Source organism: Cervus canadensis, chromosome 19, assembly GCF_019320065.1.
Source record: "Cervus canadensis isolate Bull #8, Minnesota chromosome 19, ASM1932006v1, whole genome shotgun sequence".
Classification (NCBI taxonomy): domain Eukaryota; kingdom Metazoa; phylum Chordata; class Mammalia; order Artiodactyla; family Cervidae; genus Cervus; species Cervus canadensis.
The window spans coordinates 4,810,169-5,098,526 of NC_057404.1; the positions used below are offsets into that span (position 1 = coordinate 4,810,169).

Consider the following 288,358-nt stretch of genomic DNA (forward strand, 5'->3'; position numbering starts at 1 on the left):
GTAAAGAAGCCACCTGCCAATGCAGGAGATGCATGTTCAATTCTGGCTTGGGACGATCCCCTGGAGGAGGAAATGGCTACCCACTCCAGTATTCTTGCCTTGAAAATCCCATGGACAGAGAAGTCTGGAGAGCTACAGTCCCAGGAGGTTGCAAAGAGTTGGGTATGACTAGTAACTGAGCATGAACACATGATTCATTCCAACACCTCTGCTTATTTGCATGGGCCTCCATAATTTTGGTTTCCATTTGGTGTTGCTCAGTAGTTCAGTCATGTCTGACTCTTTGCAGCACCAAGGACTGCAGCACACCAGGCTTCCCTGTCCATCACTAATTCCCAGAGCCTGCTCAAACTCATCTCCATTGAGTCGGTGATGCCATCCAACCATCTCATTCTCTGTCATCCCCTTCTCCTCCTGCACTCAACCTTTCCCAGCATCAGGATCTTTTCCAATGAGTTGGCTCTTCGCATCAGGTGGCCAAAGTATTGGAGTTTCAGCCTCAGCATCAAGTCCCTCCAATGAATATTCAGGGTTGATTTCCTTTAGAGTTGACTCGTTTGATCTCTTTGCAGTCCAAGGGACTCTCAAGAATCTTCTCTAGCACCACAGTTCAAAAGCATCAATTCTTTGGCACTCATCTTTCTTTATAGTCCAACACTCACATCCATACGTGACTACTGGAAAAACCATAGCTTTGACTAGATGGACCTTTGTTTGCAAAGTAATGGCTCTGCTTGTTAATATGCTGTCTAGGTTGTTCATAGCTTTTCTTCCAAGGAGCAAGTATCTTTTAATTTCATGGCTGCAGTCACCATCTGCACTGATTTTGGAGCCCAAGAAAAGAAGTCACCGGTTCCACTGTTTCCCCATCTATTTGCCAAGAAGTGATGGGACTGGATGCCATAATCTTTGTTTTTTGAATGTTGAGTTTTAAGTCAGCTTTTTCCCTCTCCTCTTTCACCTTCATTAAGAGGCTCCTTAGTTCCTCTTCACTTTCTGCCATAAAAAGGGAGGTGTCATCTGCATATCTGAGGTTATTGATATTTCTCCCTCAGATTCAAATTTATGTCTCAACCTACAGGTTTCCCTTTTCCTCTTTCACTGTTATGTTAGATCAGATCAGGAGTGTCAGGAGACTCGTGGAGAAAGAGAAGAAATTTGTGGTTGCCAACAGAAGGAGGTTGGGCAGGGATGGAGTGAGAGGCTAGGATTAGCTGATATAAGCTATTATGTATAGCCCAGGTAAACAAGGTCCTATCTGTACCATATAGAACAGGGAACCACAGTCAGTCTCCTGGGATAAGCCATAATGAAAAAATATTTTTTAAAAGATATATATGTATATAAACATAGATATATGTATATAACAGAATCACTTTTCTGTACAACAGAAATTAACACACATAAACACACACACACACACAAGAGCAACTAAGCAGAAGCCAAAAGATGCCAGATCTAGTCACAGGATCAAAGCAACAAGCGCTGCAAACTTTGAGGGGCTATGCAGGCAACAGATCGCAGTTGCTTCAGTTAGATGATATAAAGCTGCTAAAAGCCTAGGAGGCAAGCTGGAGTTAGAAGAGAATGGATTAGGAACAAGAAGAAAGAGGTTCCAATCTAACAGGCAAAGGTCAACTTTCAAGAGGTCTGACTAAATGGAAAGTAGATAGGAGAACACGGGCAGAGAAGAGGGGCCGGCATTTCAGGGCTGGGAGAAGCAGGCAGATCTCCCCGAGAGGTCCAGGCGTCTGCTCTCAGCCTTGGCACCAGCTCACCACGCTCTTGCCTCTGATGTGTTCAGCTGCTGCAAGCCCTGAATCTACAGTTGGGTTACCTTATTTATGCCTTTTCTTTACAGTGTTTTTCCCCCTGGCTTCTTCCTGTGGGATGAATACTAAAATGCAATCCTAGGTTAACTATTGATTATTTCTCCATTTGGTAGATTTCCTCACAGTTCAGAGTTGGCAAAAATCTACAGTGATAAATGATTCCTCTTTCCAACAAATGTTGTTTCTGAGAATTTTTAGGGTCAAAGGGAAAACAACAACAACATTCTGATTTTCCAATATATCTGCTGAACACTGCAGTGAGTTATGAACCTGAGCAGAGGATATATCATCCACGAATCCCAAATACAACTGGCAAATATAATATTTCATATTTGAAAGCTATGGCTTATTTCAGTTCATCAGGAAACCATCTTATTTAAGGCCGGCATTCTTTCCAAATTAAAAGTGATGGAACTACAAAACTATATTACATAATCAAAACTATTTATCTCACTTATAGCTATATTCAATTTTTAATAAACATCCTTATCTTTCAATACTTCTACCTCATTATTATCACCTTTCCTCCCTTGAAATAACACCTAATATGACATGGCAAGAAAAAGAAGTGAAGATTTTCCTGGGAGTTTTTTCATTTCTGATATTGACTTTCTGGTAAACATCAAAGAAATAAATTATAATAAAACTTCTTATCTTCACCAGCTATCCTTTTCATATAAGAAATATGACACCATTTTCAAGATAAAAACCATAACATCCAGTAGAAACAAAAATTGTATGTATATTTTCAGATATATTACAAAGGTACATAGATGGGGAAACAGTGGAAACAGTGGCTGACTTTATTTTTGGGGGGCTCCAAAATCACTGCAGATGGTGATTGCAGCCATGAAATTAAAAGACGCTTACTCCTTGGAAGGAAAGTTATGACCAACCTAGATAGCATATTAAAAAGCAGAGACATTATTTTGTCAACAAAGGTCCATCTAGTCAAGGCTATGGTTTTTCCAGTGGTCATGTATGGATGTGAGAGTTGGACTGTGAAGAAAGCTGAGCGCCAAAGAAGTGATGCTTTTGAACTGTGGTGGTGGAGAAGACTCTTGAGAGTCCCTTGGACTGCAAGGAGATCCAACCAGTCCATCCTCAAGAAGATCAGTCCTGGGTGTTCATTGGAAAGACTGATACTGAAGCTGAAACTCCAATACTTTGACCACCTGATGCAAAGAGATGACTCATTGGAAAAGACCCTGATGCTGGGAGGGATTGAGGGGAGGAGGAGAAGGGGACAACAGAGGATGAGATAGCTGGGTGGCATCACCAACTCAATGGACATGAGTTTGAGTAAACTCTGCGAGTTGGTGATGGACAGGAAGGCCTGGCGTGCTGCGGTTCATGGGGTCACAAAGAGTCGGACACAACTGAGCAACTGAACTGAACATAATTATTTGATCATAATTATTTTTGGATGCAGAACCTATTGGTTGAGCTGACCATTCAATCTTAAATACCCAGCTCAGTATCTAGAACATGGTGGGCACTCAATTATCTGTATTGAATGCATGAAGAAAAAGCATGCATATATGTCTAGTTATACATAACAACCATACCAAAGGGCAGTAGGAAATTTCTGGAAGTAATGGATGTGTTTATTAACTTGAATGCGGTGATGGCTTCGTAGGTGTCCATATGTATGCTCAAACTTGCCAAATTCTGCACTTTAAACATATTAAGCTTATTTTGTGTCAATTATACTTCAATAAAGCTGCTTTTTAAAAATGTCAGAATTCATGAAAATGCCACGCTAAATGTATTATCAATGAAGCATATTTTATAATAATATTTTATAAAGTCTCAGCATTATTGGAAATTTGTTTGTTAACTTTTGGAAAAGAAACACTACTCCTAAATTAAACATTAATTTTCACTTCCTGGCTCTTGCAAGATGGAAATTTTTAAAGTAAAAATCAGGCCATTTAATCAACCTCTTATCAGTTTGATATAAGCTTGAATTCAAGATCTCAATACAAGGCCTGTTTTGTCTTGAATGCTCATTTACTTTTTGAGAAAAAATTCAATAAATTTTTTTTCTAAAAAATTATGTGTGAATCAAACACTAATTTAAATGTACCAGAGAATATTCAAAAATTTTTTCTATTGAGTCTTATTATATAAAACAAATTTACATTTTAAAATTTATTTCATTTAAACAGGAGTAATGTACATCTTAGTGTTATATGTGTTTTGTTACTGAGTCCAGCAAGAACAAGCTACTCCAATCAGTCAATATAGTAGTCAGAAGCGCTTTCTGGTATCAAGTACGTCATAGCAAATATGTTCTAAATCATTTCATGACAAAGTAATATATTTCAGTATATACATGCTTATGAAGGGTATAATTTATTGCCTATTCAAATAAAATACTATTCTTTGACTTATTTCCAGTCGTCACTATTAGGGAACCAGATCATTCACAGGACACACATTTTTCAGCACATTCATTCATTCCACAAATATTTATTGATCCTGAGCTATATGACAGACAGGCAGTGTTCTTAAAGTTAGACAAACTGTGACAAATAAGACAATAGAGCAACACCTATTTATCATAAGCAGGGAAACCAACAAACAAGAAAACTTCAGAGACAAGTGCTATGAGGAAAACAGACTAAAGCAATGCGGTGGTGGCTGGCACTGGGGATCATATTCATTACCAGCTGGGGGGGGGGCGGGGAGGCTGGGGGCGGGAACTGAATAATCCGAGCCCAAATGACCAAATAAGAGGTAGAAGGAGATAAGCCTGAGAGGCAGGCAAGGGCAAGATCAGAAAGGGCCTGAGTTTCATTCCAAGTACTCTTGGAAGCCACTGAAGTCTGAAGAGATGACATAAACTCATTTGTGTTTCAAAGGAATTAAAATTTTTAACTCATTTGTTTTAAAATAATAACTATGAATGGGTGGCAAGTAAAAGCAAGGAAATCAGTAGGAGGATACTCTAGGTGTGTGATGATGGTGGCCGGCACAAGAGCAGTAGAGATGGGGATGAAACGTGGCTTGAGTAAGACATATTTTTAAAACTGTGTTTAAAGAACATATTGGTGCATTGGAGGGATACTGGTGCATGTATGGGATGGTGACAGAAAAACAGCAATCAAGATGGGAAGATTTGAGGAAAAGGGCTCACAAGTCCAATAACATAAATGCCAATTAACACAATATCTTAACCATGCCATAATAATATCACAATAATATCTTAACCATAATAATATCTTCACCATCCAGTGAATCAATATATCAACTATGTACCAAAGGTAACAAGATCTTTTCTTACAATAATCAGGTGGTTTGTGACTAGACAGAGTTTTGTGATATATCTTAACCTCCACTTTAAACTAAAAGAAATAATTCAGTTCAGTTCAGTCGCTCAGTCATGTCTGACTGTTTGCAACCACATGGACTCTAGCACACCAGGCGTCCCTGTCCACACCAACTCCCAGAGTTTACTCAAATTAATGTCCATTGAGTCAGTGATGCCATCCAACCATCTCATCCTCTGTCGTCCCCTTCTTTTCCCACCTTCAATCTTTCCCAGCATCAGGGACTTTTCCAAAGAGTCAGTTCTTCACATCAGGTGGCCAAAATATTGGAGTTTCAGCTTCAACATCAGTCCTTCCAATGAATATTCAGGACTGATTTCCTTTAGGATGGACTGGTCGGACCTCCTTGCTGTCCAAGGGACTCTCAAGAGTCTTCTCCAAGAATGAAGAGACGAAGCCAAAGCAAAAACAACACCCAGTTGTGGGTGTGACTGGCGATAGAAGCAAGGTCCAATGCTGTAAAGAGCAATATTGCATAGCACCTGGAATGTTAGGTCCATGAATCAAGACAAATTGGAAGTGATTGAACAGGAGATGGCAAGAGTGATCATCAACGTTTTAGGAATCAGCGAACTAAAATGGACTGGAATGGGTGACTTCAACTCAGATGACCATTATATCTACTACTGTGGGCAAGAATTCCTTAGAAGAAATGGAGTAGCCATCCTGGTCAACAAAAGAGTCCAAAATGCAGTACTTGGATGCAGTCTCAAAAAACAACAGAATGATCTCTGTTTCCAAGGCAAACCATTCAATATCATGGTAATCCAAGTCTATGCCCCAACCAATAACACTGAATAAGCTGAAGTTGAACGGTTCTGTGAAGACCTACAAGACCTTCTAGAACTAACACCCCAAAAAAGAAGAATTATCTAAATGTTAAGTCTAAGTTACCCAATTATTTTGTATTTTTGCAAAAGGATTTAGAGTATAACTGCCAGCCCCATCCAGCATCTGTATTCCATGGTAGTATAGTATTCAACTTTGCATTCCTCCTTCTCAATCTGAAGCAGGGTTCACAGGAACATCTCCAACTACCTTCAGGCCATGAGTTCCCAAAGCACTTTTAGGTATATTATAAAGTAGTAAATTAGTGAGCATGCCTCTGTCACCTAGTTAGTTATGAATTCCTCCCAAGTAGGGCAAATCCTTAATCCTTGGTGCTCCTAAGAACATCTTCTTGGTGGGAAAGCTATGACAAACCTAGACAGTGTGTTGAAAAGCAGAGACATCACTCTGCTGACAAAGATCCATAAAGTCAAGGCTATGGTCTTCCCAGTGGTGATTTACCGTTGTGAGAGGCGGACCACAAAGAAGGTAGAGCATCAAAGAATTCATGCCTTCGAACTGCGGTGCTGGAGAAGACTCCTGAGAGTGCCTTTGACAGCAAGGAGATCAAACCAGTCAATCTTAAAGGAACTCAACCCTGAATGCAAGGACTTATGCTGAAGCTGAAGATCCAGTTTCATTCCAATTCCAAAGAAAGGCAATGCCGAAGAATGTTCAAACTACTGCACAACTGCATTCATCTCACACACTAGCCAAGTAATGCTCAAAATTCTCCAAGCGAGGCTTCAACAGTACTTGAGTGGAGAACTTCCAGATGTTCAACTGGATTTAGAAAAGGCAGAGGAATCAGAGATCAAATTGCCAACATCCATTGGATCAAAGAAAAAGCAAGAGAGTTTCAGAAAAACATCTACTTCTGCTTTATTGAGTCTGCCAACGTCTTTGACTGTGTGGATCACAACAGAGTGGAAAATTCTTAAAGAGATGGGAATACACCACCTGACCTGCCTCCTGAACAATCTGCATTCAGGTCAAGAAGCAACAGTTAGAACAGGACATGGAACAACAGACTGGTTCCAAATTGGGACAGGAGTATGTCAAGACTGTATACTGTCACTTTGCTTAGTTAACTTTTATGCAGAGTATATCATACGAAATGCCAGACTGGATGAAGCACAATCTGGAATCAAGATTGCTGGAAGAAACATCAATAACCTCAGATGTGCAGATGACACCACCCTTATGGCAGAAAGTGAAGAAGAACTAAGGAGCCTCTTGATGAAAGTGAAAGAGGAGAGTGAAAAAGTTGGCTTAAAACTCAACATTCAAAAACTAAGATCATGGCATCTGGTTCCATCACGTCACGGCAAATAGATGGGGAAACAATGGAAACAGTGACAGATTTTCTTTTCTTGGGTTCTAAAATCAGTGCAGATGTTGACTGCAGCCATGAAATTAAAAGATGCTTGCTCCTTGGAAGAAAAGTTATAACCAACCTAGACAGTATACCAAAAAGCAGAGACATTACTTTACCACAAAGGTCTGTCTAGTCAAAGCTATGGCTTTTCCAGTAGTCATGTATGGATGTGAGAGTTGGATCATAAAGAAACTGAGTGCCGAAGAACTGATGCTTTTGAACTGTGGTGTTGGAGAAGACTCTTGAGAGTCCCTTGGACAGCAAGGAGATCAAACTAGTCAATCCCAAAGAAAATCAATCCTGAATATTCATTGGAAGGACTGATGCTGAAGCTGAAGCTCCAATACTTTGGCCACCTGATGTGAAGAACTGACTCATTGGAAAAGACCCTGATGCTGTGAAAAATTGAAGGCAGCAGAAGGGGACGACATAGTGTGAGACAGTTGGATGGCATCTCAGAGGACATGAGTTTCAGCATGCTCTGGAGTTGGTGATGGACAGTGAGGCCTGGTGTGCTGCAGTCCATGGGGTAACAAAGAGCTGGACATGACTGAGCAAATGAACTGAACTGAGCAAATGAACTGAGCAAAGAGCTGATTCATTGGAAAAGAACCCACTGCTGGGAAAGATTGAGGGCAGAAGGAGAAAAAAGACATCAGAGGAGGGCATCACCAGTGCAATGGCCGTGAACTTAGGCAAACTCCAGGAGATGGTGAGGGACAGGGAGGCCTGGCGTGCTGCAATCCACGGGGTCACAGAGTTGGACATGACTGGGTGGCTGAACACACACACACAAATGTGCCGATTAGTACAATATTGAACTTCAATCAGGGTTCTGAACCAATAAAAACATGTGTAATGTCTAGTAATCAGAAATGAACTGTTGTTCAGAAACGAGTTAGGGAGGATAATCTTGCTATTATGGGTAAAGTGATAGCATAACTTGGGAAAAGACACACGGTAAGCTATTGACCAGGTCATACAATGTTCCTCTCTGTATGAAAGACTTATTTCCTATTATTGACTTTGCTTATGGGTTGTTAATAGGAAGCACACATACACACAGACATATATAAAACAGATTGTTCTACAGAAAACAGAGGTAATCTCTGGAACTTATTTACATATAAGAGGAACTGAAATTCATTTGGTGGTCCATAGGAATCACAAAGGTTATTGCTCATAAATCAAATACTGTTATGTTGCCATGTACTATTTTTGACTAAAAACTGGTTCTGGCTTTATATAAAATTATACCTAAATCAGTAATCATAAAAGCACTGCCTTTTCTCTGGTTTCTGTTCACTAACTTCTAGAACTGATTTTTCTTTCTTTTTTTTTTTAACTATTCCCTTGTTGTACTTACCTTTTCAATTTTTTTCAGACTTGTGTTCACTGAGCCAGGGGGAGTTGCCTTTATACAAGATCTTGGACCTGGAAAGAGCAAGAAGGGCCAGTGATGACTGTCCTAAAAAGGCCGTGTGCTCCTTTCTTACTTTTAGAAGACCATACTTGCAGATCAACACCATCACTGAAAAAAAACAACATTTGAGTCCTACCCTACCCTGCAATGTTTCATGAACTCTGAAATTATATTTTCTTTGTTCTAACCCCAGCCTCTGAATCAGAGCCAACTAGAGTGAGTTCTTCATAAATATGCACTGACTGCCTGATTCAGAATTAATGAAAGGCAGGGCTCTGATTAGCAAATGCTACCTGCAGGAGGTAGAAAAAATACCACAAATGGAGATATGATGCCATTAGCAGTTTTATTTTTTCTTCAGGCTTGGGAATAATCACTTATATCTCTGTTTAGACCTTTCCAGATCTGAAGGTAATTTGCAATAGAGTACTCCATGTGAAGCCCTCTTCCACCCAGTGCTGGAGGAAGGGGGCAAGGTGCTTCTAACAATTGATTCCTTTCTTGCCATTTCAGCTGCTCACCAGGATCCCACAAACCCTTACATCCAAAAGATGTAATCAGCAATAAATATCGTACTTGTTTTGATAACTTGTTAATATAGATCTCTGCATACAAAATAAAAGGTCATGAGGTTACGATTATTTCTAGGATTTGTTCAATTGCTAAGTCGTGTCTGACTATTTGCAACCCCACAGATTGCAACATGCCAGGCTTCCCTGTCCTTCACTATCACCTGGAGGTTACTCAAACTCATATCCACTGAGTCGGTGATTTCTAGAATATGGAGCAAATTAAAAGTTAATGTACTCATGGATTGTATACTTGGATGCCTCTTCCCTTTTTTGGGTAAAACGACTGCTCCCAACTTCCTGAAGGTTTGACTAGGGGGAAAAAAAAAAAACTCAAACCAAAAAAAGTCCTTTTTTGAAGCACCTGGCCCAATAGTTGGGTTTTATGCCAAGTGCAGAGCTTTGTCAGGCTGCAGAAGACGCATCAGCAAGAGGCACCGGGCCACTGGCCCGCCGGCCCGGAGCACCGTGGGGAGGAGGACCCATCAGCGCCCAGGGACCCCGGCCTCAGAGCCTGTTGCTTGCGAACCAGACGACAGAGCAGGTGCGACTCGGGCCGCGAGGGCTGCTGGCGGTGAGGGAGGCTGGATTTCCAGCCGGGCGGCGAGCACGCAGACCCCCCCGCTTCCCACGCTCAGGTTGGAACCTAGCCATGTGCGCCCAAGCCCTTTCTCCCGTTTAGCCTGTCTCCTGCCGGCTCAGACCCAACCCCACTCTCCGGACCACGGGCGACCCCACAGTTATTAAAACCAGAGGGTGGCGGAAGAGGATTTGCAAGGATGAAGGAGCCAGCGCAGCCTTTCTCTTTGGCCCAGGCTTGGAAAAATCTGAAAGCTATTGAGGAAGGACAGGAAGAGCCGAAGTCAGGGGGTGGAAAGAGGGCGCCCGGGGTGGAGAAAGCCAGCAGCTCCCCGGTCTGTCCCCCCCCTCGCAGGTGGTACAGTCCAAAGCGGGGCGGGGCGACGGGAGGCTCCGCCCGCTCTCACCCGGCCCCTCTCCCGCCTTCCCCGCCGCGCCGCCGCGGGAGCGAGTGAGCGCGCGCCCCGACGACCCCTCCCCCGGCGCCCGCGCTGGGGCCCGAGCTCCGCCCCTCGCCGAGCCGCCCCCTGCGCGGCTGCGGGCAGATCTCGCTCCGCTCTGCGGACGCTGCCACCTTCGTGGTCTCTTCCTCCTTCCGCAGGTGTGCGAGGGCCTCTCGGGGCAGAGGCGCTGCCCTGGGTGGCCGGCAGGGCCCGCGCGGCTGCTGAGCGCTCGGCGCAGGGAAGCCGGATCCCCCGCCCGCGCGGCGCCGTGACAGGTGCAGGGTCTGGCTTAAGGACCCACCTGCGGCGGCGGCTGCGATGCCCACCATGCGGAGGACCGTGTCGGAGATCCGGTCCCGCGCCGAGGGTAAGTGGCCGCCGCAGCGCCGGGCTGGGTGCGGAGCGCGCGCGGAGGCGACTCGGAGCCAGCCGGGAGTGGGGCGGTGTGAGTGTGTGTCTGTGTCTGTCGGGAAAGAGATGCCCGTCCCACCCCTTCCCCCAGGAATGTCTGGCTGTTGTGCCTGGTCCCTGGCGAACCCTTCTCCCTGCACTGTCTTCGGCGCCCTCGCGGACCCCTTCGCGGCTGCAGAGCCCCGAGATTGGTATCCTGGGTGGGATCCCCACGGCTCTTTTCACGCCGCAGCGTGACTGTTCGGTCTCTGCGCTCTCGCCCTGCCCGCCTCCCTCCCCACTAGCGCACAGACCTCTAGGTCTCCGCTCGGCTTCTCCATTCTAGGGCTGCAGATCCCCAACCCGCCGCCCACCTTTGTGCAGCCCCCACATCACGACACCCCGAGAGCTGAAATTGCCTTTCCCAGGATGCAGGATCGGTAGATCCGCAGCCCCTCGCCACTCGGAGCGGGAGGAGCCTTGACTGGGGTTGGGCGCTCAGCGGGCGCTGTGCATTACAGTCTCTGCAGTTCTGCCTCTTGCAGCGGTGTCTCACCCAGCTCCATTCCGCGGTTTTGTTTTCGTGTTTCCGATTACCTGATACCTGCACTTTGGCCAGCTGAGTTGACTTTTTAGCAAGGTGGAAGCTATTTTCTTTGCTCCACCCAGGGCCAGCTGTTGAATGTCAGCAATGAGCAACAGATGCCCGAGGGTAAAGGCAAATACACTTTTGGAGGGCTGAGACTCTTCATCCGCTGAGGAGCCCTCAGCATCCTGCCCAGCATTTGGCCGTCAATTGGTAAATATTTTTTTATTTTGTTCATGGTGAAGCCAAGACTGTACAGATCGTGAGCTTTGTTTTCTTTTGGTTTTCTCTCCCATAAACCCATACTTGAATCCTGCCAAGGGTGGCTCACGTTCTCATAACTTGTTTTTGAGAACTTGGCTGTGGTCACTGGTGTCCCTCCTTCACCCCCACCCCTTCCACCCTTTAATGTTTGGCAACTGCTAAAATGATTTTAGGAGAAAAGCTATAGAAGTTAGGAGAATTGGATTGCAGGGGTTTGAGGGCCGTTTTACTATTTTTCCACCTCTGAGCCTTGATTTTAAAAATGGGGCCTCTGGGCTCTAATGGGCTTCCAAGGTGGCTCTGATAATAAAGAAGCTGCCTGCAATGCAGGAGACCTGGGTTTAGTCCCTAGGTCAGGAAGATCCCATGGAGAAGGGAATGGCTACCCTCTGCAGTATTCTTGCCCAGAGAACTTCATGGACAGAGGAGCCTGGAGGACCGCAGTACATGGGGTCGCAAGGAGTGGGGCTCTCATAGCTCTGATTTTCTGCTCACAGCACTTTGGAAATTCTCAGTGGCACGTGTCTGGGGAGAAGGCCACACAAGAGTCAGAAAACCTGTGTCCTGCTTAGGAATTTCATACATACTTATTGTCATTTGTAATATAATAAAAATATACAGGGCACCTTTTAGATGTACACTGTCTTTAAATGTGCACAGTGGAAAAAAATGTACATTCTTTTTTTATACTTCTGAGTGAAATGAATTTTCCTTTTCTCTTATTTTTTCTTCCATTTTTATTGAGCTATAATTGACATGGCATTATGACATATGACATAATGATTTGACTTCCATACATCATGTAAAATTACCATATTAAGTTTGGTCAACATTCATCAAGTCATATAGATACAAAATTAAAGAAACAGAAAAAAAATTTTTCCTTATAATGAGAATTGTTGAGACTTACTCTTCTAACATTTCATATATGAACATAATTATATTTATCATGTTGTACATTACATCCCTAGTATTTATTTATCTTATAACTGGACGTTTATATTTTTTGATTGCCTTCACCCTCTCCCTCACACCGCACCTCTGGTAACCACCAATCTGATCTTCTTTCTGAGTTTGTTTGAAGTATAATTAACCTATAAGAGTATGTTAGTTTCTGTTACAGAACATAATGATTCGATATTTCTAAACATTTCAAAATGAAATGTTTAGTTACCCTCTGTCCACATACAAAGTTATTGCATAATTATTGACTATATTTGCCTCACTGTACATTTCATATACAAGACTCACGTATTTTGCAACTGAAAGTTTGTCCCTTTTAATCCTCCTCACCTACTTCTCTACCCTCCCCACACCAATTCCCACTGGCAACCACCTGTTCGTTCTGTGTATGTATGACACTGTTTCTCTTTTGTTATGTTTGCTCACTTGTTTTGTAGATTCCAAATATAGGTGGAATCATGCAGCACTTGTCTTTCCCTGACTTATTTCACTTAGCATAATACCCTCTAGATCCACCGATGTTGTCGTAAATGGCAAGATTTCATTCTTTTTTTTAATGACTGAGTAATATTCATATATATACATACACATACATATACATGCACACACCCTGCATCGTCTTTATTCATTCATCTATTGATTGCACTGAGGTCGCTTCCATATCTTGGCTATTATAAAAATTGCTCAAATGAACACAGTGATACATTTATCTTTTCTAATTAGTGTTTTTGTTTTCTTTGGATAAATACCTAGGAGTGAAATTGCTGGATCATATGGTAGCTCTATTTTTAATTTTTTGAAGAACCTCTGTACTATATTCAGTAGTGGCTGCATAAGTTTACATTTCCGCCCAACAATCACCTTCACCAACAGTAGTTATTTGTTGTCTTTTTGATCATAATGAATGAATTTTCTTAATCATCATTTGAGTGAGCCATGAAGGTATGAAAATACAGTGGTAATAGTTGGGATTGCGCTTTCAAATAATAGCAGTTGCTGGATGCCATATCGTGTGAAATGGGAAGAGAGAAGGGACCAGAAAACTATGTGAAACTTCTACCATGTGAAAGGATTTTATCTGAGAGGCAACAGTATTGTTTTTGATTGACATGTATATTTTTCAAGGCATTTTTGCAGAGATTACCCTATAGGACCTTACAGCGCTATAAGGTTGTGAAGGTTGGTGAAGATGGTCCCACCTGATAGTTGATGAAACCGTGTCCCAAATGATGGAGGTGCTTGGCACATTGTCAGAGGCGTAGTGGCCGTCGGTGAATGACCCTTCCCCCATATTGGTTGGTTCAATTTATTATGTGCTCAGCATTTTGCTTGGGACCATGGTGAGGGCATCAATGATGACACGGTGGACTGGCGATGTGGCTCGTTGCCTGCTCCACCCACACTCTTCTCTCCTAGTCTCTTTTGACAGCTCCTGCTGCCTGATGGCATTGTTCTGAACTCCTCAGCAGGCTGGACCAGGGTGGGCTTCTGACAAACAGCGGACAATCCAGAGGTGGCTCAGCACTCGTGACCTTGGGCTTTGGCTCAAAAAGCCGAGGCTTTGTGGTGATCACCCCTCCCGTGGGGAGAGCTGGGCTTGGAGACTTAGAGCGAAGGCTGAGGCAGAAGGGGGCAGAGGAGAATCGGCTGCTGGAGGGGTGAATGGCTGGCTGTCTTAGGTTGTGCAGATGCTGCTGGTATGAGGAAGCAGAAAGTGTGCACGTGAACACAGAAGGATAGGAGAGAATGGCCTGGAAGGAAGGAATGACGCAGAGAGACCCAGGTGCTGAGAGAGGGTGGCCCATCCCTAGCACACCTCCCCCGACTCTAGAGCACCTCCCCTCCACCCCCCTACCCCCTATCTCTTTTTGTCCCAATTCAACAAGTAGCCTTAGAACCGGCTCTTATTTTTACTTTAAGCCATTTGAATGGGTTTCTATTCCCTGCATCCAGATTGGCCAGACGCATGGCTGCTCTGTGTGCAGGTTATTTACAACCAAATCGAGGAGAAAGAACGGCCACGAAATAAGAAATAGTCTAGGAGGGGATGTTATTAAGTGAACAGTGTGCTTGCTGTGGGGGATGTTATTAATTGAACAGTGCTTGCTATGGATAGCAAAGAGCCATGAAAGATCAGACATAAGAACCTGAAGCCTGCGAGGAAACAGTCCTTGAGGAATCATTTGAAATGAGTCCTCACGCGATGCTTCTCAAACGTTAAGGCGCGCACCCATCACCTGGGGATATTGTTAGATGCAGCTTCTAGATGTGAGTAGGGCTGGAGACGCATTTCTGGCGAGCGCACGGGCGATGCTGGGTGATGGTCTGCAGGTCACAGTGTGAGTACCAGGGTTCTAAGACAATGCCGTCTCTTTCAGCAGTCAGGCACTGAGGTTAGAGCGACCAACTGCAAAAGTGCTGAGCACGACTGTGGCTCACTTGAGAGTTCTTAAACTGGCCGGGGACGGAGGGACACTGAGAAGGAATGGCACGTAAATTTGGGTAAATAAATGCTTCTAGATTATAGAGTATTTTAAATACCAGGATGAGTCATTTGGAGTTTGAATCAAATATTTTAAAAGGATCTTAGAGTTCTTCTAATCCAGTTCTCATTCAAGCATGAGGTCAAAGTAAAATACCTCCAAAAGGGCCAGTTAGGTGCCAAATCACTGTAGGGAAGTGACATCCCCAAAGTATGTTGGATGGTTTGTAGGAAATGTAAATAGACTAGTGTGTGTGTGTGTGTGTGTGTGTGTGTGTGTGTGTGTTTTAAGGTCTAAAATTGACAAAGACCAGGATTAGTATTGGAGTGGAGCAGTGAGACTGGAAAGGGAGGAAATAGAGCTATTTCTCAACAAATCATTATCTTGTTTAACAGATAATCTATTGAACTCCCATAAGTACCATTCTTGAAATTTCAAGAAATTTCAAGTACCATATCTGAAATAAATCAGTGAGCAAACAGAATAGAAAAAGCCCTGCCCCGGAGGGGCTAACATTTTAGTGAGGCAAGAGACAGAGCAAACACAGAAAGTTAGCGAGTTATAGACTTTGTTATAACTTTGTGATCAGTGCTATAGGACAAATAAAGAGAAGGCAAGATGCGTAAGGTTGGTGGATGAATTGCAACTTTAAATGGGTTGGTTAAGCTAGCCTCATGGAAAAGTCGATGAGAAGGAGGTGGATTAAGCCTGCTGGGAATCTGGGGGGAGAAGTTCCAGGCAGAGGCCCCAAGGCAGGAGAGAGTAAGGAGTGTTGGAGGAACGGGATGGCGGGCGTGTGGGGGGAGAGGGGGAACATAGTAGGAAATGAGGTGACTAAGGTCATGTCATAGGACAATGTGATATAGTGACTATACCACGAAAAAACGTATTAAAATAAAAGGAGATTATCAAGCAGTAACTTCAGACTTTAATGTTTATAAGATCCCAGGTATCTCATTAAGACTACTGTTTCTTGAGCTACCCCATGAAGATCTGTTCAGTAGATCTGCCATGGGACTGCATTCTTCACGACCTGCTGGGATATTCAGGTGTAGGTGAAGCACCTTTTAAGGATCTCTGCTTTACAGTCTTGAACCTAATTGATTGGGAAAAGATATTAAAAGATAAGGAAATTAAGGAGGCATTTCAGTATAGTAAGAGAAGACATAAATTCAAATTCTGAAGTAATTGAGGGACATCCAAATGGACATGTTTTGAGATACTTTGAAACTGAGAGATTAGATGTGGGGAAAAGCAAATCGGAATCTCTGGTTCAGAGATAATAGTTGAAACCCTGGTAGATAAGTTTGCCAGAAAGCAAGGCTAAATGATGCAGAAGACTAAGAATCATATGCCCTTTTACTTTTACTCCAGCTAAATCAAATAAGCCTCTAAATACAGCATTAAAAATCCTAGAAACAGGGACTGAAATAACAGTGGTCTACACAAAACAGAATTTTTCTGGGTGCTATAAAACTAGCATGAAGACAGTCCAGGTCACCTGTGCCCACCAAATAAAGTCATAAGGGACATGGGCTCCTTACGCCTTTCTGCCTCATCATCTAAGTGTATAACTTCCTTAAAGTCATAGTGTGGCTGCTGGCGTTCCAGCCATTGTATAGGAATTCCAGGTCAGAGGAAAAATGAAGACGCGTGTGAGACCAAAGGGTTTTCTTGGAAGTCCCACACAGAGGCTAGCGGTTATTTTGCATTGGCTCGCTTCTGCAAGGAAAGCTGGAGTTTTCTAGCTGACATGTAGTGTTTTATTATTAAAAGAAAAAAGGAAGAATTGTTATTGGATAGGCAACTGACAGGCATTGTCACTGTCAGATTGTCAAAGGCTTTTGCTTGATTAAAAGAGGTGTTCTAGAGCTCATGATTTACAAAATAATGGCCACTATTCAAAACTAAGGAAATGCACACCAAAAAAAAAAACCACACCATGTACCTATCCAGTAGGATCACAGAGAGTCAGACTTGACTTAGCGACTCAACAACAAGAAAGCAATCCAGTGGTTTGCGTTTTACACTGTTGAATATTATGATGCTAAAATGTAAGGCATTCATTTGACTATGTAAAATGTGTACTAAGTGATAAATTTAGAAGTTGTCCTCAGGATTGTTTTCCTAAACTGGCCTGTGTAAATGGCACCTTTAAAATGTTTGTAATTATAAAATATACTGCATTTTATTTGCTTAAAATGTAACAAAAGGAGCATGGAGGTAATTTGTATAAAAATTGCTAAGAAGAAAATTTTAGGAGGCTGTTTCATTTGTCCAGGTAAAAGAAGACTAAGATCCTTTCTTCCTTTAACAAACATGTATTATGCACCTGCTGTGTGCCAGCCAATTGGATGGTGGGTTAGAAGGGTATAGCAAATGAAGGATTCCCCAAAGTAATCATGAAAATGAGTTATAGATTTATAACTGACATGACATTCTTTCACAGAGCAGGTATGTGAGTATAGTGGTGCTTCATGTGGTCAATATTTGGGAATTCCCAAAACATGTTATTTTGCCTAGTGTAATCCTGGCAAAGTATTAAGTGTGGCAAAATTATATTATTTTAGCCTTTTTCATCTATAGTGCATTATTCTTTTATTTCACTTATATAATTTCAAAAACAATGAGAACTGAATCGTTCATACCTACCTTACAGGCTTAAGGAAAGTTTGCATAGATAAAGACTGTGCTTTTGAAGTTAGTGAAATATTTGCTGCTATATTGAATTTCTAAGCACATGATTTCATTACAGTGTAAATGTTGTAAAGGCAACAGATTCATTCTTTACTACTCCCTGGAACCCACATCTTTCAATGTTCTTATCCTCTGGGCAGTATGCTCCCTAAAGGCAGGGATCTTTTGTCTGTTTTGTTTACTGATATACTGAGGATATTGCCTAGGGCATAGTAGGATTGACTTAAATGAATCTTGTGACCTAAATAAAGATGAGATGACCTACAGATGCCTGATAATCAGCCCTACTTGGTACCCTCCTGCTTGGAACCTGACCATTGAAAAGGGAGCGATTTTTTGTGTTATCTGTTCACTGCTGTATCCTTGGACTTAACAGCTTTTGTCAGATGAACAGTTAACTCTCAACTTTATTTTTAATGACAGAGCTTAGTTTTGGTCTCTTGATTGTAGAAGTAACAGCTGCTCGTTGGAAAAAAACTCATACTGCAGAGATGTCAAGAAGACAGTAAAAATCACCCCAAACTAAGCCATCTAAATATAACCACTTAATATATACATTATCATTTAATAGATATCCATTCCAATAATTTTCCAGAAGAGAAATATATTTATTTCTTAAGAAAACTCAGATCAGAGCCTACATTATTCTTAATCTTTTTTTTCCCACTTAGTATTTCATAGACATCCTTGTCTATAAATATAATTTATGTAAACTCCATAAAGGCTTCCCCAGTGGCTCAGATAGTGAAGAATCTGTGTGTGGTGCAGGAGACCCGGGTTCAATTCCTGAGTCGGGACGATCTCATGGAGAAGGGTATGGCTGCCCACTCCAGTATTCTTGGCTGAAGAATTCCTTGGACAGAGGAGCCTGGCGGGCTACAGTCCCTGGGGTCACAAAGAGTCAGACACGACTGAGCAACTAACGCTTTCTTCCAGAAAGGATGGGATTTTAAATTTTAATTTTTCTAGTTTTATTGAGATAGGATTATACATAATTTGTGTGCAACATATTTGTATATACTATATTGCAAAATGATTACCACAAAAATTTTAGTTAATATTAATCACCTTGCATAGTTACAGATGTCTTCTGTAATGATAAGAACTTTTAAAATCTACTCTCTTAGTAACTTCAAATATATAGAACAGTTGTTAGCTATAGTTACCATGCTGTGATGACATCTTCAGAATTTAGCTTCTAATTTGAATTCTGTACTTAAGAAAGTTATTTTATGTATTTTTAGTTGGAGAAGAATTGTTTTCCAACATCGTGTTGGTTTCTGCCATACCACAGCGTGGACGTGAGTGTGTAAACTGCTCCGTCGTCTGACTCTGCGACCCCATAGACTGTAATGCAGCCCCCCAGGCGCCTCTGTCCATGGGATGCTCCAGGCAAGAATGCTGGAGTGGGTTGCCATTCCCTTCTCCAGGGGATCTTCCCGACCAAGGGATCGGACCCAGGTGTCCCACATTGCTGGCAGATTTTTTACTCTCTCAGCCACCAGGAAAGCCCCTCAAACAGCAACATGAATCATGACTCATGAATGAAAGAATACTTCATTCTGTGTAACAGGTTCTATGTTCATCCACCTCAGTTCAACTGACTCAAATGTGTTCCTTTTTATGGTTGAGTAATGTTCCATTATATATGTGCCACAAGTTCTTCATCCATTCATCTGTGGATGGACACCTAGGTTGCTGAAAGTTTGTAGTTTCGACCACCTTCACCCGTGGAAAGAAATTTTTTTATCTACTGTCGCTATTTAAATCCTCCGTGCCTAGAGCGCTGCCTGGCACTTAGTAGGGCCTCAGTAATTATTTGTTGAATGCGTAGATCGTGTATTTTATGGCAGCTTAGCATTATAGATGTTATTGTATAATAATTAACTAAGGAATCCTCTGTGGGTAGGCATGTAGGTCATTTCCAGTGTGTATTTTCAAAAAAAACAAAACACTTTTGAATAGGCATCTTTATATATCTTTGTACACTTTTCTGATTATCTCTTTGAAAATTCTTTGAGGAAAGGGATTTCTGGGGCAAAAGTATGTATCTTTTTAATTTTTTTATAATGGCAAAAAAATGCTAAAAGATTATTCACGTTAATGCCCTCGCTGAAAATAAACCAGAGGTCCTACCCCGCTACTCCTTCCCCACCACTGGATAGTCTTCTTTATCCTTTTGAATATACAGTGCAGAAAAAAAACTCTAAGTTTACATTGCTGTACTTATAAGATATGCATCCTGATTGGTTTTAGTAGTTATTTTTATTTTTGTCTGAATTGTTTATGCATTGTAAGTTCCTTTGTGAAGATTGTCTTGTATTGAATTTTAAGAGCTTATCACATGCCCCTGACAGTAGCTGTTTTCCCTGTTAATAGTTCATCTTTTCCCTTTTTTGATGTTTTCTCCTGTACCTGCTTGGTTTTTGTAAAGTATAATCTTTCAGTTTCTTCCTTAAAATTTCTGGCTTAATGTCATGTTTCTTATGTCAAGATAATGATAATTTTTCACTTGTGTTCTTCTTCTAGTATTAGCACTTTTAGATTTCACCTTTAAACAGTTATACATGTAATTCCTATGGGATTTATCTTGTTGTGAGATGTGAGCTAGGGGTCTAGTTTTATTTTTTTCTCAATTTATTCTCTATCTGGCATGATAACCATATGCTTTATCATCTGTTCTCCCCTCACTGATCTGAGGTGTTGCTTTTACATGCTAAATTTACATACATGGTTGAGTCATGGTTGGAGTCAGCCTCTCCCCTCTTCCCCTCTCCCTCTCTTCTATATTTTGGTCTGTTTTGGCCCCTTGTAACAAATTCCTTTGTTACAATTAATCACTGTTATTTCCTCTAATTTTTTTTTCTGGCCACTTTCATGCTTATTTTTCCACTTGAACTAATGAGTGTATCATTGAATAAAGTTAATGTGTTGGAATATTTATTGATATTGCGTTAATTTTATAAATTTGTATTGAGAGAACTGATATCTTATACTGAGTCGTTTAAGCTTAGTTTTACGCTCCATTTATTAGTTTTTCTTTTATGTGCTGGAGAGAGTTTTCTTAAATAAATTCTATCCATTTTAATGATTTGTTCTTTAGATAGCTTATGTTTTATAAAGATATTGTGCATGGAATCCTTTCTAAAATTATGTTTTTGCTCATGACTGACAGAATATGTAAGGTGGAAACTGTTGAGTTTGAAACTAACCATCAGTCTGAATTCTTTCACTTTAAATAGTTTTTCAGTTAATTTTTATCTCCATAGGTTTTAAAATTATACATCATAAGGTATTTTTAAACAAGGTTTTCAATTATAATTAGATTTGATCAGGTATATTCTGATTACATTATTTTTTTTAGTAAGATTTGTTCCTTTTTATGTGCTGAAGTTTTATGTACTTGGGTTCCAACTTACTTTTTCTAAGGTTTCACATAGCCCTTACACAATAGCCAAGGTAACTGCTCTTTTTTATCCTTTTTGTTAGGGTTAGAGGTCAGAATTTAGACCAGCTAAGATTTAACTAATGGTTTTGTAAGATCTACTCCCATCAAATTGACATTCATGTCTTAGATCAGCACTGAGAGAAATAAAGTGATCCACGAGCACTAGACACATATGTACTTGTAAATCCTCTAGCAGCTACACTGTAAAAAATTAAATAACTGAAATTAATTTTAATAATATTTTTTCTTTAATAGATCCAAAATATCATCTCATTATGATATTAAAAATCAATAATGAAATAGTTTGCATTCTTCTTTGTACTAGTTTGTAACTGCTATGCATTTTATATTTACAGCACATCTCAATTTAAACCAGTCCCCTTTCACATCTGTTTCCACATGTGGCCCGTGGTTCCTGTGCTGGTCAGCACAGCTCCAAATTATATCTCTAGCTTGGACTTAAGGATTTACTAGAGTTTTTCAGAGTATAAAATTTTATAACAGAAATGATGGCTCAAAGTAAGCTTATTAAAAGTACATGTAAAAAAAAATAAAAGTACATGTGTAGATATACTTCTATCTTAAGTAGAGATTAAGCCTTACTTGCTTCCAACAGAAGGCCTTCTCAAATGTCCTCATAAAACCTCGCAAAATGTATTAGTGCTTAAATAATACTGCTTGTGACATAGCCCTCATGGCAATTTAGAGGTTTCATGTAAATTCATCATGGCATCTTTTGAAGCCTGTTGTTTTGGACCCATTAAATGTAATTCTTTTTTAAAAAGATTTGATAAGACCACTCTACAGGACCTTCCTATTAGTTTTCTTTTAAATGTTAGCAGGAAATGTGTGTACATAGGATAGTAACTTTGGGTAGTTTGCCTTTATATACATTGTTGCCATCAATTTTGTTCATCTAAGGGGCTAAAGAATTTGGCTTACTGGGTTATTTATACATTGAATAAACTGGGCAAAGGCTGTTTTGAATTGAGCCTCTTCATTGTCTTGCTTAAGCCCATCTTTGAAGATGACTTGATGTCTTGATCCATTCAGGGCTGTACTTCAGGAGCCTGGGTTAGGCATGTGGCAGCTTAGGTGCAGACTGTTGCTAAGAAGGTCAAAGGCAGTGGAGGCTCTGAACCAGGAAACCACTTTAGTGGGCCAGACCTATTTAGAATACAAGATTAATCTTCATGAATGAAGCAAGCAAACTGGTTTGCAGGGGTGAGTCAGAGAGGTGGTTTGCTCTGGCACCAGTTTAGAATAATTGAGCTTCTCTAATTAGCGTCGCTCTCTGTGGCTAACTCTGGTCTTAAAGCCAACTTGATGTGGAGGAAATCTCCTTCTAGCATCTGCAGCCCATCTTTCCCCCTTGTCCCTCCCTTTCCCCCGTGTAGATTTAGCCCTACCGCAGTCCAGAAAACCTTCGCAGCAGGAGACGTTAGAGGAGCTCTAATTTAGCGCTTTGAGGATGTGGCTTGAACCACCCTGCCACCCTTTCCTTGACCCTGACTGCTTGTCGCAGCAACTAGAGCCCCAGTTCTGGGGGCCCTGCCTGTCTGAGCGAGGCCTCCTCTCGGCCTCTGCCCTGGGGAGGAGTTCGGGTGCCGGGCCAGCTGCCGGGGGCTCTGAGCATCTTTTGCTTTCACTCCCCCCTCGGCACTCTTGGCCAGCTCTTCTGGGCAAACGTGTGGCCCGTGTTGGAGCGCTCTGGTTCTGAGCGCGCCTGCTGTCCATGACCGTCTTTCTGGGCACCATCCTGTCCTCCTAATGACTAGCTGACCCTCCCCAGCCCCCTGCTCGTCTGTCTCACTCTACTTCCATTTCTAAACTCAGCCCGTGTCCTCTCCCTGACCAAAGAAATGAAACCAATCTCTCCCTATAGGTTTTACCCAAGCTTGATGTGCCGCTGTATATCTTTTAAGTTGGATTCAGTCTGCTTGATGCCAGAATGGACGTGATGAGTATTCTCAGGCAGACTCACTCAACTTTCATAACGTTTTCCCCGCAGTTGTGAGTAAGGGTTAGAGAGACGATTTGAGGAAGAGTGACTCTGCCATCTTTAATGTAGAGTGTGCCCAGGGTGGTCAGGGCAGTGCGAGGCTTGTGTAACAGGCTTACAGTCAAGCGTACGTTGGTGGTGCTCAATCCCGGCTGCACAGTGAATCAGATGGGGATCGTCTAAGCAGTACTGATGCCTGGACTCACCCGACCAATGGAATCAGTCTGGGCCGTCGGGCGTATGGACTAAGCATTGATATTGTATCTTCCAGATAATTCTGATGTCCAACAGTGTTGAAAAATACTGATGCAGTTCTTTGAATTTCCTTGCTTGTGGAGAGAAGAATAGATTATATAAAGTCATATAGATTGCCAGCCGAGAAACCAAGAGCATATGGATATTTTTTTGGGTAAATTTGTCTACTGCCCAGTTACTTAATGGATCTAATTGCACTTCTCTAAATTTCCCCTGTCGGAAATGATGAAGCGTGTATGATGATACTCAGTTATTTGGTTTAGAAGAATTTCTTTAAAATTCTGAATTAAACAGTCAATTCAGTACAACCAAATGAAGAGTAAACACATCCCGTTTATTTTTAGCTGGTTCTATATCTACTTTGGGAGCTTGATGAATATGAGCCTCTCTGCAATGTCATTTCTGGTTTTTGCTAACCTACTTAACTTTTAGTATGTTGTACTTCATGTCTTTATTCCCCCTATATTTGTAGCCTATATGTGTGTAGTTATTTGCACCTGGAAGAAATACCTTAACAACTCAGTAAAAGTTTCCAAAATTTCTGTGGCTACTTTCTGTACAAGAGGTTTATTTTCTTTAGTCTACAGTTATTAATTTATCTCACCCCGATGTTAATAGATCTTTCGCAGGTTAATGTACAGAAAACAGAAACTTACCACAAACCTCAATTTACCTGCCTTCCCTGGTTGCTAAGATGAAGCTCATTTTGAAACTCTTAATGTAGCCAGTATGATTTCTCTGTGGCCTCCTGATGGGTGCTGGGGTCTGGCTTCAGGGTGTGATGATGATGATTTCAAACTTCTAGGAGTAGAAAACAAACTCCCTAGTCCCTTGTTTTGTTATTTAGTCACTAATTTGTGTCTGACTTCTGCGACCCCATGGACTGTAGCCTGCCAGGCTCCTCTGTCCATGAGATTTCCCAGGCAAGAATACTGGAGTGGGTTGACATTTCCTTCTGCAGGGGATCTTCCCAACCAGGGATTGAACCTGCATCTCCTGCATTGGGAGGTGGATTCTTTACCCCTGACCCACCAATTAAGCCCCTATTGTGCCTTAGGTCAAGTGTATTGTGTCCAACCTTTGTGGGGTTTTTTTGTGTTTTTTTTTTTTAATTCTCTTCTATCCTTATCATTTCTGCATTTAGACTTTTCTTTTTTAGGTGATAATGTTACTTGTACTCCACAGATGGAAATCTTTTTTTAAAAAGAAGCCAGAATTCGATTGGAGGAGGGGGATGGAGTTCTGAATCACTGGTTCAGTTTAACCCCAGATGGCAACTCATTTGTGTATTTTGGTTTAAAGTTCAGTGAAAGAATCATTACATGGGTTGGCCTTTTGTGAATGTAATTAGCAAAGAAGGAAGAAGGCCTTCTTAATTTCCCCAAGTACTCTGCTGAATTCCTCTTGATCTTATTAAGTGACTTTCGGGTGAGTGAACTACTCTCCTATGTTTTAATTTTAACTAAGTCTGAATACCAAGGTCTTCAGTTTGAATTGATAGTTTGATAGTTTTCTTTATAAGATGTCAGGCATTTTTCCATATGTTCAGCTGGAATTGTCTCTGAAATAATTCTGTTGACTCACACTAATAGACTCACCATCTTTACTGTTTATACTTCATGTGTCTTTAGCTGGTTTGGTACCCTGCTATTTGACATAGTAGCCACTTAAAGAGCAGAGTGCATCTGTTGTGTGGCACAGAGAAATCTGGAGAATAACTCACTTGGTGCTGTCCCACTTCCCTAAGTATCTTAAGGCACTGCTCTGTAAATAATTGACTGGACAGAAAAGGAAATAAGGCACTCAGGGCTCCCAAAGGGCCTGGAGTGACATCTGACTTTGGCATCTTCTGAGCTCTGTGGCCTTGGACAAGTCAGATAGCCCCTCTAAAGACTCCCGTTTCGCTTTCCCCAAATACAATAAAACTTACCCATGAATCATCTGTCTCCTGGCTAGAGAGTAGACCAAGGCCGACTGCACATTGGAGTCTTCTGAAGAGCTTCAAAATAGCTGATCTTTGGATTTTGCCCCAGGAGATTCTGATTTCATCTTGGGGGTAGAGGTTGATCAAAGAAAGGTGATTGTGGCTTGGACTACTAGCTATCTGTGGTCAGATGTGGTCAGATTTATAGTATAGTTTGAAGGGAGATCTAACAGATTTATTGGTGGGTAGGACGCAGAGTGTTAAGGATGTTGCAGGTTTGGGGCCCTAAACCCAAAATGATGGCACCATTTATTAAGATAGAAAACTCTGGGATAAAGGACTAAAAACCTCCTTGCATCTTAGAAAAGACTGTGAAGATCCACATGTGCCAAAATAGGTATGTTTCGACATATTTTCTTTTCTTTTTGGAAAGAGGATTGCTTTTATCCTAAATTCAATCTCCTTCCTCTACCTTCCCTTTAGTTTTCTTTAGAAATTCAGTAAACATAACTGTTAGTATCTTGTGCTGTGTGCTATGCTTAGTCGCTCAGTTGTGTTTGACTCTTTGTGACCCCATGGACAGTTAGCCCTCCCAGGCTCCTCTGTCCATGGAATTTTCCAGGCAAGAATACTGGAATGGGTTGCCATGCCCTCCTCCAGGGCATCTTCGCAACCTAGGGATTTAACCCGATTCTCCCACTTTGCAGGCACCTTCTTTACCAGCTGAGCCACCAGGGAAGCCCATGAATACTGGAGTGGGTGGCCTACCCCTTCTCCAGGGGATCTTCCCAACCCAGCTGAGCTATCGGGGCCTATTCCTTGTTTCTATGCATTTTAGCCATCTGGGAGCAGTATGGGTTCATCTCTTTGGAACTGATCACTCTATTGGTGTTTTTGGACACCTAGGAACTCCATGGATTCATCTCTTTGGAACTGATCATTCTGTTGCAGAGACTTTTCACTCCATAATCAGAGTTGATGAGAATAGTCTTTATGTCATCATTGTGTTCTTTTGGCTCTCGAGGTGTTCCACACTGCAGAAACATCTTTCAGAGTGCAAAATTAAAACACTTGCTATAAAGTAGATGCTAAGCAAATGTTCCTTGAATCCGCATCTGCTGAGTGATAGGGATAAGATCAAGCTGTTCAGATTTTGGAAGCTGAGCTTTTAACATGCTGGCGTGGTTTTGAAATCTCATGGAGTTTTCTTCTCATCATGTCCAGGCCCATTGCATGTTGCTCAGCAGTGGCCACAGATACTCCAGCAGATCTAAGGGGCTGATTTCTTTTTTTTTTTAAAGACACAGGGGAAATTTGCTTTTTATGTTTATTAATTATTTTGACTGCTGGCTCTTTGGTGTAGCACACACTCTCTCTCTTGTTGGGGAGTGCCGGCTCTAGCGTACAAGGGCTCGGTAGTTGCCGCGTACGGGCTCAGTTGCCCCACATACATGGGATCTTAGTCCCCCGACTCGGGATCGAACCTGTAGCCCCTGCATTGGAAGGTGGATTCCCAACCCTGACCCCCCAGGGAAGTCGTAAGGGGCTGACTTCGTATCTGTAATCCGTGGTGGTAGCATGTGGAGGCATAGGGATTGCATTATGAGGCTCTCTCTGCCCTGGGTGATTTTTACTTACGGCGTCAGAGGTTCTGGAAGCCTCCCGAAGCCCTCCGCCCGCTCATGGTTCCCGTTCTGCCTGTGAAGTGGGCAGGGCTGCCGGCAGCCGCACGCATATGCAGGTGCCCTGCAGCGCCAGCCGGCTCCGAGCTCGGGCTTTGAGGTCTGTGCAGCCCGCCTGCTGTCGCTCACGCTTCGCGGCGTGATCTGCCTGGTGGGGCTCCCCCCGCCTGACTGAGCCACATCCTGGCAAAGCGAGGGCAGCGGTGCCTTCCGTGCTTTCCTGCCACCGACTCTGGTTTCTCTGAGCCTGTCTCGCCTCACCAGCCTTGGTGGGTTCTCTACGCCCACCCCCGCAGCGCTCACAGCAGCGGAGCCATCCCCGGCCACGTGTGGCTGCAGTCCACTGTCAGACCGACCCCCTGCGCCCAGGGTCGTGGCGGGGCTCCCCGGGGCCCCTCTAGCGATGCCCTGTTCTTCTAGCTGGGTTCACGGACTTGTTGGATATTTCACATGCCAGACTGTGACACAGCTTGTCGTCAATAGGCAGAGGAAAGGTTCACCTCTTTCCCAGTGCTGGGTGGTATCCAGTTCTATAGAGTAAAACGCTGTTCTTGCTCATGGTGATTCATGGTGCTGGGTGTGCTGTGCTGACTGCACCCAAGCCACAAATTAGCAGGCAGGCTTTAGCTTCTCCACTGGGTGTTTTTGACACTTGAGACAATGTTTAAAAAATAAAGGTGAATTATATTTTTCTCTCTTGCAAAAGCACAATGGAGATACACAGGTGCCCATCAAATTCCACTGACTTATTCTGAGAACAGTGCAGCAGCCAAATGGTATTTCTGTTTCTTTTGATAAAAAGAAACAGTTCTCTTTTGAGAACTGGTCTTGGAATCAGAGGACTATTGGCCTGTCCACCTGTTTTTATATTGTAAAATGCATCAGGAGCTCTAAAAATAAAAGTTGTAATAATTCAGATAACTTCATGATTGCTTCTTATTCCTTTTTCCAATATGCTTCAAAGACTGACTTATTCAGAACTTTAATTCAGTTCTGTCTTCCTATGATTGTGTTGTGGTGAAATTAACGGGGTTACCTATTATGCAAGCATTTTTATCAACTAATTCAACAATTTTTTTTCCATACAGAAAGTGGTTAAAACTTGCTTGTGCACTGGCACTGTCTTAGTGGTTCTCTGATGACTTCATAACTGTCTTTGTTTTAAAAGAAAAAGAAAAACTTTAAAAAGATGACATCATGGAATTCCAGGGTTGGAGTGAACTGTCTGCACTGTCCCTGGTCCAGCCTGCGGGCGTTTGGTCATCCAGCTCCTGCTTGAAAACCTCTGAGTGACAGGAATCACACCCCCTTGTGAAACACCCCTTTCCACTCTCAGACGGTTCTAATTCTTAGCAAGTTCTTTCTTGCTAAGAAAGCAATAAAAGCGATTAAACCATTTGTCTCCTGCATGTCTTGCTGGGCCAAATATGCTCCATATTATATTTACACAGCTGATTTTTTTAGGCATTAGTGTAGGATCTTCAATTTATTCAGTCTCCCAAAATCTTCCTGAATTGATTCTTTCATGTCATTTGCATATTTACTAATCGTACGGTGTATGTTATCTTGTCTTATTGGAACCCAGGCAGTCTGGCTCCAGATCCCTCAGGAAGTTATGCATCTACTTTCACTATCCAGGGGTCCCCTTGGATCATAGAAGAGCCCCATGGGGCTCAGGCTCTGGGGTCCCTTATTCTGTCCAGAGTTGCCTGTGTTTGTTCTCTGTACATCTACTCCATTGGCTTCATATCTTTGCCGTCCATGTGGCTTCATGGTGGGGGGAAGGGGGGTGGCGAGGGGCATCACCCCCCGCAGCCCGACTCCCTGACTCTCCACGCCCAGCCTGGTCCTTGCCCAGTGCCGAGTCTGTCTGCAAGTGTCTCCGGACCACAAGTCCACTTTCGCAGAAAGAAGTCCACCTGGCCCTGCCGGTCAGGGGACCCTGTTGACCCTGATACCCAAGGTCAGAGAACTAAGCCAGGAGAAGGGAGTAGGGGCAGGAGCCAAGGGTGACCCAGGGAAGGCTCCATCAGGAGGGCTCGAAAGAAGTGGGCAGCCAAAGGAAAGCTCCAGTGGAAGCCCCTTTATGGATGTTTGTCAACCAGCAGTGAATCTACATCGTTACCTAATCATGGGATCCAGGGTCTCAGGTTTTTAAAGACAGGGTGTGTCTACTCTTGTTGAAGTACAGAATGCTAAGGACTTGGCCAATAACATTATTATTCAGGTTTAGGTAGTGTAAAGGACCTTTTTTCCCTGGAGGAGGGTCCCGCAACCCACTCCAGTATTCTTGCCTGGAGAATCCTAGGGACAGAGGAGCCTGGCGGGCTACAGTGCACAAGGGTCTCAAAGAGTTGCACACGACTTGAGTGCCTTAGCACACATGCACAGAGGACCTTTTTCATAGGAAAAAAATTCCCTTCAATCTCTGACTATACATTTTGGGTATGAGAAACACTACTTTAAAAACAATGGCCCCCTGCTCAATGTTAGCTGAATTCTCAGTGCAAAAGGAAGGTATTCCTTTTAACTTTCGAATTAACTATTTTTAGCTGCTGCTGCTGCTAAGTCGCTTCAGTTGTGTCTGACTCTGTGCGACCCCGTAGACGGCAGCCCACCAGGCTCCCCCGTCCCTGGGATTCTCCAGGCAAGAACACTGGAGTGGGTTGCCATTTCCTTCTCCGATGCATGAAAGTGAAAAGTGAAAGTGAAGTCGTGTCGGACTCTTCGCGACCCCATGGACTGCAGCCCACCAGGCTCCTCCGTCCGTGGGATTTTCCAGGCAAGAGCACTGGAGTGGGTTGCCATTGCCTTCTCCGAACTGTTTTTGGAAATTACCATAAATCCTTTAGAAGCTGTAGATCCCATTTATTAAAATCTGTGAACTTGGAAAGCATGACTGTGGACTACACTTTTCATGAACAGTAGTTTATAATGTACAGGATCCATCTACTTTCCTTTTTAAAACACTTCGCTGTTTCCCATGGTTCTTCTGTGATTAGTAACACTTTAGCTATTCTGCAAGTTCTCACAGTTTTATAGATTTAAAAGTATTGTATATATGTATACACACACGCTACAAAATATGAACCTATCAGGATTTAGAGCAGCTAGGCACTGCCTCGTCTTTTTTCTTTTTAAACTAATCCCCTACCATCTCTTTTGCATTAGCTCCTCCAACTGCCATTCATTCTAACCTTCCTAGTTTTAGGGTAATTATCCTTGATCCCAAATGACGTGAAGGAGGAGAAGTGGGAATTGAGGAGTTCTGCTTCTATGATCTGTTGACATCACACCATCCATTTCAGACAGTGGACCTATCCCATGAATTTACTGTATTGCAAAGGAAGCGAGGAAACGCTTTTGTAGTCGCTCAACACTTTTAAAAACACTTTTCCTCCCTTCTTAGGTGTCTGTGTGTTTGTTGTTACTTGCTATTGAACATGTGAGCCTGTTTCCAACCTTTCCCATGATCTTTTAATCTGCTTTTCCTTGTCCCAGGCCACGTTGTGCGGCAACAGTGGTCTCTGACCACACCTCCCTTCTCCCCAAGACAGGACCTTTCAGTTAGCCAGCGTGTCACTTCAGCTTCCCGGACTTCTGCCCCTTCTGGGATTGATACTGATTAGAAATACATCTTCTTAATCTAGAACACATGTCTGGCTTAGCCTGGTATCCCCCTCCGACTACCAAAAGTTCCTTGGTACAGTTAGGTTTTCTAAACCTTATCACTTCTGCATTGATTAGAATCCAGTCCATAGTACCAATTCCTCACCTTATTTCCTGTACCTTCTCAAGTGATGACGAGTCAATGATGCTTTTAGCTAATTGAGGCTTCTAGGAGATGCCGGATGTGTGTCTGGTGGTTGAAACCCTTCATTGCTAGTCCAGTCCGTTCCTGTGCCAATGTTTAATCTATATTGGGAACATACCACTTATTCTTCTGTCTGACAGAAGGATCTGTGGAATATCCCTCAGGGGATATCATTACATTTCTTCTGTCTTTCATTGTTCTCCTTTTCCTATTAAGTATGATTTGGCATTAGTGTTTTCTTTAGTATTTGCAGTAACTCAGCATGCCCAAGATGATTGTTTTTCTAGGTTAGTATCCTAAGCTGGGAACCACAGAAATTGAATGATTACTATGTGTGAGGCCCAACACTAGGCGTGCATAGGTAGGTTGCCGTGTAATACTGCTCAAGATTAGCCTTTCCTCTGAATGTCAGGAATACTTCTTTCAGTGTCTATCACTCAGAATTTGTTGTGCTATTTTGGAGCTTGTTACACTTCAGCATGAGTACCGGGAGTGTTGAACCATTTTTTTTTTTTTTTCTGTTTTAAGCAAGAAATAATGTCGATTTTCACACTTGTTTATTTTTAGATCAGTTCCCAAAAATACACTTAAAGAAAAATATCACTTAACCATGTATGGTAATGATCGGTCCTGATAGGAAGATATATTTATGGGTATCAAGATGGAGATAAGACTATAAAATTCTGGGAATTTTTAGATGCCTGATAATAAAATAGAAAACTTAGTAAACATTTATTGCATGCAAAGGACTTTCTTGAAGTGTTACTTATGTGACTTCTCTATATTAGATTAGCTCACCTGATAGACATGTGCCCTCACGCCTGTGCTGTTCGCAGTGTTTAAGTCGGGCACATCGGTAATACCTAGTATTATTCTCAGTTGACCTCAGGATGTAGGTGAACAGATTAGTGTTGGAGTGGTCAAAAGACCACTGTATAGTCAAAGCTTTTTCAGATGATGCTTCAAGGAGGATTGGTTAGGGAGACTGCGTTGACATCCAGTAGTACCCACGAAGTAGGAGAAAGTCATGGTTGGAACCACTGTGTTGAGGTGGAATAGGGCCAGTAAGGAGAAATGGGGTCAGAGGCAGAGGTTAGGTCAAGCCTAAGCATTGAATGAATAAATGCATCCATCAATGGTAAAGCTCTAGAAGTGACCTGGACTTGATCCGTTTCCAAATGTTTTCCTGGCTTCTCAATTCACTGGCCCTCTGACCATCAGGAGTTCTCCATATGTGAAGCAAAGTTTCTTCATCATTTTGAGAAGAATTGTTGGCGGTGGGGAGTGGACTCTTTTGTAACATGAAAAACAATTTTTCGAAGCCGATAACCGTGTTTTACATCATCTGGATAAGTGGATATTGTTATGGCATTTCGTTATAACTTAAATGGGCTTGAGGATAATGAGCTAACATCACAATTGCGTGAACAAGAGAGTAAAGGAGAAGAAGCTGGGTGTGTGGGAAGCATTTTGACTGTTGTGCAAGTTCCTTAGGGTGGAAAGACCTATAGAATGTACTGGACTCAGGACTTGGATGGGGCAGCTCTTAACATCAGGGGAGATCTGATCCATCAAGCAGGGTGTGTCGGGAAGGGTTCCAGGCAGCTTCATGATATTTGTGGGGCAGGGTAATTGCTTGTGTGTGCTTCCAGGTCATTGTTTTATGCAGAGCAGAAAAGCCAGCTTGACTGGGGAACAGAGAGTAGGACTCAGCTCCTTGGAGAAGAGAAGCCAGGTTTGGGTCCAGTGTCAATGCCCAGCTCCGTAATTAAATGGACATTGGGACAGGACTTGGCTTCTAGCAGAGGACTGAAATGTCTCTGCTTAAATTCATACTATGGAAGCTGAGCATAATATTCAAGTAGGTAGAATTGTTCCCAGAATCAAGTGAAAAGCTTTTCCAGGAAGATCAAGGAGCGTGCAAATCAGCTGGACTAATGGGCAGACCTCAGAATCCCTCTTATCTGTGCTCATTAGCCTTTTCATATGTCACGACAGCAAACTGCCTGTGATTAGCTTAGCACGGGGCATGTGCCCACCTTTAAGTCAAAAAGGGGAATTGTATTTTGAGGGACCAGCCCCACTGCCTACAGTAGGGGGAGGGGAGTTCTCCAAGGAAAACCAACAACTCTTTTCAGGAGAAGCAGACTGAACTGGAATGATCAACAGATGTTCACTGCATAGAGCCTGAATCAATATTCGGAACAAGAAGGTGTATTGATGCAATTGAAAATTTCATTTCCCCTCTGGCTATTGTAGTCATGGTATAGAAATTTGAGACGCATTGCTGAGGAGCTTCTATTTAGTTTCCATGCTTTCAAAGGTGTTTATTTCTTCAATACCATATTTGAAATGGTAGTATGTGAGTTTTAACCTTTAAAGCACCCAGTTCGTTGCTGCCAGGGTAGTGGTTCCTTCCTTTTGTTCCCTCTCGGTCTGGAGACAGCTGCAGTCAGGCTCACAATCGAATGTTTGAAACGACTGTTCCACTCCAACAATGCAGAATATGCGACTTCAAGTCTCTTTTGTAGCTCTAGTAACTGCTTCTGTATTTCTAATTACATAAACAATATATATGGTAACCACTAAAAACACAATAACTAAAATACAAATGTCTAAATTGCTCAACCAAAGATTGTTTTACTCCAGACGCTTGAACCAAAAACAAAAAATTATTAAATGAGGACTTTTAATTTATTTTTATTTTCCCCAGCGAACAGAATAAAAAACCTATTAAACCTTGGAAAGGACCACAGGTAACACTCATAACTTCCTACTGAGTAGCGCCTAGCTTTAGTCACACCTGAATTCTGCAGTTGTGCCTTTGAAGTCTCTGGCTAGTTTTCTAGTTAGTATTTTTATATTAGGCTGTTGTCTAAAGATTTCATTCTAGCTCACGAAATGCAAGCAATCAATGTGGTCTCTTTGGTGTCTGATATTAGAAGCCACAGAGTAAAAGGATATATCTTAATAGTGGGACTCTCCTGAATTTGCTTAGGAGGCCATGTGTGTATTCTGACTCCATGTACAGCCTTACTTACAACTGCGATAAAGCCAAGTCTGCAGAAGCGTGCTGGCTCAGAACCGTCTTCCCAGGCAGCAGAATGGTTTTGTGTCCTGTTCTCTTCTCCCTCCCACCTACCCACCCCTGCTTCTGTTGCATAACCCCGTACAGATGACAGTTTTAGGAAAACATGTACTTATTTGATATTAATTTATAAAATCATAGGGTAAAATCTGTTATTTCACTCTCTAGCTTTATTCACTGGTCCCAGCTTTAATTAAATATTATCCTCCCAAGTTTTAAACGTTAGTACCTACCTCAGTAGGCCCCTAAGACTTTCGTTTTTCGCATCTCAAACATTTTGAAGGAGAGAGTAGCTTTATAATCTCTGAGTAAAGGATAGGGTGACCGGGACCGCTTGGATGATCATATTGTGCTGCATCACTAACATTATCACTTAATCCTCATGTGAACCCTGTTTTATGTGAGGAGGCTGAGGCTCAGATATAAAATAATTTGCCCAGTGCTAAATAGAAGTGTCATAATCTGAATCTGAACACTGATCTTACTAGAAAACTTGCTCCTTCTCCCCACAGCCTGCCTTTTTGATTTCAACAAGAAAAATAGTGGCTGTACTATTTATGTGTGCATGAAGAGCTAGGCACTTATTGTGGGGAGTGCTTTTTCTCATTTAGTCTGCACAGAATCCTGTGAGAGAAGGTGGGTAGTCAGAGCTAAGTAATCCATCTAAGGTAACCATATCTCACAACTAAGGAACCTCAACCATCTCTCTGATTTCACGCTGTGTGCCCCCAAGCACTATAATGCCTTCCTTGGTTAGACTGTGTTTCTATTATAATTAGAGAAAGATGTGTGCTATCTAAGGCTAGAATTTTCTGGCTGCAAAGAGAATTCTATGAAGTGCTTAATCACTTGCTATATTTAAAGTCCTAAATTTCATTCCAATCTTGGGCTTTGGTTTGGAGCATCAGACAGTGGGTACATGTGGCATCAAACAGGATGAAATGATGGAGAGGCTGTGAGGGGCAGACCAGCTCCACCCCACAAAAAATGCCAAGTATCATCCGCTTCATCCCTGTCACCACTGTCTCACCCACGCCTCGTCATCTTACCTGAATTAACTCGGCCTCAAAACGATCTTCCTGCCTAAAACTTTTCTGTGGATTCCTACCACATGAAGGATGTAAATTCAAGTTTCTTATTGTTTCTTCCAGTCTGGCTCTGTCCCTGCTTGTTTGATGGCTCCCCCTGTCCTCCCGTTTCTGGAAATGCCAAGGCCATTCTTGCCTCCTGGCTTTGTTCCTGCTCTTCCCGGGTCTGGTTCACACTGTCTTTTCTCTTTTCTCATTGAGGGCTCAGCTCAGCCTCTCCTTGGAGAGCTGGTCCCTTACTGCTCAGTAGAACGCTCCGATAGCAGTAAGGACGGCAGCAACAACCGTGAGAACAGCTAGTATTTACGGAGCTCTTCTTATTGAATGCAAAGCATTGCTCTTGTACCTGTTAACTGTTGCTGTCTATACCTATTATCATCAAGTCCATTACAAAGATGATGAGACTGAGGCACAGAGAGTTCTGTCAATCATTTGTCAATCGCCTGTTCTACTTCCTTCATCCTACACATCATGATCTGTAGTTATCTTGCTTTCTTCTTGAAAGTAAGTTCCTAAGAGAAGGGAACCTTCTTTTAAGCTGTTTCTTCAACTTTTAAAAAAAATGCCTGGCTCATCGTAGGCACTTAACTATGTTGAATGAATGAATGAGCAGATTGGGTCATGATGTTTATGACAAGAAATGGAAATTTTCAGAGATATGCTTCTGCTGTAATTGTATGAGAGGGTGCAAAGTCTTTCACCTTAACTGTTGAGCGTTTTTCTTCTCTCCTCATTGAACTGTGTGCGTTTAAGCATATGACCGTGTACCTGGGCGGAGGAAGAAAGGAAAACTTGGTAGCCCAGTAGACACTGGTCCGTGGGTGGGGGCCAGGTGGATGCTGGCAGCAGCCTGTGGTCACGCCTTATCTTTTCAAACGTGGAGATTCACCTGCAAGGACAAAGCGTGTTTTGGCGGCTGATTGTGTTTTGGCGGCTGATTGTGTAAAGCAGCTGCTGCTCTGAAATATCTGGCTCAAGTAGGGAGATTTTTATTTTTTTTTAAATTTCCCTGTTCATCTGAACAAATGAGGTATTCACTGTTTTCTTCTTGGTGCTCAGCAGATTCTAATTTCACAGGATTTTAACGCTGAGAGAGAATTTCAGATTACAGTGAGTCCCTACATAGGAACAAATTCTGTTCTGAGAGAGTGTTCGTCAAGGTCAGTTTGTTCATAGGCTGACCGTCGGGTATTCAGTACTGTACTTATAATCCGTTCACATCTTTGAAATTTTGCAACTTGAGGGTTCATATGTAGGGGACTTACTGTATTTGCTTACATTTCTCATTTTACACGGAAAGGCAATAGCCCCTAGGGATTATGTGCACAGGGTCACCTAAGTCCTTAGTGGAACTTAGAGCTCACCTCACAACTGCCGAGCGGGTTTAATAATAAATGCTGTCGGGGGGGATGAACTGAGTGTTCACTTTGGGGCCATGATTGAGACGCTGTCCCATGATCATCTTATGTTTTCTTGATAATGAAAATTATTCTTGAAAATTGAAATAGTCTGCAGGAGGTTGTTGCTTCTGTATCCTTACTTAGTAATACAAAGTAATATCTAGTAGTACGTTTCAGTAACTAAAAGTCATGTGTGACTGTTTCCTTACACTGAGATTACTGATCCTTCAAAAGTCTCAAAAGTAGCATTTCGTCATTTTGTAACCAAGAAAGCAGAATTTGGTCTAGTAAAATCCCCAGGTTGATATGTGCTTAGGAAATACTAAGTAATTTTATCATTAATTGAAATAAACTGTAATTCAGAAAACAAATGCTTTTCTGCTGGGGGCAATAATCAATTGGGATGTTGAAAACACAAAATATGAAATTTTCAGCATATCCAGAATTCTGAACTAGAGAATCATTGTCTATACTGTTTGGCCTTTTCTTTATTTCAATAAAAGCTGGCCCAGGGGGGTTTATTTGGGAAGATAGGATTGATTCTTGCTGGTCTGAAATGGGAAAAGAATTTGGAAAAGAATAGATACATGTATAATATATGTATAACTGAATAACTTCACTCTACACCTGAATTGTTAATCAACTTTGCACCAATATAAAGTAAAAATTGTTTTAGATAGTAAAACTAAAGGGAAAAAAAAGACATTGTAGACTTTGGGGAGTATCGCATCAAAATAAGCTGAGGTATTTCAGAAGCCACTATCGAGCCCTTGCTCATTTTTAATCCTTGCAGAGTTAGCTGTGTGAAGGTGGCTGCAGAGGTTTGCCCAGCAGAACTGTTGGTGTCAGAAGAGTAATGATGCTTTAGTGGATGTCACATGCCTGGCTGGATACTGAGGACAATGGGGCCAACGCCTGAGGGATTCTCCGGGAGAATCCAAAATGTGAGGAAGGGCTGTGTATTTGGTGGCGTGGTCATCATTAGCTTGCATACATGGGGGCCATGTTGGGATGCTCCCAAGAACTTGCAAAGAGGAAAACAAGCTTGCCTTCTTTTTTCTGTGCAAGATCAACGCGTGCTAGGAGCCGAGTTCTCGGCACAAGGGGCAAATCTGTCCTTAGGCCTGCAGGTTTCGATGGCCATCCCACTGGAAGATTAAAGGTCAGTTTGAATTTGGAGATGGAGATGGTCTGGAAGAGAGTGAATCATGAAGTTAAAAACTGGCAGTACTCTCCTTAGCTCTTTGGAGGGGAGGAGACGTGTTGGCCGGCAGACTTGGTATCCTGGCCCCATTGCCAAGGTATCCTGACAGGCTGTGAAGTTTTCGGTCCTACAGTGCATTGGCCCCTGCTGTGGAGTGGAGCGCATCAAGCCTTGCTGGCCAAACGCCATTTGGCCCATGTCATCTAGCTACCAGTAGGTTGCTTCACGTGCTCACCAGACACCATCACTTGGTCATTGGACTTTCTACAGAGGCCAACAGGGGGAGAGTTCTACTGATCGTGGGACTGCAATTACCCTAGTTCCTATGGCAATTATTTCTCGTCTTAAACTTACTAGTTGTCATTTTGAATTTATGCGTCAGTCTTACAGACTTGGATAACCTGTGTCTACATTGAAGACAAAGATCTGTTCTTAATATATTGTTAAATATGTTTTTTGCTCATCTGCTAGTTCTTCAGATACTGAGTGCTCACTCTAAGCCAAGGGTGTACTAGTTCGATAACTCTCAGTGAAACAGGGGGAGCAGGTTAAATAACAAGTACAGAGTAAGGAGTGACACCTAACTCCTCAGCTGAGAATACCCAGTTATGTAAAGTAAGTAAAACTTGAGAATATCAGTTCAGAGCAGAGTGGAGAGCTGGTTTTCTTGAGGCTCTTTGTCTAGCAAGGTACCATTGACTCTACACTATGGTCTTTATGCTATCTTCAGGGAAAATCTAATGAAAGATTTTTAAAACTTTTAATATTGCTATGCCTCTATTTGATAATCCGTAACTTGGTCTGTTCCGGCTGCTATAACACAATACCGTAGACTAGCTAGTTTGTGAATAACAAATTTATTTCTCACAATTCTGGAGTCTGTGTGGGGTTGTGTGTGTTAGTCATTCCGTCGTGTCCAACTCGCTGGGATCCCAGGGAGCGACCAGGCTCCCCTGTCCATGGAGTTCTCCAGTAAATAATACTGGAGTGGGCTGTCATTTCCTACCTCACAGCATCTTCCCGACCCTGGGATCAAACCTGGATTTCCTGCACTGCAGGCAGATTTTCTACCCTCTGAGCCAGTAGGGAAGCCCATTATGGAGGCTGGGAAATCCAAAATCAAGGCACTAGCAGATCTGGTGTCTGGTGAGGGCCCACCTCCTGGTTAATACAGGACCATCTTCTTGCTATGTCCTCACAAGTGGAGGGGGTAAGGGATCTCTCTGGGCTTCTTTTAAAAGGGGGACTTTTAACTCCTCTTTTTATGGTCCCACCATCATCTTGAAAAAGTTTCTGATAACATCACATCCAGGGTTAGGGTTTTAAACTATGAGTTTTTGGAGAAAACAATCCCTGTATGAAATTTTGATTGTATACACTAGGGAGGAAAATCCACTGTGTTTAAAATGTGGCTTCAGTTCAGTCGCTCAGTCATGTCTGACTCTTTGTGACCCCATGAACCGCAGCATGCCAGGCCTCCCTGTCCATCACCAACTCCCGGAGTTTACTCAAACTCATGTCCATCGAGTCGGTGATGCCATCCAGCCATCTCATCCTCTGTCATCCCCTTCTCCTCCTGCCCCCAATCCCTCCCAGCATCAGGGTCTTTTCCAGTGAGTCAACTCTTCGTATCAGGTGGCCAAAGTATTGGAGTTTCAGCTTCAACATCAGTCCTTCCAGTGAACACCCAGAATTAATTTCCTTTAGGATGGACTTGTTGGATCTCCTTGCAGTCCAAGGGACTCTCAAGAGTCTTCTCCAACACCACAGTTCAAAAGCATCAATTCTTCTGTGCTTAGCTTTCTTTATAGTTCAACTCTCACATCCATATATGACCACTGGAAAAACCATAGCCTTGACTAGACAGACCTTTGCTGACAAAATAATGTCTCTGCTTTTTAATATGCTGTCTAGGTTGGTCATAACTTTCCTTCCAAGGAGTAAGCGTTTTTTAATTTCATGGCTGCAATCACCATCTGCAGTGATTTTGGAGCCCCGAAAAATAAAGTCAGCCACTGTTTCCACTGTTTCCCCATCTATTTGCCATGAAGTGATGGGACCAGATGCCATGATCTTAGTTTTCTGAATGTTGAGCCTTAAGCCAACTTTTTCACTCTCCTCTTTCACTTTCATCAAGAGATTCTTTAGTTCTTCTTCACTTTCTGCCATAAAGGTGGTGTCACCTGCATATCTGAGGTTATTGATATTTCTCCTGGCAATCTTGATTCCAGCTTGTGCTTCTTCCAGCCCAGCATTTCTCATGATGTACTCTGCATATAAGTTAAATAAGCATGGTGACAATATACAGCCTTGACACACTCCTTTTCCTATTTGGAACTAGTCTGTTGTTCCATGTCCAGTTCTAACTGTTGCTTCCTGACCTGCATGGAGGTTTCTCAAGAGGCAGGTCAGGTGGTCTGGTATTCCCATCTCTTTCAGAATTTTCCACAGTTTGTTGTGATCCACACAGTCAAAGGCTTTGGCATAGTCAATAAAGCAGAAATAGGTGTTTTTCTGGAACTCTTGCTTTTTCGATGATCCAGCGGATGTGGGGAATTTGATCTCTGGTTCCTCTGCCTTTTCTAAAATGTGGCATAGCGACTGATAATTATTAACTGTGTGACCGTGGATGGGCAAAGCCACTAATAAGTCTAAAACTGCACCATGAGCATGACAGTATCTAATTTGGAACCGTGTGACCTCCGAGTGATGAGCATACGGTGTGACTGTCATATTGTGCCTCTCTACGTAGAAAGCTTTCGGGGGCTCACTGCCAACCAGAGGATGCCCCCCAAACTTCTTGACAAGCCTGAGAGGCCCTTTGCAGCCTGGCCTCCATGCTCCTTCAGCGCCGTATCTCACCCGTCTTGTCTTCGCCTTTTGTGCATTCCTCAGCAGCTTTGCCCTGTGTTGCCCTTATCTGCACACAGGACACTTCCTCACCCTTCTGGTCCCTACACTGTGTTCCCTCCACTTTGTAGGAAGCCCCAGATGTTTTCTGGTTTCACAGAGTAACAAAGACTTCCCTGGTGGTTCAGACAGTAAAAGAATCTGCTTGCAATGCGGAAGACCCAGGTTCGATCCCTGAGTTGGGAAGGTCCCCTGGAGAAGGGAAAGACGACCCACTCCAGGATTCTGGCCTGGAGAATCCCATGGACAGAGGAACCTGGGAGCTACGGTCCATGTGGTCACAAAGAGGGGGACACAGCTGAGTGATGAACGTAGAGCGAGAAAGCCCACGGGCAGGCTTTTATTACCAGCACTTCACTGCGACTGGTGACTTTATCAGTGGGTGGAGAGGCATTGACTTGCTCTCAGTGGCCACCTAACCACTCCTTTGTCCTTCGGTTTTTATTCAGCGAACAATGATCAGGTACTTGCTGTTTGTTGGTGCTGGTGTTAGATGAGTGAAAAGCCAGTCCTTGCCCCGGGGAGTTGCCCTCTGATAGCGGAGGTGGTCCAGGGACTGGGAGGCACAGAGGCCTGTGGAAACACAGGGAGGCTCGCTGCCTTTAACAGAGAAACCTTCAGAAGAGACCTCCCGTCGGCAGGGCTTTGGGGAGGAGCTGGCACTGGCAGGGCAGAAAAGAGAAGAGAAGTGGGTTTTTGAGATAAAGTACTGTTGGCAACTCTTTCTAGGAAAGGAGTAAGGGACTGATTTGATTCAGTCTTATTTATTTCTTACTAGAAAGTAAAATAAGTAGTTTAATTTTTTTCTGCTTTTCTCAAAGCATTATGTAAAAGTGTTGTCAACATTGCAGCAAGATGTTACCCAAATGAAATGGCCTGTATCTGTTTACGTTGTTTTAGTGACTGGGGGGTGGCTGAGGATGATCTTAAGAAACTTAAAATTCATCTGTGAACATAAATTCTAATTACTGGAAAGATTAGGATGATCATAGTGAGCTAGATCATCGTGGTGGTTATCTGTTTAAACCTTACTATTTATCTTTTTCCTCTATCTTTATCTACAAAGATAGAACAAAAACCAGAAATGCATTAAATGGTATGTTTAAAATTTCAGAATGCATTGTCATTACCTCTGTGTTGTTAGTCTTGTCTAAAACTATAAACCATTTTAGAATTTTGTGCTGTTTTGGACATGTTTATATGTAATGAAAGGAACTAAGTTGTACTCTTTCTGGGGAAGAGTACAAATTAAAAATGGATGTTACTGTTTTTGAATTGGGTCAGCTTTGACATGACTCTAAAATGCTGCCTTTTAATGTAGTAGAAATGTTAAATGTGGGGGGGGGGTTCTTTTTATTAGAAGAGAAACAGCACCAATGAGGGGGGAGCGTATGGGCCTTCCCAGATAGCTCAGTTGGTAAAGAATCCGCCTGCAATGCAGGAGACCCTGGTTCGATTCCTGGGTCAGGAAGATCTGCTGGAGAAGGGATAGGCTACCCACTGCCGTATGCTTGGATTTCTCTTGTGGCTCAGCTGGTAAAGAACCTGCCTGCAATATGGGAGACCTGGGTTCGATCCCTGGGTTGGGAAGACCCCCTGGAGAAGGGAAAGGCTACCCACTCCAGTATACTGGCCTGGAGAATTCCATGGCCTGTATAGACCATGGGGTTGCAACGAGTTGGACACGACTGAGTGACTTTCACTTTCATATAGCTTTTAACAGATTTTAGGCTCTAGGCTAGTTAGGAAATGTGGTTTTGGTCTGGATAATACAATGAAGCATTTCTTATCAAATAAGAAGAGTCTGTCTCTCTCTAAGGTTATGAGAAGACTGATGATGTTTCAGAGAAGACGTCTCTGGCTGACCAGGAGGAAATAAGGACTATATTCATCAACCAGCCCCAACTGACAAAATTCTGCAATAACCATGTCAGGTAGGAACTACCAAAGAAGACTGGGACCAGCTACCGCAGCAGAACTTGGGAGGGCATCTCCCCAGCCCGGCCGAAAAGAAAATACTTGCAAGGAGCTTTCATTAAATCAGTTTAATATTTAAGAGCTTGCTGAAGGAGTGCAGATCAGCTGTTTCTCTATCTTCCAGCCAATAAGGAGATGTTAATAAGAATCTAGAAGTAGGAAAGAGCAGAAAGGCTAAGCAGCCATATGCTGCCAATTCTATTTATAGTATCTGAGTAACGAAAGCAGTTCATGGGGAGGTGCCTTTGTCTTAAACCTGTTAGTAGACCTGTGAACTATTGTTTTTGATGAATAGATTTACACCTTTTAAAAGAAGTCTTTGCAGTTCTCTTAGAACTCCTTTGTGTCAAATAGTCTTTAAATATTGACTTTTTATGCTTGAAAAATTTAGTGTGGTGTCCAGGAACGGAGGGTGTGAGAGTTACTTCACTGTTCTATTTTCCTTCCAACAATAATGTAAAAGAAGACCTCTTAGAAGCACTATTCACTGAGAGGCCCCTGGAGCCAAGTGAAGACCACCCCCCATCACCACCACATGTCAGCCCAGTGGTTTTCTGGTGACAGAACTCCTAGATTTGTGAAATTACCATTTAAAATTAATTTTTACACCTTCAAATTCTAGAGTAACTTTTCTGAGCTTGGGTTATGTGGTTAATCTTCTGTTTAATCAACAAGAGGAAGATTGGATGTTTCTGAGGCCTAAATGATGGTGCCTTCCTGATTATGGACACATCTGATGTGTTTAGTGTGGAGTCCTATTCAAGTTTCTAGAGCGGCAGTGAAGAAAATTCTAATAGACCCCCAGAAAACTCCCCATTTCACTGAAGTGGTCCAGGGACGCCATCTCAATTTTATATTTCTGGTCCTGCTCCAATTGTTGATTTTTGGGGGCAAGATTTTGGACTGTAGCCTACCACGCTCCTCCATCCATGGGCTTCTCCAGGGAAGAATACTGGAGTGGGTTGCCATTTCCTTCTCCAGGGGATCTTCCCAACCCAGGGATCGAACCCGGGCCTCCCGCATTGCAGGCAGACGCTTTACCCTCTGAGCCACCAGGGAAGCCCAACATATCATCCACTACCTTAACTAAAGTTGCTCTTCTTTGTAAGCCATTGCTAGTAATGATAACAAAGGGACTGGCCAAAGGGAAGAGAAGAAACTATGCAGAAAATCAAACTGTTACTACTTAGATGATTCCTTTTCTTCCTGAGTCTCAGCTTGTCCTGCTTGCCTCGGGACAAGCCAGTAACAGAAAGACAAGCTGTTGGGAAAGGAGTAGTGGCTTTATTCAGAAAATCAGCAACTGAAATGGTAGGCTCAAGCCCCCACAGAGAACCATCTTGCTTGAGTTAGAATTCAGGCGGCTTTTAATTGGTGGCTCAGACGGTAAAGCGTCTGCCCGCAATGCGGGAGACCAGGGTTCCATCCCTGGGTTGGGAAGATCCCCTGGAAAAGGCAATGGCACCCCACTCCAGTATTCTTGCCTAGAAAATCCCATGGATGGAGGAGCCTGGTGGGCTACAGTCCATGGGGTCGCAAAGAGTCGGACCCGACTGAGTGATTTCACTTTCACTTTATTACTGAAAGCTGAGGGAGTGAAGTCAGACACTTCCTGGTTCCCATCATCCTCAGAGGGGATGTGTTAATTTCTTCCTGCAGGCATTTACAAGTGGGCGTGGTCAGGATGTTTCCTGTGAGCTAAACATAGGTATTTTAGCTTAGGGCTCATTACCTAGGAGGCAGAGTTCAAAGAGATGGGCTATTGTGCATCATTTAAGCTTGTAGGAAACATCCCTTTAGTGATTAACTTGTAATATTGTATTTGAAAACAAAAGATTCTTTCTTGTTACACTTTCACTCCTTTTCATTGAGGTTTATGACCATTTGCAGTATTCTTCTGGTTTAAAACAAAGGGCAGTTGTTCATCATCTAATTTTTTTTTTTCATCTAATTTTTTATATGGTGAAAATAGGATTTTGTAAATGTGGATGCTATTTGTGGAGTAATTAAGTTTTATGCTGCTTTTCATTTTTGTTTTCTAGCACCGCAAAATACAACATAATCACATTCCTCCCAAGATTTCTCTACTCTCAGTTCAGAAGAGCGGCTAATTCATTTTTTCTCTTTATTGCACTGCTCCAGGTAAAGTCATGTTGTAAAACCTTAGCTCAGAATAATGTGTTCAGATATTAATAAACGTGTTTCTTAAGCCCATGACCAGTCTTCTGAAGCTTATCTAAATGCAGAGAGATAAGCTGGTTTGGGTGGGCATTTCTGACTCCTGCTCTAAGCCAGGTCAGAATGCTGCTGCTACCTCTTCAAGCCTTTTGATTCATGGTCATCAGCTTATTTTAGACATTTGTAAATGTAATATGGCAAGGACTTTTCATTTTGGATGGTGAAGAGGGATAGGATTTTTTCTTAAAATAGTAATTTATTTTAGAAACAGTAATATTGTCAGTTATGAACGTTAGAATGCAAGAGTTACCATTTTAAAGCTTTTTTTGTTTTGAACTTGGGTTAGTTGTAATCAGAAAGGTTTATTTTATTAAAAAGTATTATATGTTCATGTAAAAAAGAGTAAGAAAACACAGCAAAGCATAAAGAAAAAACTTGAACCTCTGTTATTTCATCACCAGGAAAATACAGCTGCTCTCTTAAAATTTGGGTGTGTATCCTTCTGGTCTTTTTTTTTTTCCTATACCAAGCATTGTTAATTGACTTACAAAAAGGGGATCATAAAGTATATATATTTTATTATCTGCTTACCCTTATAGTAATGTGTGGATATTTTTCCCCATATAATTCATTGTATTTCTAAAATACCATTTTTAATGGTTTATGAAATTTTATTGGCTTGGTCAAAAAGTTCTTTCAGGGTTTCCCATAAGGTGTTATGGAAAAATCCAGATGAACTTTTTGGCCAACCTACTATTGAATGCATATGCTGTAATTTGGTTAACCGGTCACCCTTTGTAGGTGTTAGTCCTACACACAACTGCTTCTGTGAAACTAATATACTTTCTTCCAGCTGCTTACTAGATTCAAGCAAATTGCCTCACCTGGTGTTATTCCACCAAGTTGGTAAAATCAATGAAGCATATTTTAAGAAGCATTAAGACTTTGTTGGTTTCAAATGTATTATAAACTTGCTAGTTTTACTGAATTTCTCTTCCATTTTATTTATTTTTTTCCTTCAAATAGCAAATACCTGATGTATCACCAACAGGTCGCTATACAACATTGGTTCCTCTCTTATTTATTTTGGCTGTGGCAGCTATCAAAGAGATAATAGAAGATATTGTAAGTACTTGTTTTTTTCATAAATGTAACACTTATTTTATGTACATATTTTAAAATATCAATTTCTTCCTACGTTGTTTTATTCTTGATACAGGCTATTTAAAATACTTATTCATCTTAAAAGTGTTTAAAATATGCTCCCATTCCTGGAGTTAATTCCTCTTGATTTCTATAGGATTAATATTACAGAGTGCTTATTACAGTGATCCCTTAAGTTTGTGCCTTTGTGATGAAATAAATTAATTTGAATGTAGTAATTAGCTTGGAGAGAAAACTATATTTGAACATTATTTTCAAGTATGCTCAGTTTCAACTTGAAGGTTATTTCAAGTTAAAACACGATAACCTCCAAGTTCTAAAGGTAAAAAGGTTTTTGTATTTTTTTATTTTTCCATTTTCCATAGTTTTCCCCTATTAGACACCTTTGATTCCTTTTCATCTTTTTTTTTTTTAACTAGTTCTGTTTCCTTTATTTTATTAAAGGAAAGTAACGGCAAATTTGCTATTTTTATTATTCTGTAGTAGTAAAGAAAAGGGGAAGTCAGTCGGTTTCCCCTTGATAAAATAAGCTGCCCAAAATAAAAGTAGGCTTTTCTTTTTCCTCTGTTTCACCGTTATTTTAGCTGCTTTAGTTGAGGAAGCTAGTATTTTTTTTCCTATGCCCTTTAAATACATTGGCTGTCTGAGATGACCATCTGTCAAGCCTTAGGCAAGTCAGATGGTAAGATGAGGAAAGGCTGAGACATTCTTTAGAAAGCTCCAATGTAAAGTTGTACAAATATTGATATTATTTTGTAAAGAATCAAATTGGGATCTCATGAAGAACACATGAGCTGTAGCATCATTAGGCCAATTAGAAATGGGTCAACTGACCACTGAGATCATCAGCCTCAAAAACATCCAAGTATCCAGGAGTACAAACAGGTTGTATGTGTGCATGCATCTGTGTATAAACCATCATAGTGTCTAGTTGAAAATGGCTTACTTACTGGGACCACTAGCTGAAAATTCATGAGACTCTTTTCTTGCCTGTATCACTCTGCGCAGACTTACACTCCTTGACTTGCACTTGGCGGTCCTTGAGAATTGGTCTTTAAAACAGTTTTGTCTTCCTTTGCCTCATGCATTCCCCTTTCTTCCTCTGTTTAGCCTAATTTTCATTGAGTATCTCTTATTTGCTAGGTATTGTGCTGCTGTTTTTGCATTTTTTCATTTAATTCCTTCAGTGATTTTGAAAGTTAGATTTTAGCCTCATTTTAAAGTTCAAAAAGCTGAAGCTTAGAGAGGGTGTGTAACTTGTGCAAGAAACTGCTAAAATCTGAATTCCATCCTATCCTATGCTCTTCCTCTGTATTGGTGTGGTGAGTCACCAACAATAATAACAACATTTGTTCAGCTTCAGGGAGATGGAGGAGACGTGGGTTCAGTCCCTGAGTTGGGAAGATCTTCTGGAGGAGGGAATGGCCACCCACTCCAGTATTCTTGCCTGGAGAATGCCATGGGCAGAGGAGCCTGGCAGGTGATGGTCCAGGGGATCACAAAGAGTCTAGCGTGACTGAGCACACACTATAGACATAACAACCTTCAGAAGATTGCTGCTGTTATCCCCGTTGCATAGATTAGGGAGAGGAGGCAGAGAGGGGTAGGGTAACATGCTCAGGGTCACAGGGCTAATAACCGAGACTGTCAGAGACCAAATAAGACAGTTTGGTTCCAACGAGCTCTGCCCTATAATCACTGCTATAAGCTGCTTTTCCTTTCTTTTTCCTCTTTTCTCTAGAAAAACTGAAAGTTCTCTAGCTATTGTTTCTAGTATCCCATTCTATGAAAATATATGGTAAATAAAATGGAAGGCAAGAAATCTGTTTGCTTGTTTTCAACAGAACTCTTATTGGCATAGCGTAATAATCAGGTACTCTTGGGAAGCAGCTAACCAGGCAATTCCTAAAGGGTGTAATAATAGTTTTGTGGGCAATAAGAACATCACGTGAAGTAGTTTTTCAGTAAAAGCATTTTTAAGAAATTGACTAAAAATATTCTGTAGGAGTGGTTTAATAAGTTTATATCAACCTGTAAAGTAATAGGAAGATTGGAATGTTAATTTCTAAAGAAGGAAAAGCAATAAAAGAATAGTCTAGATAGTTGAACAGAGTATCTTTATCAGTAATTATTAATACATTCATTTGTTCATTCATTCAGCAAAAATGTATGAAGCAGTACTTAGATGCCAGGCATTCATTAGGATTTGTATTCGGATGTGTTAAACTTTTGCTGCAGTGATAAATCATGTCCCTAATGTCAGTGTCTTTAACATAAGTTGATTTTTCATGTACTCGAAGACACTGCAGGTTTTTGTCCAGGAGGAAGGCAGGGAGAGAAGCCCACTGTTCATGTAGCCACTTAGGAATGCAGCTGAATCAGGGCTCTGCTTTGGGGGGTGTCAGTGGTCACCGGAGCAGAGGAGGAGAGAGAATGGAGGCCCTCACTTCTTGTACATTTTGGCCCAGAAACGGTACATATTTCATCTACTTATAGCACAATATTAGAACAATATACGGCAAAAGGGAGCTGTAATCTCATTGTCCATAGATATTTGTTGTTGTTTCGTTGCTAAGTCATTTTTGACTTTTGAGACCCCATGAACGGCAGCCCGCCAGGCTCCTCTGTCCATGGGATTTATCAAGCAAGAATATTTCAGTGGGTTGCCATTTGCTCTTCCAGAGGATCTTCCCAACCCAGGGATCCAACCCACATCTCAAACCCGCATGTTCTGCATTGCGGGTGGATTCTTTACCGCTGAGCCACCAGGGAAGCCCTGCCCATGGAGATAGAGGAGAACTAGATGTTGGGCTTCCCTGGTAGCTCAGCTGATAAAGAATTCACCTGCCATGCAAGAGACCCCAGTTCAATTCCTGGGTCTGGAAGGTCCCCCGGAGAAGGGAATGGCTATGCACTCCAGCATTCTTACCTGGAAACCTCCGTGGACGGAGAAGCCTGGCAGGCTACAGTTCATGGGTTCCCAAGGAGTTGGAAATGACTGGCAGTTAACACTTTTGGTAATAATTGGTATGAAAACAAAGTATCTTAGATTAAGTGGCGTTGTAAAGATAAAGAAATATGGAAAAATGAATTCAATATATATTTAAGAATAAAATTGACAAGATACTACCATCTGACATTCTACATATCCTACTTGTTTTATTACTGCTTTATCTCCAACCACTAGTGTGTAAGTTCCCTGAGAGCAAGAGTTTTTGTCTTTCGTTCATTGCCGTATCAGCAGTAGTAATGGGATCTGACACAAAGCTTTGCCAGCATTTATTGAATGAAGAAATAGATTGCATGGGAGTGAAAAGGAGAGAAGGTACTTACGAATCTCAAGTTCCTGGTTTGTGTAAGTGGCTGCTATATGGTTCCATGTCTGAGACAAGTACCAAGTCTTGGGGGATAAAATCAGAGGTTGCCCTTCAGACATAGTTTGAGATGCATTTAAGACTACCAAAGGAAACTGTGAAGGAGGCCACTGAATGTAACCTTCTGGATCTCAGATGAGAGTCTTGACCAGTATGTTTGATAATGATTATCACTGAAATTATAGTTATGAAGGAGCTAAGAGAGTGTTGAGTGAGAAGCAGAGAAGGCAGGGAGTAAGCCTTGAGGAAATCCACCACTGAGAGCTAAAGAAGAAGGGCCCAAGGGGCAAGTAGAACCCCTGGGCTTGATGTCTTAAGACATGCCTTGTGAAGGAAGGGTTCCCAGAATGAAGGGGTGGTCAGCACTGCGTACTTAAGTACTGTAAAGTTCATGACACTGTCAATCAGATATTGATAATATTCAATCATTCACTAGTTCTCAGTAATAGTAAATGAATTCTGATTACAATTCAATAGAGGTGTTTTAATTTAAGGAAAGTTATATACATTTCTTCCAAACTATATAAGTTTTAAAAGGAATAAGGATCTTCTTTGGAAACAAAGATGCTTTCCTATTGTAGTAATAAGATTAGAATCTATCTGGGTTGGATCCTTATGTATATTCAACACAACTATGTGTCGACAATTAACCTAATTTATTGTGTGGTGGGAAGGTTGAGGAAGGAGAGGCTCGTGTATGAGAATTCTCTGCAGATGGAAAGTAATATTCAGGATCTCCTTAAGTTTCACTAAGATTAAATTTCCAGTTTAAGTGGAATGTTTCATTAATTAGCTTTTATTTGTCTCCCTCAGTTGGAAATCTAACCCTTGTCTGTCATAGATGTGCATTGTTTTGAAAATATTTGCACCACCTTCAAATATCTCAATTTCCCTTAGACTATTATTTTGGACTAAAATTTATTTTGGGTTGCTTCCTAATTTTTAAAAATATTTTTTAACAACAACAGAAAAAAGAGTAAGTATTTTAGAGTTTTATCAATCATAAAATATTATCCACTGATGCTGTAAACTTAACAGAACTTTAAAAATTTATTTGAGAACCTTTGCTGTCAAATCATGTGCTTACTTTTGGAAGCAATAATCTGTCTATTTAAAGTCTGCATTATGACACTTATTAGCGAGTGTTTTATTATGGGAGAGAATTGTAGTGTGTCCCCACATGTGGATGTGGCAAGAGTCATTTTCAGCAAGCCTCCGCAGAGGCGTTCTGAATGCCCAGTTTGCATTTTGCGCAGTTCAGTGGCTGATTGTTTGGATGAACTGAGCTCACACTACAGCTATTATGCTGCTCCTCGTGAGCACTGCTGGGTCTAGGGGTGCTCATCTACAGGCCCAGGCTTTTGTCTGGAAAAATGTTTTCATTTGTGTCCCGTGAGTCCAAAACTCATGTTTCTTCTCAGCTTCAGAACTCATTAGTTTTGCATTCATGCCAACCCACCGTGTGATCAAATATGTGTAGTTAAGCCCGACTGTTGGGCTTTATATGATAGAATCTTTGAGCTCAGCATCAGTTACACTCAACACTTCTGCGGCGTCAGCAGAGGCAGCTGTGTTACACTCGGCGCTGCAAGTTTAGACAGAAGCCCTGGCAAACCTCCCGCTGGACTGTGGGGGAGTTGGCCTCCCTGACCACCCAGGTTCTCACCTTTCCTCTGACCTTCCCTTCCTCCTACTGCCGTCCAGTCTCGGCTTCGTGGCTCTTCAGATTCACCCACCTAGATGGAGACTAACTCGCTCGTTTAATGCTCAATTTTCTCATGCTTTGGGAGGAAACAAAATGAGATTCAGTGACTTCTGAAGGTGGGGGGCGCTGTTGGGGAGCAGTGTTGTGCAAGTGGTAGATGGTTCTCGTCGTTGGCAGACATTGGCACATCATTAAATTACAGAGGATGTGCTCAGCCTAATTAGATAATGAATTTCCTAAGAAACTGAAAATATTTTGGTATCATTGTTCAATGGTAGTTATTACAGATAATTCTCTTGGGCAATCTTCCTTTTAAGTGAGTTGTTTAAGCAAAAGTCTAAATCAGTCTTTCAGCTCTTTTCTAATACATTAAAATTTTAATCTTACCTGCACAATAATGTAAGGGCTTTTTGAGGCCACACACCTGTACTCCTAGAAAGGGAATAAAGATGCTGTGGATTGCACTTCCAATTTTAAAATCCCCACGTACTCTGATTGTTCCCATCACCATACTCTGGGCTTACTTATAAAATTGATATGGGTGTGAAAGGATAAAAGCCTTGAGAAACGTAAGGTTAAAGGAAAAAGAATCTGACTTTTGTTACAGGTGCTATCTTGTTTTGCTAATCTCATCCACTTTTTCACAGTTTTTGTTTTTGCTTTTAAACTTTAGAAACGACATAAAGCTGATAATGCGGTGAACAAGAAACAGACTCAAGGTAGGAATTTTACATTTTGTTTCTCGTATCTGTCAAACACCCTCACGGTAATCTCTGCAAATCACTTCAATTAAGTATAATTCAACTGAGAACACTGTGTATCTCTCAAGTTTTGTTTTGTAGTGTTCATTAGCATGACTCTTAAATCCACATTAGAGTGATTTACAGGGATAATGTAATATTTTTGAAAAGTAAAGTTTTTAATAAAATTTAAGTGCCTCATAGCAATGTACTCACAAGTACTGTCCATAAAATCTGCAGTTGTTTTATCAGCATTAAATGCTACAAAATGTGTGTGTATGTGTGTGAGATCTATAGATGTTATTCGGGACAAGATTTATAGAAAATAGTCAGGTGTGATGTTACTTGGCTAAAAGGCACATTGGAAGCACTTTGAGTTATCCTGTACCTGCAGGTGAGAAATGCTTCAGGAATAAGGAGAACCAAGCCAGCTTCTGGGAAGCTGATGTGGCTCTGCACTGTGGGTCTCATTTTGATGGAGTCGAAACCCGGATGACCTTTAACACAAGCAAATAGATCATTGTTACTTTCAATTAAAAAAAAATACCCAGGGACATATGAAACAGACATCTTACCCCATCCCTGAGCTTTCCCCACCTGAGAATATCATCTCTCTCTGAAGTTCCCTGGTGTGGTGAGGGTCAGCCATGTCTGCCAAAATTAGCTGGTAATTAAAAATGGGATTTTTATACAGCTATGATTTTTGTGGATTCTGTCAAAATGCCTCATTTCTCTTCTCACCACCTTCTACCAAAGGAATTATCTGCTGATAGTTGATGCATTCAAAGATGGTACATTTATTAAAGCATTACCTAAGAAATTAAACATTTATTGAGATTATACTTATTATCGGACACATGAAAAAATATAAGATGGGAGCTCTGTAAAGGTGAAAAATGATCTTGTGTGGAAAGTGAAGGGTTCACATTACGTGATCCCTAGATTTTTGTAACAAATAACGATTTCTGTGTCAAATGCTTTACGGATTCAAAAGCAGGAGAGAGAATTGTAGGGTAACTTGAGCTAGATCTTGAATTTGGGGAAAAGTTTGGACAAACAGAGGCGCTTGGGAAGGGCATTGCCTGTTATGCTGAGTGAGGAAGGAAGAAGAGAGGCTTTCTGAATAGAGGTGAAGACAGCTGTCGGATTGCTTTGTGGAACCGCTGCTAGGGTGCCAGATGGAGAAAGAACGTTCGTGGCGAAGGGAAGCAGAGACATGATCAGAAAGGTTGTTGTTGCTGGTCAGTCATTAAGTCCTGTCTGATTCTTGGTGACCCCACGGACTGTAGCATGCTCGGCTCCCCTGTCCTCCACTGTCTCCTGGAGTTTGCTCACAATTCGCGTCCATGGAGTTGGTGATGCTCTCTAACCATCTCAGCCTCTGCCATCCCCTCCTCTTCGCTGCAGTCTTTCTAATCATCAGGGTCTTTTCCAGTGAGTTGGCTCTTCTCATCAGGTGGCCAAAGGCCTTGAGTGCCAAGCCAGGGGATTCCAGCGTTTCTTATATATACTGAGTAGTTGGAGAACGTTTACAAGCCCAAAAGAGAAAAGACAAATATGCAGATTAAAGTTGGAGAGCAGAATGTCATTCAGTAGGGGGCTGTTAGAAGCTTGAGGATTAAGCCACTCCAGGAGTTTAGTCAGAAAAGGACAGCCATCGATATTGAAAAAGGGAAAAAGCTCAAATGTTTCAGGTTCAGGTGTTTTTCGCAATGTGCAGTTTTTGCATGTGTTGTCATGTTGCTCAGAAAGTTCAGCAACAGCTTTTAAACCAGAAATATTTAACTGTTTTTTCCAGTGCATAATGTATCCTATGGCAGAGGGGTCATAATCTCAGGGACTAGCAGTCAATTATTTTCAAGCCTTGGCCCAAGAATTCAACATTGTTCAGCTGGCGAGTAGCCTTCACAGCTGCTGCTTTAGGCCACCACACCCTGTACTGAGCAGTTCTCTGATTCTCCAGGTACCTGCCTACTACCAAAAAAATTCCCTTTTGCCTGCTAATCAGGAAAAATATTCTGTCTTAGTTATCATTCTTGGTTCACCTATTCATTCTGGATTAACAGGATTAACTCTGTAGGTTCAAAGTGAGAGGAAAGGCTTCTAGAGTAGCCTCTTCATGTCAGAAAGAAAATATTAAGGCTTACATACGGGCTTCCCAGGCGATGCTAGTGGTAAAGAACCTGCCTGCAATGCAGGAGACATAAGAGACGTGGGTTTGATCCCTGGGTCAGGAAGATTCCCTTGGAGTAGGGCCTGGCAACCCACTCCAGTATTCTTGCCTGGAGAATGGACAGAGGAGCCTCGCAGGCTACAGTCCATGGGATTGCAAAGAGTCAGACACGGCTGAAGTGACTTAGCATGTACTCAGGGCTTACATATAAAAACCATTTTAAGTCAGCAGACTACTTGGAAAGCCCATATCCAAGAAATTATGGTCTTTAATTTGACACTTGAATATTTTCTAAGAGAACCGTATCCTTTTTTTCCCTTTGCCCAGTTTGAATATTGGTCGTCTTTGACTTTGCAGTTGATCAAAGTTAACAGAAATGTCTGAGTGGGACACCACTTGCTGCCAGAGGACTCAAATTACTCTATATGAAAGCCGTCTGTTGTTAGGCCAGACTGAAATTCGATTTGGGTTCCTGAGTTGAAAGGCGGGAATGGATGTAGGAGTAGGAAGGGAGATAATTTTTGACAGACATTTGAAGTATTTAACTTAAATTTCATTTTCTCAGTGTTTACCAAGACCATGTAATGCATAAGAGGACATCTTTCCCTCAGATTCGAATATTAATCTTTATATATATTCCTAGCAAAATGAATATTTTCTCTCCTTGTTTTGCATTGAGGCAACAGAGGTGACTGTTTCCCTCTGACTATTCCCTAGTGACTTCAGAAACACAAACCCATGATTTCACTTACAACATTTTCAGCCATTTAACTGGACTGGTACCTGTCTGATGCCTCATTTTCAGTAGTGAATGAACTCAGTTCAGTTCAGTCACTCAGTCGTGTCCGACTCTTTGCGACCCCATGAATTGCAGCACGCCAGGCCTCCCTGTCCATCACCAACTCCCGGAGTTTACTCAAACTCATGCCCATCGAGTCGGTGATGCCATCCAGCCATCTCATCCTCTGTCGTCCCCTTCTCCTCCTGCCCCCCAATCCCTCCCTGCATCAGGGTCTTTCCCAATGAGTCAACTCTTCGCATGAGGTGGCCAAAGTATTGGAGTTTCAGCTTCAGCATCAGTCCTTCCAATGAACACCCAGGACTGATCTCCTTCAGGATGGACTCAAGCAGGGGTTAAATTCTGGATTCTGCAGAGGGCAGGTCTTCTTCACCTTTGTGTCCCCACGTCTCCAGCCCAGGGGCCCCTCCTTAGCAGGGGCTTTGTGTGAGTGAAGGAACCGCTCTCTCTTTAGATACTTCAGTACGGATAAAGAAGCAAGAAGAGACTGGGAATGAAGGGAGCCTCCTTGAAAATTCATTATTTTGGCTGTGAGCAAAGTGGAAAGCTGTATTTTCAAAACACTGTCTCCCAGGCTGTTTTGCAGGCACTGATGAAAAACTGCTCTGGTGGAAGTTCTTGCTGTCTCTTCACTTGGTCTGTTGAAGTCATTATGTCATTATTTTACTCTGCTCAGCCTCCTGTGAACACAGGACTGTTTCCACTTATCCCTTCCATTGCCCAAGGCCCCAGAGCACTGCCGTATTCAGGATGGCCGGTTTCCCTGACATCTACACTAACCTTTGTTTTCTCTGATTTCTTCCTCGGTATTGAACTCACAGTACTTGATGTACCCTATTCCTTGTGTTTACGTACACTTGGGAGCCAGTCTCTCATTGTAGATCCTTAATTGGATTTTCTTGGCCAAACTTAGTGCTGCAGAAATTTGTAAATGATACTTTTGTAATTATCATCATAATATGTATATTGAAACCAGTCCCCATATGAATTTGCTCTGGTGGTTGAGCCAGTTCTCTTTTTTTTTAAACTGTAAACATATGCTTTTATTTTTTGTGGGAAATGACTATAGCTGGCATGTCGGTATTTCAGGTGGAATGACAGTTTCCCATAAAATCACAATAAAGAGGAAGGGATGGAGATCTAAAAAATTAAAATGAAATAAGCCTCTTAAGGAAGTAGATTTGCTTTTTTAAAATCCCAGGTTTGGACATCTTCCCTGAAGGATGGTGTGCATACATTCTGCAGGCGAGACTGTCTGGGAGACGCCGGTGACGTCTGGCGTCAGCCTGTCAGTCACCTGGTTGGACGCTGCTGTTGAATCAGGGTCACCATTACTACCGTCAGTCTGTCTTCAGACCTCATTTTATTAGTAGGTATTAGTAGCTGTTGGATTAGAATAAATCTTTAATAAAGCAGTTTTGCTTTATTTTAATTTAATGGAGAAAAAGACAACAGGAATTTCCTTTTCACTAGGCGCACAGCTAAAAATAATAGATCTCATCTCCAGCTGCTTCATCCTTCCCCGGAGCCACATCTGCCTCTTCAGAAGTGGAGCTGAGCAGGTGGCAGCTGATAACCCTAGCAGGCTACGTCCCTGCAGGGCACATAGCTGCTTATTTCCTCCTGGAAGCCATTTCATCTTTAAAGTCCTTTATGAAAAATACATTGAGTTGGTGTGGGTTGATTTTGTTTTAGGTTGTTAAGGCTGTGGTGACCTACTACCAGGGCTAAATCCATCTGGTTGAGTTCCACTTCGTGCTGAGGGGTTTAAAATAGCACCATTTTCCTGGCTTTTTTGTCCCGCTGGAGGCATCTGCATGTCTCACCCATGTGTACATAAGCTACCTATAAATAGTTCACAGATGATATTGTTTCCATGAGCTTAAAATTCGGACTTAAAACTTGAGCACTATTTTCCAAAGAATGTTTTCAGATACCTCTAAGATTATTAATATCTTCAGATTAAAATGTAAACATCTTAGGATTTTATAAATTGAACTTGTTAGGTATTTTCAGCAGAAGTTCTGGTTGAAAAGGATGTATTTATTTGGGGGGAAGTACAGCCCTAGATTGGCTTTCATTTGTCCCAGAAATAAAAGTTGCACACCAAGAAACAAAAAACCCACTGAGGAAATTTAGGGCCATAGATAAAGTGAAAGGAGAAAAACAGGTGTGACTCCAGGTTAGAACATTTATTATTTCACGTCAGTAAGTCTCACTGAACATCTCCCTTGTGTGAGACCCAGTGCAGAAAGTGCAGAAAGAAACCAGGCTTTGTGCCTGCCCTGCAGGAAATTAGAATCTGGTAGGGAAGATAAGATGCTCCCTGATACTACAATACAAGATAGAAAAGCTCATAAAGGCCAAATGAAAGAGGTGGAGATTTAGAAATGTCACATGCAAGGTTCATAAAGACAAGTGGCCTTTCAGTAAGCAGAGCTGTTGGGATGGTTGCAGGGGTGATCCAGGAGAAAATGGGGAGGCCTGAGGTCTATTCTGGGAATAGCAAATATAGTTGTCCTTCAGTATCCATTGGGGATTGGTTCCAGGACCCCCGTGGACACCAAATCCAATGCTCAAGTCCCTTATACAAAATGACATAGTGCGTCTTGGAGGCAGAATGCAGGGAAGTGGCAGTGGGCAGGGCTGAATGGAATCTCTTGACTACAGCATAGGATACGTGACAAGGAGCAGTGGGGACAGGGATGGGAAGACAAGATAGGATCATAATTTGGAGGCTTTTGAAAACCAGAGTGAAGAACCTAAAGAGAATTCCTGAAAGGGATGGCTGGGTTCCCAGTTGTACTTTTGAACAAAGATGGTGACAGCTCCATGGGGTGGGGTGGGGATGAGACTCAAAAGGAGACTGACTTTTAACTAATAGGGAAGAGGAATACGGCGGTGTTGATGAGAAGTCAAAGGGGAATACACAGTGGATGGGTCCAGCTGGACCTGCCACAGGAGGGGAAGCCCCATCAAACACCAAGTGCTGCTGAATTAATAGAGGACTGGAGCAGTGATACCCACTAAAACGAGCATTTGAGAAGTCCTAAGATCGATAAACAACAAGAATTTACTGTGTAGCACAGGGAATTACAGTCAATATGTTATAGTAACATAGAATGAAATATAATCTGCAAAAAAAAAAAAAACTGAATCACTGTACTTGCACCTGAAACTAATGCAGTGTTGTAAGTCAGAGATACTTGAGTTAAAGAAATAAAAAGTCACAGTTCTTAACTGGAGTTCTAGTTCTAAACTGGAGCGTAACTGGGGAGTCTGCGAGAACCGAAGCTTGGCTACAGGGAAGGGTGGAATGAATGACTGGCAAAGCAGTGAAAGGAGATTTTTCTTTCAAGGAATTTCTCAGTTATGTGAAGGAAAATGCAAATGATTCATGACTCTAGGCAGGATTGGGGAAAACATTTTGAGCAAAGGAGGTTCCAGTGAGTCAGTTCTTCACATCAGGTGGCCAAAGTACTAGAGCTTCGACTTCAGCATCAGTCCTTCCAATGAATATTCAGGGTTGATTTCCTTTAGGATGGACTGGTTTGATCTCGTTACCGTCCAAGGGAGTCTCAAGAGTCTTCTCCAGCACCACAGTTTGAAAGCATCAGTTCTTTGGCACTCAGCCTTCTTTATGGTCCAACTCTCACATCCATACACGACCACTGGAAAAACCATAGCTTTGACTATACAGACTTTTGTCAGCAAAGTGGTATCTTTGCTTTTTAATATGCCGTCTAGGTTTCTCATAGCTTTTCTTCCAAAGGGCAAGTGTCTTTTAATTTAATGACTGCAGTCACCCTCTGCAGTGATTTTGGAGCCCAAGAAAATAAAATCTGCCACTGTTTCCACTTTTTCCTTATCTATAAGCAAGTTGACAAAAGTAATACCAATTAGTTGAAAATCTCTAAAAAGAATACAGACAAGAGTGGAAACTCAAGAAGCTCCCTTTGTCTTTTTTGTCCGTACACCCCAAGCACGTTGTTGCTTATTTTGACCTTTCCAGGCAAGTCTATGCAGGAGACTTTTGTGCATTTGCCAGTTTGTGCCACAAGAGGTTTTTGCCCTCAAGTTATCTTTGTAAGCAAGGGTCTGCGTAGTGAATGAATTGCTGCTTTAGTGTGTGTGTGTTGGTTTTCCTTCTCTGCCCCGTTCAAAACCACATGCTCAGCAGCACTCTGACCCTTCTCAGCGCATTAAAGCCCCTCTTCAGTGGTAGCTCCCGCTGAGGAGTTGCAGCATGCTGCCTTTGCTGTGGTTTCTCTGCGTTCTTTGATGGTGGTAATACCCAGTGTCCCTGGGTAACTTGCCTTTTGTCACCTGCTCCAGGAAGGGGCTTGGCTGCCCAGGAATAGCAGGCACCCCACAAGGCCTCAGTGACGCTTGCGCTAACAGTCCTGCGGTAGACCAGTTAGACGGCCGCGGTAACGGCTTCTCTCACCAGCTAGGTGAGCCAGTTCCTGTATCTGCATGGCATGTTGATCAAGTCCTGAAATACTGACAGTTTCTCCAGAGCCCTGGATTACGGAATTCCCAAGGGACCATAACAGACTGTTTTCATTTCAAAAACGACAGCCCATTACCTGACAAAAGCTGTCAGGTAGCACCCTGCTCAGTAAAAACAGGTGACATTTGAGGTGTTTGTTTAAAGTCTGAGCTCCGCCATGCATATTGTCAGACTTATTAGCCCGTGTGGAAATTACAGCAGGTGTGTTTGGGGAACTGCTGAGCGGGGGAAGAGGTTTGCGTTTAAAAGAGAGAGTTGTTGCAGCATCATGAGACAGACCGTTGGCATGTTTCTGTCCTAGCTTGTTCGCGGTCCCCTTCACCAGGCATCACTGGTCATCTCCTGCACGGCTCACCTTCTCTCGGGTTATGGAGTAAGTTTGCTTTGGGCTTAGGAACGCTGAAAGCTCAGCGGAGGACCCAGCGTCACTTCTTGCTTCCTCTAAACCTGGCTATAGAGCTGGGTCAGAGGAGGTCAGTGATTAAAAATAACCAGGCTGCCGTTTCGGTCACCAGCCTATACATGTGATACGGTTTATTTTCATTGTTCCGTGGTTGGCTTTTAGGAACCAGTTCAGAAGTGAAGACAGTAATGAATTGTGACGTTTGTACTCAGCCAGTACTCAAGCCTTAAATTGTACAGAAACCTTTTCTATGTTGTGAGCTGATTTTTAACTTCACCAGAATTCTCTGTTGTTCTCTATATCCTAAAATGGGTCTAGCCTCAAGTTTGAAGAAACTGTGCATCCAGCCTTTATTTCTGTGTTCCAGTTTTATATGCAAGAACAAATGAAATTGGGGGTAAAATATAGAAAGAGTAGAAACATCCCAGGGTCTAAAAAGCCTCCAGGTGATGCTGATGAGGTAGGTCTCTGGACCACTTGTTGAGTATCCAGGTTCTGTACTACATCCAAAGATATGTTTCTCTACCTAGTTAGAATTCTAAGTCAGTGTAGGACATTAAGGTAATTTACACTTGGATTAATCCAGTCCACTGTAACTTTCAGAATAAATACCAAATGCTCATCAGATTGACAAAATTCAAATGACTGATAACAATTTGTGCTTGTCTAAGTTTATTGTCAGTGGAACTTTATATATTGCTAATGATGGTATGGATAGCAGTAGGAATGAATCTGGTTGTATCTGATAAAAGTACAAACATAAATACCCTAGAGCCAGCAGTGCTCCTTTGGGAATCGTCTCCTATAGGATACAATCATGTAAATATATTTCAGGGTTGTTTGAGGTGGCATAAAAAGCAGAAATCAGAGTTTCCATTGAGAGGAGGATAGTTGAACACACTATGATATAGTCGTTATGTAAAAGAGCTGTTTCACAGCTGGGCTGAAATAGCTCTATGCTGATCTCAGGGACACCTGGAATTGTGATGCTGAACCTTTGCCAAGAGGACAGGATGGACTAATTGGTGAATGATAAGGCGCTTTGTAGGGTTTGAAACTCCCTGGAGCACCCAAAACTTGCTTCTCTGCTGGGTTAAAGGATGTATATAGAGTGGTAGCTTAACTGAGTTGTAACTTAACCTGGTTTAACCTGGAACATAATCTGACTTGTCTAATTGATGAGGGGTATAAAAGATCCCCTGGAAGCATTTTCCCAGGCTTCCCTGAAGTTAAGATTGATCCTGCATATGGTAGAGGTTCAAAATCCATATCCTTTGGTGAATGAGAAAAAACCCTGGAGGGCTGGGCCCTAGAAGTTTCTTAGGCTCCTGATGCTTGCCTGGGCTTTTAAGCTACCAATCTTTTTCCAGCTCTACCACATCCTATAGTTTGATTAAAACTTTTCTCAAAGGTACCCTGTGGAGTCTTGAGTCTGTTCAAATTATCTCTCCATGTGTAATAGATGCAAAGATACAAGGGATTATTTTTCACAAAATAGACTGTCTCATGGTTTGTTCTCAAAGTGGATGTTAAGTGGAAAACCAGGTTGCAGAGAAATACCTTTTCTGAAAAGAAAGAAAATAAACATGCATATGTCTGTGCTTGTCTAGAGGAAAGTACTTGAGGATGCATCAGCTAGCATTCCTTGCCTTGAGAAAGTGGCATGAGATGAGGAGAGGTCAGCTTTTTGTTTTATGTAACTCCAGTTGGCTTGGAGAGTAATATGTTGATTCTGTAGTTTGGTAGAAAACATCATTGGCTGAGTATGTATTTAAAAGTTTCTTAGGCGTGCCAGTTTCTGTAGTAAGACATATTTTCCTGTGTGTCTCCAGTGATGAAGAGAGAGGAGACATTTGGACGGAGAGGAGGAGAGAAGAGGGCAGGTGGATGCACTGTTCTGGTGGAGGCGGGCATTCCCCATGAGATGGCAGGACTGGCTGGCTTATAGAGGGGGGTGCTGCAGAAGGGTCAGGTGGGGGGTCGAGGGTGTAGGTGGGTTCGAATGTGCCTGGAGAAACCGTCCAAGCCAGGTTGAAGGGGATGAGTATTTGGGGAGGATGAGGAACTGATGCAGATTCAGATGGTTTTCCATGTTTCCATGAAAGTAGCCACGCTTCTCACCTCCCTGGTGGAGCAGACTCCCTGGCGTGGTCTGCTGGGCTTGGTGAGCCTGTTGTGACCCTTCCAGCCTGTAAGGGGAACCCAGGGGAGTGGTTCAGAGCTATTTTTGGATGTGAACGGACAAACCTCTTCCAAGTGGCAGCATTTCAAGGAGGGTTGGTTAAGTTACAGAGCTGGAGGGGGTGGCACAAAGCTGACATCAGAGGATGTTCGTATCCCAAACACACAGGAACGTTAGTGCATCTACTGGTTGCATAACCTTTTTCAGCTGTTCACATTGGGATCATTTTAGGAACTTCTGAAGCTGAGAAGGTTATTTTAAGCAAATGTTTAAATAGTTCATTGGCATCATTTTATGTAGCTGTTTGTTATTGAGTTATAGTTCATATACTGTAAAATTCATTATTTTCAAGTGTACAGTTCAGCATTTTTTAGTATATTCACAGCATTATGCATCCATCACCACTATCTGATTCCAGAATATTTTCATCACCTCTAAAAGAAACCCCAGACATATAAGCAGTCAGTCCCCACTGCCCTCTTCCATGAGCCCCTGACAACCACTAATCTACTTTTTCTGTCTCTATGGATTTCTCTACTCTGGGCATTTTGCATAAAGGGGACCACTCGATGTGTAGCCTTTTGCGTCTGGCTTATCTTCAGGAGTCATCCAGTTGTCACATGTGTCAGCACGTCATTCCTTTTATATGACTGAGTAATGTTCCATTTTGGGGATATACCCCTATTGTTTAACCGTCCATTGGTGGATGGACATTTGGGTTGTTCCCGCTTTCTAGTTATGAACAGTGATGGGGTAAACAGTTGTGCACAGGTCCTTGTGTGAATGTGTCTCAGTTCTCTTGGACACACACTTAGGTGTGAAATTCCTGTGTCTCATGACAGCTCTGTGCTGAGCCTTTCGAGGAGATGCCAAGGTTTTTCCTCTGCAGCCGTTTTTTAAACTTTGTGTGTATACTTTTAATAGGACACCTACTAGGGAGCAGGGCTTTATCTTCAGTAAATCTGCTACTGTGGCTTTATATGAACACATATGAGCATCAGTGCATCCACTTTCCACCCAGTGAGTGTTGACTGGGCACCTTTGTGTTGCTGCGTGGACACACTGGCAATACAGCGTGAGTGGAAAGAGAAGATTCTCGAGTCACAGATCTTGGAGTCTGGGGAAAGAGAAATTTTTTTTTTTTTTCCTCATAAGAGCAGAAGTTTAAAAATAAGATTGAACAATAAATATGAACAATAAAAATGAACAATGAGGCATATGAGGACAATAAAACTGCCAAAAAATCATAATACAGCATTATTAACAAACTGAAATTAATTTTCTTAGAAAATATTGCTACAAAACAAACAGAAAAAAATCCTACCAGAACTAATAAGTGAATTCAACAAAATTAATGGTGACAGGGTCATTGTATGAAAGTTTAAGGCATTTCTGTGTACCACCAATGACTAATTGGAAAATGTAGTAAAAAAAATACAACGTACAGTATAAGGAAAAAAGTCATCAAATATCAAGAAGTAGGTCTAATAAAAGACCTATGCACTGTAAACTACAAAAGCATATTGGAAAAAATTTATGAGAACATAAATTAATAGAAAGGTATAGCTTGTCTGGACTTCCCATGAATTGAAAACCTTGAGCCCCAAATCAAAATCCTAAGACGGTTTAGAATTTTTTTTTTTTTTAGAATTGACAATTCAGTTTTAAAATTTACTTGGAAATGCAAAGAATTCAAAATAGCCCAACAATATTGGAAAAGAGCAATGTGGGAAGACTCCCTAAATTCAGGACTTACTGTAGAGTTACAGTGATCAAGGCGTGGTATATATTGGTATGAAAAATGTGTAAATTGATCAGTGGCATAAATACAGAATCCAAAAATCAGTCCCCCATAGTACCATGTCAATTTAATGGTGGAAATAAACTTTTTTAAACAGAATCTCAGATACACTGTTTGAAACTTCAGTACAAAAATATTGTGTAATTCATTGCATGTGAGATGCAAAACTCACTTATGGTGAATAATTTATATTTGCCTCGGGATGGGAGGATGGATGGATGGTAAAGGGGTACAGGAGTCTTTCTGGAGTTCTGTATCTCATTCTGAGCAGCGGATTCACAGATGTTTACATTTTTTTTAAACTCATTGGACAGAACATGTTAAGGTCTATATAGCTGGTTATAAGTTACACCTCAGTGAAGGATAGAAACACCTCACGTGTGTGAGCCGGGCAGGTCTCCTAAATAAGGGAAGTCGGCTGTATGTCCAGCAGTGGGAAACCAGAAACAAGCGTGGTGATGGGGCGGTGAGCCTCATCCCAAGTGGTGACCCCTGCTGTCCCAGCCGCAGGTCACAGTGCAGGACGTGACCAGGCTTCTAGATGAGCCTGAAGTCTTCCTTTTCATGTCAAACCTCTTCATTTTAAAAATACTGGACACTGATTTTTAAACAATGGGGTACTGCAGTGGGAGAATGTTTACTTATATGAGATGGGATTAGAAGAAAATCAATGACAATAGTCCTATTGAACAGGATTTTTTTTTTTCTAATTTAAATCTGTGCAGATTTTTGCCCCATCATTCAGTCATGTACTTTTGAACAGCACTTTTCCAGTGTTCCTTGTTGAGTACTTAATATTGTAGCCACTGTGATTAAGGGCAAAATGCTCTCATTTGTTTACTCTTTGTAACAGCGAATTTTGAGGAAGATATTGCTTGGCACTGATGGAGACGGCGTCTAAACCCAGGACTTTTTACTCTTAAGCGTTGTGCTCTGAAACGCTTGTGCTCCAGGGGCAGTTTTACTGGTGGAACAGTGCTAAGTCATCTCAGTCGTGTCCAACTCTTTGCGACCCTATGAACTGTAGCCCGCCGTTTTCTCTGTCCATGGGATTCTCCAGGCAAGAATACTGGAGTGGGTTTCCGTTCCCGCCTCCAGGGGATCTACCTGACCCAGGGATCAAACCTGTGTCCCTTACGTCTCCTGCGTTGGCAGAAGGGTTCTTTACCACTAGCGCCCCCAGTGTGGATGAATTCTGTAGGCATTAGTCTCATGCTTTTGGGCATAGGGGTCAGTTTTAAATGCTGGGGCTCAGATCCTTCACCCCCAACTATAAACTGAAACTTAAACATTCATATAGTTACTGGAAATTCTTTAGTGTTAGCTCTTCATCTTGGAATTATTTAAATTCATGAAGTTGATTCACCAAAATTCACTGTAAGATACTCCTCCTTGCACTTATCTGTTTCGCACTGGAGAGTCTTACGTGACAGGAATGCTGCGAAGTGCTAGAGATAAAGAAATGAATAAGACATAGTCCCTGGGTTCAGGAAATTTTGAAACACTAAAAGATTATATTTAGATTAGAATATTTTATATTATAGCACTGGTTTTCAGACCTGTGAGTATGTAATTAGTGTTAGGTTTGCTATTGCACATTTTAGAGATTATCATTGTGATTTACTTAAGAAGGTTCAGCCTTCATCTCTTCTAACATCAAAAGAAACTGAATCTAATGTTTTCATGCCTTTAAGTTATTCATCTTGCAAATATTTACCCACCAGCTACTTAGCACTGTACTGTTTCCAGAGAATATTGTATTAAACAAAGCAAATGTTAGCTTTGCCTTCATGGAATTTACTGTAAGGATAATTTGTTGACTGACCTTGACTTACTCTTTTTCTTAACTCCATGCTGTGCCATCTACTTCACTTTATTCTCTCTTCTGTTTTATCTGTTAGTGTCTGTGGGCATGTTCAGTATTCTGCCACAGATGCATTGTAGGAATAAAAGGAAAATAAACCAAATAACTTTACTGTTGCAAACCAGTAATAAAACTCTGAGAAATTTCAGCCCCTCATTCATAATTTAATTGTAGCCCTCTTTTGTTTCTTCTCAGTAAACCAGATATACAAATATTTGCTATTTTCCATTATTTTAAAGCTAAAAGTACAGTGTTTTTTTTTAATCTACTGGTTTATGTATTAAATTTTTACTACCCAGTTTGAAATCCATTCCTTCTATGCTTGTAAACCTCTTTTTCTTTTTTTAGCATTGCTACTGTTCTGGCTTCTGAAATTTTTTAAGCTTGTCACTCCCTTTTTCAAGCATTTTTGTGGCTTTCTCCTCCAGTCAAGCCCTATAATTCTCTTGTGTGCTAAAGAAAGCCCTTGGCAAAAGACTAGCTTGTTAGTAATATTTTACTGTGAGATATAAAGTGTACATTGGTTGTTTCTTCGCATAATTTTATGTATCTTTGCTGTTACAATTAGTTTTTAAACCTGTAAAAATTGTTACCAGTTCATTTATTTGAAGCTATTCATTTAAAAATGATCATTTCATCAGAGGTAGGCTTTTGATGAGTAATAAAAATGTTCTTAAAACTATCACCTTTTCTCTTTCCAGTTTTGAGAAATGGTGCTTGGGAAATTGTGCACTGGGAAAAGGTATGCATTGATTTTTATTTTGTTACAGGAGAAGACATGCATAGAGGTGTACTCTAGTAGATGTAATTTTTGTGTGTGATATAAGCAAATGTCAAGGATTCCACTGATGTGAAAGCTGTTTAGTAAGTAATGTAATCATACATGGAATCTTCTTCAGTTAGTCATTTCCATTTAATAATTCTGCAATATATTAGAAAGACTAGTATCTTAAAGTTATATTTAGAACTTTTTGTTTCTTTCATAGTATATTTTGAGTACTGTTTTTATAGATTTCATTTAACCATGGACTGTTTTGTGTTGTAGTTTTTTTTTGCTTTAATCATCTACTGTCCAAGTAAAACAAAAATTACATTCTGATAGTTCACATTTGTATATCTTACTACAAATTCATTTATTGTGACTAATCACATTTATACATTGCTAATTCATTTTTTTCTTAAGAGTCTTACTAACTAAATATCATCTTCTGACTAGCTGAAAATCAGTTCCATAACATCAAGAAGTTAATTTGCTCATAGGACCTCTAACACGACAGTTAATGAGTTGAGTCACAATTTAGCAAGTGTTATCCAAATGTTCATATGCTTTTCAGACCCCAGTTTCAAAAGGTAAGCTATGATTGTTAGTTCTCCTTTAGTTCTGGAAGACCATTTAACCTCCAGTCATCCACAAGTGAATAACCTCCCTAACTTTGTAAGAGACTTTTTGGAGCAAGGCCACTCCACCCCGGGACCTTGTTTTCTGATATTGCTAGGACAACAGATGTGTAAGGACACCTACACAGACAGTTGCATTTCCAAGTTAAAGGCCACGCCCTTGATTCTGCCCTGGGACATTCGCAGTCAGCTGTATCCTCCCAGGTAACAGGAATCCCTCTGAACTAACTGCATTTTGATTTTAAATCGGTGGCCAGAATAAAGATTGACATCTCCTTTTCTGGATATTTGAAAAGTCATTACTCTCCCTCTCTTTGGTTTTTGACATGAAAGTAACAAAGAGGAAAATACTCTTCCTTTCCTTATTTCTGTATCAGTTACCTCTTTTTCAGAGGCACAAGATAGAAAAAACAAAAAGTTCAGTTTACTGTTTCAAAAGAAGTTTCCCTTTTGCTCTTATATAGTACTTGTGGATTTAAACACTAGAGAGAAGACAAGTAGGATGTAGTCAACTACAATAAATTGATTTTTATTATAAATATATTTCATTTACTAGGATTGTCAGGGTAATTAACATAAATGCATATACAAAGGAATTGATAACAATTTCTTCTTACCTCGAGTGCTTGCTTAGAAAATAAATTAGTTGTAAAGTCGGGAGATAACCATCCACTACCTCACCCTAAAATTAATTTTAATTCATTTTAATGTTCTATTTTCCTATTGGGCAGTCATTATTCCAAGACTGAGTAGATTGCTTTAACTTTTCCAATTTTTCACAGTAAAGAAAATTAATTTACCAGCCCATGATTGATAGCATTCTCAGTTGTCTTGGAGTTCGGTGCCACACCTTCCCTAGATATCCCACTTTGAGAAACAGAGGGGTAGAATCTAACATGCTGCAGAAAGTCATCCAGCCAAAATGCACTGATGTTACTTAATACTGGAAGCAGACAGTTAGCTAATTAGAGTTAATAAAAGTTGGCTCAGTGATGAATCCAATATAAATATTCAGAAGTTGACATGACTTTCTTCAGCAATAACAATTGAGAAAAATACAATGAAAAAAGATCTCATTCCTAGTGGCATGTGGGATGCTTACAGATAAACTTGAAATATATATACGACTGCTGTAAAGAAAACCTTGAAACTTTTATAAAGTCTTTTATTCACATAGTATTGTATATTTAGCAATTTAGGTCTTCATATTGACAACCACAAAAAAAAAAAAAAAGATTTCTGGGAATTTATCCCAAGAAAATATTATCATTTAACGTTATTTATAATAGCAAAAAGTTAATAATATATGGATATCCAGAAATAGTGAAAGCATTTTATAAATAAATGACATTCTATACTCTGGTATATTTTGTGACAAGTAAAAGCTGTAATTTCAAATGTTGTGGCAACTCACAGAAAAATTTTATAGCATCACTCAACAAATACTTACTGAATATATGTGCTAAGCAGTAAGCTCACAATAGAGTCACTGTGTCATAGAATAATCAGAGGCGAAAAGAATGGGATGGTGTACACCAAGATGCTGGTGACGTAGAAATGATTCATTGAACACTAAGTGAACTGGTGTGAAAACAGCCTGGCTGTTGTGTTAGCCAGACTGTAGGCAAGTCTTTTCTTTAGCTTATGTGATATTTTGCGCAATTAAAAATGAAATCAATAAAGCAAAACCAAGAGTCTGATCCATTTGCCAGCGTAAGATGATAAACTTTAGTGCAAATGGGCTTTAGGTTCAGGGTTCTTTCTTTCTTGGCCTCTCTGAGTGTGTGGCTGCTGCGGTCGCTTTTTAATGTTTCTCGGAGGACCTACAAATTTGCACAGTGTCCACCCTGTCATTCATAGATGGGCAAACTTCAGCTCTCAAACACTCGCAGTTTATCCCTCCAGTTTTTGTTTGGAAGCCTTTTCTTTGTTGCACAAGGTTAAATTGCCAGTATTTGGTTTTCTAAGAAAATATTACAATCACAAAGGCCTGAGAAAGGCGTTGAATCCCCACTCTTGAAAGTCAACAGCTGTCTTCTTTACTCTTACCACGGAGATCCGCTCTTAAGGTTAAGATGCAGTTGAGACTGTTCACATGTTTTTGAGTTAGTAGCAGGCAGAAAAATTAGGTGAAGAATCTTAGAATCAACATATTTTTTAGGCTTTAAAGAAAAGCATGGAATAGTAGGCCGTATGCCCCTGTAAAAGTCACTCTATTCAGCTGCTTTAATGCCTGAAGTTTCCACCATGCAATCTAGTTCTTTGGATTGAGAATTCATATCTTCAGAAATTCCTTCGTAAAAACATAAATATGCTGGAGTCTGCAATTGAGCAATCAGATCTTCAGTCTATTATACTCTGATAACGTTTTTCATAATCCACAATTACAATCTCTAATGTTAATGACATGAGAAGGCTCAAGGTAGTGGCCAGAAGCCCTAAGTACTTTTTTAAACTTAAGTATTTTGGGGACTAAAACTGTTTTGTCATGATAACTTTGATTAGAACAACGTGGTCAAAGAATTTTTGGCATCTTGACTTTCTGTTCTGTCTATTTCTATGCACATACCCGACTGAAAACAGAAATGAATGGCACACTAGAGGCTTGGAACCCAATAAGAAAGAGGTGTTTGAGAAAGTGAGAAGGCGGGAGTAATCCCTTCTCAGTGCAGTGAGGACAGCCTTAGCAGTCTCTGAGCCCTTGGTCTTCCCAAGCCTTTGGGGTAACCATGTTAGACCTTGTAAGATGCTGTTATTATCTTCTAGTTTTCAGTTTTCTAACTATAAGCCTTTCATTGGTCTTACAATGAATGAAGATTTTGGAAAACAGTGCAATTTGTTAGAGTCTAACAGACTAATGAAGATTCCTAACACTGTAGCACAGACAGACGTGATCCTGACTTTATGAAGAATATAGTCTGATTGAAGAGCAAATGTTAACACACAGGAGATGATTAAGCAGCAGTTAAATGGTTACCTGTATAGAGTTCTCTCCTGGTGCTCTGACTATGGAGAAATTTGTTCTGTTTATCTTGCTTTTAGTGAGTGCTATCAGAGCATTGTTAAAACGCATTACTTTAAGGATCAGTACACACCTATACTTGCTATTTTTTGTTTTCCCAGTTTCCCCTTTTTTTTAAGGAAGGGGGTGTTTGATTCCAAGGTCCCTGACAGTTTGTCAATCTCACAGAGTCCAGATTTCATTTGAAACAAATCTCTTTTGAATCAAGGTATTCAGTTTCCCTACCTAGATAACCAGCATACATACCATAAATGAGAAGGTCTCCTCCAACTTCCCTAACTGGTCTCTCCCGCGGTATATAACTAGACCACAGTGGGCTGTCTCTTACTGTGATTCCCACTGAGGACATCCATCTCTTCCCCACACCACCACCACCCGCCCCCCGCCCCAGCCCGTGCAGAAAAGTATTATTTTGGGGTTCAAGGAAAAGTAGAGAGGGGATAGAACAAAAAGGCTTTAACACTGCCCCCCACAAGAAAAAGGGCTTTTCTTCTCTTGATTAAATAGTAAAACTTTTAGATTTTTTTGGCTGCTAAGAGTGAGGTCTAATTTCGTGGCTATCAGTGTAATTTGCTCAACTTGGCCAGCACACCAAGTTGCTACTTAGTTGGAGTTACTGTTTGCCAAAAGCTCTGTGACATTAAAAGCTCTTTAAATTCCTTCTAAGTTTCCGGACACAGTATATCTTTAATTTGTCTTCAGATGGTGCTCACACTAATGCTAACAGGTAGTAAAATAAGAGAGAGACTTAAACTGGTTTTTCTTTTTTAATTTAAAATGCAGTGATCATTTCATTATATTTGCTTATGCAAAATCAGACTTTGCAGACAGCTCAATGTGGGTTTGAGTCTAAGCTCTTCCTCTGTGATCTTGGGGAATAACTGAGAATCTAAAACTCTTTTTTTTCCCTCTCTAAATTATGAATTTTAACTAGGATTCATCTGAGGAGTAGTGATATATACATACATAGTTTTTCCAGTTGTATTAAAATTCCCTTAAACAGGGTATGATTTCATCTGGAAAATTCCTCCTTTTTATTTTTATGTCATAGGGAGAGAATGATGAGAAGATGAGATGTCAATTAAGTGACCAGAGTGGATGAAATTGATTTTTATTAAGCTATGTTACTTAGGTGGTACAATACAGATTCCTTATTTGTTTTTTCGTTTTAAAGGATTGTTCCCTCCTTGGCCTCACTTCTAGATAATTTTATGCCATTTTGTGAAGATAAGTGGTTCTTGTTTGCCAATAAGCATTTTTTACTGTATTCTCTGCGTAAATACAATGGGTTGTGTATTTGTAACTATTTTCAATGCAGATAATTAACCAATTCCCAGTTTTCTTTCAGGTAAATGTTGGAGATATAGTTATAATAAAAGGCAAAGAGTATATACCTGCTGACACAGTACTTCTCTCATCAAGGTAGAGACACCTACTGATGCTCAGTGTAGAGGATGGTTTCTCTACCCTGCATTGACCTTGTGATTTCTCCAAGGAAATAAAGAATAAACGAAGAATTTTAAACCTCTCTAATGATTTTGAACTAAACATTAAAAAGATTGATTGGGCTTAAAGGACTCTTTCATGTTTGCCATATAGAATAAGTGATCGGTACTATGCTTTAAAATTCAGAAATTATAATTACAGTTAAGAGTCTACGCTCCCTCTGAATGTGCTCAGATCTGTTTGTGACTACTAACTCTTGTAAGATTTCCTATCACTTATTTTATATAATACATGGATTGGGTACTATTGATTTATCTTGCAATCTTTATTCATGATAAATTCCTTTATGATGCATTCATGTATCCCTCCAAAGTTTCTTGATCTTTGTGGTGCGTTGGTACAAGAAAATGGATAAATGAGGTTTTTTTGTCATCTTGTCTTTTGAAATAGTATACTCTTCCAACAAAAATTAAAACACTTTTTTCTTTCTTCTAAGTTCTTTCTTACTGAATTTAGATAGTTTTTGTTTTGCTCGTATTTAAGATAGTCATAAATTGGTCATATGGCACTGTAACCCTTTAAAGAATGTGACTTTCAAATGGCTTTAGGCTTAAAAACTGTAAAGCTAGTCCTAATATAAATTAAGAAAAATGTTTTTACTATTTTAGAGGTTGTTTATCATCATTTCCTTGGACAGTTTTATTTGTAAAATCCACATATAAATATGGACAGTGTCCTTTTTTCAAAATCTGTTTAATCAGGTCAATATTTAAACTGATTGAATTTGTGACAAATTGGGGAAACTTAACTGAGCAATAAGAGTTTTCTAGATATTTATAGAAGTAAGTCTGCAGGTAGTTGAAGCAACTATAGTAATTTTTTTGTATTTTATAGCTGGGAACTTTTGGTGCCACTTACCTGTTGGTGTTTTTTTTTTTCCAGAAGGACTAAAATTAATAGCTTTTAAAACCAACCTTTCTGCTTTTAGTTCCCTTTGCTTCTAGCTTTATCAGGGCACGTTTCTAAAACTGAAGGGTGCTGGTAATGGTCCCTGTGAGGATGAGCCGACAGCACGCTTGCTGTCCTTGGAGCAAATCCCAGGGTCTTGTCTTGGCATGGTTTTTTTGAACCAGAAACTTACTGTCTCAAACCTTGACTTCACGTCTTTCAAAGTGAGGAAGATGGATTAAATGATCAGACTCTTAATATTCCCTGATTCTGCTTTCAGTTTAAGCTGATAGTCTTTTAAGTTTTAAGGATGGCTAACCAGCAGAATGAGACACACTTGGTGGTACTCAGTAGAAGTTTGATAGAGGTAATGAGTGATGGACCATCTGAATATCATACAATAAAGTTCAAAAGGATAGTGAAGCATTCCAGCACTTTAGGAAACTTTTGATATTTTCCTGATTAAACTTATTATAGAGACATAACTTATCATAGAAACCATCATATGCTGAAACATTAAGTACAATTTTCATTTTTATATGCTCAGAAATATGAAGATAATTGACTATGCTACCTTGAATTTATATTTAATTCTAAGTTGAAAGTTTTTAAAATATTTTTCATCTGTCTCTATCCAATCCAAACTCCTAATAAGCTATATGCTTGTGTTTCTTAAACTTGAGGACGTTTTTACAAGATTTCTTTTCTCAGCATTAAAAGCATTTGTTGGTGGCTATCAATATTGGTCGATCAAAATGGTTTCCGTATCTTAATATACATCTACTGTGGTTAACTTCCTTCAGATGATTACTTTTAAAAAGATTATCTGATTCACTGCTTTTTATTATTTAATGGAATCAAAGTAAAGTATAAAGCTTGTGCTACTAAATAGTTCTACCTAGTGACAAAATACCACCTTTCTGGGGGGTTCTATTGGTTTTTAAAATTTTTTTTCTCAAAATATTTTTGCATTACTTGGATCTTGTGAACCTACATTAGCCTCAAGAAGTAGGTAGAAGCTTTTGCCACCATTAACAGAAAGATGAATTTTGACTTTGTCTTATTTTTAGTCATTTCACTTTATCCATTGACTGGGTCAGGGTTGGAATACCTAACTCCTAATCTAGTATCTCATTATACTACCCTATCCACTGTCAAAATAAGGACATAGTGATTTTCACCAGCAAGTGAGCAAAAAGCAAAATAAGAGTTTATAATATTCTAATTTCTAAATTTTTAATTTATTAATACTAATAGTACATCTTCTTAGAGGCAGTTTGAAATTAAAGTATGAACATGGTTGAAAGTTACTGTGTTTCATTGATTTTCATTTTGAAATGAAGAAACTGAAATTTTAGCATATAACAAAAAACACATATATGGGTTCACAAAGTATAAAATACTGTAAAATAAACCAAGCTGTTAATCCAGTTTCAGACAGATTCTTGCCATGTCTATTTCATATCTTCTCTGAAAAATTTCTCCTAGATTCAAAACTTGTTCTCCCAAACTGTTCATTACCAAAACTTTATTGGTAAATAATTCAGAAGTCTACAATTATAACTTCCCAGATCCATGCCTTTGCAGCTTTACATTAAATATATTAAGGTGTTTATGCAATTAACCTTTGAAATGTTTTGGAATCAGAATATTTTAATGAAGATTTTTTTAGTATGGGTGTAGGGGAGAGATGGTATAGTATACTTTGTTTTTCAAAAGCCTAAAAGTAGTTTTCACCATTATCTCTTTTCTTCTTAGATAGGAGTGGATTTACAATAGATGGCAAGAGTGAGGAATTGGAGAAAGGAAAATCTGTTAGATAAAGTAGCTCTCTATATAAAAACATGCCTTTATTTAGTTTGCTCAGATATGCTTATGAGTAAAATTTCAGAAATCAAAAGTTTCTGTATTAAAAATTGAAATTTGGGCCTAAAAGCAAATAAGTGATTCTTAAATACTCCATTTTCTTGTGCCTTTAGACCTGATCAAAATAAGTTTTGAAAAAATTGGCATTAGACATTTTTATTAACATGTATTTTTTCTATAATAATTTCAAACTTTCTGTCTCTTTTGTCCATTTGTTTGTTTTTTTTTTCCCCCTCTGTTATTCATTTTTTTTGTTTTGTTTTAATTATTTTAAACTGGGACCTGTAGGTGGCAGTAGGGGAGATAGTGAAAGTGACCAATGGGGAGCATCTCCCAGCAGATCTCATCAGCCTGTCCTCAAGGTCAGAGCCGCTGAGTTGCCCAGGGTGTGTGTGTGTGGATCCTCACCTTTCACCAGAAAGCAGCTTGCACCCAAAGATGGTTGAGCTTTGTGTCTCTTCCTTGAAAACACATTTTATACTTCTCGGTGATGGATATTTCCCAGATGTTTCAAAGTCCTTTTATGAATACATTGTTGAATAATGTTCATCCCTCGAGTGGGCAAATTCAGCTCCTGTTGTTATCAACAGGAGTCAGAGTCCATGAGGCATGCCGGTAAAGGTAGATTTTAATTTCCTATGCATCATTACTATATATTCATTTTAACAACTTGCCTAAATACTAAGTCTTCATTTAGTACCTCTCCAGGATACTGTTCTGAACAATGTTAAGATTTACATGAAAAACTGTTACTGAGAAATTTTTATAATTTTAAACATTTGTCCTATATTTGAGATTTTCTACAAGTTCAGTAGAATCCCATAGCAGTTGTGGCTATAATCTGGGCTTGTAGGGCTTACAGAGGACGCCCTGCACAAAGCTGGATGTTGTACAGTTGATACTGCATGCTTTGGGATCAGTGTGTATCCCACTTGTAACTAGTGACAACATGCACGTTACTCTGATCAACTTCAGCTGTCTCCTGTGTCTGTCTTGTGATACACATCTTGTTTCGTCTTTCCACTAACTAATAAAAAAGCCTGCTTTGCCTTTCAGTAGTTTGTGTTTTGAATGTCATCATAATTTGCTGAAATAATTATTATCTAGCATGATTCCTTATCTGAGACTTCTTGCTGCCTTTTCATAACTTTGTCAAGAACTCCTGCAAAAACAGTTGTTTTAAGAGATTGAGAATGTTCTGAATTTAGATATATGTTTTATTTACCCCATTTCAAAGAGAAACCAGGCATTTAACTTTCTAACTTACTTGCCATTTAAGGTTCTAGAAAAGTTGTTTTATGGGAGAAAAAAAAGATAGACCATTATTCTCATTTGATCTGAGAATGGCCTTGGCTATAATGATCAGTAGAAGTTTATTGCTTTTCACTGTTAAAATATGGAATTGACAGTGGTCATTTAGCATTTGTCATCCTTCTGTATTATCAGAAGATATGTTTTATAAAATGTTATAAACCATTTTTATTTTGAATATATACATAAGTAAATTACATATTGGGAGTAATTGATAGAACTAAATTACTATTGTGACAGTAATAAAAAGTAAAACCTTAATTGATAAAGTGAAAATATAGATATTGAAAAACTTGTCCAGTTGGGGAAAAAAGTATCAGCCTTTATGGAAGAAAAGCAAAGCCCATAGAGAAATTAAAGGACTTGCAAGTTTACTTTAAAATGAATCTGTAAAATATTTGATTAATGACCACGAATTTCAGTACTTTTCACAAGTCTTCAAGCCATAAAACTAAGCCGTGTGCTCATGTCTGAAAGTCAGAATCTCCTGCTTTACACATGTACAAATTGGAAGTTGATTAGAAAATTCCAGGTGTTTGTGACTTAGAAATTTCTGTGAGTATACATACTTATCAGAAATTACATTCATAGTTACTATATGATGATAATTGATTGGCTTTTCGTATAAGCAAGTGCTGTTAAGTTTGATGTAACTTCAAAATGTTTTTCCTTATAGTTGAGGATCAGATCATGCGACGCGGCTGCAGGCTCACCTGGCCGTAATCACTAAGCAAGTAAAATTAGCACTTGAAGGGGCAGATTACAGGATGCTCGGGGAGTGTACCTGTGGCAACACCAGAGAACAGGGACCCCTAACACCAGCCACCACACACCGAACTTGCCTAAAACACTCTCGTGGGGACCCATAGAGTGAACCTTCTAGGTTCAGGTCATGGCCAAGGTGGCTGATTTTTTGCTGCCTCACTAATCTCTGAAGCAGCTCTCAGAAACAGAACAGGAAAAATAAGGGAAAGAAAGTGTATATCCCCTTTCATTGTAAAATATGTTCGTACAGTTTTTTAAAGTAGCCTTAAAATTTAAATATTATGGTCCACATAAGCTTATTCACCTTTTCTAAAGATGTAGTATAATGCAATCCAAACATGCAAATGCAAGTTTATAGAAGCAACAATCTGGAATTTTCTAATCCATCTCTTAATTTACATGTGGGCTATGAGCATGAGATCTCACTTGATATTTTTGAGCTAAAGGTATGACACAAAGCTGCTTCACATTTCAGATACAGTCTGTGTTGGGTCTGTATGAAGAAAGATTTAAGCATAGGGTGACAAATCTAATTATTTACATGATTTTGAAGGTCAGTACTGATTGTTGTCAGGATATTGCTTTGGAGTCCTCTGGCTGAACATCTGATCCATGGGTTGTCATGCATGGGTTCTGCCTGGCAGCATTTTGTGGTTAGAATGAAAGACGTCAAGAAACTAAGTAACTAAACCTTTGTTTAGAATGAAAGGCTTCAGTGAGTCTAAGCATTTTAAATAAGTTATTATTATGGTTTCCTTCCCCAACTAAATCTTTATGCTTTTCCATTTAAAAAAACAGTGAGCCCCAGGCCATGTGCTACATTGAAACATCCAACTTAGATGGTGAAACAAACCTGAAAATTAGACAGGTAAGATCAAATATAGGTTTGTGGAATTATTACTGTTCCCTTACATGGAATTGAGAACTTTTTTGGAGAGGAAGAAAACTTTACTCTTCTAGGTTCTTCTGGCTGGTCTAAGAATGAAATTAACATGAGACCTGTTAACAGGAGAAAAATCAAATTTAATTTCATACATAATGGAATCCCGCATACGTGAGAGCCTCAAAGACAGCAATGCGAATCTGAGCTAAGGAATGGGAAGACCTGGGGGTCATTTACGGGATGATAAGAAGAGCAGATGTTTGGTAATTAGATGTGTGCCCTGCCAGATGGATGGGCCCACTTTAAATAAAGTTTATCTCTGGCAATAACTCTTCTCTGGGAAAAACCCATAATTTAAGTTCTTCTAGATAGTTAAGGGAGGGACAGTAGTTTCCCTTGAACCCTCAGGATCTCCACTGCCTTTAGCTCAAAATAATTCTCATGCAAAAGTGAGACATTTTTGAGTTTTGTTCTGAACCCCTATAGCTTTATTTCTTAATATTATTGTCTCGAGTTGAGGCAGTTCTGTTCACTTGCAAGTCTTTCCTCATTGAACCACAATGAAGTGGTTTTATAAACTGCAAGAGTTAAATATTACGGAAAATTCTGTTTTACTTGCCTGATTAAATATGATTCATCAGATAGGAACGATTTTGTAATATTTTTAATATTTTATGTAAAAGCCATTACTCTGATGATAATATTAGTAGTTCTCAGTGCTGTTACATGTGTCAGCTTGTTTATTTTTCCCCTTCACCTGGCCCATATTATTTGGCTTTGCCACATGTAAAAGATGCCTAAAGGCTCCCTCATCTCAGAGAATTTGTTAGGTTTCTGTATTTATTTCTCATACCTTTCCTAATAGAAAGTCACTGTAAGGTTTTTAAGGTTTTAAAAGGGACATTAAAGAAAGTATCCTCTTGGGTCCTAGACAGATGGTGACAATGACATGTGAGAAGGTTGGGTTCTGGCGGAAGCAGAGGTCATCCCAGCACCTGAACTCAGCCTGCCATGGGGAGTGAAGGCTGCTCAGAGACAGCCGACTCCTGGTGGACGGACGGAGAAACTGTTAGGAGCTTTCCTTCTCCGTGGACTGAAAGACTAAAAACATAGCTACTTTCTTGGCATAGATTCTAGTTGTTTTACATTCCCTTTCTGAGATTCAGCAGACAGATTTAGACTGCCTAATGCTAAATATCTTATTTTTGGAAGCAAACAGTTCTTTGAAGACTTTAATTCAAAATATCCTTGCAGACTAGTTTATAATCTCTTTAAGATATTTTAGAATTTTCACAAAATCTGCCCTGTTCTCCTAAATACCTACGTTCAAAAAAAACCTACATGCAAGTTGAGAGGAAGATATCTGCTAGTTTTGATCTGACGAAGAGAGGGGGGAATAATTGTTCTAAAATAGTGGGATCTCTTAGATTTTAAGGTGTGGATGAATTCAGAATTCCCTGCTCCCTCCCACATACAACCTATTTAATATACTCTATGCTAATTTAAAAATTTCTAAACAGGGCTTACCAGCAACATCAGATATAAAAGACATTGACAGTTTGATGAGACTCTCTGGAAGAATTGAGTGTGAAAGTCCAAACAGACATCTCTATGATTTTGTTGGAAACATAAGGCTTGATGGACACAGGTATGTAAATCGGTCTTCATAAAAACACACAAGTCACTCTGTTGTAGGGTATTACTGACCTTGGTAGATATTTTCTTATTCTCTCCATTTGATAAATCAAACTCTCTTTCTTAAGCATTTTTGTGTTACTTCTACCCAGAGTTCTTTGGTGAAAGTGCTCCCAACGCCGTACACCTCACGTAGCTGAAGGCTTCCCAGGGCTCCTGTCAGCTGAGGAGCCGGATATTTTCCTGGATATGCAGGCTGCTGGCACGTTGTTTAGTGGTTTCTTCTCTGGCCGGAATATTTACAGACGTAGCTGTCACTCTCTGTGACCTGGGTCCTTTCCTGTAATCTCTGATGCCTCAAGGAGCTCAGACTCTACCCACCCGGGTTCATTGTGGGGACAGTTTCTTGCCTTCTCTGTGTAACTGCATATGCCCTTTTCTAGGCCATTTGATCTGTAGTCACCTTTATGCCTGCTTCCCGCCCTTCTCCATCCCCTTCTTTTCCCCTCCTGTCTCCTCCTGCCTCTTCCCTCATCCAGTCACCCTGGACCCAGGAGGCCAGGTCAGTTGCAGATTTTAAGGAGACATGATGGAAAAAGCAGACAAATCTGCCTGACCTTGAGAAACAACTTTCTTGCAGTAAGAGAAGGGCAAACAGACCAACAATAAAATGACAAGAAAATTTTATACTGTGTTAGAAAGTGATAAATGCTTTTGAAAAAATAACCCAGGATAAGAGAGATTGGGAGTTCTTGGGAGGGAATCACTTTTAGTTAATATGGCTGCAGGAAGGCAAATATTGCTTCATTGAGAAGGTAACACTGGGGCAAAGGTGTTAGGAGATGAGGAAGTCAGTATTTGGATATCTGAAGGCAGGTGATTCTAGAAGGAATAGACAGTACAAATTATCAGCTGTATGGTTACATCATTGGAAAGAGGGCAAGTACCTGGAGTGATTATGGTATGTCATTGATGCCAGTGTGGTTGGAGTGGAATGATTGGGGAAGAGGGCAATAGAAAAACTGGGAGGTAATAGTGGGCCAGGTCATACTAGGCTTTGTATGTCATTGTAAGGGTGTTATTCTGAGTGAAATGGGGATCAGCTGGCACTTTTTTGAGGGCCAATATCAGCTGTTTGGTTGTGGACTTAAAAAGTTTGTAATGTCCAAACAGATATCAGGAGGCAGTTAAAACACATATGCCTGAAATTTGGGATAGAGGTCCAGATTCATGAGATAAATCTAAGAGTATTTGGCATAGATATTTAAAGCCGTGGGATTGGAAGAAATCACCGAGGATGAACGGGTACAGTTAGGAACGTGGAGAGGGCCGTCTTAGGACAGCATTGAGACTTGAGAGGAGGGACTGGCAGAACAGACTGTGATCAGATCGGTAGCACAGAAACCAGGAGAGTGAAGAAGCCCATATCCAGGCAGATGGGCCACTGAAGACAATGAAATCAAGTGCAGTGAGTCTGAGAGCCTACATTTGGATTTAGCAAGTGAAAATCCTTGAGCTCTATTAGGACTGGTAGATCCTGATGAGAGTTAGCTTGACATAATGAAAGGAGTTAAAAAATAGACAGCTTTTTCAAGGAGTTTTGTTACGAAGGGGAGGAAAGACATGGTGCAGAATTTAGCAGGAAGGGTGGGGTCTCCTCTGACTCCCTTCTTTTCTAGTAGGCATTTGTAGTGGCCGCCTAAACGTCTATAAATGCTCTAGCTCACCCCGCCAGCCGGAGAGATTATCAGTGCTTTCAGAATTTTGTAGTTCCAGTATTACAGTATTTGAAATACAAAGCACACGTGAATACCCTGAACAGATCCACCAGTCTTCCTGTAAGTTTTGAAGTAATTATATATTGTTCTAAATTTTTCACAGAGTGATCTTTCCATGAACTGATGGTTATAGACTAATGATAGATTTGGCCATTTATGCAAGTAAAGTTTCTGCAGTCTGAGGTCCCTAACTGGCCAGCTTCCATTTCTTATCTGTTCCCCAGCAGATCGATGCCAAGCAAATGCACACAGGGGAGGAGAAACTTTATATGATGGTGCCAAGATTTGGGGTGCAGATAGAATTTATATAATATGCTTCAGTTTACATGACATGTGGACATAGATTTTCAGTATCTTTGCGTTTGTAGCACATTTGACTTTTACAGTAATTATCTAGTGCTCTCAGAGCCCCTTTAGTTTGGAATGAATGTACTTTGACCATATTAAGGATAAAGGTCATTGTCTATTGCTAGGAACTTCGGAATTCCAACTCTGATGAAAACTAGTAACTAATTCTTGTTGAGTCCTTGTAATTGAGAAGTAGTTTTTGCTTTTGAAGAGTTTGCCTCATTCCAGTCAATCTATGCCACAGATGCTGAGCTGACAGTTGCTAGGTCATACCTCTAGGTACGTGAGAAACAGTTGGCATTTATGTGCCCTAGCGCATAATCTAGCAGCTTCCCAGGAGCTGCATGGAGACCTGCCTGAAGGCCCCTCCCACCTCTGAAGTGCACCCCAAACTTTGAAATGGGCCTGAAAGGCATGTTGTTTTGCATAAGGACTGAGAGTTATAGTTTCTGTGTTCTTTTCTTAAATTGGAATACAAATTCCTCAGGATGTACTCACTTAAGTACATGGCTTTAGGGGCTGTTATTACCCACCCATCTGGGTTGATTTCAACTGAGCCAGTGACATTTGTGTAGCTCCTAAAAGAAGGTCCCAGCCCCAAACTACAACTGGATCCCCTACTGGATTATAAAATCTCACCAGAAGTGAAAGCTTCAGTCTTTTGTTTCTCTGACAAACAAATTCTGTTTCTGGAGGAAAAGGAGACTTTTCCTCTTTCTTCTGGAAGTTTTTTTTTTTAATGAATTTTTCATTACATTTGACCTTTTTTGATTTTTTTTAATCAGCAAAATGAAGAAGTAATAATAGGAACCTTTGAGTCATTAAATTTTATGTAGTATGATTCCATTAATAATCCCACTGTATTTGTGATAGCTTGTACCCTTGTGATAGCTCTGTGAGAGGTTGTATTAACCCACAACTTACCATAGTGGGTAGCCTTGCAAAAAATCCACAAAAGACCCAGCTTGACCCTTATTCACAAAAAAAATGTGGCTTAACTCCTATGGAATGAAGAATCTCAATTTGCTGTCGTTTCAAAGGAGTGTTTAAGACTTTTAGATGCTACCATTTATTGAAAATGTGTTCACAGTTCTCAGAAAACTGATCTTCAAATACATACGAATGGTCTAGAGATTTTAATACAAACTTAATCTCTGGGGCGGTGTGGATGGCAATACAAAGTATCCGATGAGATCCATGCATTTTCTTACCTTGTGTATTTTTTTTGTACCTTTATTTTGCACAAAGCTATTTTTAACTTGAAGGAAGGTGAGCGAAGGGAAACAGATCCCCTAATCTTACCACTCCTAAATATCTCAGAAACCTAAATGGACTTGCTAAACCAGGAAAAGTCTTCAACAGGCTTGAGAATGAGCCTCTGAGTTCCATGCTGCTGCCTGCTATCTTGGATAATGAAGTTGTAGGAAGTACCTGGTTTGGAGGTAACTGAAGTGCTTCCTGTCAGCTATCCTTTTGTAAGAAAATTATTCTTATTGGTAGGAAAATCGCTTCTGTTCTAAAAATTAAACATGAGAAGGGTGATTGTCATAGCAGAAACTTTCTTAGGACTGTATAGTGGCTGTAGAGTCCTTCAGCACTTGGGGGATGTCATTTCTAATGTCAGCATCGTCTGTCACAGCACTGTGCCCCTGGGAGCAGACCAGATTCTTCTGCGAGGTGCTCAGCTGAGAAATACGCAGTGGGTTCATGGAATAGTTGTCTACACTGGACATGACACCAAGCTAATGCAGGTGAGGTTTTTGTCTATGAAAACCTTAGGGACCTGGGTGTTTGCAGCATTACTGTCAGTGGCCCTCCATACTGTAGTCCTGATAAATATAGCGGACCATCTGTTACAGACACCTGAGCCCTACACTCTGCATCCAGATCTCATTCTTCAGTGGGTGGGGCTGTGAAATGGCTGACTCCATGCAAGAACGCTAGAAAGTTCCACCAGAGATCGCCAATGCATGAACACCTAATGATTTTGTATACCGGTCCATTGGCAGCGTTTACTAACAATTGCAGTGATCGGCAAAAGTTGTCTGTTTAATGATGAGTGCTCTGCATTAAAGCGTTTTATCTTATAATTTTATGACAATGATCAAATTTTAGAATTTATTTTATTTTCTTAAATAGAACTGAAAGAAAAACTCGTGAGTCAGATGTTGACTGTTTTTTCACAGCATTTTTATGTGACACCAGTTTTAATCCGCTTTAATCCTGGCACTTAAAATGTTTACACAGGCCTGTGGGTGCTCCTTCTCTGCATTGAGACATCATGAGTGTTCAGTGGTTACATGGGTGTGGGAAATTCAGTCTTAAGATGCTAAATGAAAATCTGCTTTGAGGGCTGGTAACTCTGTTCCTTGTAAAGGCATAAAGATGTTATCCACAGGCAAGCAGGACTGCAGTTAATGATTCTTGATAGCCAGCACTGCCTAGATCCCTACTGTGCTAAAACAGTGACTAAATACCGTAAAAACCCTGCAAACCAGAGTGTCTTCATAGTTTGGGATTTCCACATGTCTGGCTATGGCTCACAGGTCACCTTCTCTGCCTCTCTCTGGGAGCTGAGATGCTAGACGTCTTCGTCTACCGTTTGCCTAGGTCGTCAACTGATGCATTGTTGCGTCTTACCTGCCACAATGCGAAAGCTGTGTCTTCAAAAGGCGTATTATTCCCTTCTCTTCTTGTTGTTTCATGTCATAGGAGAAGGACTGTGTGACGTGGTGGAGGAAGAGAGGTGGTTAACTTTTGACAGCTTGTTGCATCTGATTGCTTTGTGTTGGATCGTATGTAGACTTTGAGTTGTGACTTTGTCATGCTCACCGAAATACTAGATACACATTACTAGATTATTTGTACACATTCATTACTACTTATCTTTGTTTTCCCTTTACAGAATTCGACAAGTCCGCCACTTAAACTCTCAAATGTCGAAAGGATTACAAATGTGCAGATTTTGATTTTATTTTGTATTTTGATTGCCATGTCTCTTGTCTGTTCTGTGGGCTCAGCCATTTGGAATCGAAGGCATTCTGGAAGGGACTGGTATCTCAATCTAAACTGTGAGCATCGAAGTGCTTATTGTACTTATTTTTTCTTTCATGAAAACATGAATTTGTTTCACAACTGATATTGGAATTTCCTGTTTCTAAAAAGAAAACTTTGTTGCCAAGATAACAGAACATTTAATCTTTATTTTTCAGTGCACTTTCCAGTAAAAGTTAAGTAAAATGTTACAATCTCTAAAATTTCAGAATCCTTAAAAATATAGTGGTTACTCCAAAATAGTTATATTATTAATGTTATTTTAAATTTATTGATTTCTTTTATTTTTAACACAAGTGGTTATATAGCTATCTGGTAAAGAAAGCAGATTGAGTATATTTAAATCATCAAAAAGAATTTTACATGTTTTTAAATGTTTAATGTACTTTCATTTGAACTCATAATTGCAGTGAGTTCTGTGTTGATAATCATCTTTCTTTAGGGAAACTACTATTAAATAGTTTCCTTTTCTAGCATTTATCTTTTTACTGAATATTCCTGGGAAATAAGTTTACATTTCCTTTTGGTGAGCACTTAACCAATAAATACTTAATTTCCGAGAGTATGTAAGCAGATTCGAGTAAAATTTTATGTCAAAAGAGACTTTTTTCTGTTTTTTTTTTCTTTATTATATTGATTTAGCTTTGTAGTTATTTCAAGGGTCTTGATTTTTAATAAGTTGTTGGTTTGCTGTTTCAACATTAGAACTGCTAAGACTGCCATCATTTTGTTTCTTCGTATACTTTACAATTTATCTGGGATAACTGTTTTATTTACATTGTTAAAGAATAAGAATATAATTTACGTAGGGTTCAGACCTACACTGTTGTTGCTATTTGGGTTGGTTTTGCTGCTAATATTTTGTTTGTTGGCTTTTAACACATCTTTCAAGTTAGAAATGCTTTTCAAAAATTTGTTCTACCCAGTTGAAATTCTCCCTCAACTAATATCTCTAAACTTCTATGTCCCTAATACCTCTGAACTTCATGATTGGAATGAGTTTGAAATATTTGGTAGCACTTTCTTTTTAGTACCATTATGCAGTTCTTAATAAGGTTCACAACATCTTGAATATAAATAACGTTATTCCACCTTGAAGACTGTATTTAATAATACGAATATGTTATCAGCGCAGTGTTCCTCTCCAACTTTCTAGATATATAACATGAAAAGTTCTTATAATGCTAAAATTCTGGTTAATACAAACAAAATATAAAACTGTAAGTGACCTTTTTTCTACCTCCCCCAATAGATGGTGGTGCTAATAATTTTGGACTGAATTTCTTGACCTTCATCATCCTTTTCAATAACCTCATTCCTATCAGCTTGCTGGTGACATTGGAAGTGGTGAAATTTACCCAGGCATACTTCATAAATTGGGTAAATATGAGTCGCTATTGTTCTTCATTATGCTCAACATACATTTTGTCTTTTTTTTTTCTTGATAGGGTCTTTTGATCTTTCAGAAAAAATATCTTAATTATACCTTACTTTTTATTGACTACATTTCAAAATATTTTTAAGGCTAATTATAATCTAACAATAACAAATTTGGTTTGACGTGTGAAAATTGTAACAAAGTCTCTCACGTCAGAATCACACAAGTTTACAGACCAGACATGCTCGGGAAGATAGGTCTGTGGTTGGATTTAGAATTAAGATACTAGATTTTAGTTCTAATTCTGTAGTACACTAGCTGTGTGAACTTTGCCAAGCTGCTTGACCTCTTTGAGACTTGCTTTCTTGGCCAATCACATGGGAATAATAAAACAAGCTTTACTTGCATCTCGCAATATTTATATAGATCAAGGGACTCTTGTGGCATAGCAGACAACTTTATAAACAATCGAGTGCTATAGACGTGATGCTGTGATTAGCTTCTCACGGCAACCAGTTGTCTGTCATGGTTTATTCATCTTTATAGTGTATTTTTCCACACTACAAACAGTTTCAGCTGTGCTTGAATTTGTAGTCTTAATTTTTTTTCTTATTTTTTTTCTAATCTTAGGGAAGTGTTTTGGGCATCTGTTTCCTAAGTATTTTGTTTATAAAATGTTACTCTTCTCCAACTAAATTTCAGTTATTTTCACCAAAGTTAAAATTAATAAATTTATGTAAATTAAGTCTTTAAACATAAGCTGCCAGAAAGTATATTTTTTTATTTTAAGAAATTTTAATATCTTTTGATTTTTCAATTGTTTGAAAGTCTTTCAATATGAACAATATTAGGATTTTAAAAATATGCTGCTTTTGCAACTGTTCATTGTCCTTCCAATGGTGAATGATCCGCTTCAGCCTTTCATCTCTAATTCATTGGTAAAAGATCAGTTTAATGTAGAAATCTGAAATGAGTTGGAGGCATAGCTCAATTTGTTGCTGAAAAATTGTATAATAAAATTTGTATAAGTGCAATTAAAACTTATTGAAGGTTTTCCACGTATAGAAACAATTAAGTAGCTCATTATGAAAATCAAATAACTGGTCACTTTTCTAATTTGGGTTTTCAAAAGTAATATTTGTTTCAAATAATTACATAATTTTAGTATGTACCTAGAAGGCTTATGTTTTTCAACTGCTTTTCTGATATACAGAGACTTTTCTGACATTCCTGATAGACAGTCTCTTACCAAGCAGCTTCTTCCTTGGATAGAAATGAGATGATAAGTAACTGCCTTCCTTTTCCTCTGGTTCTTCCCAATAGATCTTTTATGAAAACGGCTAATCTCGTTTCCAGATGACAGCCTTACAAAATATCTGAACTTGGCTACTATGCCTATACTATCGTCCCCACCTCCAAACTAAATATTCTCTGCCTCCTTCCAGTTCTTCATTTGATATGATTTCCATCTCAGTCCCTGACGTGGTCACCACTCTCTAAACATTGCCCATTTGTTTACTATCCTTCTTTAAATGAGGTGCCTATTCCAGAACTGATGTTGATTAGCCTGAAGTACAGATGTAGGGAAGATCAGATTTGGTCCTTTCACTTGACATATGAATCGGTAAACCCTGGCCTTGTCAATAAAAACCCTGGCTTGTATCTGCTTTATTTTCAAGTATATACAATGTAAGAAGAGACTTGGTCAAGACAGTACAACAGGATGGAATTGCTTTGGTTAATTTTTTCAGGGATTTAAAGTCTTAATTATTTGAGCAGTGTTTAGTTACTGCTATTTTAGCTCACATAAAGCATCGTGTCAGACACTAGAGGAGGCACCTTACCTCCATTATCTAATTTAATCCTTATAGTAGGTCACTCATTTAGGAAATGGTGGAATGATAGTGAGCCAAGATTGCCTGATTCCAGAGATGTGCTCTGACTACCATCTGTTCTGCCCTTACTGAGAAATATGGTATTCTGTATTGAGCATTTTTTAGGAAATGAAATGGTTAGAGATGGCTAGAGATGAGTGTTACCTCCTTAGCTCTCCAGTTAAATAAAATTGTATTCAAATCTCTTATTATGAGTTGCATTCGATGATCTCTCTCTTTTTTTTTTTTAAGGACCTTGACATGCGCTATGAACCCACGGACACTGCCGCTATGGCGCGGACGTCTAACCTGAACGAGGAGCTTGGCCAGGTGAACCAAACTCCTTATTGATATGCTGAATTAGAAGTCAGATTTGGTGTAATTTCTGCTGTATGTGACAACTTTAGGTGAACTGACAGCTCCTGATTTTCCATTTTTTGAATGATTGGCATAAATAAGTACATGTTAGTACCTAACTGTCAATTTTCATTTCTAGTGAATGAACATTATCTAATGCATATTCTGTTCTCAGGATAAAGTATTTCACAGAGAGATGTCCTTTAGTATATAATCTGATTAGCATGTAAAGTATTGGCTGCTTTTGAGTTATAAACTCCCAGTATTAAAATTGTTCATAGCTTTTGGTCAGAAAGGAAGGGGAATAAAAAGGAAGTTTATCAATGAAGTTGTACAAGTCAAACAGGAATTTCAAATATATAATTCATAGTATATTCACATATATGCATATATTTGTAATTCATTTATATGTAATTCATTCACATATATGCATATATTTGTAATTCAATTAGGATTATATGTAATCCTAAGAAAGGGTTCTACTTTTCTTGTACCATTGCCATTTGCTAAGTCTTACTCTTAAGTAGCATTTAAACCAAAGCTGTTTTTTCTTACCAATTCAGATGTTGTATGAAGTTATTTTTAATCAAGCAAGCCATCACCAATCCCATAATTGTTTTGTTGAGAAGTGTTGAAAGATACTTTAGTGCTCTGAATCCCACGGACCGAGGAAGTTGGAGGACTACAGTCCATGGGGCCACAGAGTCGAATAGGATTGAAGCAACTCAGCGTGCAGGCAAGCACGTGTTAAGTAACGATAGAGGCCCTTACTAGTGCGAACTCAGACTGTTAGGGCAGACTTCTGTATGCCTGGAGTTTCTCTGCTGGCTTGAGAGAATTTCACTTCATATATGATTCACTGCTAAAAGGCTAGAAGAAATAGTTGAAAATATTCCTTGATGATGTGCAGAAAGTAGTCAGTTCATACCATTCAAGAATCCGTCTACCATGCTTGAGACCTGGGTTCCATCCCTGGATCGGGAAGATCCCCTGGAGGAGGAAATGGCAACCCACTCCAGTACTCTTGCCTGGAGGATTTCATGGACAGGGGAGCCTGGCGGGCTGCGGTCCATGGGATCGCAGCGCATCAGACGTGACTGAGTGACTCAGCTCAGCTCAGTACATTGTGCCCCTGCAGTGTAACAAAACTGATTAAAAGAATAATAATGAAAGGGTGTTTGTTTGTTTTTTAAGCCCTTTAATAAAAGACTGGCTTAAAATGATCTCTGAAATTCTAATGAGAAATTTTACATTTTTTTAGGTAAAATATATATTTTCTGACAAAACTGGTACTTTGACCTGCAATGTCATGCAGTTTAAGAAGTGCACCATAGCCGGAGTGGCTTATGGGTGAGTTTTTCCCTTTAATCAGCGTTATGATGTACACATTTAATTAGTGTTAACAGTTTGGTACAATTGGAGTTCTTTTTAGAGAAGGGTTGTTTTTTTTTTTAATCTAGAAAGCAGCTGTTTTGACTTCAGCATGCATGTACATTTTATGTTTTATAGCTTGGTATTGTTTTTCATTTGGAATTACTATGAGGTAGGCACCCTACCCAATAATATTTTAGTATTTAGAGCTGCCCCGCAGACCTCTGATCTGACGCTGGTCTGTCCACTGCCGTAAACTTGCCATGCAGCCTGCCTGTGTTAAAGCACATTGTTTCTCCGAGAGCTAGCCCTCCGGTTTCTTTTTATCACCTCTCCTCTTTGCAGTCGTGGAATCTGTCCTTTAGAATGTGCTTGCTGAGCACCCATTTTTTTCTTCTAGGTATGCTTGCCTAAACTTCACAAGCCTCCTTTTTGAAACACTTTATAGGGTAATGTGAGAAAATTAATTTCTGCATCTCCTGAAAAGTCATGATCACAGATGAAACATCCTTCTGGTTGATTGATCCTGGCCTTTTATCAAATTTCCCAGCAAAAGACTGGTGTCTTAACCATGCAAGCAAGGACACTTGCTTTGGGTTTTTCTGACTTGCAGCCGCCCCCCCCCCCCCCACTCCTGCTCTGTCTCTAAGCAGTAAACTAGTATAAAAACAGTGTACTGAATTACGAAAATGCCCTTAGTTAAAAGTATAAATAAATAACCTCTTGGTAAAAAGTTCTAAAAGCATGTGATGACTCCCCTCCGTGGTCTGTAAAGAGGAATAGATGGAGGCAGCTATGCCTCTTCTTTGGGTTAGTAGAAAGGATGACCAAAAGTGACTGTAAAGTGACCAAAAGGATGTGACCAAAAGTGACCAAAAGGATGACCAAAAGTGTGGGTAAGTGAAGCTAAAAATACATTTGACTGAATGGCTTTTTTACATGGTAAGGACAAGCTGCTAATTTAAGAAGCAGGACAACTATCTATTTCCAGGGCAGGATACCCTTTTGCATCTTCCCTCTTTATCAGAAGATCTCCCAGTTCCTTTAGACAAAAGAGACCTTCCTCTCTCCTCCCCCAGTTGCTTCAGGCCTCTTTGTTTGGCTGCTGGTACAGAAGAGGTTGTGCTACACTCTCTGACATTTTGCTCTTAAGTATTTAACCCACAGTTATCCCTGATGAGAGAAGAAAGGGCCTTTTGTGATTCTGCAGTTTGTTGTATTATACTTGGTGACAAATTAATGGTGATGTTTGTTTTTATGCACATTCTGCTTGCATTCATAAATGTTATTTTTAGAGGATTCTGTTTTGGTAATATTGACATCCGTTTTTTACTTTGTTCAGTTGAATAAGCAAGTTCTTCAAATTAGTTGTTATTGATTGTGAACCTATCAGAACAGAGAACCAGGATAATAGCTAGGTGTTCTTTTGCATTTTACAAGGTTTTTCTTATTCCTGGAATAAGTTCTTAAGCACTTATAGGCAGTAGTTCTAAAGAACAATGTTCTTCATGTGTCTATTGGTGATATTATCATGAACACATGTATTATGTATTGTGATAGAGTGGGTTTGAGACGTAAATGTTAGAGAGAGTTAAGTATTGTCATGATTTAGATTGTTTCCAATGAAACAAATTTCCTCTTGGGAAAACCACATATCTTAACATTGAGCTGCAGTTGCAAGACATGAGTCATAGTCCTAGCTTTGTCATTAATTCACTGTATGACCTTAGACAGTTCCATTCAAATTTTTCAAACTCTTTAAAATGAGAATGGTGAGACCAGATGATCTCCAAGATCCTTTTCAGATCTGAAATTGTGTGATGTTTAGAAATTTAAAAATAGTGATTCCTTTATTTGAAGTTTTTAACTGTGAGATAAAAATGGATTTCCCTTTGGATAATGTATCATATTTTCAAGAATACCAAGAGCCTTGTTGAGTCAAACTTGTTGTTAAACTACTTCCAGTAAATCATGTATGTGCTTTTAGAATCCTTAACCCTGATTGAGCTTTTTTATTCCTTTTATTAATTTATATTTATGGTACCTGCATGGAGATATAGATTTCTGGAAGTTTCCAGTTCAGAAACCTCAGACTCTCACCCAATATGATAAATTTATACAATACTTAAAAGTACAAAGGCTCCTTTTCTTTAAGAAACAATACTAGAAAACTCCTAAAGTTATTGACCTCAGAAGTAATTGTCCCGTCCCCTCCCCTAAGCATTTCTGATGGGCAGCTGGGACGTCAGCACTGCAGAGAATTGTTGATATAGGAAAGATTTAGAGAAGCAGAGACTTTAGACTCCTCAGTTGACTACAATAGGAGAGACACACAGTTGTTACTTAATTCTGTGGAACTCCAAAGGAAAGAGTCACGACTGAAAACCGCCTTCCTGTAGGCATTTCCTCTTGGGTTAAAGGAGCCGTAACATGGTTATCTTGTCCTGTCTGCCCATGGTATGTTTTACATTGTTTAACGTGGGAAGCTATTATTAATACCCATGTATACCTTCACCTCCAGAAGAAGAAAACATAGAGGTTGTCTCAGAATTTAGCAAAACAAAGGAAAATAACACATAGTTTTATATACTAACAAATGCCTTTAGGGTTATGATTTCAGAGCTGATGCTTCTTAAGCACTTTTTAAGAAAATAAAATCTCTTTCTACCTTACACAGAGTCCAAGATGAGTTCTGTTGGCTTTTATCAGTTTGAAAGACAAGACCTAAAGTCTCTTGGTAGTATAATCTTTACCTCGTTCAGTGTATTTTATAGATTTGTAGGAAGATATTTAACAAGGCTATTAAACATAGTAAAACAAGGCTCCAAAATTTAGTCTTAGTAAGTTTTCCCTCATTTCTTTTAACTTTGGCCCTAAATTGGATTCATGATGGTCAATGAAATAAGATTTGTTACACACCCAGTACACACCTAGCAATGATGTTTGTTTTGTAAAGATTAACTTTGTCCGAAGTACCGCTATGATTAAACTTGTTAGACTGTGTCATTAGATTTTAGTTAAATGCAAATAAATTATGATACCATATTTATAAATTTAGCTTATTAAAAACTAGAAATTCTGTTAAACATTTACTAAAGCATAATTTCAACAAATTACTTCTTATACTAATTCAGTTTTATCACAGTTACTTGAAAGCCAGAAATAGGTAATGAGGTTTTTATGTTCAGTGGGTAGAATTCTCAATACAGTGGCTATTCTCGGCTAAAGTCCTAAGTACTGTCTTTGTTGATAATTTAAAATCTTACTATTAGAATGAGCTGATGAACTGGGAAAAGTTTTTTGGTTTTTTTTTTTAAGAGTCTGTAAAGCAAATTAAACAATATTATATTTTTGTATGGGCAAGTCATTTTAATCAGTATTAAAAACATTTCACTGACTTTTTCCCTTTAAGTGAAAACCAAATGCTCCTAATAATAATCTTTATTTACATGTGAAAATAGCATGTGAGTAGTTTTACTTGACAATATTTTGTTTAGCAATGTTTGCTGAAAGAATCGGCGACTTCTTTAAGTTTGAGAGGAAATTCACCATGAGAAATCTCACAGTTATCAAAATTGCCCCGAGGTCTATATTATAACCAATAAACGTATCTCACTTCTCGCCGTGACTGGTAGATAAAGCTGGGTAAAAACCGTTCGTTTATTCTCATGCCTCAACAAGTGTTCATCTCTATGTATAATATGTAGTACTTTGTTAGATGTTGGGGATTTAATGATCAGCCAAAGTTCACCTGGCTTCCACCCCCCTGAAGTTTATAGTCTAATTGGAGGTTGATGGATGTCATTAAATCATCAGGCAGACCATTATAAAATCATAATGCAGTACAAAGGTCTGTGTGAGGCTGTGATTGGGGACACGGTGGAGGGGTGTGATCTGATCGCTGAGACCAGGCTCTGGGATGCTTCACACTGAGATCAGGAATGCGTTTAAGAACTCAGCAAGCAGATGTAACAGCACCGACCTCCCACGGCAAATAACCAGACAGGGGGCACACATCAGAGCTACCAGGGCAGTGGTCTTGGGGAAACTCCTGCAGACGGAATAAAGTAACAGATGTATGGGTCGCCTGCTGCGCATGTCCTTCAGAATAGCCCTGAACGTCTGCCCAGGTTGAACCACAGCCGGGAGCGCGGCCCTGAGCCCTGAGCCCTGAGGCCCCAGCCCCTCTCGCAGTAGGAGGTCCCGGGCTGCTGTACACCACCGAGGCCGCTTGGCAGAACCTTGGTGCAGGGCTTTTGCCTGGGTAGCCTCAGACCCTCCCCTGCTGTGGTTCGGGGACTCATCTCAGCCCTGAGGTTGATGGGGAGTGATGCCTAGAGCCCTGGGCTGCCGCTGGCTTTCACAGAGCTCGGCAGGAGGCCGTGGCTTTTTCTGGGCTCGCCGAGGGCCCATTTAGTCCTTCCCCTCAAGCATCTAAAAGCATCCTTTGGTAGAGAGGACAGTGAGTAGGGAGACCGCCCCCACTGTGACTGGAGTGAAGGGGGTGGATGGAGCCTGCCCTGGAGACAGTTGATGGTTTGCAGGTTCCTTGGAGTGATGAGGTCGGTGCACGGCCAGATTGGCGGAAGGGTGAGAAATAGAGGCCACTTAGGAAGTGAGAGGATTTTCCCCAGTTTTCAGTGAACATTGTATATTTATCAAACATAGTGGCTTTATACGGAACTCTGCATCTTTAAACTCTACCTACATCTAATACATTTAATTTAAAGGAAAACTATTGAATGACCTTGTATAATGAAAGAAACAAGAGATAAGGAAATCTGTTTTAGCTGCTGAGAGAGTAGATTTTAAATGTTCTCACGACAAAAAAAGAAATGGTAATTAGGTGATGGATGGGAGTGTTAGCTAACACTATGATAGAACAATCCAAGGTTCAATCCCTGGGTCGAGAAGATCTGCTGGAGGAGGGCATGGCAACCACCTCCAGTGTCCTTGCCTGGAAAACCCCGTGGACAGAGGAGCCTGGTGGGTTACAGTCCATGGGGCCACAAAGAGTCAGACAGGACTGAAGCAAGTTGGCACACACGCGCGTGAAGGCAATCACTTGGCAGCATGTATCAGCGTCAGATCATCCTGCGCGCCTTAAGCTCACACAGTGTCATATGTCTCAAGACAGCGGGAAAAAATCTGAACCATAAAAAGAAAATTTTAGTAAATAAATACATAAAGAAGTAAAATAAAACCTGCTCTGTCATGTATTATGGACCATTTCTGTCACATCACTGGTTGGTTGAAATGAAAGCTATACATAGATCCAGTGCTCAGATGAGCCAATGGATGAAAATGAAGTATTGATGAATGTGTTTTCTTTTGATGTAATGAATTGTTTAACAGCTGAGTTATGGTGTAAGTGAATGTTTTTGAGTATCTTTTAAAATGTTCATCTTTTGCAATGTGGTACTCTTTAGCTATAGCAATGTAACTAACATTTACTTTAATATACCTGTTTAAAGAACCACCCCTGCACGGTAGTCAAATTTGCTTCTGAAATGTACTTGGCAGATTTTATCAGTGTGATGGTTTATTCTTAGTAACGTTTTTTTTTTTTATTAAAACCCTTTATTCTCATTATGCATTGTGTGATGAATTTTACGTTGGCTTTAGCCTGTATTTAAACTTTAAGTTTAATATTTTCTACTGAATACTGATATCTGTGCATAAAATTGGGAAATTTCATGGTGAAGAGGCAAGTTGGCTATCCCATGAAAGAACAACTTTGTAAATCTGCCTAGTTACCATAAATTATACTTTCTATACTAACTGCCCTTCTTTCCAAATCAGCTGAAAGTTTATTTCCTTAACTGACGAGTCTCTCAGTACTTCCCTTTTTCATGCTTTTGTGTCCCCAGCCCTCCTTTGATTATTTTCTCCTTTCTTTGTGTCCCTCCTCTCGCTTTCTGAAGCCATGTCCCTGAACCCGAGGATTATGGCTGCTCTCCTGATGAATGGTAAGCTGCATGGATCTTTCTGTCCCATTGATCCATTTAAAAGGTTTGCGTTTTATTGTTTTGTTAGATGCACTTCGCTACTTTGAAAAAAAATTACTAATCAGGCAGGATGACAATGCTGTAAAGTATTTCTTAGAATCTGCCGAATAAAGACGAACAAATCCATTGAATAGCCCTGATGTCCTGTTGAATAACCTTTAATCACTTTATGAACATTTAGTTCAAAGTTTAGGCTTGCTGGTTTTATGGAGCTATGTAGCTATAATAAAATCTATAACAATCAACTTAGAGTTCCTGGGCTGTGGACTACCTAAGATTTCAGGGACAGCTTCATAAATTTTGGTTTTTTTTAGCTCAGCACTGCCACCTTCTGCCACTGTTTGTATACTCTACAGAAAAATGCTACTGAACATAACAGTGAAAATTTCCTTTACATTTATTTTCATTAATTTGCTAAATCTGTTGGGAGGCTATAACGTAAGCATTTTTAAATGAGATATCTGGAACAAATGTTGGAAAAGTATGCTACCAAGGACTAGGGTTAACAGGAATATAATTAATTTTAGAATTATTGAATCGCATTTTATAAGCTTAATTTCTGTACATATTGGATTTTTTGTCTTACCTTAAAATCCTCACCATGGTTTATATTTTCATTTATAATGACATGAGTTTATCTCAATAATTCATTGCAATCTGGTGGCAAATGAAATTTCAGAAAGCAGATTTCTTTAATGCTGGTAACTGTAAAAAACAGTATGGCTTTATATGTGATTACATTTCTATTTTCAGATGACACAGGGTATTTTATGATTAAGCCTTATTTTTCAACTTGGATTTTATTTCAATAAAGTGGAGATTTGGTAACAATTTGCAATAAGCCTCGTACTACCTAGAGTTAATGACAGAGGCAGCTGTTTGGTGCATGTGATACCTGATGATTCATTACACTTAAGCTCATTGCTTGGAGTGTCATGCATTTCAACACCTATCCACAACTGAATAATTGTCAGTGTCTTTTTAATGTGCCAAAACGCCTTACTGTTGGTGGATAATTCAAGTGTAATGATGTAGATCGTCTCTTCTAGTTAATCTTTTGAGAACATTGTTAAAATTTTGATTATATCTTTTTACTTGTTGCTTTTCAAAAGAATTGAATATATATTTTTATTTTTAGAATATGTGTTTTTTCTAAGATAAATCACTTTTTCTTGGGAAGGATATTACCTTCACCATATTCTTATTAAGGCTGGATGAAAATGTTAACCGTTGTTTACCTGGGTCATTTAAAATATTCTCCTTTCAGTCGAGGTTATTTCATGATTTTTATCACTATTGGGAAGAGACATTATTTTATCTGTTTAAATTTTTTATGTAAAACACCCTTTCTGGAAACTTGATATTCTAAACTGAGTAATTCCAAATTTTAAAATGTCAACTTTTCCATAAATTTTTGTATGGTTCCACTTGCAATTACATATAAACTTAGATATTAATGATATTTTAAGAAGTAAACACTAGGGAGGGTTTTTGCCAACTGTTTAATAGAGTGAGCTTTATTTTGAACACCTACGTGGGTCTCCTGACCCATCACGTGGTCACCTGTAAGCACCAGGGATGAAGGGACAGCTACTGCTTGGACTTGAGTTGTGTCCTGGGTCCTGAGCAGTTGCCAAGGATGCAGACGTCGACTCTGACCAGTGAGGCTCACATCCTGGTCCTCATGCCGCTCTGCAGCCAGCTACCTCTCTTTGCCTGTGGGTCCTCATTGGGGAGAATGTAGACATCATAGGGAGGTTGAAAAGATTAAATGAATTCTGTTTTTAAAGTGCGTAGAAGAGTATCTCGGTGTTAGCTCCAGTGTCTCTCAGTTAATCCTCAAGACATATTTGAGGAGTTGTAATTGAAGCTGAGCGCCAAAGAATTGATGCTTTTGAACTGTGGCGTTGGAGAAGACTCTTGAGAGTCCCTTGGACTGCAAGGAGATTCAACCAGTCCATCCTAAAGGAGATCAGTCCTGGGTGTTCATTGGAAGGACTGACGCTGAAGCTGAAACTCCAATACTCTGGCCACCTCATGCAAAGAGTTGACTCCTTGGAAAAGACCCTGATGCTGGGAGGGATTGGGGGCAGGAGGAGAAGGGAACAACAGAGGATGAGATGGCTGGATGGCATCACCGACTCGATGGACATGGGTTTGAGTAAACTGCGGGAGTTGGTGATGGACAGGGAGGCCTGGCATGCTGCGATTCATGGGGTCGCAAAGAGTTGGACACGACTGAGTGACTGAACTGAACTGAACAGAACTGAATTGATGCTGGTGAAATTTAGGCAGAGAAGCCAATAAGTAACTTCCCTCAAAGTATACAACCAGCAAACATGGGAGAAAAAGTTAAAACCTTGCTCAACCTGGGTATTAAGTAGGTGCTGGTTATATCACATCCAATAGTCTTTAAAGAGCTTCAGAAATATCTGCATTTAGAGAAAAGGTATCCTTACTATTTATTATTTCATTTTTTTCTTTCTCATTTTGTTAGGGTAGCAAGAGCAAGTATGGTTTAACTGGCTGACGAGAAAAGTTAGCCTGGGGGGACACAGCTTGTCACAACCCTAAATCTGGCATTTGCCAGATCTGGTCCACTTGATTTCATATCGCCAGTGAAGCCAAGATTGAAACCGTAGTCCTGATTGAATGAGCTGCTGGTCCTCGGGTAAACTGAAGAGTACCGCTGACTCTGTAAATCCAGAATCTCAAAGTTGATTCTTGTCTGACTGTCAGCAGCTTCTCCTTTCAATGTGAAGTTCATCGATTCCATAGATAAAATCTGTGACCTATGCCATGTATTTTACTATCATTCTTCAACCGTATTTGCCACAAAAATACCAAGTTAAAATACACATATTGTTTAACGCATACGTGTATGTAGATTTTTAGAGTTGGACACAACTCAGCAACTGAACAACAGAAATATGTAGATTATTTACATTTAGTCAAATTTGATGGCAAACTATTATAGTGACAGTTTCAAAAACACTTCCTTGACATTAAAAATAATTGGATAATGGCGGTAACTACTCACTTAAATCATTTCCCAACCAATAGCCACTTCCTCCAGAATTGGGATGGTTTTCTTGTTATTGCCAAGTGCCCTACATCAGCTGACATAACCTTGAAGGTTAATTCATTTCTATTAAAATCTACCATTCTTTAGACAGTATCAATATTTGGAGGATTGCACAAAAATATTTACTTACTATAAGCATCCATGTAGCCCTAAGATAAGATTATATTCCAAAGCTATATATTTTGTTACATTTTTTTCTTTTTCTGATTTTTTGGGGGAAATCTCAAGCATAAATAACAGTAGAAAACAGATGTACTCAAAAAAAAAAAAAAAAGAAAGAAAAGAAAAAGAAAACAGATGTACTCATTCACTCACTTCAATAATATGTACTCAAAGCCAGTTTCAGTTCATCTGTATTTTCCCCCACTATTACTTTAAGGAAAATCCCAAAGTAAGTATCCTGTGCTTAGTCATTTTACTGTGGCTTTTAGTATCAGCACAGTATCACTGGATAGTACCATTTTCTGGTCTTCTCTTCTCTTTTCATTTTGGTTTGTATGTATGTATGAAATGAGTGGTATTTATTTATTCTGCTGCCATCACTAGGCTCACTAAAACATTCTTCCAGGTGTGACTCTATAGTAACCAAATCTAACAAATTTATTTATTTATTTATTCCAGTCAAGGGACCATTTCACAGAATGTTTTTGGAACTCCTCTTTTGTAATTGCCCTCTGAAATCCTTTAGAACCACCCAGAAAAGCAGACCACATTGATGAAAACTAGTGTCTAAGAAAAAAATATTATTATTGAACTCAACCCCTTCTTTATATTCTTGGACTTGACCTGATGCTGTATAGCAATTTCATTTCTGAACATTAATCACCCTTCTAGGAATTCTGATTTGGAACAGTAGCACTGTTCAAAGCCAGAAGGTACAGATCCATTCAGAAAACAGTGTTTTTGTCACGCTGCCTTTGTCTTCCCGTACATGGATGTGTGTAGCGTCTGTGTGTATATAATGCATGCATTGAGTTTGTATGTAGAATGTATGTTTCAGCATAGTGTCTGTATGTATATAATGCATGCATTGAGTTTACATGTAGAATGTATGTTTCAGCTCATAATCGGATTTTGTTCTGGTTTTTCATTTTTAATTTAAATTTGATTTATTTAAGTTCATAATGCAGTAACGCCTCTCTTCCCTATCTCTGACCCTCCATTTCCCCACCTGAAGGCAGTCAGTGTAACCCATTTCAGGTTTATTTCTCCAGATCTATTCTACCATGTATGCATGTGTTTTCTTTCTCATTTTTACCCAAAGTGAAATACATTGTACACACCTTGGTACCAGCTTTTCATTTGATGGTACATCTTTGAGATTTGTCCATATTCCGTGGACAGCCTCCCGTTTTTCGTATGGTGTTCCATTATTATTATGTGGATGTACCACAGTCTTTTTAAGCAACAGCCCTAGTAAAACTTTGGGTTAGGTCTAACCTTTTGCTGTTAAAAGTGTGCTGCAGGGGGGGGCGGCAAAAAAAAAAAAAAAGTGTGCTGCAAAGAATGAATTTGTACATACAGCCTTCTGCAGGAGGCAGTGTAAGTACAGAATAGACTGAAATTCCAGAAACTGGAATTTCTGGATCTCAAAGGATTATATTGATTTTAAATTTTGTTAGATATTGCCAATATCAGGGTCTTCCCTGATAGCTCAGTTGGTAAAGAATCTGCCTGCAGCACAGGAGGCTCTGGTTCATTCGATTCCTGGCTCGGGAAGATCAGCTAGAGAAGGGATAGGCTACCCACCCCAGTATTCTTGGGCTTTCCTTGTGGCTCAGCTGGTAAGGAATCCGCCTTCAATGTGGGAGACCTGGGTTCGACCCCTGGGTTGGGCAGATACCCCTGGAGAAGGGAACTGCTACCCACTCCAGTATTCTGGCCTGGAGAAATCCATGGACTGTATATAGTCCATGGGCTCACAAAGAGTCAGACACAGCTGAGTGACGTTCACTTTCATTGCCAATATTCCCTTTTAGAAATTGTACCAGTGTTCATTCTCATCAATGATAGATGGTTTAACTGTTTTTCCAAGATTATAGCAGCAGGGTTGTCAAACTATTTCTGCCACATTGATAAATTTAAATCTCATTTCTCTCATCGTGCGGTAAGATTGAATGTATATTTAAAACCACTTCTGTTTCTTTCTTTGTGAACTGTGTGTTTATATCCTCTGCTCCTTGTTCTCTTGCACTGTTGATCTTTTTAGTGTGAGTTTCTATGAGCCCTTTTTATTTTGAGGGAATTAACCTTTCATTTTGAATAAAGTAACCATTTTATGTGTTGGAAATAGTTTTCCTCCCATTTTGTCATTTGGCTTTTGACTTATAATAGTTTGCTTATAATAGCAAACTATGCAGAAGTATTTTAGCTTTATGCAGACAGTATTTTCTATTTCTTTTCTGAGTACTAGGCGTTTCTACTCCTAAATTGTTTTTTAAGTTAAATAAAAATTGTTATTTATCTCTTCATTTGACATGATTTCATAGTCCACACTGTCATGTATGAAATTAACTAATATTGATTCAATTCAGTTCAGTTCAGTTGCTCAGTCGTGTCCGACTCTTTGCTACCCCATGGACTACAGCACACCAGGCCTCCCTGTCCATCACCAACACCCGGAGTTTACTCAAACTCATGTCAATTGAGTCAGTGATGCCATCCAACCATCTCATCCTCTGTCATCCCCTTCTCCTCCTGCCTTCAATCTTTCCCAGTATCAGGGTCTTTTCAAATGAGTCAGCTCCTCGCATCAGGTGGCCAGAATATTGGAGTTTCAGCTTCAGCCATCAGTCCTTCTAATCAATATTCAAGAATGACTTCCTTAGGATGGACTGGATGGATCTCCTTGCAGTCCAAGGGACTCTCAAGAGTCTTCTCCAACACCACAGTTCAAAAGCATCAATTCTTTGGCACTCAGCTTTCTTTATAGTCCGACTCTCACATCCATACATGACCGCTGGAAAAACCATAGCCTTGACTTAGACGAACCTTTGTTGGCAAAGTAATGTCTCTGCTTTTTAATATGCTGTCTAGGTTGTTCATAGCTTTTCTTCCAAGGAGCAAGTGTCTTTTAATTTCATGGCTGCAGTCACCATCTGCAGTGATTTTGGAGCCCAAAAAATAGTCTATCACTGTTTCCACTGTTTCCCCATCTATTTGCCAGGACATGATGGGACCAGATGCCATGATCTTAGTTTTCTGAATGTTGAGCTTTAAGCCAGCTTTTTCACTCTCCTCCTTCACTTTCATCAAGAGGTTCTTTAGTTCTTTTTCACCTTCTGCCATAAAGGTGGTGTCATCTGTATATCTGAGGTTATTGATATTTCTCCCTGGCAATCTTGATTCCAGCTTGTGCTTCCTCCAGCCCAGCGTTTCTCATGATGTACTCTGCATATAAGTTATATAAGCAGGGTGATAATGTATAGCCTTGACGTACACCTTTCCCTATCTGGAACCAGTCTGTTGTTCCATGTCCAGTTCTAACTGTTGCTTCCTGACCTGCATACAGATTTCTCAAGAGGCAGGTCAGGTGATCTGGTATTCCCATCTCTTTCAGAATTTTCCACAGTTTGTTGTGATCCACACAGTCAAAGGCTTTGGCATAGTCAATAAGGCAGAAATAGATGTTTTTCTGGAACTTTCTTGCTTTTTCTATAATCCAATGGATGTTGGCAATTTGATCTTCTCTGGTTCCCAATACTGATCAGGCCACACTAATTGTAATTTATGTTTATCCATAAAATTCTGAATCTTCTCATTTTTATTGCTATGAGGATTCTTCATTTTTGGATGATTAGGAAATAATTATTTGCAATGTATCATAGCTTTTAAATCGGTCTACAAGAAGCAGTAAATTATATGACACTGTGGATTAACTGCTCATTTTTCATTTTATCTTAACTGTTACACCCCCTGCCTTATTGCTTTTTGCAAAACACCATAATTTCTTTGTCTCCTTATAAGGCAAAGTGTCACTTGAAAACTTCGATGAAAAGTTTTAACAAAAGGTAGATGTTGGCTTACACTTTTATGTATGCACAGTTTGCAAATTCAAATAGCTTTGTCAGCTAACAATTTAATCTATTTTACATTTATGCAATTGGTTCTTATTTTGAAATGACTTTGAGCTTCCTAATTTTATCTGTTTACTTTTACTAAAAGTGGACATTTTGTGAGGTTTCAGATAGGGGTGATGAGAGCACCGTACCTGAGTTACCCAGACCAAGCTGTGTGATTAGCAGATGAAATGCTGATGATTTTGTGATCTTGGAAAGGAAGCTCCTTTCTGGGAGAAGAGTTAGCATTTTCTACGTCAGAAGGTTTCACTGGTGAATGGAGGGCAGGCTGTGTCCGTGTAAACATTTCAGTTGCATATCTAGTGTTATTTGTTATAAATACATTTGAAAGTTTCATCAATTGTGGTAACTGTGATTTATGAGATGAAAGACTTACTGGTGAGATTAATAAGACACATCTTCAAACTTATAAAAGCTTTTAGTTCAGAATTCTTTAGAAGGAAGATAGACCTCCACATGCAAGATGTTACTGTGAATATTCCTTGAAATTTCAATTTATCTAATAAGTGGGGAAGTATAACTAAGAACCAATAATGAATACATTTTATAAATAATAGGGAAATTTTATAGAGCCCTGAAATAATAAACTTTAGAATGATAATATTTAGAGGATAAATGTATGTTAATTTTTTCTGCCTGCCAATTGATAAGTTGTTTAAAAGTTCTTGGACTTTTCATCTTTAATACTAAGAAGAGGAGGAGTTTTAATTAATTATTATTTGTTATTTTATAAATAAATTATTATTATTAAAATAATAGTAATAGAAAATGTGTTCATTCTGTTTCCTAGTGATGTTTTTGAGAATTCTAATCTATGTGCTAAGAAAGGTGTATTATATTATAATATTGAGAATTAATAGATCAAAGTGTTACACATTAATAAAGATGTATTTTACTGTAAAATTCCAACTTCCTTTTATGGTGTATGGTTAAAAAGATATTTACATATATTGATGATCTGGTTTAGGTTAAATTATTTTACATTCTTTTTTTTCTTCAATGATTTCTCCTTCCGTTCAAGCAGCTGACTTTAAAATATGAAACTCTTGACATTTGGCACATTGGCACTGATAATTCTCTTTGTAACCTGTAAAAGTTATGATTAAAAGCTTTCTTGATTACAGCTGTTTAATATTGAACACATTATTTTTTCCTCAACGACTTCTGAAATTTCATTCTGTGCACAAAAGCTTTAGATCTATATATTTTCACTGAACGGTAAAAAGTATACTCTTGGGGTTTGACATTTCCACTTAAATGTTCCTTGTCCTTCCTTTGAATCTCAACATTTTGATATTAAATTGCATGGCTATGAGATTAGTAATAGCTAGATTATAGAGGCAATTCTCATTTGATTTGTTTCATATGGAGTTCAAGTTTGCTGATCTGAAGATAGCGACAACACAAAACCACATATATACTTTTATGGCTTTTTTCTCCTTTATAGAGTAACTGTAATATGTACATAAATATATAAGATATTTGTTAGTGATAAATGTTAATGAAATGTGTAATCAGTTTATTCATATTTTCGTTTCATATGGTAATCATATAGTATTACTCACTTCAAATCAATTTTCATGGCTAAAGTAAAACAGTATTATTTTTATAATAACTCTATTAATTCTCAAAATTTTTAAACCTTGGAAAAATTATGAAAGTAGAAAAATTCAATTCCATGTATATTAGCAGTTTTGTTACATTTTTTAAATTAAATTTTTTTCAACATAATTTTACTCTAGGAAAATGAATGGTAAAATGCTACTTTTTGTTAACACTAAAAAAGGCTTTCACATTTTATAATGTTTGAAAATATCCTATGATTCAATCATGAAATATATGTTATCTTATTTAGAAATGTAGACTAAATTATACTTAATTTATTAAGAGTTTGTAGGCATAATGATTTATTTTAAAAGTAACTTACAGGTAGATCTGCGGGCTTGTATAAATGAATCAAATATTCTCCATTTTTTCCCCTTTAGGCAGAGCTCACAGTTTGGAGATGAAAAAACATTCAGTGATTCATCATTGCTGGAAAACCTCCAAAATAATCATGTAAGAAGCGTAGTATCATTATCTTTTCATTAATAGATGAAAACTAATGAGTGTTTCTCTGAATTACCTTCCATGCTTACATATTCCATTTTTTACTTTCATGATCATTTTTAATAATTATAAAAATCTGTTGTCTCTAAATTATTTTTACTTGGCCAACACAAATCTGTGATTTTTAGAAATTTACTTTTAACACTGTCATTTATTGATACTCTGTCTTTTTAAAAATATTACATAATTTAGAGCTCTATTTATATGAAACATCTCATTGTTAACAATTTCAAAATATCTATGGAAATTAATTACCTGCTCAAAATTATAGGCCAGTGCTAAATCTATACAACAAGAACTTTAGACATCTGCCACCCAATGTGAGTATTCCACTTATAAAGTTACTGATACTTACTAAAATTCCATCTGATCAAATGAGATGATCTCTGAAGTTTAAGGGCTTTCCAAATGGCACTAGTGGTAAAGAATCTGCCTGCCACTGCAGGAGACATAAGAGTCTCGGGTTCGATCCCTGGGTCGGAAAGATCCCCTGGAGGAGAAAATGACAACACTCTCCGGTATTCTTGCCTGGACAGTTCCGTGGGCAGAGGAGCCTGGGGGCCTGCAATTCCACGGGGCTGCAACTGAGCACGCCCAGGTTTACATCCCCAACTTTGCTCACAGTCACTTCAGGCTCCGTGCATCAAAACTTGAACTCCTGCTCATCACCCCAAAACCAGCCCCTGCCTGGCACTGGTGGACTTGCCGCCTCTGCCCCTGGGCAGGGCCCTGGCAGTGCGTTCATGTGGATATTTTTGCTTTCAACAGAACGTGAGCTTCAAGATCCACAAAGTCTAGACCTAGACCCAGCTCTTCCTTCTTGTGTTCTCAGGTTCAGTAAATTACACAATCAACTGTCTTATCACTCGGTCTAGGAACTTAGGGTTGCTTTGCTTCCTCTGTCCTCTCCATCTCCAGATCTGTAATGAATCACTAAGCCCTTGTCAATGCAGCTTTCTTGTGTGTGTGTGTGTGTGTGTGTGTGTGGTGGCACAGTTGTGGCCAACTCTTCACGACCCCATGGACTGTAGCCTGTCTGGCTCCTCTGTCCATGGGGTTTCCCAGGCAAGAACACTGCAGTGGGCTACCATTTCCTCCTCCAGGGGATCTTCCCCATCCAGGATCAAACCTGCATCTCCTGCGCCTCCTGAATTGACAGGCAGATTCTTTGCCACTGCACCACTGGGAAGCCCATGACTTTCTAGAACATGTCCTAAAGGTCTTGTTCACCTCATTCTCACTTTCTCTACCCCAGTCAAGACAGCCAGCATCCCCCAGGTACATTGCTGCAACAGCCTCCTAACCAGTCTCCTGGTTTCCATGTTCACCCCTCCCATCCTTGTTGCACATGGCAGCTAGAATGAGGCCAGTGGAAATCAAGTCCCAGCACAACCCCTGTTGAAAACCACTCTCTGGCTTCCCTCTCAACTTACAAAGTTGCGTGATCCAACCTCTGCCTGAGTCACCAGCCTCACTTGGACCTACCTTCCCTTTCTTTCTCCTCAGGCTGTCCTGGCTTTCTTTTATCTTCTCATACATGCTTCATTCTTTCCTGCTTTAGGACCTTTTCAGTCACGTGTTATCCTGCTTGATGGAAAACTGTGCTCACTCCTTCATGAGGCTGAAACTTCATCAGCTTAAAGATCACATTGTCTTGAGAACAACCACAAACTGACTCAAATCATATTATATGATTTTCACACATTTTATCCTTTGTAACCCTCTTCACAGTATAAATAAATGATGTGAAGTTTGCTCAGTCGTGTCCAACTTCTGGCAATACCCCATGGACTATACAGTCCGTGGAATTCTCCAGGCCAGAATACTGGAGTGGGTAGCTGTTCCCTTCTCCAGGGGATCTTCCCAACCCAGGGATCGAGCCCAGGTCTTTCACATTGCAGGCGGGTTCTTTACCAGCTGAGCCACAAGGGAAGCCCATAAATAAATGATACTTGTGTACTGTTTATCTATGTTCTGTTTCCACCCCCCCTCCCCACGTCAAAGCATCATGAAGCAGGGACCTTGTCTGATTTGTCTGCTGTTCTAGCCGGAACACAGTTTTGTTGTTTTTTTTTCAAATAATGTTTTGATGTACCTTTCCAGTCATTTTAGTTTGTTGATCCAAGAGCATGGAGGAATTTTTTTCCTTTATTAATTCAAGTGATACTCTTCTTCATCAGGAACCAGAAAAGAAGATGTTTAATTTCAAAAATATGGTTGCTATTCTCCTATAAACTCAAAAACTCCTTGCAGAAAGGATCCTGTCTTCCTCAGGCCATGACTACACAGGACTTGCTCAGTCAATCCTTTTTTATTTAGTAGAACACTTATCAGGTTATGGTTGTTGTTTTTGGAAAGAGAGACCAAAGCATCGTAGAGGAATCCTCTGCCATCATCACCGCGACCCAAAGTAGTGGGACTGCAGTGAGATTAGATGCCTAAGATTTAGATCTGATCAGGGATTAGAACCAGGTAAATGAACATTTTAGAATTCCTCTCTTGTCCTCTGATAACAGGATTCAACCTTATCTGCCTTTTTCACTGTGCTGTTTCTATTTAACAAGACAAAGTGGCCTTATGTAGATGTTTAGAAAAGGAATGAAGAGGTTGCAAAACTGAAGGATTTTAGTAAAAAATATTTTTTCTTCATAGTGTTGATTTCTTGGCTTTCACCCTCAACATTTAACAGTTGCACTCAATAAATATACATGAAGTAATGCTACTACCATTGTGTCATAATGGTGAAATGAAAGGGCCTAAATTACGCGTTTATTTCTCACAGCCCACTGCACCAATAATATGTGAATTTCTCACAATGATGGCAGTATGTCACACAGCAGTACCGGAGCGGGAAGGAGATAAGATTATTTACCAGGCAGCATCTCCAGGTACCAATGAAGCAACTGTGATGTATTTCTTGGCTGAAAATTGTTCTGAAATATGGGATTGTTCAGAAAAACTTAATTTGAAGAAGTAAAACAACCAAGTTACTTTTGTTTCAGATTAAAAATGTTATTTACCAGTTAGAAATGTTGGCTTTCAAAATTATACATATATGTACATATTTTAAAATCCATAACTGTGTAATATTTGTTGTATAACATGTTACATGGAAATTTGAATAGCAAAATTCATACAGGCTTAAAAACATGGTACTCTATGTGCATAGTACGTTTTCCCTTCTTTATAATTAAGAAAAAACTGTTGGTCATAAACTGTTTTTTCACGTAAGCAGGCAGGAAAAGGAAGATCCGTTTGCCTGAAGAGTGTTGATTTTAGAATACCAGCTTTTCTTCTTCTGGAAATGATAATCAAGGAGTTCGCTGTGTATTTACTTGGATGAGAAGAGCTTTACACTTAGAGAGGAGATTCCATACTTACTTATTTTCAGTGTAAAATTGGGTAAATAGCCAATTTGATGACTAAGATTTCAGGAAAGAAGCAACACACTTTAGGGAACTTTTTTATAAGCTTCCTTTAAAAAGAAAACAACTTTGTTTTGTATTGGAGTATGGTCAGTGAACAATGTTGTGATAGCTGGAGGTGGACAGCAGGACTCAGCCGTACACACACACGTATCCACTCTCGCCCACTCTCCGCCCACCCAGGCTGCCGCGTGACGTTGAGCAGAGTTCCGTGTGCTATGCAGCAGGTCCTGTTGGTTATCATTTTTAACATAGCAGTGTGTACATGCCAGTCTCAACCTTCCTAACTATCCCCTCCCCCTGCATTTTAAACTGTATTCCAAACCAGCACCTGCGGCCTCATACAATATACCAGATTCCTAAAAACCATGACAGACACTCTTTATTGTTAAGATAGATACTATATGGATGTTTTATCTCACACCCTTCCCTCAAAAGCAAAAAAGTTTTGATGTAACATGGTGATGAGAGTAAATAATATGCAATACAATGAAACATCAATTCATTTATATCCTTTTAAATTGACCCCTCGATATTCGTCGTGTTATTAATAGTTTTCCTACATTCAGCATTTTAGGAGGAAAAGGATAAAACTTAAGAAGGCACTTTTGTGCCACTCGTTTTTTTCCAGTTTAATTAAGAAATAATTGATATACATCACTGTATCCCTAGTACTTATTTATGTTATAATGGAAATGTGTACCTTTTGATCACCTTTCTCCACTTCCCCTTCACCAACCTTCCACCTCTGATAACCACATCTGATCTCTTTTTATAAGAGTTTGAGGGGGGTGGGTTTCTCTTCTCTTTTTTCTTTAGAATCCACATAATAAGTGAGATCATACAGTGCTTTTCTTTGTCTGTCTGACTTATCTCTCTTAGCATGATGCCTTCATGGTCTATCCATGTTGTTGCTATTATGGGGTTTCCTCATTTGTACACATCATTTAAGAAAAGTTTTGTAGAGAATATGCTGGACGAAGAGGTCCTTTGAAGTTATCCTTTTTAGGTCTGTTTGGCTAACAGTGAGACTTAGCCCTCAAGAATATGCCTCTGGGATCTATACATGTCTCAGATTCTGAAGATCATTCTACTCAAACCCTGGGTATTATTGTATGATTTAAAAAGAAATGCATTTCAATAACAGGAGTCAGAATAAAAAGAACTTTAATTCATTTTAAAGTTAAGCAGACTATTATATTGCAGTCTTACTCTCATATTTGGGATAATTTTTTTCACCATGTATTTGCTTCCTTCTGTTTGCCTGAAACAGATGAGGGAGCCTTGGTCAGAGCAGCCAAGCAGCTGAATTTTGTTTTCACTGGAAGAACGCCTGACAGTGTGATTATAGATTCAGTAAGTTATTTAATTCTCCTTTTTATCAAAGCAATGCACATGCAAGCTTCAAAGATAAAATAACACCAAGAAGCTCATAATAAAACAGAGCTTCCCTACTCTAGTTCTCCTCTCCAGAAGCATTGACTTTTCTATTCTTTTAGCTGTTTCTTCAGACATTTATGCATCCTTTTTTAATATGTTGATGAATGAAATATATTTCAATTCTTCAATTTTAGAGATATCTACTGACATTCTGTTCAGTTATATTAAATGAGGGATTATTTCTCTTGACTCACCATCCCTTTCCAGTAGTAGTATAATTATATTACAGTGTTTGGTTAAACAAGTATTTGGACCCAGATGTTATATGGGCAAAAGATTGGAACAAACATTTCACAAAAGAAGATATACAAATGGCCAGTGAGCTCATGAAAACACATCATTAATCATCAGGGAAATGCAAATTAAAGTCTCAATGAGATACTACAACATGCCCACCAAGAAAAGTAACATTTAAAACATTATGGCAGCACCTAATGTTAATGAAACCGCAGAGCAAGGGGATCACCTGTATGCTGCTAGTAGATGTGTGAGATGGTACAGCCCCTTTGGAAAACCTTTTAGAGTTTTCCAGTACAGGTAAACATGTTCCTGACGCAGCAGATGTAGTCACACTTGCCCTGAAGAAGTAAAAGCATGTGTCCTCCAGAGGGATGGTTCATGACATGTTCATAGCAGCTGTATTCAGAGTAGCCAAAAGCTAAAAACAAACCAAATGTCCATCGCTAGGAGAATGGATCGGCACATTGTGAGGCACAGTGGAATAGCTGAGCAATGCAGAAAGAGTAAAGTGATCGATTCGTTACCAGCGTTGAGAAGTCTCAGGAACAGGCTGAGAAAAAAGGAAAAAAAAGCCAGACACAGAGTGCTGCATACTCTGCATCATATCGAGGTTGAGATCAGGAAAAAGTGACTTATGGTCTTAGGATTCAGAGCTGCGGTTGTCTCCACCTCAGGGGGAGGTTGGGAAAGGGGGCAGAGGAATTTATAGGACAGTGGAAATGTTCTGTGTCTTGATTGGGGTGGTGGTTACACCGAGGAAACCTTTATCAAACTGTAAAATTTTCATTGAACTACGTATTCAAGGTATGTGTACACTGTTGTATATAAATGGTATCTCATTAAGCATTTTTATTTAGTGTTTATGTTATTATGCCTGTATTGATATTCCTAGCAAAACATTGTTTTATTCAGTATTTATTTTCTTTGTTTTTAATTTTGTGTTTTCAGATACAAAATTATCTCCTGAAAATAATTTTTTTCTTTAATTCTTAAAAATAAAGCTCTTATGTTTTTTCCAAGTGCAACATTTTCTTCCTACCTATTACTAGTTGTTCTAATTGTTTCATAACTTCTTAGTGCACTTTTATCAGTACAATTACACCAGATGATCTGGCCAGTGGGCAGTTGCAGTCTTTGCCTTGAGACCTTCCTCCTGAAGCACCATCGCCTCATCCGGCCCCTGTTCTTACTCTGGGCCAGTTTTGTTCAGAGGTCAGCTTCTATGGCACATGAAACTCCTTTTGATTGTCTCCTGTTTGGGGCTTGCTATTTCCTGTAAGTCAGAACTTCTTTCTTAGAACCTGACACTGATAGAACGTGTTTTCTGTCCGTTTCATCCTGTCGAGAAGGTGTTACGGAAGCAGAAATCACGGCAGTGACCGCCCTCACTGAGCCCCGCTCCAGACTCAGGGCTCCAAGCTGCCATGGTGCATAACTCAGGCTCACTCAGGGTCCTCGAGAGGAATCGCTTCCCCGTCTCCCTGGGGACTTTGCCTAACCCCCCTCCTGTGTTAGATCGTCTGTTTCCTGAATCCCTTGTCTTCCTTGTTCTTGGCCTACGCTTGTTTTTGTGGAGAACGTTCTTTGTTGGCTTCTTGAGAAAAGGCACATGGAAGTTACTTGTTCTTTAGTCCTTTTAAGTGTAAACATTTTTATCTGACCTTTATACTTAATTGGTGGTCCTGCTGAATAGAGAATTCCAGGGTGGCAATCAGTTTCCTGAGGAATTTTTATTGCCTGGCTTCCTGCATGCCTAACTGAGAAGTCAGAAGCCACTGTGACTCTAGTTTTTGTGACTTGCCCACTGCCTCCCTCAAGAAGTTTGCGAGATCTTCTTTATCTGAATTCTGAAACTTCACAACCGTGTACCATAGTGAGACCATTTTAACTCACTGTACTGAGCACTGAGTGGACACTTGTCCATTTGGAAATCGACATCCTTCCATTCTGGAAGTTTTTCTCGCATGAGTCTGTTCATTTTTCTTCCTCTTTTTTCGCTGCTCTCTAGAATTCCTGAGCTCATCTTTTCACTTTCCTGTCCTGCTTTTCGTGTTTTTGCCTCTTCTTGTTCTACTTTTTTGGAAGTTTTCCTCTCTTTTGTCTTCTTAGACTTCAATTGATTTTCTTTTTGTTTCTGCTGTTACATTTTTTAGCTTCCAGAAGCTTTTATTGTTTTCTCAATATTTCTTTTTTTGACAGTATCCTGTTTCTCCCTCGTAGATGTTGTACTTATGTTACTTCTCTGAGAGGAATAATGGTAGTTTTTTTTTTTTTTATGTTTTCTTTTTTAAAAAAGTTGCAAACAGTTTAAATAAGCATATTTTACTGGAACATAAAATGGTCTTAAGCTGTCATTACAGTTGTTTTGATTATTGCACTGGGGGAAGCATACTTCACCAAAAATTAAACATCAACTTTCACATATTCTTTTCTGGAGTTTCTCATTCTCTACTTAGGAGAAAAAGAAGAGCATTTAATTACTGCACCACCTGCATATGGGATGCATTAATAGGCTATGCAAGATCTTTGATGAGAGCTGCAATATTCAGAGAAATAAGGCCAGTCTCTCCCAACGCCCCCAAAGAGCAGCACAGGCCGTGAATCTTAATCACAGAAGCATAACAAAAAGGCAGCTTTTTGTCTCAGACATTTTCTTTGTTTTTTCATGGGTCCCATAAACAAGCATATACTAGTGGATCTAACCGTATTTCCAAGGGTGTAAAACACTGCAGAAGGTTTTACGCCACCAGGAGTCCGCAGTCATCCAGTTCCCATGAGACAACAGAAAATGCCCCACAGAAAGCATATGACCAACCCCGTCATCCTGGTGTGGGAATGGAGGGAAGAGGCAGCCGGGACCTGCCCACCAGCCCTTGGCGCCCATTAGGAAGCCCAGGCAGACGCCGGTGTTTTCTTTTTGAATTCTCTTTCTTCCAAATTGCCCCTACCTGTTTGTTTTGGGTATCTGTGATCCATGATAGTAGCTGTCCTTGGGTATCCGTTAATCTTTGGTTTTCTCATGGTTAAGAGTAAAGAATTTGCAAGCTGATATGGCAGTTCTGAATATAAGAGGGTATTTGTCAACATTGGGCTTCACTGTGGGGTGGTCTGATGGGATTCGTTTGGGAAATCATGGTTGTCTGTACCTTTAGGACTCAACCTGGGCTTATAGATTCCCGAGAGAACAGTCTTCCACCCTTCTGCCAGGAAAGATGTGGCTGCCAGAATGTAGGGGGCCAAGTGGGTTGTGGGTATTGGGGCCTAGCCTTTAGTACAAATGCAATAACAATACATATATCTTCAGGTGTGCCGACTTCTAGACGAAAGAAACTTGAACAGCAGAGCCTCTGGTCTTCTGCCAGGATGCAGGAAGAGCCAGTGCCCAGAATAGCAGCTCTTTCCCTGGTCCTCCCGTGTAGGGCGCTCCTTTACCTTCCAGTTCTAGAACTACCTGTTATTCCCCTTCCCTAGGCCTTTTAGGGATTGTTCAATACAGGTCAGGCTGGTTCTCACCTTTTCCTCCATAACCACTGTGTATACAATAGCATTTGCTACTTCTTGCGTCTGCTAACTAAGCATATCCCACTTATCTGTTTTCTAGCTTCCAAATTTTTAATGCCATTGTCTCTTTTCATATTTTCCTGACATTGTAAGTTTTTTTTCTTTTTATTTATTTATTTATTTTTTTTTGTAGTTTTGGTGGGGCTTTGAGAAGGAAGAAAAGTAATCACATTTGTTCAATCTTCCATCTTAACCTGAAAAGTTAATAAGTTCAATTAAGGACAATTTGTGTTGACATTTTTTACATTAAAACTTAATGACTGGAGTTTATTTCCAAGAAGCCAAAGCTACTTCTTACTGTATGTAATCATATTTTCCTTTTCTTCATAGCTGGGGCAGGAAGAAAGATATGAGTTGCTCAATGTCTTGGAGTTCACCAGGTAAAACATCTGCTCTGTGGTTTGTGTGCATGTCATACATTTCCCTCCTTTTAAACTTTTTCCCTTTTAAGTAAGAAGAAAGTGTGCTTTATTTTATTTAAATAAATTTATTTAGACCAAATATTAAATTAGAATTCTCAATGCAATTTTTAATTGTCATTTGTAAGAAAGTCATAAACCGTTCTCTTCAGAGTCTTGTAAGGCATGTCTTCTGGAGGCAGTGTAATAATATTTCTGAACATAACAATCCGCATCACAACTGTAGGGTGCAGGCCTGGGTAGTGATCTGAACACGTACTTAGGGGCACCAAGATTTATGTAGAATTAAAATGAATTAGAGTCAGGAACTTGCCGTTCTAATTGTGTGCTCACTATAACATCTAGTTGTCATAGGGATTTCAGAAACTCATATTCAACTGTCTGTTAGGTATAAAAATAGTTTCCACGTAGTAGGAATAGAGACAGAAGGGATTGGTCCACAGTAGATAAACATGCAATGTTCATGGCTAAATGAATAGGGATTTCTTGTTGGAAGCTTCCATCCAGGTGACTGCAAAAATCCTGCGTCTGGAGTAACAGGGGCATCCTGGAGACTTGAGGAGTGGAGAGACCGTAAGAGAATGTGCACCGTCCTGTGAGGAGGTGGGAGCGGGGTGGTTAGAGAAACGTGGGTGATGAGGCAGTGTGGCGCGCTCTGTGCCGCTGGGACCAAGCATTTGCCAACGTGTGATGGGACGGCTCTTCCCCAGCAGCGTCTGCTTACGCTGCCGGACCCCGGAAGGCATTCCTGTTCACCCGGGATTTGGGAGTTCTGCCAGGAGAAGAAAAGAGCAAGGAAGCTGGTGAACCAGGGACCATGCCTTCAAAGCTGGATTAAGAGAAACATGAATGAGGAAGGGCTGAGGTAGAATACAGAGACGTTGTTCCAAAGCGGGCCCAATTCAGTGTGGTCCTAGAGCACAGGAATGATCAGAGACTCTAATGCAGCGGAAATAATAGATGGAGAAAGAGAGGAGTGAATGGTCCAAGATAGTTCTAAAGGCAGCTACACCATATCTAACTCCTGTAGTGGATTCATCTCAGTTTTTTAGCTGCAGAATGTTATAAGGTAACATGAATAGACTCTGACACTAAAGAGGTCTTTTTTACCCCTTTCTCTGGAGAGAATGCTTATGCATACTTGATTCCAAGTGAGGCTTATCCTGTGCAATGCCATTCCTGCTTATTCTGTTCATTGTTAATTTGTAGTCTCTTTGCTAATCCATTGAAAGATGTGTATGTTTGACTAAGAACTTTTATCAGTCTGTATCGCCAACACAATGTTAAGCTGTTTGTGCTCATTAACTAGTTTGTAATATGAATTAGGTTTTTTACATGATCCCAGTGGTTTGCTAGTAGTTAAAAATGATAGTTGTGAAAGCTTAAGTAAGTTTTTAAAGTGCTAGTGTATGCCTTTTGATTGGGTGTATACTTAAAATTGATTATCATTTCTCTTTTTAATAATTCATCGTAAAAGGTTCTGGCTTATTTTTTAAATCTGAAAACATTGAACCAGAACTCTCCTCTCTCTGCCCTGGTGGGTATTAACTCTTGAAGGTTTCTTGGGAGCTATTTTGTAAATTATTCCTTTAGGGCAGCAGATGGTACCCGCACATCTTTAAAAACATAATGTGACTTTCAAAGGCACTCAGCTATACACTCAGGCGATGGTTTGTGTATGTGGAGGGATCAGCCTCATAATTTAGTTAAATTTATTTTTTCAGTGTGAGCATTAAGATATGTGAGACATGACAGACATATAGATGCATCTTCTCACTATGATGACACTTTATGGAAAACCTTTCTTTCAGCGCTAGAAAGAGAATGTCAGTGATTGTTCGCACTCCATCCGGGAAGTTACGACTTTACTGCAAAGGAGCCGTAAGTTTGTATTTTTGTCTTTTATGATTTTGATTTATGATGGTTTATAATGTATATGTTAAACATTCTGCTATGGAAATGTAACACAGATGTTTAGCCTGAAGTTGCTGACATCCACTTTTGGAGGTGTTTTATAGTACTAGTGTTCAGCCTCTTCTGGTGAAATTTGGAATTCCTTCTGGGTAAATCTGATGCTTTGAAAAAGTTTGGCTGAGGTTATTTATATAATTCAGTTTTTCAGGTTTGTATATTATAAATATGTTAGAAGACAATTAAATACAGAAGATATTTTAAAATTAAATTAGAAATGTCACAACCTACACCAATTTGAATCTGATTTTTTAAAGGCTACAGAAATGGGGGGAAATGGATTACAGTTATTGCTGTAATTTCTTCATGTGGTGATTACCATTTGTATTGTATTTGCATTGTTTTAATTATAACAGCATTTCTAACTATTGGTTGGCTTTGGTATTTGGCAGGTTATATTGACAGGACAGTAATTTGTCATTCTGACTGAAATTTCCCTAGTTAAAATATGTTTATGCTCATGGAAAAATAAGAAATCTCTTCAAGAATAACTTTATTCTTGAAATTAGTTAATATTTCCCTTCAGATTTATCCTTTCCAGGTACATAGTATATGCTTGGAGTAATCAGGTAACTTATGAACTTGGAACTTGCCAATTTCAAATATAATCAGCAGTCTTGCTTTCTCACATGGAACTTGAAAGATGGACTTGTTAAGAAGCCCAAGCTTAGTATTTAAATTCCTGTTGAGAATGTTTCTCAATGCCTTGGTTTTAATGCATTGGGACATAATTCTTTAATGCCTTGGTTTTAAAAGATTGGGAGAGAATAATTTCATGACATCTCTTGAATTTAGTTTTAGAGTTTCTTTGGTTGTTGAACAAGCACATAAACAAATGTAGGGTGAGCTCGCTCCAGGTGAAATCATTTGGATAAACTGTTCTGACAGAGGATGTTAGAGCTCAACATGATAAAAAATTAGTTATTTTTAATCAAAAAGAAATTTGAGGGAGAGGAGAATGGGTTACATGTAACACAAACTAGAAATCATAAATAAACTTAGGGAAAAGCATCGAACAATGAAATAAGCTCTAGCAGCCTGTCCATGAGTTCACAGAGTCAGACATGGCTGGGAGACTAAGACATTGCAGTTTATGCAGAAGGCCACATTCCGCCCACTGCTTTCCTTGATACTGTAGAGAAGGTAGAAAATCCCCCCAATCCGACCATCCAGTTCCACTAGAATGCTTAATTACCTTGAGAGTTTAATCTCCCCAGCCTTATTTATTACTCATCACTTTTGTTTTTATGATTTTAATTTTTTAGTATTTCCTTAGTGTTAAAACGGCCTATTTTAATTTCACTGAAAATTTCACTAACCTCTGGGGGAAAAAATAGAGTTTGTAAGTTACACAGAACTCTCATTCTCAGAAAAGACCCATGAGGGGAAATTATCATTTCCTTTTGCTTTGCCCGCTTCCCATTTCACCACTGAGAAATGAAAAGAAATTCATAATTGGAGCCTGGAATATTGCATCTGTTCTGAGGTCACTAAGTTCTGTTTCTCTCAAGGGTTCTAAATCATACCTCACTAGTCTGCTTCCAACTCAGCCCTGAGACTGGAGACCCCAAAATGGGTAATACCACTGAGAAAGTAATTGCAGGTAAATGATTTATTTTTTCCTGGTCTAATAAAACCATGAAGGCCAAATACTAAAATTCTTAAAACATTAAACTCAAGCCAAAGAATAACTAAAGGAACAATAGGCAATTTATAAAGGGGCAAACCATAGAGGCATGCAGTGATGCCTCAAGTTAAAGCTGAAAGGGACTTTAAAGATAATCCAGTAATTTAATTTTACAGACTAAGTCAATTGAATCTTAACGCTAAAGTGACACAATCAGAACTATTCAGCTGTAAGGCGGTGCTCAGGTTGTCCAGTGTCCTCCCTGCCAGAGCCACCAGCTTGCATTTAGCATGTGCTTCTCAGTCTGTTCCTTTGTGGGCGCCAACCCCACATAGATGCCCTAAGTCCTGAAAGGTTCCGTAGCTAAGTCTGGGCATCTGTCAGCCCGCTCCCTTGGAACCACTGCATGCATTGGCATTTTAGAGGCTCTGAGGCCCTGCGGCAGGACACGCTCTGTAGCTTTCTTCTGTCTGGCATTTCCCATGCTGTCTGAGTTCTGGACCATTCTTCCTCATAGCATGGATGAATGCTGAAGTCGTCCGCAAAATCTTTGGGGGGCAGTGAGGGGAGATCTAACAGCACATGACAGGTAAGTGAAGTATTGATAGAATATGAGATTTTGAATGTTGGAATAACTGGATTTATTCAGAAAGGAAAAGATGAAAATATAGGACTAGACCATCTTTCTTTGTGTCATAGGAAAGCAGTATTATTAAGGAAAAATATTTTGTGCTTCAACGCTGATGCTAAATTGATTTTTTAAATACTCATTCGCTGCTAATAATGTTGCCAACATCAACTTTATTCAACTCAGAATGCTTAGTTTAAATGTATCATACCTTCTGTTTGTTTTCCAGGACACTGTAATTTATGACCGACTGGCAGAAACTTCGAAATACAAAGAAATTACCCTAAAACATTTGGAGCAGTTTGCTACAGAAGGTGAGTGTAATACAACAGTAAACCTAACTAAAATAAAGTGAAATCATATATTTACTACTATCTTATAGGATTATTCTTATTATTTTACTTGGAGATTCCTAAAGTAAGATACCAATAAATGTTGACCATTCAGATCTTACTATATGCTATTCCCAGCCGTTATTTTTATTTTGCTCTCCTGTATTTATTAACATTTTGAAAGACTTTGTCCACACATTTAAAGGGATGTAGAGCTTATAAATCTGTTTGCTTTTTAGAATGGATACCATTTACAGTTTAAATACTTTACATCTCAAGCAATGTAGGAGGAAAGAAACAAGAGTTAAAGAACTGGGTAGTCTAATCTGAGTAAGAAAGAGGAGAAGAAATAAATAAACCTCTATAACTACTGAAACAGTTGTTCAGTTTAGTGTTAGCGCAAGGCTTTTTGTTAAGCCCCTGCCTCACCCAGGCTCTATGAGGCCTGCGGATCCGCGGTAAACATACGTAGTCCTGACGTTCTGCACCAAAACGTAGTCTGGGGAGACGATCTAGATGAGAGGAACGGCAGTGAGAGCCGGGAAGCCTCAGGGTCAGCCACTACGGGGATTTGTAGACTCTTCTCTCTACGCTTAACAAAGGTCACCGGTACCGTATCCGATCTCCCATCCACGTTTTCACTCTGCTCTGCTTCTGCCGGAACTGTGGCTGGTGGCGCCAAGCCTGACCTCTGAGCCAAACCTCTTCCTCCTAATCCAAGCAGCAAAATGATAGGAATGTTGTTAAAAGCACTAGGCTTTGAAGAGCAGGGACATATGGAACCTTCTACCATCTCTCCTCCAAAAATGGAAGCGCATGGAGACCCCCACATCTGTTGAGTTCAGATTCCATGAGGCGCAACTTCCAAGGGGATGGCGGGTACAAGGCAACCTAGCTCATACTGCAGGTTCCTTTATTGAGGAAGGAGCGGGTTGGAGGAGCATCTTCCTTCTCTCTGGTTCTCATGTTAAGGATATTCTGGCTCCCAGACCAGTTCCGGAGAAGGCAATGGCACCCCACTCCAGTGCTCTTGCCTGGAAAATCCCATGGACGGAGGAGCCTGGTGGGCTGCAGTCCACGGGGTCGCTAAGAGTCAGACACGACTGAGCGACTTCACTTTCACTTTTCACTTTCAAGCTTTGGAGAAGGAGATGGCAACCCACTCCAGTGTTCTTGCCTGGAGAATCCCAGGGACGGTGGAGCCTGGTGGGCTACCGTCTATGGGGTCGCACAGAGTCGGACACGACTGAGTGACTTTCACTTTGACTTTCAAGTCTCCAGCCAAGTGTCCAGAAGAGAAAAACATGTCCCTAATGTGGCCCAAAGAGCTAAGTTCTGTTTGCAGCGGCGTGGCAGCGACCACGTACTCCTTTCTTGGGACGTGGCGTCCTCCGGACGTTCTATGTCCCGTGTTCTTTGCTTCTTTTTCTGGTGTGCTCCCGGCCGTATTTAATTTGACTTGACATCGCTAACACCTAATTATTCTGAGAGCTAAACGACCTTGAGTGAGAACATTGCCTTCTTGGTAACCTAGTTAACGGCTTTTATCCTGGCTGGCAAATCTTCTGCTTCTTTGTCTTTCCAGTCTGTAAACTTTTTTCTGGCTCAGGGTCACCTCCACATGAGTTAGAAAATGGGCAGACTCTGTGATTGTTTTCCCAGCTGTTTCTGATGGGTATTCTTTTTTTGTCGCTGTCCCTCAATTTTTTAGACTCCTTATACTACAAATCCACTGTAAAAAATACAGTTAGAGGTAGGTGGCTCTCCCAGTACACCCCGGTGGGGTCCCTCCATTCCTTCCTTCATAAGCATCTGTGAAGCCATTGTTAATGAGCTGGCCACTGCTCAGCCCTGGAGTCACAGGTGTGAAGAACTCCAGAAGCTTCAAGCTCATGTAGGAGATCACAGAAAAAACACAAAACATTGTCCTTCACACCACAGAAGTGTTGGGGTCTGGGTGAGAGGAGAAGGCTTCAAAGAGATGATTTTCAGAACTGAGTCTTAAAGTAGATGCAAGGCAGGCGGTGGAGGGGGATGGGGGAGGGAATGGAGGGGAGAAAAAAGACCAATTTGTGCAAAGACCCTACCATGGGAAGAGGACGGCAGAGAAGGAGGTTGAAGGCAGTTGATGTGTGGTGACTGAGCCAGACTTTGGGGTTTGAGCTTCATCCTGCAGAATGATTAAAAGACTTCAAGCAAAGGAATAACCTTATCAGATTAGGATTTTAGAAAAGTTACTCGAGGCATGAAGCATGAATTGAAAGAGCTGGGGAATTAAAAGCCAGGTGCCGGTGGTAAAGGCCAGAGGCCTGTTAATACACGGTTGACGCTAAGGTTCCATCAAACTTGAGTCAGACTTGAGCATACTGAATCGATGTTTTTGAAATGAGATTTTGTTCAAAACAAATGGAAGTGTCAGATTTCTGAACCGAATCTTATCTGATGTTGCGGGGGGCATGCCCCCTTTTTTCAGGGTTAAGAACCTTGTGTTTTGCCGTGGCTGAGGTTTCAGAGAGCGACTTTCAGGAGTGGCGAGCCGTCTATCAGCGTGCGTCCACATCTGTGCAGAACAGGCTGCTCAAACTCGAGGAGAGCTACGAGTTAATCGAAAAGGTACAGCTCCTCTGCTTGTGAGGGAAGTTTGATTTCCAGAAAACTCCAGTCTTGTTTCGAGGGGCCAATAAAATAAAAATTAAAATGTCTTGACACACCACTGTTGAATCTCCTCTGGTCTAAGCACTAACAACTCAGTCTTTTCCAAAAATTCTCTGGACTTACTTGGTATAGATTTTGGCTCTTTTCACAGTTTTGGATCAAATTGAGGCTGATCTGGTCTAGCAAGCTCCTTGCCAACATCTCCCATTGCGTCTTCATCTCACGCCCTCTCTCCACACACGAACATGCATAAAAGCTGCATACAAGTGTGTATAGATGCAGTGGCCTTCCCTGGCGGCTCAGACGGTAAAGAATCCACCTGCAGTGCGGGGGACCTGGGTTTGATCCCTGGGTTGGGAAGATCCCCTGGAGACGGACATTGCAACCCACTCCAGTATTCTTGGGGCTTCCCTGGCGGCTCAGACGGTAAAGAATCCACCTGCAATGCAGGAGACCTGGGTTTGATCCCTGGGTTGGGAAGATCCCCTGGAGAAGGACATTGCAACCCACTCCAGTATTCTTGGGGTTTCCCTGGTGGCTCAGATGGTAAAGAATCTGCCTGCAACGCAGGACACCCAGGTTCGATCCCTGTGTCGGAAAAATCCCCTGAAGGAGGGCATGGCAACCCACTCTGGTATTCTTGCCTGGAGAACCCCCATGGACAGAGGAGCCGGCGGGCTACGGTCCATGAGGTTGCAAAGACTGAGCAACTGAGCACATAATGTATAATACGCAATAATACAATAAATGTACAGCTGTGTTACTCCATAAGCAATAATAAAGAATGTGCAAGTGAACAATCCGGTGCTTATACCTGGCCTGCCCTTGTTCACTTAGCTACATCCATCATTTGTACCACAACTATAAATATCCTCGCTTTACTGATAAAGAAACCAAGGCTATTCAGCCAAAAAGGGATGGATACACCATGATTGATGCTTCATAAACACCAAGAAATCTTGCTTCCTGAATTCAGAAGAGCAGACATTTTTATGTTGTACTGACTGTGTGCCAGGTGCTATTTGGAGCACTTGAATCTTTAACCTACTTAATTAAAAACCTACTTAATCTTCATAGCATCCCTTTGAGGTGTAGGTAGTGTTAATTATCACAACTGTGTAAATGGAGAAATCAAGGCACCAGAGAGGTTGAGTCATTTGGAGGACATTCCTCGGCACATAAGAACGAAAGTCAGAATTCCTGCTCCGGCTCAAGTTCAGGCTCTTAGGCACTCGAGTGTCTTCATTCCAGCCCTTAAGTTTCCGTGAAATAACTTGCTGCCTGCGTAATTCCTTCAAGCATGCTCCTGTTCGTGAGGCAGAGACTCGGGCTTTGCCTGTTAGCCGCAGTTGATCCCGCCTTCCGGTGAGTCGTGGCTGGCGTGTTTTTTTTCTTCCTCTGCCGATGTGCTCCCTGGCCCGTCCTGAGTGGCAGCCAGCGCGGTGGGCGCGTCCCTGGGCTCCCCCCACGCCCTCTGTGCCCTGTGACCCCAGGCCCGCTACGCCCGGCCTGGAGCGGCGTCCTCTGCTGCGTAGTCCGCTGTGACTCTGGGTACGGCCTCCTGTGTCCTCAGGAGGCTGAGACCCCCTCAGAAGCTAGGCTGCTTCGCGTCCCTCCCTTATATTTCAACTTATTCTGTATCTTCCTTATTTCTCAGAAGGCTTGTGACAGAATGTGTGAAACCTTCCCAGTTAGTAAACCCCACCTCCACCACCAATTTTAGATGTGTACCCTCACCAGGAGACTTGTGATCCATCCACTTACTGAATTCCTCTCTTTCTTTTCTAATATTGTATATATATTTAACGTCTTTGGAATACCAAGTCGTGAAATAAAATAGTGTTTTATTTATGAGACCATGACCATAATCTCTTTCATTGCCTCCAAAGTCACGTATTGTTTACAAGCACTAATGGAATTGTTGATTTTTAATCTTTGGCTTTTCTCGCTCTTTGAGAGGGTTTCCCTGGCGGCTCAGACAGCAAAGAATCTGCCTGCAATGCAGGAAACTGGGGTTCGATCCCTGGGTTGGGAAGATTCCCGGGAGAAGGGAATGACAACCCACTCCACTCTTCTTGCCAGGAGAATTCTGTGGACGCAGAAGCCTGGCCGGCTGGGTACCGTCCATTAGGTCGCATGACTGACCGACTCATACACACATAATCTTTTGAGAAATTAAAAAAGATTACTCTGCTTGGAGATGATTCTTTTCCTCCTGTCTCCTTTCCTAACAGCCTGAATATAATGTAGTCTTTTCTCACGCGGCAATGATAGAATTAATATATAACAACTAACAATAAATATATTTTAAGTGGATTCTAACCATTAAATTTTGTTTCTACTTGAAACGCTCTGGAGCAAATGCTGGAGTTGAATGTTTAATATGACTAATGTTTTTACTGAGAATGTCCTAGAGTTTATAGATTCAGTTTTATAGGTTTAACAGTTGTGTGTGTTTAATATCTGTTATTAAATTTTGACATCCCTCTTTTAACTAAAACAGATATTCAGCCTTTCTTCCAGCAGATGGCGATCATGAGTCACCTTGAAATTTAAGCTGCCTAGGGAAATCCATTACATGTATTTACATATTTTTAGTTTACAGATATGGAAGTCTCTCTTACGACTACCTCTTACCTAAAATAAATGAAAAAGAGAATTTACAGCTAATTCCTTTTTTACTTTGTGATAAGTCATGCTGTCTTAATTTTTATTGAAAAATCAGAAAGATTGGTTCACCCAGCTTGTTCCGAATAAGGACTAATTTTCTATATCCCCTGAAACTATAGTTTCTTTCAGTGATTAACTTAATTAACTTTCATTAGGTGATTGATAAATGCTAGATATCAGGGACGTCCAACCAAATAAGGAACACTCCGAGTGTCATGGTCTGAACTAATTCCTCCAGGAAGTCCAGGAGTGACCCACAAGCTTTCAGGGAGGTGGTAGTTTTTGAAATCAGCCTCGAATGATTATTTCACCCACTGAAGAAGGGCAGGAGTCTTTTAGGAGAAAATGAACAGGAACAAGAGCACAGAGGGGTCCCTGCAACTAAAAGCTTTTCTGAAAAGATGATTTTCCCAACCCCGCTCATCTGGGGACTGCCGGTGGTCAGGGTGCTAGCGTGTCTCCCCTTTGAGCGTCCATCAGTTATTAAAATCAGCGATGGTCAGTATCCAGGGGGGCGCTCTTGGGGGCCGCCACACCTGGTGGAGGCAGGCGCCGCCGTATCAGAGCGGATTCTGCTGCTGTCACTGACTGTACATTTAGCTGTCGGGGTCCTGAAGGTGAACGTGGTCATTGCTCCGTTGTGTCCGAATGCTCCGTTGTGACCCCGGGGACTGTAGACCACCAGGCTCCTCTGTCCTTGGGACGCTCCAGGCAAGAATGCTGGGGTGGGTAGCCATTTCCTTCTCCAGGGGATCTTCCTGACCCAGGGATCGAACCTGGGTCTCCTGCATCGCCGGTTGATTCTTTACCTTCTGAGCCACCAGGGAAGCCCTAGTTTCATCCATTTTCACCCTTGGCTACTTTAAATGAGACCTGTTTATTATGTAATCCATTTTTCTTGCGATTAGGATCTATTTTTTATATCGACCGTAATATTGGACTTCAGCATGTAAGCTAGTGACTTTCAAATTATTTTCAAGTCTCTCTTTTTTTAAAGAGTAGAACCTCTTTCCCAAAGTAAATATTGCCTGAATATACTTACATATTTTTAATACATAGAATATATAAAAGCAGAACTGTGCTGGTTTAACAAATGGAGGAGTGGGGAGAAGTCCCTAACTTGCTCTCCCCTGACAACCCTACCTTGCCCTCATCATGGTCCATGAGGGGCTTTTCAGGACTTTGGGGCTCTGTGGAGCACCGTTTGGAAGCCAGATTATATTCCTCTTGTCTGTGAAATCTCTTTAGGAAACATGCTTCTCAAAATTGCTATAGATACTTTCCCTCACTTTCCAACAAAAGATCAGGACATCCTGTGGTCATACACAAGACGTTGCTGGACATATTTGAAATAGTGATGACTATTCCAAATGGTATTATGGTGTTATATTAAAGACATTCAAAATACAAAAGATTTGTAGAGCTCTTCCTGGAAACAAGAATGTATATTGATGTTACAAAATAAGTGACAATTTTATATGTTTAAGGTTGTACTTTTACACCCTGCTCTCTATGTTATCCCTCCAGTGTTTGTTCAAACAAGCAATTCAGTTTTCAAAATTTTAGTTAAAGCCTTTTTTCCTTGGGGGCTGTGACTCCTAGCATAATCTGAAAAAATATATCCAAATAGGCCAAGAACCTCCCAGGAGATAATGCCATCTGTCCTGTGGCACAGTGCTTTGTGACATTTCTACGCAGCACGTGTGAGCTCCAGAAGGAAGGTCCCCCTTTACCTCCAGGGTACAGTACAGGAGAGAGAATGTGGGAGGCTGGACAGAAGGCCCTGGATGGACTTTTCCCTGGTGACGGTCATAGTTAGAGGATTTAGGACTTTTCATCCATCTGGATAATGTCATCAGCGTCTCTGCTACACAGTTGTATAGTTTGGATTCCAGCACTTTCATTCAGATGTTAGACTTTTCAGGATTAAAAAGAGATCATTTCTAATGCTATGAGTTGTTTCAAGATGTTCCTGAAACATTTTTTTCTATTACTAAATAAAGGTCAAGAAGGTGACATTTATTACCGGGAAACCCAAGACATTCAGGAACAAGAAGGCTCACATAGCTAAAATGCAGAAGGGATTATGAGAATCACATCAGATACTTGAGGTGTCTTGACCCAGTTTGAGGATAATTGTAGCATCACTTGGGTTTTGCGGACAGGAAACACCTCTTCGTCTCTGTTTATCACCACTTGAGAAAATTTACAGTTGTTTCATTTTTCAGACAACACCCTTGACCTGCTTTACCTCCTTTAGCCTCTTTCTTTTGAAGGGCAGTGTATTTGGATTTATAATTTAGATTATGAAACCATTTATAGTGTTGGTATGTGTCTTTAAATATTAGATTACTTTTTAAGTTAAGAATTTATTGTACTTGGTCAGGGAGAAATTGCAAATAAACAACAGGATAATTAGCAAGCCTTATACTTCTTTAGCAGTGGTTTCTCTGAGATGTCTCACCTTCTTCTTTGATCTGCTACTTCACATTTATTTCTGAGACAAAATTCGTTTGCCTCATACTCGTAACGTGCTGATGAGTTCCTTTGAAAACTAGTAGTAAAAAGGGGTCTGATGTTACTTATGGGGAATATCTTATAATTAAACCATTGTTTGAAACATGAAGGTATTCCTTCATGGTAAATAGAGTTTTTGGAAAATTTTTTATATTTATTTGCTTCAATAGGAAAATGCAATTATATCTTTAGCATTACATGAATTACCTTGTAGTCACTTGAGATGCTTACAAAAGCAACTTATTTATCTTGAGCACTGCAGAAAATAGTGAGATATATTATATAATACATGGCTAGATTGGGCAGTGATCAAAACAGTATTTCCCTGATGATGACATTGTTCTTGTTTTCTTCTCATGTTTTGAGGCATAAATTGCAAAATATGCTTCTTGAAAAACGAAAATTTATGCTATGCTTCTGCCAAATTTTTTTTTAATTAATTATGGATCAGAGAGGCTCATTTTTGAACTTAATAGTAATCAGGAAGCTACAGTTTTGGCAGTGTTTAGCTCCCCTTGAAATCAAGCTATGTTGTGTCTTGTATGTACAAATTTTATAATTCACAATTAATATCTATCCTCCACTAGATTGAAGCTTCATGAGAGCAGGATTGTTTTATCTGATTTGTCTCTGTGGCTCCAAGAACTGCCTGTCTGGCTGGTATTAATCACTGAATAAATATTTGATGAATAAATGAATGAGTCAATTAAATAATTAATTCAAAGGCTAAATTCACTTAGTGTTTGCTTAACGAAAACCTGCCTTCTATTACCCACATAGTGCCTGCTTTCTGCATGTGGAATATGTTGATTTCAAATGTGTTGTCACTAAGGATGTGACTTTAAGAATGTGTTAGAAAAGATAGATAAGGATTTTAAAGAATCCATTCGTTACAAATTCAGACTCAGTCATTAAAAAAAAAAGAAAAACCCTGTTTTCCAAGTTATTTAACATATAAATGTGGGAAGCACGTGGTTGGAAAGATTCAACAGCAAATGCCCCTTGCCCCAGCACTTGCCAGGTGCTTCTGGGGGCTCTGGGGGCAGAGACAGGGAAGAGGACGGGAAAATCCTTGTCTTCCTTTCAGTGCTGAGAGTGAGGCAGTGCTGAGCCCTGGACAACGTCGTGGCAGGACCCAGCACCCTGGGCCGTGCGATAGGCCCTGAGCTAGGACAGCCAGGCGGTTAGCGATCTTTTTTACATTATTTTCTTGATTCCTCCCCCCACATATGGCTGACATTTCTGGGATTTCTTTTTTTTTTAAAGCCTGCCTTGATGTGGCGTAATATAGATCAACCATTACACCCTGGTGGCTAACAGCAGTCCAGCACCCTTCCCAACGTGTGGCGGCGAGTGGTGTAGAGGATTCCTAGAGAAATATAAAGCTTAATGAAAAACAGAACTTCTCCTGAGCATTTATGACTGCCAAATTCACAGTAACTTCTGTATTCGCATTGAATGCTTTTTCAGATAAAACTACCAGTTCTATTCTTAGTAGCTGCCAATATCACTTTCATTTGTACTAAAAGCTGAAATGTACTAGATGAAAATTTACATGATGTACTGGTGATTTCGTGGTTTCAAATTCCAGTAGTTTCCTGTTTTACTGTTTGCTTAAGAACATTTGCAGTCTGTCAGCTTATCTACTAAGGGGACCTGCCAGTTTTTGAGACTTTACTAAGCTCCACGTCCCCTGCTCCCCTGCTCCCACACTCGATTATTTAGCTCCAGGGCTTCTAAAACATGGTACGCAAAATGAGCCATTGGGGTAAGCAAGAAAACATTATAACCTCTGTTTCTACTTATGTTTTATCTCAGCTTTGTTTTTGTTTTTTTTTTTTACAATTTGTTGTTGCATTTTGCAATACATATAATTTATTAATATTAACAAAGCAAGTGGGTTATACAAAAAATATAGACATCCCTGGGTCTTAAGTAAGTACTCAACATTTTTTCCTATCTGACTACTCAAAAAAAAACAAAAAACAAAAAAAGAGAAAGTTGAGATAAACAATCAATTTTCATCCTTATACCAAGGATGGCTAATACAGCCGTGTTATTAGCCTTATCTTGCTAAGTGGGCTTTCCTGGTGGCTCAGTATAGAATCTGCCTGCAATACGGGAGTGAGTTGAGGTGAGTTGAGTCACTAAGTCATGTCCAACTCTTGTGACCCCGTGGACTGTGGCCCACCAGCCTCCTCTGTCCATGGGATTCTCAGGCAGGAGTACTGAAGTGCGTTGCCATTTCCTTCTGCAGCGGATCTTCCCAACCCAGGGATCGAACCTGGGTCTCCTGCGCTGCAGGCAGATTCTTTACCGACTGAGCTACCAGGGAAGCCCAATGCAGGAGACCCGGGTTCAGTTCCTGGGTTGGGGAGATCCCCTGGAGGAGGGCATGGCAGCCCACTCCAGTGTTCTTGCCTGGAGAATCCCGTGGACAGAGGAGCCTGGCGGGCTGTGGTCCGTGGGGTTGCAAAGAGCCGGACACGACTGAGCGACTCCGCGGCAGCACATGTCCAGTAGTTGGCTGAGCAGGGATTCACATCGCAGTTCTGTCTTAATTCCAAATCGCATGTTCCTGATCCATATGTCATGCTGCTCCTAGTTTAAAAGAAAGCAAGAATGTATGTGAAACACTGGCATCTTGAAAAGTAAAATGTAACCACGCATACAGTTGAGTCATCATGAGATCAGCTCTTGGGGTTGGGAGACAGTGTGTTCAGGACCCGTCCGCTCAGGAAATGGGACGAGCTGTGTGTAACGTAACATACTGTATCCTCCTTCAAGGTGGAGGTGGGGATTTGCTTGTCATGATTTTCCCTCAACTCCCCTTTCAGAGTCTTCTTACTGAAAGTACTTAGTGTTCCCTTAGATCTCTAATCCCACGCTCCTCCTTTCTGGCTGAGCAAACCCTTATTGTGAACGCTCCGCGGTAGACTGTCCGCAGTGGGTTTTGCTGGCTTCTCACTCAGATAAGATGGATGTGTTGTTTTTGCTGGCTACACCCAATGGCCTCTCAAATCCCGATTCTTTTCAGCTGGATGTGTGAATTCTGACCTTATTTGGCAATCCTTTGGCTGTGTGAGAGTTCAAATATGATTTCTGTGGTTTAAAAAGCACCAAGACAAAACCTCCTTCTTGGCCTGGGTGGCACGATCTGTCCAGAACCAGGTCAGTGAGCCGTGCCGGTGATTTTTCGTGCTTCGTCTAGCCCAGCTTTAGCGGACAGGACGGAGGGACAAGGTTCTCTTGCCTTAAATACAGCCACTTCGATGTGTGCAAAGTGATTTTGAGAGGGAAGCACAGGAGTGAATGACGTCCAGTGGAATGCGGCAGTCTTGGAGAGCCAGCATATGGAATGCCTCTGAGAGGCCCCTGGCCACGAGGGACTCTATATTCCAGAGCTTCCATATTTTAAAGCTAACAAGTGTGATGACCGCCGTAACCTCTGAACTGGTCTTGCACCCTCCGTTCTTCCCATTCCATCCCCAGTCGGCCACGGGTGAACTTTCTGAGATATAAATCTGATCCTGTCCCTCCCCTTCTGAAATTCTTCTCCAGATGCCCTGTGCCTTTGGAATCCCCAACATAAAAAAAAATAACCACTTTGATTTTCATTCCCTGCCAGCTCTTCCAGGCTCATCGTTTTCCTAACTTACTATTCAGAGTTTGAGATGACTGATCCAGTTTTATCATCAGAACAACCCTATTAAATTAGCGTTGTTTAAATCACCACATACCTCCCTTCATTTATCGGTTCCATATTGACTAAATAGCAGCTTCTCAAACACAGTATGCTTTAGCATAGCTATGTCTTCTCACATGTGATGTCTTCTGTTTGGAATTTCTTCACCCATCCCTCCCCACCTCTCCCTAGTACTTGGCTGAGTCTTAATTCTTCTTTAGGATTTAAGGTCAGATGTTAACTGATGTTGGATGGGTTTTTTTGAGCCACCCAGACTAAGAAAATACTTATTTCCTGTGTTTATCTTTGGTACTCACAGAAAATTTTATGTTTACTTTTAAGATAGTATATAGCATATAGTCATGTGATTATTTAGGGAGAGTACTGTTTTTCTCTGATGGTAATCATATACTACAGTTGAGAGGCTTTGTCTGTAGTTTCGGATTGGACGGAGAGGAGAGAAATGGGACCAGAGGCCCTAAGGCCAGGCTAAGGAAGAAGGGTTGGAACTGACCAAGGAGTATCTAGACTGATCAGTCAGAATGGAGGCCAATGCAGAGATGGGCTGCTCGCTACTATTCCACATCAAGGGTCTGCAAACTCCAGCCCAAGAACCACTTCCACCCACCACCTGTTTTTGTAAATAAAGTCTCATTAGAACACAGCTCCACCCATGTGTTTCCAAATTGTCTCTACAATGTCAGAATTGAGTCACTGCAGCACAGAGTGTGTGACCCTCAAACCTGAAAATATTTACCATCTATCACTTTGTAGAAAGAGTTTTGTCAGCCTTGCTGGAGATGAGCTGTTAGGTCCTCAAAGCAGCCGCTTCGTTACCAGTGCACATTTCCAGGTTTCCCCAGAGACAAACTCAGTGAAAAGCTCTGGGTTTAGGGTCCACTGATCTGTGTAATAAGCCCTTCAGTAAAATATGAAGACCCCTGCTCTCCAGTCCTACTCCTGTGGCTCAGCGCTCGGGGCTGCTGACAGCCAGGCAGCAGAGGCTGGGAGAAGCAGATGCCAATAAACAGCGAGGAGGGCACGGCCAGAAAACAAGGCCGGGAGGAGCCCAGAGGTCAGATTCTGAAGCACAGATCCCAGGAAGGAAGGGGCTCTGGCTGTGTCCCACCGTCTTGCCCACAACGACACGGGTGTGTGGGTGTGTGAGAGAGAGACAGTGCAGGCACGCATGGGTGTGTGTGTGTGTGTGTGTGTGTGTGTGAATGCAGGCGTGCGTGTGTGCTTGGAAGGGGGACCGTCCCAGGATGTGAGTCTGGGGCATACAGGTGGAAACAGGGCCCCCTGGCCAGGGTGCCTCGGGACTGAGGCTGAAACCCATTCACAGAGACAGATGATTACTAAAAGCTGAGCAACAGACAGATGCTTAAGAATCTGATGGTTTATATAAAACTCTAACTTTGGTTTACTCTCGGTTTTACTCCTCACCCACTGCCTTGTGTGTGTATTATTCTGGGTGCCTTGTTCTTACCAGCCCAGCTCAGCCGCGCCCTGATTCAGTCTCACATAGTGTCCTCAGCCTCCCTGCTAACCGCCGGAATCAGCGTAAAGCACTTAGCACCATCTGATGTTTCTTGGCTACGGAAATATTTCTTCATTCTCCGGATCACAGTCTTATTTTATGTTGTCGTAAAGGTTACCAAATGTTACTAGTATTTATCCATATTTACTCCAGTGATAACATTTATTCACCAGTATTGTTTCTTTTATTTGTCTTCAAAGAAACTTCTGCCAAATAGTCTGTGTTATAATCTCAAGCCCAAGTTACTGTGTTTTTTCTCATTTAGGGACATATCACAAACTTTAAAAAAAAATACAAAATAGATCTAAACCCTGACACAATATTTGTTAATATGGAATAAATCACTTTGAGGTTCTGTTATTTAGTAAAATATACATGTATTGGGGAAAAAATATTTCTAAATCTGTCATAATACATTTTACCATAGTTTTTTAAGTACTCTGCATGAAGCTTTTTATCTTTACTAGGGTAGAACTTTTATATTTTTATCTTCTTTTTTTAAAAAAAATTACATCAGAAACATCTAAAAGAGAAAATAAGATTATTGAGGACTTTACTGGGTAAATAAATATTATTTCATAATTTTTCAGTGATAACTAAATCTATGCCAAAGAGACATCAACTGAAACCTTTATAACTTTTGGCACAGTTACATTTTGAAAGTAAAATTAGTGTTTTAGGCTTTTTTTTTTTAATTCCATAAATGCCATGGGAATTTTATCACATTTCAACACTTGCTGAATATGTAATTCCCATAGTGACCATTAGTGGCCATCTGTGTAAGGTAATACATGTTTGGGATGAAATTGATTATGGCCTAAACACTCTTGTGTTAAGATCAGGAAAAGCACGCAAAGTTCAAATCTTTTTTCCTAATGATCGTTATGTAGCTAAAGATATTAATTTCCAGAGACTGAGCAGTCTATCACTCAAGATCTAATCTCACGACAGATGACATCGAGGCCAGAGGAAAGGAAGCTGCGGGCCGTCCACTAAGATTAGTCAGTGATGTACTGGAGGAGCCCTTAGGATAAAGGGGAAATTAACAGGCTTTCAGACACAGTTTTTTTTTTGCAGGCAGCTAAGTAAACCCACTGCAGTTTTGCTGAATATTCAGGAATGTTTCACTAGAAATTCCTGATCTCATAGCCACCAACACACTGCACATTAACCTGCTTATGACATTTCTCAACATGTATGTGACTGGCCCTACATCTTTGGTACTTTATTTTTGCCTGGTTTGAAAAATGTTTCCTTTTTACCTTTACAAAGACAGCTGCTTTCCTTCTTTCAAATGTGCTTTCAATATAATCTCCCCCATGCAGTCACTTTATTTTTATTAGGCTTGTGCAGGGCAGTGGATACCCGTGTGCTTCCTCTGCTCATTTATCCCCTTAGAGTAGAACTAGAAAATATACAAATATATTTGTTTATTTATTTCTAATTAATGTATTCACATCTTGGCTTTCATATTATCTACCCCCGGGTTTTGTGAAATATTACCAAAAAAATTTAATTTTTTGGCTTAAAATTTTTGAGAGCATGTGTTACTCAACTGTCTTCATGAGATCCTTTAAAAATCTTATCATGCCTTCTGTAGAATATCTAACATTTGAATACAGCTCTATCCTGGTCTTTGCTGGGATGTGGGCCAGAATGATTTAGCTACTAACGTCCTAAGAGTAGCTGAAAGAATTGATGAAATCATTGTCTCAGTGTTGAAATTCAGCAGTTGTGAGGCTAGCATAGTTGATGCTGGACTGGTCTTCCTTTTCATTCTTGAACTTCTTGATGATGATTATTCATCAGGCTTTGATAGATTTCAAATCTGCTTCCCATTAAAGATAATAAAGTAATGCCGTGTTTTTAAAGAAGGAAATTTGCCTTCCTGTCGTATATATGATATACTAAGAAGTCATCCATCAAGAGCATCTAATAGCTGCATAAGTTATTTGGAGTGTATTGGAGGGAAAATGGTCTAGATTGCAATAGTACTTTAGAACATTTGGATTTGGGTGTTTTGGGTTTGTTTTTTTTTTTTTTCCTTTCTTTGTCATTCACTCTCTGCACATATATCAAACTCTGACTATCAGTGTTCTGGGGATACAGTATAAAGATGAATAAGACATGGCCCATGCTTTTTTTTTTCCATTTAAAACTTCCCTTTCTTTATAAAAGACTCCCCAGAGCCCTTCTTCAGCACCACCTCAGCATCTGGGCTTGCAGGGTCTCCTTGAGTCAGCACTTCCTGCCCAGGCCAGCGTTGTTACAAGGAATATGCCCAAGTCAGGGCCCTGCCCTCCCTGCTGCCAAATTGGGACATCAGCCCGCAACCAGAGGGAGAGCGCCATCTGTTCCTCTCCTTGGTGTTAAGTAGAGAAGTACTTGAATAAAGAAGCACTAGCCCTTGACGCACCGATGCCCATTTCACTTACTACAGCCGACATGGATGAGAGCTGACTGTTGTTCTGGGCGCCATCGTTCACAGCAAGGGACAAGGAGGGGACGGGCGATACAGGACATCTTGGCTCAAGCGTACCCTTCTGTAATCTTACCCGGATGTCACTGTCGTTTATCATTGCCCCCCTCTGAGCTTCTGTCACCTCATTTATACAACAAGGAGCTTGGAGACATGGTCCCTACTTTTGAACAAAACTACCAGAGTCATACATTTAAGCAGTTAACCTTAATATGATAAAATAAGGGCTTCCCTGGTAGCTTAGACAGTTAAGAATCTGTAATGCAGGAGACCTGGGTTCAACCCCTGGGTTGGGAAGATCCCCTGGAGAAGGGAATAGCAATCCACTCCAGTATTCTTGCTCAGAGAATTCCATGGACAATGGAGACTGGCAGGCTACAGCCCGTGAGGTTGCAAAGAGTCAGATACGACTCAGCGACAAACACTTCCAAGATGTGTAAAAAAAAGCAGAGTTCTATCAGAGCACAGCAGAGGGGAAAACTTGAATTAAGAAGTAAATGAAAACTTCAAAAAAGGAGTAGCTTTTGAATTTGGACTTATAGGGTGAGTCAGAGCAGGGCATTAGGGGATATGTGTGTATCTATTGTCCATACATACACATGTAAATACCTACATGCATGTATATACAAACACTAATGCATGTGGTGTTGGAGAAGACTCTTGAGAGTCCCTTGGGCTGCAAGGAGATCCAACCAGTCCATCGTAAAGGAGATCAGGCCTGGGTGTTCATTGGAAGGACTGATGCTGAAACTGAAACTCCAATACTCTGGTCACCTGATGGGAAGAACTGACTCATTGGAAAAGACCCTGATGCTGGGAAAGATTGAAGGCGGGAGGAGAAGGGGACGACAGAGGATGAGATGGTTGGATGGCATCACTGACTTGATGGACATGAGTTTGCGTAAGCTCCGGGAGTTGGTGATGGACAGGGAAGCCTGGCGTGCTGCAGTCCACGCAGTCTCAAAGAGCTGGACTCAACTGAGCAACTGAACTGAGCTGAATGTGTGTGCACACATCTGTGTTTAAGCATTGTGGCAGAGACTGTAAACCAGCTAATTTACCACCTCCTCCCATCCCCATTCTGCCTTGCCACCTCCACTAAGTCTAGAAAAGTTAAATGTTGATAGTTACGGATGGCCATGTAGCACCATCTGGCCAGTTGCTATATTTAGAAATATGTTGAGGAATTTTATAAACCCTTTCACTCTTCAAATAAGAGATGGATACATTTCGTTTCATCTCCTTATTCTTATCTTCAGAGTGGTTGTTGTAGCTGTGACAGTCACATTGAGACATTGAGAGAGATCTAGAGAATGAGTGGGAATACAGTCAAGCCAACCATCTTTTACCCAAAATACCCACTTCAGTACTAATGATGTAAGAACTATGGAACTTTACTTAAGCTACTTTTAGTCAGATTTTCCTATTATTTCTAGCCAAAAACATTCCTAAGTAATAGACTCAGCAACTATACCCACACACACACTCTCGATTTTACATGTTTGTATATATATTTAACTTTATTTTCCATACTTACCAAGACTTGGGGCTATTTTTAGACTTGGATTTTGATGAAAAGTAAATAGGACTTAATGTTAGAGAAAAAATAGAAAGTGGAATGCCTTCTTCGTTATTACCAACCCAGACACTATCCTTTGCAATAATTCCCCTTGTATCTGTTCTGTCCTTGTCTGATAGTGTAAATGAAACACGAAGGCAAGCAGGAAGCAAATGGTTGAGAAGAAAGATAAATGCTGAAGCAGTTCATTCTGGAGGTTAGCTTATGGGGAACATGCCTAAGACTGAGAATGAGTTGGTGTGGCTTGCAGAACACGGTTGGGAAGGGTACTCAACTGGTGTCAATGCCTGGTCACGTGATAGACAGGTTTAAATCTTAGTCCATCGTTGCACATACCTGTGTATTTAGGCCCAAAAGCACCACTACCTGTTTCCATTTGGCAAGCCAGGGTTCCCTAACAGCCAGGAGATTGCTCTCCCTCTCCCTCCACTTAGGAAGATGAGAGAAGAAAGCATTCTTCTTTGTCCGAGATCGGAACAGCTTTCCACAGCGTGTTTTGGTTGTGTTCCGTCTTACACGAAAGGTACCATCTGATAAGCAAGAGATCTTTGATGGACTCTGATCTTCCGCTGCACAGACAGGGAACCGGGTGAGCAGCACTCAGCCTGTTCTTTCTTTCGGAGGCCAATGCCGTCACCTGGCTTATTGCTCCTGTATTCATCCTGATTATTGTGTGTCTGCATTTCCTGACGCCGTATCCCGTTGCAACTTAATAACGTCAGCATGTAACTTTACTCTTTTTCAACCAGCTCAGTCGGATTATTCCTCACTGTGGTGACCTTCCATAGTTTCTGTTTTTATTTTTGCATAGTAGCCGCCTGCTCCTATATAACTGTTTTTGATTCCCTCCTTCTACCTTTGTGTGTGTGTGTGTTTAGCATCAGTTCCTTACCTTAGGGAGGCGTCAGGTAGCTTCACTCTTCTGTAAGAAGTACTGGATGAAATTTAGGGATCCTTGAGAGAAAAAACTCAATGGGATAGTTGGAATTCACACTGAATTCATGGATTATCATTTAGTCTGTGATTTTAAAACACCTTAATGTTTTGTTCTTAACGACTCAAAACCATTTTGTTAATCTTAAAAATGTTGCTGCTCTTTTTCTTCAGAATCTTCAACTACTGGGAGCTACAGCCATTGAGGATAAATTACAAGATCAAGTGCCTGAAACCATAGAAACTCTAATGAAAGCAGACATCAAAATCTGGATCCTTACAGGAGACAAGCAGGAAACTGCCATTAACATTGGTAATTCACCTAGTTTAAACTTTATGTCATGGTGCTTTTTAACATGTTTTGATACATTTTAGAGAATAGATTTGAGATATTTCAAGATTTGAAAGATTTAGTATTTTGAGGTTTCCTTATTTGTCGTTTCACCCAGCTTACCTACTTACTGGTGGCCCCAGCGCCCCCTTTAAAGATGCGGTGATTATGGATACAGCCAAACTTTAGCTCTTGCAGCCAGAGAGTGCCCTCTCTCACCTTTGAACTCTGACTGCCCCTAATTCACCTCCATAATTGACACACGTGGATGAACTTTCTGCAGTTGTCCGCCGGAGTCTGGAGACTCGGATCATGGCGAGCTTGTATCCTGACACTTGTTTCTGTGGCCAAAGGTTATTTCTGAGATAGGAAGTAAGGTTTTGCCAGTTTTCATTGATCTAACAATTAATTCTGATTCTACAGAAAGAGGTTATATTAGTCAGCTCAGGCTGCCATAATAGAAAATGGCATATTAGGTGACTTAAGCATCAGACAGTTATCACTTCACAGTCCTAGGAGCTGGAGTCCCAAATCAAAATGTCAGCAAGCTGGTTTCTCCCGAGGCCGCCCCTCTCGGCTTGCAGACGGTCACATCTCTGTGTATCCCCGCCCGACCTCTCCTCTGGACGCTCACAGAGCGTCTGGTTTCTGTCCTCTTCCTATAAGGACACTAGTCCTATTGGATGAGGGATCCCCTTACAATCTCATGGAACTTTAACTCCTTGAAGACCCTGTCTCCAAATGCTGTCACACTGGTGCTTGGGGCTTCAACATATGAATTGGAAGGTGGGGACAGAACTCAGTCTGTAACAGAGGAGAAAGGTAATGTTTGCTGGTAGAGGCCTGTAGTACCAATAATGTGCAAGAAAAATAGTCATTTTTTTCCCCCAAATTCAGCAGTAGTATGTTGCCTGAGCACTGTGAACCCTGACATCAACCTCTGGATGATACTGATGATACAAATTACACCTAAAACTCTCCCAAAATTAAAGAAACCATTTCAGGAATATTCACAAGCTGAAACCACATTTTTTAAAAGTCATTAAGTATCATCTATGTAAAAAAAAAAAGATTTTAGCTAATATTCCTTTGAGAAATGTGAGTAATCAAGGGTATATTCTGTGATAAATACTATACTTATAAATATAGTATTTATATTAAACAGTATAAATACTATCAATTCATAGCAAGTTGATGTTAATAGGGGAAAATTAATTTTTAAAAGGAAACTATGACTTCCCTGGTCGTCCAGTGGTTAAGACTCCACACTTCCACTGTGGGAGCACAGATTTGATCCCTAGCCAGGGAACTAGGATCCTGCAGGCACAGGGTAGCCAAAAAGAGGGAAAAAAGAAACGAAACCTAGCCCATAAAATTTAAACCTACAAGCCAAGCAAGTTGTTAATTTTGATTTTAAAAATTTTCACTGGCGTTAGAGACAACATGAAAAGAAGATATATGAGGAAACAGAATTCTTTAGAATCAGGAGACCTGGAAAATGCAAATATGATAAAGCGTGTGACGACAGATAGAGGGGAATGTATGGGGGTTAAGAGTGGTCTGTGGGGAAGATGCACAGTCCTCAGGATGGTCCTGGATATGTAGCCGGTGTGAAAAGACCTATGAAAAGGAGAGAAGGGTGGTGGTTTCTAGCTGCCCTGAACTTCTAGAATCCTAAAAGTTGTTCCTAGAAAAAGGAAAGTAAGACTCATTCATTCAGCAAATGATTACGGTACCTGTGGTGCCAGGCGTCAGTGAAGAACACAGAACGAAACGCATCAGAGCCTCTGCCATCGGAACTCAGATTCTGGTCAGACCATATACATTCCTATAAAAAGAAAAAGCAAGGGAAACATCAGGGAAACAGACAGCAAAGTAAATGAGAAAAATACGTAACACATTCGATGGCAATAATTGTTCTAAAGAAAAATAAAGCAGGGGAGGGAGAATAGGGCATGACCCAGAGGGGTTCAGTTTTAAATCACGAAGTCAGGAAGAAGTATTGAAAAAGCGAAAGCCCAGAAACAGCCTATGAGAAGAAAGGGAGCTTGTCCCTGGAATGGTTTGGGAGAGCCGTCTTCTGTCCTGCAGAAAGAACAGAGATGCCCAGGGCTAGAGCAGGAGGAGAGGGGAGCGGTGCGACGGAGCTCAGTTTGGACGGAGCCGCCTACACGGCTGTCCCGTGTTGGCATTTCTCAGTGAGATGGAAAACCACCACGTGGTACTGGACACAGCAGAGGGAACACATGATCTGTCTTTCCTGTTGGAAAAAAAAAAACTATATCTGTCTGGCTGCTAGACTCAGGATAGACCCAAAGGGAAGCAAGTATTGAAGCAGGAAGGCCAGAGGCTGTTGAATTAACCCAAGTAGGACCTGGTGATGCTTGAACCTGGGTAGTCAAATAGAGGTGGTGAGGAATGGTTGGATTCTGGATGTGTTTTTGAAGGTCCAGCCAACAGGATGGATTGATAGATCAGACACAGAGTGTGGGAGAAAGGAAGGAATCCCAGGTAACTTCAAGCCTTAGCAGTTGAAGGATGGAGTTGCCATTAACCAAATGAGGAAGACTAAAGGAGGAGTGAGTTTTCTGGATGGAGGTTAAGAGCCTGATTTTAGATATGTCAAGTTGGAGATGTTTATTTTATACCTAAATATCTGCTATTAAGTAGGCACCGCCATGTGAGAGTCTAGAGTTCAAGAAAGAGGTCTGAATGGGATTTATGAGTTCTAGAATGGTCAGCATTTCAGTTCAGTTCAGTCGCTCAGTCGTGTCTGACTCTTTGCGACTCCATGAATCGCAGCACGCCAGGCCTCCCTGTCCATCACCAACTCTCAGAGCTTGCTCAAACTCATGTCCATCGAGTCAGTGATGCCATCCAACCATCTCAATCTCTGTCGTCCCCTTCTCCTCCTGCCTTCTATCTTTCCCAGCATCAGGGTCTTTTCAAATGAGTCAGCACTTCCCATCAGGTGGCCAAAGTAGTGGAGTTTCAGCTTCAGCATCAGTCCTTCCAATGAACACTCAGGACTGATCTCCTTTAGGATGGATTGGTTGGATCTCCTTGCAGTCCAAGGGACTCTCAAGAGTCTTCTCCAACACCACAGTTCAAAAGCATCAATTCTTCAGCGCTCAGCTTTCTTTATAGTCCAACTCTCACATCCATACATGACCACTGGAAAAACCATAACCTTGACCAGAGGGACCTTTGTTGGCAAAGTAATATCTCTGCTTTTTAATATGCTATCTAGGTTGTCCATAACTTTCCTTCCAAGGGGTGAGCATCTTTTACTTTCATGGCTGCCGTCACCATCTGCAGTGATTTAAGAGCCCAAAAAATTAATGTCTGTCACTGTTTCCACTGTTTCCCCATCTATTTGCCATGAAATGATGGGACCGGATGCCTTGATCTTAGTTTCTGAATGTTGAGCTTTAAGCCAACTTTGTCACTCTCCTCCTTCACTTTCATCAGGAAGCGTTTTAGTTCCTCTTCACTTTCTGCCATAAGGGTGGTGTCATCTGCATGTCTGAGGTTATTGATATATCTCCCGGCAATCTTGATTCCAGCTTGTGCTTCATCCAGCCCAGCATTTCTCATGATGTACTCTGCATATAAGTTATATAAGCAGGGTGACAATATACAGCCTTGAGGTACTCCTTTCCCAATTTGGAAGCAGTCTGTTGTTCCATGTCCAGTTCTAACTGTTGCTTCCTTACCTGCATACAGATTTCTCAAGAGGCAGGTCAGGTGGTCTGGTATTCGCATCTCTTTCAGAATTTTCCACAGTTTATTGTGATCCACACAGTCAAAGGCTTTGGCATAGTCAATAAAGCAGAAATAGATGTTTTTCTGGAACTCTCTTGCTTTTTCAGTGATCCAGCAGATGTTGGCAATTTGATCTCTAGTTCCTCTGCCTTTTCTAAAACCAGCTTGAAGAGCTGGAAGTTCACGGTTCATGTATTGCTGAAGCCTGGCTTGGAGAATTTTGAGCATCACTTTGCTAGCATGTGAGATGAGTGCAATTGTACGGCAGTTTGAGCATTCTTTGGGATGGAATAAAAACTGAGGAATGAGATCACAAGAGGACTGAGTGCAGATGGTTCTGTTTTAAATGTGAGCTCGGCCAAAAAGCTTGCCTGTTTTTGTCTAGCCACCTTCAGCTATAGGCACACAAGTCACGTGGGCAGAGCCGGTTTGATCAGCAGGTGCGTTTGCCCTGCTCCGAGTACAGCAAAGCAGGAGAGAGGAGACTGTGGTCACAGTCCAAGGGCAGGGAGGTCGCGATGGGATCAGCGGCCCGAGAGAAGCCCAGGCAACCTCCTGCGTCCTTCTCCCGAAACAAGCCCTGGCCCATCTTCTGCTCTCCATGTGGGTCCTCATGACGGGTGTGCACGTGCGTTTATCAGTTTTCAGAACAGTGAGAATCCTTACTATATTGTCTTTCCACGTTCGTTTATCATGGCAGCTTTAACCTGTCAGGTGATGTCCTTGTATCTTATCCCCCTTTTATAGCAAGCAAGAGTATTTCTTTTTCAAACTTCTGCAGGTCTAGAAGACAGTTGACTGCCATCTTTCCTGTTAAAATAGAGAGCATTTTAATTTTGCCGAATAATATAGATAAAATTCAGAATTTTTGTAGTTTTAGCATTTTATCATCTTCACCTTCTTTCTCTAGAGAAATTAATTATATCAACCAATTTACTCTGTTTGGACATAGGACACTCCTGCAAACTTCTGAGGAAGAACATGGGAATGATTGTTATAAATGAAGGCTCTCTTGATGTAAGTAAGATTATCTTTTTGAAAGACTTTTAGTAACTTACTTTGCGTTTTATATTCGGCTAACTGTTGAGATATTTTGTTTTCCTGGCTTGAAAGGTGCCTTATTACTGTCGTTCTGCTGGAACAAACGTGCACTGTTTTGAATCCACTGATGTAAACAGATGCGAGTTTTGTGTCTCTAACAGCTAAAAGAAATTGCTAAATGTTGTGAGACCCAAAAAAAAAAAAAGCTGCTTTACAAAAGTATTATGTCAAGAGATTGCTGAGTGACTACAGCTCCTTTGTATCTGCCTGAGTATTTTGTATATTTCAGTATTATTACATATTATATATGTAGTATTTCAGTATGAATATTTTGCTTCTTTTTTCAAAAAATGTGAAAGCTATTGAACAACACCAAATAGCCAACAGTCAGCCTTTTTTTTAAAGTCTGGAGTTCAGAGCTGAAATAGAAATTCCTAGTATGTCTGTTTTCATGACTATGATCGCATGAAGTTATAGTTGGAAAGGAGGGGAAAGATTATTTTAGGAGTATAATAGATAAAAGTTAACCCCCCAAAATGTAAGTCATGACCTGTAAATATTTTAAGGGAAAGATGACTATTTACAATTTAAGGTGGAAGACAGAACAGGAAAGGTGATATCCAGCTGCTTGAAATACCCATTGTGACGCAAAGAGCAGAGGAGGAAACCTGATAAGTAGGGATGTTGGAGAAGCTGAGAGGCCAGCTCTGTGGAAGGGATGGTGAAGAAGTAGATATTTAGAACTTGGGTATAGACAGCAAATTACATGTAAGAAGTACTTTGTTTCTGATTTTTAAACTGGAATCATGATCTCTTCTTTATTATTGTGCTTAAAACAAGCCTTGTGATGCACTTCCCTTTCTTGTGAAATCTTTGAGCCCCTTGTAGCCTGAGGAATAACATGAGTCTGCAATCATGGGACCTGCTTATGCCTCTAATTATTGGAGAAGTGCTTTTTGTGAACCAGGCTTTAATCCTAAAAACACAAACAAACAAATAAACAAAGCCAGCCCTCCAAAAGCTTACAAATATTAAGAGAAGTAAATTGCATACAAGTAATAATGCAGAACAAATAGGTAAGTAAGGTAGATAACTTGCTGTGAAAATATCATGAAGTTTAAGTAACTATTTGCAAAATAAGTGGCATTTAGTTACATAAAGGTGAGTAACACGTGAGTAACCGAGTCAGAGGAGCGGAAGCAGAAAGTTGGTGCGAGTCAGGTTCCTCTTTGGGGGCCTGAAGGAGGAGCATTAAACTTGAACACAAGATTATAATTTTTTAAGTATGTTTTGTTTGAATAAACCTAGGCGCAGAATGTAAAACTTTTCAAAGTTATGAAAAGAGAAAATACAGATGGTAAAAAGTGAATCTCTCGCCTTAATTTTTTTTCTTTTATTGAAGTATAGTTGATTATAATGTTGTGTTAATTTCCACTGTACAGTAAAATGACTCAGTTTTATATACATATATATGTGTGTATACACACACACACATATGTAATGTATGTATGTATATACATATGTATATGTGTGTGTGTGTGTGTGTATACTGTTTCATGTTCTTTTCCATTTTGGTTTATCGTGGGATATTGAATATGGTTCCCTGTGCTATATAGCAGGACCTTGTTGTTTATGGATCTCCCACCTTGTACCCAAGCTACTAGTTTATTACCTCCCTGGGGATGGCCACTGGTCCCAGTCATGTGTGTTCATCCAGAGCAGTTCTGCCGTATCTAAGGGATTTATGTGCATGCCAGTCGACACATCCTTTGTTGTTAAACACATATTACAGCATCCTGTCCACACTCCTTGATATTGCACTTTGCTTTTCTCACTTGATATATCTTAGCAGTTGTTTTATAATGGTCCGTATGAAGCTACCCAATTCGTTTTAACAGTGGGCACAGTGTTTATAAGGCACCCCTTAAAAAGGGATAGAGGGGGTTAAACCTGGAGAGGTAGTCTCAGGCCAACTGTGGAAAGCTAGGCCAGGTTTGAGACTTTGCCTTCATAGGCAAGGGGTGTGACTTCATCAGCCTCTTAAGAGAGGTGTAATGTATGGAAGCAGTTGGCGAGTTGGAAGGGTACAGACGGGGGACCAGGATAGGAGTCAGGGAAGAGGAAATGGGCACAGAGCCAGCGATGGGATGGAAAGTTCAGGGACACTTATCCCCACCGGGGTCCCTGGAAGACGAGCCATCCAAGGTGGTTCCAGAACTGGGCTGCAGTTGTTCACAACCTTGCAAAAACTTCAGTGTAAACGTTTCCATAATCGCTATAGACCTTTAGGCCTTTGTCAGCATCATAGGTTAAACGTGATGCACAGACTTTCTGACACTTGAAGGAAATCAGAAGTGGGACCTGTGAGACGGAAGTGAAAGCACGGTCGATCACATGCTGGATTTGACACACTTCCCCTTTTGTCTGGATTTCGGCGTTCACCTTACGTAGAGTGCAGGCATGGCTCCTTTTGTTTTCATCTGCTTCATTATTTTTCTCCAACTCTTGGATAAACACATCCAAATGTTCTTGAAGTGTTTTTAGTGTCAAATGATGTAAACAGTAATCTTGAGGAAAAAAAACAAAAAGAGAAAACTGAAATGCCGAAAATACTCTGTGCGCTGAATCTTGTATTGTTAAGACAGAGGCATTTATTTTCATTCTGAAGTTTCCAAGAAGGTAACTCAAAACTAATAGACACTTCAGAGGTTTTTGCACTTCCCGTTGGTACAGGAGCAAACATAAATGGCCTCCGGGGAACGCTCGTTTTCAAGGAGAGCAGGGACCCCGTCTGTCTGCTTTGGCTTGCGGTCTCTGCCAGTCTCCAGCAAGCTGTCTGACACACTGTTGTGTGCGTGCTCAGTCATGTCTGGCTCTTCGTGATCCCGCGGACTGTAGCCCACCAGGCTCCTCTGTCCATGGGATTCTCCAGGCAAGAATACTGGCTTGGGTTGCCATTCCCTTCTCCAGGGGATCTTCCTGACCCAGGGATCGAACCTGCATCTCCTGCATTGGCAGGCGGAGTCTTTACCACTGAGCCATAAATATGTGAGAAATGGGTTACTGAATAATGTTTAATTAAGGGCTCCCTTTTTTAAAAATTTGTATATCAGTTTTAGATGTGGTAGTAGCTGATCATATGTGATATTTAAAGAGCAAAGTGATTGGAAACGTCCTTAGCAATTTGTGTCCTTTGGGTGTGAAAAATCACAGGCAGACGCGATGGCTGAGCGGACTGACACTGATTCGCCCAGCATCAGACTGCCTCTGGTTCTCGCACTGGTGTCTGGAGGAGGCTTTTTCTCCCAGGCAGTTAAGTGGTGACTTTAAACAGATCTGGCTGTCTGGGGTCAGACCTGCTGCGGTGAGCTCATTTGCTTCTCAGCAGGAAAGGAAACCTCACTTTGCATCATAGCTCCTCCAGGTCTCATACAACCCACGGCTGAGATTTCAGGCAAATCATTAGGATGAATCCAGGCAAATCATCATTTTTCATTGCCATGGAAAAGAAAAGGATCCTCTGCGTTCACATTTGTACTGATAATAATAAAAGGGTTATCATTCCAACAGTACAAAGAATGATTAACATTCAGGTAATGAACTTAGAAACACACTGCCTTAGGAAATAACATAATAGGAAATAAATTGCAGGTGTGCAAAGTTTTGTCAGATCACAACTCTGATGAATGTACTCACATCACTCTGTACAGCAGCACGGTGGGTCAGGGCCCAGCTCTGCCCCGCCTGAGTGGCAGGCTCCGGACAAAATGAAATTAGAGAACTTCCCTAAGCCACTTGTCCTGCCTCTGAGGTAATGACAGTGTTACCCTTGGCATAGGACTGGTGTGGTTAGCACAGGGCACAGCACGTATGAAATGAATGTTACAAAACTTTGTAGAAAAATAGTCCATGTTAAAATCCTGCTCTGCAGACCTAATATGGAAGTCTGACTTTTCTGCCTCTGCACACTCCCAGCTTCTTTCCCAGAAGAGCAGCTCTCCCCGCAAGCATGATGCCTGGGTGCAGAGCCGGGGCTTCTCACTCAGTTACCTACCCAACTGTTGCCGGATGTTGCCAGTGTCAGCAAAAGAGGTTCTTAGGAAGCTTGATCATACGTTTTTAATTTAGAAAGTAAGGATTTTATAGATAAGCATCTTTAATTATCATGTAAAGTTGATCAAAATCTGTTAGATGTTTATAATAAGCAGGTAATTTAGGTAACATGTAACTTTTTATCATGTAACTTTGAGCCGTTTTATTAAGGGTTCTGATTATGATATTCTTATGAGACGTTTTCTTAAGGGTCTGCTAAAGCAAGAATTTTAAATTACTGGCTTGAAGAATATTGTGTACTTCTTCCCTAAGTCTACAGAAATGCCCAGAAATGACCCCATGAAATTCTCAGAAACCCCTTTGGCTTGATGACCGAGATCTTCTAGCGTCTCTTTTTTTTTATTTCTATTGGAGAACAGTTTTTTTTATAATGTGTGTTAGTTGTTGTTGTGCGGCAAAGTGAATCAGTTATTCACACACGTATATCCACCCTTTTTTGACTCTTTCCCATAAAGTCCACCAGAGAGTAGTCAGCAGTGTTCCCTGTGCTGTGTGGTAGGTCCTTCTTAGTTCTGTGTTTTATATATAGCAATGTATATATGTCAACTCCAATTTCCCAATTTATCCCCCAGCATCTCTTTTATACTTTTGGCTTACCATGAAGTAACTTGTTCAAAATATATCTGTTAAAACTGGAAACATCTAAAAATGTGAGCTAAGAACTCGGGAATCTCCCATTGTCTAATTAACATCTTTTAAAATGTAGTATAATGAGTTTATGTTATATTAAGGAGTGTAATGATCATAGTATTCAAATCCCCCATAGCATTCTAACTCTGTGAATCTCTGAAAACACTTCAGGTGACCCAGAATATTTTTTTAATGGATATTATCTAACTTTCTGTAAAAGGTAGAGAGAAAGTGAAGACTGTTTCATTGAGATGGCTCAAGATTTCACTACCCTCGTCTGGCAAGTCTGGGTAGGTGGAAGGAGCCATAATTTCTCAAGCCAGTAGCTCTGTAGGTGCCCAAATGATCTTTCTTGAGTTTCACATGATGTACTTGTAACCTTGACCTCTCCTCCTTCTAGCACCTCCTAGGACGGTTGTGGAATCTGTCCTGGGAGGCAGCGCTGGACCTTAAACTTGTTCTTATTGTTTCTTCCCCTCTTTTCTACTGTCTGGATTCCCTGGGAAATAAAAAGGGGCAGAGAGGAAAATTGCTCTATATTTATGGAATCAACAGGAATGATGGTTAAATGTGAATGTGAGGAATTTGGAGAAATAAATTTCCTCTACTCGGAGTCCAAAGGCTTCCAGTCTTCCGAAATTTAACTCCTGAGAAGCCCTGCCTGCCTCTCCTGCTGACCATCTGGGCGCAGTTGTTTCTGAGTGTCCGCTTCTGTTGACATTCACATTTAGCCTGGTGAGGGGTCAGTCCCCGATATACCAGAAGCAGATATGGATCCCAAAGAAAAACGCAGCTGTCTGACTGTGTGAAAAGGAAGCTCTGCTGCCTCTGCAGGGTTCTGTGCAAGGCTGATAGAGTCATAAGGAAACACTGGCTTATGTTTGAACTAAAGATTTTACAGGGACAATCACATTTACACCTGGTAACATTAGTAGGCAGATACCATTATGCCCGGGCTTCCCTTATGGCTCAGCTGCTAAAGAAACCTGGAGACCCAGGTTTGATCCCTGGGTTGGGGAGATCCCCTGGAGAAGGGAAAGGCTACCCACTCTAGTATTCTGGCCTGGAGAATTCCATGGACTGTATAGTCCATGGGGTCACAAAGAGTTGGACATGACTGAGCGACTTTAACTTCACTATTATGCGCAATCTTGAAAGTAAACTTGACCTCTGGTGCTAAGCAAACTCTGGAGGATGTATGTAAGTCATTGGATTCTGGAGTCTAAGCAAACAGAATTTTCTGGAACCTCAGTTTCCAGTGACACTTGTAAAACAAGAGTAATAATAATACCCATCTCTAGGGTGTTGTGGGGGTTAAACAAAACAATGCCTTTTAAATACAATGCCTAGCATTTAGTAAGCACAAAAGAACTATGAACCATTCTTGTGATCATCATTATTATTTCTTTTAACATCTTTATTCCCGAGGGTAGGGGGAGTTTCGTTTTGCCAAGTGCTATGAGAGGTGATTTTAAATAGCTGTCCCCCTCACTACTTAAATTTCTCTGCTTAATTTGCAAATATGAACTTAAGCCAGCCTAGGTTTGATTATGGATACCAGTGTTTTCTCTCACCCATACATTTTGCAGAAAATGAATTGTTAACCATGTTTGATATTAACAAGCATAAGAATATATATTTTTCAACACCATGGTAAAAGAAAGCCCTTTATAGGATTGCACATTTTTTTCTAGCTAAATTTGGTTTTATAACACCATGTAAGCTTCAAATATAACTTACACGCATTCATGACATAAATGGTAAAGTTGTCATCTGTACCCTTTTAAGCTCATCTTACATGTATTATGCAGACAAACCTTACTGTTTGGGAAACCAGTCACTGTTGAATGGCTTCTGAAAGAAATCCAGAATAAGCAAGTTATTGACTTGGCTCCAGAAAAAGAAGGGGAAAAAGGAGAATTGAGGCTACTTCAGGTTTTGTCTTGATATGTCCCATGAGTCTAATACAATACATTTTGTATTGCTTTGAAAAATAGTTCAGGCAGGTTTTAAACCACAGTGAATTTTCTTCCACTGCCAGCTTTGGACCTTTAGAATTGTGAATTCTCTGTTACCATTAGCAAAGTTGTTTCAGCTTTTTGGCCTGAAAGTGTTTAAGAGCTCAGGTTAACTTCTAAGGTGTTAATGTGTCCCTATCAGAAGCAAAGATATGTTTTTGTAACGTCCCATTGCAGGATGATCGTTCAGATGCTGTCTGGCACAGAGTTTGCTTCAGGTAGTGCTCAGTGAAGAAAGCGAACTTTGTTACATTTGAGAGAAATGCTTTAGTAAAAAAGAAAATGTAAACATTACAAAAAATGAAAATAACATGTGAACAAATAATCTGTTCTCTTTTCCTCTGATTTAAGATAGTGTCTGCCACAAACCCAAGTTTGTGGTTGAAAAAGTTCCATCAAGCCCATTGTTTGGTCTCAGAAAAACTAAATGTGTCCCCTTTTCTTAAACAAAATTCAGTAATCTTGGCTTGTGTGCAGATCCCAAAGTGAAGTTGTTCACAAATTCATAGTATTTCTGTTTTGAGAAATTCCTCCTCCCACAAGCTTGAATAGTCTTTTTCTCTCTTTTTTTAAATTTATTTTTGGCTAAACATCTGAGCTCTTTCAAGAGCTCTCTGAGACCTAGAATTACCGATAAATCCTTTCTAACCAGTCTACCCTCTCGCCATTTCCTCACAGCTTGTGGGCAGTTTTGAGGGGAACAGACTGCTGTGCCTTGGGACTTTTTTGCATCCCTGCCACCCATATCTTTTGATGAGTTATAAAATTGACAGTTTGCAGGAAGCTGTGTCCCAGGTGTGTCTGTATGCATTCGCCTCTGTTCCTTTTTTCATTTTTACTTTTTTAATTGGCATATCGTTGCTTTTTGCCTGCATTCCTACATGAATGATGATGTTTGTCTCAACTACAGATGGAGACTATGAGTTCACAGGATTAGCAAATGTGGGATCCTGAATTTTGACCGAGATGACTTTAATCCCAAAATTGTTTTTCCTTTTGTTTTTAAACAACCCTTCCTTCTCCAGAAATAACAGGGCCTTAGTCTCAGAAAAAAGCCTTCTGGGAGCGTGCCCCCCCGCCGCAGATTTTCCAACTTGTCTCTGCCTCCCTTCCTACTTACCACCAAGGCTCCAGAGCCGCTGGAAGGGGTGCTCTTCTGGGAATTGGCGGTGTTGGGGATCTTGTATTTATGAAATTTGCAAAAGACCCTATATTCCATTTTACTCTGACAGTTGTACGTAGAATTTTTTTCTAATGGATGTTGAAAATAATGGAAATGGTGTGCCTTTGGAATTTGCAGTGAGGAAGCACAGTAGGTAATGATTCCTCTGTATTCCTGCCTGAATTAATTCAAATCATTAGCGAAATGGGCCCCACCTTAGCTTTCTTTGTGGTTCTTGGTAAGAATTTCCCACAGACACCAGTTGTTACTTTCTCCAAACCGTTGATTTGGTAATTTGCTTATTTTCCCAAAAAAATGGTTGTATATTCTAAGCAGTCTCTTCTGGCTGAATTGAAGGCCATTCGAGAGACTGGATGTCGGCCCACCCAGTTCCTCCAGGACGCTTCCTCATGCACTTGAGTCACCGCCGCCGCTGGAGAATATTTAATACCAAACTCAAAATAAGTGTTTAGGAGGCTTTCAGTGGTGGTTTCAAATAATTACTATGAGGGCTTTGGTGAAAGCCTTTATCCACAGAACTGCTTAAATTATATAATTATACCCGCTGCCGCACCCTTCCTTCCTTTCCCGGGGTTTGTCTTTCTTTGCTCAATGCCTCCTTCCTACACTGCAAGACAGACTTGGACCCAGATTAGACACTTCTCAGCCTTTCTCTCTAGGGTACCCCAAACGAGACTGGATGCCTCACAAGGAATTATTTGCCTCATGGAACCTATCATAACCCCAAATCCCAAACCTCCGCCCAGGGGCCAAGAGCAATTTACCCAGCTCTACAACTTCCTCTTCCTACCTTCTTCCATCCTTTAACCTTTGACCTTTTCTCACATGGCATGACCCTGTTGGGAGATTGGACCATTTCCTCAATTACAGTGTTTTATATCTACACCTGCCCTGGAATGCTCTTATCTGCCTATCAGCAAGGCATGAGCAAGATTTTTTTGTTTCCCTTTCCATTATGTTTAGCAATATGTGTTGATTAAATTCATTCACTTGACTGTTTTCCACCAAGCTGTTTTAGAAGACCTCTTTGACCATATGTTTTTTTAATTTATTTGTTTTAATTGGAGGCTAATTACTTTACAGTATGGTGATGGTTTTTGCCATACATCGACATGAATCAGCCACGGGTGTACATGTGTCCCCCCATCCTGACCCCCCTCCCACCTCCCTCCCCACCCCACCCCTCTGGGTTGTCCCAGAGCACCAGCTTTGCGAGCCCTGCTTCATGCATCAAACTTGCACTGATCACCTATTTTACATACGGTAATATACATGTTTCCGTGCTGTTCTTTCAAAGCATCCCACCCTCCCCTTCTCCCACATACTCCATGATTTCACCTTCTGTCTGCCTTTACCCAGTTTGGAAAAATTACTTTATGTTGGTTTGATTCTATATGAATAGGTTTTTTGAAGGTTATGTTCTAATATAGCCTAGGAGTTTAGAAACACCAGATGTTTTGGTCAGAAACTGTCCAGGAGAGCTAGTGATCCTGACTGGGATAAATACTAAATGGACCAGTTGTATATAAATATACTTTCTCTTTACTCTCAGGTATATGATCTTTACAACGTACAGATCAGTACAGCGTACAGCCTGCAGTACATTAAATGTACAACGTACAGCCTGCGGTCAAGGAGTAGTTGATATATGTGTTGCATGGGGGTATATGGAACGTCCTGTGGTTCTCTGAATCAATAACACATTGTCAAAAAATAATACCCAGTGATTTATCTACATTGTTCTTATGGGAGTCATAACTTACTCTTTAAGAACATGCTAACCTTGTCCATACTTGTTATGGTCATAATGTATTATTAAGAATGTCCTTGGAATACTCTGTTAATTTGTAATTTTATGTTGTGAATACTCAGAGTGTAAAAACAGAGAAAGAATGAAACATTATTTGGCCATAAATTTATAAACACCCCATGTCTTAAATGGTGATGAGATAGGGCCACAAACCACCAAAACAGCTAATGAAATATGTCAGTTTACGATTCTTAGATCCTCTTATTTGACATCTTATGTTAATTGATAGTAGGTTTTAAAACTAAGTCGGTCACAAAAAAAAAAGAAAAAAAAAAACTAAGTAGGTCAACTAAGGTTTCCCCCTGCCAATGAATATTTATAAATCTGGTTTAAAAAATAATCAGTACCTAAGGAGCTAAGGTGATGGTGTTATTGCTGAAAAATGTGCCATCAAAGTGAGTCCTCAGTGTTTTCTTTATCGTTGTTTTCAGCCTACTATTTCTGAGGGTCCCATTTACACATAATTCTATTTACTCTGCATATATATATATATGTAACTCTATGTTCTTTATGGGAGCTTAAAGTCTAACATATATTTATGTGGTCATCTGCAAAAAACATAGATAGTAAGAGAGAAATGCCAATCAGTTTGTAACTTTCAATTTATTTTCTGCTCAAGAGTTATATCAGGAATTGAGAGATAAAGAAAATTGAGAGATAAAGGAAGCAGTCTAAGTTATAACTTTATAAATATTTGTCCTCCTACTCTCTACTGAGAGCCACATATCATATGGGAAGGGATAATGCTATCTTTTCTATGAGTGAGGGAAGACAGATTTCCAGATAGTTTTTACATAAAAGAAGTAGTAGCTAGTAGAGTTGAGTGTTAGTAATCAAAAAGTAGATTGAAATAAAATTGCTGTTAGGAGATTTCAAGAGGAAACTGAAGATCATCTCCGTAATATACCACTTGGATTGCACTGAGGTTATACGGTGATTGGCGAGGTGCAGAGTATTCATTCTTCATCATGTGTTGATAACCCTGTTAGATCTGATGTCAGAGGAAGGAAAAGAGCTAGTCTTTCTCAGATGTCACCTCTGAGCCAAGCACAGGACAGGACTCCTGAGTTAGCACATCTTGTCGCAACAATAACCCTATGGAAGAGACATTAACCCAATCTTATTTAAAAAAAAAAAAAAAGACTCAGAGAAATAGGCTGCCTACAGTGGGAGAGCAACGATTCAACCCGAGCCATTCTGATACCATACCGTTGCCTTCTGCATGCTGGGTCTTTTCAGGCATGTCTCTGCGACCCTATGGAGCGTAGCCCTCCAGGCCCCTCCATCCGTGGGATTCTCCAGGCAAGAATACTGGAGTGGGTTTCCATGCCCTCCTCCAGGGTCTCTTCCCAAACCAGGAATCAAACATATGTCTCTTAACGTCTCCTGCATTGGCAGTTGGGCTGTTTATCACCTGGGAAGCCCCGATTGCCTTCTAGAGTTAGTCAAATGAAGAAATAAATAAAGAGGTAGATTGGAATATACATGTACCCCTGGCAAAAAGTTTACTGATACACCATGAAATGAACTTGCCTGTGACATGTGCTGTGGGATGTAATCCTTTCCAGAACAGTGAGCCTATGTAGCCACCTGATCTAAAAGTACTTTGGAGTTGGTATTTTTACTTAAGTTAGTGGTTGAAACTATTCCTTATTTTTCACTTAGTTTTCTTCCTTTCACATCATTAAGGAACTTTTTTTCAAAATAAATATTTCCTTTCCAAGGAAGATGAAAAATGTTTGATTACCTTGTTTTCACCTTATAAGGTGAAACTACCAGTTTCACCACTGCAACGACCAGAAGTTGAGAAGTGCCTTGAGTTCTTAGCCACAGCGTATGTTTCATCTCCTGAAACTTAAGTTCTTTGCAATGTGGTTCCATTGTTTGCGTCAATGTCATCAGTGCCCAGAAGCACCATCCAAACCTTCATGGCCCTTCTTGACTTTCTCACTAAAGAAACTCCATTTTTTATGGTTACACATTTGTTGCTGGCTCGGGAAGGTCCCCTGGGGAAGGAAATGGCAACCCACTCCAGTACTCTTGCCTGGAAAATTCCACAGACAGAGGAGCCTAGCAGGCTACAGCCCGTGGGGTCACAAAGAGTCGGACGCGACTGAGCGACTCCTTCACTTCACTTGTCATACGCTGATGGCTGCCTTCTCTACGCTGATTGGGGAGTTGTGCATATCAGCTGACAAGTTCTAAAAAGTTATTTTACAGGGACTCAACCTCTGGCAAATTGTCTTATTTCATCAGAGTCCCCGTCTTGCTCAAAAAGATACTTTCCTATAATAGTATATTGACTTTTGCCCTTTTGGTGGAAAGTAAGTGAAAACCGAACTCGAAACCAGAGTTGCTGATACTAAAGTGAAAAGCACAGGCTTCATAAACCCAACCATTCTGACAGGGGTCAGGGTTGTGTGTCCTCCAAAAGTGATTCAACATCAGCCAAAATTCTATGCTTATTTCATTTACCTGGTGGTGAATTTCTGATAAAATTATGGTAAGCATAAGTTTACCATTTGACCTGCACACATTTAACAGTTTCCCAGGAAAATTACAGGTGCTGAGTTCTTATTTGTACTCAGACCCACACACCGACATATAGTTTGAACTAAATAAGTATATATGTATACTTTTTTCTTTTAACCTTTGCTGTTTGGCTTAGCCATGCTGATGACACCCTCTGGGATAAGATGAGTGATCACACGTTTCCTTCTGTCGCTGTAAGTAACTGCAGCTTGGAGCAGGGTGTGGGAGCCGTGACATTTAGGTGTTATATCTTAGACTGTGTGTAATCTTCACCTCATTTCTGCTGGTTAGACTGGAATAGAGTAGTCTTCTAGTCAAAGACAAGAGGCTTTCATTTTCCCCTGCTTAGGGATGTTGCCACATTCTCTACTAGGGTGTTCCCTGGATATGTTCCTAAGTAAGACTAACTGTCCTATAAACCCCTGAAAGGAATCAGAAAGAAAATCCAAACGCCAGAAGCTGAAAAGGGCCATTTTTATGCAGGTGCTTTCTGCAACATTACATTTGGGGCCATCAAAAACATAGTTCTTAGGTGGCCTAACATGTTCTTTGCACATCTGGCCTCTGGGTTCTTTAGTCTGTTCCAAGCAGAGTTTTTGCCAGAATGAAAATGACATCTTACATGCTAGGATACTTTCCAGACAAGTCAGGGCTTTCCGTTTATTTCACTGTAAAATTGTATTCTTTGTCTAGGGTGCCCGCTGTGATTTTTATCAAGGATTTCCTTGGCAAAGGTCATGTAAAAGTAATGTAAAAAAAAAAATTATCATAAAGCTGCCAGTCTCTGATTTCTTAAAAAATTATTTTATTTCATTGGAGGGAATGTTGTGGCTCAGAGTAGACCCTCTCAAAATATTCCAGACTGGCATATCAAATATTTTGAATTAAAGTTACTCTAGAAAAACCAAGCAATCCAAGAAAAACATTCTGACCCTCCTGTGTCTTTAGAAAGCAAGAAATAAATCTCCCGTTTGGAAGGTAGCCTCCCTGCTCCAGGAGACAGAGACATCCTTATCGCCAGAGATAGAAATTTAGGGCCAAAAAGGCTGTTTAAACACAACTTGTTACTTCCTCACTAATTTACTACCAAAGTTTAAACTTCTCTATCTTGTCAAGTCTTTATAAATTTATTGTTTCTTTTTCTAAAAAGCATAAAAGATGCATGCTTTGGCCACTTATTAGGTCCCATTTCTAGAGACCTCCATATATACTAATTAAATTTGAGGGTTTTTTCCCCACGTTAATCTCTCGTGCCAATTTAATTTTTAGACCAGCCAAAAGAACTCAAGAAAGAGAGGGTGGGAAATTCCCCCCACCATGTTAGGTATTATGTGAACATGTTATGTGTTGGACCAGGCAATACCCTGAAGATTCACATAGAAAGTTATTAGGGCCCTTTGGTCAGTTATCTTTTGTGAAAAATTCTGCTTGATCTAATTATCTGTCAAGCATCATTCTTTTCTTTTTTTTTTTTTTTTCTTTTTCAAGTATGTTTCTTATAAACCAAATACAAGTTGTTTTCTTCTCATCAATCGACTGTTATATAACCTGGCTTGATCACTAAGTAGCTCGTCTAGGTGTTGATTCCATTATATTCATTAGATAATTTATGTTATATAAGATAGAAGGAGATGCTTGATCATAACCATCTCTTTGTTCTCCATTTCCTCTGTCATAAAATAAACACACTAACATTTTATTTACTGCTCTAATTAAGAGTAGCCAAGATTACACAGGCGTTTTACAGGCAGCAAAAAACAATCCTTAAAATAATCACACAACAAAGGATTGTAACTTCCCACATGGGATTCTCCAGTCGTTAATGATTTGGTTATTCCTTTTTCACCAAGCTCATATTAATTGCATTTCATCTCTTTGTCAAGGGCTTCAGTCCCAAAGAGACATAGAGATATAGACAGATAAGCAGTTATACATCACGCCACATTATGTATGTATAAACAAGTATTTAGAGAGTCTGAAAGGTGGAGGAATTCATCTCACCCGGAGGACTCAAAGAACAGAGTCAGAGGGACTTGACTCGGTTTGTTTATTTGTTCATTGTTTTCAGTCTGTAGTCTTAGAGAGTGCCAGTGGGGGAGGATAAAGATGCAAGGGAGGAAAAAAAAAAAAGATGCAAGGGAGAAGAGGGAGGGAGAGATGAGCCAAGTCAGGTCTCCCCCACCACCCCACCACCTCTGGCTCAGGAGTCAGCAAGGATTAGGCAAAGGGAAGGTTTTGAAGTTGAGAGGAAAGTTAAGAGAATTCTTTCTTAACTGTGAATGTTCTTAGCTGTAGTATCAGGGGGGCAAATTTGGAGTCTGGGGTAACCTCTGGAAAGAGTGGAATTGGCTAGACCTGGGGGAAAGGAGCGGTCGGTAGCAATGAGCACCCGTAGAAAAGAGGAGAGCTGGTTAGAGCCTGTCCTCTGGGAGAGGTGGTTTTCTTTCTTCCTGTGGCGTCGGAACTAAGAACAGAGAGTGTGGGTGGTGGACTGGATTGTGACTTGGCAAAGCGGGAAGGCGTGGAGGGAGCGCCTGAGGGCTCTTGATGAGCAGCTGGCTGGGGGCAGGCCGTGAGCGGGGAGCAGATAGCTGAGTGCTCCAATGCATGTCCACGTGGGGTGCAGCCTGCGGGAGGCGCAGGCAGATCCCACCTTCCCTGCGGCTCCCGCCCGTACCTGGACCCCCGTCTGGTGAGACGCCCGGACCCCTGCCTGTCTCCCCAGCCTGCCTCTGCTTCTGACTCTCCCTAATGATGGCAGCAGATGCTCCTTTTCTTCCAGCCCACAAATAAGACTTTGTAGCAGGAGGGAGACAGAGCTCTTATTTTGTTGTACTCTGTGGTCTTTTATCCTTTTTCTGAGTTAGCTTTTCATTTATATATTTTCACTTTCACATGTCACTAAGTTTAAATGTTTAAACATTTCCCCCTTCAGTAGCCAAAAAGAAAACAAAGCAACAGCTAATGTAGTAATAAATTTATTTCTAGCTACAGGAGATAAGCTCCAATGCAATATGGCCATAAAGTATGTGGCTCCTAGGCTTAAGGGAGAAGCAATAAACTTTCATAAATAAAGGAATTTAAAAATACTCCTGGCAGTATAAATAAGGGTCAAATGCAACATGTAGCCGGCAGCACACAGCCGATGACAGATCTGCTTACAAAAGGAAACTGTAAACTCAAATAAGAAAATGTTTGCAGCTTTTCTGTGGTTGTTACCTTGCACCCGAGGTGGGCTGACTAAAGAATTCACTGTGTGAAGATTTTGACTCACCTTCTGAATTGTGACCTCTGTCACATCTCCTGACACCTTTCGATTTTGCTGAAGACCTGTGATCATCACCCAGAAAATCCAGGGGTCCTGACGCCACAAATAAGTTCTCAACACATCGTATGGTGTTAGAGAACACCCTGGAAGGAGGGAAGGTCGGGCGCACAGGACTGTGGCCCTCAGGCTGGTTCAAGAGGGAGCTTGCACAACTCAGGAGTTCACTTGCCTTGCAGCCTCACTTTGCAGCTGATCTGTAAGGAAACTGGAAGTCCTCCTTAGGTGTCTCTCAGCTTTCATTTGCCTTTTCAGATCAGGAGTGACACGGGCAAAAGCTTAAAAAACCACACACAGTGGCGGATGGATGGATGGATAAATCGGTAGATCGGCAGGCAGACAAATAGATTCACAAATACTCACAGCTGCATTCTAGTGAGCAGTGCCTTGGTTTGAAAGATGGTTAAAGTAATAGGGATTATTCTCTAGAAAATTAAAGAGCATGAAAGAGAAGTCTGACCTCTCTCTCTGTCAGTCTCTCTCTCTCTCTCAAATCAGAAGTGATAACAGAGGGGAAATGGCCTGCCGCCTGTAGGGTGAAATCAGAATTTATCAGTGCTCTCATTCCACAAACATGACTTTCCTGAGCACCTGTGTTTGCAGGAGCTGTGTTTGTGGCTGGGACCGAGATTAGACCTGGTCTGTCCCCTCAGGGATCTGAAGGTCTTGGTAGCATAGAGGCACGTACACTTGGGAGCGTGGAGTGCATCGGGGAGGGTTTGAGAAGGTAAGCTTGGTTTAAGAGGCAGTGGGGTATCCTCGGGAGGAAAGAGCGGTGCAGAGAGGGGATGAAGGAGTCGAGATTGTGAAGAGAAAAGCCAACGAAAGTTAGTTGGGCTTCGGTTTTGGACTTCATCATGTAAGTAGTAGCAAGCTAGTGAAAAATTTGAGAGCAGAAAGAGGCATGATTCGCGTTTCGAGCTTGTTTTGTGAAGAGGAGTCTCTGTTGGCGGCAGAGGCCAGATGAGAGACAGATGATGAGGGCTCGGGGGAGATGACAGAGGGGATGGTCTGGGGATTCCTTTTCTAATTTGCTATGCCTGGTGCTGTTGGTTTTGTTTCTGCTGGATAATGTAGAGGAAGGCAAGCTAGCACAGAAATGTAACTCTCAGTTGGGATTCACCATTTAGTAGCCGTGTGTTTGGGGGCGAGGAGCTTTAGTCTCATGCTTGTCATCTGCAGAATGGGGCAATAGTTATACCTCCTGCATAGGGCTGTATCTATGTATGTGCCCTTGGAATCATGACTGGTGTGTGGTACATGCTAAATATTGTTTTATTTTCATTTTTTACCAGTGCGTTAATTTGCTTGGTTGTTCACTTCTTTGGGAGTTTGCTTTTAAGACAATCCAGAGTAATCAACTATGGACAGTCATTGGTAAATTTTGCTTGCAGAATTTTACTGACTTTTTTTTTTTTTGCCTCATTTTCTTAAATTCTCTTGGGCCAAAAATTTCCAGCAGGAAATAGGAGGGTGAAGTCTGTAAATTAAAACAGCTTCTTTCCCCTCTGATGTGAAGTGTGAACAGAGAATTTTGCAAAGAATGCTGCTATTTGGTGGTCCTTCATGTCGCCGTGTGTAACAAGGAACAGGGAAGTGTTAAACAAAGCCCCAGTGCTGGGAGGACTGGGCAGCCTTACTTTACAGGACAGCATGGTTCTATCATTTTCACAAACAGATTCTGAAATTCCAGAACAGAGTGTGAACCACATTTGAAATACCAATGCAAAACCACCTTCAAAAATCCCCAATATAAAATTTTAATAACCTCTGCCTTTGCTTCCCTCTTTGTGAAGATAACTCAGATAACTCTACCACAGTCTTAAACTGGAGCAATAATTATATCTCCCATGAGTATAACAAACATTATTCTGTAAGTATTGTTTTTACTATAGGTACATTTTATTCTATAAATATGGATTTGTTAAATTTATCATATAAATAACTACCGACTTCGTTACTATAGCACGCAGAACAAAACTCTAATAGGAGGGCAATTGTTTCTTATACTTCCTTATGCAGAGCCTGGGCTTGGGACTTCCCTGGGGATCCAGTGGTTAAGACTCCACGCTTCCAATGCAGGGGACGTGGATTTGAACCCTAACCAGGGAATTAAGATCCACATGCAACAGGGAGATAAACAAATAAATAAATAATTTTTAAATAATAATAATAATCGTACTTAGGGCTCTATTGAAATAAGCTGTCCCTATTAGGTTATAGAAAAAGTACAGGATTTGGAAAGAAATACTAAGTATCTTAAAACTTTTTCCCTTTGAAGAGCTGGGAAAGCAGTAATTCTTAACAAAGGGAGATGGATACAAGCCCTCTATACGGTTGAGGTGAACCAAGCCTTCCTTGACACTAAAGTTTTTATTTTGCCTGAAAGTGAACTCTTCACTGATGGAATGGGTTCTTTTATTGGATCTGTCAAGATTACTAGGGCCACACGTTCACCCTCCCCAACTGAAATACAGCATCATGAAATCATGATTGAAATTACAGATGCCAATTCATGAAGTGGCAAGAGATTATAGATACTGCCCTTCCTCTTCTGGGTTACTGGGAATTAATTTCTATCGCATTGAATACTTCTGAAAGAAAACCCATTAATTATTTAAATTATATTCTCCAGCTTTTCCCCTTGATTCATTTGTTGTTGTTCAGTCACTCAGTCGTGTCTAACTCTTTGTGACCCCATGGACTGCAGCTCTCCAGGCCTCCCTGTCCATCACCAACTCCCGGAGCTTGCTCAAACTCATGTCCATTGAGTCGGTGATGCTATCCAACCATCTCATCCGCTGTCGTCCCCTTCTCCTTCTGCCCTCAATCCCTCCCAGCATCAGGGTCTTTTCTAATGAGTTGGCTCTTCTCATCAGGTGGCCAAAGTATTGGCGTTTCAACTTCAGCATCAGTCCTTGATTCATAGCCAAACACTTTTGACTAGTTCAGTGTTCTTGTGCTTTAAGAAGATAATGTACTGAAAATATTTTCACAAGATTTTGACTGTGTGGTTGGAATAATGAGCAAAGATGGCACAGGAATGGATGACATGTAATCTGATCCCAACCCTGGGAGGAACAGGGTATGACTTTAAAGAAGTCACTTACTTTTTCTGATGATGTTTGTCCAATATTCTCTGATGGGCCTTTTGTGAGAATCTAATGAATGGAGGTATGTAAAAGCAATTTGAAACATAAAAAGCACTAAAAATAACTAAGTGTAGTTGCTGAACAACTTTAAGACATCTTGACAGAGCAAATGGGAGTAAGTGTTGAGGGTGTTTCTTGTTTAATTTTACAGGGAACACGGGAAACTCTCAGCCGTCACTGCACTACCCTGGGTGATGCCCTTCGGAAGGAGAATGACTTTGCTCTTATAATTGATGGGAAAACCCTCAAATATGCCTTAACTTTTGGAGTGAGGCAGTATTTCCTGGACTTAGCTTTATCATGCAAAGCTGTAATTTGCTGCAGGTAAGTTCTCTGGGATTTGTCAGATTTCAGTAAAGAGCAACTAGATCCTGAGCTCTTGATTTTTAATGTTCCTTGGAGGTATTTTATCTCGAACTTGTCAATGTCAGTTATTTGTTAATTCATTCATTCAAGACTCACTCAGGGTTCACAAACCGGGATAGCTTTGGGAACACTGTGACCAAGCCAATGGACAGGTCTCCTCGCAGGATGGTCTGGCAGGAGCCCCTCATCGAGCAGAAACGGTGAGGCTCATTCATTGACGCGGAGCTGTGAGAGAATGGATTTAGCTGAGGTGCTGTTTTGAAAGTGAGTCCTGATTGGAAGCCCGTCATTAATGATAATTGTTCATAATTTGAATTAGCAGGTTTCTTGCCATTCTATGTTTAAGACTATTTATCTGCGTTTCTGTCTGGGGTTGTCTCTCTAAAGGTTCTATTTTCTACACTTATATCTTTGATTCTGTGAGTTGGACTTATTTGTGGGGAAATCATGGTGGGAGGCACTGACTGAATCATTTTCCAAATAGCCAAGCATTTTTCTGAAGGCTATTTATTGACCGTACAATCTTCTGCCCTCTAATTTGTAATATTGCGCATATCCTAAGTTGAAGTCTGTTTTGAGTTATCAAGGCCTGCTCCGTAGAATTGTACTTCTGTGAGCTGTTTAGCGCCCGTGCTTCCTGGACTTCTCATCAAAGAGTCTTTCCCATGTCTTCGTAAAACATAAAGTAAATTTATGCCTGCGCCCAGCCTCTTCCCTTCTGGCTACCGTGAAATGCAAGGATTTTCCTCTTTGCGACCCACTTGCTGAATCTAACCAGCTGGTCAGACTAGGTCTGGGGTGGCAGTTTCTCAAATTGCTTTCTTTTAATGGAAGGTGAAATGTTAGCAAGAATTTCTCAGAATCTGTGCTTTTAACATTGTCTTGAAAACTGTACGATTGGCCTTTATTTTTCTTTTCAAATATATTTATTAATAAAAGAATCTTCTGCTTTTAAACTTTTCTTTTTGGTCCAGGCTTTAACTTGTTTATTTATTTAAATATCCTATATATGATATTGTCACCAAACTTACAAGCCATGCCTTATAGATATTTCCTAAATTTCAGTGGGTTTTTTTGTGTGTGAAATATAGTTTAACTCATACTTAATAAGTTTCCCTGATACTTATTTCAGCCTATGAAATTAAACCCAGAGCATTGAGAGTTGCTTATTTTTCCTGTTGCTGTATTTGGTTGCTCAGTCACGTCTGACTCTGCGACCCCAGGGCCCGCCAGGCTCCTCTGTCCATGGAGTTCTCCAGGCAAGAATCCTGGAGCAAGTTGCCATTTCCTCCTCCAGGGGATCTTCCCAGCCAAGGGATCAAACCCGAGTCTCCCTAGTCTCCTGCATTGACAGGCGGATTCTTTACCATTGAGCCACCTGGGAAGCCCTTATTATCCTAGGAATCTAACTATATCAGTCATTTCATTTTTTTTGTCTATGGCATATATTTTAATAAATACTATTTATTACTTTAAAGCTTTTAGGCAATACTGTATTAGATATTTAATATTAGTAATAATCAGATTCAGCTTAACCATGAAGAAGAAATATAGAAATTATTTTATCTTGCCTGTCTCATTTTAAAAGCATGAGGATACTCATGATTTCTTAAATCTGCTTTTCCAGTGACTTTTCTTGGTTCCTTGCCGATCTCTTGACCAAGTCTCAGTAATGTTCAACTCTGACACTCTCCCATCAGGAAAATTTTGTTCCAGACTTGGTTGTTTAATCACTTTCATTAACAGGATCACAAGGATCAACAAAAGATTGCTCAAAAACACATTAAGTGATGTGGCTGTTGGCTCCTGTTCAGAAACAGAACCCAGAGCTGTTTAGATAAAAGGACCAGCTCCCTTGAGCCGGCATTCATTCTGTGCCTACCGTGTGCTGGGCAGGGATGCTACGCGTACAAGGATGAATCAGACATCTTGCCGGCTGTCCTTCATGCTGGTGTCTGCCTTTTGTTTTAAACAGACTCACAGTCGGCTTGAAAGATGTGGGAGGCCAGTTTCATCGCAGCTGAGCCTCATTCCTAGAGTATTGCTTAACTCGGCACCTCCCACCATTCTTCAAAAAGTCGAACCACAAAATTAAACAATAGCAGAGGGAGAGAAAAACTAGAAAGTAGAATCAAGGGAGAAAAAAAAAAATATGTTCTGTGCTTGTGAAATTCCCTCCTGAGATCCTTGTTCTGAAAGCTCACAAGTCGCAGGGACTTGTCCCAGGGTCCCAGGCCCCTAGGAGGGATTCGCACTCTGCACTGAACCCTGAGCTTATAAAGATGTGTGTGGCCCCTTCCTCCCTCCGTCCTTTTATGCATGTTGGAGGACTGAGGGTCCCTATGCAGACACTAAGAGTTTCACTTAGAGTTTTAGGGGACTTTTTAAAAGTAAAATCGCTTTCCTCTGCTGTTTTCTTCTCGTTGCCATCATATTCTGTCTTTTCCCACAAGGACTGCGGTTCAGCTTCCCGTCTGGCTTTGGGAATTCGTCTAAGCCCATAATTATCAATACATCGGTGCCACTGCCTGACTTATGTCTGTGCACCTTCCTGGCCCGGTGCCTCTTGGCATTTAAACTATGGGCACAGACCATCTTCTTATTTAGCTTACTGACCTTGAAGCATCATTTCCATGACGATTCCTCGCTGTGAGGAGTAGTAGGTGGGCAGTTCTGTAGATCCTTCTTTACAATTGAATGCATGCATTCTGGCTCCTGGTTTCTCAGATGATTGTAATCTCCTTGCCTCAGGAAATTCTCTATTTCACTCCATTATAAGAAACCCTCCACATAAATACCGAATATTATTTCAAAATACAGTGGGCCACTGTTTCCCAAATTCGTTTATGTTCATGATGGCTTTCTGGGTTTTCCCCTTAAACTACTTTACAATTTATTTCTTGTCAAGAAATAAAACAAGTGAAGATAATTCAGAATCTGCTCTTACTCTGCCATCTTCTCTTCGCTAGAGTGGAAGAGGGGGAAAGCCTCCCTTAATGGATAATGAGGCTCTGGCCATTAGTTCCATCTTCAGGATTACATCAGCCACTTTCTTCCCTGACATTATCAGCATGGAGGGCAGGAGGCAGTTTTTAGCGTTTGCCTAATTGACACAGTTATAAAGATGAGCGTTTTCCCTGAAGAGTCTACAGCTGAATTGAAAGAAACAGTTGCTCTCTGTCAGCTGTCATTACATCTCTTACTCACCATCATTTTCTAAAGGGAATACTCAGAGACAGGACTAATCCCCTGGCCCCCAAATTATTCAGGGCTTTGGAGTCCTGGTTTTGGTTTACAGAGTGAAGTTGCATGTCCTACATCATATACTTTTTTCAATTATGGAAAACCCAAGAAGTACAATAGAATCTGTTTTTATCAGTCTACCAAGTACTGTATTTTCGTAGATGCCACATGCAGTTTTTGCTTTTACTTCTGTGCAAATTTACCCACATAACCTGAGTAGTTCAATAGGAAATATGCATCTTATGCTAAGGTAAGCTTTCCTGGTTATAAACTACTCCTCTTGTGGTCCTTCTCTTCTGTTCCCTTCTTGAAGTACACTGATTTTTTTTTCCATTCAGTGTGATCACAGATACTTTTGAAGAACAAATGAAAGGTCTGTACCAATTTTACACAAACATGTAAAATTGAATTTGCCATGTTAGAGATTTCAGAGGCTCCCTGGAACTCTGTGGACAGGTAGAGGGGAAAAGCCTGCTCCAAGACTCATGGAGATGTGTGTACACAGCTAAAAACAGGAGCTATTCTGCAAACTTAACTGTACCAGGCCATCATTTCTCATCTTAGTGACCAGTATTTTATGCCCTCAGGTCTTGCAGCTTGTATAGTTGGGGATTCATGAAATACTTGTTCCCACTTTACCTCTCTGGCATTTTGGATACCTGATGGAACCTCTCTCTGGTTTTGTAACTTGTAAAATGGAGAGCTTGCCGTATAGCAGTGAAGTCTTCCAGGGAGCCTAGATGTCTGCAGCAGTTAAGATTGGAGCTTCTCTGGCATAGAAAGGTGTGAAGCCCATGCACACAGCACCCTTCCTGGATCAGCTCCTTCCAATGTGAAAGCCACCGAGCCAGGTGGCTTCTCGCCCTGTCAGACTTTGGATGAACCCTGCCTCTGTTGGCCACTTCTATGCTAGGAAGAATCTGTCTCCTGCCTGGATCTGCCTAATTCGGGGAAGCATCTGGTCAACCTCTTTTAATATCCCCTCCAGAAAAGAGTGGGAACGTTGCAGTGAAGTTATTGCTCTGTGTTAAATGGCATGTGGTTTCTGAGATCCTCGTCAGTTCACATAAGGCAGTCTTTCAAAGAATCTTACATTTTTTCTGTAGTTGTCAGTTTAGCTTAAACATATTTTGAAACTTATGTTCTGTGACAGTTGGTTGAAAATTGGCCTAGAGCCTCCAAGCTTTTAGACTGTCTAGTAATCACCGTTCTCCTACATAATTTATGTACTCATGTCTTCTGAGAAGCAGAAGTTAAATTGAAGTAAGCATTTTTCCCTACTTGCAACATCTCTAATCAAAGTTTAACCCCCTTTTAGGCCATTTTCCCCATAGTGCATAAAAAAACACTTGACTTCAGTGAGTGTCGTCACTCGGGAGTGGCATTCCAGGCAAAACCTTTCACCTTAGTCTGATCGAGGGGCCCTCCAAGAAGAGGTCCAAAGGGCCACCTTGAATACTTTTTGTCATTGCTTGAGTATGTTAAGTAAAGGGACAAGACAGATCTGCTTCTCGAATCTTTGGGGTTGTCTTAAACTTTAAGGATTTCTCTAAATAAATGTTCTACTTAAAGGGTAGCCATAAAGCACAAATGAAGCTACTAAATGCTCAACAGACGTTCCTTTAAAGAAAGAAGTTTGTGAACACGTTGAATGCCAAGCAGATGTCTGGCTTTGAGAAGACTCACAAATTCTTAATGAATGTCAACCCTATATTTGCTTCCAAGGAAGTATGAATAAATGTTGGAAATGTTGAGAGAACATTTCTTTCATACATGGCTAGAAGAGGACACACTGAATAAATTTTATAACTTTATAACTGCATGTATTTTGCTTTAATATAATAATATTATAATGTTATCATCTCATTTGCTTTTCTGCCTCTGCGGAGTAATGTTAAAGGAACTACGTGGCCATATGACAACCTGGTAGCCAGTTATATTGTACGTCATCAGAGAAGTCCATATTAGATGGTAAAATATCTAAAAATTTATGAGAAATCTAAGTGCTATAGCATCCCACTGTAATACAGCATTTTATAGTTTTAGATGTGACTCAATTTACACAAACCACCAGCACCAATATACATTCATAAACGCACAGTGATTAAAACCACAGGTTGTATAATTCTGATAAAACAGAGTTAGAGTGTCCTGGGAGGTACATCAAGCGTAAGTGTAAAGTTCAGTGAATTTTTACCAAGTGAACATACTCCCGTGTCAATAACCCAAACATAACCCACACCGCATACGACCCTTCAGGCTCCCTTTATTTTATCAGCCTCCCAAGGATGACTGCTATCTTGACTTTTGTCACCATCCCTCTTAAGTTATATCTTACTCATTTCAATCTCTCTGCTTTGTATCTTGCTTACTTGGAATAAATGTATGTCTTCCATAACTATGTTCAAATTCTTTTTTCTGTTGAGCAGTTTTAAGTACAGAGCTCTGAGGCCTTCCATTAAAGGCCTCCCTAAAGCTTTGCATCAGTCAGTAAATCGGTACTCTGACGTGTTCTTCAGTCAAATACAGAGCCACCAAAGAGATGACTTGCAGTTCTCTTTCAGTTCTACCATGAGAGAATCAAAGGATTTCATTTTCCAGTTTCCGAAGGACATGATACATGGAACCTACTGCGGCATTTCTCTGTTCTGTCAAACTAGTGATCGCACCATGTGGGGCGGAGTTAGTTTAACTGGTTCTCCTTGAACCCTTGATGGATTCTAGTGATTGCCTTCTTGGTGATAAGCCTATTTGAGTGATCCCCACTTGGGGCAAATTAAAGGTTTGGTGTTTCGAGTCAGACTAGGGTTCCAGGAGCCAAGATCAGGCGGAATAGTAAGTAGATCATGGCAGTCTAGAAGCAAGAGAAACAGCATCCTACTGGAAAACAAAAGGCATGTTGCCAAGAGAGCAGTGAGAGAAGGAAGTGGACGTACAAGAGCGGACTTTTTACTGAAGCATGAAAGACGAGATGGTTCCAGGTAGCATTTTCCAGAAGGGAATATTTTATGGAGCAAAAGTGGGCAAACATTTTCTGTAAAGAGCCAGATAGTATTTTAGGCTTTGCTGGCCATGCAATCTCTGTCACAACGACTTAACTCTGACGTTGTAACTTGGGAGGAGCTCTAAATAATATGTAAATGAATGGGTGTGACTATGTTCTCTCAAGAATTTAAGTAAAAATAGGATGCTGCCTGGGTTTGACCCTGGGACCATAGTCAGCCAGCTCTTTAGGGGGTGTCTATGACTCATAAATGAACAGCAGAAGGAGTTGATTCTGACAGAAATTTTCCCGTAATTTTGATGGAATTCACCCCAGACGCCCTAGTGTGTAATTTATAGGCGCTTTCGTTTCTTGAAAACTGAGACGTTGCCCATCTCTCCTCACCTGGCTCGTTTCCCTTCCTCCCTGATTCCTCAGAAATGACTGGTGTTCTTTCTGTGGTGACCGCTGCATTGTCTGGCATCTCCATTCAATCTTTCCACGCACTTGGATTCAAGCGAACCCCTTACAAACTGGGTATGTCCTGACGTCAGTCTGTTTCAGAATGAAGTGTAAATGACAAGAGATATGTGAAGGCCCGAGGACTGGGCCTCCGCTGGTGGTACACTGGTTGAGAATCTGCCTGCCGATGCTGGGGACGCAGCTTCAGTCCCCGGCCCGGGGAGATCTCACTTGCCACAGAGCAAGTAAGCCCGTGCGCGGCGATGGCTGAAGCCTGCACGCCCTGCAGCCCGTGCGCGGCCACTAGAGAGCCGTCCATGCTCCCTGCAACTGGAAAAAAGCCACACGTGGCAAGGAAGACGCAGCGCAGCTAAAACATAAAGAAAGACATGAAAGAACCCAGGACCGCAGGCACGGATCCTGCTCTGTCCCCTTCAGCTCCCTCCCTATTTCAGGAAAACTGCCAGCAAGGTGCTGAAAGAAAAGAACCACAAAGGGATCAGGCCGACTTCCTTCCCACCTTCTCCCTAACCTAGACGCATCGTAGAGTCTTAAAACTAAAGGAAGTTCTTCTTGGATCTTCATATATTACTTTAGAGTTTGCCCTACATTCCCAGTCACTTCTCACTCCTCTTCGCACAAGCATTCTCATTTAGTATGTGCCTGTCTGTCTGTGATTCTTTATTTGTGTATCTGTGTAGCTATGAAAAATATATAATATTGTGATATGTGATTTGAAGAATAGACACTTATTTATAATGACATCCCAGCATAAATTTGTTACCTTTTTTATTTTTCTACATGTTTCCAAGACCTTTTCATCTACCACATGTGGAACAAGTTTAGTTTTTCGCACCACTGCTAACTATTGCTCTAATGTATATACACCATTTTATCTGTTCCCGTAGTGATCACCACATGGGTTGCCCCGAAATCTTTGCTAACATGGAACGTGCTGAAATGAATACCCAGTGTATGAACCCACCCGGTAGGATATATCTTAATACCCAGCAATGGGAATGCTTGGCTGTGATATTGGTTCAATCGGCATTGTCTCATTGCTCCAAAACAGCGGTGCTAGTGTGTACTCGGAGTCCAGGTAGGAAGGCTGCCATTTCCCTACCTTAACACCAGCTCCTGGCTTCCTTCTTTTATAAACTTTGCCAATTTAATGTTTGAAAAGTAGCACTTTGTCTCAGTTTTTGTTTCTGTGATTGCTGGGGAGATTGAGTAGGTCTTTATTTAACTACTTACCTCTCTGGATTTCTGCTTTTGAAGTGCATTCGTTCTTTCTTTCTTTCTTTCATTCATTCAAGGAACGTTTTCAAAGAACCCCTTATGTGCCAGACACCTTTATATGTGCTATAAACAGAGCAGTGAACAACAGAAGGAAAAAAAAATGTTCCCGGCCTTCACATTATAGCTGTTACTCAATAAAATAAATACACACATGCATATTCAAAAGGCAGTAACTACAAGTGTGTCTGTGAATGGTAATGATTCATTATATATTGGACATAAGTCAGTGATTCTACTTGCTGTGAAGACAAGTAGCACATTGAAAAAGGTTGTGTGTATTTATCAGTCGCTCGGTCGTGTCCGACTCTTTGTGACGCCGTGGACTGTAGCCCACCAGGCCCCTCTGTCCATGGAAATCTCCAGGCAAGAATACTGGAGTGGGTCGCTATTTCCTTCTCCAATTGAAGAAGGTTTTTTTATTGTGTTTCCTATATTTCTTTCTGCTTTCATATAAGAATTCTTTGTGTGTTCTGGATATTGATTCTTTGTTGAGTCTAGGTATGGCAGATATCTTCTAATCTGGCTCCCTCTTACTTCTGTCTGTGGTACTCTTCCTTGAGCATAAATAATTGACCCTGGGACAGTCAAATTCCATTAGCTTTTCCCTTTGTAACTTGTGCTTTGGGACGGTAAGAACTTCCCAATTACAAAGATATTCTCCTACATTTCCTTGTTAACGACACATTTATGTTTTTTGGATAGGACTTTAAGCTTATTTTTAATGTATATTCGTGGTGTGAAGGAGAAGGGATCCAATATTATTCATTTCTACATGGTAAGCAAATTCTTCCAATACCCAATACTGAACAGTCCTGGGTTCAATCCCTTTTCCTTCTGTTTATAATGCCATGTGATCTGGAGCCAAACTTTCCAGGGTTCAAGTCCAGGCCCCACCTCTTATTAGCTTAACAACACACTGCTTACCTTCTCCGGTTCAGTTTTCTGTATCTTTGAAATAGAGATAAAGAGGGAGAGGATATGTGTGTACATACAGCTGATTCACTCTGTCACAGCAGGAACTAACACAACTTTGTAAAGCAGTCAAACTGCAATAAAATAAATAAGAAAAAAGAAATAGAGATGAAATAATTGTTCTTATAGATTTGTGAGGAATAAATGGGTTAATATATATATATACACTCAGTGCTTCGGTAATATATATATATACACAATTAAAATTGTTTCTCTTAGAAATCCTATCAAATTTACTTTTATATCACTTCTGATAAGAAGAATATAAAGATTTCTCTCTGAGTAGTATGGACTCTTCTGTGCCCTAAATTCTATACTGATATGAAAATTGCTAACCTGGCCTTCTTTTGTTTCATACAGGCCTCGTCTTTTTTTCCCTCTAAACCCTCTGTCTTTCTGTATAATGCAGTAGCTAAGCATGCGGTCCTGTCTAAATTTACCTGCTGCCTGTTGAACTCTGGCTTCACCACTTACTTGCTCTTTTATCTTAAGCTGTGTCATCTCTCTGTGCCTGAGTACCCTCATTTGTAAACCGGCAATACCAGTAACCTATCTCATATAGTGTTCTTCTGAGAATCGAAAAAATTAAAACAAGCGAAGAGTTCAAAACATAGTGAGCAAATGAATGCTGCTTATGTTAGCTCTTACGGTGAAGTGTATCTCTTTTAGACACCATAGTTCTGAGTCTTTTTGTTTTAATAATGGGAGAGTCTCTGTCTTTTAACATATTGTTGACTGGGGGATTTTTGCGGAAACTAAACCTGTGGCCAGCAATTTGTTATGTAAGTGATTACTGAAAGCTCTCCAGTCCATAACATTTGGGTAACAAAAGACGTATTCGTTGCCATGGCAAATAAAAGGGGGAAAGGTGGTGACCTATTTCTTCTTCTTGGGCTCTAAAATCACTGCGGATGGTGGCCTCAGCCACGGCATCAGAAGATGATTGCTTCTTGGCAGGAAAGCGATGACAAACCTAGACAGTGCAGAGACATCACTCTGCCAACAAAGGTCCATAAAGTCGAGTCTATGATCTTCCCAGTGGTCATGTACAGTTGTGAGAGCTGGACCATAAAGAAGGCAGAGCGCCAAAGGATTGATGCCTTTGAACTGTGGTGCTGGAGAAGACTCCTGAGAGTCCCTTGGGCAGCAAGGAGATCAAACCAGTGAAGCTTTAAGGACATCATCCCTGAATCTTAAAGGAATCAACAACAAGAAAATAAGATATATTGATACATCTCTGGTCAATAAGTTGTCAATCAGTGAATTTAACCCATTTATACTTACGATATTTATTGCCACATTCAGCCTTATTTCTTTAGCCTTGTGTTTTCCATTTATTGTGCTTTTTATTTCTTTATTCTCCCCATAACTTCCACTGTGGGAAAGGATTTTCATTGCTGTTGTTGTTCAGTCACTAACTTGTTTCTGACTCTTTGTGATCCCATGGACTGCAGCACGCCAGGCTTCCCTGTCCTTCACTGTCTCCCAGAATTTGTTCCAATTCATGTCCACTGAGTCAGTGATGCCATCCAACCATCTCATCCTCGTCTCCTCCTGCCTTCAGTCTTTCCCAGTGGCAACGCCCTTTCCAATGAGTTGGCTCTTTGCATCAGGTAGCCAACGTATCGGAGCTTCAGCTACAGCATCAGTCCTTCCAATGAATCAGTTCAGCTCAGTTCAGTCACTCAGTCGTGTCCGACTCTTTGCGACCCCATGAATCCTAGCACGCCAGGCCTCCCTGTCCATCACCAACTTCCGGAGTTTGCTCAAACTCATGTCCATAGAGTCGGTAATGCCATCCAGCCATCTCATCCTCTGTCGTCCCCTTCTCCTCCTGCCTCCAATCCCTCCCAGCATCAGGGTCTTTTCCAATGACTCAGCTCTTCGCATCAGGTGGCCAAAGTATTGGAGTTTCAGCTTCAGCCTCAGTCCTTCCAATGAACACCCAGGCCTGATCTCCTTTAGGATGGACTGGTTGGATCTCCTTGCAGTCCAAGGGACTCTCAAGAGTCTTCTCCAACACCACAGTTCAAAAGCATCAATTTGGTGCTCAGCCTTCTTTATGGTCCAGTTCTCACATCCGTACATGACTGCTGGCAAAACCATAGCTTTGACTATATGGACCTTTATCAGCAAAGTGATGTCTCTGCTTTTTAATACTCTGTCTAGGTTTGTCATAGCTTTTCTTTCAAGGAACAAGTTTCTTTTAATTTCATGGCTGCAATCACTGTCTGCAGTGATTTTGGAGCCCAAGAAAAAAAAATCTGTCACTGTTTTCACTTTTTCCCCATCTATTTTCCATGAAGTGATGCAACTGGATGCCATGATGTCAGTTTTTTAAATGTTCCATTTTAACCCGGTTTTTTCACTCTCCTTTTTCACTCTCATTAAGAGGCTCTTGATTGCCCCTTTGCTTTCTGCCATTAGAGTGATATCTGCATATCTGAGGTTGTTTTGAGTCCAGCTTATGAGTCTTCCAGCCTGGCATTTCACATGATGTACTCGGCATACAAGTTAAATGAAATTTTCTTTAGCTGGTTTGAAAGCTTTACAATCTGTATCTATACTGTGTCTGATTATCCCTAATGTTCCGATAACCATACTTGTGCTTATTGTCTGTGTGTATTAATATGTCTTTCCTTTCCTTCCCCTCTCTCATAGAGACAAAAGCTGAAGATATTAATTTTGTGCATGCATCCAGGATTAGTCAGGTTACTTATTTTGTAAGTGATCTACTTTTTCTCTCTAGAAGCTGTAGAAATATTTCTTAATCTTAGTTTAGCCATAATATGTCTAGTGATAGGAACCTTTTTCTTACATTTCAGTGCTATATTAATATAGTCATTTCAGTCTAAGGAGATATATATCTTTAATTCTGGAAAGTTACTCATCATTCTTTTCATTTATCCTTTTTTTTCTTTTCTTGGATTCCCATTATATATGTGTAGTCACCTTTTTTCCTTCATTTCATTTTTCTCACAATCTGTCCTTTAATTTCCTGGTATCTTTTGGGAAAATTTTTAATTTGCACTTTCAGGTTATAGCAGTTTCCTATTTTTTTTTTTATTTTAGCAGTTACATTTTTATGTAACATATTTTTAGTTGGTTCTTCTTTATAACTGCTTATTTCGGTCTCACATGTCCAGTATCTTCCCATATCTTTCCAGGGTTTTTTTTTCCCCCTTGTACTTCTTTTAACTTCTTGTTAGGGCTGTTTTTACAAGTTCTGTTTTCTTATAAGTTACTGTATTTCTTTGTGTTCATGAGCTTCTCCTGTCTTATAAATATTCCTGTTAGACTATTTTTCCCCATTTGCCCTATGGGGCAGTAATACTCCTTTCGGAGGAAAGATGAAAGCTGGGTCCTAACTTGAGGCAAATTTGGAGATAGGGTTCAGTCTGAGCTTAGGGAATCCCTATTTTTCCCCAGTGTCTTTACCCAAGCTCTGCTCTTGCTAGAGGCAGCCACATTCCGACGGAATTGCCCTGATGAGGTAGCATGCAAGACTTCTCAGCACATCCATAATATGGGCGCTTGTCCATGCCTGACTTCATGTCCTGAGGTTGGCCAGGAAGGTCTCACTTTCTTCCTCCTAGGCAGGAGTTTAGAATTGTCCTGAGGTTCTAGCTTTAAAACCTTGGAGGTGATCCTGAAAGTGGCCTGTTTCGTTTTTCCCTTTATTTTGTGGACTTTGAGTTTCCCGAGATTCTGAGCCTGAGCAGAGGTCACAGCTGCACCGAGAGAGGAACCCCTCAGCTCTCTAGAACCCGGTCTCAGCCCCGTCACACCGGGCGCCATAGAGGGGGCGGCTTTCCCCACCTGGTCGTCCCTCTGTGTTCTCTGGCACAGCCCTCTTTCTCTGCATGCCATTCATCTTCTGATACTCATCCAGCGTTTCCTGTTTCCCCAAAGCACTTTCACGGGTTTTGTGTTCACAGGTACTTGTGACTCTGAAATCTAGGGAATTCCTTTTTTAATTCATGGCATCTTCAGGGTTTTAATCCCGTGTCTGTCTGTAGCTTCTGCTACCACATGTTCCATCCTCCACTAGGTCTTTCTGAGAGAGGGTTCCTTGGAGAAACCCATCTACATGGGAGAAAATTCAAAAGCAAGGGAGTGGGGAGATGGAGGAAGGAAAGAAAGATGGGCGAGCTGAAAGAAGCTCTAGCTTCCCAGGTGGCTCAGTGGTAAAGAATCTGCCTGCAACATAGGAGACGCAGGTTCAGTCCCGGGGTCAGGAAGATCCCCTGGAGAAGGGCATGGCAACCCACCCCAGTATTCTTGCCTGGAGAATCTTGTGGACAGAGGAGCCTGGTGGGCTACAGTCCATGGGGTCACAAGAGTTGGACACGACTTAATGACTAAACAAAAACAGCTAGGAAGCTTCAGCTTTTCCTTACCTATCCAAAGGCACGGGAAAAGGGGAGAGAATCAGTGCCCACATGTTCTCCAAACAGATACAGTGAATGGGAGGTGGGGCCATTGGTCTTAACCACTCTTGAGAGGCAGAGCTTGAAGGGGGAGGGCGCTCATCCTTCTTGAGTAGCCCACCAATGCTATCATGAGGCTCCTAGACAGAGGCGGCTGGCCTGTCCCTTGGTGGAGAAACTTCTGTCTCCTTATAGCAAGGGTCCACACAGAAACCACTGTCTATAGGCTCTTAACATTTAACTCCTGGGTCAGTAGCTCAATAAAAGCCCTTAAGTTAACATCTCTTGGGGCAGAAGGAGGGTTCTGAGATCTACTTTCTTTTCCTTTCTTCTCCTTGTATTCTTCCGTAGAAATTTCACCATGTAGTACAGGAACTGAGTAAATGGACATTTTGCCAAAAAAGGGAAAATAATCTCATCCATGATGCTAAGATTACAACTGTTATTCATATGTGACAGTTCACAGTTAGGAGGCAGCCTGTTGTGTATTTAGAGAATAGAGGAACTAGGTAAAGAATACTGGATTCTTCAAGCTTTCTCAAATTGAAGGTTTGTGACTACCCTATGTTGTCCAATAGTGGTTACCATTTTTTAGCAAGAAAAGTATTTTTAATTAAGGCATGTATATATGTATATATCTTTTGAGTGATCCAAATTAATATTTTAAGGCACAACTACTGTATTATTTTTTGATTCCTGTTGCTTACAGCAGTCTGCTATATGCTAAGTACAATGTTAGGTCCCAGATAACTAGATAGATGGATGGGTGGATGTATTTCTTCTTTTTTTTTTTTTTTGTAATGAGCAGTACCACTGTGGACAAACTGCTCTATGGTGTGAATACTATAATAAATATTTCTACTAGGAAGTATCTTCTTTTTAGTGCCTTTTATAAGGTTTATTTGCCAGTTAATAGTTCAGTGTGCCTATACACACATACATACATGCATATGCAAACATATACCACTGTCAATATGATCAGTCATTATTTAAAATATCTGAACCACTGAAACTGAAGTTTACTTGTAACAACAAAATTCCACAAAAGAGAAGTTTTACACCTAAAATGCTTTACAAAAGGAAATCTTTTTTTAAAGATACTTTCCTTTTGCGTCCTGTGGCCAGGCTATCTGTATTTTGCTTCTGTAGACTGAATCCTTGAATTACAAGTTGCCCTTGATGGCTCTGAATTCATGGTGTATCAACAAATGTTGCTTTTGGAGACTAGGAAAGCACTCACTCATCAGTCATTTGAATAACACAACTTTCTTACCCAGTAATGGGTGAATGTTTCATTATGTACCCTATGCTAAGAATCGTTTTTAGGATTTGCTATATAAATGGCTGTTTTCATTCCAGTCATAAATTGATGGTGAGTTTCTGGAAGCACTGTAATAGTTATATAATTTTAGTACGTGTAGCCCAAATTATTTTTGCCATGTTTTAACTCCTCCTCAATTCAAAACTTTATAAATGAGCCCACAAATTTTAGTTTGAAGAAGAGTTAAGTTCAGTCTCATAAATTTTTCTCTTAGGTATTTCTCTTTTTGTAATTTCTTTGTTAGTCAGCAGAATATGACTCAATGGGGAATAGACTGATATTCGCAAAGAGAAAACTTAGGAAGTTTGTTGCAAAGGAAAGTACAGCAGATTCCCCACTAATGATCCTGACCTCTAAATAGTCACCAGGAGTAGCTCTCTAGCTTCCTAAATGCAAAGGCTCTACAAATACAAGGTCATTATACAAAATGCTTCAGGATAATGAAGAAATACTGTATTCCTCCGTGTTCTCAATGTGTTTTCTAAATTTACTTTCTGAAAGCAACTTTATAGTAATTTTTAAGTTTACAATATGAGTTTTTAAGTTAATGTATTATTGGCCTAATTTTTAGTGTATATATTAGATTTTTCTAAGTTATTAACCTAAATACACAGTACAGTAAGATAACTTATTGTACTTTTAGCTACCTATAAAAAGTCCTTTAAATATTTTTTATTATGTGACTATATATATATATATATATATATATATACATGCACATATAATCCTTATCCATATTCCATTCAAAAAGGTGATTCATGCAGCTAATCCCATTAAAAGGGTGCAAAATGAGGCTCATGTAAGATGGGCCACCGTATACACTTTCTAGCTTAAATGGTAAAAATTTCCAGTACTCCAAACTAATGTTCATAGGGCAGTAAGAGTTACTACATAGCAAGTAAGAAAAATAATGAATAACACATGCAGAGACTGCATCCAAGATAGATTCTGAAAAGCATTCTGCACTCGATGTGCCGCTAGGCTGTGTCTCCAAGGACCCGCTCTGCCTGCGGAGCCACCGGGAAGGGACCTGGGCCTCACAGCGCATGCGTGATGTGCGGTCCTCCCGCCGAGGCTCTGACCTCTAACGAGGGCGAAAGAACAACAGTGGCCGGAAGAGAACCGTGGGTGATTTAAGGACTGACGCAGACCCTGGGGTGGTAAAGATACACCTAGGGGAGAAAACGGCGCTTGTATGGTGTCTATGAGTTATGCATTGGATCACTATTGGTATTTATAAAGTTTAGGTTTCATGTATCCTCAACCATGAATTCGTGGTTTCTGATATAGATACTGGGAAGATTAACTTGTGTGGTAAGGTTGTTCCAGACTATCCAGAAAATCGTACAAATAAAAAGAGAATCGTACAAGTATATAAAAGTTAAGAAAGGAGACTAATGAGTGAAGGAGAGGACTTTTTATATGGTGGAAACACACAGTGGAAAGGAATGTATTCTGGAGAATTTTTAACGTGGAATTTAATGTATGCTCCTTCTTTTACCTGACATGAACTCTCCTCTCCTTGTCAAATTCTGACTCATCAAGGGAGGCTCTTGCAACCCATGCTAACTTCTACATCCTCGGAAATTATTAAGTACTGGCAAGTATATCAAAAAGCTTTCTGCAACACTTGTTTTTAATGTCTTCTAATTTGGTTTTGCTATCTTGTAAAGGCAGGAGGAGAAGGGGACAACAGAGGATGAGATGGTTGGATGGCATCACTGACGTGATAGACATGAGTTTGAGTAGGCTCCGGGAGTTGGTGATGGACAGAGAAGCCTGGCGTGCTGCAGTCCATGGGACCGCAAAGAATTGGATGTGACTGAGCGACTGATCTGACTGAATACCTCTTGTAGCAAGAAATTATTTTTTAAATGAGTGCTGCACAAATAGTAGAATTGATCTCAGCTTGACTAACCTGGGCCCCGTTAAACCACATTCCCTCCCTAAGACATGCTGAGGGATGCCCCCGGCACAGCACACCCAGGGCTGGAAGGACAGTCTTTAGTACATGCCTACACTTTTTGCTTCCATGAGTCGACTTGGTGCTTACTGGGAATCTGTGGGTGTTCGTTCTTTAATCTATTTGTTCTTATTGTACTTCTCAAAGTAATCATCACTTAGGTGTTTCATAAGCCACCAAAAAATAGTCTAGCCAAAATTGTTGGTAGGAAAACCAAATATAATGTTCTAGAAAGACTTTTTGAGTTGCCAGGAAAACATTGCTGAGGACAAGATAACAATAAACTGGGGTGGATGGCATCATGACATTGTAGTTTCCACTTAATGAAACAAGCCATGGATTGTGCCCCAAAGTCAGGTTTTTGTAAGAAAAATATGCAGAATTTCAAACACAAACTCCTTTGCAGAGAATAGTTCTTTGCCTTATATCACAAGCTTGTACGTTTATATTCTGAGTTAAATGTTATAAGGTATGCATATTTTGTTTTATGAATTCTACTTAAACGTGACATCTTTCTTTAGCAACCAACTACTGTTTCAAACCCATCGGATACCAGAGCTTCTGCTGTTTGTTGAATCTTCTTCCAAGGATTGTCCTTCCAGTTGTCCTCTTTTATCTTGATAATGGAAGCAGATATCCTTACTTGTGCTACTTGCAGTGAAATTTGGGTTGTCTCATTACATCATTGCCTTTTCTTAAAGAAAAACAGATATTGTTCTTGCCTCGGGAACTCATGCTCTGTTTTAAGACCTGAGTTAGTCATATCCATGCTTGTTTATTTGTTTGTTCAGTCTCTAAGCCGCGTCCAACTCTTTGCAGTCCCATGGACTGCAGCACACCAGGCTTCCCTGTCCTTCACTATATCCCAGATTTTGCTTCGACTCATGTCCATTGAGTCATTGGTGCTATCCAAGCATCTCGTCCTATATCACCCCCTCCTCTCACCATCAGTCTTTCCCAGCATCAGGGTCTTTTCCAATGAGTCAGCTCTTCACATCAGACGGCCAAAGTATTGGAGCTTCGGCATCAGTCCTTCCAATGAATATTCAGGATTGATTTCCTTTTGGATTGACTAGTTTGATCTCCTTGCTGTTCAAGGGACTCTCAAGAGTCTTCTCCAACACCAAAACTTGGAAGTATCAATTTTTTGACACTCAGCCTTCTTAGTGGTCTAACTCTCACATCCATATATAACTACTGGAAAAACCAATGCAGACCTTTGTCAGCAAAGTGATGTCTCTACTTTTTAATATGCTGTCCAGGTTTGTCATAGCTTTCCTTCCAGGAAGTAAGAGTCTTTTAATTTCATGGCTGCAGTCACCATCCGCAGTGACTTTGGAGGCCAAGAAAATAAAATCTGTCACTGTTTCCATTTTTCCCCTTCTATTTGCCATGAAGTGATGGGGCCAGATGTCATGATCTTAGTTTTTTGGAAGTTGAGTTTTAAGCCAGCTTTTTCACTCTCCTCTTTCACCCTCATTAAGAGGCTCTTTAAGTCCTCTTCACTTTCTGCCATTCGAGTGGTATCACCTGCATATCTGAGTTTGTTGATATTTCTCCCAGCAATCTTGATTCCAGCTTGTAATTTATCCACCCCAATATTTCCCTTGATGTACTCTGCATAGAAGTTAAATAAGCAAGGTGTCAATATACAGCCTTGATATACTCCTTTCCCAATTTTGAACCAGTCTGTTGTTCCATGGCCATTCTAAATGTTGCTTCTTGGCCTGCATACAGGTTTCTCAGGAGACAGGTAAAATGGTCCGATACTCCCATCTCTAAGAATTTTCCACAGTTTGTTGTGATCCACACAATCAAAGGCTGTAGCGTAGTCAATGAAGCAAAAGTAGATGTTTTTCTGAAATTCCCTTGCTTTGTTTATGATCTAATGTATATTGGCAATTTGATCTCTGGTTCTTCTTCCATTTCTAAATCCAGCTTGACATCTGGAAGTTCTCAGTTCACATACTGTTGAAGTCTAGCTTGAAGGATTTTGAGCATTACCTTGCTAGCATGTGAAATGAGTGCAATTGTGCAGTAGTTTGAACATTCTTTGGTATTGCCTTTCTTTGGGATCGGAATGAAAACTGACCTTTTCCAATCCTGTGGCCACTGCTGAGTTTTCCAAATTTGCTGGCATATTGAGTGCAGCACTTTCACAGCATCATCTTTTAGGATTTTAAATAGCTTGGCTGGAATTCCATCCACTGTGTTGGTAAAAATCCTCAGCCAGTTTTAATTTGGGGGTATTAAAAATTGTGATGTCAAGCAGAGAAAGCAGTGGTTAGTTGTAATAGTCATGAAGAAAAGAAAACAAAGTTTAGTCCAGCTTTTTTCTGATGATTCTCTAAATCATTACTATTAGCTCACCATGCAGAGATTTATCCTTTATTATACATTCAGCTTATAGGAAAAAAAGAAAATACCTGTGTTTCTCAGCTCCATTGATCCCATGGCGTGACCTCACAATGTATTTGCATTGTGAGCCTGTTAAGTTGTAAAGGGAATTTGACAAATGTTTTCAAATGCTTCTCTCTTTTCATGCCCATTTCCCATTTGCTTTTTAGATCACTTCTTGGTGAGCATTCTTTTTTGACATTTACTAAATGTCAGCTATAGTTCATATTTGAAACATTGGCCTAGAGCCAGTGGGCTGACCCAATTTATAATAGCCTGTTAAGAAAAATTAAATAATATGTGAAAATGAAATGAAAATTGCTTCAAAGAAAAATGAGAGCTAACAGTGGAAAAGCCCGTTAATGACGTGATACTCATCCATTCCTTTACGGTATTCACAGTTGTGTCATTTTGTACTGTTGCCAGACTCGGAAAGGAAATTCAAAGAAAGAATTAAAAATACTTCTTTCATATAGCAAGCATTTATTGAGTACCTATCCTGGATCAGCACAAGTAATACAAAGATGAAGAGACCGGTTCACTCTGCAAGCAACTCACGCTCCAACACAATGATTCTCAAACTTGAAATAAAGACTGAATCTGTTCTTGGCTGAAGCATTTAAGAAGGGACATCTGGGCCTCCTGAAGGCACTTATTTGTGCAAAATACTCACTGCTAGGAATTTTTCCTAAGGAAAAAATCAGGAAAATGTGCAAAGATGTATTGAGTCTCAGAGTCATGATCTTCATTTCTAAGCAGGCTAATAAATGATTTACCAGATGTTCCAGCAGGTATTTACTGCACTTAACCTTGATAAAGAATTTGGCTCTGGGTTATTTCTTTTGCTCACTACCATTGTCTATATTAGTTATTTCTCAGTAGTTCATTACTCTCTTAATAGTTTACTGAGCCAGTTTTCCTTTCTTTCTGTCTAATCACCGAGATAGCATGGATACTAGATTAAGTTAATCATGCAAATAAATATTTTGTCATTGAACTGTAATTGTTGTGGGGTTTTAAGTCTATGATAAGTTGCTCCAGAGTTAGTATTAATACTCTACGATTTTAGTATGGATGCTGGGGTTCTCTATTCCTGACCCACCTTTATGTAAAAGGTTGCTTGATTCTACTTGGCCACTGTCAGTAGCTTTAGAAAAGAAACAGACAGATGAACTATGTAATCAAGCACTTAGTATTTACTTTAGTTGACTCTCCCGGGTGTCTGAGAACAGGTGGGGAAGTTACCCATTTCCTTATTGTTTATTTAAATTGTTTACATGTATAAGAATCATCTTAAGATCAGCTTATGGAGGTTCAAAACTTTTATTTTCAAGGTATAGTAGAACAATTGGTATTTGAACTATCATTCAACAGCCTTTCTGCTTTCTTTCTCATTCAAAAGTGAAGAAGCAGAAATCCTGATATTATCTGTTGGGAAATAATGGAATTTCTGAACACAGATGTCATCTTTTAACAAGTTTATGCACACATTCTGGGGAACTAGTATTTAACAAGGCACTGTAGCTTCTATCTGTCACCTGGAGTTTTGCTTCTGTGACTTTATTTTTCCCTTAAAGTGGCAAACCAGGCTAACAGAGATTTAAACACTTAAACGTAAGACTTTTCCACGGTGATTCTTCAGAGACCTATTCATTTAGCTCTTCTGCTGCTTTTATCCTTCAAGACAGTGACATCTTAAAATTCCTTTTTTCAGGAAAAAAAAAAAAGTGATAATTTGTTGTCATTTAAGGGTTTCTCCTCTTCAAAAATCTGAAGTTGTTGAGATGGTTAAGAAACAAGTGAAAGTCATAACACTCGCCATTGGCGATGGAGCAAATGACGTCAGTATGATACAGACAGCGCATGTTGGGGTAGGAATAAGCGGCAATGAAGGCCTTCAGGCAGCCAATTCCTCGGACTACTCGATAGCTCAGGTAAGCAGCATTTCTGCCAAACACACCGTTCATCTGTGTCAGCTGCCACTATGAAGAGGAAAATGTTAACTTCTTTCCATTCTTATTTTAGTTCAAATATTTGAAGAATCTGTTGATGGTGCATGGCGCCTGGAACTATAACAGAGTCTCCAAGTGTATCCTGTATTGCTTCTACAAGAATATAGTCCTCTATATCATCGAGGTAATTGCAAGCTAAGTTTAAAAGTCCTTGTCATTCGCACACATATTTGAAACGTTTTGGGGAAGACATTTCTTCATAATTTTAATTAATCCTTCATCAGCCCACTTTTTTAACTTCTGAATATGTTAAAAAGTTTGTCAGCTGTGGAGAAATAATGTTGAAATTCTGGCTAAACACATTATGTTGCTTTGGTAAGAAATGTTGAATGATAGTTGCTAATAAAGTAATGTGTTCAGTTTTTTAAAAAAACTACAAACTACATAGCATTTTTTATAAAGTTCAAAAGCATACGAGAGAAAACAGTAAATTGTTTAGGGATGCACATGAGGAAAACTGTGTTTAAAGAGAAAAGGAAGGGAAAATGGAAGGAAGTCCAAAAAAAAGAGGGGCTATACATAGAGCTGATTCACTTTGCTGTACAGTAGAAAATAACACAACATTCTGAAGCAATTATACAATAAAAAACAATTTTTTTAAAAAAAGGAAAGGAAGAGTGGACATAAAACTGAGGATGTCAGCTCTACTGAGGGATCTAATCAGTAAAAACACACAGGTAGTTTTGCTAGTATTGGTCACCCTGTAGTTCTTCTCATGTTTCAAGCCTACGTAATTGGACAGAAGTATTCCTTGCTCTTCAGATGGGTTTTTGGTGCCTGAATTTGGTAGGAAACAGAGTCCAGATAATGAGGAATTTGTCTAAAAATTAACAGAATGGTTTGGCTACTGTGTCTGGATCACAAGAAATCTCTATATTCCTTTTCATGTGGCAAATATAACATCATTTTTGGCCTATGAACTTAATGTGGATCAGGAATATCATTTCTGAAAGGGTGCATTTTATCCTGCAAACATGTTTTGCAGTCTCTACAGGCTGCCAGGCCCCAGGGTTAGTTCAGTAACTAAATCGCGCGAGGTTTCTACCCTCCAAAAACTTGCCAATAGAAATATAAAGCAAACCACATGTGTAATTTTACATTTTCTGGGACCCACATCAACAACAAGTAAAAATTAAAGCCCAAATTAATTTTAAATTATATTTCACTTAACTATGTATTCAATATTATTATTTCAGCTTGGAATCTCTATAAAAAATTATTAAAGCAATATTTCACATTCTTTTCTTCATAACTAAGTGTTCACAGTCTAGTGTGTATTTTACACATACAGCGTATCTTAGTTTGGACTAATCACATTTCAAGTATTCAAGAACCACATGGCCAGTGGCTATTCCTCTGGGTAGCATAGCACCAGTAGGTGAATAAGTAAACTCAACACTCAGGATGCGATAAGTAAGTTCTTTATATTTTTTTTGAAAAATAGACCATCTTATCATCAGAAGCTGTATTCGTAATCCTTGAACTCTAGGCGTTACCAGTTCCTTGCTCCTCTGGGAGCTTCACGGACCATGACAAGGAGCGCTCCGTAGCTTGTTAAGAAAGCCCTCCAACCTCCACCCCTGTCCGAGGACCTGCCTACGCCTGCATAAGTCTGCCCTGGGATCCCTTACACGTGTTTGTTCATGCCAGCTTGCCTTCTGCTCAGCTGACTGCTTCTCCACATCCATCAGCAGAGGCAGAACCTTCCCATGTGCCATTTGAAAATCATATCTCGTACTTTATGCCACAAAAGTAACCCTGTAAACAAAACAGTCAGTAGGCTTTACATTTCCCCTGCTGAGATGTCAGTTGGAAACCTGTATGTTTGCTTCAGCTGTTCTTTATGCCTGTCAGAATGCTAATCTTCTTATCAAAATGTTGACTGAGCATAGTTCTTATTATGAGTCAGATTAATAAAATTAAGGGCTTCCCTCGTGGTTCAGACGGTAAGGAATCCGCCTGCAATCCAGGAGACCCAGGTTCGATCCCTGAGTTTTTCAGTTTCAAAGTGTGCAGGCAGTTTTATTTATTGGTCACTAAAAATCTGTAATTAGATTGCAACGCATTAGGTAAAATAATGAAATACTATAATTAAATACTTGGAAACATAAACAGAATAATATGTGAATTTAGTTATTGTTCATTACTGCCGAATTTGGTCTGAAATAGTCTGTTTTGAAACAAAATGCACTTCCAAAATAGCTTATGAGATCATACAAAATATTTTGTTTATATAAATTTTTTATTCTTTTCTAATAAAATTATTTACAATTCTCAGTCCCCTCTATAGTCCTAACTTTTCTAGTTAGATTTTTGTCTTATCCCTCAACATTTATCGACATTAGAAAGAATACCAATTTAGACAGTTTATTTACATATATTCTTGAAGTATCTGGGTGTTTAGAGCCACTGGCAGCAATAAATCTGCTTGCAAAAATATCATTGTGTAAAATGAAATGGGTACTCAACTTGCCACTTTTTAAATCTAGATTATTTGACAATCAACAATGAAGTGGTCAAAATTATGTACTAATGGGAGACATAAAATATATCAAACTCACATGAAAAACTAAATCAGCATGCTCTGTTTCAAATCCAGAGTTATGCAATTTGTGGTTGATTAGCCCTAAACTTCACTTGGCTTTGAATTTAAAGCCTCTTTGAAAGATAGCTAACACTGATCAAATTCTTTACACATTGGAAAGGAAGTCAGTCCTAAACTTTACTGGAAATCTCATTCTTAAGTTATTTTTCTTTTAGCAGTTTATGGAAATGTATTTTGAATATAATTCAACTATCTTGGAAATGAATTGGCCTTTTAAATCAATTCCCAGATACCCAACTTTTGCCAGCTAAAACAAGTTCTGCAGATGTTAATGGCTCATGTCAATACTGTGAGTGAATAGACAGAATGCACGTCATTGAATGTCTCCAGTGAGGACAACTGCCCGTCTCGAATCTCCCCTTTCAGGTTTTGTGCTGGTGGGGCGTGGGAGCAGAGGACTCACTGACTGTTTGTAAGCTGCTGTTTAACATGCAGAAATGCTCCATCAGGGAAATGCCTGTGAAGCTTTAACTGCCACGCCTCTCCTGGGACGTGAAAGTCAGAAAATAATACCAGGACAGGCAGCTCTGAAGTTTCTTTGCTAATAAAGAAATAGGACGGAACACTATGGGATTTATAGATTATCTCTAAAAACTGCTTTTCCCGTTGCTGAACTGCCAGGAATGTCTAGCTACTGCACTGCCATAAATTATGGCCAAACAAATAAAAACAGATTTGGCAGGTGGCGGTATAAAGCGCTTGCTTGTGCTGGCCACTCGGCAGCGACTCTAGGTGTTCATTGGAATGACTGGCACTCGCTAAAGAGATTTTAGTTTCTCTGAAATGTCTGACTCCTTGCTAGCAAAATAAGACCTTTTCTCTCAAACAATTGGTCACATCCAGGTTTTCCGGTAAGATCCCAAGGCAGTGTAGTGTTTCTGATTTCCAGAAGCTTTGATTAAAGTCAATGAGGTGATACTTTCCCACCAAGTTGTGCTGAGGTATGGATTTCCTGTGAATTTAAATAATTTAGATACCTCCCCAGAGGGACTCATGTTTTCTTTCTGCATCCATGGTTTTGTTAAGTCAAGGGAGGGACTTTTATGTGTTTATAGTAATTTAGGTGTTGTTTTATTTAGTATGGGATGCATTTCTAATGTATCTTTGAACTGCAAATCTCAGACTAACTTGAAATCAGCCTTCTGGTAGACGTCTTCACTGTTAAAAATCTCTCTTTCCTTTAAAATATGTAAACTTCAGTGCCAAAATATTTATATGAAGATGTGGGTACTATAGTCATTTCTCCTTTAAAAAGAAGTTAAAATATTAACTTTTTAAAGCACAGGAAGAGAATTTTTAGAAACATGTTCACATACCTTTCAGTAGGAAAAATAAAAAGGCAACAGTGCTTTGATAGCTTTCAACTTAAAAATGTCTACATTGTCCTCATAAAGCAGTTAGATACGTAGTGAATTTTAAAATAAACTTGGACTGCGAGTGTGTTAGCTTATTTGCAAGTTATTTTGAATTGGAAGCTGAATATAAATATCCATTGACTTAGATTCCTCAATTTCAAATTTAGATTCCTCAATTTCAAGCTCCTAGTGGTGTTTTAATCACCAAATTTACATACAAAGAAGCCAGGAGACCATTCACATTTACAAGTGTTTATTCACACACAAATTTATTAATGTAAATGTCTCCTATTATACAATATTGATGTTTGCAAATGCGTTTATAACTAACCTTTGCGCCAAATCATGTCCATTAAAGGAATTTGCTAAGTAGGCAGCTTCAGCTTTCTTCAGACCAGCGAAGATTAGGCTGCATCTTTATAGACTATTCAGGCCACAGCTGAAAGTTCATGTTTAAAAATTCCTTGTATTACCATCATAGCATAAGAAATCTGAATGAGCTTCACAGTCACCTACAGGGAAAACATTACCGTCACCCAGAGTATCACAAATATGTATTTACATAATCCACATCTCAAAAAGGCCAAAATGTGAAAACACAATAGATTGCGTTGAAGTCTGTCCTGTCAATTTATGTCTACTTAACGCTTTCCAAAAAAAAACAGTTTTAAGTCTGCAGCACCACCCCAAGTCTCCAAGGAATAAATTTAACTTCCCTTGAAGATGCTAAGTGCTTTTGCATGTAGCAGTGAATGGTCTGGCTTCTAGGTGAGAGCACAAGTTTAAATCCTTTCTGTAAATATATGTGGCAAGCAAGTGAGAATTTCAGATTTGCCTCCCGTATCTATGCTTTTGTTCTTGTTGTCGTTAATGCGTGTTACAACCCTAACACAATCTGGACTTATTTTTCATGTGCTATTGCGACTTTGTTCTCTTTTCCATCTCATGAAGCCGACATTGGTTTTTATATATGCTCAGTCATTCCTTTCCACTATGAAAAGGAAAAAGATCAATGTGGGTACAGAAACTGTTCATAGTGAGGCCAGCCTGGGTACATATTGATAAATGGTGAATTTGTAGCAATTCATGCTTCCATAATGAGGTTAAATGAAACGTGAAGTGTAGCAAAGTCCGTGCAACTCCAGTTCAAAAATTCACTTAACCAGCAGGTCCAGACTGCTGTTCCCTAACAGGTTTTTGGTTGTTGCTGTGATAGTTTGGCTTTGTGTTTGCGTTTATGTCATGTTGGGTCAGACATTTTTCTCTTCCAGATCAATGTGATTTTTAATTACATTTTAGTCCTGCTTTTTTAAAAATAACATAGGGATTATTGATTTACTAACATTCACTTAAATTTTCCATTTGTCTTAAATATGCTGGAGAAAGTTTCTTTTTATTGTCCTTTAATTTTGTAGGCAAAGTTCAGTTTTCTGCTTTTAAGAAACCGCAAAATATATAAGAACATGTCACTCTATTAGTTAAAGATTTGTTTTTAATCAAAGTATAAATTTAAGTTACAAAATATTTTTAATATTATAGATTCAAATTTTGCATTCTGATGGCTGTAATTATCAAGAACTGTTTTTTTAAAAAGGTTAAATACTCTGACACATTAATTCTTCATCTAAGAATTCATTCTAAAAGGAAAAAGAAAAAAGAACAGGAGGAAATTTGGGGAGATGATGGGATATGTCTGTTACCTTGGGTGGGTGATGGCTTCACGCATGTGTGTCCAAATTCACCAAATTGTATACATTAAATGTGTGTCGTTTTTGTGTGTCAATTTTATCTCAGTTAAGCTATGTTTTATTCAAAGTGATTCATCCTAAAAAATTGAAATATTTAGGTTTTCTGAAAGAATATTCAGTTCTGAATTATGTGTAGTAGAAAAAAACCAGAAGCAAGCTAAATATCCAAAATAATAGGGGATATATATCCATTTCTGTTAACATCATTTTAAAGGGTATGTAACAAGTTAAGAAAATATGTATAATATAATGTTAAGAAGAAAAGGAATAGGACACGATGCTGCATATAGGTTTCCAGTAAGATAAATCTTTGAATGTATATAAATGAGCTACATGAATATAACCACAGCAGAAGACAATAAATGGTGATGGTATTAGTATAAGAAATTATTTTATTTTCTAAATAAACAAAATTTTTAATTATGATTAAAAAAACCTTTAAATAAATATCAGAAGATAGATATTTTAAAGGGGAATTAAAGGTCTAAAATTTTAATGGCATAAAATATATTCTCTAAAGTGTCTTTTAGGAAACAAGATTATACCTAATTTTTTTTAAATCTATGATTGCCTATTGGTATAGTTCTTTTTTGATTCAACAAGTGGAACCAATCCTGACCTAAATAGCAAAGACCTTATGAAAGAATCCCTTCAAATTAAAAAGTAAAGCAAAGAAATGCCATTTTCAAGAGAAGCATGAAAGTACGATGTCAGTGAAGCTCTTATGCACTGGTTGAGTAAAAACAGATTTTAAACATTGAATTTATGGTTTCAGCATTCTAATTTGGGGGGGTTGGACTGTTTTCTTCCTAGATCTGGTTTGCCTTCGTGAATGGCTTTTCTGGACAGATCCTCTTTGAGAGATGGTGCATAGGTCTTTATAATGTGGTAAGCTTAGGCCTCTTAATTATTCCTGTTCTGTTGAATACTTTGAGATAGAAGTTCACCCTGCGTTTGGCTACCTGGTGTGATGACTAGTTTGTGCGCTTTAGATGTTTACAGCAATGCCACCCTTAACTCTGGGAATATTTGAGAGATCATGCAGAAAGGAGAATATGTTGAAGTATCCTGAATTATACAAAACATCTCAGAACGCCCTGGACTTCAACACCAAGGTAGGAACCAGTGCCTGGCAGGACTTGCTCACCGCTCAGTTGCTTGGGGCATGGGTCTTCTGAAGCCAGGGAACCTCCGGGGTCCTGAGCGTGGCAGGCCAGGCTTGCTTAAAGCTCTGAGGTGACCTGGGAAGGTGTTTGGTTTTGCTGTGAATTTAAACTGTAACCACAGTTCACTGGAGGTTGGCAGGCAGCAGTCAGGTGGGCCTGGCAGGCAGAGGGGGTGGCCCTCTGACTTTTTTTTGCAGTTTTGTGGGGAAATGCTCACTTTCCTCAGAGGTCAGTCATCCGGGACTGACACGGGCTGTCTTTACACATACAAAGTGGTGAGGGATGACAGATCGGTCTTCACTCGTTCTCTGTTTTATGAAATAACTTTGTCTTCATTGGAATACTAGATTGTATTAAGCATTAAAAATATTGTCCCTGGTAGATAACTCATTTACCAATAGTAATCATTATTTACAATCATTATTAAGCCATAAAACTTAGTATAAGATAAAATATCCAACATTCTATCTAAAACCATATTCCGGGTTTATAGCCTATATAGCAAGCCATGGGCTTTTGTCATCTTTGTGATCCATGGTATTTCTTCATCGCAGGAACAAAAATATCTATTTCCTGCGTAGTTCACTTCCCTGCAATTATGTATTCTAAAGTGTTTCCACTAGTGTTTGTTAGTAATTCAGGTTTCTATCCAGTGTACCTGAGGAGTTTTGTTGTTGTTTTTTTGGTTTTTTTTAAGTTTCGTAACAGTCAAGGTAAATGTAATTTTGAAACTATAATAAAAGTATCAAATACACCTTAACAGAATTTTTTCTCATTTAATATAGTACATGTTGGTTATGTTATGCATGTTATGTTACCAATAATTATATGTAACCTTGATTTGGTGTTTTGAATTTAGGAAATTAATGTAGAATATTTTGAATTTTATTATTTCATAAAACTGTCAAATGACATCTGTCCTCAGTATACCAGGGGAATGGAGTGAGACAGGTGTGTCAGCGCCTCTAACCTCACACAGTAAATGATGGTGTTAAGTTTATTGCCAGGATGTCATTCATCTTCTGAGACAGGGTATTCATGAACGCACTGTGCATACATGTCCCGGTGTGCAGATGCGTACAACTTGAGGGATGATATAACTGAATTTGGTTAAATTAAAAAAAAAAAAAAAACTTAACTACAAGGTTTTTTGTAGAGTGGAGAACAAGTGGGTTTTTATAGAACCCACTGGGTCCATAAAGTATTTTAGTGGTCTTTTAAAACTGTTGCTATTTATAATATGCAATGTCTATACTTTAATTTCTTAATGTTTTATTTTCTTCTTTTTTAAAAATTTACCTTTGATGTCCAATTTGTATTAAATTCCACTGCCTTGCTAAAAGGTTTTCATTACCTATGATGAGTATTTTCAAGTGACAGAAAGCCACAATCGGGGCAGATACAATGGACCATGAGCTCTTGTTTCCTTGTAAATGTAATCTGAGAGCTAGGAAGTTTCCAGGCTTTCTGGCAGGCTAACAATAACCCTCACCAGCCCAGAGTGACATCAAACTCAGCCACATGTCCCCATCTCCCACTGCTGAGGCTCCATGGTGTCTCTTGAGAGTTAGCTTCCCAGCCACTGCCTTGACCTTACTCCTGTTGCTTATAAACTGATCCTCACAGGATTACCCAAAACCATTCCTAGAAAGTCACATCCTTTTGTACCCTTTGTATATGGCAACTTGGAAGATTTTGTGGCCAGTGAGAAAGTGTAACTGGTCATATATAGTTTTAACATGAGAACAGCCTTCCTTGTATTTTTTGCTGTTCTTGTATACAAAGTATCTCATACTCTGCAAAGCCCTGGCATTTAGAAAAGTCACCATATCAATCCAAAGAGAGTATACAACTTCTGTATTCATTTAAATATTTATAGATACACAAGCTGCCAGCAATTTTTATAGGGTTTATGGGTTTTTCTAATGATTTCAGTGAAAATTGTTTGAATAAATCCCATATAAACATTTTAAAATTCAGGAACAAATGGTTACAGAATGCACGGTTGTGTACACAGCAGTTGCTCCAGGTCCCCAGTGTAGGAGCATTGTTGCCCTGAATGACGACGATTACGTTTGTTATGGTAAAAAGGGTCGGAGGTGCTGAGGTCCTGACAGGGGTCAAAGGATTAACATGTGACAATAAGTATCGGTCAGGAAAATGGAAAAGTAGAACTAATTTTTCTTGCACCCACCTGTGCTTTCTGTCAAATAAAAACTTGCAGTAATGACATAGTGAGGAGAAGAGACAAAGGTTAATGAGTAACATAAGTTCAGATGTGTAATGTATTGGAGCGTAAATTGGATCATACAATCCAGTGTGGCTGAGTGAGCTAACAAAAGAGGCTGAGATCACAGTGGAAAATTTTGGGAGGCAGGCAACTTAATTTCTGTTGTTTGAACAGCTTAAAACTATTTTAATACATGCCAGTTTTATTTAGCATACGTTTTGTTTGCAAGAAGCACTTCTGAATGACAAAACTGCAACCCTTCAAAGGGCCGTTAAGAGTTCCAAACAGTTTTTCTATAACTTAATCTTTTACATCCATGTTACAAAGAAAAGACCAGTGATGCTTGCTTTCTTGTTAATAAAATACAATAGAAGAGAAAGCAATTACTATTAATGATATTATAATTGTATGAAGTTTGATGTTGACAGGTGTTTTAAAATTGTGAAAGTCTTTTATAACTTCAGTCCTGGTAAAAAAAGGCTTTGCTTTGAGGAACTATGCAATGTAAATGTTACACTTGTTATTTTTAGTGTTGTGCGTGTGGATGTGTGGGTGTGTGTGGAAAAAGAGAATGCACTATATCCTTACCATTTAAAAGTTTGCACTTTTATTGCACATGGAAAAGAAAAAGTAGGGATCTCACCAAATTACAATTTTCAAAAATTAAATTAAAATTTTCAAAAGTCTGTTCATCTGAAATTAGTCCCACTTGAAGAATTTCATGATCTAACAGTAGTTTTAAATTTTATTTTCTTCTTCAGGCAGAAATTTAAACTTTTAATCCTTGGTTTTTAGAAAGTAGAAAAAACTTCAGTGAAGCTGAAAAAACATTTAGAGAAACATAAAAATAAATAAATGACCCATGAAGGTCTAAGAGGCAGAAAGTGTCTGTCAGTTCTATTAATTCACAGTGGTGGCCCGACAGAAACACGTTTTGTGAATCTAGCTCACAGATAAAAAGAAAGGTCAGAGTTCACAGAGCTAGTTTATCGCAAATGGTTCTCATGGATTTTTGTTCTCCCTCAGGTTTTCTGGGTTCATTGTTTAAATGGCCTCTTCCACTCAGTTATTCTGTTTTGGTTTCCACTAAAAGCCCTTCAATATGGTAAGTAGGAAGGATATGAATGCTAAGAGTTGACTTTTACTTTTTTAGAAAAATAATTCATTGTCAATATATGTTAAAAATGATAGCAATGTTTCATTTTATGATATTTTTTCCTTAGCGTAAAATACATGCATCTAAAAGTTGTACACACTTTAAAGATTTTTACGATTCCTTTGGGAGCAAAGTGATTTAATATATGCAAAGCCTTTCTTCTCTACTTCTCATGGTTTTCAAACTTGCAGGGAGTGAAATTTTAGGCTTTTTTTTTCCCCTCTGTTGATGTATGGTTAGAAGACAATAGTACTGATATTTTATGTAGTCTATTTATTGTACCTGTGAGACTTGAATCAGCTCTTTATACTGAACCTAATCAGACATGCTAGTATTTTCAAGTACTTGAGCTGCAGCTTTAAATGAGATTTTCAGTATGTTTTTATGTTCGTCTTGGAGTGTAAGCTTTCATCTCTGCTTGTTTTGAGGGGGCGATGTTATTGTGTCAGTTTTGAGAGATGGGATCATGGTGAATTTCCTATACACATAAAAATGATTAAGTAGTCACTTTAGAGAAGAGGTCCCTGGATGCTTAGGCTGGTGTTGCTCTGTCCGGAGCAGACCTTGCCCTGGGATCCTGAGGAAGGCGGCTGAACACGTACCTCAGACATGACCCACGTGCCACCCTAGGTCTGCACGTCCGTCAGAGGTACCAGCTGTCCTTGCAGCCTGAGTTAGCCCTGGCCCATAAGATGCAGGGCCGGTTCTCCTTTCCCACCGACAGCCTCCTCTCCAAGCTGCCAGAGGCATCCTCATAAAACATCAGTCAGACCAGGTGCCTCCCTCCCCAGAGCCCCACCGACGCGATCACGTTTAGAACCAGATCCACGGCCCCAGGCTTGGCCAACCCCGCCTGACTCTCCTTCCGCCCACCAGGGCCACCCCAGCCAGCTCCCGCTCTCACCGCGCTCCAGCCCACGGGCCGTCCACCCGCTCTGCCCGTCTTCACCAGGGGTCCCGGCTGCCCTGTCCTCCCACCCCACTCCCGATCGCCCTGCGTCCAAGACCCTGCAACCCCAACCCTGTCTCCCCATGCTCTTGGATCTTCTTGGTGCTTGCCTAGTGGGTGTGATATATCTGCTTTTTTTTTAAATTCCCGTTCCCCTCTGTTAGAACCAAAGCCCCAGAAGGGCAGGGCACTGTCTGTTAAGTGCGCTGTTTTCGTGATGCCCCCTCAGAGCCTCGCTGTCTGTAGGCCCCCCGTGCATCACAGATGCTTCATGAGAACCTGCGGCGTGAGCGGGGGAGTGCGTATCACGGAGAAGACAGTAGCTTCGTGTGCTGGTTGGAGAGTCTCATCTCCTTCCTACTTTCATTGCTCCGCCAGTACAAAGTGAATCGATTCTCATTACCAGACCCTGGAAATAGCTGTGGTAAAATCTAATTAAGTATGAAATATTGACCCAGTGGGCCAGGAGAATCCTAATAGCGTTTTTTAGATAAAATTTTACACACCATAAAATTCACTCTTTTACCCTAGACGACTCAGTGGTTTCTAGTGTAATCACAGAACTGTGCCAATGTCCCCACTCTCTGATGCCAGAACATTTTCATCACCCCTTATGCAGGAGCAGTCACTCCTCATTTTTCCATCCCTCTCCCCCAGCCCCTGGCAGCCACTGATTTTTGTCTCTGTGGATTTGCCTGTTCTGGGCATTTCATACAAATAGAATCATGATACAAGAATTTAACTGATCCTTATTGTGGCATGAATCAGGACTTCATTCCTTTTTATGGGTGAATAATATTTCACTGTATGGATAGACCGCATTTTGTTTATTCATTAACTCACTGATGGACATTTGGATTGCTTCCGCTTTGGGGGGCCATGGGGTGTTGAAATCCAGGGTACAATATAAGACTTAAGTAAGTTTTCTAGGTAGTTTATTTTCCTAATGCAAAATCAATGTAGGCATGAAAAACTAGGAATGTCCATCATTGGAGCTATTTTAGTACTCTAAATTAGAAAGAAAATTTTTAAAGTAGCACAAAGCAGACAGCATCCCAAACACCTTGCCAATTCAAAACACTTTAGGAAGGAGAGGCTTGAAAGGAGCCCCAACTAACTCCAGCCCAGGATTCGCTCTGCATTTGTCTGGGGAGCTGCCAGGCCCTCCAGCCTCAGCAGAAGCAATTCACAAGGGGTGCTGCCTGGGGACCCCAAATCTAGCCAAGTCCAGAGAACGTGTGCTTCCTCTTTTCAAGAGATAAATGACATATAGCATAAATTATGTTTCAACATTCTACTTTTTTTTGCCCTTTTTTTGTTTTTAAATAAGTTTTTGTTTTCTTTAGCTTTTGAAAGGATGAGATACAGAAGAGATAGAAATAGTTGTATAATATATGGCTAAACATTCATTCACTTGCTTCAGTGTTTCTCAAAAGTATGGTCTATAGACAGCTGAGAATACTCAAGACCTTTTGAGGTCCATGAATGAGGTCAAAATTTCATAGTTTCAAATTTTTTATATTATCGAGACATTACTTGTCTTTTTCGTTGCTGCTGCAAAAGCAGCAGTGGGTAAAATTGCTGGTACCTCGACACAAACACTGGTACAACTGTACTGGAAATCATTATATTCTTCACTACCACGCACCCACATTAAAAAAAAAAAAAATGTTTCCCTTAAGAATACCCTTGAAGACGCTGTAAACCTAATACTTTTATTACATCCTGAAACTTGATACACATCTTACTAATATTCTGCGTGACAAAATGGGAAGTATGCATAAAGTACTTCAGCCGCAGGTCAGCAAGCAGCGGCTTTATCCACTAGAGTGTCTGGGTGGTTGTTGGAGTTATCAGCTGAACCAGCTACATCCATGAGGTCACAGAATCATGCATAAGTAAAAGATCCATTCAGAATGAATTTTTCCAATGAATTTTTTTACGGTTGTGTGTTAAGTCGCCTTAGCCATGTCTGACTCTTTGTGACCCTATGGACTGTAGGCCACCAGGCTTCTCTGTCCATGGGATTCTCAGGCAAGAGTATGGGCGTGGGTTGCCATGCCCTCCTCCAGGGGATGTTAGGAGTATTTTTTATTGTAACATGGGTTTAGAGCATTATGTAAGTTTTGTGTGTGCAACAGTGTATCTCTACTAGCTCTACATGTGCTCAGCGTGTTCACCAGCAGAACAGTTTCAGAGTCCACTGCAACTAACCTTTAGGAAACTATCTCCACGTCTTTAAGAAATGACTTGAGTTTTTAAGTAGCATCAAGGAATAGTCACAGTTACTAGAAAAGGCTATCAAATACTTCTCTCCTTTATAACTCCATCTCTCTGTGCAATTGGGTTTCCCTCATATGTGAGGACTTCCCTGGTGGCTCAGATGGTAAAGTGTCTGCCTACAATGCGGAAGACCCGGGTTCAATCCCTGGGAAGGGAAGATCCCCTGGAGAAGGAAATGGCACCCCACTCTAGTACTCTTGCCTGGAAAATTCCATGGATGGAGGAGCCTCGTAGGCTACAGTCTATGGGGTCTCAAAGAGTCAGACCCAACTGAGTGACTTCACTTTCACTTTCATGTCAACCAAAACAATATGAGAATCCAGTTCTATTAAGCCCGAAATTGTAAAAATGTAATAAGAAATTATAAAAATGTAAAACAATGAGTTTTCTCACTAATTTTTCTTGGGAGAGTAGTTATCAAATATATATAATATTTGCTTATATTATATATATTCGGTTTATTATTGTTATGTTTAGATAAATCAGTGCATGTTTTTAAAATGTCTGTCTTAATTTTTAATTTGGTAAGTATTAATTGATATAAAACCACATAAGCAAAAGCTTTGGGGGATTCTTAATCATTTTTAAGAGTTTTAGTCCAGAGCATATTAGCACAAAATATTAGCACAAGTAATCTACCTAAATCATTCAAATGCCAAACTGGATAAACCCAACAACAGGCTTTTAACTTTTTTCCTGATTCTATTTTGAAATTTATCTACAACTTTCTTATGACAAACCAGCGATGACTATAAGATTTATTGGACCCAATGACAACTATTTTTTATAGCTTTTTTGTATTGATTAGGGAACCTAACCAATAGGCCACATAGCAGAAGCATGGAAGTCCAGGATATCTAGTCAAACCTACGGTTTTTCCAGTAGTCACATATGGATGTGAGAGTTGGACTGTAAAGAAAGCTGAGCGCCAAAGAATTGATGCTTTTGAACTGTGGTATTGGAGAAGACCCTTGGTATTGCAGGGAGATCAAACCAGTCCATTCTAAAGGAAATCAGTCCTGAATATTCATTGGAAGGACTGATGCTAAAGCTGAAACTCCAATACTTTGGCTGCCTGATGCGAAGAACTGACTCATTGGAAAAGACCCTGACGCTGGGAAAGATTGAAGGCGGAAGAAGAAGGGGACGATAGAGGATGAGATAGTTGGATGGCATCACCAACTCGATGGACAGGAGTTTGAGTAAACTCTGGGAGTTGGTGATGGACAGGGAGGCCTGGCATGCTGCAGTTCATGGGGTCGCAAAGAGTAGGACAGGACGGAGCAACTAAACTGAACTGACCTGAAGATGCTTTCAGTTATTTTGTAGACCTGAGTTTACTAATTTGATGCTATAGAAGTTCGCAGATTTGTTGCAGGCATTTAGGTTTGCCCACAACAAACCCACAAGACATGTTAGCACGTCAGATCCTATGTCCTCAATCATGGAATACCCCATAGAGAAAGGTAGTCTCATAGGTCTCTGGACTGTGCATTAAGCAGTCTTTCTGGCTACTTTGATCTGAAAAATGTGGAGAAGCAGTAGGTCACACAGTTACACATGGCTGGGTGCTTTATATTTAGCTCATTTTAACCTCAAAGTCCCTCTAGGGTAGGTAGTTTCGCTTAGTCTAAGTGAAGAAACTGAATTCTGTGGAGATTGATTGTAGACAACCCAAGATGACACAGCTGGTCACAGAACCTCGCCGGTCTGTATCTCCAGAGCTCACCTGGCTCATCTCTTTTTCTTCATACCAGCACCACACTCCCCATCTCCTCTCATAATTTATCTAACGTACTTTGTCCTTATACGTTAGGCTTTGAATACACATTATCAAATATGTGCGTAAATAGAGTACTGTATGACACATATCTTGGGTTTTAAATTTTTCGGTGTTACCAAATGATTAAATATTGTGGTTTGTTCATTTTCATTTGATTTTTTGTAACCAGCAATAGTGATTTTTGATAGTTAGTACTGTTCCCTTCATCTGAAGCCATGTTTGTTAGTCCTTGCTGGAATAACAAAACACTTTTAGACGTACCCCTAAATTCAGCCAGACATACCCCTCAAAGAGCCTTATGCCTGGGATTACACTGGGGCTCCCCAGACCTCTGTCAGTTGCTTTTTTGAATCCCTTTTCGTCCAATGACAACAAGTTTATTGAAAGATAATAAGAAATCTCCCTAAAACCCTCTCCTATTGTTAACAGAGTTCTTTATTAGGGGTTCAGAATGCCTTCTCCTGTCTCACTGCCCATAGCACTAAGCTCTACTTGTAATGATTTTTTTTTCAGTCTCACGAACCCTGAGAATTGGTTAACAAGTCTAGTTTCCTTCTTCACGTTGGCTGTTGGAAATTAGATTTTCTATTTTTTTGGAAATTAGATTTTCATCTGTGACCCATGTTAGGCAACTTTATGATACTTCACACCATGTTTTGTTCCATTTGCCTCATTTTTGGCTCCATTGTGTGACCCCTGGTTCCCCTCTTTTGTTCAACACTCCTAGATTGATTAATGTTTGAATGGATTCTGAATTTATTTCCTTTCCCAACAAACCTCTCTTCTTTTCATGTAGGCACTGTATTTGAAAATGGGAAGACGTCTGATTATCTGCTGTTGGGAAACTTTGTTTACACAGTGAGTGGGGGACATTTGCCTCGTTTGCATATGAAATTGAATTACTTCATAGAGCTCATTTTATTTTCAAATTTAAATGTGTGCATTTCTGTATTTAAGGGTTGTTCGCACATCCCTTTAAAAATGAGATGAGATGTTTTGACTGCTAAGAGATTATTTTATATTAGGTTATAAAGATGTCATTTAGGTTCACTGTATAGGTCTTTGGTTGTTCTTATTTTCAGTATTCCTTCTTCACTCTTATTGCCTCACTTTCCCTTTTTGTCTCCCTTGTCCCTTTTTCCTCAGGTTTATTTTATTGCCCTTGTTCATACTTCCTTGCTTTCCTAAACTCATGGCAAATACTACCATACTATACTTGGGTGTTTAACCAGTAATTAATCTAGAGTCGCATTAAAAATAAAATGCCAAAAAAATTAAAAATCTCCATTTTTTCGAGATATTTAAGCCACGCAAGATATGGACTCCACTGTACGAAATCCCTGTGTAAACACTTGTGAGGGATGCATAGATGAGTGTGAGCCCCACCCTGCCATTCAAGAGCCAAAAAAATGTTTTAAAACCGTTTTTTCATCTAAAGTCAAAAGCTTCACAGGGGTACTAATGCAGAAGGTCACACAGTCAGTCTCCAAAAGATGCTCCCTCCAACCTTCACCTCTGAATTCTCCAGCCAGTGTCCTTCCCTCTCCTGTGTCCCCCTCCAAGGCTTCACAGGTGGGGACTCTGTGCTGTCCTGAATATTAAGCGGCCATTGATACGGCTGATTCAGTTGGTGGAAAACTATAATGTGATGTTTAAACAACTGATTAATAGGAAGTTAAGATCACTAAGTAACAGAGAGATAAAGGTTTTGGCAAATCCAGGCTCTCCTTTCCATTGACATCAACCCACTCAAGTAGTAAAAGAAAAAAAAAAAAAGGAAAAACACATTTGGGAGCCTAGTGGTTTGTTCTCATACAACAAGTGCAAAACAAACAATACTTGATGGACTAAGTTTAGATATAAACCAGTAGATGTCATTGGATGTCTCTGAGAGACATTTTAAAGTATCCAAGTCTTAATAGGGAGTATTTCCTTCATTTTGTGTCAAAATCTCTCTCTTATTTTGGAGTCTTTTATGTAGTCTAAGTAAAGTATTTAAATTTTAGTAAAGGTCTTATTTCTACAGCTCTTTATCCTGAATTGCTATTAGCTATGCTGCTGAGAAAGCCCCAGTGCTTCGCTTTATCCTGACGTTATGACCCAGCGGGCAGCATCTGCTACTGTGTATGAACCCTACAGTGAGCAAAAGTAGGACTGTGCGCTTAAGCACTCCCAGTCACCAGCGCTAGGCAAGCACCACCGTCCATCCCGGCAAGCTGTTGGCGGTGCCCCGACCTCCCGCGTCTACAAGCAGGATCGTGTGTTGTTTTATCACAAATAGATAATCATAGATAACGCTGCACCGCCAAGTACCATTCTTGGTATTTTGCCTATAAAGCGTTAAGTTTTATCAGATCCCAGTTTACAGATGGAGATGAGACAGAGAGCTCATGTAATTGCCTTGTTCCTCGTCGGAACAGCTAATAAACGAGGCATCTTGAGCACACGCGGTCTGACTCCAGGGCAATGTGGTCTGACTCCATTTAAACGTGATGCTATCCTATGGAAAACACAGGGCAGTCCATGAAATCTGGGTCCCCTGCTTTAGAATCAGCAGCATGGTCACTTGTAACAACAGATGTATGCAGCATGGAGATGTGACACGCTCCTACATTCTACTCTGCCGAGTCTCTAATAAGTCAAGTTACAGAATAAGTGTCCAGATTTCTAAATAGCCAGTTATATATTACTTTTATAATTCATCTTTAAAATTTAGAAAATGAAGTCTTTTATTGCAGATGATGTAAAATAAATTTAAAGCAATCTTAGGAACCAAAGATGACTGTAGACCTTAGATGATTCTCCATCACTATTCCTGAATTTTACGAGAAGTAGGCAGGCCCGTGCGCGGAAGGCTTGTGGCTGGACTGTCAGGGATGAGGAGGAGGAGGCAGGGGAGAGAGGCAGGAAGGTAAGGCTGTCCATGGCAGTTCCAGCCGGTCACAGTCGTCATGTTCAGCCATCAACTAACTCACTCATTTCTTTGCTGGTTGGACGTACAAGTCCAGCTGTGAGTAATCTACCAGCCTGTTTTATGAACTATCATATTTGTGAAGTAAAATAATGTTTCCCTTCTGTTCTAGTTTGTGGTGATAACTGTGTGCTTGAAAGCTGGATTGGAGACATCATATTGGACCTGGGTAAGAGGATCTTTAGTCACAACCAAGGAATATCACATTTATTTACACATTATCTTAATGTTCGTTGTTTTTCATTATAACTTTCAGTGTCCCTTTATGCTAGTTGCACAGGTGGTTCTATGGGGGTTCAGGAATGGAGGGAGGAAAACGTGGGACTCTAGTTTGATAACATTGAGTAAAAACTTACATAAGTGTATGTACCACAAGACTTCTCAGAGCCCTTAATATATGGTTGTACATTGTAAATATGCCTGAAAGTGGGAGGCCTTCAAACCTAATGACTAGGAATCTTTTCATGGTAAAGGATGTCACAAGACTGCAGAAAACCCATTAAAAATGATTCTGAAGACCACTTAATATTAGTGAAAGATTTGTCCTCAGACATTTGCAGATCTCCAGCCTGAATAAGAGAAGTTCCATGTTAGATACATTAGTGTTGAAGTATATTCACGTCCAGGAAAAGAGACACAGTAAGCAAAAAGAAAGTTAGATGTTCGAGGGAAAGGTGGGCACAAGAAATTTGGATTTGACAGTCCTTAGCACAGAGATTAGTATTCACACAAGTGTCTCAGCATCTTCCAGGCAGAGCTTACAGACAAAAACTAGGGAGGCTTAAAGATGGTAGCAGATAAAACTGGTGAGAGTGAAAGGTGAGACCCACCAAAGGAGGTGGGAAAGGAGCGTACCACAGGTATATCATCATAGAAGAGATGTATTTCATGCAAGATCCAGTTCAAACGTGCAAATATTTAGTTAATAATTGCCATAGATAACAGTTATGGATACAGTAAAAAAATAAATCAGGAACTGTGTGACATCTTCATCGGTGTGTGAGTCCTCTATGCACCTGCGAGTCTCTGACACAGATTCCCTCCCTCCACAGTTCAGCCACGTAGCCATCTGGGGCAGCATCGCTCTCTGGGTGGTGTTTTTTGGAATCTACTCATCTCTGTGGCCTGCCGTTCCGATGGCCCCTGATATGTCAGGAGAGGTAATGTACCCTAATAACAGATAATCTGGCAAGCCATAAAAATTGGCATTCATTCATGAGCCTGAATTGCTTGGCTTGGGTTTATATTAAAACAGTATTCACCAATTTAAAAAGCTATTTTTAAACCCCACAGTTGTGAGTGATAAAAATTGAGAGAATATTTTAAACTTGGACATTTTACTTAAATCTGACTTACCCTTTCATAAGCATTGCTGGGATAATAAAATATGGTTGTCAGGAGCTTGAATCCTGTTAAGACCATCCATACAGAAGATGCCATTTTAAAATTAGACCATCAATCCACACATGCTTTTTGAATAAGAGATTTGGGGAAATGGTGAGTTTATGTCTTGGGACAGTCTGTCATTTCTTCTGTTATCTTTCATTCTAAAGAAAAAGGCTACTGTCCGGTATTAAATGCACTTTTAGAGTTGTCTTAATGACATCAGTTTGGTTTTCATTTTGAAAGAGTTAGGCTCTCTGACATTTTAGCCTTATCACGGTCCACTTTCAATTCCATCTGTCACTTTCTCGTTACACTGGTAGGAATTGAGTTATGAGGTGTTCGTGGGGGAGTGTCATAAGATCTCCTTTCGTGCAGAAGGGATTCCAGCAGTAGGAGAATGTATTATTTCAATTGCAGGAAATTTGACATAAAATGTATAAAAGAAAATGTGGAAAACATTTCAGGATTTCCTGTGACCTCACAGTAACTTGCAAATCGAGGTAACGTGAGCCCCGTTACAGTACATTGTTTTCCCGCAGTCACAGGAAACCTTTCCAGGGGTTTCCATTATTTGTTTCCCTAAGTACTGCCTGAGTACCTTTCACTTTTGACAGTCTGGTTTATAGATCATTTTCATGAAATTTTATCTGACAGCATCCTGCTTTTTATAAATTAGCAGAATGCAGGCACATTAAAAAAAATTTGTGGCTAAATTTATTAGAGAGAGGCATTATATACTATTACAGCAAAACCAGACGTATTGAGGAGTATGTACTTCCTTCCACCAAAGGGAAGTCTCCTTCTGAAACATGGACTGTGAACTCAAGAAAATTTACAGCATGTATTTTAAGGAAAACAGAAAGAAAACTGTGAATATGTCTCCTTCCCTTGATTTGCATCCTTTTTTCTTGAAGGAATAAAAATCAAAGATTGCATATGTCCACTTATGCCACCTGGAAATTCCAATCCTAACTCTGTTTTTATTTGATGTGCACTGTCTGATTGGACCTGCTTTTCCCCAAGGTCGATTCTAACTTAATACCTTTTTCATTAGACATCATTTTACCTCATGTCTGAATGTTTTATTTTCAAAATGAATGACACAAAAGATTTTGAAATCGAGATAGTTTGAGCAGCTGTAGCCAATCGCTTTGAAGACAAGAACAGAGTTTTTGACCACCTACTTCTAGGACAAGTGTGAAGTTTGACTGGCTTTTAGCCAACCAAATATAATTCTACCCTTGCCTGTAGAATTCCTGGTATTACCCAAACACAAAACTTAATATCTTCTCTTGAGATTTGCGGTGATGCTGTGTTTAATTCAAAGTGAAATGAATGTCAGTACCCCATCACATTTCTGTTCACTTCATATACAGTGGGAAGTGCTAACAGGGCTTCTTTTTCTTGTTTTATTGCTACTAATACTTTGAATATAATGTTTAAATAGCTAATGCCCCATGGAAAATAGAAAGAATGGATTAATTCAGCTGTTGGCTTGGCTAACTTGTCCAAGATGTAAATTTGTTTAATGTATTTAAAGAAAAGAGTAATACTTTAAAATTATGTAGTACTTGGTGCTTGAAGAGTGTCTTGGTGTGCCTATATGTGTAAATGAGCTTCACGGCGACTCCAAAAAAGGAAGATGACAAGAACACCACTCACAGTCTCTGGGAGAGAAGGTCTATGTTCACGGTTTCCTGGGCACAAGGGTTTTAGGACCCAAAATGTTATAGCAATACTCTACTTTTGAATATTTTTATTGTGCATAGTCACTAATTCTATTACAATCCAGTTAATTTCAGAAAGAAATAACTACCCTTAGATTTGCATTTTTAATCTTAAAATTCTATACTTCAACCAAGAATGTAGTGAAATGCATATATGTGAAAAATTCACTTATGTGCCAGGAGTTACAGTTGTGTGTGTGTATATATATATATATACACACACACATATATATACACACACACATATATACACACACACACACACATATATATATACACACACACACATATATACACATACACACATATATATACACACACACACATATATATACACACACACATATATATACACATACACACATATATATACACACACATATACACACACACACACATACACACACACACACACACACACACACACATATATCATTGGCCAACTACCTTGAGTAAAACTTACTTGTTCATCCTTTTATCACAGCAATACACTATTACAGTGTGTGTTACATATATTTTATTTGTATATTACAAGTAGCAATACAGTGTTGTAAACAACACGGGGATAAGTACAAATATTAGCATTCCCTGACTTGACATGTTTTACGTAACCCATATAATGAAACACAACCCCAGGCATTATCTAGAATATAATAACGCTGTTCCAAAGGATCCCTGGTGTGCTATGAAGGTAACTTTCTGTCACTACCACCAACACGGTCGTGAGTGTCTAATCCAAGGACCCTACCCCCAGGACTCCACATCTCTCCTGTTTTGATTTGGTGGCAGATCCTCCCCTAAAGTAAATAATTAAATACGTGTGTATGTTTGAGTTGTCTTAAAGGCCTAACAAGGGCATCTGGCATAGTCAAGCATTAATAGAGATGGTTAGGCAGACTAAAAACAGCAGCCCCAGTCCCCCCATCCTGGTTCAGGTGGTATTTTGGAGGATGAGGTACTATGGGGTTTAAAAGGAATTGACACAATAGAGAAGTTCTTCAAAAAGACAACTAAGATCTGGGAAGAATAATGCTAAAGATGCATAAGGTATATTGAATGCTTTGAGTATTTTATATGCATTTATTCTATCGATTCAGCAGCTATTTGTTGAGATTCTACTGTGGGTCAAGCACTGTGGGTTCATTAGTGAATAAAATAAATAAAAATCCATGCCCTTCTCAATGTTTCTCCTGGAAGGAGACAAAATAAGTGAAATATAGATGGATATGAGTGCTATAGAGAGAACACAGCAGGCAAGGAAACAGAACCGTGACTCCCGTTGTTTCCCACACCTTGGCTTTCGCTTGTGGTCCAGTCACAGGCTCTCGAGGGGCTTGAGAGGGGGGTGTCATGATCCGACTTGTGCTTCAGCACCAGGACTGTGACTGCGGTGTGATGGACCACTTAGGAGATTGTTGCAAGAACCTAGGCCAAAAGTAATGGTGGTTTGGGCCAGGAGGGCGGTCGCGGTGAAAGGGGTCAGAGTCTGAGGCTAATCTGAAGGTAGAGTCCGTAGGATTTGCTGACAGATTGGGCGTGAGGAGTGAAAGGAAAAGAAGTCGAGGCGGACACCATCGTGTGGGTCGTGAGCATTAGAACAGGCTTGTCCTCCACTCACTAAATCCTCCCAGCAAACATACCACGCTCGTTTTACCCACGAGAAAACAGAGGCCTAGAGAAGCTAAGTAAGTATCTCATCTGATCCCCCAGTCTGAAGTGACAGAGGGCAGACTTGGCCGTGCGGCCCGTGGTCAGCTGCCTTAGCCACTGCCCAGGGCTGCGCCTCTGATCACGTTTATTCAGAGGGAGCCTGAGGGGACTCCCCCGTGTTGCAGCTATTTCCAGGATCTGTGTAGAGGAGGAGGTCTCTGCTCTCTGATTTCCTGACTGCAGTGGCCCCCGCATGCTTCCCTCCGCCGTGGGCACGGCAGCATCCCAGCCTTCCCCTGTCCCCCAGCCGCATCCAGGCCTTCCCCATCCCCCACAGTATCCCGGCCTTCCCCCGTCCCCCCGCAGCATCCCGGCCTTGCCCCGTCCCCCTGCAGCATCCCGGCCTCCCGCGTCCCCCCGCCGCATCCCGTCCCCCCGCTGCGCCCCTGCTCGGGCGCCCACTGCCCCGCGTGCCTTCACGGGTTTGCTCTGATACGATGATGCTGCGCGCCCCGTGAGTGTTCAGTAATGACCGCGAGGTAAAACTGCTTTTTCCCCATGCTCGTTTGTTCTGAACACACCCACGAGAGACAGTGGCGGAGAGGGGGCAGAGAGACGGAGGTCGGCTCAGATAAGACCGTGGCGCTAACATCCAGAGGGTTCCACCGGGGAGCGACCTCCGGCCGCGGACCAGGATGCTGGCCGCGGTTAATCAACCACGGGCCCCGCCACGAGCCCGCTCCGCAGGCCACGCCATCCGCGCCCGTGACGCTCCTCCCCGCCCCGAAGGGCCGGGTGCTCTGCGGACCTCTCGCCAGTGTTTTCAGACAAACGTCTTACATGTTGAAGGGCACAGATTATTGTGCTCTAATTAGCGTTAACTGGAACACGGTGCAAATTACATGCAAGTTAGGCAAATAATCGTACACAGATTAGACGATTTACAGGTATGGGTCTCAGGCGTCTCCATTCAGCTTAGACACACACTCATACACTGATCAGGACTTTATAGCTGTTTCCAATCTGCGTTCTTGATTTGTCTTTTCAGCCATCTGGAGACAGAGCCGTTTCTCTCAATATGTTGAAAGAAAATCCGTGTTCAGGAAGAAGGGGAGGGAAGAGAACTAACATTTACTGCGCACCCGTTTTATTCTCCAGGCACTGGTTTTGATCCCAGGCATTCGTTGTTTCATTTAAATCCATATCACAAACCTAGGGAGTAAGCAGAGCAATAGCAAGTCAACCCAGAGAATTCATCCCAGGTTTTCCTCTCAAATCCCTTCGGTTGTTCTAACATCCTGAGGAACTAAATACCTTCTCTTTAATGCCCACTCCTGTTCCTTACTCTCAGATGGGGATGCTTTCTTTTCTCCTTGCAACGTTTTCCTTGCATTCTGTTGATTTCCCTGATGTATCTGCTATTTCCCAGGATACCCAGAGCCCTGATCAATTTCCCTTAGTTTGTCAGATATAAACGCATTCCCATCTCTCTTTAAAAGTGCCTAGATTTTTAATTCTCCCCTCTCAACACCACCTAACTCCCTCAACACACAGAGACTCTGTCTCACTTTGTATCCCAACTTCTCATGTCATCTTAGCAATATCAGCGTGTCTACCCACTCATTAAATATATATTGAAAACCCTATCAACCCACATCATCAGAGAATGTACAGTTGTCACTCAGATGATAGTAGGACCTCACTTACTGATGGTCAGTCACTGTCATAAGTGTCTTCACTGACTTAACACGGAGACCATTTAACATCACTGTAAGGCAGTTCCTATCACACATTTCACCGACGCAGCGTGGTTAAATAATTTTCCCAAGGTCACACAGCTTGTAAGCTATCTCTGAGCCGCCTTTGGAGCGCAGCCAGCCTTTCCCCTTCACCACTATGCACTGTGCTCTCTGTCCCTTTTACATTTTTCCTCTCGCCCTTTCACTTCTCTGCATTTTTCTCCCAGCCGTTAGTATAAATGCCTGTTAATGTCAGTTCCCCAATCAAAGTCCTTACTCCCATCTGGTTGGTCAGCTGAGCCATCCATCATCTGCACATAATATTTCCATCTTCAGCTGTGCTCAGCTGCCTGTATCGCTAATCAGGCATCGTTACAGTCCTCCTTCCTTCAACACATTCTACACGCCTGAAATGACCAGAAACCATCCCCTGGATATCTGAGCCTTTAGGGCAGACCTCAGCCACTGCAGCCAGGGCCAGAGAGGACTGTTCTTAGTTGGTGGGCAGGGTGTTGCCGTTTGGGAAACATTCCTTCCCATAGTTTTGTTTCCACTACAGTAATTCTACATCTCTGCCCACAATAAGATTCAAATGATAATGATTAACAAGCATTCCAGTATCACAAATATTGAAATATTTAGCTATTAAGAAGGAATTACGACATCACAGTAGGGGGAGAGTGGATTCCGCAAAGGTGGAGAACGAGACAATAAGAAATTATTTAGAAAAGGAAAATAAAGAGAAAATAGCATGACAGGCTTGACTGTGACTTTAAATATGTCACTGTCTTCCCCTCCTCTCACAAATATGGTTGTGATTTAAGGGGAGGACTTTTTTTTTTTCAGACCTGACTTGTATTTTTTCACACCAGTACAACAATTTATGGGGCAAGGTAGACCCTGGGGAGAAGTGCTATGTTATATAAACATATGCTGGCCTGCTTTTTCTGACTTGTCTCAATGATGTTACTGAGTATTTCTTGAAGTTTCAGAAGGAAATGTTTTAGGCACTCTGATTAGTACACCAGATTACAAAATAAAAAGCAAGTCCCATCAAGGATCATTTCATATCACAATGAATACCAGAAGGTCAGTAGTGGCAGAACTTTCCAGTGCATCACGGCCGCGCAGACACACACTGTAAAGTCTTCCCAAGCGCCATCTGGTTCTGCTCTCCCTGGCCTGAGGGATCTATAAAACTACTGAAGGAAATTGAAGTTAAGGAATGAGCATGTGTTTTACAGAATTTCAGATCTCTTGATTGAGGTTTGCAAAGTCTCTCTGAAAAACAATAAAAATCTTTGTTGAGCCCTTTACTGTCACCCCTGAAGGAAAGGTATTAATAAACCACATTAGTGATATGATTTTCCTAAATTGTGCTGTTGCCCATTTTGCCAACATAATGAATTACTTTACATATGAGGAATTTCCTGGTTTCAAATAGTCTTTATTCATCTCTCAGCTTTTAATTACCTAGCTAGCATGTAATAATTTATAGGTCATAAGACTGCCCTGGGTGGATAGGGTGGGGCAGTGTTTTGATATGAAGGAGTTTCATCCGAGATTGCTGGGTTTAGTCGAGTAGCCTGGGGAGAACAACCGCTGTAAACTCCATCAGATGTCCTTCAGTCAACCAGCGGTTGGGATCCCACCCAATAAAACATGCCATCGGCCACAGCCCTCAGAGCCGACAGTGAGTGAGACAGGCAGGCTGTCACAGATCTTAAAGACGCTGGCCACATGGCCACTTCCAAGCCCGTTTTGTGAAGAGAAGTCTTGAAGAAACGCTGAGAAGCAGAGACATCCGTGTGACTAATGGCAAATCAGGACGTGGGCACAGAGTTCTCTTTAGAGTCACTGTGAGGGCTGGCATTGCTTTTTGTAGGCGCAGCACCTTCTCCTACAATACGGAGCACATGTGTATTGAGCGTCTAGGGTATGTGTGTTACTCTGTGTTAAGCAGTGGAGGTTGCAGAGGTGAACAGAACTGGTCAAGGTCCTTAAGGATTTTGTTTTTGATAATGGGGTGTGGATGTCATAAATGTGAGGGGTGAGGCAGTGCACCCCAAGTGCCATGATCGTGAGCAAGGCATGGAAAGCGGAACAAAGCTGCTCTTAGTATGGCAGAACTTGGGCTGTTTGTTTTCTAGAGTCAGCTCATTCTTGCATTCATTCATTCCATAATTATGCATCAAGTATGTAGTTGGCTCTAGGCATGGTGTCTGCAGAAGGGATTAATTAGGCAAGATCCCCATGAGTGTTCAGGTTGAGGGGACCAGGGAGTAAGAGGGGGAAAGTCACTAAATCAGTTAACAAATGGCTAAATGTTGAATGACTACAGATGATTTCACAAGGTGATAGGAAGAAAACAGGGTGATATGATAAGGGACAGGATTGTAATGGCTGCTCCAAGAAGGTCCTTTGGAAAAAGGGACAATTAAGCTGAAGTTTAAATGATCCAGAGATACCTTCAAGTGCAGAAGAGCATTCCAGGGCTGACAGAACAACTCATGCCCAGGCTCTGAGGCAGGAATGAGGTAGTGTGTTCAAAGACCAGAAAGTCAATGTCGCTGGAGTTAAAAAAAAAAGTAGGAAGGAGCACAGTGAAATGGAGCCATTGAGATGGGCAGAAAGCAGATCACCACTCCTAGCTTAGCACTCTAGCTCATAAGTCCAGTACAGCTTGCTTTTGCGTTGCATGCCAGGGAACAATCAGAAATGCTCATAAAAGAAACCATGAATGTCCCCGTGTCATCTGCTTCAGTAGAGCTCATAATTGGACACAACTCTTGCATTCTGTGATAGGGTAAGAAAGATTGTCAATGAGTTCAAAAGCTGGTTGGTTCCAAGTTATCACTCAGCCCCCCTAGTGTTTATCATGCAAAGCAAGTTATTTTATGGCATATTTTTTATGTTAAAGTAACTGGGTTAAACAAGGTAGAAACATTTCTCTCTCATATGAAAAAAAAGTCCAGTGGAGTCAGATAGTTCAGGACTCTGTGGCAGCTGCAGAGTCATCAAAGACCAGACTTCTTCTGTCTTGCTGCGTAGTGAACCTTAGTGTACGTCCTCATAGTCCAAAAGGGCTGCTTAAGCCCTAGCCATTTTATCAACATTCCAGCCAACATAAAAAAATTAACCCTTTCTCTTTGAAGTTCTTTCCTAGACACTGCCCACCATATTTCTACTTAGCTCTCATTAACCAAAGCTAGTCACATGGTCATACTTAGCTACAATAAGACAGCCAGAGGAATATAGTCTGAGCTGGAGGAAAAGGTGATTCAAGATTCAAGTGGTTGCCAAGATTCAAGTGGTTGCATCTAAGAAAGTGAGCAGACATATATTAGGAGGCAACAAGAAGTCTGTGCCATGATAGTCAGCAATTTTTCTACATAAGCCATATGTCAGTTTATGTCTTTCCATAGCTAAATCTTTTTTGAAGTTTTGAATTTTTAAAATATAATTTCCTAAAACAGATGGTAATTAGAAGATGAATGGAGATGTTAGTTAGATGGTGGTGATTTTGCAATATATAAATGTATCAAATCAACACATTGCACTCCTTAAACTTATATAAGGTTATATATGTCAATTTTTTTCCAATGAGTCAACTCTTCACATGAGGTGGCCAAAGTACTGGAGCTTCAGTTTCAGCATTGGGGGCAGGAGGAGAAGGGGATGACAGAGGATGGGATGGCTGGATGGCATCACCAACTCGATGGACATGGGTTTGAGTAGACTCTGGGAGTTGGTGATGGACAGGGAGGCCTGGCACGCTGTGATTCATGGGGTCGCAAAGAGTCGGACACGACTGAGCGACTGAACTGAACTGAACTGATGTCAATTTTATCTCAATAAATTAGGAAAATAAATTTTTTAAAGGAAAAAATTTCCTGTAATCTACAATATAGGCCATATATGTTTCACAGATTGAGTTACTAGTAATCAAAGAGTTGATACTTTATGAGATGGTTTTTTGTTTTTTTTATTTTTGCTTGTTTGAACTTTCCTTTATTTTTTCATCTTTAAAATGGGAATAAAATAGTACCTATCTCGTGGTATTAGTTTTTTACCTTTTTTTTTAGATGGCTTTTAAGCAGATAAAATATAGAGCCATCACAGAATTATAAAAACTTGTAAGAATGATATAACAAGTAAACAAATTGACCATTGAGTTTAGATACCTTATCTTAATATAACTTCTCCAGTAGCAGCGGAACATTTTAAAATTGTATTTCTCATAGCAAAAAGAATATTTTGTTACTAATTTTGTCCTCATTTTTCTGGGGCTTTTAAGTTTTTTAAATAGCACAGTGAAGAAGATTAAAATAAAGCAAAACAAATTCTGTTCTTAATTACTTTTACTGTTCTGGGAACTACGCCCCTAGAAAAGTTTCAGAGCTGTACAGTTTCTAATGCTCTTCATTTCTTTTTAAAAAGACTATTTTGCATGTTCATTTTTCAGTATATATTGATACATAGTCAAATTTTACTTTAAAAAAATTAAGTTGGCTTCTGATTGATCTGATTGATCCTGGTGGCTCAGATGGTAAAGAATCTCCCTGCAGTGTGGGAGACCTGGGTTTGATCCCTGGGTTGGGAAGATCCCCTGGAGAAGGACATGGCAACCCACTGCAGTATTCTTGCCTGGAGAATCCCATGGACAGAGGAGCCTGGCGGGCTACAGCCCATGGGTAGCAGAGTCAGACACGACTCAGAGACGAAGCCCAAGCACAGCGCATTGATACATGGTCAACTTTTACTTAAAAAAAAAGTTAGCTTCTGAGTGATCTAGGTCCCACGTCACTCTTCCTCCTTTTCCTCTGATAATCTTTTTTAATCATTTGTTTCCAGAGAGTGGAGACACAAAGGTTGTCTCTCGCGTTATTCAGTGGATTGAATATTGATTGGGTCCAACTGGGTGATCCTGCCTCCCCTAGTTCCCCACCACTACCCAGGAATGTCCCCGGGGAAGGAGCCCAGGAACGCTGTGAACCGGCATCTCATTTGCATGTTTTCTCAGATTTTCTTTGCTTGGAACAATTTGCATATTTTCTAAAATTTTTGTTTGTTTGGGATGATCCAAGCGAAGGGCTTTCTTTGTCTCAGAGTAATCAAGAGCTTCTGGTAATAATTGCAAACATATTGAGGTTTATCCGAAACACCCTTCTCCTTAGTTATTTTCTGGGTGTTCTGCCCTGTCTATTTTTATGGAGAAAGTAATTCGTCCAGTATAAGAGCCCAATTCAGCTCAGTGCAACTGAGATTCATGGAGCGCCTCTGCGTCAGGACCTGTACTGGGCGTCAGTGGATCAAAAGCTGACAAAATAGAGTCCTTCTGTGGAGCCTGAGTTGTGAGTAAACCAACAGATCAATAGGACGTTAGAATGTAAGACACTAGTTATTGTGATCAGGATGCACAGGGCTGGCCCAGGAGAGGCCACTCTGCACGCTGTAGTTTGGAGAATTTAGAATGGTTTCTTGGAACTGCTGTTCCCTACACCGTTCAGGAAGGCAAGAGAAAGAAGGACTTTGAAGTAGTGTGTATGTTAGTCATGTCCGACTCTGACCCCATGGACTATAGCCCCCCACGCTCCTCTGGCTATGGGATTCTCCAGGCAAATATACCATAGTGGGTAGCCATTCCCTTCTCCAGGGGTCTTCCCGACCCAGGGATCAAACCCGGGTCTTCTGCACTGCAGGCAGATTCTGTAGCACCTGAGCAAGCAAGGAAGCCCTTGGAAGCAGAGAGCAGCCCACGCAAAGAGGGAGATTGGAGGTACTAAGGGACGGGATGGTTGGAGCTAGAACTGGAAAGTTTAGCAAAGACTAGGTCACAGAAAATTACCCAATTATCATTTACATCATTCCCTTAAACCATGGCAGATTGTTTTTCTTTATGAAATTCATAGTATTCCAGAAAGTACCTGAGGCCGTAGAGTACAAATTTGGGTCAGAGGACATGGTATATAAATGCTAGTGATAAGCTAGTGAGTGATTAAAAAATTTTGTATTTTGGCATGAATATATATCACATAATTGAAATTTTGTAAGAATCCTGTTGTGCTAAAATAAGACATCAAAGACCTATCTCAATGATAACCCCTAGAACATAGAACTTGGCATGTGCATTCCTCTATCTGCAGGTTTTATCAGAGGGAAGTTCAAGCCTCACTACCCAAGATGAGCAGCCACTGAAAGCCTTCCATGGAAGTTCATCTCTTCAAGCCAAAGTCTACATGAGCTTGAAATGTGTCTCTGATTAAAGTGCAGAGTGATGAATTCACCATTTATTGTTGACCCAGTGATGCTTGTTGTGTGCCTCTGAGTTGAACCCCTGGCCCAAGTACCATACCAGATTCAGACAGAAAGGGTGCAGTTTCAGAGAAAGGCTCCCACAACTTGGAGACCTCTGTCACACCATGGTGTTCCCCAGGCCTTGGACTCAAAGACACTTACGAAACCTTAGCAAGTTTAAATTCAAGTGACACAGTATTACCTGAAAGCAGATTTGGTTTTTATGAGCTAATAGCAGGCTTTCACACATCAAAGGCAGGGTTGCCAGGAGAAGGCACAATTGTGATGCAGTAAAAGCATTCTGTGTACATGATGTTGATATTTTGCCATGAAAATATAGATGTTCAGTTTGGTCACTCAGTCATGTCCAACTCATCGTGACCCCAAGGACTGCAGCACGCCAGGCCTCCCTGTCCATCACCAACTCTCAGAGCTTGCTCAAACGCATGTCCATCAAGTTGGTGATGCCATCCAGCCATCTCATCCTCTGTCGTCCCCTTCTCCTCCTGCCTTCAATCTTTCCCAGCATCAGGGTCTTTTCAAATGAGTCAGCTCTTCACATGAGGTGGCCAAAGTATTGGAGTTTCAGCTTCAGCATCAGTCCTTCCAATGAACACCCAGGACTGATCTCCTTTAGGATGGACTGGTTGGATCTCCTTGCAGTCCAAGGGACTCTCAAGAGTCTTCTCCAACACCACATTCAAAAGCATCAATTCTTCAGTGCTCAACTTTCTTTATAGTCCAACTCTCACATCCATACCTGACCACTGGAAAAATCATAGCTTTGACTAGATGGACTTTTGTTGGCAAAGTAATGTCTCTGCTTTTTAATATACTGTCTAGGTTGGTCATAGCTTTTCTTCCAAGGAGTCTTTTAATTTCATGGCTGTAGTCACCATCTGTAGTGATTTTGGAGTCAAAAAAAGTCTGACACTGTTTCCATTGTTTCCCCATCTATTTGCCATGAAGTGATGGGACCAGATGCCATGATCTTAGTTTTCTGAATGTTAAGTTTTAAGTCAAATTTTCCACTCTCCTCTTTCACTTTCATCAAGTGGCTCCTTAGTTCTTCTTCGCTTTCTGTCATGAGGGTGGTGTCATCTGCATATCTGAGGTTATTGATATTTCTCCCAGCAATCTTGATTCCAGCTTGTGCTTCATCCAGCCTGGCATTTTCACATGATGTACTCTGCATATAAGTTAAATAAGCAGGGTGACAACATACAGCCTTGACGTACTCTTTTCCTGATTTGGAACCAGTCTGTTGTTCCATGTCCATGTTCCATGTCTGTTGCTTCTTGACTTGCATACAGATTTCTCAGGAAGCAGGTCAGGTGGTCTGGTATTCCCATCTCTTGAAGAATTTTCCATGATTTGTTGTGATCCACACAGTCAAAGGCTTTGGCATAGTCAATAAAGCAGAAGTAGGTATTTTTCTGGAACTCTCTTGCTTTTTCAATGATCCAACCGATGTTGGCAATTTGATCTCTGGTTCCTCTGCCTTTTCTAAATCCAACTTGAACACCAGGAAGTTCCTGGTTCATATACTGTTGAAGCCTGACTTGAAGAATTTTAAGCATTACTTTACTAGTGGGTGAGATGAGTGCAATTGTGTGGTAGTTTGAGCATTCTTTGGGATTGCCTTGCTTTGGGATTGGAATGAAAACTGACCTTTTCCAGTCCTGTGGCCACTGCTGAGTCTTCCAAATTTGCTGGCATATTGAGTGCAGCACTTTCACAGCATCATCTTTTAGGATTTGAAATAGTTCAACTGGAATTCCATCACCTCCACTAGCTTTGTTCGTAGTGATGCTGTCTAAGGTCCACTTGACTTCTCATTCCAGAATGTCTGGCTCTAGGTGAGTGATCACACCATCGTGGTTATCTGGATCATTAAGATCTTTTTTGTATAGTTCTTCTGTGTGGTTTTTAGCATTCAAGATTCTAAAGGATATCACTGCATCTCAGGTTCCGTGAATCAGCTCCTCTCATGCCCTAAGAAAGGGAGCTCAAGGAGAAGGTACCCGTGCAGGTGGGCTAAATGCGATGGGACTGAAAGTGAAACCCAGCAGCAGAAACCTGCCTTTTCCAAAGACATTCAGCTCATACAGCAGAGACAAAACCCTGAAAAGCAATAGGAAGGGAAGAGCCACAGCTTGGTGGGAAAGACCTAGAAAGTTTGTATGAAAAGGAGCAATAAATGCAAACCTGAAGTTGAGCACCGATTTTTTTTTTCTTGTAATGAAAATGATTCATGAAGAAGATGCTTCCAGAGGAGATTGGAAGGTTGAACTGAGATATAGGAGGAGATAAGAGGAGTTTAATTATCTATTAACTGGGTAGATGGCTCTGAAAAGAGAACAGTGGAGGTTGTGGGCTTTGAGGCTCACAAAACCACATCACAGTACAGACCATCTCTGAAGCATTGTTCTACCCAACTGCTTCAGAGAAGCTGTAGCCAGATAAAACAATTAAACTCTTGGATCTGAAGCCACACTCGACCAGATCCTAAGAAGCACATGATAGGAGGTATGAGCTGTATGTCATACAGGCTTTGGGAGTTTTCAAAGTGTTGTGAACCTATCCTAGTACACTACTGTATAGCTGATTGTGTTAGCTAAGTAGCTAGGCTAGTTTCATTGGACTTGTGAACAACTTGGGCTTACAGATGTGCTCTCAGAACAGAGCTGGTTTGCATGTAGTGAACTTACTGTATATTCTACAGCACACGGACGGTAAGTTTTGTGGAGAACCCCAGAGCAGGAAAGGGGACAGAAGGCACTACAGAGGGGGTGGGGTGCTGTTTTATTTGGAGTGGCCATGGGAGAGCTCTGAAGATGACCTCTGAGCAAAGACCAGAGTCGGGTGGGCAGGACCCATGGCTCCCTGGATGAACAGAATCACAGACAGGAGGAGGAGACACTGATGAGGTCAGAGAGTGAAAGCGGAACAAGGGAGGGAGGGGACTTCTACTGGAAAAAAGATGGGTAGGGAGCTGGATCAAGCCCTGCCCCTCTCTCCCCAAATCACAGAAATATCTAGTTATGATTGCTCCCAGAATAGCTCCATGCCAGAACACAAGAAAACCAAGCAACTTCTCAGGAGTATAGTCCCAAAGCTCTGATGTTTTTTGGCTTTTAATCACTCTAAACACTAAGTTGTAAGGACTTACTTATTCAACAATTATTTATTAACACCTGATTGGTGGTTAAGTGCTTGGGTTGTGAGCATTCATCAAGATGTATTTCCTCTTCTTACAGGGATCGTAGTCTGCAATTAGAAAATGGATGATAGTTACCCGTTTGGGAAAAGTTACCCAAACTGGAAGCACAAGGTCGAGTCAGCTAACCCAAATCTAAGGATAGATGTGACCTCCAGTGTGAAAGTTGAAAAGCCAACAGGAATCATAGACTCAGGGGCTTCAGGACAAGAATCAGCCTGGGCAGCTTCCAGGATCTGAAACACGTGCTGCAGCTAGAGACGAGGGCTGTCTTGAGAGATGATATGGGGGAAGTAATCAGAAGTCAAACACGAAAGGTCGTGAAATCATACTAAGGAATTTTGTATGCCATCCTGGGGGTGGTGTGAAGCCACTGAAAGGGTTTCATCCAAGAACTGCTCAAATCTGACTTACACGGTGGAACCTCCCTTTGCTGCAGTGTGGGGATTGACTGGGAGCAGGGCAGGACTGCAGTCAACAGGTCCACCCCTGAGTCTGTGATCGGGCAGGCCAGGTGGGGACTGGAGTAATGGCAGCGGGTGAGAAGGGAGTAGGCAGGTCCAAAGACGCTGGAACACAGGAGAACCAGGCTGTGTGGTGGATGTGGCACCGAGAGCCAGCCCGTGAACACAGCCCAGGTTTCTGTCTCAGGCGGCGAAGCTGTTCTCCCAAGAGACTGCACAGGGGAAGAGCCGGTCTGGGAGGAAGGCGGTGTCTGCTGGGGACGTGCGAAGTTTGAAGCTCAGTCGGTAAAGAGTCTGCCTGCAGTGCAGGAGACCACAGTTCAATCCCTGTGGTTGGTCTCAGTCCAATCTCAGGGAGATCCTCTGGAGAAGGAAGTGGCAACCCACTCCAGTATTCTTGCCTGGAAAATCCCATGGACAGAGGAGCCTGAAGGGCCCCAGTCCATGGGATCACATGAGTCAGACACGACTTAGAGAATAAACCGCCACATGTAACATTCAAGTTCAGAATTGGATAATCTGTGTTTGAAGCAGAAGCAAGAGATGTGAGCCACAGGGAGGGACCATGACTGATCCCCTTGTAGATAATAGAAACCATCACCCTTCCCAGAAAGGGTATATATGTGATAACAGAAGACTCCCGAGAGAATGCCGAGATAATCCACCTCTGCGTTTATTCGGGGATCATCCAAACAATCAGCTTCCTAATGATTACGTTCTGTGAACAGCATCTTTACTAGCTTGGACAGTGTTATCTCGTTATTGTTGTTGTTCAGTCGCAAAGTCATGTCCGACTCTTTGCGACCCCATGAGCTAGGCTTCCCTGTCCTTCACTATCTCCCTGGGTTTGCTGAAACTCATGTCTATTGAGTCAGTGATGCCATCCAACTCAATATCTCATCCTCTGTCACCCCTTCCTCCTCCTGCCCTCAATCTTTCCCAGCATCAGGGTCTTCTCCAATGAGTTAGCTCTTCACAGCAAGTGCCCAAAGTATTGGAGCTTCAACTTCAGCATCAGTCTTTCCAACGACTATTTAGGGTTGATTTCCTTTAGGATTTACTGGTTTGATCTCCTTGCAGTCCAAGGGACTCTCAAGAGTCTTCTCCAGCACCACAGTTCAGAAGCATCAATTGTTCAGCACTCAGCCTTCTTTATGGTTCAGCTCTCACATCCATACATGACCACTGGAAAAACCATCGCTGTGACTCTGCTTTTTAGTACACTGTCTAGATTTGTCATCAATTTTCTTCCAAGGAGCAAGTGTCTTCTAATTTCATGACTGCAGTCACCATCTGCAGTGATTTTAGAGCCCAAGAGTCTGGGCTCCATGAAATAAAATGAAATGAAATCCAACACTGTTTCCACATTTCCCCCATCTATTTGCCATGAACTGATGGGATCAGATGCCATGATCGTAGTTTTTTGAATGTTGAGCTTCAAGCCAGCTTTTTCACTCTCCTCTTTCACCTTCATCAAGAGGCTCTTTGGTTCCTCTTCACTTTCTGCCGTTAAAGTGGTATGTGCATACCTGAGGTTGTTGATATTTCTCCCAGGAATCTTGATTCCAGCTTGTGCTTCATCAAGCCCGGCATTTCGCATGATATACTCTGCATAAAGGTTAAATAAGCAGGGTGACAACATACAGCCTTGACGTACTCTTTTCCCAATTTGGGACCAGTCTGTTGTTCCATGTCCAGTTCTTACTGTTGCTTCTTGACCTGCATACAGATTTCTCAGGAGGCAGATAAGGTGGTCAGGAATTCCCATCTCTTTAAGAATATGCCACAGTTTTTGTGATCCGTGCAGTCAAAGGTTTTAGTGTAGTCAGTGAAGCAGAAGTAGATTTTTTTTTGGAATTCCCTTGCTTTATCTATGATGTAGCAAATGTTGGCAGTTTGATATCTGGTTCCTCTGCCTTTTCTAAATCTAGCTTGTACATCTGGAAGCTCTCAGTTCACATACTGCTGAAACCTAGCTTTAAGGATTTGGGCATAATTTTGCTATCTTGTGAAATGAGTGCAACTGTACAGTAATTGGAGCATTCTTTGGGATTGCCTTTCTTTGGAATTGGAATGAAAACTGACCTTTTCCAGTCCTGTGGCCACTGCTGAGTTTTCCAAATTTGCTGGCATATTGAGTGCAGCACTTTAACAGCATCATCTTTGGGGATTTTAAACAGCTCAGCTGGAATTCCATCACCTCCACTGGCTTTGTTTGTAGTGATGCTTCCTAAGGCCCACTTGACTTCACACTGCAGGGTGTCTGGCTCTAGGTGAGTGATCACACCATCGTGGTTATCTGGGTCATTAGACTTTTTTTGGTACAGTTTTTCTGTGTATTCTTGCCAGCTCCTCTTAGTCTCCTCTACTTCTGCTATGTCTGTGCTGTTTTTGTCCTTTATTGAGCCCATCTTCGCATGAAATGTTCCCTTGGTGTCTCCAATTTTCTTAAAGAGATCTCTGGTCTTTTTCATTCTGTTGTTTTCCTCTATTTCTTTGCATTGTTCGCTTAAGAAGGCTTTCTTATCTCTCCTTGCTGTTCTCTGGAACTCTGCTTTCAGATGGGCATATCTTTCCCTTTCTCCTTTCCTTTCACTTCTTTTCTCAGCTATTTGTAGACAACCACTTCGCCTTCTTGCATTTCTTTCTCTTGGGAATGGTTTTGGTCACCACCTCTTGTGGAATGTCCATGTAGTTTTTCCTATGAGTTTTCACTGGTGTTTGACTGTTTTTAATAAACTCACAGTGAATATTTGCAGTCCCCAAAATTAGTTCCTTGGGATACCAGTAAGCAATATATGGGGAAAAGTATTCCATGGTCAATAAATACATCTTGGAAACCTTGGCTTAAAAAACTATTTAGTAGGTTCTTTATGCTGATTTCTCAAAGACTGAAATAAGCTACTCTCCCCCGTGACTCACCGGGACGGGAGGCTGCTGCGGTTTTTTGGGCCATGACAAGCTTCTGGAGGAAGTGCTTCCAGAGTTAGTGACCACAAACAGCTTCATGGGATGCTAACCTCTACCCAAAGACTGTACCAAATCTCAACACATAGTTTCAGAGATTGAATTATCAAATTAACAGGAATGAATGTTTGTGTTCTTGAGGCACATGTCAGTTGCCTTTCCCAAAGTGAGCACATTGCTTAAGGAAGTGTAAATTACTACCCAATACCTGTGTCCGCATACCCTCACACTCCCCCAGGGGTGACTGAATTGTTTAAATCTGATCTGATTTGGTAATGTTTCTGCAACTGTAGAGAGGCCCAGCATTCCCCATGCTATTAATTCCTTGCTGCTGCTTTTGTGAATACCTTCTCAGATCCTTTGCCTGTCCATTGGGATCTTAGCTACTGTTATGAAAATCAGTGGTCTATTTTTATAATCAGATATTAATGCAGAATTTCATATACTTCTAGCAGCCATTTTCCAAGTTCTTATGTATCGTTTATTTTTTAGTTAGGTTATTTGTTAACCTGTGGTGCTTCTACATTTTCATGGATCAGTTCTTTAAAGCATTTCTTTCTATAGTTGTTTTTTTGGTTTTTTTTTCTTTTTTGATTAGGTTTCTTTTTTTTTTTTTTAATTGGAGGCTAGATACTTTACAATATTGTAATGGTTTCTATAGTTTTTTTTTTTTCACCATTTTAAGGCTTAGAAAATCCTTTTATAAAGTTTTACCTAGACACTTAGTAATCACTTCTTTTTTTTTGGTTGTTGTTAACATTAACTCTTAACCCCTCTGGTATTTATTAATATATTAATTTATCTTACACCCTTCCCCATCCCAGAAAGCTAACCAAGTTTTACAGCACTATTCTCTGAATAATTTTCCCTTCTAAATTAATACATAGTGCCCATACAATCTTTAATAATTTTTATGAAATAAAAAACATTTATCTCCACTTATTAAATTAGCAAATTGAGATGAATGTCTATTTATTAAGATTCAGTTACTTGGCCAATTTCAGTCTGGAGAGGAGTAGATGTTAATGTGATGCAAACTATGACATTTATAAACTTGCATTTAATTTGATGTTGTGATAAAAAATTTCCTTCCTTGAAGCTCATGGGAGAGATCACTAAAAGGAACACGAGACTAGAGAGCTTAGAGGAATTTGAAAATTAAAATGAAGAAAGGAACGTTTGTCAATAATCAATGTTAGTAATAAAAGCAGCCACTGTATAAACATTAATGGCTTAATTCTTATAATCCACTTTACAGCTGAGGAAGCAGAGACCCAGAAGTGGCTTCCTCTGGCCCTGAGAGCCGGGACAGACAGAGCCAGGATCGCTTCCAGGGCTGTTTATCACCAGCTCTGCTCCAGTTGGGGTCTGCGGATGTAGTTTTAGCACTCCCCAAGGGGCCTTCTTAGAGCATCTGTACTTTAGCAAAGAATCAGCATGCTATTCGACATTTATAGGGTAAAAGGGGGGACAGACTTAAGAAGTGCTTTGCTGAAAGTGTGTAGGCAGGTAAGCACATCGAAGTCCTCTGTTCCGAGCCTGAGCTTGGAGGACCCTGCAGGTGAAAGAGTGCGTGTTCCTGTCCGTGTGAGAACATGGGTGCCAAGGGGCCCCCCCGCTGCGGGCCGGAAGGTAAGCCCTCCCATCCGCTCAAGCCCCTTGGCTCGCTCACTGCACAGGAGCTAGGCTTTCCTCAACTGTTCTTTCTGCGCAAGTTCGTGGGGAAATTTCAGAAGAATTCCTCGTGTCTCTGTGTCTCAGGCCGCGATGGCTCACTGTTGAAGCCCGAGGCCGATGCTGAGGCAGCGTCGCTCTGCAGACACGCAGTGCTTGTTCCCAGAGCAGGGCCTGTGCCCCCCGGTCTGCCGGCTTTGCAGCTCCCGGGGCTGATCCTCTCAAGGCCCCCGGGAGCCACTTTTGTGGCAGATTCCATTTGGTTTCAAAGGGCCTTGAGAGGTGCTGTGGGGCCACTTGGCATGATCCCCCCAATCTCCCACGTTAAGAGTGACTTGCAGGCTGCCCTGGCGGGAGCCCGAGCCCAGCCCCAAACAGGCTGCCCCTGTTCCCCCCATTGTCTGCAGACCCGGCGTCTTTTCCCAGCTGACCTGCCTGCAAGTGGAGAGATGTGAAAAGTTAGAGACAAAAATGGTCTCTACAGAGTGAGAGGGAGCTTTCTTGTACAAAAAGGAAGGAAATACCTCTGTGGGATTTTATTTTTTCCCCCCCTCTTCATCCAAATAATACAAAGAGACTCTCTGTCTTTAATGCGAATGTCGGCTTTAAATCTCTTAGGTTTGGATTAACTCTGCAAAAGAAAAAAAAAATCTGACAGGCTTTCAGATATGACGCAGAAAAACTTTTTTCCCCTCAATTCACGGCGTGCATTTGCAAAGCCGAAGGCTGGTGGGCTGAATAGTGGGCGCCAGTCTCCCGTCACAGTTAACATCACAATGGTCAGAATTAGCAGCCTCTGTCCCCACCAGGGGACGTTTAATACGAGGTGGCAAAGGCAGGAACAAACCTCTCTTCTCTTGCCCCCCAAATTAAAAGAGATTAAAATTAAACCAAAGAAACGAGGTTATTTTCAGTTACACGACTTAGACTTATCTTACCTTTTTCCCGCAAAAGGAAAAAGAAATGTGGCATTTTGCAGTCATTACCTAACTCAAAAGCTTCCTTCCAACTAAACAAAACCCACTGACTTGATGGACATTTCCTATTACACAGTTATTGTTGGTTTTCACTATTGAGGATGTCAGCCAGCATGTCGAAGATCATGTTTTGCTTATAAAATAAAATGACTTTTATGTGAATATCTTTCGTCTTGGTGGTGTCCAGAAAGTGGGTGCTGTTCCTCTGAATCCACGTGGCGACGTTTATTTTCTGAAATTTGGGGTAATAGCATGTTCTTATTTTTAATGTGTTCAGAGCTGTTTCATCCTAGATATTGGAGTATTCTGCACCAAGAGTCGGTATCACTAACCTTGTGTTAATGTAGAAAAATTTTAAACAGCAGCTCCTGGTTTCCAAATGAAAGTCAAAATGAATAGGTAATCTGAAGCACAACTTAAAATGAGCAGTTTTTATATTTGATATGGATGGATTAATTAGGACTGTTTGTTTATGTATAATTATGAAACCACCTATATAAATTAAACTCTAGATCATTTTTAATTCCTGACCCACACGTAGTTTAAAAAAAAGTTTCTTATGTGATATTTAGTGGGATGTAAATGGATGTGCATTAGTTGGCTGCTAAATAATGGAGTTATAACAATATGTTTATGGATTTAAATAGGTACTGCAAATTGGTTCTTGATAAACAAATAGACTCAAAGTGAAATAAAGTATTACTTTTGGTTTTATTTATTTATGTGACACTATCCGCTTTAAGCTGTAGGTAATCTAATTACATTATAAAGGGATTTTTATTATAATCACAAACAACTAACAGAATTTATTAATTTTTATTATAGAATCATTTTCTTTGCAACCCCAAAGGCTCTGATATAGCCTAATTTGGGATTTAATACAAATGAAAGTGTGTTAAAACTTATTTTAACACACTGTCATTTGGGTTTTACATACTAAATATTTGGCTTGACTACCAATAACAGAATACACTGAAACAAGTTATGTAAATCTTTGAACAAAAATTAGTATTATCCCTACATAATATCAAATTGTTATTTTTCATAGATACCCTAACTTGTTTATACTGTATTCATGATGTATCTGGATGATGTTTTAGTATCATGTAATATTTTAGAAAAAGTAAATTTTTATTTTCCAGAAATAGTAAATTTAGTTTCTAATTAGGATTGATTTTATGTATTGTATTGTAAGAGAATTTAATCCAACGTATGTTTGAAGTTTGCTCAAAAAGATAATTTTTTATATTCTAAGTTATAAAAGAAAGTCAAAGTTTATTACTCCATGTTTTGGTCACAATAATAAGAAATTCATATAAAAATGTGAAAAGATTTGGTACATGATAAAACTTTGCTGTCTTAGCTACTGAGGGAAAAATAGAAGGGCATGTTTTCATAAATTAGGCTTTTAATTCCAAATATTTCACAAGTTTGAATTCAGAGTTATTTTATGCCCTCTTGCAGAATGAGATTCTTAAAATTATTTCACTTGAAATCGTATAAAAACTTAACTTGTATTTACCGGTGTATTTTTATGGTTTTAAAGTGATACTGTCTCTGATCCTCAGGCGGCCATGTTGTTCAGTTCCGGCGTCTTTTGGACGGGCCTGTTATTTATCCCTGTGGCCTCCTTGCTCCTTGACGTGCTGTATAAGGTGTAAGTATAATACTCAGTTATGTACATAGCAACGTAGATGGCGTATTAATCCTCGGATTTCTCTAGTTGGGCGTCAACTCTAATATAGAGCTTGCAAGAGAGGAATTAGTAACAGTAATTAATTCCATGTAAATAAAGGAGAAAGGACTGATTGAGGAACTAGAAACTATATTAGTTTAAAAGAGCCAGCAGAAGTTAAAGCAGGTAGTTTCAATTAACATTTTTATTAATCAGCCTGAAAAACCCCTTCAAGGTAGAAGAAAAAATTATGTTATCCCCACACATGCACACACACCCCCATAAATTTTTAGTGAACAATAGTTGTGAAAGGAAATTTTTTCTTGCTTGATTCTAAACATATATAAAATAGAGACTAGAAGAATCTACAATTTTATTAATCTTTCTCAAGGATTATAAGTTTTAAAATGTTCTCTCTTCCCACAAAAAAGATATCATTAAAGTTAGTTAATGTGATGCTTGTTTAATGACTATGAAAGTTTTATTACTATCAACCTGAACCATTTATGACCATTGTTTCTATAATTATATTAATGCCCAAAATTACTATAATTTTTTAGATTCTATGAAAAAACTCCTTGTATTCTATTACTATTGTACTTAGAAGCAGCATGGTAAAAACTTGTTTTATAATGTTTTAAATCTTCACACAAATACTTTGATCCTTTTTCTTTTCTTTCGCTTTCATTTTTTTGCAGTATCAAGAGGACTGCTTTTAAAACATTAGTAGATGAAGTTCAGGAGCTGGAGGCAAAATCTCAAGACCCAGGAGCAGTTGTGCTTGGAAAAAGGTAAAACACATACTATGTTCTTTTCTAGGTGAGCTTTACATTGTTCTTTTGCTAGCGGTTGGAAGTAAGCAGTTAAACTTGTGCTTATCTGTTGACATGGAGCTGGCAGCGTCACTGACAGATTTTGGAACCAGAGAGATGCAATTTCAAATCAGATCTCTTCTCTGAGCTGCCTGCATCTCAACCAGGTTGCTTAGAGCTCCCGAGCCTCAGTTTCCTCATTTGCACAATGGGAGTGGCCATACCTCCCTCCCAGCCAGTCGTGAGAATTGAAAACAGTGTCAGTAAAGCAGGTGGCTGGGGGCTTAACGAGCACGAAATAAATGGTGGGTACAAATAGTGTTTATTATGAAACTGAAAAAGAAAATGCAGTGTTCGTAGAAAATGCACAGAATACGATCAAAATCAGAGGCTGACGTAGAGTCAGCTGTCCCTCAGTTGCCTCCGTGGCTCAGTACTTTATTGGGAGCTGAGCTGGGAGTCATCTATGAAGTGAGTCCTCTACATCCCCACCACCCACCCCCCACACACCAAAAAAAAAAGCAAGGTTAGAAGGCTAAGCGAATTTACTGAACTTCACAAAGCATTACAAAAGAGAAACTAAAGTTACTTGAAAGCACTCTGCAATGATCCACGGTTATGATGAAAATACCAGGAATTGATTCTCCCTCTCCCGTCACACTGAAGCGAGCTAGCATGTTGTCTCGACCCTAGGAGACGATTTGCCCTGGTCTCTGTCGGCTTCACCGTGATTCTCTGTTGTTGCTCAGTTAGACACGATGGAGTAAGTGTCAGACGGGGCACTCGGGCTGAGACCTTGGCTCCAGCCCTCTCTTGCTCTCCTCAGGCCAGAGGGGCGCGTCATACCCCGTCCGCACCTCTCTCCTGAAATCAGCAGCCCCGGCCCCTGTGGGGCGTGCACCCCTCACTGCACAGCTTCTCTCACGGAACCGCCATGACATTCATGCACAAATCCATCATCCCCATGTTTTCCAGATGGGGAAACCAGGGCTCAGAGAGACCCGCATTCTCCAGGTCCGAAGTGACCGTGCTGGGGCCTTGAGCCCGTGTCGGTTGAGTCTAGAAACCCCGGTCATGCACTATTCTGCCTCCTTAGACTGCTTTTCAGGAACGTAGTGGCCTGGCGCCAGACGGAGCCTGCCTGAAACGGGACGGTTCTGACCCTCACTGTCAGCGTCCCGGTGTCCGCGATGAGTTGACCACCCCTAACTTCAGATCACAGGAGTAGCTCCACCTCCCCGCGCTTGCCCCTCATCTCTTCCCTTCGCCTCCAGCTCTACACCAACTCCACTGTTTTTCATAAATCGCCCCTCAGGAAATGTTCACTCTCGCTTTCCCTCTAGCTATAAAAAGGATACAGGAAGAGTTCTGGCTCTTAGGAAAGGATGGGGGCGTGGATGTGTATGACCAGGTCCGTTTGCTGTGCATCGGAAACTATCAAAGCATTGTTAATCAGCTACACTCCAGTATACAATGTTTGTTTTTTAAAAAAGTTCTATTAATAGCTCACAGAATCATGAATAAGAATATTGACAATTATTAGGGAAGGTCCACTGATAGTACTGTTACTGCCCTTAGTAAATTTCTCCTATTTGTGTGTTAATAAAACTTACATTAAGCCCCTTCATGTGATAGTTTTTTTCATCATTTGTAGTATATCAGTGACTTCAACAATTCATAAGTCAGACTGAGGGTTCGATATGATGATCTCTGGTCTCTGGATCCTAAAGAGTCCATGAGTCTGTGATATGTGTAGTCCCTTATATTAAATAAGTCAGAGAGCCTAGGAAGAAAGAAGTGAATTCAGTGTAAATGACTAACAACTTCTCCATAGAAAATGTGTCTGATAGATTTCCTGCTGCTGCTCAGCTCGTTTGCCTAAAATAGCGGTTCAGCTTATTTCAGGGACTCAGGACTAAGTTAGCTGTTAGCTGAATAGCCCAGTCAAAACCCCTAGTCTGGTATGGACCCCATGTTGCCATTGCTGCTGACCGGTGAGCAAAATGATGGTGATGGTCAGCCTGGCCGTGGCATCCCCTGCTGATGGCAGCTGGAGGAGAGGAAGATCTGTGAGAGGGTAGCAACTGGTCGGCAAAGCCTTCACATCAAACTGCGTTCTAAGGCAGCTTGGCAGCTGTCTGATTTTACTGACAGAATTGTTTTAGGAACCTCGGAGGAGAATGAGATGAATGTCAAATTTTCAAGCATGAGCTGATTTCATCTGCATTTTTCAAAGAGGGGGAAATGGTGATTTCTGTGTCTTCAAGTGACACCAGGCTTCCTTGAGGGCCAACACACGCACATCATTGTATGCTTCCTGGCCTCGGCGTGTGCGGATTCCTCGTCTAGAAGCTGAGACCCTCTTACAGACGGGTAATCCAGTTCCTGGCTTTCAAAACCCAGTCCAAACGCACTCACCTCAGCATTCCACAGATGAAGTCAATTCCCACTCCGCTGTCTCTGTATTTTGTTTATTCTTGTGTTTCTGCATTTGCCACAGTTTACTAGAGTCTGTGTCTCCAACCTGTGTTTGCTCGCGTCCCCTGCTAGATTGAGCTCCTTGTAGCAGAGGCCTCTGTCTTAGTCTTAATGGCAACCCAGCACCAACCACAGAGCCAGGAACGTGGTAACATTCAGTTAATATTTATTGAATGGATGAATGAGTGGTCAGGAGAATGAGCCAAAGAATAAGTCCATTAGTGAAAGGGGAGGCGAAAGGATAGTTGAGTAGTGGGCTAACCTGTGGGAAGTTAAATGAAAATGTGATACACGAGAACATAGGGCTGTCTAGGTTACACTTCCCAGACTAGTAAGCTCCAGTGTAATGGTTGCTTACTTTTTTGTCATAGAAGGATGCAGTTCTTAAGAACGACCTTGTAAGTTGATCACCCCAGTTTTTAAATCTTCACTAAGCACTACTCTGAAGTCAAGCTAGATGTAAACACACAGCTTCTCTGTGTCAGAGAAACTAACTTGTACGCACCATATCCAGATTAGTATTTACAATAATTCATTTCTCATCTCTACTCATTTTCAAAAATTAAAACATCTTGGTTAAAAGAATGAGTCCTTTTTTAACAGAAATAAGTATGCCATTTATCATATTATTTTCCTGACTTCCCTGGTGGCTCAGATGGTAAAAAGTCTGCCTGCAGCGCAGGAGACCCGGGTTCAATCTCTGAGTCAAGAAGGTCCAGGGTTTCCCAGGCGAGAATACTGGAGCGAGTTGCCATTTCCTCCTCCAGGTCACTCTGTAGCCATGACTTATTATTTCGGTAAAGAAACTAACTCGTAAGCTATGAAACTGTCTTTAGCTGTTACCTTCTATGGACATGCTCCAACACTAGGGAGCAGAAGCATCTACATTTCCAAAATCCAAAAAGCTTTGAAATTCAATTTTTTTCCACAAGCTTATAGGGAAATTTGCTGGATTTTCAAAACAATTTGTTCTCAAAATATAAGGACGTTGATACTGTTTATTTTTCTGCAGTGTAAATATGTCTGTGTTTTATAGCAGAAATATTAATTTTGGGGATATGGGTCTCTAAGGTCTCACTTGGGAGAATTACATATATAAATTGTGTGTAACATATTACTTTCCTAAAACAAAACAAAAATATGAGTTGAGAACCCCAAAGTGTTAAAGGATTGCAGACACTGGGCTCGTTGGAGACAGGCAGTTATTACTGGATATCTTTCCTGTGCGTGTGAAGCAATGCGTCTTATAGTAAGGCCAAGCATGAATAATGAGAGCCATCATTTTCTACACGTATCTATAGACACTAGCCAGTATGTCATCATCAGCCTCTACTAAACAGTATTGTAGCCCAGGATCTTCAGGTCAGTCCTCATTAATTTGTTCATCACTGCTGTTTGGTCCACAGCCCGAGCTTTTTAAAGTAGGGAAGTGTAGATGTCAGATAATTTGGTCATGGAGACAGTGATGGTGGTCTCTCCTAGCTTCTCTCTGTGTTGTTTATCTTAATGAAAAACAAGAGATTCAATGTAGCTAAGGCAAAAAACAATACCTGGTAGCCTTCCTAAAGAAGTGGAGTGGGGGGCATTATAAATTAAAACTCATGTTTAGCAATAGACTTCTCCTGTTGAGTCAATGTTGAGTATAAACCAAGGCATCAGAAATGATCCTCACAACGTATCTTTTGCCTTGTGATGGTCTCTGTTCTAGTTGGTTTGTTGTTGGTGGTGGGTTTTTAATAATAAATTTCTCTGGATGTAGGGAATGGTGAGGGTGGGAGGAGCTGGTGTTTCTAAGTGGCTGAGTGTTTCCTCAGTGCCATCTTCCTGAATCCTCCCTCAGCCCAAGGTTTGGAACTGTCCTATTCTCCATGAGGTGTCTGAGAACGGCTGCCTAAGGCAATCCAGCTCACAAATAACAGAATTAAATCAAAGACTGCAGAGCCCGGGCGCTTTCCACAGCAGTGTGCTTCTTTACCCAGAAAGAAACTGTTTTCTTTAAATAAACACTAGACATTAATGTGACATGACAGCTGAGTGAAAATATAGCCTTAAATGGCCATTACAAAATGAAATTACCTTGTCTCATATATTTTGGTTGCCATAATATGCAAGGGCCACTTCTATATTAAAGGATCATGCATTTAAGAAGGCTAGCCTACAACCTGGGAAATGTATTTTGGGAAGAAGGAGCTCCATCATGACACATGGCTGTCCTCTAGCCTTCTGTAGTCATTTCAGTTTTAAACACCAGAGACTTCCCAGCGCCCCATCCAGAGTGCTCTGCTAACAAAGTCAGACCACCTGCTGCTGAAGCCGCTGACTTCCTCAAAGCAGTTACATGTTTTAGCGTCCCTCTGAGTCCCCAGGTCGGTAATGGTAGAACATTTTAAGAGTAGAGTAAGAAAAGTATGTAAAAATGGCTCTTTCTCATTCCCCATATCTGTTTATTTCACTGGCAAAAACAAGTTTTACAAGTTTTTGCAAAACCACTAGAGTTTTAAGATTAATTAGCTTTCTTGCCTTAATTCCCAATGACAATAAAGTATGTCTAATAAGTACCAGTTAACACCCCTAGACTTTTAAAAAATATCTGTGTAAGATTACTACAAATGTCAACATTTCCAAATATTTTACTTCAGCAAAAGCCTAAATGTTTCTGTAATTACAATGAGTTCATTTTGCAGATGATCCTCTTTTTGTGTGTGTATGATAAATATTGTTCCATTTCAGGGTCTAAAAAGAATTGGCAATATACAGAACTAACATAACTTACAGCAGTTTAACTAAAGCTTAAAATGGGGAAGCTAAAAGATGGAAATTTGTCCACTGAGTCGGTTCCAGTGATTAAAACAAAATTGCATAAACATTTGCTGCAACACATGTGGATTACTTATTAGCTCTTCATGCTTGTTATGTGGTTTAATATCAAAGCAAAGTTTTATAAATCAACCAGTGGAGAAACGGCATGACTAGGAGGATTGATGATGTTTAAAAGTGCATTTCAGAATTACTATTCAAATTTATTTATTTGACAGATATTTGACTTCCCACTGTGTGAAACACTGTTCTGTGAGCAGGACAGAAAAACAGACGCAGTATTTCTTGCACTCTGCTTGTAGAAGTTACATAATTACATGGATTCACTTCTGCAGAAAAGATTATTCTAAATGTTTATTGAAAAATAAGTGTTTTTTCTTCTCACTTTACCTAGTAAATTATTTTCTGAAAATGCCTTTTTTTATTTTAAAGTTAAGGAACACGTTTCATACCATATTAGAGTGGTAGTGGAATTTTTCTAATTAAAAAGTCTATGAGATTTCTTCTTTACCTAATTTTTTGGATTTTTTCTGTATAAAAAAATTAATTTATACCAGAATATATGCCAAGTAGGAAAAAGGTATCGTAATGGTTCATTTTTTTTTTTTAATTCTCAAATGCCATACTTGCTCTGTGTAGTAAGTCAGCTAAGATTTTAGAAGGTACTATCCCTAGTGGTGGATTCTGTGGTTTTTGTTAATTGTATCGTGCAGGTTCTGTATCTCTCTTTGACTTAAACACTGGGGCTGGGGACATCTTTTGACTGCACTATTGGGGACAAAACTCTTCTGAGCTGTAGGGGGAAATGGCCTCTAAAGTATCTGTCTAAATACTTGCAACCTCATTTGCTGTCTGAGAAAAGAGGGTAAAAAAGAATCCTCAGACTACAGATTTCTCAAACAGGCTTTTGTTCAAGTCTAACTCTGGTGGTCCTGTGGGCACGCTGGGGTCTCCGCCGAGCTGATAATTCATTTCGCACGTTTGCACCTGCTCTGCAGCCTCACAGAGAGGGCGCAACTGCTCAAGAACGTCTTTAAGAAGAACCACGTGAACCTGTACCGGTCAGAATCACTGCAACAAAACCTGCTCCGTGAGTATTTGAGTTCTGATTTTTAAACACATTCTCCGCCATTACCTCATTGCATTTATAGGAGCAGTATTTTGACTTGAAGGATATTTAACTGTTTACAATTAACACCTAAAACAAATTTTGCACATTTGCAACACATTATATAAATAACAAATGTTTAGAGAGTCTTTTGACCACAGCCATCTCACTTTCAGCAGAAAAGATAGAGCATTTGAAAATCTTGCTGCTTTCACTTCACAAAAAATATTTCTGTATGCCCCTTGCCTCCTTAAATCTTAAAAAGAACCAGTAAAATAAATCTTAACTCTTAAAAGCTTACTTGGTATTGTTATCTTTTCTACTTGAATAACTTTGCAAGAGCCTTTTCAGCTTTCATACACAATGACATGTGTGTGAAACAGCACACAATGAAACATATTTCCCCCTTCAAAAATATTTATGAATATTTAGAGTTGTAAGAAATTATTAGGTATCATGCCCTCTTAACATTTGAAGGATCTCAAAAAGAATATAATATATAAAGCCCTGTAGTAAATGTATTTGTGTTAGTAATATATCTTTTGTTTCATGTTGTTTCCACATGTAATTTATTTTCATGTGTATATACTCATGTTTAATGCTTTTGCTCTTTATGCTTCAAGAGGCCTTTTCTAAAGATGGGAGCCCCTTGGGGGTCATTTCTTATCCCCAGGCCCCCTGTGACCAGGCTGGGGCATGAGTGAGTTTATTTGTAGATGCTCAGCGTCCAGAACCGTGTCTTCTGAGGGAAGTTGTGTGTGTCTACCTCCTTGCTCTTATTCTTCCTTCCCTCTCATCCGCCTGATCCATCTGGAGTACACGCTCCCACTTGAGTGCACCCCGCAGCCCTCTGCTAGCAGGAAGCAGACATTAGAGGAGCTGGACATGATCTGCAGAAGGGAGAATGCGGGGGGTGCTGCAGCCTCTGTCCATCCAGGGAGCAGAGCGCCGAGGATCTAAGCCACCATCACCTCACTCTTCATTTTGCACTTGAATCCATGTCGTTCCCAGACATTAAAAATTAGTGTCCTTATGCTTTTAAAGGCAGGGAAGGATGCATTAGCTCCCCAAGTTAGAAAGTGAACACTCAAAACTCAGAATAACAGAGACTTCCTGTGACTTCAAGCTCACCGTTTCTATTTTAACTTACAGATGGGTATGCTTTCTCTCAAGACGAAAATGGAATCGTCTCACAGTCTGAAGTGATCAGAGCATATGACACCACGAAGCAGAGGCCTGATGAGTGGTCATGAGTCGCGGGGCTGCGAGGCCAGCTCTGATACGTCCTTTCGGGGAGTCCCAGGTCTTCACCAGAATCTGCTGACCAATTCCAGTCTGGTCCAAGGAGGGGAAATGGATCTGAGCTCATCTCATTGACTGACATTCAGATTCATGTATATTATAGACGTAAGCACTGTGCAACTATACTGTAACACCATCTCTTTCAGATTTTCTAAAGTATTTGCTAAGTCTTTGTAAACAGACATTGAAAATGACCTTGTATCTTGCCAGAGTGTTTTTTTTTTTCCAACTGAAAAAAGGTCAGTATTCTTTTGCTGTTACTCTGGAGCTATAACTATCAGTGTCTTGGATACACCACAAGGCTATTCACGATTAAAATTCTGTAAAATGGTAGTAAGAGGGACTCTTGATATCCAAATTTAGATTTCAGAACATGCTGCGGGGTGGGGGGCGGGGAGGAAACAGCCTTCTTAAAGAAGCCACTCACTGGGCAAAATTTCTAAATGAGACATTAATGATAAGTGTTTGTGTCAAAAATTGTCTTGATAAATGTTTGCCAAAGAAGTTCAATAAATGTATTACTATTTCTCCTTCAGTAGTCATTTGCCCAGAAATTTACAAGAAAGTTTACCTCCAGTTCTGCTGTGAGATCTGCATGCCTGACTTTTCCAATCTCAGAGTGATTTGTAAAAATGAGTATTTCAAGGCATTTGCTACTAATATCTGTGATGTTGCACCTTTGGCCTTACAAATGCTTCTCTCTCATTTGTCTGTCTGTTCAGGTGGAAGTGCACACGTGATTATGTGACTGTCGTTACAATACTGATTTTTAAAACTGTACTTACGTCTCCATCCTTTCTAATGACATTTCATCATCGTTGAGATTTTTCTTACAACCTGGCTTCTGCTGTAGATTAAGTGATGTCATTTTGCCTTTGAGTTTTCTTTTTAAGAAAAATGTACTTAAGTGTTTATTTGGGATTTCCAGTACTTCTGTCGAGGTGTTTGTAAAACCATGTCAGATAAATGCCTGGGCTTCTGTAGTGTCTGTAGGCTCAGCTTTTTGTCCTGTGTTTTGGTTTTCCCGAGTAGTGCCCGTTCCAGATGCCTGTTGTCCTTGATGGCACGCCCCAGGTCAAGGTGATTGCCCTGAACTTAAAACCAAGAATGGCTTAACAGTGCCCTTGTCAAGCCGCTCCCAAAATTAGGCACATGCTGCTAGTTGGAACAAATAAGTAGTACTTCCCCACCCCCCATTTTAAAAACACCTATTTTATTCAAGCCTATAACTTTACAAAGAACTCTGTTCATCATGAGTAGATTTTGTTAATATGCTTTAAAATATAGATTCAATTTAATTGTTTCAGCATTTCCAAGATATCTCCTGAAAATGCCTATTTTGCTATACCAACAATTAATGGTGAAGGGGCTGTTTAAAAACCACAACCAGTTTTCTACACTATTTTTAACATAACGCTTTCATGTAGAAATAAGAAGAATTCTAGCTTTCAGATACATTTCAGAGATTGAAGCAAACTTTTTGCCTTGTATTCAAAAGCCTGTTTGCCTTTAAGTGGACTTACCAGCAAAATAGATAGAACTTCCTCTTTAAAAAACTAAGTCAACTACAATTAAGAAGAGAGGTGATTTTCAAATCACTCCTTGAGTTTAATAATTTCACATCTTTTTCACCCTTTTTCTCGATCTAGATTTAAAATTTTAGTCTATATATCATTTCCTTCTCTGAATTTTTAGCTCTTTAGTTACATGTATGCCTCCCACATTTTCTACAAATAAGAGAGGTTATGACATACATAATTTGAATTTAAAAGGGTTAAGAAGGTGACATAGTTACTCTCCACACCCTTTCCATTCGGAGTTCAGATTGAGAAAAGCATGAATTCAAATATGCAAGACCACAGGTCTGAGAGTCTACGATCATCTTCAAAATTCAGATGTCACAGTGTTACCGAATGGTTATTCAGAGTATCTGGGCCTCTGTGATGACAGGTGAAGTCAAACCACAAAAAAATAGAAAACAAGAATCAAGTAAAAGGAATAACGGCTTTTTTAAAAAAAGAAGCATGAAGTACATCCCTCGGGAGAAACACTTAATTGCAGTTCCGGAAAAGGGCTGCTTCCATTTCCCCTCACCTCACAGGTGACATCCGTCTCCATAATTTTAATACAGAAATGTGATGAGTGTAATAGAACTGAATTTTCTGACTTAAGAAAACTGAAAGCTTTATTTTTACCTGGAAACATGATTTGTTTCTGTGGAGCTCTTCAACATGAGTGGAGGACTCATGGTTAATAATGTGAAAAAGCATGATCTGAAACATGACTGATTTATGCCTTTTTGTCCCATGGACCTGTTTTTGAATTATCAACATTAAGTCAATCTCTTAGCTTCTCGGTAGGGAGTTAAGGGGTAGGCAGCAGGGAGTGACCACCTTGGTAAAACTTAAAAGACAACATTGCAACTGCAGTGACTTTGTAGTGTTAGAGAAAACCCTCCTTTTTTAACGTTCCTAAGTGGGGTGGGGGTGGGGGTGGGTAACACAGTTTTACCAGGATTAAAATAAATAGTTGAAGTGACTTTTAATGTGTATTTTCTGAAATAAGGGACATTCTTCAATTAAAAAGTCCCTTATAGGGACTCTGGCAAATGCTAACACCATTGCTTAAATGTTTACAGTTCAGAAAATACTACTCACAGCAGAAAATCCTCATTCATTTTGCATTGAAAAGTTGGAAGTTGCTTCTTTAGCATTGACTAGTACACAGTGATATTGAGCATGAACTTTCTAAATGTTTTATATATACATATAAAAATATATTGGTGTCTCACACCTAGAAAAATGCTATATGGTAGAAAGTATGAGCAGGAAAACTGGTGTTTCTCAGGAATGTAGTAAATTTTAAATGGAATAAGCGCCATCCACCCTCCCACACAATACTCTGGCTGACATGAGCCTGCTTGGGCAACGTGGCAAAGTTAATGGAAAACTTCTTCTAATCAAGTCAGGTGAATGTGTATTATATTCAGTATTAGCCATTAACATGAATTGTGTGGTCACTGAATGGAATCAGCGATTCCTCTTAATTTCCAGGGGAAAAAAGTGAATTCAAGAAATCTACATTTATTCTGGTCATTACATTTTGTATTTTAATTTTGCAGTCCTGCACCCTACATAGCCAGTGTGAAAATCACGTGATGATTTGTTCTGCATTGTGTATGCTGTGTATCACTTACCTGTCACTTAAAATGTTCTTTCAGGAAATGAATACTAATCTGAATGTACTAGATTGCATATTCACAAATTTTTATGTATAACAAAATCATCATTATTACAAAGCTAAATAATCATTCGTGTTTATTTTTGTGCAGTTTGCCCTTTAATATGTCCTGGTTCTAAGACTTATATCATCTAATAAGTCTATAATCATGTACAAAATTTATTGAGCAAATTGCCACCCTGTTCACATCATATGAACCAGGCCCATGGAATTCTTTTTGTAAATTACTTCATGTAAACACCATGCAGTCTGGTGCCTAATAAATGCTTTTTAATGATGAACATTTCTATAATGCCTCTTAAAGAGACCATAGTCTGATTTTTCTCACATTAAAATAAGTGAAGTCACTCGTGAAACTGTTATACTTTGCTGCATTTTAATTAACCTTCAACAGCTATTAAAATGGAATGTAAGTTGAATTTTGAAGGAAAGGAAATAAATGTTTTCCATTTTTCGCCTTGATTTATTTTCTGTATGAGAGCAGCTGTGTTTTTGATAGGTTTATGGTTTGCATGAATTAATATTTAAGGTGGTCTGGGCCAACGCATGGCTATTGCTGTAAATCTTGATGTTTATTTCTGCCTTAAAATTCCCTCATGGCCTACCTGAGACTTAATATTCAGTGCACAAATTAACTGGTCCTCCACACAACTTTTTTTTTATTAAGTAAATTATCTTACAAACAAATTTGAACTAATTTAATTGAAACTTTTGTTTAGCTTGCCTCTAAGAACTTTTTTTAATAAAGCTCACAAAATTTCTCAGCAAATAAATCTCCCTTAAGTAGGAAAAAAAAAAGCTAGATTTCATACTTGCTTACTTTGAATTAACAGCAACTTTCCATAGGTAAATCTGCTCTTGCAAAGATGTGAGCAGAATACTTGAAAATACGTGTTTTTGTTTCATAGTTCTAGACTAGAAGCCATAAATGCAGTAAACACTGTTTGTTGTTTGTTTTACTACTTCAAGCTTCATTTTTCACATTTTCAAGTTTATTAGGTTAAAAAAAAAAAAAAGGCAGCCTTGGAAGGCAGCTACTATGGAAAATTGCAGTTTGCATTCAAAATAAAATAGTATTTTCAGCTCCATGAACAACCATTCCTGCTGAAACTGCTGTAGAAATCGTGATGCTGCATGAGTGGAGAGTGCTGAGTCTGTGATTATAGTAGTTTTCTCAGGTGTCTTTATCTCGATGTTCAATGCACTGTGTTTTATAAACAGTTATTAAAGTCGCGTAATATTCAGTTCTATGCAGTGTTCTGTGTCATTGGCCTTTTGTGAATGTGCATGTTTTAAACTGCAAATTTTAAACATTTTTGTCCTCTTATTAAAAATTAAATAAACTGTACCATTACATAAAGAAAATCGTTCGTTTTAATTATTAGTTTTAGAAACTATATTTCTTCATAAGCCCTTCAAAACTGCTACAACTATAGTTTGAGAAGGTGTATATCTGTTTAATAACAATGTTAACATTTTATCTACAACCCCAATGATAATTGAAAATATCCCTGCATTGTAAATCCCATTCAATGCAATATAAAGTGGAGTATATTAACTAATTTTATAAGAGTTGGTAGTTCAATAATTATCAAAAAATTAATTTTTGGGCTTCCCTGGTGGTCCAGTGGTTAAGACTCCAAGCTTCCAATGCAAGGGGTGTGAGTTCAATCCCTGGTCCAGGAACTAAGATCCCCACGTTCTGCACAATGTGGCCAAAATAATGACAATAAAAATAAAATAATTCTAAGTAAAATTACTATATTTTGATTCTCAATCAGAAAAGCCTCCAAGATTGTCCTCGTTACAGGTTTAAATCAGCCTGTAAGTCAACAACTAAGTCGCGGCTCCTCCTTTCACACAAGATGAAGTTCTTAAGGCTTCTAAGCCCCACTGAGATTTTCTAAGTGTGTGAGAGAGTGGCCGCATTTGGCCAATAAAGTTTGAAGGAAGTAACCGGAAAATAGTAAAATTGCCTCGTGAGACAAAATATAGGAAAACCTTGGAAATGAGGACAAGACAATCAAAATAATCACCATTTGATAAAAGGAAGGGACAACGGAAACTACAATTTGGAAAACTTAGAACAGGATGAGTTCTCAGAGACCCACTGGGGAAGCCACGTGAAGAGCCTCTGGTTTCATCAGAGTGGGGGGCAGCGCGCACTTCCCTGTCTGGGACCCCACTCCCCTCCCCACAGCCTTTTCCGGGGGGCAACAATTGAGTATGAGCCCCCCCCCCATGCAAAATCACAGCAAAACAATGTTCAGAAAAGTAACCTGTGAATTATGCCAAATATTTTCACTTTCAACACCATCCCTCTTAAAATAAGCACCACCTTCTAACACCACCTTAAGGAAACGGCAAACTTGAAATGCATAAATCCAGAACATCGTCCCCATGTAAAGATTGTTTTTATGTGCTGAAGGCATCTCAGACCTAAAGCTTCTATTTCAGTATACAGAACCATTCATTTTAATGAAGAAAGATCTTTCTAATCTGGATCATTTCACTAGTAAGCTAATAAAAATGGTTGGAAAATGTAATATTTTTTACTATTCAGTCTTTATTTCAAGTACAGACTATGTAACCAGCAATTCAAATGTAAACTCTTGTCAGAATAACTTCATTAGCAACTGTTTAACTGAAATTTTGAAAGTCTTATACATATAAAAATATATGTTTGTTGCCTTAATAGTTTAACATGCTCATAAATCCTTATTTTTCCTGAACATATACTAAATAAGCCTTTTAGGTTATGCACAAGTAAACTGATCCTGACCCAGTGAAATGTATCATACCCCTAATTGTGATTGTACATATTCTCAGGAACCTTTTGGGTTAACTGGTTTTAGAGAGAAATTTTCCTATAGATTTAACTCAATCTGGCAAAATTCTCTTCCATGGGGAATCGCTAAAAATCAATGAAAAATAGGGTGGGAAAATAAGAAGGAAAAATCTATGCATTTGGGACAATTAAAATTACAATCTATTAGCTTTGGAGTGAATAAAAGCAAGTTTATTAAATATATTTTTCTAAAATAGATTCACAGGCTCTGAGTGCAGGGTGGGAGGGTGCTTGCTCTGTCTCGGGCAATAAGAAGTTGGCCAGGTATCAAGAGGCCATGGATTACCAGGGACTAATTGTATCAAACCGTCGGGCCATTTTCTCTGTTCTGTGCCCTCCGATCAGCATGACAGCTCCCCTTCCACAGTACTCAGCCTTGCCTTTATCTGCGAGGATATTTCGTCTGCTTTCTATCATGTACCAGGGGCTGATGACAGGTCCCTCCCCACTAGACGGCAAGTCACAGGACAACGACTCTGACTCCTGATTCCTAAGACAAGCCTCAGCAGTAGCATACAATTAACACCTCCGTTTTACAAACGAGAAAGCTGACACACAGTGACATAAAGTAGCCCAAGCCTCTCAACCTCTGGGAAACACACCCAGAAAACTAAGCCAGACGCTGTGACTCCAGAATGTACCTGGATCAGCCCCTGCTGTCCCAGTTTTCTCAGGTGTAAAGACAGAGATGTTTGCCCGCGAGTGTTTTTGCTTCTGTTCTGTGCTCTGTAATATTCTGTGTTCCCCTAACAAGGCACCGATTCCGTGACTGGGCACAATCCGCCCTGTCTATAGGGTGTGTGCAATGTTACAGTCAGTGTTACAGCTCTTCCCGGAAAAGGTTTTCTGAAAAGTAGGTTGGATTTTTTTTTTCCCTAAGAAGATTAGGACGTCACAGTACACGCCATAAAGAATGTAGGGTTTCAAAGCAGACAGTGGGCCTGGGTTCAAATCTTGGTTCTGTTATCATCAGTCTTGGGCACAGTGTTCAATCTTTCTGCGTTGATCTCTTTCTCTGCCAAACAGGCATGGTAAGAGTCCCGACTTCAGGGTTGGGAAGATTAAATGATACATGTCGTACAACACACACATGGTGTTTAATAAATATTATCCATTATCTGCAACACCTAGAGTAACAGGCAAATTTGGCCTTGGAGTACAGATTGAATCAGGGCAAAGGCTAATAGAGTTCTGCCAAGAGAATGCACTGGTCATAGCAAACACCCTCTTCCAACAACACATGAGAAGACTCTATACACGGACATCACCAGATGGTCAACACCGAAATCAGACTGATTATATTCTTTGCAGCCAAAGATGGAGAAGCTCTATACAGTCAGCAAAAACAAGACCGGGAGCTGACTGTGGCTCAGATCATGAACTCCTTATTGCCAAATTCAGACTGAAATTGAAGAAAATGGAGAAAACCACTAGACCATTCAGGTATGACCTAAATCAAATCCCTTACGATTATACAGTAGAAGTGAGAAATAGATTTAAGGGACTAGATCTGATAGAGTGCCTGATGAACTAAGGATGGAGGTCCATGACATTGTACAGGAGACAGGAATCAAGACCATCCCCAAGAAAAAGAAATGCAAAAAAGCAAAATGGCTGTCTGAGGAGGCCTTACAAATAGCTATGAAAAGAAGGGAAGTAGAAAGCAAAGGAGAAAAGGAAAGATATTCCCATTTGAATGCAGAGTTCCAAAGAATAGCAAGGAAAGATAAGAAAGCCTTCCTCAGTGATCAATGCAAAGAAATAGAGGAAAACAATAGAATGGGAAAGACTAGAGATCTCTGCAAGAAAATTAGAGATACCAAGGGAACATTTCATGCAAAGATGGGCTCAATAAAGGACAGAAATGGTATGGACCTAACAGAAGCAGAAGATGTTAAGAAGAGGTGGCAAGAATACACAGAAGAAGTGTACAAACAAGATCTTCACGACCCAGATAGTCACGATGCTGTGATCACTCACCTAGAGCCAGACATCCTGGAATGTGAAGTCAAGTGGGCCTTAGAAAGCATCACTACAAACAAAGCAGGTGGAGGTGATGGAATTCCAGTTGAGCTATTTCAAATCCTGAAAGATGATGCTGTGAAAGTGCTACACTCAATATGCCAGCAAATTTGGAAAACTCAGCAGGGGCCACAGCACTGGAAAAGGTCAGTTTTCATTCCAATCCCAAAGAAAGGCAATGCCAAAGAATGCTCAAACTACTGCACAATTGCACTCATCTCACACACTAGCAAAGTAATGCTCAAAATTCTCCAAGCCAGGCTTTAGCAATATGTGAACCATGAACTTCCAGATGTTCACGCTGGTTTTAGAAAACACAGAGGAACCAGAAATCAAATTGCCAACATCTGCTGAATCATCGAAAAAGCAAGAGAGTTCCAGAAAAACATCTATTTCTTCTTTATTGACTATGCCAAAGCCTTTGTGTGGATCACAATAAACTGTGGAAAATTCTGAAAGAGATGGGAACACCAGACCACCTAACCTGCCTCTTGAGAAATCCATATGCAGGTCAGGAAGCAACAGTTAGAACTGGACATGGAACAACAGACTGGTTTCAAATAGGAAAAGGAATACGTCAAGGCTGTATATTGTCACCCTGCTTATTTAACTTATATGCAGAGTACATCATGAGAAACACTGGGCTGGAAGAAGCACAAGCTGGAATCAAGATTGCTGGGAGAAATATCAATAACCTCAGATATGCAGATACCACCCTTATGGCAGATAGTGAAGTAGAACTAAAGAGCCTCTTGATGAAAGTGAAAGAGGAGAGTGAAAAAGTTGGCTTAAAGCTCAATATTCAGAAAACTAAGATCATGGCATGTGATCCCATCACTTCATAGCAAATAGATGGAGAAACAGTGGCAATGGTGGCTGACTTTATTTTTTGGGCTCCAGAATCACTGCAGATGGTGACTGCAGCCATGAAATTAAAAGACGCTTACTCCTTGAAAGGAAAGTTATGACCAACCTAGATAGCATATTAAAAAGCAGAGACATTCCTTTGCCAACAAAGGTCTGTCTAGTCAAGGCTATGGTTTTACCATAGTCATGTATGGATGTGAGAGTTGGACTGTGAAGAAAGCTGAGCACCGAAAAATTGATGCTTGTGAACTATGGTGTTGGAGAAGACTCTTGAGAGTCCCTTGGACTGCAAGGAGATCCAACCAGTCCATCCTAAAGGAGATCAGTCCTGGGTGTTCATTGGAAGGACAGATGCTGAAGCTCAAACTCCAATACTTTGGCCACCTGATGCAAAGAGCTGACTCATTTGAAAAGACCCTGATGCTGGGGAAGATTGAGGGCAGGAGGAGAAGGGGACGACAGAGGGTGAGATGGTTGGATAATATCACCGACTCAAGGGACATGGGTTTGGGTGGGCTCCGGGTGATGGACAGGGAGGCCTGGTGTGCTGCAGTTCATGGGGTCGCAAAGAGTTGGACAAGACTGAGTGACTGACCTGACTGACTGTCTGACTTTCAACATATAGAGCTTCTGTTCTTCAGAGATCTACAGCGCATGAGGCAGTTGGCCCAATAAAGACTTGATGTCCATGAGCAGGACTTTGAAATATCCCTCCATTCCTATCAGTGGAAAAATCTAGTCCCATTTTATGTAAGTATTTTCTGCATCGCCTTAAATATACACTAAATTTTCCAGATATATAACTATGGTGCAGATGAAAAGAAGATCAAACTTTGGGAGAAAATCTCAGTAAGAGCAGAGCGACTCTGGAGTGTAAATGGACAGTGCTGTGAGCCTGCGTAGGTCTGGACTGGGCCTGTCACATCTCAGTTATTCCCGTGTGAAGAGGTTCTCCTGTGAGTCCTCTGTTAAATCTGCTGAAGCTTTTACATTATGAAATAATTCTCCTTTTCATTCTCCTTTCTATTTACCATTAAGACATTATGTTGATTGTTTTTAAGTATATGTGTAGTGAGTAATATGATCTAGGAATTTCACTTTAGGACAGTTAAAAGTGAAAGCGTTAGTCACTCAGTCGTGTCTGACTCTTTGCAACCCCATTGGACTGCAGTCCGCCAGGCTCCTCTGTCCACAGAATTCTCCAGGCAGGAATACTAGAGTGGGTTACCATTCCATTCTCCAGGGGATCCTCGCAATCCAGGGATCAAATCTGGATATCCTGCATTGCAGGCAGATTCTCTACCGTCTGAGCCACCAGCAAAGCTGGTGGACAGTTAAAGGCGTGACACAAAATATTTGTTCTAAGGAAAACTCACTAGATCCAACGGGGTTAATAATCACTGTCCTGGAGAGAAGCCCTGAGCCTCACGCTTTACTTGTCAGTGGACTGTGTGCCCAGAGACAAAGGAACCTCAAAGCCGGTTGTTCCCTTGCTGTTGGAATCTGGTTATGCAGACAGCTCCAGGTCTGACGGGCTGTGGGACGTGGGCATACTTCACTCCTGTATGCCTTGGTTTCCAAATCTGTAAGATAGGAATTATAACACCTCCATGTTGCATTGTTTGCGGGGGCGGAGGGGGGAGTTAGTCCCTGTAAATATTTAGAATACGGTTTGAGTCATAAGAGCCTGGTAAAGATTAAAATAGCAGAGGAGCAGTAGGTAACAAACACGAATAAAGCCAGCCTAACGTGAGAGTGAATTCCAGAGCTTCACACAAATGCTTCTCCTTGCACCTTCAGCCTTTCTCCCTCCTTCCCTCTCCCGCGCCTTCCTTTTCTTTCCTTCCTTCCTTCCTTCCCCCTCCCTCCCTCCCTCCCTTCCTTCTTATGTTTATTCCTTCATTATTTGGGCTGACTTTGGATACCTGGATTAGTTACAGGAGAAGTCAGATGCCTGCCATCAGTCTGGGCAAAGACACAGCATCTTCCAACTTGCTTCCTCAACTAGAAAACAAAGAGTCAAGGCCAAATGACTTTTCTTAGGTCAGCATTCCACCTCTAAAGGATCTGTATTTGACAAGAACTACTGAGGATGACATACAATAGTATGGACCCATATAAACCTGGGTTTCCAAAGGACACCCAAGGGGCCAAGAGGCAGCAAAACTGAGGGAGATGGGCCAGGCCAGGGAGAAGACTGGTGGAAGGCAAGGACCTCCTGAAAAGGACCTCCTACCCCCAGCAAAACAGCACCCTCGGGCCACATCCTCTTCATGCCACGAGAAGCCAAAATTCAGATTCTTATGAGAAATGTCCCAATTTTTAAATCTATGCAAATAACACACCTGAGGACTGCAGCCCACGGGCTGATGTCTCTACAAATGTCCACTTCCTTGGCTGCTTTCAGGCACCCCAATGTAGAAAACAGCTTTCCAACATAATACAAAATTAATGTAGGATTTTTTTTTTCATTTCAAATTACGAAGTGTTAGGTAAAGACATTTCCTTTTATTGAATAGCAGAGAGTATCATTAAGGAGATACAATGAAGCACTTTGATCTAAACTTTCAAGGAGATTTCATGAAAACATAAAGCATTTTATTTATTCTAATCCAGCAGGATATATGCCCAAATATTTAGTCATCAGACATGGAATTCAGTGGCACTTAAGATACATAATATCAGAAGATTATAGCTAAAGCTGGACTTTGAACTCCACGCTTATTATTAACATAAAAAATTACAGTGTGACTACTAAATAATTAGTACCATCAGTGTAGTAAATACATTAAATTACAAATCTTTACATTTGTACATAACTCATTTTACAAATAAATGTTTTAAGACCCAACTGTTCAACTTTCATTTAAACACTAAATGTTGCTGAACAAAACGTCTGCAATAAATATTCCCTTGGGCAGGTGGGGGAAATGCTTTTACATAAGATCTCTGTTACAATGAATATCTAAGTAAATATTTAAAATGTTAAATTTCTCATGCAGTTATTGAAATCTTCTGTTCTGAAGACACTCTTATATTTCCAACAAAATTTAGCCATTGATTTAAAAAATAACTGTTGTCATGATGCTAATATTATTCCCAGTTAAGTTGCTCCCCAAATTATAAACAGGCTGTTCACTGTCTCTTCAGTTTACTTAGCAGTTAATTTTTTAAATGAACCTTCGATAATTACAATCAGGTACAATTTCTTTGCTTATTTATGTATATATTTGTATTATCACTCACTAAGGAACTTATAATGAAAAAAGAACAGATAGGCCTACGTAGGATAGCTGAGTTGTCCAATAAAACAGCTTCAGCCGACTTGTAACTTTCAAGTTGGACTACTGCATATTTTGAATAAAAGTAGCATAAGTTGAAATGTAATAGTCACCATGCTTTCAAAGCCAGAAAGCAATTTTCTTAACACAGCCATTCTGTGACTGAAGCCAGGAACCTCAAGACTAAGAGGCGCTGTGTTTGCCTCGCGCTTTCCTCCATGACGTCGCTGGTCCAAGTGAAATTTTCTTGGGATTCCTGGTGGCCATGGCAGCAGCATCCACGGGTGCGCCATTGCTCCAGATGATGGATCTGCAGCCATGGCCTGTCAACTGGAACTGAAGTCTGGACAGCTCTTCCCGGGCAGCGGGGGCTCCTGCTGGAGCGGGTAAGCGAAGTACTGGGGCGACACCAGGAAGCCGGACGGCTGGGTCAAGTGGATTGGGTGGCCTGTGGTGTAAGGTGGGGGCGGTGAGGGAACCAGGCAGCCTGGCTCTGCCCGGGCAAAGGAGAACCTTCGGATGGAGCCCCCCGTGGAGCTGGAGCTGGTGGCTGTGCTGGACTGCCTGGAAGGTGCCCTGAGGTTCGTAGAAGTCAAGATCATGGGGAGAGTCTCTGTCTGATAGCTGCGGAGTGAGAAGCGGATTGGCTGCTGCGAGGGTTCCTTAGGTCTCAAGCAGGTGCAGCAATAAATAGCCACTAAAGAGCCTAGGATGATGAAGGCAATGAAGATGGAGCCAACAATCAGGAAGGGAACGTAGACAGGCTCTAGAAGGCAAAAACAGGCACAGGTACTCAGACGAGAGATTCCCAAACTCTCGGCTGCTCGTGGGTAGGAGGTGGGAGGTCCATTCAACCACCCTTGTCAGCCCAGCTTCTCAGAGCTTGTTACTGGTAACCTCTGAATTGCAAACTGTGATGATGGAATATTCTTGCTCCTAGCAGGGAGGAAGCAGACTGATACTGTAGACTCTGTTAGCAATTAGCCATCATATTGCACATCTGGAAATCAGAAGGAACAGATTCTATCCTCCTGTCCATGCACTGGATGGAGAGAAAAGATGAGTTGGGGGGGCGGTTACCATAACAATGGCTTTCAATCCAGGTTTTAGGAGTTTTATCACAGTGGGGTGCTTAAGGACGCTAAGGCTGAAAATCCATCTCCTATCCAAGAATCTCCAATCTGAGCAAAGACAGCTGGACCTGTTAAGTGAACCCCCCACCCTGGGATTTTACAAGACTACAGAAAGAACAGTATAAAGAAATCCATAGCAGGCCCCCACTAACTGTGTCTCCTACCACATCACAAACTGTCCCGTCTGGATACTTCTTTCCAGAAACAATTTGGGATGCCTCCTCCAGCCGTCACTCTCCTGCCTCTCGATCCCCACTCAAATTCTGGGAAGGTCAGACTGAACTTTAGCTAGACTGCAGTGTGGTCCTTGGTGTTGGTGGCCCACACTTTCTGGAAGCGCAACTTTTTGACAGAGTTAGCCCCAGTTCCCTTCTCCCTCTATAAGGAAGACATAATGTTTCCCACCCAGAGGCACCTCCCAAGCAGTCCTCCAGGTGTGGCCCCTGCCTGATAGAGCTGCCTTGGGATGCAAACCTCCAGCTTAGAGGTAAAAGAAAGCAGGTCTGCATTGACTAAGACCCTACTGTGTGCCTATTTTGTATTTATTTCCAGATTCATGTAACCCTGTGAGGCAGGCATGATATGGTCTAGTGGAGAGTCACTGAGTTTCCCAAAGACACATAGGCAATGAGTGGTAGAGAACTATCCACCCTAAGATCTGTGGGCTCCTGGGTGTAAGCTCTTATGGATGCCACCCACTCTGCCCTGTCTTACTAGAAGAAGGTTACTACTACTACTAGAAGTAGAAGCAGTAGAAGTAGTAGAAGATTACTAGTACTTCTTACTACTTCTCGCCCTGCAGAAGGCAAGTCTAAAGTGACTACTCACTCAGCACCTTGCTGAGCATCCATACACTCGTTTATTTCACAGCCTAACTCCTCTGAGAGCAACATGCCCATTTTAGAGTTGAGAAGAGGCCCAGTGCAGTTAAGTAACTCGCCCCAATGACAAGCTGGCAAGGGGAGGTGCTGAGGCTTTGCCAGACCCCAGCCTGGGTGAGTGCGGAGACTGCCCCCTCTCCTTCCAGAGAGCACGGCTGGAGGCCAGGGTGGGGTCCCCGAGGCAGACCGGGCGCTTAGCACTTGCTGTGCAGAGGGGTCGAGTGACTGAAGCCAGTTTGTATTTTCCGAACAGGCCAGGCCGCCTTAGAGTTCCCTACTTTCCACTGAACATCTTTCCCCCAGAAGCCACTTCCTCAATCCTCTAGATTGGTATTTCGCCCTCCAAAGTTAAATTCCTTGAAGGTCTAACGGAGTTCTAAGGAAGGCGGGTCCCCCTTTCCTCCGGGTTCTCAGTCTCGGGGGACTGGGGCTCCAGCACCAGTAATCATCCCCCCAGCCTCTCCCACCTTGCCTGGGGACCGTGTCTGGCCCGCTTCAGACCCCCGCTCTGGAGTTCTGGGGTGTCGAGGCTCTCTCTCGGCTCCCCCCGCCCCCTGCCCCCGCTCCTCCGGTTTCCCCGGCCGTAAAACCATCGCCTGGAGCTCTAAATGGTTTCCCTGAAGTTCCGATTCAGGTGGAAAGGGTTTTTTTTGTTTGTTTTTTAAGGCGTAAAGTTCCTCTGCTGGCGTTGTGATTTATTCCGCTCTGAAGTAAGCGGAAACTTGACCCGTGTTTTCCGACGTGAGAATAGGGGGCGGGGAAGCCCCTGCGACCCCGGTTTCTAAATATCCAACCGGAGGACCTGGGCATTTCTGAAAAGCGTGACAATGGGGGGGTGGGCCGGAGTGGGTAATTCGATGCAGAGAAATGAAAGGAAGTCGTGAGAATGGGGCTTAGAAACAAGACCAAGCGGCCACACACACACACAAACGTGGCTCAAGTTCCTACCGCCGCGGGGCTACAGATAAACGCACCCCAAGAGTTGCCTTCCCTGCGCCATCAGCACGTCTCAAAGCTTCCGGGGCTCCCAGGGCGCAGAATAGGGCACCCTTACCACCCGAGAAAACTCAAGTCCAGCCTGGCGCGGCCGCCACAGCCCTTCTCCGAAATGTCGTGCGCGCCCAGGGCTCCCTCTTTCTCCCCCAGAGTCACTGGGTGCAAACCCCGCGGTCCTCGCGGCCCGTGGCGAACTAGCTCCTGGGCAGACCCGCGGAGACCGCGTGTGGCGGGAATCGGGACTGCAAAGAAACTGCGCCCCTGACCTGAAACGCGACCACCCACTTCTCCCTTGATCCCCCCACTTTCTAGCGTCCCCTTTGCGCAGACCCGGGAAGGCCTGGCACGCCTCTTCGCGCGCGCACCGGCCGGCACGCACGGCAGCCCGGCCGGGCAGGGTCTGCCCCGCCCAGGGCCCGTACTCACGCGCCGTGATGCCCGGGTGCTCCAGCTCGCCGCGGTCGTTAGTGCAGCCGCCCTGCTCCAGCCTGGCGTCGGCCGCGGCGCAGCAGTAGCGCAGCGCGCAGGAGCCGCAGCAGATGGTGGCGTCCAGCGTGTCGAAGTCCTCCGGGCACTGGAAACCCTCGTGGTAGTTGCCCTGCACGTCCACCCAGCCGTGGCAGTACTCTCCGGGCTGCTGGGCGCCCGCCGGGCCCCCGCGCAGCCAGCCCAAGAGGAGGCAGAGCGCCAGCAGCGCCCCCATCGCCTCGGGCGCGCCGGGCGGCCGGGAGGGGGACGCGGCTGGAGAGCGAAGGGCTGAGCCGGGGCCCCGCTCGCCCCGCGGTTCCGGCTCTCCTGGGGAGAGGCCTGGGGAGCTGCCCGGGCGGCCAAAACCAGTCCCCTGAGGGTTAGCGGGGGCCAGGGAGGAAGCAGGGGCTGCGGCGCGGCGGGCTCAGCCGGTCGGGGGTCGGCATGGTGCGCGGGGGCGAGGTGGCCAGGGCCCGCGGGAGGCGCCCGCCGAGGCTGCGGCTCGGGCTGATGCTGCGGTCCTTCGCCGCGCTCATAACTCTCCGGGCGCGAGGGGCTCGCCCAGCCCTCGGCCACCTCCCACCCCACTCCTCACGGGAGCCATCGCGTCCGGGGCTGGCAACTCCCGGGCCGCGCAGCACCTGGACTCGCCGCCGTCGCTGGGTCCAGAGCGGAGCCCGAAGCAGCAGAACGTGAGATGCCCACGTCTGGGGCTTCGGGACGGGCGGCCCCGCAGCCCCCGCCCCTGTCTGTCACGGGAGTCAGCCTGGCCGGGCCAAGTACAAACGGCCTCCGGGTTGCTGACAGCTCTGCCTCCACGGCGTCCTTTAAAAAGGAAGAGGGAGGGGGAGACAGCGAGGGTTAAGAGAGAGTCCGCCTCCCGGGTCGCGCCGCCCGAGCGCGCGCGGCGCGGCTGCGTGTCGTGCGCCCTCCTCCGCCTTTCCCGGCCGCCTCCTCCCCTGGCACTCCCCCGGGACTCGACTCGACCCTAAACTTGGGGGATCAGGCCCTCTCCCCGCGCACAGACACACACCACAGACACCCCGCATAGTCCAGCAAACTCCGCAGAGGGCCAGGGCCTCCGGGTCTCCGTCTACCCACGCGAGATGGCGCGCGAGTGGGGACCTGAGGTTTGCTTTTTAGGAAAGTAATCAAAAATGAATTGGGTGGCTAAGGTTTGTCGAACCATTTGTCACCTGTTGCACAGATCCGGCCTCGTTCCTGGGACACCTGTTCTAAGGGTTCCCGGCGGATGGCAAGACTTTTAGGGCCGGCCACATTTGCGCTGCGATTTCCCCCTAGGTTTCCACTGTCTCCAGAAGGGACGGCACGTTTGACAAATGCGCACACACTCGCACCCTCCCGCGTCCCCCTAACTTGCGCGCCGCCTGGTGAAAAATCGAGGGTCACCTCCGCCTACCTAGGGCAACTCACAAAACCTCAAAGAGCACAACTTTTCCATTCGCGCCCGCAGAGGCTATAAAAGAACAAAATTAATGATAACTGAGCAGATCTGAACTTCTGTTCGGGCAAAGAAACACATTTATTTAAATGATGTGTCCCCCGCGTGCTATTTTCAGGGGCACTGCGCCTTTAGCCGGGTAAGTGCCCTATGAAACTGGCGTTATGTGAAACCTGGGCTCAACTCAAGAATTTATTTTTAAGGCATCCTGAACTTCCTCTCATCATTTATTGGTTCGTGTGAATATGTTACGCGTATCTCGACCTATTTGTCAAAGGAAACGCTGAATGCCCGTGTCACTGATTTAGATGTTGGCAAGTTGAGTGAAACAAAAAGACAAAGTTTGACGCTCACCAGCCATGAAAGTGTGCGGTCAAAAGCTTCGCGAGGGTCCGAGTCGGTTCACAGAAGCCTTTTTTTTTTGGTAACTCAGTGAAACGGTTTCTGTTTTAAAATATAAGTTCAAGTATATTACAAGGAAAGAGTCATTTCTGATTTCTAACTTTAAATATAGGGATTAGCATTTAGTTAGGAGAATGTAAAAATAATGCCCAACATTTCAGATGTTAAGTAGGACTGTGTAAATATTTAACTTTATTGCTCTGTTAGATATTACGTGGGACAATAATATGCTATTTAGTAAAACCCAATTAAGTTCCTGCTTTTATCTACAAACAAACAATGAGACCGTCTTTCTTGACTTAAAGAACTTAAATAAGCATATGGGAAATTGTTTTTGCAGAAATTTCTTAGGTACTGTGTTTTTACTTACAAAAAAGAAAAGTCCTTGCCAGACTTAAAGAGTTTTGTTTTTTTTTTTAAGGAGTGTTGTTTGGATTGTATAAATCCTGAGCAATTAAGGAAGAAAGTCGTGTGGAAGCACAGCAACAGTGAGGTATAATGATCGTGATAAGATGATAAAACTACAAAGACATGTTTACTGCTGATAACTTTCCCAGAACCACACCTCTTAATAATATTTTTGTTAAATTTAGAGGAATTCCATGACATCACGACTACATACAGTTCTGCAGCAACCTCTGCTAGTCCCCCAAGGGTCAAGTTTCTCTCATTACCCAGCTGTTCTTTGATAGCATTAATATTTTAGGGAATGACTTGTTGGCACGCACCCCCCAATAATTACACTCTCTGTGCCACATTGGGATTCTCTTCCTTAGGACACTCGCTGTATATAATTAATTCCCTCGTTCAAAGCTCCTGTCTGTTTGACTTATTTGGAAAGCATTTTACTCAAATTTAGTTGGACGTTTACTCATGGAAAATAACCACACCTCCAGATTACTCGATACTCCTTCGATCTGATGTTTGTGAGCAGGAAAGCAACTGTACACCACGCTTTCTTTTCTAGGTCTTGATCCAAAGCACCTTTAAACCATCCTAACAGTAGGCTCAGGGGGTTTGCACTGGGGGAAATGTGTTTGGTTCCTTGTCTTAGAAACTCCCTTCAAATTGCACACTTACCAGTTTCTACTGCAAAAGTGATGCTCTCAGAATGCTCTTTGAAACAAGAAGATAACATGCACTTCCTTTGGGGTTTATAAATATCCAAGATTGCTGTTATTTTGTTACTACTTGAATAGTAAAGGAAGATTAAAAAGTTCTCATAGACCCCCCTCAAAGACTCAAGGCAGAGGACCTAGAGATGGAAAATCAAATCGGCACCATCTGGGGTATCATGTAGAGGTTTTGAGAAATTCTATATTTTCCCTTATCACGGTAACACAAATTCCATATTTTGGTGAAGAAAATAATCATAAGAGATCATTTCCTCAGCTTATATTCTCTTGTGGCCCTCCCTGCCTCCGGGAAATGGTATAGGAAATGAGTTAAATGATATGATGTCTGGGATTTGCTTTAATAAACGCCAGAGAAAGAGAAAGTGGGAAGGGGGAGAGCAGGGGGAAGAGAAAGAAGCAGAGAGGAGAAGGAGATGGAGAAGAAAAGAGAGAGAGGGGAAACAGAGGGAAGGAGAGAGAAAGAGAAGAGGGAGGGGGGAAGAAAGGGGAAATTAAAGTTAGGGGAGAGACGGCAATGTGAAGACGAAATAAAGCAGCTGAAACACAACAGGCAATATGTTGATAATTGTAACTGGGTGAAGGGTACTTGCAAAATTGAAATGCAATTCTATTTTTATGTATGAACAAAAATTACGTATTTTTTTTAATTTAATAGCTTGGAATTGGTAGCAGCATGAAATTGGCACCAGAACATATTTTTCACCTTTGTCCCTTTCACTTCTCTTTGTTTTATATTCTTTGAAGCAGAGTGAAAGATTTAAGAAAAGCAATACAGAGAAGTGTAGAAAAACAGGGCAAAAATGGATGCATCAGAAAAGATTGAGAACTAAAATATCCTAAGGAAAGAAGGAGAAAAGGCCAAAGGAATGCAGACGTGAAAAAAAAATAAAGAATTTTTAAAAGACAATTAGCTTTGGCTATGGAAATCCCCTCCAGCTCATGGGCATTGAGTCCAGATATGAAATAGGAAACAAAAAGGTTTTCAACCCTCCCTCAATTTTTTTCCTGAGTGATGTATTATCTCTACCCTTCCTTTCATTACTTTGCCTGGGACTTGGAATTCTCTTCCTTGGATTACTTACTATAAATCTCTTAATCCAGGACCCTGTCAATCTGAGGTACTGAAAAGGTACATTTTTCTCAAATTTGCTTTGGCACATATTCACCACTAAGAGAACATGAGCTGGCCAGAAGTGTACTTTCGGACACCGCCAGCAGCCCAGTCCCAAGCTGTTCTTTGGCCTCAGACTCATCATTGTAAAGAGGGGATTAGACACTCGGCCCTTAGAGCAGTGTTTCTCAAACTGTAACATGCATGTGAATCACCTGGACTGCTAAGATACAGATTCTGATTCCCAGGGTCTGAGAAGGGGCTTGAGATTCTGCATTTCCACTAAGCTCCCGGGTGATGCCAAGGCTGCTGTCTGAGGGCCAACCCCTGCATGCTCTTGGCCTCCTCTGCCCTTGCCCCCACCTCAGGGGGATGAATGAGTGAAGCCAAGGAAGCAGGCTCATCCAAAGCCCATACCGCCCTCTGGGCCTTAAGACCCCGGCACTCCCTGCTCAAACAGCCCAAGCTGGCTTCTAGGGTTCACAAAAGCTTCTTGTGAAGGCCTGCTCTGCTAAATCGCTGTCTGACTCTTTGCGACCCCATGGACTGTGGCCCACCAGGCTCCTCTCTTCATGGGATTTCTGAGGCAAGAATACTGGAATGGGTTGCCATTTCCTCCTCCAGGAGATCTTCCTGACCCAGGGACTGAACCCACATCTCTTCAGTCTCCGGCATTGGCCAGCGGGTTCTTTACCACTAGCACCACCTGGGAAGCCTCAGAGGTAGGCTGGGGTGTCCAAACATGGATGTGAGGAGCCCCCTGCAGTGCTAGAGGGCCTCGGGATGGGATGGGACGGGGAGGAGGATAGGCAGGTTCAGGCCGGCAGCCGCTGCCAGCGCCCTGACTCCCCCGTGGTGGCGGGGGCCTGTTCAGTGGCACAGCCAGGGACTCAGTAAATAAATAGTCATGGAGGGAGTCTGAATGATCGCATGAACGATGAAATGAATATTTTCCTTTGGTAATTCCAAACGTTCACCACACCTCATGGCAATTCTATGACAGGCCAATCCATCTTTTCCGCTGGCTTGACCTCCCTTTTCATTATTGTGTCCTGGGACCCAGCAGAACAACTGGTACGCAGTGTGTGCATGCTAAGTCGCTCAGTAGTGTCTGACTCGTTACGACCCCAGGGATTGTAGCCTGCCAGGCGTTTCTGTCCTTGGAATTTTTCAGGCAAGAACACTAGAGCAGGTTGACATTCCCTACTCCAAGGGATCTTCCCAACCCAGGGATCGAACCCGGGTCTCCTGCATCGCCTGGATTTGCAGATGGATTCTTACCACTAAGCCATCTGGAAAGCCCTTGGTACATAGTAAGTGCTCAGTATATGTTGAATGAATGACCATAAGTAACTGGCAACCGGCAAGAACTTGTGATAACTGAGTGATACCCGTTTCACCACCATATGAAGTGAGTGGAAGCTGGGTTAGTGGACAGCAGGGTGAATTTCCCGGGCAGGGACTATTTGTGGAGTCAACTTCTGGTGATTTAATTGTAAATGTAGCTCATCAAGACCTACCCAGAGTGTCAGCACTGCCTAGAAAGGGCAGTCACCAGCCAGCTGTTCAGTTGCTAAGTCATGTCTGACTCTTTGCGACTCCATGGACTGCGGCATGCCAGGCTTCCCCGTCTAGCGCTATCTCCCAGAGCTTGCTCACACTCATGTCCATTGAGTCAATGATGCCGTCAACCATCTCATCCTCTGTCCCCCCACTTCTTCTCCTCCTGCCTTCAATCTTTCCCAGCATCGGGGCCTTTTCTAATGAGTCAGCTGTTTGCATCAGGTAGTCAAAGTATTGGAGCTTCAGCGCCAGTCCTTCCAGCTGGTTTGATCTCCTTGCCATCCAAGGGACTCTTAAGAGTCCTTGCACCACTTCTCCAGCAACAGTTAGAAGCATCAGTTCTTCAGCACTCAGCCTTCTTTATGGTCCAACTCTCACATCCGTACATGACTGCTGGGAAAACCGTAGAACTATGGTGCACAGAAAATCAACCAGCACGGTAGAAAGAACATCCAGCTTTGAGTCAGAAAAGGCTAGTCTTGAGTGTGCCTCTTTCTGATCACATGACCTTCAGCAAGGTCATTTTCCACTTATTGAAACCTCAGCTTCCTGTCTCTAAAATGAGGGAGTTGGGAGGGAATAACCTCTACCTTGAAGGATGGTTGTAAGGATTCAAAACAAAACATAGCAATTCTAGCTCTGGGTAAGGGCTTCAGAACCAGTGGGTATTACCTACCACCAGCTGGTTTGAATCTCCAGTGAAATAATCATGGCAAGTTTCCTGCTAACCAGTATGGGCCTAGGCCCTGATTAATTTGAGTGGATTATTTACAGTTCTCCATCATTCATTCCCTTATTCATTCAATGTGCCCATTCATAACCCCTGGCAATTGAATATTGATTATTCGTTTTTGGAGTTGTTCTCCTGAGACATGCACCAGAGCCCGGAGCAGAGGGAATAAGGGTGGGTGTCAGATGATCACAGGGTTGGAACAGGCCCTCCTGGGCAGATCTTATTTCTGTTGGGATTCTATTATATAAGGTGTAACCCCACGCACAGGTGGGCATTTAATAAGTATCCGATTAGTCTGTGATTCCATACTATGTCAGTAGAGATGTAATTTATTAACCTGGGCTCCTGGCATCCTTCCAGTGCATGTATAATAGAATGATATTTTTTTCATGAAGAAATATAAATTAAATTAATTGGCATGCGTATTTAATTGGAACTTCCGTGACAGTAGATGGACTTCCCCCCACACGCACAAACACACACACACACCCCTTTCTCAGCAAGGGGCATTTCCTTCTGAATGCTTGCAGACTGAAGAGAGGCCAGCCCCAGTTCCTGGGGTCCCCCGGGAGCTGGCTTTCAGCAGGGTTTAGAGCAGCATGGAAAGTGAACTGACCCTGGAAAAATGGTAAGTTGCCGCTGAACGGCCATGTGTTCTTTCGGTGGGGGAAAGGTTTACAGAGGAGAAAGAAAACACAGAGGTTGCTTGTCTTATTTCTGTCTTCTTTCTCCCCTTCTCACCCTTACCAGCCATGCCAGAATGTTTGGAAAAACTTTAAGTCACCCTTAAAGTTTGGAGATCACATAGAATTCTTCTGAAAGCCACTATACAATGGCAGTCAAAGGTATCATTTAAGTTTTCTCCTTTATTAAATAGCCCGTATTTTGTCAGCTCCGTGGGCAACCTAAGGGCCAATGAGGCAAAGGTCATAATTTCCATCCCTGTGGGTCAGCTAAGTTTCCTCTGTCTCGGGGATACAGAAGGCACACTTGACCTCCGCTGGCAAACACCTGCTGTGAGTTGTTTGAAGCCGCCAGTCAGAGGACGTGGATGTGACAGACGCTACTAACCTGAAGCATGGGAGATACACTCAGTGTTCCGCAGTCCGACAGCAGACGGGTCAGCAGAGCCAGCTTCCTAATGCACAGTGCGTCCTGTCCTCGGAACTGTGCTTTGGAATTCTGCTTCATATGTTCCACCACCTGATTCTCCATGGCCATGCATTTTGTACAATCACTCCACTTTATACTTCTTTACCATACTCTTTATAATCAAGGACAACAAGAAAGCTCATCCTTGGTATCTTCTTCTTTTTTTTTTTTTTTTTGGTTCCTCCTCATGAACTCGGCTTGAAGTAGAGATGACATTTGTAGCTGTCTGCATGGTTATTCCAATTTAGTGTATAAAAAACTAGGATTCAGTAATACTTTAGTGTATGTGCCATCTGCCTCTTCCATCTAGAGCTTAGCTGTTTGACAACCTCGGCCCTCTTGAAGGCAGAGGAAATCTAGGAAATTATCTGCGCTGTCCCCACCCCCACCCTCCAGCTCCTTGCTTTCCTAGGAAGGCTTAAGAAGCTACAAAGTCTAGTACTAAATTTAGCTAGTTTTATTAATAAAAGAGCATCTCCCCTGGTGGCTCAGTGGTGAAGAATCTGCCTGCAATGAAGGAGACTCATGTTTGATCCGTGAGTTGGGAAGATCCCCTGGAGAAGGGAACAGCTACCCACTCCAGTATTCTTGCCTGGAGAATTCCGTGGACAGAAGAACCTAGTGGGTTATAGTCCATGGTAGCAAAGAGTCCAACATGACTGAGCGACTAAGTACATTGGTAAGAGAGTGGTTTACCCCCTCACACAGGGCATATCTCTCTATATGTACTCTGTCTCTCTTGATTTCTCTCTTGACCTGACCTGAGCAGAGTTCCTCCCCCTAGTCTAATAGCCTACTCCACTTCCCCCAAGCCCTGTGAGCCTGCAGGAACTGTCTTGGCGCTCTACTCCTAGCCAAGGGTGGGTATGAGACTTGAATGAAACAGTGAGAATTGCTGTCTCCCTGAAATTTGTGATTAGTTCAGGGGTGTGCCCTTGACTCAGGCATGGCCGATCAGAGTCCTTTCACGAGAGTTGCAGAGGGTTTCCTTTCTTTGTAGCTTGTGATCAGTGGAGATGTTTGCCTGGAGCGGTCAGAGACAAGATCTTTACCTTAGGAAGCAGGCCTAACTGAGAATAGCATAATTCACAGAGGCAGGAGAAAAATCTAAAGGGGGAGACTTAAAATGCTTGAGTCCCTGGATCCAGCACTGCTTGAAGCTTGCCCTATCCTGATCTTCTCTGTTACATGAGAGGATACGTTCACTTTTGGCTTAAGCCAGTTTGGGTTGGGATCTGATCACATGTGATTGACAACATCTTCATGACTACAATAAACATTATGGGGACGGCTCTCGTAAAGAACTGCCGCCTGCAGTTAGGAGGGGCAGGAAAGTTTTTGAAATAGAAGCACATGAAAGCATAACTTCTGTAGCTATATTGTGAAGGGACAGGTTTTTATTTACCTCATTAGGCCTCTGCGCTTGCTCATCTGTGTCTGACTCTGTGCAGCCCCATGGACTGTAGCCCTCCAGGCTCCTCTGTCCATGGGATTCTCCAGGCAAGAATACTGGAGTGGGGTGCCATTTCCTCCTCCAGGGGATCTTCCTGATCTAGGGATCAAACCCATGTCCCTTGTGTCTCCTGCCTTGCAGGCAGATTCTTTATCCCTAGAGCAACCTGGTCACATCATATTGGGTGGATCATGAAATCGGTTTACCAGGACATCAATGGCATTTGTTAGAAGATAGAGTATAATAAAAAATAGAGAGTATGTCACCATAGTAAAGGTAGGTTTGATTTCACAACATTTTATTTCATGTATTTATGTTCCTATCTATGTTCCAGATTGGGATATAAAATATCTTTTCACTGAGGGGCATGATCGAAACATTTAAAAGTCACTGCTTGGAACAAAACTGTGTCAAATCGCTGGATAAAGCAGAAGAACCAAAATACTTAGCATGTTACTTTGCCTGTGTTCCAAGAAAAGGCAGCTGCCCGTTTTCCATAACTACTCCCTCAGTCCTGACCTGGCTCAGGGCGCATGCTCGGGGAAAGAAGGGCAAGAGTCGTGCGTGGAATTAAAGTAGTTAAGTAACGGTGTGGGGCTCTTCTAGTTTAAGAATGCTTCCGGTGAGTTCTTTATTCAGTTGCAGTTCATCTCTTTCTCGGGGCTGCTCTGGCCCCTGGGCCTCCCCCTGGCTCTAAGGGGTGGAAGAGAGTGGCCGCTGACCTCGGCTTTCGAGGGCAGGAGAGAGAATCTGGGATGCCCAACCTGCTCTCCAGACCATCACAGCTCACCTTTCTCGGGGGCGCTGGTCCACTGAAGAAGTCTGCAGTTGGCAAGCACACGATGGATCCGCCTTTCCTGGCCCCAGCTCGGCTCTCACCGGTGTGAACCCCTCTATCCTCCCCCTCCCACCCCCTACCTCCCACCCCCTCGCTTGTCCTGGGTCATGGGTCCCTGGTCCTTGGTTAATGGCTAAGTCACCCTCAGCACGAAGCGCCCCCACCCCTGCCAGCATCATCAGCTATTTTCCGTTTCTCCATTCAGTTCGAGGGTCCTTTCAGACCCCTCCACGACACGCAGGTGCCAGGAGAGGTTCCAGAACCCTAAGTCAGTCTCACTGCCGTTTTAACTGGCTTCCTCACATTGGAGCAAGGCCACACACATCATGGTTGGCCACCCCAAGAGTCCCAAAGAGAGGAGGAGGCAAACCCCACTCTGCTCTTGACTTCACCCCGAATTTTCTGACTCCTTTCCATCTGTTTTCTTTGGGAAAAGGCCTTGGAAAGCAGCAATCAGAACACACTTTCTCACCAGTTGCTTCATTTTTGGAGGGTAGTGTCATGTGGCATGGGGGGGGTCCTCATTTCCTGATCAGAGATCAAACCTGTGCCTCTTGCCTTGGAAGTGTGGATTCTTAACCACTGGACCACAACTGCTACCACCTACCCCAGCTCCGTGGTTAGGAATCTGCCTGCAATGCAGGAGACCAGGGTTCGATCCCTGGGTCGGGAAGATCCCCTGGAGGAGGAAATGGCAACCCACTCCAGTATTCTTGCCTGGGAAATCCAGTGAACAGAGGAGCCTGGGGGTTGCAAACAGTCAGGCTTGGCTGACAGACTACACCCCAGAGTTATCCACACCCCCTGGGCCCCAGCGGAGGACACTTTCTCCTTTTCCCACGGGCCAGGGTCTTCCCTTACATTTACTGAGTTATTTCTACCACTGACCTACCATAAGCCTGAAATCACACAAGATAGCTCTTAATGAATAAAGAAGAGCTTAAGGAATTTAAAAAATCCTCAAGATTCTCAAGACCACTGTTTCTCTATGCACTTAAAAAAGAAAAATCAAAAAAGAAAAGAAAAGAAAAATTCCATGTTCGTAGCCTAAACCTGGACATTGACGTTTCCTTTCTCTTTTTTTTCCCCCCCGTTTTAACAAATTCTGAACACCCTGAGAAAAATGGATGCCCTTGGCTGGCTATGGGAAACACCACAAAAATTGAGATACGTTGTTTAAATTACTGACATAATTTAATAAGTATTATCCTTTTACAAGAATAATTTATGTTCATAATTACCATCACATGTGGTGGTCAGCTTGAACTACACTTAGGTATTTTAAATACTTAGTTTCTGTACACATAAACACATACATACATTCTTAGTATTTCCCCCAGGAATCTAGGGGTAATTCTTCACCCATTATTTATAAGAGTGGGTGGGCTTTTATAAGTACGGGAATAGCCCTACTTCTCTGTACAAAAAAAAAGAAAGAAATTTCTACACAGAAGACAAAGAAAATTTATCTTTCTAGACCGGTGGTCAGCAAATTTTTCTATAAAAAATGTCTGATAGTAAATATTTTAGGCTTTGTGGACCATATGGTCTCTTTCGTAGCTCCTCAACTCTGATGTTGTAGCACAAAAAAACAGCCACAGATGAACATAAATGAATGGATGTGGCTGTGTTCCAATAAAACTTTATTTATGGAGACTGGAATTTGAATTTCATGCAATTGTCAATTGTTAGAAAATACTCTTCTTTTGATTTGTCTCAACATTAAAAACATAAAAATCACTCTTAATTGTGGCTTATATGAAATGGGCAGCAGGCTGGATGTATCCTCCAAGCTACGCTTGCCAGTCCCTGCCCTAGATCCCCTTTTGAAATTTAGACATTTTCATTTTCTCTCTCCTCCCATTTATGATTCAAGTTAATGTAGCAAGGGCAACAACCAAGGCAAGTTTTAGCTTTACCATTGCCTCTCTGCTTGTTGGCATGTAGAAGAGAAATACTGTCACACCCCTGCAGCTAAAAATGAGTTGTGACCTGAACATTTTGGGTGACATCCTTCTGGATTTGCAAACTAGAGTCAACTGACCCACAGAAACTGTTGGAGACAAGGGCTGTGGTTCTTGATGCCTGTGCCCCAGTCCCCCGAGTTCCTTTCCTGATTGCACCCTGAAAGACAAACCAGATCATGGAGGACTCTGCAGGAATGCAAGAAGGGAAGGTGGAATAACATTAGTCTGCTGAAACTTTCATCTTTGCTGATGCGGAGGGTATCCCTGCTAAAACCATCTCCTGTGGCTGGTCAAGGGAAATATAGTCATCAGCTTCTGGACAGTTTATAAGAAAAAACATGCAACCAGGAGTAATATGGAGGGAATCAGTCAAATACCAAGATCTAGAGCTGATTCCTTAACATCCAGGTCACAATGAGTCATTAAGAAAAGTCTGCCTCATAATCTTTTGCAACCTGTTTAAGAAAAAAATAAGTGTATGACACAATTAGAAAATCTTCCAATCCAAATAGTGGAAGTGTTCACTGTTTTGTTATTTTAAATCAGCTGTCTGGAACATTCAGCTATCCAGAACAAGTCACTCTGAGCAGGTCTGGGATAGCCCTACTTTGCTGCAAAATTGCCTTCTGGGGAATCTGTCACTGTCACTCGAGTGTAGGATTTGCCAGAGTCATTTATGGCAGTGTGTGTGAGGTTAGATACAACTAATTTTTATATAACACTATTTTTATTACCCAAAGAAAATTCTAACTAAATAAACCAATGTGTGAAATATAATTTCTCACCAGAATTATATTGGCCATCAGCCTTCTGGCCATCATTCATTTTCACATTACATAATTTAAGTTAATTGAATGAAAATATTCTAACATCTTGATAGCATAGCTAGACGTCAGAGGTTTCATTATAAGAAGGAAAAAATAAGTTATTCACACAAGAAACACTGTTTAGGAGAACTTTATATAAAATTGATGATAACTAGTGAATATTGGGGGGGGGTTGATTCACTAAATGTAACTTTCTGTGTGATCACTTTTTTGTAAATGAAGCATTAACTTATTGGCATTGAACTAAGTTTTTGGTATAGGTTTTTTTTTTAATTCCCCTGAATATAAAGGTCACAACATGACAGTCAATTTTATAAAACACTCTTTGAGAGGGAGGGTCTTACTGAATAATATGCAAAGTTCCTACTTTGCATTAGGTACTATAGTACCTATTTCCCATGTGTTACCTTGCTTAATGGTCACATCAACCCTATAAGACTCAGAATTTAAGTAACTTGCCCAATGTGCCATGTTCTCACCAACTCCAGAGTCTAAATTCATTCCCTGGGTGGTCTACTCACTATGAGTTTGCTGTACAATGAAAATAGGGAAATATTTAATTAATCAAGTCTGTTTTATTTATGGGATATTAAACTTCTAGTTGATTCCTTTTCTTCCAGAAAATAGAATATCTTTTTGGTTTGTTTGTTTTTACTTAATTCAGCCAACATAGTCTGAGATTTAATATATTGATTAGCTTCTACCTGGGGAGCCCAGGCCTCACACAGCTCTTAAGTCACTTGGCAAATTTGCAGAAAGCTAAAAAATTAGACTTCTCCAACAGCCCCTTCACACTGAACATTACACACACCTTAGCCTGGCAGACAGTCTAAAACGTGTTAGTGTTGGAGGGAGTGTCATTCCATAGTTTCATTTTTTAATTAAAAAGCTCAGATTTCAAGGATCAGAGCTGAATTAAGTTTTCATCCTTAGATATTTCTCTCTGCAATTACAAACAAGTTTTTTCAGTAATAGATCGGTTATATAGTTTATTAAAGTTGACTTTGGGGATTTCTCCTTTCATTCACACTTGTGTAATACTCAACTGTCGCTAAATGTTGTGGGTTGAAAAATGGCCTCTGGAGGAGAGTTGTGATGTAGGGAGAAGAATAAGCAGACTTCCAAATAAAAGGATCTGATAGCTTATATCTAGCTGGAAATCATGTTTCCCTGAGAGAGGGCAGAGAATACTTTGTGGAAAGGCCATGAGCCTGGTCATGGAGGAGCAAGGGGTAAAGGCACTTGAGAAGCCAGAGACAGAGATGGAGACGTGTGCATCAGGCTAAGGAATTTTCACTTTATTAAGAACATGCTGGGAAACCATTAAATGATGTTTATCATAGAAAAGGCATCGATGAGATTCACATTTTATATTTTTAAATGTTTGTTTCTTTGGCTACATTGGGTCTTAACTGTAGTCCACAAGATCTTTGTTGCAGCCCATGGGCTTAGTTGCCCTGAGGCATGTAGGACTGTAGTTCCCTCCTTGACTAGGAATCAAATCCGAACCTCCTGCATTGGAAGGGGGATTTTTTTCCCTGGACCACCGGGAAAGTCCCTAGATTCACATTCTTAAAAGGTCACTCTAGGCACTAAGTCTAGTAATTCTGTAGGGGATACAGTACAAGGTATGGAGTTGGACAAATAGAGACTGGGTGGGAGATTATGAGTAATCCAAGAAAAATTAATCAGTCCAAACCTGAAAAAGTCGAGGGAGATATGTTTGAAAGTGTATTTAGGATAACAGCCAGGTCTAGTTTCGTGGCATTTCCACTAAAAAGCAAATATAAGTCCATATCCTAACTGGTGTGCTAGATGCTCTGCAAGAAGATCACACATAAAACATTATTTTCCATGCATTACTGGGATCTCAAGATGAGGGAAGTTTTTCAAAAGGAAAAAAAGCAAGAAAATTTTAACAGTAACTACATGCAAAACTTTGCCATCAAGTCGTGTCTTGGTGAGTCCAAGCCTTGGACTCATTGCAAAGTGAGAGAGCTGAATTGCAAACCCTCACATTAGACTGGAAAAAACTAGAAAGAGGCTAAAATTGCCACAGGTATTTTAGATCCGCTGGCAAATGCATATCCTCTCAGGAAAAAAAGTATCTTCAAGGAGGGAAATTTCCCTCCTACTTAGAAGGGAATACCATAAGTAAGAGCAGATATAACAAAATATATATTAAATATTTAGACCCACAAAAACTTCAGAGGCTCCTTGTATCTTCTACCTAATAAATAAAACAAGTTTATGTATGTCAGTAATCACAAATATATATATAAATTAGCTAAAACAACTGAAGACTTTTTGACTGGAAGGAAAAACAAAAAATTAACTTGACTCTGTTTACAAGAGACGCACTTAAAACATAAAGACTTAGAAAGTAGAAAGTATTGTTGAAAGTAAAAAGATTTTTTTTAAAGGCCAGGCAAATATTAACTTTATAAAGCAGATAAAGTTATATTAATATCAGACAAAGTAAACTTAGAGATGAAGGCATTATTAGGGAATCAAGTCTCGTCTTGGGCTCCACCAAGACAAGACCTGATGTCTTTTGCATGTAGTTACTCTTAACTGTCATTATATTTTGATAAATTCACCAGGGATATAGAATAATTCTAAACTTGAATGTACTCAATAATGAAACCTTCACGTACATTGAAAAATTCAATAGGATCACAGAAGAATATTGACATATATTGGGAGAGTTCAATGCACCTACCTCAATTATTCATAAGTCAAGGATAAGTCTTTGGAAAATTTGAAAATGAACCATCAGTTTGATTTATTAGGCAGTTAAAAAAAAAAACCTATCTTTAACAGTTAAAGAAAACACAGTCTTAGAAAAAAATTGCACCTTCCTCAATACATATAGAATATTTTGAAACCTGAACACATACTAATTCATAAATCATCTCCAAATATTACATATTTCAAAGACAATATTATATAGATTAGTCCTGAATGTTCATTGGAAAGACTGATGCTGAAGCGGAAGCGCCAATACTTTGGCCACCTGATGCGAGGAACTGACTCATTAGAAAAGACCCTGATGCTGGGAAAGATTGATGGCAGGAGGAGAAGGGGACGACAGAGGATGAGGTCATTGGATGGCATCACCGACTCTATGGACAGGAGTTTGAGCAAGCTCGGGGAGTGGGTGATGGACAGGGAGGCCTGGCGTGCTGCAGTCCATGGGATTGCAAAAAGTCAGGCACGACTAAGCGACTGAACTAAACTGATAGTCTATAAAACTTTTCATGAAATTCAACAAATGTTACTGGAGCAATAGATTATCCACAGAGGAAAAAAAATACATTGGATTTTTACTTGGGCTTCCCCGGTGCCTTGGACAGTAAAAAATCTGCCTGCAATGCAGGAGAGCTGAGTTCAATTCCTGGACAGCTAGGAGATCAAATCAGTCAATCCTAAAGGAAATCAACTCTGAATAATCTTTGGAAGCACTGATGCTAAAGTTGAAGCGCCAGTACTTTGACCACCCGATGTGAAGAGTTGACTCATTGGAAAAGACCCTGATGCTGGGAAAGATTGAGGGCAGGAGGAGAAGGGAGTGACAGAGAACTAGATGGTTGATGGTATCATTGACTCAATGGACATGAGTTTGAGCAAACTCTGGGAGATGGTGAAAGAAAGGGAAGCCTGGAGTGCTGCAGTCCATGGATCACAAAAAGCTGGACACAAATTAGCGACTGAACAATAGCAGGAAATGAATATACCATGAGAAGGAGTCAAGAGGTTGGGACAGTGAAGTCCAACACAAATGCAACAATATTGGTTAATGTGCTAAGTCTTCTGTTAAGCTTCATGAGTATCTATTCTATAATTATCCTTCATAACTTGCATAACTCATGTTCCTTTTTTAAATATAAAATACTGAATAACTGAGACACACACACAAGGGTAAATGCAGAAGGGCAATAGGTTTGGGGAGAGAATAATGATTTTTTTCCTTTCCCCACATGTTGCATTCGAGATAATGATGGAACATTCAAAAAGAAAGCAGGTGGAGACAGGACTCAGGAGCTTGGGAAAGATCTGGAATCTTCATCCTGCTGGTGGTAATTGAGTCAGTGAGTGAGTTTCAAAGTCCTGGGATGAGCCTCCATTAAAGAAGGACAGAAGAAAGCCAAAAGGGCAACTGAGGAGCATGCTCAGATGGAAGAAAACACACGGAGAATAACTGATGCATTATTTAAATATTTAGTCACTTGTGTGCATACATTTTAAAGTCCATTTGTGGTGCTCTTCTCCAGAAATACAGTGATAGCCTTCCTGGCAAAGTAGTGGCCATTTCAGGTACACCAGAACATGGGTGGATCTTCCAGACCTTCCAGGAAGGCTCAGACTAGTCCTGTTCGGCCCCTTCTGAAACCTCAGCCAGCAGGCTTCCATGGGGAGGCGGGGCGGGCAGGGCTGAGCACTGTGGGTGTCTACTGTCCTGCTCCATTTACAGCAAGGCACAGTCACTTTGAAAGTACCTACTTTCTTACCTTTGGCCCATCACAATCATTTCAGGGATGTATCCACATCTGAGATAGAGACTTCCTGATGAGACAAAAAATAACTGTGGCCGTTGCCACTCTTCTCAAATTCTAAGGCAAATAACTGAACACTGAGTCATGATGCCCTGCTGTCCCATTCGTCTTATGTGTGACCAGGACTCCACACTCATGGGAGCTGCCGGGATTGACTTTTCACACACTATTATCTTAGGACACATGCATTCACGTCTCGGGTCTGCAGGCGGTGAAATGACAATCATAGGAACTTATGGAAATAGCCAGCAATTCTACAGAAAATCAAAGTAATGAGGGGGTCATGGTGGGAGCACTATTTACATATGGCACTCAAATGAATATTTCACACTTTGGATGAGCAGACGTACGGGGTTAGGAGTTATTACATCTGTTTTGTTTTCTTAAGCGCACTGTGTGGTTAGTCCTTGTTACTTTCAGTCTGAACACACTGGAACTGCAAAATGCAACATCTGCTCTCTAAAGCATCATGCCAGCGCTCCCAAGGTCTACAAAACCTCCTGGGTTTCATTGCCGTTGACGGATGTTAATCTCTGAGGGAGAATGAGTTAGCAGCTTGACTTCTTAGTATTCACAAATATTTTAATAGTGATAACTTGTGATTATTTTATTTCTCTTACCTACAAGTCAATCTTGTTTCCTTTTCTTTCATGGTCTGACCTAAGGAAAGGGTCTAAGGTAAAGTTAAAAAGTAATAGACATTTATAATAAATAAATACATACAAACATGCTTTCATAATTAAACTATGAATTTAAATGAGCAGAATATATTCTCAGGGATCCCATTTTCCCTCCTAGCCAGACCTAGAAATCAAGAATTAAATGTACTGATGTCACGCCTAGGTAAACTCATATAGGAAACAGCATGGTGCCATCTGTTGGTGAATTCCTGGGTATTGCTAGCCCCTTTAGTATTTCAGGAAGTTAAGATCATCTTTACTCATTCATTCAGTTATACCATTAATAACACTCTTGATGCACCAGAACCTACATCAAGTACTATGGAAATTAAGATAAGACGTGATGACCAAAGTTTAATACAAGCTTGGCATCTCTGTTCTATTCCAAAGCCCTAGAATTCCACACACTTCTACTGCAACCCAGATAATGTCAGTGTGTTTTTTTTTTATTTTAGGGAACTGTGTACAATCCATGTGTCAGATTTAGTAACCTTCGACCTTAGTTCATAATGATTCTTGGGACCAAGTAAAACACAGGTACTCATTTAAAATTCTTAGCATTCCTCCAACTCTGATTAAATAAAATTTGAATTATCCTGCTAGCTAGTAGATATTTACAAAATGACTTATTTAGGTCAAAAACTCAATAGAGAATTAAAAAATAAGAAACTATTATAAAAATATATTTCTCATTAAATAAAAAATCATTCCTTGAGCCCCTATTCTCCAACATCTCAATTATTTTGCTTCTCTGCAAATCAGAATTTCCTGAAGGACTAATCAATACTTGATTTCTTAAATAATCTACTCCAGTCAGTCTTCTGTGCCCCCTACACACACACACACAGAAACCATCAAGTTCACTAAAAGTCTCCATGTTGCTAAATGCAGCTACCAGTTCTCAGTCTAAGTTGTACCTAACCTCTCAGCAGCTTCTCATATAGTCTCTCACTCTGTTTCCTAACACAGATTTTTTCGCTCAGTTTGTAGAACACCTCGCTGTCCTTGTTGGTCTTCCTCCTTTCTGAGGCTTATTCACAGGATTACCCCTCTCTCCAAAACCGGAAAGTCATAGACCTACCCCAAGATTCAGTCCCCAGATACTTCTTTTCTATTACATTCTCTGCTATTCAGGAGAAAGCTAACGCAAGCCACGTATGTAATTTTTAAATTTTTTAGTAGCCAGATTTAAAAAAAAAAAAACAGGTAAAATTAATTTTCATGACATATTTATTATGTCAGTATATCCAAAGTATTATCATTTCAGCATGTAATCAATAAATATTAAAAGCATTGGGTTATTTTACATTTTTGTGCCAGGTCTCTGAAACATAGTATGTATTTTACATTCAGTACATCTTAATTTAGAATCTCCACTTTCATAAAAAAATGTCTGGTGTCCATTTCATAGGAAATGCTCTGTTTTGTAACATTTACAGTTAAAAACTATTCCTAAATTTTCCAGTAACTGAATTGTGTTTGTTTTTACATTTAAATGTAAATTAAATAACATTACATACAGTTCAGTTCCTGGTTCCTCTAGCTACGTTTTAAGTGCTCAGTGACCACATGTAGCTACTAGTAGCTACCACACTGGAAAGCACAATTCTAGATAAGATGTTTGCTTTATGGATTTAAATAACATCTATGTGCCCCAAATGAGATCTCCAACATGAAACTCTCCCCGTCCAAATGCTTATTCAGCATCTAACTTAGACATCTAATAGGAAAACCAAATTTAATATTTGATTTCATTTCGGCATCCCTTCCCACTTGTGGGCCTTCCCTGGTGGCGCAGCGGTACAGAACCCACCTGCAGTGCAGGAGACTTGGAGATGCAGGTTCGATCCCTGGGTCGGGAAGGTCCCTTGGAGAAGGAAATGGCAACGCACTCCAGTATGCTTACCTGGGAATCCCATGAGAGAGCCATAGAAGAACCTGACAGGCTACAGTCCACACGATGGAGCAACTAAACAACAAACAATAGAACCTCGTACCTGCCCCTGCTAGGCAATGTTGTTAAGTCACTCCTGTCCTGTCTGACTCTTTGCGACCCTATAGACTACAGTCCGCCAGGCTTCTCTGTCCATGCGATTCTTCAGGCAAGAATAGTGCAGTGGGTTGCCATGCCTTCTTCCAGGGGATCTTCCCAACTCAGGGATCAAATGCGTGTCTCTTGAGTCTTCTGCACTGGCAGGTAGGTTCTTTATTACAAATGCCACCTGGGAAGCCCACCCCTGACAGGGAATATCTTTTATTTCTCTTTTTCTCTCACACTGCTACCACCAATCCATCAACTCTGCTTTTAAAATATATTCAGAATCTGACCACTTTTCACTCCTTCCACTGGGCCCCAGTCAAGTCATGTCACCTGTCTCTTAGAGAAGTGCAGTGGTTCTTAATCTCCCAGCTTCTATCACCCTTGTCCTCCTATAATCCATTCTCCACATGGCGCTGTAACAAAGGTATAACATGAAAATCAAATCTAATCTCTTTGGGATTCAAAATCTGTCGCTGTCTTCCTGCCATTCTTTGACAATATATTCAGGTCCTGCATGATCTAACTTCTGAATCCTCCAGTCTCAGCTCTGGCCACTCTGCCCTAGCCTATCAAGTTCCAGTCACACTGGCTTTCTTAATCTTGTCAGGTTCATGAGGGTCCCACAGCCTGGGATTCTGCTGTTTGTGTGGCTTACTCCTTCCTTCCAGGCTCTGCTCACATGTCACCCAGCCATCCTATCTAAATAGCCACCCTCTTCCATCCCCTATCCCAACCCAGCTGGTCCTCTTTCTGCCACTTTATTTTTCTTTCCAATAGCCATCACTACCTGAGAGTCTAACCTAGGTTTATTTGGTTGTTTTCTGGCTTCCCCTCTAGGCTTCCCTTAAGATTCTTGAGAGCAGAAATGTTTCTTTTGTTCCTCTGGAGATTTCTGGTTCCATGTGTAAGGAACTTCAGTTCAGTTCAGTTCAGTCACTCAGTCATGTCCACCTGTTTGTGACTCCATGGACTGCAGCACGCCAGGCCTCCCTGTCTATCACCAACTCTTGGAGATTGTTTAAACTCATGTCCATTGAGTCAGTGATGCCATCTAACCATCTCAGTTGTCCCCTTCTCCTCCTGCCATCAATTTTTCCCAGCATCAGGGTCTTTTCCAACGAGTCAGTTCTTCGCATTAGGTGGCCAAAGTATGGGAGTTTCAGCTTCAGCATCAGTCCTTCCAATGAATATTTAGGACCGGTTTCCTTTAGGATGGACTGGTTGGATCTCCTTGCAGTCCAAGGGGTTCTCAAGAGTCTTCTCCAACACCACAGTTCAAAAGCATCAATTGTTTGGTGCTTAGCTTTCTTTATGGTCCAACTCTCACATCCATACATGACCACTGGAAAAACCATAGCTTTGACTAGACAGACCTTTGTTGGCAAAGTAATGTCTCTGCTTTTTAATATGCTGTCTATGTTGGTCATAGCTTTTCTTTCAAGAAGTAAGTGTCCTTTAGAAGTCACCATTCTGTCATGCATGCATGCTCAGTTGCTCAGTCATGTCTGACCCTTTATGACCCCATGGACTGTAGCCCACCAGGCTCCTCTGTCCGTGGAATTTTCCAGGCAAGAATAATGGAGTGGGTTGCCATCTCCCCCTTCAGAAGATCTTCCTGACCCAGGGATTGAACCTGCATCTCCTGTGTCTCTCACATTGGCAGGCATATTCTTTACCACTGTGCCAGCTAGAAAGCCCTACCATTCTGTCATAACAAGTAAAAATTTGAACAGACTAAAAGTCAACAACTCCTCTTGGACCCATAAGAGAGGGAAGGACACAGGGCAAAACACTGCCCCTCCAAGACTAGAGAGACTGACAGTTGGATAATGGGAATCACAGCTTAGTGGGGCAGACTCAGGAGGGGAAATTCCATGAGAACCAGGACCAGACTAGGAAAAGCACGACTGTAATTGAGTTCCTGGCAGTTAGATGCAAACAACTCTGAAAGCTACAGATCCAGAGGTGGGAGTGGGGGGCACAATATTCTGGATGGATAATGTCAAAATACTTAGAGCAATTACTTTTTGCTAATATTTACACTCTTTTAAAATATTTTCTAAACACTGGCATGACTTCTAAATCAGGGAGAAATATCAATAAATATATTATTCTTTTTAAAAGAGATATCCTATTACAATGACTCTCAATTGGGACAATATTGTTCCCCCACCTCACCTCAGAACTCTGGGAAGTGTGGGTGGGAATTATCATACTAACTGGGATCCCCATGTACGTTAGGGCCAGGATATTAAAGTCCTTCAGAACAAAGAATTATCCTACCCAAAATGATGAGGCATCCCTATTGACAAAATTACATCTAACTCAACTATTTTATAATCAGGCATGTTTGAAATCAAAGAAGTGAAGTGTCCAAGGTAACACAGCAAGTTCGTTCTAAGACAAAACTAGAACCTAGGTCTTCTGGTTCCCAGTTCAGAGCTTTTTCCTTTTCTTACTTCAAAGTAAGATGGCATTTGAGATGGGTTAGAAGGATGGGTAGTGAAGTAGGTGGGGTAATGGCTCATGTCCTAATCCTTGGAACCTGTAAATTCAAATGTGTGAAACTAAATAAAGGAAACCACATTTAAAATGGAGTTGGGGATTTCCCTGGTGGGTCAGTGGTTAAGAATCCACCTGCCAATGAAGAGGACATGGGTTTGTCCGCTGATCTGGAAAGATCCCATGTGCCATAGGGCAACTAAGCCCATACACCACAACTACTGAGCCTGTGTTCCAGAGCTCAGAGCCACAACTACTGAAGCCCACGCACTTGGAGCCCATGCTCCACCGTGAAAGAAGCCATCTCAGCGAAAGGCCGGCGCACCACAGCTAGGGAAAGCCCACGCACAGCAAAGAAGACCCAGCACAGCCAAAAGGTAACAAGTAAATGCATCAGTAAATAAAATGTTTTTTAAAAAATGGAGTTGGGAGGCCAGCAGGGGGAGGTCTCACAGGCTACCTCTCCAGGTCAGTTATAGACCCCAACAGGACAAGAGGTATCTGTCATCCGGGCAGGAAGGTTACTACCTTTACTGCTGAGCAGGAGGAAGATTTTTTTGCTTGCCCAGCAACAGCCCAGCCCACGAGAGACTGTCACAGTCAGCCAATGGAGGGCCGCTATAGGATGACTCCCAGTCTCCCCCGGTGGACTCTATTTATAACAGCCCTTCCCAGCGTCCCCTTTTCCCCTGTAGAAGCACGGTTGTTCTCCTTTATTTCTCCAGACTTGCCTATAGTTTTTAATACAGCATGCTTGTCCATGACTGCAGTTTTCTACTATTCCCAAATAAACCCCTTTTGCTGGTCAAATAACTGGTAATAAAACTGGCTGTTTTATTTTTAAGATCTAACATGAGGAAAAGACCCTGATGCTGGGGAAGATTGAGGGCAGGAGGAGAAGGGGGTGACAGAGGATGAGATGGTTGGATGGCATCACCAACTCAATGGACATGGGTTTGAGCAAGCTCCAGGAGATAGTGATGGACAAGGAAGCCTGGTGTTCTGCAGTCTGTGGGGTTGCAAAGGGCCAGACGTGACTTAGCAACCGAACAAAAACAACAGCATGAGGTAAAGGGTCCTTACAAATGTAATTAAATTACATATCTTACCGTGGGGACGTTACCCCAGATTATCTGGGTGGGCAAGAACCCATCCACAAGTGTCCTTATGAGAGAGAGGCAGAAGGACGCAAAACGCGCAGCAGAGATGCAGTATGACCATGGGGCTGAGGGTGGACAGGGTCGCAAGTTAGGAATTGCCAGCAGGGGAGGGATAAACTGGGAGCATGGAAATGACATGTATACAGGTGGCCGATTTAGGAGACGCAAGAGACTCAGATTTGATGCCCGGGAAGATCTCCTGGAGTAGGAAATGGCAAACCACTGCAATATTTTTGCCCGGAATATCCCACGAACAGAAGAGTCTGGTGGGCCACAGTCCACTGGGTCACAGAGTCACGACTGAGAGATTCAGCATGTGCACGTATGTAAAAGAGATAACGAAGACCTACTGTAGACCACAGAGACCTCTACTTAATACTCTGCAATGGCCTCTATGGGAAAATAACCTCTAAAAACAGAGTGAGATATGTATAACGGATTCTCTTTGCTCTACAGCAGAAACTAACACAACTTTTTAAAACGACTCTACTCCAATAAAAAATTTTAAAAGAATGACCAGCAGCTGACAGAAGCTGAAAAAGCAAGGAATGAGTTCTCTCTTAGAGCCTTCAAAGTGATCATGGCTGTGCTGACATGTTGCTTCAGCCCAAAGAAACTGATTTCATATTTCCGACGTGCAGAACATTGAGAGAATAAATTTTTGTTCTTTTAAGCCACCACGTTTGTCGTAATTTGTCACAGCAGCATCAGGATACGGTTAGATGTCTAATATGGGTTAGATTTGACAAGACCCCAGGAAGTGCATGGTGACGTGAAAATGGGATCTGAAGAGATATCATGAGCAAAGAAACAATAGTGCAGGTGACTGCCCTCGGGGAACAGTGAAAAAACCAGTTGAAGGCCAGAACGGCTTTCCATGGAGTACGGTGGAAGACAATCTCCCTGGAGTCTCTCATAATTCCTCAGCATTTGTAAAGGTTAACAAATGCAGAGCACTTCATTTAAAACTATCAAAAAGCTTGATGCAATATGCTGGTCTCTATTGCTTTCTTATATTTGCATTCTGTGAAACATAAACAAACTACACAAACTAAATATGTAAAACATAACAAGCTGAAATCTTATGTATACATTTCTTCTCCACTGAAAGGCAATTTACATAAAACGCAAACATAAACAACATCTGTGTATATCTCCAGTAATATATTAAGTGACAACGATGTTCTCTTTAACCAAAAATGTACTTATGTATTCAAAATTACCATTTACATAGAATTGGGGGGAAAATACACACTTTCCCATGGAAATTACCCTAATGTGTCTTAAAATGTGTAAACATAACCTAGATATATCAGAGTGATATTTGTGAAATATCACACATGTTCAGAGCTTACCCAAGTAATTATATTTTACAGCTTTTAAAATGGCATGTGTCTCTGAAAGAACACACAGACACAGAGGTCAGAGTTCAAATTTGAATATAATGCTTTCGTGATTCCTTCTTGGGACAATTAAGACACTGACTTTTTTTAATTTTTATTTTTATTGCAGTATAGTTTTTTTTTTTTACAAGGTTGTGCTGGCTTCTGCTGTACAGTGAAATGAATCAGCTACATGAATACATATGTCCCCTCCCTCGTGGCCCTCCGTCCCACCCCCGCCCCACAACCAATCCCGTCCAGCTAGGTCATGTCAGAGCACCCGGCTGAGCTCCTTGCACCGCGCACTAGGGTCCTACGAGCTGGCTGTTCTGCATCTGGCAGTGCGCACGTGTGAATCCCAGTCTCAATCCATCCCGTCCCCCGCCCCATGTCCGTTTATCCAGTCCCTATGTCTGCATCTCTATGCCTGCCCTACCAATAGGTTTATCTGCACCGCTTTCCTGGACTCCACATATACATGCTAAGATACGATATGTGTTTTTCTCTTTCTGACTTACTTCACTCTGTATGAGACTCTATATCCATCCACAAGACACTGAAAATTTTACCAACGTTCCCAGGAATAAAACTTGCATTTTTAGGTGGTGGAAAAGTGGCACAGATTCTATTACACCTCATCTGGATCCCAGGGACTAGAGACTAATCGCTTGCTCAGTCAGGTCCTGAGACCCATCTACAAGGATACAGAAGGAGGGTGCTTAGAGCCAGCAGCCTCACCGTTCTCAAAGCCACCTTCATAAAATGAAAACCCTTAATTACAGGCGGTATCAAAATTTGGGGGTGAGTATTGCCCTTACCTTTACTGTCTCCTCTGGCTTAAAATCAGTCTTCTCCATCCCCTTGCACCCTCTCCTTTCCTATCCAGCCCTTGGGAGTCACCAGTACCATGAATTGTCCAAAGACGGTCTTGGCAGAGTCAGGGTGATGTGATGGTTAAGCACACAGGCTCTGAAGCCGCATGGACTTGTGCTTGGCTACTGACTTCCACACTTAGCCGTGTGACGTCTGGCAGATTATTTCCAGCCTCAGTTTCCTCACTGGTGAAATGGAGAGGATGCTATAATGCCAACCTCACTGTGTTGTTATGAGACCTGCATGCGTCCCGAGCACAACACCGGTATATAGTGTGAGGGAAGGGTCCCACTGTAGCCCGTCACCTCCCCTGTGTTCCCAAGAAGTACCTGTGCTACACAGGATGAGTTGGCACGCTCACTAATCGCGTTGCATGCAAAGATCTCAGCGCACAGTCGGAACACCTCTGTTCTCTCTATATTAGACTCAGGCAAACCTTTCTCAGGACTGCTTAGCTCTCTGCGTGTACCCATGGCCCTCACGTATGCCCCCAGCTTTCGTTATTTCAGACCTCACAGAGCAAGGGGTAGGGTCCTCTGGAGCCCCAAATTGTGTATGTGTAGCCACATCACCCATGAACTACATCAAATCTAAATGGCATCAATTGTGAGAAATGTCAGTGTTTTGGTTCCAATAGGAAAGTAAACACACCTCCAATCAAATATGACATGTGATGATTGTAAGATACACTCTGACTTCAGAGGTATTAAATGTAAAAATAATGCACAGCCTAGAAGCCATGAAATACCAATTATAAGGAAAATGGATATGTTCATAAGAAGGTCCTTGTGCCTTCTCTGATTTGATAGGGGAAATGCTTTTTTATAGATGCAGAAATGAATTTAAATATCAGCAGGCATGAGATGATAAATGACATCCAGTTCTTAAATCCCGCTAAATTATCCCTACCTAGTCACTTGCCACCATCACACACACTCATTTTTACATATTTCCATTTGGAGTCTGACTTTTGGTGCCATCAGCATTTAATTTCCCTTTTTGAGACCTTTTATTTAAATACTCTCCATTATTGCTCTCTTGCTCTCCTACCTGTACCTTCCTTCTATTTCAATAGTATTCAAAGATCAGAATCTCACTTTTTAAAAAATTCTTGCAGTGAAGATGAGTTACCAAATGCACAATTTGCCTTGAAATGCTGGTTTTTGTTATAAACTATTATTCATTTGAGGGCCTCAGCCTTAGTTTGAGCCCCTAAGCAGAGAGGACAAGATCCCCTGTCTTCTCTTCTCTTTCCCCAGGGGGTCCCTGCCTGCTTCTCTTGGGGCTGCTTCTTCTCAACGGCGCCCCTTCATTAATAGGGGCTTTTCTGGGCAGTGGTTTTGCCTGTGATTAATCATCGTGAACCCAAGTTGGACCTTTGGCTTTCTGGCTCTTAGCTGAGTAGCCAAGACATTTCTCTATACTGAGATAGTTGGCTTCAGTTCTAATTAATGATCAGTTGTTATCAGCTTAGTTTAGACTTTTTGCTCTCTGACTTTTTGGCGGGGTAGCCTAAACACTTCCCAGATCCAAAGAGCTGACTGAAATTTATGTTCCTTTTTTTGGCACTGTCTTGATCATTCGGATGCTTTCCCGGATCTGGAAAGAGATTTTAATTGTTTACAGTCTTGATTAATGGGTTTGCTGTTGCTTTGATGGTCCATCATTTATAACGATAAGAAACCAAAAAACAAATGGGCATGTTATATTGCTCTTCTGGGATATTTTGGTCAATCATTTTTAAGGAGTTGCTGTTTTCTTTCCTTCTCTGTTACTATTAACTTACTAATAATTTCATTATAACTGAACTTTAAAATATCACCAGTTCTAACTCCTTTCTCCCTATGGTATTTATTAGGCTGTAGAATTTCTTACTGTTATTTCAACAGAGTCTTTTCTCAGAGTCTCCTGGCTATCTATCTGAAGTTAGCTGCTCACAAGACAGTTTGGTGTCAGCTTGCTTGCAAATATTCTTATGCTTCTTTAGCACGTTTCGCAAAGCTTAATGAAACTGACTTTTTATTCTTTATCAAATAAATGGATCCCTTAGACCCCATAATCACTCTTTGGCTAATTAATACTTTAACCAAGTAAGTAATCCTCATTTAAAGTGGAATCCCAAGTTCATTTTCACTGAAGAGCTTTACACTGCACTCAGGTTTTCATCTCAGTTCTAGTTCACGGTAGAGGCACCCCTTGACATTCATTTATTATTTATGAAGCCTGTCCTGCTGTGAATTAATACATTGTTAACAGAGCCTAACTGTCCTCTGGTTTCCAAACACTTGGCGTAGAAGAAAATATATGTTTTCTCCACAGGAATTCTCTGTAGCTGCTTTCTTTGTTTCCAAAGGAAAAAGAAAAAATGCAAAGTATGTGATGGAGGTGATGATGTCTGATTTCCTATTTTTAAGATGATTTTTGGGCGTCCAGTTCCCTATGATTTTCTTGACAACGACCCCAGAAGCCAAAGCTGCTCTCAGTTCTGTTTGGTGCCTGAAATCAACAGACCCCTGTCTCTACTGTTAATTAATGTCTATATGATTTCAGAAATGGTGTGGACCTAACAGAAGCAGAAGATATTAAGAAGAGGTGGCAAGAATACACAGAAGAACTATACAAAAAAGATCTTCACGACACAGATAATCACAATGGTGTGATCACTCACCTAGAGCCAGACATCTTGGAATGTGAAGTCAAATGGGCCTTAGGAAGCATCACAATGAATAAAGCTAGTGGAGGTGATGGATTCCAGTTGAGCTATTTCAAATCATGAAAGATGATGCTGTGAAAGTGCTGTACTCAATGTGTCAGCAAATTTGGAAAACTCAGCAGTGGCCACAGGACTGGAAAAGGCCAGTTTTCATTCCAATCCCTAAGAAAGGCAGTGCCAAAGAATGCTCAAACTACCACACAATTGCACTCATCTCACACGTTAGCAAAGTAATGCTCAAAATTCTCCAAGCCAGGCTTCAGCAATACGTGAACCGTGAACTTCCAGATGTTCAAGCTGGTTTTAGAAAAGGCAGAGGAACCAGAGATCAAATTGCCAACATCTGCTGGATCATCGAAAAAGCAAGAGAGTTCCAGAAAAACATCTAGTTCTGCTTTATTGACCATGCCAAAGCCTTTGACTGTGTGGATCACAATAAACTGTGGAAAATTCTGAAAGAAATGGGAATACCAGACCACCTGACCCACCTCTTGAGAAACCTATATGCAGGTCAGGAAGCAACAGTTAGAACTGGACATGGAACAACAGACTGGTTCCAAATAGGAAAAGGAGTACATCAAGGCTGTATATTGTCACCCTGCTTATTTAGCTGATATGCAGGGTACATCATGAGAAACCCTGGGCTGGAAGAAGCACAAGCTGGAATTAAGATTGCCGGGAGAAATATCAATAGCCTCAGATATGCAGATGACACCACCCTTATGGCAGAAAGTGAAGAGGAACTAAAAAGCCTCTTGATGAAAGTGAAAGAGGAGAGTGAAAAAGTTGGCTTAAAGCTCAACATTCAGAAAACTAAGATCATGGCATCCAGTTCCATCACTTCATGGGAAATAGATGGGGAAACAGTGGAAACAGTGTCAGACTTTATTTTTTGTGGCTCCAAAATCACTGCAGTTGGTGATTGCAGCCATGAAATTAAAAGACGCTTACACCTTGGAAGGAAAGTTATGACCAACCTAGATAGCATATTAAAAAGCAGAGACATTACTTTGCCAAAAAAGGTCCGTCTGGTCAAGGCTATGGTTTTTCCAGTGGTCATGTATGGATGTGAGAGTTGGACTGTGAAGAAAGCTGAGCGCCGAAGAATTGATGCTTTTGAACTGTGGTGTTGGAGAAGACTCTTGAGAGTCCCTTGGACTGCAAGGAGATCCAACCAGTCCATCCTAAAGGAGATCAGTCCTGGGTGTTCATTGGAAGGACTGATGCTGAAGCTGAAACGCCAATCCTTTGGCCACCTCATGTGAAGAGTTGACTCATTGGAAAGACCCTGATGCTGGGAGGGATTGGGGGCAGGAGGAGAAAGGGACAATGGAGGATGAGATGGCTGGATGGCGTCACCGACTAGATGGGCATGAGTTTGAGTAAACTCCAGGAGTTGGTGATGGACAGGGAGGCCCGGTGGTTGATTCATGGGGTTGCGAAGAGTCGGACAAGACTGAGCGACTGAACTGAACTGAATATGATTTCAGTTATCTTTATATCTTTTCTGTTGTATATTAATAGAAATTAATACATGATAGAAAGATTAAGTTGACCAACTGAGAGAAATTCTAGGTTTCTTCCATAATCTCATTCTTTTTTACCTCTCTCCTATGACTGATACTGTTGACCCTTTAAACCCTTCTCTCCTTTGGTCTGAGTGACCCTTCAATGGGCTTCTCAGGTGGTGCAGTGGTGAAGAATCACCTGCCAGTGCAAGAGACGCAAGAGATGTGGATTCGATCCCCAGGTCGGGAAGATCCTCTGGAGAAGGAAATGGCAACCCACTCCAGTATTCTTGCCTGGAGAATCCCATGGACAGAGGAGCCTGGCAGACCACAGTCCACGGGGTCACAAAGACTCGGACATGGGCTCCTCCTCCCTCTTTAATCGCTCTCTGTCTCCTTCACACACGCCTGCTAGATCTCCCATGCTCTCACAGTAGACCCCCAGGGGCTTATCCTTAGCTCTTTGCTGCCCTGTCCCTACGCAGCTCCCTCGGGAATGCGTAGCCTCCCACAGTTAACCATCACCTCTACACTAATTAACTCATCACAGTAAATTCAGCTCTCTCAGTTGAGTTCTGATTCACGTTTCTGTTAGCAACTTTCCTCTTGAGCATCCTGCTATCATCCTACTTTCACTTATTCATTTATTTGACTCATATCTGCTGTGTCTGTGACGTGCCGTGTACAATGCAAGACCCTGAAGTACAGCAATGATCAAAATACCATTTCCATTCTCCAAGACCTGAGAGCTGAGTGGAGCTTAAGGTCAGGACAGTATCAATTACTTATAAATGAAGCAAAACGCAACGCAGCATAAATCATGGTGTTCCTCTTGTCCCCCGAATCTGCTCTGTTTCCCCTTTCCAAGTCTCTCTTTGTCAATACAATCAGCCCCGGGTTCTCCCTATCACTCAAGCTGTAATTGTTGGCCCTATTCTTTGTACATTAGATCTCTTCTGTAATAATCTGCGTAACCAACATCCTCAACTTTCAGCCTCTTATGAGCATTTATTTCATAATTATAATAGGCCTACCAATGAGTTGAATGAGCCTTCCAGGTGACTCAGTAATTAAGAATCTACCTGCAAAGCAGGAGACACAGGAGATGTGGATTCAATCCCTGGGTCAGGAAGATCCCCTGGAAAAGAAAATGGCAACCCACTCCAGTATTCTTGCCTGAAGAATCCCATGGACAGCGAGCCTGGCGGGCTATAATCCTTAGCATCACAAAGAGTCAGACACAAGTGAAGTGATTTAGCACACAGCACACATCAATGAGTTGCAACTCAGCTGATCTCCTCTGGGATTAGCCAGGCTGGGCTGGACTTTGGGTTCAGATCTGCTCCGCAGATTTTCACTTTTCACCCAGAGTCAAGGAGTAACAGTTACCTGGGGGTATGCTCTTCTCGTGGCAAGGAATGGATGTTTCAAGAGTGTGTCTGGAAACCTGCCAAATCTCTTTCCCCACGATCTATATTGAGATATAACTGACATATAACGTTGTGTAAGTTTTACACGTACAACATGCTGGCTGGGTACAATTATATACTGTGAAATGATTATCACCATAGTATTAGCAAACACCTCCATCACCTCACATAATGACCATTTCTTTTCTGGGGTGAGAGCATTTAAGATCTACTCTCTTATCAACTTTAAGTCTATAGTACATCTTGTTGACTATAATTACCACACTGTTCAATGCTGTTGTCCTCACTGTGGTCAGTGGTATCTGGGAGCAGTTGTTGCTGGATTACCCAAGAAGAGTTGATCAGAATGCTTCCCTGGGATTACAAGGTGGATATTAACAAAGCAAAGTTTTCTCCTACTGGAGTTTCTGAGCTGAAAGGGTCAAGTGAAGGAGGAAAGAAGGCCAACCCATAGAAGAAATTGGCCTGACAATAGTCTCACTCGCCTGAGTCTAAGGGTTGGCATGTGACCCACTATCAACCTAATGACTATAAGGCTGGGAATGTTTAGTTCATTAGCAGACAGAAAATCTTACCGTGAGATACTTAGGCTAAACACAAAATCCGAAAGATGGTAAAAGAGTTTTCAGCTCTTCTCCTTGAGTTTAATCTGGTTTCTCCTCTCTGGTTTCCTTCTGTCCTCTCTCCAGAATCCCTTGGGTCTTTCAGGCTCTCTTTCTGCATCCCTGGCCTTGCTGCTGCTGCTATTTCACTTCTTAATTTGGCTTCTGTTCAGGCTTCCCGAGGGAGCTGGAACAGGGCGCTTCGTAGCCTGTGCTTCTGGGGAAAGATTGGAGGGAGAAGCCCTCTCCTGGTCAGGCTTGTGTAAACCATCTACAGACAAATCTAATGAGACAGATATAAATTTCACTCAACAGCACATTATTTTAATACATCAAATGAAGTCTGAGTCCCAGACCACATGCTCAAAGGTGGTGAGAAATTTAATTAAAACAGTTTAATTAAAATAGTGGAGGACAATATAGTCTAAGTTGGCAGCTTTTTGAGAATTTGGCTTGGTTCAAGGGCATTTGGAAATTGTCAAGGTGGCCTTGAAATATGTCGGCTGATCGGCCTCTGATGGCAAGCTAGACTCCAGCTCAGCGCTGGTGGAAAGGAACGTTGAGACAGGTCTCGGGGCAGCCCTGACCCTCAGCCTGCTCCCACTGCCCTTTCCCGAGCCCCGCCACCTCATGCCTGTAACGCAGTGGAGACGGATTGCGGTAAGGGGCAGCTTGCAATTTCTCTCCTATATGTGTCTCTGGTTGGGGAGAAGCTGGTAGAGGATTAGGCTGCGGAAGAAAGTCCTATGTGCCTTTCCTCTTGACCATTGAGGAAATCCTCCCCTCCCCTGCTTGGGTTCCGAATCCCCCTGGGAAATCTGAGCTCCCCTCATTACAAGCTCCAATGAAGACACTGCTGTTTGTTTACAAATTCAACACACCACATAACTGACATCTTGCTCGGGTCAGAGTCAAGAGATAGCCTTTTCCTGATAGCCTTTCTTCTACTGTTGTATTTAATTTGAAAATACCTCTCTACACTTATGTCCATATGAATAATCAGACTGCCCAATACATGATCTTCTTAGGACTGTGTCTGAGGGGACACTGTATGAAAAGACCCCCCTCCCAGGTTCCCTTCCATGGAAAACAATTTTGTTACTGTGATTTCAATGGACATTGGCATGACATGTAATTCTACATTTGGGGGGAGGAAAAACAAAATCTAACTACATTAAGAGCTCATGATTGTGATTTACTTTGGCTTTTTAATTTGAACATTTTAATTGCTTAATTTACAAACTGAGCTTTAAGAAAATGAAATCATAAAATAAAGGCTTGTAACCTTGAGTCTCCCTTCAAAGGCTGTGCTTTGTAATTTCTTCTAAGCAGAGAAGCTCTATGCCCCTGCATTTCCAACTATTCCTTCTCTACTTTCTTCTCATCTCCAAATTTCTATTCATCCTTTATCTCCCTTTCATTAAATCTAAAGTCATTTAGTTCAGTTCAGTCACTCAGTCGTGTCCGCCTCTTTGTGACCCCATGGACTGCAGCACGGGGTCCTTTAAAATCATTAAAGGACCCCAAACAGCAATTCTCTGCTTATCCCAAATAAATCATCTCTGCTGGAGAAATTTCTAGCAGTCTATTTGTTTTCAGACAACAGCTGATATGTATAAAGTCCAGATGATGGTGAGAAATAATCCTTTTATTTATGAAGTCAACGTTCAATCCGTGAAGAGTCTATGTTGGGTGGATATCTGAGAATGACCCTTTCTCTGGTCTGACCTTCCTTTAATCCCCCACTGTCCTTTCTATCTCTTCTCCTCCTCATCCCTTTCTTCAGGTCCATGCCTCACCCTAGAGAATGATATCTTAATTTCACCATATGTTGCTGAAGAAGTTTTTTAGCTCTTATATTTTTCAGAGTAGTAATAGCAAAGTAATTCAAAATACACTTGATCCTTGAACAACCCAGGTTTGAATTGCATGAGTTTGAAATCCACTTACAGGTGGATTTTTTTTTTCAACACATAGGTGCTATAGTACTACGTGGTTTGAGGTTGGTTGAATCTGTGGATGAGGAACCCCAGAGAAGGAGGGGCAACTGTAAAGTTATATGTGGATATTCGATTACTGACTGTCAGCACCCCTAAACCTCTGCATTGTTCAAAAGCCAACTGTAATACAAAATTTTTAGGATTGGATTCAACTGCAGAAACCACATGGCTTAAACAAGACGGAGATTTTTTTCCTCTCTCTTCTGAAGCAGTTGAAGGGGGGCAGCCCGGGGCTGATATAGTAGCATCTTGTTGTCAGGGGCCAATGCTCTTTCCGTCTCTCTTCTCCACTTTCCTGAGTTTGTCCCTTCCATCTTAGAGGTCCAAGGTTGGCTGCTGGACCGCTAGTTCCAAGCAGAAAGTAGAAAGGAGGGCACGAGAACAACAAGGGTATTTCTCCCAGTGGAAGCAGTCCCCTTTGCTGTGGTTTCCCAGGAGCTTCATCCGACGACTTCCGCTTAGACTACATGTGCCGTGTGCTTTGACGCTCAGGACTGTCTGACTCTGTGCCACCCCCTGGACTGAAGCCTGCCGGAAAGCTCTGTCCATGGGATTCTCCAGGCAAGAATGCTGGCGTGGGGTGCCATTCCCTTCTCCGGGGGATCTTCATGACCCAGAGATTGAACCCAGGCCTCCAGCATTGCAGGGGGATTCTTTACCATCTGAGCCACCAGGGAAGCCTCTATTGGCAAGGATGATAAGGAATGTTGCCTTTTAGCTGAACACATTGCTGCTCTGATTGTCCTATTATTATGAGAAAAAAAAAAAAGGGAGAGAATGGATATTGTTTAACCCAGTGGTCCAGACTAGTGTCTGAATCAACTGAATGGCTTATTAAAATATAGACTATCAACTACATGAGGTCACAAAGAATCAGACACGACTCAGTGAGCGAACAACAACAAATTAACCACTGCACTACCAGGGAAGTGGACAGTTTCGATCTCTAGTCTGGGAAGATTCCACATGCTGGGGGGAGCTAAGTCCATGTGCCACAACTACTGAGCCTGCCCACCCTAGATCCCGTGCTCCTCAACAAGAGAAACCACCAAGATCAGAAGCCCGAACACCACACCTAGAGAGTAGCCCCAGCTCACGGCAACTAGAGGGAACTTGCATGTTGCAATGAAGACCCTGAGCAGCCAAAAGGAAATAAATTTTCTTAAAAACACGGACCATTGTATCCCCAGAGTTTCTGACTTAGAAGGCCTTTGGAGGATACTGAGAATTTGCATTTCTAACAAGCTCCCAGGTGATGCTAAAGCTGCTGGCTTGAGAACCATGCTTGGAGTACTTGAAGAACCACTAGCATTTTCTTCTAAGCAAGACAAACTTTTTTTTTTCTTCCTGATATTACCTATTTATTTTAACCTCAAGACATTATTTTAGAGACAAAGTCCCAGACTCTTTCCCAAAGAGACCCTTCCCATCAGAGAGGGATGAGGGGGAAAGGATGTTGAGTCTTGCCAACAGGATCATGGCTGGGAACCTGCTCTTTCTCACCACTGGCAAGCCAGAATATCTTAACTGTTGTGTGGAGCTGAGAAGCAGGCTGAGAGGGATGGGATTTTAATGGCGTCAATTACGGACACCCCACCAATGAAACAAGAGCTATAAACAGAAGCTAAAAAACAACTTGGTAAGTGAGGTCCCTGAGGACTAGGGAACTTCCCAAGGGTCACGTAACTGGTCTTCCTTGCTATTGATGGGTTACTAAGTGGATTCATTTTAAGCAGGGAGATGGCATTATAGACCAGCAGCTGACAGGAGTAGGGAGAAAAGGATCACGGGAGAACTTGAAGAACCACTAGCAGCTCCTCTAGCCTGGGGTAGGGACTTAATCCCCTGGATCCAAGCCTTGTCGCCTGCAGCCCGGGGGCACTGCCTTCCTCTGCCCTCCCTTCTCGATTTCTCCTAGCTGTTGTTTTTTGTTGTTGTTGTTGTTTTTAATTTGCAGTGTGAAGAAAGAAAACAAGGATTTTTTCTGTGCCTCCACCTAAAGAAATAACGATCTTCACATCCTAGGAGACTTGTAGGAAGAGTGGAGGAAAAGTTAAAGAAACCCGAGGGAGAAGTGGAAAGTTGGGCCAAAGATGTCAGAGGCCACTTGTCCAGAAGTACAGCAGCTCCTTCTGGGACTGTTTACCACACAGGCTCTTTTTTCTTATCATTTGGGGAATTTTCTGTTTTGTTTTATTTTATGGTATAATTCCCATACAACACATCCTCCTAGTGGGGTCTGATTTGAATGTGATGATCTGTGGTTCCAAGCTGGCTGTGTGTGTGTGTATGTGTGTGTGCATGCGCGCATTTTTTAAAAAATTGTTCATTGTCAAAAAGACAGTGTAGAGTCCTATGCCTTCATCTCTTAAGGATTTAGGCCTCCAGAAGGTAAGAACCGGCACTTCTAAATTCTAGATATTTGGAAAAGTTCTTCATGTTAAGCTCATTTTAATTGAGTTGCAGTGTAATTTAGACCTTGAACTTCTTCAGCCAGCCACATAACTAAGGAGAGAGGAATCCTCTTCTCATTCCCTCAAAGAGAGGACTCCTGCAGAACTCGCTAAGAGCTACAGGGGTACAAAATGTTCACAACAGAGCAGAGCTTTACCAATCAGCGCTTTCAGGGATAAACAAGCTGAGCTTTGAGGCGTGGACGTGAGTTGGCTGAAGATCACCAGCAGTGACTTTCCAGCGCCTACACTTTGCTCTTCCTGAATTTGTCGGGTCTGCACTTGGCTCTTCCCAAATTCTTTTTCTACTCATACTTCACTAACCAGTATTTTATGAGTCTTCACAAAGTTCTGAAACTTCATAAATGTTTTGGTAACTGGAGTTGTTTGTTTTAATTAACTAAAACTGTTCTGACTTTGCGTCAGACATTGAGCTAGAGGTTAGGTTAGGTTAGAGGGACAGTAAATATAAATACCACTTTCCCTGTCCACAGGGAACTCTTAGTCTATCATGAGAGATAAAGTGTACCCACTGCCAGCACACCGTGTATTTAGAGCCTCTGCCATAGGAGATGCAGAGAGAAATAGATGGGGGATCCTGAGAACTGCTTCCCAGTGGGAGGAAATGTTCATGGAAGAGGCGGCTTTGGGGCTGCCACAGGAGGTGCCTGGAGATGTGCCCCCGAGCTACAGCGAAACGGGGAGGAGCCCACCGCGGGGGTGAACGGACGGGAAACCAGCCGTGACAAGGCGCCTGAAGGACAACAGAGGATACGCTGTGTAAAGGCAATTGGTATGACACCATTCCTGTGGCACTGAAAAGCAAATTTCTTAAAATACGGACCCATGTATTCAGTTGTTGCTGCCATAACGAAATACTACAGACGGGGCGGCTTAAACAACAGAAACTCCTTTTCACAGAGTTCTGGAGGCTGGAAGCCCAAGATGAAGGTGTGGGGGGGTCTGGTTTCCCCTGAGGCCTCTCTCTCTGGCTCGCAGATAGCCACTTTCTTGCTGTGTCCTCCTGTGATCTTTTCTCTGTATGCAGGCACCCCTGGAGTCTCTTCCTTGTCTGATAAGGACACCAATCACATTGGATCAGGGCCCCACTCTTAAGACCTCATTAAAACTTAATCACCTATGTAAAGGCCCTCTATCCATATACAGTCACGTTCTGAGGTATTGAGGGTTAGGACTTCAACACATGAATTCTGGGAAGACGCAATTCAGTCCATAACAACCACTATTCTGTATAATTACATTCCTTTAAGACAGATTACCCAGAATTAAGAAAGCTTATTAAAACAGGTTACACATTTACTCTCCCACACATTTTCTCTGAATCTTGATTATTCAAGTATAAAAGTTAAAAGTAGAGATTCAAATACTACATAAAAACTTAAGAAAACAGCCTTGCATGTCTACACCTAGGAATTTACCCAAGAGAAGTAAAAAATACATGTCTACACAAAGACTTGTACATCAATGCTCATAGCAGTATTACTCGTGATAGCTAAAATGTGGAAGTAGCCCAGATGTCCATCAACTATTGAGTAGATAGACAAAATATGGTAAACCCACATAATGGAGTACTATTTGGCTAAAAAAGGGAATGAAGTACTGATATATACTACAACACAGATGTACCTTGAAAAACATTATGGTAAGTAAAATAAGTTGTATGGAAAATACTATGTACTGTATGATTCTATTTAAAGGAAATGTCCAGAAAAGGCGAATTTGTAGAGATAGAAAGTATATTAGAGGTTGCTTGGGGCTGGAGAGGTGAGTGGAGACTGAAATAAGTGGGCACAAATGAACTTTTTCAGATGAAGGAGAAGTTCTAAGCCTGGACTGTGAAGGTTGCAGAACTCTATAAATTATTAAAAAGCAATGAATTATATACTTACAATGGGTGAATTTTATAGTATGCAAAGTAAAAACTTCAGTAAAGCTGGAAAATACTTATGGAAAAAAGACATAGGAGAAGTAGAAAAATTACAAGAAAATAACATGAACTTTAAAAAACTTTCTGTAATTAGTCAGGAAATCCAGCTGTAGCCTGCAGAAGGAAAAAGTCTACCCCTGGTCCCAAGTGGGTCCTAGGTTCCACACAGTGCGGGCTAGAATTTTGCAGCTCAGGGGCCTTATATACTGTTTCTCATCCACTGACTAATTCCTAGTGAAGTCCAGCAAGTGATAAAATCCTAGAACAGTCACCCTGGGAGGGCCCTCAAGGACTGTCTTGTGCAAACCTCTCATTTAATTGACGCCGGAGTGGAGGCTCAGAGACCTTTATATAACTGACTTGCTGAAGACACCGCATGCGGTGAACAGCCAGGTGGGACTCTATCCCCGGCGTCCTATTCCTAGCTCAGAGTCCTCCTCCGCTGGGCTCCACCCACATCTCTTAGCCTCTTTCAGACCTTGTTATCTCACCTGCAAATGAGGACAAAAATATCTGCTCCTGCCTGTTTCACAGAGCTGGGCAAAGAGCAAGTGAGATCAGTGACGTGAAATACAAGCTTCATGAAGCAGAAAGCAGAGGGCTGTTGTAGTATTAGCAGGTCAACCGTGGGTCAGCCCACCTCAAAATCCAGACTCAAGATCTCCAAGAATACACTTCTAGGAAATGCATGTGTCTGTCCTGATGTGACCATAAATCTCTGGTTAAGCCTGCTCCCCAGCATCACAAGGGGGTGGGGATAGGGCTGTTTAGCAGCTTTCCTTTAATTTTCCAGAACATTCTCTCAATCCAGAGCATCATTATCTTTCTCTTGTCCATCCCGGACACCTTACCAAATTAGATGACAATGAGATTTAGTCCGTGTGCATTCAACTATGATGCCTCAAGTAACAGGTGAAAATGAAGATTGTGTTTAGATATCTATACCTAAAATTTATTTATTTTACCCCCCTCCTGTGAAAACTTATCCATTCCTCTTGGGACACCATAAAGGACTCTGTGTGTCTGATAACACCTGGAACTCCCCATGACTGTAAACTAAGGGTATTTGGGGGTGTATTCATCCCTGCTAAAGAATCCCCTCCATTCAATCCCCCTCCTTGAACCTCTTCCTGCCCACACTGGGGTGGATCTCACTAGGAACCCTCAGTGAAATGAGAGCCCAGCAAACCAGTCACCGGCTGCTGGCCCAGGGAAACACCAGGTGCAGAGCCCAACAGAGAATGTGATCTGGGAAAACACTTATAAATCAAGCAGGTCCCAGGGAGTGAAAGTACAAGCTAGCAAAAAATAACAACAAAGTAGACACGAAATGTTAAATCAGACCAAACCAATAGCAAGCTAATTAAGGTGGCCTCTGTAGAAAACCCAGGGTGAAGGCTGAATGATAAGCCCGGGAAAAGCCTGGGAAGCCGTTTCACCTCCCACAACCAGTTACTTTTTATGTGTTGGGAGGCCTGGCTCCTTCACTGTGATATATGCTCCAAGTGTTTTCCCCCATTGTCTTAGGACTTTGTCATGTTTTTTTTTTACTTCACATGCAAATATATTTTATTTCTCAGTCCAAATTATCTGTCTTTTGTTGCATCTGGATTTTGAGCTGTATTTCGAAAGCGCCTTCTCAAAACTTACATTATAGAGAAAGTCACCCACATTTTCTTCTAACACTTGTAGAATTCATTCTTAATCCAACTGGAGTTTATTCTTGTACATGGTTATCCAGTGGCCCTCCTAACATTCATTTTAAAAGTCCAAGATATCTTCTGTATCATGTACTAAATCTCTGTTTATATTTGGTCCTTTTCTTGACTTTCTATCCTACTTCATTGGTGTCACTCTCTATCTAAGTGACAGTATCGCACTATTTTAATTATAGAGGCTTTAGTACCTTATGGAGGAGGAAATGGCACCCCACTCCAGTACTCTTGCCTGGAAAATTCCATGGACAGGGGAGCCTGGTGGGCTACGGTCCGTGGGGTCACAAAGAGTTGAACACAGCTGAGTGACTGGGCATACCTGAGCATAGTACATTGTAATATCTGGTAGATAGCTCTCAACTATTCTTGCTCGTCTTTGTTTTGTTTTTCTTTTTTTGTTTTGTTTTTCTGTGTGAACTTTAGTATCAACTTGCCTTGTTCCAGAAAAAAAGGCTTATTGGTATTTTTGTTGGGAATCATATCGACTTAAAAAGAACTTATATCTCTATGATCCTTATGATATGAAACCATGTTATCCAAGAGCTATTTCTTTCCATTTGTCCAAGTCTACTTGTTTGTCTTTCAAGAGTATTTGGAAGGTTTTTTCTATATAAAATCTTCAAATTATTTTTAAGTTTATTCCTAAGTGTTATA

General features: G+C 41.0%; 2 protein-coding genes across 4 annotated transcripts; one reads left to right on the forward strand and one right to left on the reverse strand.

Moving 5' to 3' along the window:
• The first annotated feature begins 10,374 nt into the window (after positions 1-10,374).
• Positions 10,375-236,361, forward strand: ATP8A1 (ATPase phospholipid transporting 8A1). Of its 3 annotated transcripts, none has more exons than XM_043438424.1 (37): positions 10,375-10,754; positions 42,405-42,519; positions 44,605-44,704; positions 45,767-45,865; positions 51,657-51,702; positions 66,160-66,200; positions 71,227-71,300; positions 77,013-77,082; positions 78,618-78,745; positions 82,498-82,609; positions 83,764-83,929; positions 85,165-85,292; positions 87,417-87,494; positions 88,783-88,871; positions 94,817-94,861; positions 104,050-104,122; positions 106,956-107,061; positions 108,872-108,954; positions 113,170-113,219; positions 115,070-115,139; positions 117,714-117,798; positions 120,290-120,429; positions 136,049-136,187; positions 140,923-140,987; positions 159,926-160,098; positions 180,961-181,144; positions 181,236-181,346; positions 187,744-187,818; positions 187,923-188,045; positions 191,353-191,431; positions 197,294-197,355; positions 199,581-199,637; positions 200,521-200,628; positions 223,138-223,226; positions 223,943-224,035; positions 230,350-230,441; positions 231,612-236,361. In XM_043438424.1, the coding sequence occupies exons 1-37, from the start codon at positions 10,706-10,708 to the stop codon at positions 231,710-231,712; spliced, it is 3,498 nt and encodes a 1,165-aa protein (XP_043294359.1). In that variant the 5' UTR covers positions 10,375-10,705; the 3' UTR covers positions 231,713-236,361. The 3 variants fall into 3 exon arrangements, with proteins under 3 accessions (XP_043294359.1, XP_043294358.1, XP_043294360.1); XM_043438423.1 differs by lacking the exon at positions 71,227-71,300 and adding an exon at positions 74,427-74,500; XM_043438425.1 differs by lacking the exon at positions 94,817-94,861.
• Positions 236,362-243,319: 6,958 nt separating this feature from the next.
• On the reverse strand, positions 243,320-247,738 carry SHISA3 (shisa family member 3). Its single transcript, XM_043438823.1, has 2 exons — positions 247,456-247,738; positions 243,320-244,785 (listed from the first exon to the last, which is right to left on the reverse strand). Exons 1-2 carry the CDS (start codon positions 247,730-247,732, stop codon positions 244,346-244,348), a joined length of 717 nt encoding a protein of 238 aa, XP_043294758.1. The 5' UTR covers positions 247,733-247,738; the 3' UTR covers positions 243,320-244,345.
• Between the last annotated feature and the right edge of the window lie 40,620 nt (positions 247,739-288,358).

Coding starts and splice junctions, on each gene's coding strand:
- ATP8A1 (XM_043438424.1), top strand. CDS start 10,706: ATGCCCACCATGCGGAGGACCGTGTCGGAGATCCGGTCCCGCGCCGAG. Junction 115,140..117,713: donor GACTTTACTGCAAAGGAGCC/GTAAGTTTGTAT, acceptor TTTGTTTTCCAG/GACACTGTAATTTATGACCG. Junction 191,432..197,293: donor ACTAAAAGCCCTTCAATATG/GTAAGTAGGAAG, acceptor CTTTTCATGTAG/GCACTGTATTTGAAAATGGG.
- SHISA3 (XM_043438823.1), bottom strand. CDS start 247,732: ATGGGGGCGCTGCTGGCGCTCTGCCTCCTCTTGGGCTGGCTGCGCGGG. Junction 244,786..247,455: donor GCACCCGGGCATCACGGCGC/GTGAGTACGGGC, acceptor TTTGCCTTCTAG/AGCCTGTCTACGTTCCCTTC.